Raw genomic sequence first — 288358 nt, forward strand, 5'->3', positions numbered from 1 at the left:
ATACACTACGGTCAAATTTAGCATACCCAATTCACCTATAGCGCATGTCTTTGGACCTGTGGGGGAAACCCACATGAACACGGGAAGAACATGCAAACTCCACACAGAAATGCCAACTGACCCAGTCGAGGCTCGAACCAGCGACCTTTTTGCTGTGAGGCAAACATGCTACCCCCTGCGCCACCACGTCACCTCTTATTTTTAATTATTTATACAGTAGACCAAGTTGTTTTACAATTGTTTGTTCAACTTCTGTACAGTACTTAAATAATGTTAGACTCCCCAGGAAACCATAAAGCACTGTTCATTACTTAATTTATTTTTGCTTGTAGTTTATTATAATTTATGCAGATGTACTGCATAGAAAGAGACTTGATCATCCCAGTCAATCTAAATTAACAAAAATTTTTCCAAATAGAGCTATTCAAATCATCTGGTGAAATTATATTCAGATCACAATATATATCATGGCAGGACAAAATATCGCAATGTTAGAGTTTTCCAATATCGTGCAGCCCTACTCTACTATTGTATTGACTATAGTATTTTATTAATGTGGGTGAGCATTAGAACATGCTAAAAGACACAAACATTTCTTTATAGTCATCGCAAAGAATCATACATACTGATGAAGGCTTATCTAATGCTAATAGTTCCACCATCTTGATTGCTATCTTTTCCTCTTCGACCTGGGGAGCATCATGACACATGCATTTGAAGTGCATTCCAGGTCTTTGGTGTCTCCGGGCACCATTTTGATTATGGAAGATGGATAGAGGATCGTTAAACAGCTATTATGGCCGTGTACAGTCTTAGGACAGCCCGGTAATGAGGTGCAGCGCATGGGATTGATGGGTGTTTGGCTCCACAGTGTTGCAAGAGACCAGTGCTGCCCTAGATTTGGCCACTGGGACAACGCGAAACAGACAAACAATGAATCGGCATCGAGAACAGATCATCAGTTAGCCTGTATTTTTGCTTGCGCTCATGCAGAACACAGGTCAGGGTATAAACAATATGACACATCCTCACCTCCACACATATTTCAACAATCATTTTGGTGTTTGATATGGGATGTCTTGTTTCGGTTGTGAAAAGATTGATTGCTTGGCGCAGTACAGTCTTGTTACCTCAGTCTCTCTCCTCATCTGTCATTCTCAACATCGCATCTTTTCGAATCAATTTTGGTACTTTTATTTTCAACTGCTGCCTGACACGCAGCCGACACTCTTGTGATGACACTGTGAGATATTGATCAATCAGACATATCTAGAGAAAGATGAGGCTGGAGATCTGCTTGTGCATTGAGCACCTGCTGGCATGCAAACGGATGGACACAGGAGCACTTGTGGTGGATGTTCCCTTCTCAAACCTCATAGATAGTTATGTGGGGTGATGATGATGAGGGGTGGCGCGGTGGCGCAGTGGGTAGTGCTGTCACCTCACAGCAAGAAGGAGGTTTCCTCCGGGTGCTCCGGTTTCCCCTACAAGTCCAAGGACATGCGCTGTGGGTGAATTGGGTAAGCTAAATTGTCCGTAGTGTATGTGTGTGAATGAGGGTGTTTCCCAGTGACAGGTTGCAGCTGGAAGGGCATCCGCTGTGTAAACCATATGCTGGATAAGTTGGCGGTTCATTCCGCTGTGGCGACCCCTGATTAATAAAGGGACTAAGCCGAAAAGAAAATGAATAAATGAATGAAAGTTGGTGGTTCATTCCGCTGTGGCGACCTCTGATTAGTTAGTTCTCACATTACATTAATCTCACATTTTAATTTTATAGTCCACAAATGGCAAATAATTTAACTTGCACTTTAAAACATCCTTAAAAGAAATAGCACTGATGTACACTAATGTTTTTATTTGAAGGGTTTGATAGTCACTACTACTCTTGAGTACTTTTAAGAAGAATTACCCTTTACTCACACTTTACTCTACTTGGACTACATTTTTAGCAAGTTGGTACTTTTCCTTGAGTATGATGTTTTTAGTATCCACCACTGAGGCTACATTTATATGTTTATTTATTTAATTTGACTGATGTTTTGAACTGACTTGCATACGCAAAAGATCGATATGCATGGAGCACGCTGTCATATACATATACATTTAATAATCAATGGTGAAGTCCCTTATTGAAGTACCCCTTCAATCTGAAAGCAACCGCATGGCACAGGTACCTTCAATTTTAGCTGAAGGAGATGCAGTTTCAACTGAAGGGGTCCAAACGAGTAGCCAAAGGCATTTACTGTCAGATTTCAGACAATTAAAAGTGACCCAAATCACTATAAAAAACAAAGATTCCACATGGTTTGCTTTGGGAATGTTCACAATAATTGTGAAAAAGGGAAAAAATAAATAAATCTGGTTTACCTGCAGTCTGATTGTAGCCCTAGGGTGTGTTCACACTGTTGTTAGGTTTGCTTCCAATATTTTCTCATAAGATGCCACCATAAAATGGACATTTATACTTACGTTGGTCATTATACAGTTCAATTTAAGAATTTCTGCTGCTGTTTTGACACGATTAAAGTTTCAGAAATTGCCTATTTCAAGAGTTCCCACTTAGATATGCTTGGCGTATAAAGCAGATTTGGCATGCTGTCCCGGGAGAGAACCCTGAGCTCGGAGATATTTGAGCCCAGGGCTCCCGACCGGTCGATAAGCATATCAGGAGATCCGAGATAAGGTAGGTCTCGAGAGCTCCCCCTTTTAGAAAAGGGTTGAAAAGGAGGAGAAGGGGTGGAAGGGGGGATTCTTCCAAACGAAGATAAAACAATAGGGAGAAAATGATCCATTTTTTAGTAAACTAGGATCACTCTGATTGGATTATTACTGATTACAGATGAGTGGCCAGACGTGCTCAATCATATCACGTGCTCCTCTCGAAATTAGTTTATGAAACTTCACTTTGTTCTTGACGTAAAATGGCAGTGTAAATACTAAGCAAAGCAGAAACAAATGTATTGTTTCTTTTTGGACCCGGACCAAACAAGCTGCAAGAGCAAACACATGCTTAGAAATTTTTTTAAAAATTAATATAAAATACAAGCATTTCATTATCTTTATTTGTAATAATATATATATATTTTTTAGATTGTTAGTAGAGGTGTTTGTGAATTATTTCACCATAGCTATTTGAAACATCATCTGCAGTATTTTTATACTATTGAGGCACTATGTAGGAATTAGCATTAACTGTTAAACTTAAAAGTTAATGACTCAACTTTCACAGTTTGCTTCATGCTAAATGTTTGTTGTTGAAATAATTTGCTTAAATTTCATTAATAAATTACATAGAAATATATTATTTATATTAAACACAACATGTAAAATAAATGAAATATAAAAGTAAAGTAAATGAATAAAACCTAAAAATGAATATAATAAAACTGTCATAGACAGACTGGTTGAACTAAATTTAAAAAAATAGAAATCGTACAAATTTGAATTTCATTTGATATGTCAGGATCAACATGATTAGCAGTTTACATTAGCCTTAACAGAAGCAGTGCGAATTGCACAAACCCATGCACACAAGTAAGTCAGCAGGGATAAGCAGCACACTGTACCCTACACCCACTCACAGCCTCTGCTGATGACTGCCGTCATAGCAACAGATAGACATAACTACCCACCCTTCCACACAGAGTCCTGTATAGAGCAGAGCCTCACGCACATACACATATCTCCAGTCCCATGTGGAACCAGACACAGACACTGCACAGGGGAGAAGAGGATAACAGAAAGCTGACACTCCACACATACAATTTATTTCAGACATTAATGTTTACACACATACTTACAGATCATTTCAACATATCCACTGATGAGATGTTTCCCATAATGACTGCTTAATACACTGTTAAAAGTAAAGAAGGCAGAAAAATATTCAAATTTTATATTATTATTCTGCAAAAGACAATTAAAAACAAAATGCAGATAAAATAGATATTTAAAAGACTTTAACTTGAACAATTAGCTTGACTTGAACCATTTTTATTCACAGTACGTATAATTTCATAATCTAAACAATCCTAATTTATAAAAAACTTTTTTGGAGTAAAAGGTTCCCTGAATGTTAAAGGTTCTTCATGAAACCATTGGTGCCAATAAAGGATCCTTCATTTTTAAGTGTGTCTAAACGATTCAAATTGTCCCGTATGACAGCAAACGTCTGAGTGGACTACTGGAACATGGTGCTGGTACTGGAACAGCGGTTGTGATTTCGACAGACAGAGTGACAAACATTTCAGGGAAGAGACTTAAGTGGGCTAACCACAGATGACTGACCACTTTTCTAGAAGCAGATGCTCGCTTCTCTCTTGGGCCACAGCTGAAAAAGGGAAAAAGAGGCAGGGAGGGAGTCAGCAGGGTTTTGAAACCCACTTTCACTTCCCAAAGCAAAAGGCTATTTCAATACAGCTCGTTCTAGTGCTTTGTTTCTCTGTGCCTATGCTGATAACTTTTGCTGAGAGCGAGCGTTCAGGATGAGGGCGTGTAGAAGAGACAAACCTACCACTTCCAATAAATAATGGAGAACACCCAAAATGAAAATTCCCTGTTCATTTTTTCCGCAGCCTCAGGCCATCCAAGATGTAGGTTACTTTTTTCTTCAGTAGATCGTTAAAGAAGATTTTTAGCTGAAAACATGGTGGTTGGTGGTTCATAAATGGAAGCTAATACACTTTAAGTGGCTTTAAAATCTAAGAGAGAGTTATATAAATACAGTATTAGCCATTTTTGTATTGGTTTGGTGCTGAAAAAAATGATGTCTGCATAATTGTTGCAAACAATTTATATGTGTTGAATTTAAACAAATAAAATTTAGTAATATTCAACTTAATTTATTTGTTTAAATTCAGCCCAAATAAATAGCTTACAACCGCTTAGCTTAAAAAATTAGTTAATCCAAGGAATCATCTTTGTATAATTTTTTTTTCAGTGTATACTGCAACCACGCTAAACTGCTGAACAACCATACTGTACTTTAAGGGATAGTTCATCTAGAAATGAAACTTTACTCACATTTTTTACTGACCCTCAAGTATTTTCAATCCTGTATGAGTTTCTTTCATCTGTTGAACACAAAAGCAGATATTTTGAAGAGAGCTGAAATCCTGTAACCATTGAGTAAATTACTTAAGCACTTTTCAAAATAATTTATTTTGTGTTCAACAGAAGAAAGAAACTCTTAAAGATTTTAAACAAGTAAAGGCCAAGAAAATTATGACAAAATTGATCGAACTATCCCTTTAACAGGTTATTTAAATGTTTATAGCAACCCCCCAAAAAACCTTTGAAGATAAAATTGTGTGTGTGTAGTGTAGTCTGCAGGGGCGGATTTAATATAGGAGAGGTTAGCGGCCGCTTGGGGCCCCAGGAAATCTGAGGACCCCCAAAAAAAGTTTTTATAAATTATGTGAAATGGGATTTTGTGATGTTTTGTTTGGTGAGTGTTTAACAAATACAATTTTACCCTAATTGTTACATCCGTGCAAATGTGTCACCCCATCAATTTAGTTTTTCAAACCAAAACCAAAAAGTTTATTCAGTATTTTTAGTTAAGAATTCACTTTAAGCAAAAAATAAATAAAATAAATAAAAACTGTATGTAATGATTGCATTAAAATGGAGAAAACAAGACTGGGTGCTAAACAAAAAAGGCAGCTAAATAAATAAATACAACGCATGCATGCATATTACTGTAGGAACTGCTTGGGGCCCCCAAATCACTAAATCCACCCCTGAATGTCTGTCCATACTAATGCATGATAATGTTCTGTTTATTATAATCATACAGTGCTGCTTTAAATGCTTTTGCTCTTTAAAAGCTGAATGAATTCTGATAGGTTGTCAGAATCATTCATCAGCTGGAAACAAAATGCTCTGAAAGAGATTTCAACAAGTTCTTTCATCTGTGTTTTCATCTGCATAAATGTGGAGTCTTTATATAATGCATAAATGTGCTGCTATTCCTTTGTACTTAGAATGAGTTTAAAAGCATTATCTTTATCTTTAATATTGTAACTATTATAGACCATTTTTGGGGGTGTAAACAAAAACAATGGTCCCAACGTATTTCCTGTTTTACATTTTTTATTTCTTTAGCTTCTGAGAATCCAAAAAGGTCTACATATTGATAAATAACGTTATGATAGCTGTTTCAACATTAAGCTATGATTGAATCGCCTCTTGTTACAGTTATGAAATAGATTGATAACAAGCAGGAAATGTTCATGGGCCAATTACATGACCACAATGAAATGGTCTATAGTTCCCAGTTTTGATGTGATCTTTTTTTACACTTCCTTTGCATTTCAGTAATCAGAGGAAAAGCGGCAGAAGCTGATTTTACGAAGTGGTCCTGTATCCTTGTTTAACAGTACAATTCTCATTCAGGTATTGACATTTCATTTTGAAACAGGAAGTATGAATAAGACATATTGAAGGCTCGTCTCTTTCTTTTCAATAGGGTTTAGTTCTAATTGCCTGCTGGTGGGGGAGGGGCATGCTTAGAGGGCATCTGATTGGACAAAAATCATTGTAGTGCAGGATGAGTCATCAAAAAGTTTTGTTTGTTTTCCTGGAATTTTTTTTGAAAACTATATTTTCAAGAGTGCACTAGACATATATATGGCTTCAATATAAGCAGACATGGGACAAAAAAATTAAATAATTAAAAGGGGTCAAGCTGTCCGGAAACAGCTGAGCAGTTTTCATAAAACATCAAAATATGCGGAATTAAAACTTTAGAAAAAGGTTTTGAAAGCTCTTTTTAACTATTACACACAACTGTTTGTAGATTCAGCACACTGCATGTGTATCAGTATGTTGTGTCTGAGCTGGACACACAGCACTTGGAGTTACACAAACGCACTCAGCTCAGCACAGAATGTCCAGGCTCACTGTTCACTCAAGGTCTCCTCCATCGCCCACAATACTTCTCTCTCTGATAACTTGGATGAGTTTTCTGCAGCCGTGGAACTCCCAAAGAAAGATTATTGATCCATTTCATTTATTTGAATTATTTAACCTTTATGCTGGTGAATGCTTAATTATCATCGATTAATTAAACCTGGTAACAGTTCAAAGCTGTTCTACTAGAGACTTGTGTTGTGTGTGCATGTGTGTATTCATGACAAATCAGAAAATAGATGCCACCTTAATAACTCTGCTGTTCTGAGTGCAAATAGAGTTTTTGTGTAGACTTTTGTTTTACTGTATGTCTAATCTCTCTTGGGAAATGGCCATGCATGATGTGGTATAAAAAGTTAATATAAGTAGAACTTTAATTTAATAGTACAAACACAGCGATCTCCACTAAAAATACATAATATATGATAAAAACAATAATCTCTGTAGTCTTACAGTATGCTAATGGATGTTTCATTTACTTATTGTATTCCTCCTTAAACATTTTAGTAGTAAATTCTAATAGTAGCCCTCCAGCTGTATGAAAATGAATCAATTAATCAAGTCACCAAGGCACAGTTTTTCTTCAATCAACTTAATTTGGGGATTTTCCATGATTTTTAAATACAGTTTAAGTGCAGTTTATATGTTTTTAAGGCTGAGAAAACATAATCAAAATGTAACCAAATTCACACAGAGACACACACACACACACGTATGTATGAAATAAACTTGCATGTAATGTATGTATAACTTGTATAGTTTAGAAGAACATGCATTTCCTGGGAATCAGCTGTTTAATCTACATGAATTTAATGAAATAAATAAAAACAACAAGTGCAATATCTATCTGCCATAATTTTTATACGTTGGAATCTAGTTAAAATAATTAAAAATATATGCAAAAATATATGATAATGTCTATGATCTATATGAAATGTTATTCAGCAAACAATGATTTATTTCTCAAAGTATCTTGTCAGGCATGTTTATAACAAGAATCATTTGATGAAATATTTCAAGACTATTTAAGGTTTACAGTAAGGTAAAGGCTGTTCTGAACTGGTTTTGTCCTGCCTTCAACTTCTGTGTAAATACAAGATACTTTTTCAAAAAAGCCAAAAAAAATGCACCTGCTCTGCTCCAGCTCAGCCCCTATGTAACAGACAACGCCCCACATTAATTTTTATTTGATGTATATTTTCATTATATAATATAATATGATCAGATAATATATATATATATATATATATATATATATATATATATATATATATATATATATATATATATATATATATATATATATATATATATATATATATATAAAGTAAATTCGGCTTAATGTACTTTGTATGACATACAAAGAAATAATATATAGATAAATAACACTTAACGCAGTAACCTCCTGCCCAAAATTGGTTTCTATGAGACACTCGCGCTTTGTGTTGTTTTGGGCATATGGATGCGTGCACTTCCTGGATCTGGACTGTCCCACCGCGTATATGGGACACCGCTGTAAACGCATCCGTCCAACCGCCTCGTGGATCAGCACAGCTCTCTGCGCCTCATCTCTCCCATTACCGCAGACTCCGGTGCTCCTCGTGGACAGGCGCGCGGATCCGCGAGCTCATTCAAACAGGTGGTGAGCGGTTTCAGGTGGAGCAGCAGCTCATTCACTGAGCGATCGGGGCAAGAGCTTCAACACGCCGATAGGACCACTTGCTTCCCGTTACAAAGACTCAATTGTGGCTGCTGCGCGTATTAACGCTGTCTAACCGTCGTGTTTAGGATATTTAGGCGAAGGACAGTTTGTTTTAATTAGCCCTCAGCTTACAGGTGGGCGAAAGCCGTTTGTAGGACGGCCCCTCTTTCAGTTCCTCAACAGGAGACGCGGGACTGTCATTTGTTTGTCATCCTGTGGGACAGAAGAAACGTCTCCGTTAACAGGTGCGAGGTCAGACAAAAAAATACTACACCGGCGTCAAGTCGTGTATTTGTGCAGTGAATATTTTTATTTGCGTTCGCGGTAAATCAGCAGCCATCTCTCTATTAAAGCATTTTTTTTCTTTCGAAGCCTCTTTCGTTCTGGAGGAGGACCGACAAAGCCATGTCAACCAAAAAACGGGTGGATTTGACGAGAAGGAGCCGAAGCCCCGCTGTGTCCGAGGCGGAGATGTTTGGTGATTTTCAGGAGTGGTGCCTTCACACTTACGGGGACTCCGGGAAAACAAAGACCGTGACCCGGCGAAAATACAACAAAATTCTGCAGACCCTCTTACAAAGCGACGACTCGGAGGGCGTCATTATCGAGAGCAACCACATCAACGCCAAATTTAAGTTCTGGGTGAAATCCAAAGGTTTCCAGGTGGGCAGGAGCGACGGCGACCCAAACGAGAACGGGGCAGCGGACAGACTGGTCCTGTACGTCCCCATCAAGGCAACGGTTAGTATGGGTGCCCTTTCCTCGTCTGCTTGTCAAACGCGTAATAATGCGCGATATTTGCCTATGCAAATCCTGCGCCACGCGCACAATGGCGCACATGTTTACGCATCGCTCGGCCGGTGAATCTCGTTTTCGGCTGTATGTGTGTAGTGGAGCTCATGTCACTTTCAGGTCTTTGATAACCACTTGTTCGTGTGCCACTCCGCCCGGTATCCACGGGAACGGAGGCAGCTGTGCCACCCAATTGTCCCTGAGCTTTTTTTGTTACCACAATGTGCCACAGCTAATCGTCAGCAAATTACTGTTGTCAAAATTAATAAAAATTACAGCTAATAAATCTTTTTAAAAAATGCATATTTCAACTAGTTAACACTTTATCAGGCAACGACACAGCCTGGTTGACCTTTTGTCCACAAGTTATGATTAATAAAACTTAAAACTATATTTTCTTAGAATGGTGTCAGGAACATAATGCAATCAATGCATGTTTTTCTTCTTCTTAGAGTGCTAGTTAAAGAGGTAAAACATAAATTCATTTCATTTCAATTCATTCAGTTCCTAACGTGTATACACATTTATGATGATGCTTGTAGTTTTCAAAAATAGTAGTTTGTGTTACCAGCATGCAGGAAGGCATTTTGTTATCATGTGAGATTTAAACCAGATAACAGGGAGGACAGATTTTGATCCTCATGGGTGTTTAAGAAGTCTTTTATGAAGTAACACAGTTTTTATTTATTTATTTATTTATTTATTTATTTATTATGAATGTCAAATTGAACATATTGATATGTTTTATGTTATTATATTTGTCTTTTTTCACATTATCATTTAAACTTGAGAAAATACAAATGTATTCAGAGTATATAAGACTATTTATTACAATTTACTAGGGTTATACCAATTGACATTTTTCTATTTTTTTTATTTTGTACATCCATATCTTTAATTAGCAGACAGTGCGTAGGTTTAGATCAATGAGAGTACAAATATGACTTTCCATCAGTTTGCCTAAAAAAGTTAGAAATTGCTATTTTTAATTATAAGTTGATTCAATCTCATTTTATTTTCTTTGCTTGTGCTACTGAATTATTTTTTTTTTTTGTGCAAATAATGGGAATTCCTTATGTTGATGTATGTTGTACTTATGGCATGCATTTATAATTTTTTTCTGTGAATTGGTTCAATCCCATTCATACATTTTTATAATTTTAACTCATAATTATTTTACATTGTGTTGATTAACTTGGGAATCCAAAGTTGAAAGTCTCTTGTCTTTTATGCTCTGTTCAGTGTCCCAAAGTCCCGTTTACACCTTACATTAAGATGCATTTTGGTGGATCATATCACAAGTACAGAATGCTGTTTGGGAAGGTTTATGTATGTGCTCTTTTTTGATCAAATATTGTGAAATAAACATACATACGATCACAAAAGGAGACATGGAAATCAGTAACAGTAGCTTCCGTTTCTGCTCACAAATCTATGCTTGCTAAATAGATGGTTGGTGTTAGGCATGGAAAGATAACCGTTTTCAAGGTATATCACGGTTTGGAAAAGTCAAGGTTTTAAAACCAGCAAGTTTTTCTGTTATATCTTTCCTACACCCTCAGAAATAAAGGTACACACGCTGTCACTGGGGTGGTACTTTTTCAAAAGGTACAAATTTGTACCTTAAAGGTCCATATTAATACCTCAAGGGTACATACTAGTACCTAAAAAGTACAAAAGTGTTCCTCTTAATTTTTAGGTACTAATATATACTTTTGAGGTACCAATATGGACCCTTTAAGTACAAATGTGCATCTTTTGAAAAGGTACCACCCCAGTGACAGCGTGTGTACCTTTATTTCTGAGAGTGTAGGGTATATGTAAGTTTTTTTTTACGTTTTAGTTTTTAGGACCTCTGTATCTCCAGCAGTAAATATATCCAAAGATGCAATTTTAAATTGTAAAGAAATCTGTCAGCAGAAGTCAATGATTCATTTAGAAGAATGATTAAATTATTTTAAAATTATTTTTATTTTATTATTGCATGAATTATTTAGCCTGACATGTTTACTATTCTAAAATATTTTAAATGTTTCTTGAAATAAAATATATTGTGTTCAAGAGGAAAAAGTCAATTCATATTTGAAAAGAATATGTTTTAGAGCAGTAATCACAATTTTGTGAAACTGGGATATTTTTTATTAAAGGTTGTCATATCATCAGAATCTTATACCGGCCCATGCCTAGTAGGTGTTCGAGTCAGACCCAGTTAAAGAACATTGTTCTTTTTACATTAAAACAAAAATTAAACTTTCAAGTTTAAATCTCATTTGGCTAGAGCACTAGAGCAGCACGTCCCGTAATGTTTAACAATTAGGTCAGTAGACAGAGAGTAGGTTATTTTTTATGGCTGTTCGAACACGTGTTTTCAGCTACCTCTGGAAGTGGTTGAAAATGGACAAGCTTACAATATTTTACATCTGTATTTAGCATTGTCGTCTTGTAATCAAGTATGCTTCACAGAAACACATTTTAATACCAGGTGTAGATTCTGACGGTATGATAACCTTGGATAAGAATATCATGGTTTCACGGTATCATAGTATTGTGATTACTTGACTAAAATATGTTCTTTTTAAATGTCTGGGGAAAACAGTTAAAACGATTTTATTTTAATACAATACATTTAATTTTTAAGAATTTAAAATATTTTGGAGCAGTAACCATGTCAGGTTAAATAATTAAAATAAATCATTCACTTCTGCTGTTCTCATTAGTTTCAAAAACACTGACTTCAACTTAAAAAGGCATTTTTTCTTTTTTTCTTTCCTTTCGTTGAACATAAAGTAAGGACGTTATGGTGGCGCAGTGGGTAGCACAATCACCTCACAGCAAGAAGATCACTGGTTCGAGCCTTGGCTGGGTGGTCGTGTTTTGTGGGTTTCCTATTGGTGCTCTGGTTTCTCCCACAGTCCAAAGACATGCACTATAGGTGAATAGAATAAGCTAAATTGTCCATAGTTTATGTGTGTGAATTCAAGAGTGTACCCAGTGTTGGGTTGCAGCTGGAAGGGCACCCGTTTCATAAAACATATGCTGGATAAGTTGGCGGTTCATTCCGCTGTGGCAACCCCTGATTAATAAAGGGATTAAGCCGAAAAGAAAATGATGATGATGAATATAAAGTAAGCCACTGCACTGTTCAGGTCTATGCTTGGATGTTGGTTTATAAGTGATTTGTTTTTTAAATGTTTCCTGATTTGTGTTTTAACCAGTAGCTTTTGATGTGGAGGTCCTTTTATAGATACTGTTGCTCTAAAAAAAATAAAATAAAATAATCTTTAAAACAACTTCACTATACCATAGGGACGTATAACAGAAAATTTTGGCGGTTTTAAAACCTTGACATTTCCAAACCGCGGTAAACCTTAAAACCAGTTATCGTCACATGCCTAGTGTAAACAGGGCCTGAGTGTTACATTTAGGGGTGGTCCTTTATGCTTATTGTGTGCTTAAACAATTTAATCATTTTTTCTTTCTTTTCTTTCTTTCTTTCTTTCTTTCTTTCTTTCTTTCCATTATGACCAGCATTTAGTGACATGAAATGAAATTCTTTCAGCATTTGCAGTTGAGAGTCATTTTGCAGACATGATGCATGCGTTTAATAAGAACGACTCTTGTGCTTGTGTTATCTTTCTCCAACGATTAATCTTCATAATGTCTTTTTTTCTGAGTTCGGGAGTTAAGGTTTCGAGCTGTTGACTTTATTATAATAATTGACTAAACCCAAACACACCTGCTGATTTGGCTCCGTGAGACAATATGGCAGTGTGTGTGGTGGTGTTATTGGTAAAAAGACAAGTTGGCGGTGCGTGTTTGTGTGAGAGCTATAGAGAGAGAAGCAGAGACGAGGTGAGCAGGTCAGCCCTCAACTGAACAAATGGAATAATGAGGAACCCAGATGGAGATTCATCTTCTGACCGTTTCACTGATAAAGGAAGGGAAACTGGTATGATGGAGAAGTTAAGATGGATGCACCCTCCGCTCACTCTGTGTACCCTCATAATGAAGAGGCTGCCCCAGATTTGTCCTATTCAAATACTATTTTCGCTCACTCTCTCTTGCTTTGGGTGTGCCAGTGTGTGTGTGTTCTGTTCTATATGAGACGTGCCTCCCATTCAGTTCACTCAGGGGGGCTAATTGACAGGAATAGGAAGAACCGAGAGTGATTCCCTCACCATTCGATTAACAGCACAGGGACTGCATTGCAATGTGCATGCAGGTAACACAAGATCCTGATTGCTTATCTAGACACACCGACCACTGACAAATAGCTCTGACCTGTTGGTGAGCTCAGTTTAAAGCTAACTCAAAGCTGTTGCAGGACTTGTGTCTTTGTGTGTTCATATGCATTTTTTATATAATAATTTAGTTCATAATGAAAATTCTGTGATTATTTATTAACTTTTAATGTTGTTCCAAACCCATGTCCTGCTATTTTTTTTAATGAAGCATAAAGTTAGATACTTTATCAAGAAATTTTGGGTGCATAGTTTCCATACAACAGCAAAAGCATGAGGTTTTACAGTTCTGTGGGAATTTATGTACATAAATGCAGATAATATCGGCTGAAACATTGGTCTGTTCTCCACATGAAATTATTGAATGGCAGAAAGAGATTTTTTAATATAAAATTAAATTGTTATAATGGGTGCTCCAGTTTCCCCAACAAATCCAAAGACATGCACTATAGGTGAATTGGGTAAGCTAAAATTGTCCGTAGTGTATGTGTGTGAATGAGAGTGTATGGGTGTTTCCCACTGATGGGTTGCAGCTAGAAGGGCATCTGCTGCGTAAAACATACGCTGGATAAGTTGGTGGTTACCCCACTGTGGTGATCTCAGATTAATAAAGGGACTAAGCAGAAAAGAAAATGAATGAATGAATGCTATAATGGGAGACACGGTGGCTAAGTGCTTAGTAATGTTGCCTCAAAGCAGGAAGGTCACTGGTTTGAGTCCCAGCTGCACCAGTTGGCATTTCTGTGTGGAGTTTGCATGTTCGCGTTCGTGTTTCCTCCAGGTGCTCCAGTTCCCCCACGGTCCAAAAACATGCGCTATAGGTGAATTGGAATAATTAAATTGGCTGTAGTGTATGAGTGTATGTGTGAATGCGAAAGTGTGTGGGTGTTTCCCAGTGCTGGGTTGTGGCATAAAATTTCTAAAAATGAAAGTGAAATCTGAAAGTTAAAAAAAATAAAAGCTAATTTATCTTTGAAATAATAGCTAAAAACACATAACAATCGTTTATAGGTATTTATATATATATATATATATATATATATATATATATATATATATATATATATATATATATATATATATATATATATATATATATATATATATATATAGGTTTATATAGGTTTATATAGGTTTATAGGTATGTAAATAATAAAAAAAATTGCTATTCACATTGCAAATTCCGATCTAATTTGGCTGTTAATTAATTTCTAATATGGGCAAAGTGTGAACTGAACACAGTGTCACAATCCTGAACTCACGTTTGTGAAAGAATGATAAAGATAATGCTGTTATATGCTAGTAAAAGCATATAGGCAATTATATGTATATTTATAGAATAATGTGACCATATCATATTAACACAGTATCAGCGTAGAATTATAACAAGTGTTGATCTCGAAGACCTGCAAGACCTACAGAGGGTCTGACTTGTGTCTAACTTGGTACCACATGCTGAAAGCAAAACATACAATATCAGATTCTGTGTGGTTTGCGCTAGGGTTGCACTTTATAGTTTTAGCATCAATATTGCAATGTGATCATTCGTAATAGTCAGATCTCGAGTATGAGCAATGTTAAGTCTGGATTACAATTGTCGTTTTGCAAGTGCTTTTTGAGGGCTGTGAATGTGTGAGGGTTTTAAAAGCATTCAGGCCTATTTCAATTCATATTTCACCGTTTCCAAATTCGAAAAACTCTCGGGTAAAAAATGTTTCTTACAAACGTTTTTTTGTCACGCGTTAGCAGACGACTGCAATTCACCCATGAGAGTCCACATGCTAGCTGTGCTCTCATCGTGGGGAAATGGAAACAAAACCTTCATTGCGGCACATTTATAAACGTGTCTCCAAACAATTCTTTTTTAATTGTTTGAATTACAGTTGGCGACTCTCTGCACACTGTAACATGTAAAAGGAGTTTTCAAAGCTATATCATGCATATTAATGAAGCATTTCATTCACTATAGAGCACGCTGATTGGTTTGAACCAAGTCTTTCTCATGAATTAATGAACCGATGTGCTCAACTACATCACTTTGTACCAGCCTGTACAGACAGCCAATTTCCACGTTGGAATTTACACAATGATCTCATCGTCCTGACGTAGCTTCAAAATGTCTTTTCAAACCGGAAAAAACGAATTTGCTCTAAACACAAAAACAACCTATTTTAATTTTTTTTGTGTGAAATATGTGTCCTAATAGTGTTTTTAGCAACATCGGACACATATATGTCTGTCAACATCTCAAAAAATGTATTTTCGTGTTTCGTTTTAGATCTAATTGAAAATCTGATTTGGGCCATGCTTCCCTGCTGTGTGAAGACACTGACTATTTATATGTTTTACAGTTTCACAGCCTCTAGAAACAATGAACTCTTATAGAAAAGCTGCTATAATTCAGCGAAAAGTTCTACTTTTCAATTCAATTCAATTCACCTTTATTTGTATAGCGCTTATACAATGTAGATTGTGTCAAAGCAGCTTCACATAAAAGGTCACAGTAAATAGGAACAGTGTAGTTCAGTTTGTAGTGTTTAAGTTCAGTTCAGTTGAGCTCAGTTCAGTGTGGTTTAATAATCACTACTGAGAGTCCAAATATTGAAGGGCAAATCCAACGAAGCGCAGCTCTATAGATCCTGAACCATGCAAGCCAGTGGCGACAGCGGAGAGGGAAAAAGAACTTCACTAATGGCGAAAGTGAAGAAAAAAAAAACCTTGAGAGAAACCAGGCTCAGTTTTCTGTTGTATTTAAAAAAAAACGAAGCGAATGGGTTTGGATAAAACATGAGTAGAAGTAAATAAGGCTGTATTGCATTTGTTTTATTAACAATACTCTGTCTAAAATGTCTTTTTACATTGATTTGAAGTGAAATCTACTGGCAGTTCTGCATTGTTTACATATATCTGGTGTGATTGCAGCACAGTAGTACTTTTATACGTGGATTGATCAGCAGCTCGCAATGAAGATAATGATCAGTTTGTCGTTACGACTGACAATCGTTCTCTCTCAGACACTTGCTGTATTACTCATCAAAACACAGAGCTCAAAATAATGGGAATAGCGCAGACATCATCCATACATCAAAGTGGGTCCTCGTCTGACCTGTTGCACCGCTTCATAACATACATAAGTGAGGGAGAGTTATGTGAAATTGATGAGGTAAAATTGCTTACAGGGATGAAGGCGTGAGAGGAGAAGAATGAAAGAAAGAGAGAATTTGTCCATATCAGCCCAAGACAGAAACATGACAGTGAGCTGAGCGAGAGAAAGCAGAGGGGATTTCAGGAGAGAGAGATATGAGAGAAAGAATAAATGATGAGGGAGAAAGAGGTGGCTGGAGGAAACAGTCACACAGCCATCACATGCAGTTGACACCAGCGTCTGTGGACACTATTAATAGCCCCTAACGTTCCTCTCTTTCCTCCCCTCTTTCTATCTCTCTCTCTTTCTCTAACACACTGAGCAACTGTTGCAGAAAAATGTTGTTCTCTATTTTGCTTTTTTTTGTCCTGGAGCTTCTTTAATTTGGTGGGGTGGGGTAGGAAAGGGAATTGAGAATCGCTGGAGACTATGACAACATTAAAAACAGTCACTTCAAGAAATATTCACTCTTGACTCTTACACAAATTACTACATTTGTTTTTTTGTTTTTTTTGAGAAAATACTGAGAATGCTTCTGAGAAAAGTTGAATGAAGGTATCTTTATTTGTGGACATTCCTATTTAATTCAAACTGGATTGGATTCACAAGAGAAATTCCAGTTATAATGTTCATTTTGGGTTGGCACTGTGGCTCAGTGGTTAACACTGTCACCTCACAGGAAGAAGGTGGCTGGTTTGAGTCCCAACTGGGCCAGTTGGCATTTCTGTGTAGAGTTTGCATGTTCTCCCCGTGTCCGTGTGGTTTCCCTTCGGGTGCTCCGGTTTCCCCCACAGTCCAAAGACATGCGCTATAGGTGAATTGGGTAAACAAACGGCTGGAAGGATATCCGCTGCATAAAACATGTGCAGGAATAGTTGGCAGTTCATTCAGCTGTGGCAACCCCTGATAATTAAGGGACTAAGCTGAAGGAAAATGAATAAATGAATGAATGTTCAAACCATTAAATTGGTAAACCAAAAACGTCCTCATTATTTACTCCCACTTAAGCAGTTCTAACCTTTTTCTTCTACTGAACACAAGACAAGATATGAAGAGGTCATATACCAAAACCTGTAAGTTCCGTCTGAAATTTCCATCAAAAATAAATATTTTTCTCAGCCTTCTTTGTTTCTGTTGAGATATTTCACTATAGGAAAAGGAAAAGACCAGGAAAAGTATTTATTCTTTGCCATAAAAGTGATATTACTGAACATACACACAGGAGCCTGATAAAAATGCTGATTTCAGACGGCATTTACAAGTTGTTCCATCTAAACTCTTTATATTCTGAAGAAAGTTGGTAATCAGCAGCCAATGACATTCATAGTAGAAACCAAAAATGCTATGGAAGTCATTGGCTGCTGATTTCCAACATTCTTTGGAATATCTTGTTTTGTGTTAAACAGAAGATAGAAACCAAACAGCTTTGAAACAACTGAAGGGTGATTAATAAATGGGAGAATTTCCATCCCCTTACATGTGACTGCCAAAACTGCCTTCAACCTGGTAAATTGTTTGTTGACTTGGGTCATATAGGGCAGTGGTCTGAAACTTAATTCCTGGAGGGCACCTCCAACCACCTCCACATCACACCTCCACATTGGTTTATAGTCTCTAGTAGTCTTGAACACCTTGATTAGTTGGATCAGCTGTGTTTGATTAGGGTTGGAACTAACTGTGCTGAGCTGCGGCCCTCCAGGAACTGGATTTGACACCTGTGTTCTAGGGAATCAGAATACATTAATTTGATTCACTTAAAAAACAGCTCTTAAAGTGGCATTCTATAAGCATAACTTTAATGATAAATTTTATAAATGTCACTCACTAACAGACAGTGTTGCTCTGTTTATTCATGCTTCAGCTCTGTCATCTGTCCCTTTAAAATATCAAGCTCTTTAAAATGGTGGTTTTTAATTGGCTAGTAATGGTTTTATCAAACTTCTGTTAGACACATTTTGATCATACAACATGAATCAGACTATAGTTGTGATTTATACCTACATTTACATGCAGTCTCTAAAGGCGTTAAGATCATTTTTATTGTTCTTATTTATTTCTTATTTATTTATTTATTTATTTTTATTTTTTTAATTAATTAATTTATTGTTTTTTGTTGAAGGACCATCTCATTATGATAATTTATTCATGATTCTACTATAGTTACACCTATCTCATCCTGTATGTTTTTTATTTCAAGAGTTCACACTTAGATATGCCTGATGCTAATAGCACGATTGGCATGCTATCCCGGTAGAGAACCCTGAGCTCGGAGATAAGTGAGCCCAGGGCTCCCGCCTGGTGAATAAGAAGTTAAGGGGGTCCGACATCAAGTACTGTAGGTCTCGAGAGCTCCCCCTTGGTACAGGGAGGAAAAGGAGGAGATGGGGTGGAAGGGGGGGATTCTTCCAAAACGAAGATAAGGTAGTAGGTAGGGCAAATTTGGTCTATATACTGTAAGCTTGAATCAGTCTGATTGGACTATTGCTGATTAGGAATGAGAAGCCAGCTGTGATAAATCATGTCACATGCTCCTCTCGAAATTAGTTTGTACAACTTAATTTAAAGGCCCCATGATGTTAAATAAAAAACATTTTAGATGTTAGTTTCAGTCTGTTAGTTTTAAGTATCTGTTAGCTTGTGTGCTCAAAAGCATTGACAAAATTCATGTTTAGAATATATAAAACCAATATAAACATTCAAAGGTTGCAGTTTGTCACTTGCGCCTAAATGTACAAACGTTTTTTTTTTTTTTTCACGTCAGCCCATACAGCAATTTTTCTTCAAATCTTGACAAATCAAATGCTCTCTAGTATTGGACAGGCCCCACCCCCTTCAAAACTCTTCTCATTTGCTTTTTTATTTGCATTTGAGCTCAACCACTCAAACAAACCACTATTGGCTGTTCTGTTAAAGGGGAGGAGCTAATTTATGTCCCACCCTCTCGTCATTTTTTCATCTGAGATTACGTCAAACATCGAATAGAAAATGCACATTTCAAAGCACTTCACTGGACCTTTAAGGAATTGGGCTGCATTTGTCAAGTTTACACCATGTATGCAGTCTCTGAGGAATGGGATAGTTTACATTATTGTTTTGCTTTAGACTTTTACTTTTAGCTAACTGAAATATGTGTAAAATGTGTTCCTCTCTGTCCTTAGTTTTCTCTTTCTCTCTCTCTCTGTGTACAGTATGTGTGTGCAGTCTAATGTCTGCTCCCCCTAAGGGAGCATCTCAACTGGGATGGCCTGTTTTATCAGTCCATTCATCTCAGTGCCCTAAAGGAGCTCCAGACAGTGTTTCTGAAAGACCCTCCCTCAGCACACATTGGGTGGGAGTGTTTGATGGTTGTTTGTGTTTGTGGTCGGCCATGTGCAGGTGAAAAGTAAAGAGGACGTGGTTGTGATGGTTGATATCATCGTGGGACGTACCCCTGCAGATGAAGCGGGTGGGGTTTTTGCAGTGTCTGTCTGGGCAGTTGGTGTGCTTTGACGTGTTTACCAATGTTTCTGTTTAGGGATGAGCATTCTGGGCCTGTTTGTGGCTGTCCATCCATCCATCCATCCATCCATCCATCTATCTATCCATTTATCTATCATCCATCCATTCATCTATCTATCCATCTATCCGTCTGTCTGTACAGCATCCATCCATCCGTCCATCCATCCATCTATGTATCACCTTCTTTTCCAGTGCACGTTTTTCATGCGAACGGCAAAGATGAGCTACCTCATGATAGCCCCTACCCCCAGTCACTGTTACCTGAGGCTCAAATATCTCTTACACACACATACACACACAAAAAGCAGGTGTAGGGGAGCAGCTGGTAAGATTAGTGTCCGTGGGTGTGTTTGTTAGCTGGTTCAGGACAACGATCTGAGTGGCTAATCTTTCAGAACAAGTAAAGAGCCAGAGTTTGCCACTTCCTCAGACTGCCATTCAATGGCTCTTGCTTTATTTGGCTTCACAACACAGAGAGAAGCAGAGAAAACATCTCACTCTCCTCTTTCCCTTAGATTAGCACTGCCACACACATACACTCGCAGTGGTCCTGACCCCCCTCTGCTAGTTGAGCAGCTGTAGATGTTGCTCCAGCGGTAATTGTGGTTGTGAGTGTTCAGGCTAACAGGAGCAGAGGAAGGAGGGGGATGCGAGGAGAGCTGATAAAAAGACCAATGTATTGGAAGAGAGAGAGAGCGGTTCTGCTGCAGAAGGTGCCCTACGGATGTTTGCAGAGCAGCTCGTGGTCAGCGTGTTCTCTAGTACACACACAATGTCCTCTACTCTATGGGACTTCATTAAGGGCTTATGCAGGTAACTGAATGATTCACAACAGAGCAAACTCTATTGCTTTTAAGAAACTGTCAGTGGTGTTTGCTCACATCGAACGAATCAAGAAAATGTTTGGATGTTGCTATGCTGTTTTTTAAGATGTTTTGGGAGGTTGCTTTTGCTTATTTGCTTTTTAGCACCATGGTAGAGCCCATCTTTGTGGTTATGTGTCCACTGAACAACTAAAAACAAGCTGCTGATCTTAAAATAATGTAGTAAGTTACCACACTGCAAAAAATATTTTTCTTACTAAGAGTTTTTCTCTTGTTTCTAGTCCAAGGATCTCAAAAAAATCTTAAATCAAGAAGCATTTTCTAGACATGTAAAAAAATTTGTTTTGTTTTCAAAAATATTAAGTCCTAATTAAGTGAGTTTTTCCATAAAACAAGTAAAATAATGTAATTTCAAACTGAAAAACAAGATTATTTCAGCGTTGGGAGATTTTTTTTAGCTTATTTAAGAAAAAACCATTTCATTTTGACATTTCTTAACAAAATATTTTTCTTGTCTAGAAAATGTTTCTTGATTTAAAGATTTTTAAATATTTGGTAAAAATATTAGATTAAAACACCATTAATGCTGCCAACTTGATTTCAACAAGTAGGACGTTCCTGGATTAACATCTTCTGTATGTTGATCCTGAAACTACATTCCAATTAGCCAATCTGAATTAAGGAATATGCTTACCAAGTTTAGGTTTACGATTAGGTTTATGCACTTTTACATGAGTGTTATCTAACTATTATTCCCCTCTGTGTTTGAGAATAATTTACAGTTATGGGGTAGGGAATAAGTATGGATAACATTTTCAAACAAAAATGATGTTCCAGGATCAAGATGTTCATCCAGGATCGCATTGTACTTGGCAAAATCATGACGTACATTTGATGCACCCATGTACAACACACTGATCTTTGTATAGCCAAGGGCCCTATCATACACCAGGCGCAATAAGGCGCAAGCTGTGTTTGGCGTAATTTGTTGCTATTTTCAGACCAATGCAACCCTAATTTTCCCCCTTTGCGCCACGTTGGTTAAATAGCAAATCTATTTGCACCACTTTGTAAACTCATGGGTGTTTTGGTCTAGAAAGGAGGTGTGTTAATGCCTATTGTTGGTGCGTTGGTATTTTGAGCAACTGAAATAGACTGTGCAATTGACCAGCTGAAAGCAGGTCTAAAGTCCAGCGCAGAGCGCAAGTTATGTGCCTTAAATGCTTACACGTTGCTTAATACACAAAGGATGTACACCAATATGCAAATATCTTTACAAATGGAAAAATTAAATGATTAAAATGTTACAAAATTATTATTTTCTGCATAAATATAAAAACCACTATCTCCATGCCTTCTTCTCGGGGGTGCTTTTAAAAAAAAGTTTATTCATGACAATTTTCATTTGTATAATGTTATCAATATCAAGTTTAGATTTGTCCAGCTGTCAGGATTTGGACACGTATGCGTCACTATATGAGACATGTGTTTGGATATAACTCAGTTTTTGACCACACTTCGTTATTATTGTTCATTTATTCGTTTGCTGGTAATTAGAACTGAATTCAGAAATAGTTTTGAAACAAATCTTTGCGCTTAACAAACAAAATTAAATATGTAGGCTAATGGATGTCTTCAGTGGAGTGTGCACAACACTGCTTCCTTATTCACAAAGGTAAAGGAGTAAAGTAAAGAGTAAAAGTAAAGTAAAGAGAAAATGAAGAGGCAGAACTGAGGAGGCTCGTTCTTTATTCTCCTGCAGATAGTCTGTTAACCTGTTTTCTCGCTAGTGAAGCATTCAGTTCAGATTTTCCACTTGCAAATTCCGCCATTTAAATAGTAAATGTGCCATGGCGTGATGAAACTGACTTTTAAAGGAAATGAGAGATGAGACTCTGATCGGTTTAATGCACATGCTCAAAACACACCCATAACTCATGAAGAGAATAAGCACAACCCTGTTAGACCATGCACCAGGGTGCAGAGCATTTTTCCATCCTTAAAATAGCAAAAGTGGATTCGGACATGCCCTTAATGCTTTTGCGCTATGCGTTTTTGACTTTGCACAGAGATTGTTAAAATTGAGCCCCATATGTGTAAACATTAGTTTCACGTACTGCCCCTTTGGATGGTAGAAATAGCATTTTTACTCCTATAGTTTAGTAGTTTGCTTTGAAGTACTGTATTCAGTAGTACTCGTGCATCACAATGAGCAGTCCTATGATAGAGATGTAGAGTGAAGCAAAATGAGAGGGAAAGATCTTGACTGAATCTGAATACAAGTGGTCACAAGAGACACATTTGAATTCATGTTAATGCAAAATGGAAACGGCAATGGGTCTCAGCTCTCCACTTGTGATCAGATCACTGTAAACACATGCTAATACCAAGGTATCCTATAGCATTGCTAGGATGTTCTGTCATATTGTTATATAGAGTAGATAGTTTCTTCCACCATTGTTATTTGTAAAGTGTGTGTACAGTGCGTTTATATGCTATTATATTTATGTTTATATGCTATTATATACTTTTTTTAAAGAAATACTTATACAGCTCCCTGAGGGTTAAACAGATTAGTTTTACCATTTGTGAATCCATTTAGCTGATCTCCTGGTCTGGCAAGAACACATTTAGCTTAGTTTAGCATAGATCATTGAATCAGATTAAACCATTAGCATCTCGTTCAAAAATGCTAAATTAGTTTAGATAATTTTCGACTTTATAAAGCGTGACTCTTCTGTGGTTACATTGTGTACTAAGACGGACAGAAAATGAAAAGTTGCTATTTTCTTGGCTGATATGACTAGGAACTATGAATCTAAAGGCTGATGTATACTCCTGCGTCGAGTGATCACGGTCGTGCGTTTATACTTCTTTATACCACTTCCGAAATGCTAGCTGTCAGTAGGTTTTTATGTTCCTCTGTGTTGAGTTTCTTCATGGGTGTTTTGTTTTTTCTTAACGCTACAAGTACCTAAAACTCGCCCATTCAGAGGCAGGAACCGTCGGACGTGCAACAACTCTAATCATGAGTTAAAGAAAAAACAAAAGTTTCCATCTGGAGCTCCTTCACGGGGCTTGACATTTGTAAACACTCGCTCCATCTGGCTCGCAGCTCTCAGCACTGCCCAAGCTCGTCACCTGTACCAAGCCGACCAATCACAGAGCTTGCGTTACGCATTCTTGCAACGTGTAGTTAAACGTTTTGAGAGGTGCGCATCAGCCATGTTCATGTATAGAGCTTGGTATTGGGGACAATTTTCAGGTGCTGTGTAATATTACTTTGCCTCAAAGTTTCTTGATTTTTATTCCAGAATGATTTTATACTGTAGTTTCTATAGTCATATCGGCCTAGACAATCGCAAAATTTGGACACTGATAATGCAGTAATCTGATTCAATGATCTTTGCTAAGCTAAAAGTGCTCCCGCCAAACACAAAGATCAGCTGAATCGATTCATAAAAGTGGAGTGTTCCTTTAAGCCCTTTGTGTCACTGACACAATCAAAAGAACATATACCCAAGCATATGTGGCTATGTTTAGACTATATGATGTAAAAGTGAAACTAAATGTTTGGTGTGGTTGATGGGTGCAGAAAGTTGGCAGGATAGTTGCTATGCTTTTTTCTAAGATGCTTTTGGTGGTTGATGTAAGTTTCTTAGTGGCAGTGGGATATACAAACACCTGTACTTGACTGTTGGTAGAATGTTGCTAAATAGTTTACTTAATGCATTGATTTGTGGTTTTCTATGTATTTTTGGAGGTCGGTTCAAATTGTTGGTGGCTACACATCCCACAAAATTGCTTCTGTTTATAAAGAGTCTATCCGCTTGTTAAAGATATATGTGTAAGTTTAATACTAAAGCTAAGAGCCTTATTCAAATCACCATCCTCAAGTATTAGCATTGGCTTCAGCAGGCACCACCAATAAACCGATCTGATGACATTGACACCGAGGTTGTGTGTGGAATGAGAGATTAAAAGGTAACACTGCATCACACTCTATCATAGTGGAACTAATTGATTTGAATGTAGTTGGTGTGAAGCTACTTTTGATATCTGCGAATAGAGAGACCAGTCTTGAATATTCATGGGGGGTTCAGAAGGTTCATGTCTAAGGCACAGATCAAATCAAGCCTTTCATTCAGAGGAGGGTCTCTAATTTGGCCTCCCCAGGAGACTATCTGTGGCCATAGATTCAGCTGTGTAGCCATGAGGACACGATAGTGAGACCGAGAGAGTGATTATTTATGAATTAGAGAAAAGAGGAAGTGTCGTTCCACTACCCTGGAAGTCCAACAGAAACACACACACACACAGCTGGAGGGAGCAAATGACAGGCCAAAATGATTAGTTTCATTTATCACCCATGAACAGAGAAATGAAATAAGTCTAATTTTCTTGTTAACTAGAAGAAGATTAATTTTATGCTAGGGAATACACTCTAGGTATTCACCCAGTTCAGAATTAACTGATGCAGTGATAGTGTAGAGTGCTTCTATAGACTCCCGGTGGCCATGCATTATGGAGTTTACAATGCTGATATTGCGGATATTTACCATATGAAAAAGATATTAAATAACCAGTTTCCACCTCAAGAAACAGATTTAACAGTGAAATAATAATAATAATTCAATCATTCATTTTCCTTCGGCTTAGTCCCTTATTTATCGGGGGTCGCCACAGCGGAATAAACCGCTAGCATGTGTTTTTGCAGCGGATGTCGTTCCAGCTATAACCCAGTACTGGGAAACACTCATCACTCAGTACTGGGAAACACTCTCACATTCATACACTGTGGCCAATTTAGTTTATTCAATTCACCTATTGCGGATATCTTTGGACTGTAGGGGAAACTGAAGCACCCAAAATCCACACAAACACGGGGAGAACATGCAAACACACAGAAATGTCTCCTGGCCCAGCCAGGACTCGAACCAGCAACTTTCTTGCGGTGAGGCAATAATAATAGTAATAATAAAAATAAATGCTATATTGTGGCATGTAGTCATACTATAGGATGTACAGTATATTTGCTATTTTAGATCTCCTTGTGACTGATATGAAAACACAATATGAAGTCAACATATTAATGATCTCATGTCAGTTCAAGACATAGAAAGAGTTTGTGCTACTGTATATGGAAAAAAATTAAGAGACCACTTAAAATTCTCATTTTCTCTAGATTTATTTTACTTATTTGTGTTTGCCAGCGATCTGCCAGTATTAAATCACTGGTGATTGTGACATAAACCAGGCAATATCCAAAATGTGCATGGCGCTTTATTACAAATGGATATATTTTTTTAAAAGCCTCTGACAAACATGATTATTGGCCATTTATGCTGATTTATGAAATACACTTTCCCTGCCATCATTTGTTTTTAACATTGCAAGTCATTGCTAACATTTTTGGTGATTTTCACCTAAGTTTAACGAGCATCACAGTAATTTCTACAGATTTCTATGAATATATAAGCATCTCTTACCATAATAAACCTGAAACATGGATTGCTGTAAAAACTCATCAATGGCGGTGAAACATTGTCTCTAAATTGAAACGTTATATTATGAATGGTGGGGAAATTATGGAGTTAATATGGTAATTTCTGCCTGACCATGTCAATATTCTGTTGTTTTTATTCTATTGTATATTGTATATTGTTATTCTATTATTTAAAATTAGAGTCTGACTGCCTCTGCCTGCATGAAATGTTGTAGCTTTCAATGGAAACGTATCAAGTGCAATTATACATTTTTCTTTACTACATTTACATTACTTTCACTGCTCTGATCAGGATTTTTGCAGCCGATATTAAGTACAGATTCTTCGTCATTGTGGTCAGCCGATACCAGGTACCGATTCTGATGCTTCAAGCTTCATATTATAATTTTGCCAATGCATAAGCACATTTTCCCTTTATGTATGAGATCTCGTCTCACCTAAGAGAATAAATTAAGGATGTTGCATACATGTAATGGTCAGAAGCAGCTTTACAGAAAAAAAAACAATAGATAAAAATTGTAAGAAAAATTACTGACAATGCAATTTGGAAACACAGCTCACATGTTGTGGCGCTGTGGATGTATAACCCAGCCTGTAAACTAGTAGACAAACACTTGGGGCTCTATTTTGACGATCCATGCGCAAAGTGCTAAGCACAGGGCGCAAACACATTAAGGGTGTGTCAGAATCCACTTTTGCTAATATAAGGATGGAAAAATCCACTTTGCGTCGTGGCGCATGGTCTAAAAGGGTTGAGCTTATTTTCTTAATGAGTTATAGGTGTGTTTTGAGAATAAACCAATCAGAGTCTCATCTCCCATTCCCTTTAAGAGTCAGTTGTGTCGTGCCATAGCGCATTTGCGCTATGTTTTGTAATATTTTAATCCTAATATTATGTATAATATTTTAATTAAATATATAATATATTTATATCTTATATATATATCCTTATTATATCGTATATACATCCTTAATGTTTTATTCTTTTTCATATGTAAAGATATTTGCGTATTGCTGTACATCCTGTTTGTATTAAAGGGCACCTAGGTTAGCCCTTTTTTCAGATTTAATATAAGTGTTTTGCGTCTCCAGAATGTGTCTGTAAAGTTTCAGCTCAAAACACCCATCAGATTTTTTTATTATACCTTTTATTAAATTCTTATTTATACATTTTTGCACTGGGTGGCGGTTTTGGTGTACTGCTCCTTTAAGGCTAGTCCTCCCCGCCCACCGTTTCCTTTCTGCATGCCTTAATCTCCTCCCTTGGCTGCGTCAGACAACAGACAGACTTAAAGGAAGCAGATCTCACGTAGCGTTTGTGAGAAATACTACAGTAAGAACTTTACCAATGAGTATTTGATGTGCAGTTGCATCGATGAGTCACACAAAGTTCACGCGCGCACATGCGCACACAGATACACGCGCACACACACCGCAGCAGACACACACACACACACACACACACAGACACAGACAGAGTACCCGTTTAGCTTTGCACTCTTTTTGCACGCAAATGTAACAGGCTACAGGTTAATCTCCACTGCTGTATGGATATCTGTTATGTTAATGTTCAAAATAAACCTGATTTAACGTTCACAAACCGCGATTGAAGCGTCTTCCTTTATAATTGTTCTGACACGCGGCTGTGCTGATGAAGTAAAACTGAAGTAAATCGCTGTAATTCATTACACATGTGCACCGTTTTAAACCATTTTAAACATGTGAAACTTACTCTTGATCACGTTTGATGATGATTGATGATCCTACAGTGAACTGAACAGACATTTTTCTCCCGGTTGCTTTGCGCACGTCTGGTCTTGTTGATATGATTATACACGTGACTACCAGGACATGTTAATACGCGCAGCTGTCAATCAATTCGGTGGGCGGGGGGACCGCACTCCTACATAAAGTTGCGGTCGATCTGAAAACCGCTCCAACTGGTCCACCGTTTTTATGTTGCTTAATTGAAAAAAAAGGACTTGGTGTGTTTATTTCACCCCAATATGACGGTCTATACACCATACATGCACATATGTCTGTCCAAACAGCTTAAAAAGTAGATTTTTCACCATAGGTGCCCTTTAAGCAATGTGTAAGCGGGCGCACAACTAACGCGCTCTGCGCTGGACAAAAGACCGGCTTTGTTCTGGTCTATAGAACAGTCTATTAAAGTTTCTCAAAATAGCAATGCGCCTCAACACGCCTCCTTTTTTTGGACCAGAACGCCTATGGGCACACATATGAGCGCAAATGCATTTGCTATTTAAACAGCGTGGCGCAAAACGTCAAAACGACTCTTGCGCCAAGCTGAAACTAGCAAACAACAATTGCGTCATGCCTTGCGCCACATTGCACCGGGTGTATGATTGGGCCCTTGAGATTGGTACATGAGATTGGCCAGATCAGCGAGTACCGATTGAGTCGTGAAATGTAATTATCGGCTGATACTGATATTCGGCCGACCGATCATAGCGTCCTTAGAAAATACTATTCATACTACAAAATGGTGTAAAATGTGAAACATCTAATGCAATGACATAGCTATTGGTCAGTTTTGGACAAAGACATGTAGTCACATAGTAAATGCTGCTAATAATGAAAAACAGCACAAATATAGGCTGGTCCTTTGTCCCGGTTTCTAATGGCTGCATCCCTTGCGTGAATGCAAGAGCTAACAATATAGCGGCAGTCACTCATCTTCATTTCCAGTGTCAGCATCTCAGCGTGTCTATAGTGACTGCAGGACAGCCTGTAAGAGGTGAGTGCCTGTATTCTGCTCTCCCTGCATTCCTGCCGTTGCCATGGCGAAGAGTGTCTGTGCTCTAGAGCAGGATAAATTAACAATGTTTTAATTGGCTCCGGGCTCTGAGTTACAGTCCCTCTTATCGCGACGCTGTCATTTGCTCTGCATTTCCATACACTCTGCATATGCATTCACTCAGGTGTGCATGTTTGAGGCCCTTATAAATCCTAATGAAGCAGTGTAACCCAGAGCGTGTGTCCAGTCTTATTCACATACACACAGCTCATGCCCTGTGAGCTAATACAGCCAAAACATACGACATCAATGCACTTCACCAATAGAGCACAGCACTCCATCGAGCAAACTAATCACGCACCTTACAGAAGCACAAGGAAAGAAAAAGGGATGGAGAGGGGAATGCGGGAAAGAAGAGAAGAGGACGAAGAAAGAGTTGAGAGTATATAGGTGAAAAGCCTTGTGGGACTGAGAGAGGGCAGATCAAGAGAGAGAAGGTCTGCACTGAAAGCTACAGCAGGTCATATTTAACATTATTCGGCTAGATTTTGTGGGGACAATTCAGGCATACCAATGAGAATCTTCATGAGTGCAAATTTTGTTTGGGAAAAAATTCCCCATGTTTGAAAGAGTTCTGTGTGAGCTGAGGTTTATACAAGGCTATGCCATTTACAGTAGACAATAAAGCTTATTTGCTAATGATAATACACCTGAGGCACTGTCCTACATTAAAGGGCACCTATGGTGAAAAATCTACTTTTCATCTGTTTGGACAGACATGTGTGTAGGTATAGTGTATAGACCGTCATATTGGGGTGATGTAAACACACCCAGTCCTTTTTTTTAATTTAACAACATAAAAATGGTAGTCCACTTGGAGCGGTTTTGAGACCAACCGCAACTTGACGTAGGAGTGCGGTCCCCCCACCCACCAATGTTGATTGACAGACGCGCAATACCATTTTTCAGCGTGTGAGTCAATGCGATGTCATCAAAGAAACACCCTTGCTCTATTTTTGGATGTAAGGCTCATTTTGCTTAACACAAGAGCCTTCATCGTCTTCCTGCGAATGAGCAACAGAGATTTTACATTTAGCATTTGCGCTGAACACGCAGTGAATGCAACGTATCAAGATTCGGACCATTAAAAACAGCTGATCCACCGAGTCTTTCAGCATTCTCTCTGAAAACACTCGACTGATCTCAGCTGGCAGATCAACATTCACCACGTGATCGCTCTCATCGGCGCCATTGTTTGTAACTTTAGGTGGGTTTGCAAGCATGTGTACTTTTTCATTGCATCTTCTTTAAACTTCAGCTGTTTGCATTTCCCGCCGTCACAGAAGCTCCCTGTCATCTCAACTAGGTGCGGCTGTTTGTTCCGTGGAGAAACAAGGTCTTGAGAAGCCTTTATAATTAATTAACCGTGACGAATTAAAGAGCGGTTAATAGTGAAACCGGTTAGTCATTGCATCCTATATGGATGAAGCTTGCATCGTTACATAGCGGCTGTAAAACTATACAAAGACACAAATGATTTTGTAACTACCACTCTGACACATTCTGGCACATTAGGAATATTGATTCCTCAACAGTACTCTCTGCTTGGTCTGTGTCTAAGTCGTACATGTACGGCTGAAAACTGGTCCTCTCACTTATGTTGCTTCTCTCTGTCTGCCTGTCTGTTGCCATACACAAAGTGGGGAAGCTCTTGGCTCCACTCCCTTGAGTGTGGCGAGAACCCTACCCCTCGCAGTAATGTCACTAGCTCCATTGAAAACATTGTGTTCGCCATTGCAAATATTCTGAGACATGTTGTGTTATCTCGCAAATCCAAGTCTGCATCCAGATAAATTTTGAGGTCACTGCTTAGTCCTGTTTTAAGTTATCCTATTATAAATTATATTGTAATAAAAAAACTCCTATAACAGTACTATCTTCTTTCCAAACAAATGATTTTGACATTAGCATGTGGCTATGCTAATGAAATGGCACTCTAATTAAGGAGCGTTCATGTAGTTATGTTATCTCTTAGTTACAGGATTACAGCTACAAACACTTTTTGCAGAACAGGGAATTTTCTTAGAGCTTCAACTTGTACCACTTGAGTGCTGCAGATTAATTTAAGCATTGATAGTGTTGCCATAGAAGCAAACAGTTCTGAATCTGGGGACATGAACCACTCTGAATAGAACGTTGTGTGTTGTCATTGCGACAAAGTGTGAATGCAACATTAGTTTTGCATTGCCGGGCCTTCAGACTGACAGTAGAAGGTCTGGATGGCTTTGCAGCTTTCATTGGACAAGCACTGGCTAAAAGGCCATTTGACTGACATGTAAAACATTAATTCATTCATTCATTTTCTTTTCGGCTTAGTCCCTTTATTAACCCGGGGTTGCCACAGCGGAATGAACCGCCAACTTATCCAGCACGTTTTTACGCAGCGGATGACATGTAAAACAATCAGTCAAAATTAATTTTGTTAAGTGTCATGTTTGTAGTGTGAGTGCAGATGTCTCAACAATAATAGAATCGTGGAGTCAGTAAATCATTATAACAAGAGCGACATCATAAGTTATCAAGTCTATGGCGTGAACTTAAGTGTTTAGCTGATGACAATAAGGGTGTGCCGACTACAGATGACAGTGTTGTAAAAATAGTTAAAGCAGATCCACGCTAACAATTAACATGACTGGATTAGACATGCCAAGTCTGTACTTGATGTTGTATCATCGCAAAACATTTTTTTTTTACTTCTTATTAGGGCTGGGTGATATGGCAAAAAATGCAATCTTGATTATTATATTCCATATTGAGCAATTAAAGATAAATATTTCGTTATAAGTTGTTAATGCTTCCAGATTCAAAAGAGTACTCCAAAAATGCCTAAAACCACAAAAATTAGAGGGTCCATTAAATGGCATAAGATTTTTGACCGATAAATTTTCGGCTATGTCTCTAATATCAGCACACTTTTAGATTCCCATTGTTGTACATTTCTGCTGTGTGATTGGCTCTTAGATCAATATAGAAAAGTCCAGAGCTTATCATTGTTATTGACATAAACTTTATCACGATTCAATAGCGCTTACCAGCCCTAATTTTAGCGACTAATACTGTATGTACACTTTAGATGTTAATATTCTTTTAAGATATAAATATGGACCTTTTAGATACAAAAATGCACTTTAAAAAAGAACCGCAACCAATTTAAGTACAATTTCTGAGAGTGTATGATAATTGATATGCCCATAATTCACATTGAGAGATTTTATTGTATGAAGGAATAATTATATAATTATGTGTGCTGTCTTGCTGCCAGCGAATTGCTGCATTGATGATGATGATGATGATGATAATAATAATAATAATAGTAATACCTTTAAGAGCCTTTTAAAGCACTCAAGGACACTTTACAGTATATAGCAAGCACATCATACAACATAAGCAGTGGAAAGCAATAGACAGCATATTAAACAAGCAAATCATTAAAAGCTATCCTGAACAAAAACGTTTTTATTTGAAATTGCAAATAGTGTCCACCTGGTGAATGTGCAAAGGCAGGGAGTTCCACAACTTTGGTGCTGTACAACTAAAAGCCCTGCCAACAAATGAATTCACCTTAAAGTTTGAAACGGATAACAGTTCAGCAGAAGATAATCTCAGCGAGCTCACAAATAAAGAAGATCAGAAAGATAGTGGGGTGCCAAGTTATGAAGAACTGTGTATGTTTGTATGAGTAGGATTTTGTATTGTACACGATAGTGAATAGGGAGCCTGTGCAGGTGAAAGAGAATTGTAGTTATGTGATCAATAGCACGTCAGCACTGAGCAAGTAACTATCTTAGCTGCTGAATTCAGAAAATTCTGAAAAATTCTGATGTTGCTTATCAGGGATGCCAAATAGGAGAGAGTAATAATAATAATAATAATAATTCCTTACATTTATATAGTGCTTTTCTGAACACTCAAAGCACTTTTTTCAAAGCACATTTTTGGGGGGAATCTCCTCATCCACCACTAATGTGCTGCATCCACCTGGATGACACAACTGCAGCCATATTGCCCCAGAAAGTAGACAGATTGATTAAGCTAATTATGATATGGGGATGGTTAGGAGGTCATGATGGACAGAGACCAGTGGGCGAATTTGGCCAGGAAGACCCTTTTTCGAAGAACATCCTGGGATTCTTAACGACCACCTCGGTTTAAAGTCTCATTCAAAAGATGGCACTCACTGAGCAGTATAGAGTCCCATTCACTATACTGGGGCGTTAGGACCCACACAGACCACAGGTTGGGCTCCTCCTGCTGGTCTCCCTGACACCATTTCCGACAGCAACCTAGTTTTCCCATGTGGTCTCCCATCGAAGTACTGACCGGGCATAGCTTCAGTGGGCAACCATGTGAGAGTTGCAGAGAGCTAGCCGCCGGCTGATTTACAGTAATCAATCCGTGATGCACCTAACGCATGGACAAGCACTTCAGTATTTGAGATAGTGAAGATGATTATGATTTTGAGGACCGATGGAATTGTTTTCACAACAAAAACAAGCACACAGTATTCTCAGATCAAGTCATCCAAATATTTTAATCTGATCCGCAAACTTGTTTGAAGTACCTACATGTGATTAGCCAGAGATAAGTTATCATTTATTAATGATCTTTCTAAAAATATTTCTTTGAGCTTTTGCATTTACAGTTGCTAGCTGTATATTACCACTCCCCTACCACAATCACGGCATTGAAAGAAAAAAAAGAAACAGTAAAAATAAAATATATATCATTCCAGACTTTCTGAGTTGACAGTGAGAAAACTGAGTGTACCATATTTGTTCAGTCCATATGTTATCATTTAACACGAGAGGCTTGGCAACATCTAAAGGAAGGAATATTCAAAATAGGTCCAAAAAACAGGTCATATCATCTTGAATCACAAAACCTTCATCCAGGAACATTTTAAATGCATTTGGAGTGTTTGCAAGTCCCAAAACTGCTTTTGTACGTAAAAGGCCAAAACATAGTAAAACACAATATTTTTTTCTGTTGTTGGTTTAAATTGTTATCATGTTAACCCCCTAAATCTGAGATAACACACTCTTGTGTTATACAAAATTCAGCATTTTTTTGTGCACATTTTTTTTGCTTTTTCATTTGTGATCTATTTTTGCAATCCAAGTTTCTAAGTATCTAACTATCTAAGTATCGTAGGACATTTCACAATTAAGTTACTACTTTTTGGAATGACCTGTGTATAGGGAGCTTGCCAACAATGCCTTAAAACGCTACCTTTGTAGGACACTGGAGGTTTTGAAAACATTCAAATATGTGCGTGCTTCTTCCGTCTAGCTCTCTTAGTCCTGCAAGCACGCACAGACTCCATGATTTAGCCATCAGCTTGTTTATCTACGCAGCCATTTGCCAAGATTAGCCCATAAACTGTGACCGCCTGTCACTATTAGCACTAACCCAGTCAAACTCATTCCTCTCCCACTCGATCCTGTCCGTCTACAGATAAAACCCTCTTCACACCTCTCCTACTGCCTCTTCTTTTCTGTACTGTTCCTGTTTTGTCTTTAAAAACTCTAGATTTAGTCAAGAAGCTAATCTGCCCCCTGGACGTGTTCCTAAACATACAACACTTGTCCTGGAAGGGGTATGAACATGCTGTTAAAAAATTAGGACAGACAGGTCCGGCCAGGCCCCCCAGTCACCAATATTTCACTCTCCTATAACCGTAAATTTTTGTGTCACTATCAGCAGGTTTTCCGCCCTGAATTTGCAGTGCCGAGCTGTGCATGTGGAGCAGGTGCGCATATGTACTTTGCGAATATCTGCAGTTTTTGTCATTTCCGTTTGTTTGTATGTCTGTATTTGGGTGGGGGGTCGTGTCTGTCTCTTCCTTTTGGCTGAGCACACATGTCTGAAGGGCTTCTCCCTCCACTGAACTCTTCTAGCATCCCTTCATCCCCTGTTTCCAGAGAGGCGGAGACGTGGGGGAGCTGCCGTCGCCAGCACTCCTGCTCCGACCCAGCCTGTCTCCTAGCAACAGGGCTGTTTGGTCCGGGACCTGGAAGCAGGAGAGAAACAGAGTAGCAGAAAGGAGAGAGTGTTGAGGGAGAGATTAAAAGGGAAAGAGGGAAAGCTGTAATTATCCGGTGCTGCTAGAAGGGACGAGGGGTCTGGAAGAGCGGAGAAGAGATGAAGTGAGGGAGAAAGATGGTGAGATTCTGGGTTAGAGGTGCTGGTGCTCTGAAAGGGGGGTATGGGAGAAATCAAGGGGATGGGGGAGGTTTCTGCTGCAGGGATGGAGGGAGAGAAAAGTATAAAATGGCACAAGCATCCGATTATAGAGGTTGGAGTGGAGAGAAGGAATAATTCCCCTTGCTCCTTTTGTCCTATGTCTAAAATGGTGTCCTTTTGCCCGGCCAGTCAGTGGAAATGTGACTTGACAAAATGTTTAAACTTTAGAAATGTCACATTTAGTTTCCCTGCAGGCACAGGGCGTCAACATGACGTCATATTGATGTTGTACCTCAACATAACTCAACGTCATGGGGACATTGGATTTTGATTGGAAATGAAAATCGGGTTGACGTCAAAACCCAATGTCAGGCCAACGTCAATGTCCAACGTCCAACCTAAAATAAACCTAAAATCAACCAAATATCAACATCTACTCATGTTACACCATGACGTTGTGTGGACGTTACTACTATGACATCTATGAGACGTTGGATTTTGGTCACTTTCCAACACAACCTAAAATCAACCAAATATCAACATAATTTGACAACGTTAATGGATGTCAAATTAACGTTGTCCTTAGACTCTGGCTAGACATTAAGTAAAAATAAAAAATCCACTGACCTGACGCCATGACCTAAATCTAATCTAATATTAATGTCTTATGATGTTGTGTGCCTGCTAGGTTACCTCTCAAACTGTAAATAAATGCAAATTTTCTACTGTTTAACATAATTTTTTTTTTTTTTGGTGCTCAAAAACATGGTAAATCTTTGCCTAATGTGAAAACAAAAATGTGGTGGTCTCAGCTAGAAAAATATAAACATAATTGTTAAATCCAGAGACACATATAATAGAGCAGTATGCAGTTTTCTGGCAGCATTTTGGTTTGTGGCTTTACCAAACATTAGTAAACCGTAGTAGACCACACATTTTGTTTGTAGGCCAGTGTTCTTGATTAAAACAAGCCCAAGCACATCACCTTAGGAAGATCACTCGAATACCTTTGTATGGTTTTGAACATTTAGGGCCAGATTGGCCAAAACAGGGCACATTTAAGAGAGTGCAATTGCAAAACAGTGCTGATGGACATAGAAATTTCTTCAGATGATTTGCAGACATTCCTCTGGGTGAATTCAATAAACTAAATTTGCATTCACACACATACACTACGGCCAGAGTGTATGGGTGTTTCCCAGTGATGGGTTGTGGCCCCGCTGGGCATCCGCTGCGTAAAACATATGCTGGATAAGTTGGCCGTTGATTTCGCTGTGGCGACCCCTGATTAATAAAGCGACTAAGCCGAAAAGAAAATGAATGAATAAATGATTTGCAGACAATGCACAAATTTACGTAACATTTCACTTACAAATCAAACAACGCAATAAGCGCAATGCAAATTGGCGTATTGTCAAATGAGCCAATTATAAGGTGTGGATGATCTACACTCTCAGAATGTACGTGAGCTGTCACTGGGGTGGTACCTTTTCAAAGGGACACATTTGTACTTAAAGGGTTTATATTGGTACCTCAAAAGTATATATAAAAATTTTAAGAAGATCACTTTTGTACTTTTTTGGTACTAATATGTACCCTTGAGGTATTAATATGGACCTTTTAGGTATGACGAGGCATGGCGCAAGAGTTTATTCTCATCTGGGGGTTAGCGGTTGTCTAGGGGTTACTGTTGTCCTAAAAAAAACAAACAAAAAAAATATATATATATTTATACATATATATATATACTGTAGGAATGGTTTAGCAGAATTCTTTTGCAGGTTTAAAACCTTGGCTTTTCCTAAGAGGTATACCTTGAAACCGTTTATCGTCCCATGCTTGCTTACGATGCGTTCCTCTGGCATTCCAAATAAATACATGTGGGAAAAATCTTAAACCTCACGCCACACACCCTCTGTTCTCTGTGGTGTCTCCTCCAGCAACAACAGCTACAGTCATTTATTTTTTTAAAGTGTTAAATAATGGCACAAATAAACCATAATTTGAGGAGAGCAAACATTAGTAAATTGCATTGCATGATTTATTAAAATACTTCCCTCCTAAAATTTGCATCTGACCTGAAAACTACTGTAAATGCATATTCAGAAGGGTCAGTCGCAAAAACATCTGCGTCTGCCTACTTTATTAAAACTACTTTATAAAAGTGCTATAGAAATAAAGATTAATTGAATAGTAAATACTGACAGTACTGTTAGTAATAAGCACAAGTGAATATTTCAAACACCAGACCTCATTTACTGGGTGACAAAACTATAACATAATTAATGTTATACTACACAAATGTATATAGCATAAATTAAAATAATAGAACATAAATTTATTAATTAATTTACTATGTTTAATCACTCCAGATATAAATATTTACCTTCAAGCAAACACTACATAGGATTTTAGGAAGTCACAAGTGGTGAGGAATACTTTTATGATGCCTTCATAAACCTTAATAGACACTGCATTAGGCATTAAACCTGAATTTTGACATGCCATGATGCATACCCTCTTCGATTTTTACATGCAGCCATGACGCTTTCATTTTCGATCCAACAAAAACTGCTCTTTATTTACATCCATGCATGTACATGTTGAGCACGAGATGCCATGTTGCATTGGCACAAAGAAAATGCTAATGTGGGACTGTGAGTGTGTGTTCAGGACAGCCTGGTTTTGCCCTCTCAGGGTTCGGTGACTTTGACCCCGAGCGGGCGTTGGGGGAAGGGGGGGTCTTTCTCTATCCTGTCCTCTCTGCCTTGAGGTGCACCCTGTGTGTTAGTACAGGCATGCGCGAGTGTCCTGTCTGCTGTGCCTGAAGGTGCTGAGCTGACCCCCTCCCTCCCGTGTCCCACATTGGCGCGTGTTGTCGGGCTGCTGCTGTCACACATACTATCGTCCCAGGCCGCTGATGTGCCCCGCAACGCTGGCAAAAGGGGGGGTGGGGGGTTGAAGGCTGGCCGGCATCATGCTACAGCAGCATGAATCTCTAACAAACACACACACGTTGGCAGAGCCTGGCACACGTGTCCTATCTCCTGAAGTTAATGTACTGGAGTGGAATCCAGCAGTAAACATGTGTGAGTGTGTGTGTCACATTACTGCAGCCTTTCGCCGCATATAGGAAGTTTCTTGCTTTGTGCAGAGCCATTTTTACATGTTCGTCTCTTTCCACGCATGCCTTCTACGTTTCAAATCATGGATTGCACGACTTCCATTGGGGACTTCCATTCAAAAGCAAATGACTTCAAATAATAAGGTTGTGCTGTACATAATACATTGGAAAACTGATTGAGAGGTTAGATTTTACCTGAGCTTTGATTTTTAATTGTAAAATAAATGTAAATAAAATTGTTATTGAAAATAACATCATGTTTTCTTTTGCATGGCATTACTAACACAAGCATAGCTGTGGCCAAAGCTCCTTTAGTTCACATGGTTTTGTTCCTCCAGATGACTTTCTCTTTGCATTTCTTACAGTACAGTTATATTTAATATACAGTATGTCTGTAATATTACCTTAGACTTTTTACAAGTTTTTTGGGATATTTTTATTTTGTCTGGAGTAATTTTAATATGTTTCCTTTTATATTCAATGGAGGGTCTGATTTCTTAGTTTATTGAAATGTATTGCCGTAATTCACACACAGTGGCATGGGGTGTTGGAAAAATAGATTGGTAACAGGATGATTCAGGTGGAATAAAGGGCTAACATACAGTATGTGTATGTTAACATTTTGTCAGTATTTCATAAAAAATTGCCAATTTATCTAAAATTAAGTTATTTGCAGAAATATCTGAACATATAAACATATCAGAAGAAAAAGAAGCAGATTCTCTGTATTTTACAAAAAATAAAATCCATTTTATTATACCCAGCAGGTCATAAGTCGTTATTATTAGGTTAGATTTAGGCTGTGATGTCAGGTGACCAAAATTCAATGTCTAGCCAGTGTCTAAGGACAATGTTATTTTGACGTCCAATAACTACGCCAAATGACGTTGATATTTGGTTGATTTTAGGTTGTGTTGGAAAGTGATGAAATATTGATGTCAAGTATTCATTTATTCATCAAATATGGCAACCAAAATCCAACGTGCCAACACACAAATATATCAACAGTAGATCAGTTTTGCTTTCTGTCTTTGTGCTTACAAAAATGTCCATCATGTAAATAGTGAATAGAGACCCAAACTCGTCCACTCTCACTAAGAGAGTATAGACAAACCTTTGAGACAATGTGTGGGGCGCCTTACCAACCATTTGATTTCTATTGTAGCAGTGGTATATTCAGACATGCCCTAGTGTATGTGCACCTGAGCTGTTAAAACAGGGCCCTCTGTTTTAACAGTACCACACTAACACAAATACAAACATTTTCAAATGAATCCACTGTAGAGAGTGTCTAAAAAATCTTATTTGGCAAAAGCATCTGACTGTAAATGATATACTAAAACATTGGGGATAAAGATACATTTTCATACATTAATTTATCATGAATAAATGCGATAAACCTTTGCGTTCATGATCAAAACCTCTGTTTGAGGTGTCTGGGGGGTCTGAGCAGAGACCATGTTGGAGGTGAAAAACAGAAGCTGCAGCAGTGGGTGATGAAAGGAAAGGAGGCTAGAGATGCTGGGTTGAGTTTCCTACTTGCTAGTCCAACTTCGCCTTGATGCTGTGTGTCACATGACCCTTCTGCCCCGCACATCTACCCAAGGGGCCAGCAGTGGTTACCACGGTAATGAGGTTGGCCCTCCGGTGGGATCTGGATCCCCAAACTACCATTTACTGCTCAGCAGACCCGATGCTGTACAGACAAAAAAGATCAGTATGTGTGAAATATGCCCCTCATTATTTTTTAAAGCATGGAGTTTCATAGTTTTACATGAAAGCACCATGCTGTGACCATAAATACTGTATATATGATGGACAATGTTTTTGTGAAGACTATTCTTGTTTTAAGTCTGGTCTCTCCATCGCTGCTCCTCACATGGGACAAGAGAGGGTCTCCCCAGAATTGCTCTTTCAGCATTTAAAAGTCCCGCTGAGAGCCAGAGCCTTTGTAGTTCTCGGTTCTTTCTCCATTGTTTTCATTTTAGACATCCTTCTAAATTCAAATAAGTTATTCTGAGCATTATGTATTCTGTATTATTTATATTTAATTCTTCCTCATTTTCTTTGTTTAAGAGGACAGTTTCCCTTTGCTTGGGCTTTCTGTGTACATAAAAATCTAAAGTTGCTATGAAATGAAGGTATGACAGATCTTTTCATCCATATTCTCAGTGACATAAACCGAGAGGCAGTTCGAAATTCAAGCTTGCAGTTTATTTTAAGAAAGCGAAGGGGTTTTGAAAGATGATACTAATTGGAATCAGTGTTGTGACAAATCAGGTTCTTCCTTGAAATCGTGTCTGCATCAATTACCAGTTAATAATGACACAAAGAAAGCACATGGCAATTATGTTAATTTAACATATGTAACTTACATGTGTCATAGTTCACTAATTAATCACCAAAAATAGAAAGTGAATGACTTTTGTAATCAAAATATTTGGTGTTTAATATAATAGATCTACATTAAGGATTACTGTGAATATATGTACTGTAAAAGTATCTGTTAATTAACAGTTGCCTATTGCTTCAAGGGTGTTTTCTGTTTATTTACACTTTCAAATTGCGTTATGGGTCATCGATCTCTTCTCTGACAAGATGTTCGACAGTTTAATAAAATCTTTAGCAGTGTTGGGGGTAATGCATTGCAAGTAACGCGAGTTATGTTATAAAATAAATTTTCAAACTAACAAGTAACATAACACATTACTTAAAAAAATATTTTTATAATATTAAAGTTGAAAATGCAATTCGAGTTAAGGCTGGGCTGATAAACGATATTATACCGAATCGCGATAAAATTTTTGTCAATAACAATGATAAGCTCTGGACGTTCTATATTGATCTAAGAGCCAATCACACAGCAGAAATGTGCAACAATGGGAATCTGGAGGTGTGTTGATATTGCCCTACTTTAAGGACAGTCTGGGAGGGGCTTTTTTAACCTCCTTTTTCCCCAATGTATCTTATTTCCTATTTTTATATGCTACGTCTCGACTGACCTGTCTTCCCCTTAAATGTGTGATTTTTGTGTATGGTCGGAGGGGTCCAATTTCGCTGCATGTAACAGTGTGGTGACAAATAAAAGCCCCTTTCACACAGTGATACTGGTAAAAATCCGGAAAATTTCCGGAACGACTTTACCGGTAAATTCATAATAAAGGTGTTCACACAGGCACGGACGTTCCATAATTTTTCCAGAAAAGACCGTTCACGCATCCATTCTTAAATACCGGTAAATTCTGACATCATTAACCAGAAAAAAACTATAAACGGCAGTGCTTATATTTGGAAACATAGAAGGAGTAAGGCTTTTCTTAATAGTTTCACTTATATTTAAAGCTTTAGCATTTACAAGACTACATTACAAATTATGTGGATGGAAAAGTATTGTGAACAACTTGTATGAAAACATATGGAGGAACACTTTCACATGTCAAGATGATCATAATATGTTTCGATTACTTGATCAATCACACACCTTAAGTAATTAAAAAAACAGAGCTTGAAGGTAAACAAACGGCTGTTTATCATAAGCATTTTATTGATAAATTTTTGCACAGTTGGCATTAAGAAGGAACATAGAAATGTTATCTGACTTACATCTAGCAGCTAAATGTGTCTGAAAAAATATTCAAAGGCTTTTATTTTCATAAACTGTGCAGACGTGAATGCGTCTGAGTGTTCTGATTGGCTAAAGTAGACGTCTCATGTCAGTGCGTTCTAGATGTGAACGCGCTCTTTCTGGCAATCTTCCTTCTGTGTTCACACAGAGCAGCATTCAGGAAAATTACCGGTAATGTTACAACTTCTCTTTATGCAAAATTGCTGGAACAAATTTACCGGTATTTTTAAAAAGGGCCTGTTCACACATACAGACCTTTCCGGAAAATTGCCGGTAAAAGATGTACAAAATTTTCGGCCACTGAAAATGTATTGACCGAAAATATGTTATGCCGTTTAATGGACCCTCTAATTTTTGTTGCTTCAGTCATTGTTGGGGTTCTCTTTTAAATCTGGAATCATTAACAACTTATATCAAAATATATATCGTTATCGTTCAATATCGAAAAAAATGATCGAGATTGCATTTTAGCCATATCACCCAGCCCTAGTGCGAGTTACTTTTTAGTTTAATTTATTAGCTTTTAAAAAAATAAATTAAGATTAAAGTAGCCACAATGAATCATGCAGTGAATGAGAGAATGTGTTCATTATTTTGAATGCATTGAAAAAAAGGAAAAGCACATTGTTTCAATGTACAGTGATTTTACTTCAGACAAATAGTACAAACACAATGCTTTAAACTTTCAATAATCTGTATATACGGCTTGTAGTGCTCTGGGATCAGGAAGTTCTCAAATAACAGTATCCTAAAATATAATTTTTGATGTGTTTCTTTAAGGTAAATATAGGTGTAAGTTATACAGTGCATTGTTAAATGCAGAGCTCCTCTATTAAAAAAAGAAAGAAAGAAAAAAAAACAAGTTCTTAAAGAGATCAAGCCTTAGACAGGTAATAAAGTATGCAAAACGCAAAAGTAACTCAAAAGTAACATAATACATTACTTACTATAAAAAAGTACTCAACTAGCTACATTTTCGGGGAGTAACAATGTTGTAATGCATTACTTTATAAAGTAGCTCAACACTGATCTTTAGTAATTTGGCAGCTCAGTACCCTGTACAGTATATCATTGAAAAATGACTTAAAATGTCCAGAAAAGTCACTTAGTTAAACTTTTCAACATAAAAAATGCTCTGCACAGAGGTCAAGGTCCAATTGGCCTTATTCTTTGCATATTAACAGATGCAGCCATTTGAATCTTTTTGACTCAAGACTTCCGGTCTCATTCACTTCCATTGATTTTTTTTTTTTTCAGTGGTTAAAAGAGCTTGTTGTGCTGCTTCATGTTGCAAACTGATCTTTTCCTATTATATTATTCTAATTTTGGTGACGCCAATGCAGTGGCGCAGTAGGTAGTGCTGTCGCCTCACAGCAAGAAGATTGCTGGTTTGAGCCTAGGCTGGGTCAGTTTCTGTGTGGAGTTTGCATGTTCTCCTTGCGTTCGCGTGGGTTTCCTCCGGGTGCTTCGGTTTCCCCCACAAGTCCAAAAGCATGAGGGACAGGTGAATTGTGTAGGCTAAATTGTCCGTAGTGTATGAGTGTGAATGAGGATGTATGGGTGTTTCCCAGAGATTGATTGCAGCTGGATGGGCATCCGCTGCATAAAACATATGCTGGATAAGTTGGCGGTTCATTCCGCGGTGGCGAGCCCAGATTGATAAAGGGACTAAGCAGAGAAGAAAATGAATGAGTGAATGAACGAATAATTTTGGTGACACAGTGGCTCAGTGGTTAGCAATGTCCAAAAGGGACTAAGCCGAAGGAAAATGAATGAATGATTAAAATTTTTGTGTAGTCATGAAAACACCTCTTTGTAGAGAAAGTAGTTTGACCATTTTCATTTATCATCCCTAGTCATTTCTCTCATAGGGAACTGTATCGGAAGCAAAAAACAACCACAAAAAACGAGAGTACTTCCGTATTACAGGTCAAGAGAATTCAAATGTGTAAATAAACAGTCATAAATCCCAAACTACGGGAAACTAAACCCAAATGTCATTCATTCATTCATTCATTTTCTTTTCACCTAAGTCCCTTTATTAATCTGGGGTCGCCACAGCAGAATGAACCGCCAACTTATCCAGCATATGTTTTGCGCAGCGGATGCCCTTCCAGCTGCAACCGATCACTGGAAAACATCTATACACTCTCATTCACATACATACACTACGGCCTATTTAGCATACCCAATTCATCTATACCACATGTTTTTGAACTTGAGGAGGAAACCTAAGCACCCAGAGGAAACCCATGCCAACACAGGGAAAACATGCAAACTCTACTCAAAAATGCCGACTGGCCCAGCCGAGGCTCAAACTAGCGACCTAATTGCTATGAGGTGATCGTGCTGCCCACTGTGCCCCCGTGACGCCCATTAAACCCAAATGTGTGTAACTAAATCAGACATAAATGGTCATTATGGTTTAAACAGTAATCATCACAGCATGGTTTTGTCAAAACTGTTATCAGGGGCTAATAATGTACCCATTCTAAGTAATTTGGGTTAAAACAACCCAGCGTTTTTTAGTGTACGTTTCAGAAATCCTGCCATGATAATCATTGTTTGTCTTAAAATCAACCGTTTGGAACAGAGAGTGTGTGTCGAAGTAAAATCTTAACAGTCAGTTCAAGTAAATATCCTGTGTCTGTGCTTCCAGTGTGTGGATGGGGTCCTGGGACCGGACGGCTCCTCTCTGAAGAGGGTGGCAGTGGTGGAGGACTTCTATGACATCATCTATGCCATGCACGTGGAGATCAGCAGTGACCCGGCCAAAGCCCCCAAACACGCCGGCCAGAAGAAAACCTACAAAGCGGTGGGTAAAGTGAGGGGCTTCTGTCTCTGATAAGACATGGAAGTGTGTTTTTTGGCCTCATGCAGTTTAGATTTAATACCCCGTGTGACTCTTTCTGCCCGCCTGTACATGTGTGTCAGTGAAAGTGTCCCGTACTCTGTCAGGCTGATTTATTTCCCCTGTGGTTGTTCTGAAGAGCAGCGAGGGGCTCGTGGTGTGAGCTGCTCTCCTGCTGTGTGTGTTGTCCTGGTGTGATTTGTAGCAGAGATTCGCTGGCCTCTGTGAGTTTTGGGTGAATCAGTCAGAATATGCAATATTAGACAATAAAGAGAAGCTGGAGGCTGTGCTGTGTGGGAACCTTGTTTGTTTGCTGCTTTGTTTTGTTTTTTTCTGAATTCTTATTCGGAATGTTTTTACATTTCTTTCTTTCTTTCTTTCTTTCTTTCTTTCTTTCTTTCTTTCTTTCTTTCTTTCTTTCTTTCTTTCTTTCTTTCTTTCTTTCTTTCTTTCTTTCTTTCTTTCTTTCTTTCTTTCTTTCTTTATGCATTTTTTGTATTTCACATTTCATTCATTTTCCTTCGGTTTAGTCTTTGATTTTATCAGTGGTCATCACAGTGGAATGAACCGCCAACTATTTGTATTCCACATTTCCTTTTTTATATATTTTTTGTCTTTTTAAATCGTGTGAATGTTTTTCTATTTAGTTTTTGCATATATTTTGTTCATTTCCTTCTTTCTTTTAATTATTGCATATTTTGTGCATTTATTTTTTGTTTTTTGCATTCTATCTTTCTGCTTTTAAAGACCATTTTGCTCTTTACTTTCTTTCTGGATTCTCAATTCAGTTTTCTTTTATTTTTTAGCTTTTCTATATTTTCTTTGTGGTCTATAAATTTCTTTATGAATTTCTTTATGCACAGCTGAAGTCAGAATTATTAGCCCCCCTTTGATTTTTTTTCTTTTTTAAATATTTCCCAAATGATGTTTAACAGAGCAAGGAAATTATCACAGTATGTCTGATAATATTTTTTCTTCTGGAGAAAATCTTATTTGTTTTATTTTGGCTAGAAGCAAAGCAGTTTTAAATTTTTTAATAAACATTTTAAGGTCAAAATTATTAGCCCCTTTAAGCTATAGATTTTTTTCGATAGTCTACAGAAAAAACCATCGTTATACAATAACTTGCCTAATTACCCTAACCTGCCTAGTTAACCTAATTAACCTAGTTAAGCCTTTAAATGTCACTTTAAGCTGAATATTAGTGTCTTGAAAAATATCTAGTAGAATATTATTTACTGTCAGCATGACAAAGATAAAATAAATCAGTTATTAGAAATGAGTTATTAAAACTATTATGTTTAGAAATGTGTTGAAAAAATCTCTCCGTTAAACAGAAATTGAGGAAAAAAATAAACGGGGCTAATAATTCAGGGGAATGACATTCTTTATGATTTTTTTGTATTTTGTGTAGCCATTTATTTATATTCTGCATTTGCTTTTATTGTTGTTATTATTATTATTATTATTATTATTATTATTATTATTATTATTTGTCTTTCTGAACTGTGTGAATGTTTTTCTATTTTTACATATATTTCATAAATCAGTCTATTGCATATTCTGTGCATTTAATTCTACATTTTATTTCTGAATTCTCATTTAAGATGTATTTTATTTCAGCATTTTACTTTACATTTTGCATTTTGCATTCTTTTTGCATTTCTGAATTTATTTTCTAAAGTATTTTATAAACCTTTTATTACTACTTTTATTAACTTCAATATTCCTACTGTATTTCAGTTTCTTTTTTTCATGATATTTTATTTTATATAGTTTTTATATTTTCAGTTGTTATGCTTTTACTTTTTCTTTTTGCATGATATCTTTTTTTTGTTTTGTTCTCCAGTTCTGCACTTCTTTCTTTTCTTATTTCATTAATTCATTCATTTTCCTTCTGCTTGGTCCCTTTATTTATCAGATGAATGGTGGTGTGGTGACAAGCGGAATGAACCGCTAACTTATCCAGCATGTTTTACACAGAGGATGCCCTTCCAGCTGCAACCCAGTACTGGGAGACATCCATACACACGCGTTTACACACATACACTCAGAACAATTTAGTTTATTAGATTCACCTATAGCGCATGTCTTTGGACTGTGGGGGAAACCGGAGCACCCGGAGGAAACCCACGTCAACACATTGAGAACATGCAAACTCCACACAGAAATGCCAACTAACACAGCCAGGACTTGAACCAGCGACCTTCTTCCTGTGAGGTGATTGTGCTACCCACTTAGCCACCGTTTCCCCCTTTTCTTTTCTTTTCTTTTCTTTTCTTTTCTATTCTTTACTTTCCCGTCAGCATTCAATTGCAGAAGAGACGAGCTATAGGTCAGATGTATGTAAAGTTGCTGAGCATCTTCAGTGCTGTCAGGAAAAGTGAGAGTGATATAAGCCACTCTTACCTGCTGTTTATGCACATCTCCAGTGCTGCTGCCCTCTTTTGGACACTAACAAAAGTGCATTCAGGGCTTTTTGTCACAAGGTTAGTACCAATAAATAGCAAGTTTGCTTTTTGATTGTTTCATAAATCGTTTATGTTATATGCGATGACATGCAGATATTGTGCTCTCCATGCTAGTGTTGTCAATAGAAGCAATTTTTTGATACAAATCTACAGTATACTGAAATATCTGAAACTATACAAGATCTCTCTTCCACAGTAATGACACCTGTTGCACTCTTCTATTTCTTAAAGTGACAGAAACCTGCTGCCATCATTAACAGGAATCTACAACCAAATGAAATCACTGTTAGGTCTACTGGAAGAACAGTGGTTTGATGTGTTTAATTATTCTGATGCATCTGGTAGTTTTATTTGGTTGTAATTTGCTCATTTGCATATACTGGCTGCTCAGTTGTCTTTAGTTGTTAGTTGGGACACTATGGAAAACGTAAATAAAAAAGATAGTGAATTCCAAATTAACTTTGACATGTATTTCATTGTAGACAATACAACAAACATTATTTAATGTGTTCCTCAAAAATTTTATTTTTGAAACGTGTTGGAAATTGAAATGCATGTTTATTTTGAAAAAACAAAAATACAATAAAATAATTTTAAAAAAAAATCATAAAAAATTAATAAAAAAAACAATAAAAATCATGAGGAACACATTAAATAATGTTTGTTGTATTGTCTGCAATGAAATACAAGTCAAAGTTAATTTAATCATTTTAATAATAAATTTGAGATATTTATTATAGTTCTACGTGGCATTATTATTCAAATTGTACATGGTTTAAAACAAAGCACTAAAACAAAACTACTGTTTTATTTTATTTTGGTTTATTTATTTTATTTTAATTACTTTTTTATTTTATTTTATTTTATTTTATTTTATTTTATTTTATTTTATTTTATTTTATTTTATTTTATTTTATTTTATTTTATTCAGTGGAATTTTTGACAGTGAACATAAAAATCAAACTAACTGGACCCGTAACAAATTAAAAAAAGTAAATAAAAATAAATTAACTCTGACAAATTAGGAGAAATGAAGATTTGCATAGATATTGTAAATTTAGGTAATGCTGTTGTAATATTTCTTTATATCTTTGAGTTAGAAGAAGCTATTGAGTATCATTTATTAATATTTAAGGGTTTTTTTCCTTCACTTTTTATTATTGTTTTCGTTGGCCAGTGAAAATTTTGGCAGAGAAAATCCGAACAACCATCCTAAACAAACCAGTAGTAATTTAAAGATTTTAACTTGAAGATGAAGACATGCATAAATATCAGAAACTAAATTAATGTTGTTCTAATATTTCGCTTTGGTTTTACAATAGCTATCGAGTAACAATATTTAAGGTATGATATCGAAGTTAAAAACCCCACATTCTCCATTGTTCCTCTTGTTTCTAACAGTTATTCTAGATTTGCAGGGAGGACAGAGCTTTTCCCTGGGCGTCCGGGTTTGTGTTCCTCCTCTTAGGATCTCCTGCAGGAATCTGAGAGCTGGAAAGGAGAATGTGGATGTTTTTTCTTTTTCTGCCTCTTGTTTCAGAGCTGTGGTGGGGTTTGTGTGTTTAGTTCTGCTTCTGCCTTTCGTAATACACACACACACACATACATGTTATACCCTCCAGCTGTGGTTGCTCGGCCGCTCATGCTTGTTTGTTAGAGCCTCATGGGAGATTGGAGAGGCACGAGGGACGCGCAGTGTGGGGGTGTGCTTTATTTCTTTGTCCACTTTAATGGCAGAAAGGTGGAAGACGACAGAGAAACCCAACACAGAGAGAGAGAGAGAACTGGGTAAAATGATACATATAGAGAGTTTGCATATAAGGGAAAATTATACACTGAGAATGTCATTTGTTTTCTACGCGTTGAGAGTCAATGTTGAATAAATGGCTTAAAAGCTGTGTTTGAGTGTGGAACAGGATTTGTTGTGATTTATAGTTGTTAATGATGTGCAAATTACAAATGATGCGCTGTGTAATAATAAATTACACTGTTAGGCTGATGGAGTGTTTGGATGAAAGAATGTAAGACCAAGCTGATAGTCTTTGAGTGTGTGTGTGTGTGTGTGTGTAAAGATTTTGTGCGACTATAACAAGGTCCATGGAGTTTTATGGAAACTTACAAGTGTTACAAATGGATAATTGTGTATTTGGTACTTTTACCTCCCTTTCAGAGATAATACTTAAGACTAGTCCTAGACTGAACTGCATGTTTGAGTTGTCTTAACTGAAAATAATTTCTGTGATGTATAGAAATAACATTAGTTAATATTAACACCACTGTTTTGTCAATGGATATACTGTACACTACACTGTAAAAAATAAATCCGTAAAATTTAGGGTAACAAAAACGACAGCTGTGGTTGCCAGTATTTCACCGTTAAAAATACAGTACAAACCGTACAAATAATTTCTCAATTTTACAGTAAACTACTGTATTTCATTAATTTATAGAGGTAATATGTCGGTATTTTGAATTACCAACATCTTCACATCTTTTGTTACACAGATAGACATTTTAACATGTGGAGGTGGTGATGAGAAAGTTACATAGTGAACCAACGCTCATCACAAACAACTTTTCCCTCAAGCAGAAAGGTGTATCAGTGTATAGAAGGATAGAAGGTGCTCAGTGTCATTCACACAGCTACTAAACACCAGCATGGTAACACAAATAAATCGAAAGTCATGAAATAAACATTGTTTATCAACAATAGATGTAACAAAACCTCTAACGTACATCACTGATGGGGAAACAACTAAAAAGATCCATAGTAATGTCAACAAAAAGCATAAAAAGTGATGTGCCATACAGGGAACTCTGGGAAAGTCAATTTACGGTTATTCGCCGTATATATTAAGAAAACATGCTGTTATCCAGGTTATAGATTTTTACTGTAGCTTTTTCATAGTTTTTTTTACCGTTGAAATCACAGCCATTTTTAAAGTGTATTAATGTGTATTCTAAGGTGTTTGTTTTATAAAATCTAATTTAATTTAAATAAAATTTAAGTTAATTACACTCAAAAAAATATGTTTGCTGTTTGTTAAAACTACTTATTTTGTTCAGTCCACTTAAATTTGTAAAAACGTAAAAGTTAACTTAATTGCTTAATTCCTTCATGTTGTCCTAAAACAAGTCAATGGGGTGTATGCACATGGACTTTTAATTTCAGTCAGCCAGCCTCAGCGCTTCCGATGATCTGTCTTCATAAAATTGCCACAATTAATATCTTCACTATTTGATAGATATATGATATGAAGTGGGTCTCAGACTGGACAAGGACCACTGCGTTATATTCCATTTCCCCCGGCATGTCTTTAAAATATGACAGTTTATTTTACCCCAGTATTTTCAATGGAGTTTCTGCGTTAGCCTGTTGATCCTGGCGGTGCTAGTGGTTAAACAGTCTTTCATCTTGTTTTACGCTTGAACAACTAAATGAATGCTTAAGTCTAACTGAATGTATTGTAATTACATTACAACGCCGATGCTGTAAATACAACCTTGTGAAATTGAAAATAGTCACATTAAGCTTTCACTGGAAGTTTATCATTGGCTTTAAAACTCTAGCTGTGCATAGAGCTGTGTGAGGGTTGTTCTGGTTTTAGCTAAGCCCTGTTTGTGAAATTAGGCCTTGAATGATCAAGTTTATCTCACAATTCATAATTTTCTTTTCAGAACTAGGAAGTATCTCATGTTTTATATAAAAAAACAACAACAAATTATTAAATTCCTGCAAATTAAGAGAAACAAACTCAAATTACTGAGAAGAAAACTGCAAAAGAAAAAAGAAAATGCAAGAGTTAAAGACAGATTTTCAAGATACAAACTCAGAATTACTTGAAATAAAGATGGTTAAGAGGAAAAATGTCAGTATTTAGATGTAACTGCTTGAGAGTATTGTGAGATCTTATAAAATATTAGTTTTTTTTTGTAAAATTGCTGCTTTAGTTTTTTTCCATCATTAAATCTGGTTGCATAACATAATGTAAGGAAAATGTTTACTTTCGTAATTAAGTCATTTTTTAAACAGCTCAGATAATAGCATCTAGGTGATTTACTTGTGCACATTTATTCGGCTTAGTCCCTGATTTATCAAGGGTCACCACAGCTGAATGAATCGCCATCTACTCTGGCATATGTTTTACACAGCGGATTCCCCTCTAAGTTGCAACCCAGTACTGGAAAACACCCATACAATCCTTCATTCACAAACACACACACACGCACACGCACACACACACACACACGCGCACACACACACACACACACACACACACGCACACACACACACACACACACGCACACACACACACACACACACACACACACGCACACGCACACGCACACACACACACACACACACACACACACACACACACACACACACACACACACACACACACACACTATGGCTAGTTTAGTTTATCCAATTCATCTTTACCGCATGTCTTTGGACTGGAAATCCACGCAAACACAGGAAAAAAGCCACCATGCCACTGCACATTTATTTTAAAAATGTAATTATTTAATAAATGAGATAAATAAATCAAGTCAAATTAGTATAGATGATTGTTTGTGAAGCATCATGTTAAACGAAATCTCCAAAAATTAGAAGATTTTCTTTCTTAAACAAATTCCAAACACACAAGATCTGAAAATCATGGTACATCATATTAAAAGATAATCTTTTAAGATATTATAAGACCCAATGAAATCAAAAGCTTTTGAATTTTATTATGAATGTGTTAGCTTTAGGGTTCTTTAAGAGCTAGTATTGTCCAAAATGACAAAACATATGAATCAATATAAACATAAATCAACAAATTTGTACTTTTACCTCAATTTACACCCGCTAGAAGACAGTGTATATTTTTGATTATATTACATGATTATTGTATGCAATAGTGCACATATATAATTACTTTTATTATACCGTATAATAGAAGAAGCATAGAAGCTAGTTAATCAATTGTGAAACTTTAAATTGATTCTTCAAAAATGAAAAGAATGATTGAATATACTGTACAAAAAACAATTAGTCAAAAAAATAAATGATTAAATAAATAAACATAAAATAATATAAAAATAATTAAATAAGAAAGAAAATAAATGAACGAACATATCTCCAAAGAAGAATAAGAATAAATAAATAAACATTTATAAGTTAAATCATCCAGATATTAACATCTCCAAATATGAATAAAATGAAAAAAATAAATGAATCTAAAATAATATTAAAATAATTAAATAAGAAAGAAAATAAATAAACAAACATTTCTCCAAAAATGAAAAAGAATAAATAAATAAACATTTATAAGTAAAATCATCTAGATATTAACATCCCCAAATATGAATAAAATGAAAAAATAAATGCATATAAAATAATATAAAAATAATTTAATAAGAAGGAAAATAAATGAACGAACATATCTCCAAAAAAATGAAAAATAATAAATAAATAAACATTTATAAGTAAAATCATCCAGATATTAACATCTCCAAATATGAATAAATAATCTCTCTTCTTTGGCTCTCGGCGAAGGCGGTCGCACTTTTTCCCTCTCCGTCCCATATCTCTCCTCGCTAGCTCCTCTTGTCTTTGTCTTATTCTATCTCTGAGACTCTCCGTGCCCTGCTATCCAAACAAATAAGGAATTATGGATTTGATCAACTGGTCTCTGAATGCGATTGACACCATCTTCTCGACGAGAAGTTTGGGCTCGGGAGAGCCCACATGTCCTGCGGGGACGTTTGCAGCTGGATACGTGATGGACGGGTGGGAGAAGTGGCGCGTCCTGTGCCTGGCTGCTCTGTCTCTGGAGGATATTGAAGACATTTACCTATTCGGAACTTTGATAACAGGGTTTCTGCTGATGGGCTTATGCGGGGCCCTGGCGTATCGACGAATGATGAAAGCGGTCAGTGCTGCTCAAAACCCCACCAGGCTGGCCGGCTTGATTGAAGCGCTGATGGGCAGGCTTGCTAATAATCAGACTGCAATATTAGATCGCAAACTGGAAAACATCGGGGTGAAGTTAGCAGCTTTGCAACAAAATTTGGCCAGATCTGGAGACATGTGATGGACATTAAATATCTGTGAAATTGGCAGGTATTGACCTAAAGTTGAAGTATCTTTCCACTCTTTCGGCTTCCCTGTGTTTTCTTTTCTCCTGCCAGACGGCCTCGGCTGGAGGAAAACAACTTCTCCCGGATAGCAAGATAAGGAGACGCTCTGAAATTCCTGCTCCCCGTCAAGGACACCTGTTGGACTATACAGGCTTACGCACACACACACACAGATACATAGCACGACACTTCCTGGCCCCAAATCCAACGCCTTCGTATGCTTTCACCCACTGGAGGGGGTGAGCAGGTCTGCGACCAGCGCCTCCATGGCTGCAGGACCTGATGGCTGCCCGCCCTTACCGGACTATTTCCACACCCCCTGTTCCCATCCCCTGTGGCAATGTTATGTCTTGTCGGTGTGTTTTTGTGCTAGATTGCTGGGGCTTTTTCTTATCCCTGATCTCACGGTGCTCTAACTTAAGAGCAAGGTGAGAGGGACTTTTTTTTTGCCTCTTTTTCCTGACTATTTTATTTCCTGTTCCACCTCCCGTGACCTGTCTTCCCTGGAGTTGTGATGTCTGTGCACGGTCGGGGGGTTCCATTTACCTGCATTTCGTTGCCTTGTACTTGTACATGTGTGATGACAATAAATTGAATCTAATCTAATCTAATCTAATCTAATCTAAATGAATATAAAATAATATAAAAATAATTTAACATGAATGAAATTAAATAAACAAACATTTCTCCAAAAATGAAAAAGGATAAATAAATAAACATTTCTGAGTTAATTAAAATCATCCAGATATTAACATCTCCAAATATGAATATAATAAATAAATTAACATTTATGCATTAATTTAAAATAAATCGGTCTATACGTTTCAAGTTATTTCAAAAATGAAAAGTATAAATAAATCACATAAATGACTATAACACTGCATGTAACGCTAGATGATTACTTGTTCACATCTCTTGAACCAAAAGAAATAAAGTGAATGAATAAATAAACAAACACTCTAACTGATTTATGGCTTTCATTTCTTTTCATGTTTGGGTAGCCGTTCTGCATTTTTTTATAATCACCCTTGTTCTATCTTTCTTATAAATTGCCGCTGTCGTCGCTGATCAGAGAACAGTTTACCTTACATATAGCACAAAAGCTTTGCCACTACATAATCAGATTTCTGAAGCCCTCAGAGTTTGAATGTGTAAAATCAATGAGTGTTGAAGTTTAACACTCTTTGTTTTTGTGTGTCAGATAGCGGAGACATATGCGTTTCTGCCCAGAGAAGCGGTGACCCGTTTTCTGATGAGCTGTGGAGAATGTCAGAAGAGGATGCACATCAGCCCCAGTGGAGCAGAGTTCAAAGGTAACCCTCCAAAACCACACACACATAGACACACACATATACTGTAGGGTTACATATTGAGGGAGTAATTCCATCAAGGGCCACCAGCTTGTAAAGTTTACTTATTTACATGACTACTGCTTTGATGTGGCTCCAAACTGCATGATGTCACAGTATTTAGTTACTGGAAATACGTATCTCTGCTTGCAGTACATTGTTGGGAAATGTAAAATACGTTGCTCCAGATACATTTCGTTGCACGTTTCAGATTAAAATTCCACTAGAGGGTGCTGTCTACATTTTTGCAAATCTGAAATGCGTTACTTAGGGTGTGTTTTGTTATACGTTTCAGATACACATCCTTCTTGTACAGTTCCACAAAAGGCGGGGCTTATCATACAGATCACCGTGATCTGATCTAAACCCTTCCCTAAACAAAGCTAATATTGTTTTCAAAAACAAATGAAAGAGAAATGTGCACTTCGACTACACAGTTTTACGTTGATTCTACATTGCTTTTATCTCTTTTTGTGGGACCAGACTCACTAGGCTCAAATCCGAATACATAAATACAACACCATACAAAGTAAGCTACTAATAAAACTGACCACGACAGAAAATTTGTCCTTGTGGAGAAAGATGGGTGAGGCAAATTTATTCGGTAACAAACCGTAGTAATCGTTGGATTGTTTTGTTGGTATTTATTTGGTTTTGTGCAAAGAACTACAGGAAAGTAATCCTTTATTCATCATTATTACATGGGTGTCTGGAAAACTTGAATCTGAACTGAGCTAAACTGAACTGAACTTAAACACTGAAAACTGGACTGACGCTGTTTCAATTTACTATGATCTTCTATGTGAAGCTGCTTTGAAACAATCTACATTGTAAAAGCGCTATACAAATAAAGGTAAATTGAATTGAATTGATTGGTCAGTCACAACATTCCAAGCTATGCTATTCCCAGATAACAACCACTGAACTAATAAAACAGGCTCATCCAGGTACTTCGAATCTTCGAATCTTGACTATCAATGAATACATTCACACCCATATATATGCTTGTATGTTTGCTCTGCTGTTTTTAACTGTTTTTGGTGTCATCTTGTGACTCAATAACATGTAGGTTAGTGTATGCTCTAATCAGTCATTTTTATTTTTGTCAGTTTTGTTTTAGGTAAAGAACTAATAAACTATTATGGCTCAGAATAATGTTTTGTTTAATTTTTTAAAAAGTTTTGTGCCAAGTTGCCATGTAACAATCAGGATAAAGTACATCGAGGCTGTTGTTTTTGAAGAATGAGGCCCTTCAGTCTTTAACAACAGCCCTCGGCTTTGCGTCAGGTGTTAACGAACCAGTGTTATTCTGCGATAACAGCTTTATCTCTTACACCGGTGTTTCTAAACCACATTCCAGGAGGACCTCCAACACTTCATGTTTTGGATGTCTCCTTTGTCTGTCACACCCATTACAGGGCTTTCAGTCTCTGCTAATGTGCTGATGATCTGAATCAGGGGTGTTTGGCTAAGGAGACATAGGCTGTTTCTCAATATGCATTCTTCAGTGATCTCGAGTTCTCGTGTAACGTCATTATCAAATGCCAAAATTCAGTTACAAAACTCCAGACCACAAAAATGGAGGACGCATGAAAGTTCACGTATGTGTTCTTGATGTCGAGGACGCAACGATGAAGACTTGAGCGGAAAACTCACTCAAGACTCCCAGAAGTCATTGCGGCCGAATAAAGGAGGTGGGAAGCGCAGCATTTAATATAGATTTATTATTAAGTTCAGAGATATAACTTATTTGTTTCAGGAGTTTTTTCTAAATAAGAGGAAAATATTTCTCTAATATTTGCTGAAATTCGCATTGAAATCTGTTTTATTTGTATTATGCAGCGTATATTTGTAAGGTCTTAATGCATAGTATATATTGTGAAAAGGGGAAAAACAATAAATTGTATGAATGCTGTAATGTTTAAAGAATTTTCCGTTTAAAATGCTTGAAGGTCATGTGACCATCAGGAAGAACGCAGGATCTCGTTTCTCACAGGACGCGTTCTCTGTTCACGTCGTCTCTGAAGTTCGTTCTTTCGAGGTAACTTGGCAAGACCGGTCTTCACAAGAACATGAATCTGTTCTCTGCATTCTTAGAATTGAGAAACAGCCATAGAAAATATGCAAAGCTGGTGGTCCTCCAGGAACGTGCTTGAGAAACGTCACCTTACGTAATACATCCCTGTAAAAATCATTATTGTAAAAAGAAACAAAAGTTGTTGGCGTCAGTGTCCTGTAGCTTTAATTTTACCTAGAAACTGCAGTCAGATGTTTTTGCAGTTTGACAACTATGTAGGCTGAAACGGGCATTTCCAATGAGCCTGTATTGATATTATGCCACTGTCTTCACAGAGTAATGTCTAGAGTGTTGAAATTATTATTTTTTGTCATCAACTATGGTGCTGAGACAACCAAAGATATCTCCAAACCATCAGACTCATCATCACTCACCTCATTTAATGCCTCTAATACCTGTTTGGCATCCATAAATCGGCTTCATTTATTCATTGTGACTGAACATGTTTTTCCGTATGCTCAGTTTGACAAAGGCGCTGCCTAGCAACATAGAATGTTAAAATATAAGCAGCACAAAAATGACAGCATGAATATAAAGGCATTATGCAGGTAGATTTGACCTGCTGACACAGGTATAAATGGCCTGTTTTAATCAGATTTAAACTAAACAACATATTGATCACAGGGGGTTGTAAATAACAAAGTTTTATTAAAATGACTATGAGATCTTTTTTCTTCTGCGTACATTTTAAAAATGGCCATGGGTGTATTTTAGGGAATAATTTACTGAATAATTAAAATTCTGTCTTCATTTACTCTCCCTCCATTTTTTTGTAGTCAAATTGAGTTTCTTCTTCTGTTGAACACAATAGAAGATATTTTGAAGAATGTTGTATAACCAGTAGCTATTCACTTCCATAGTAGGAAAAAACTATGCAAGTCAATGGCTGCCTGATTCCAACATTCTTCAAAATATCTTCTTTTGTGTTTAACAGAAAAAAGCTTATGAATCTTTGAGTATGGAATAATGGAGTAAATGGGGAGTACATTTTCATTTCTGAGTTAACTCTGCTCTTTTCCAGAGCATTGACAGGCTAGAATCAGTTTGTCGCCTTAATTTGATACATATTCATATGCATAATGCTTCATCGGACACCTCATTGTCTTTGTTAAGAAAACCCCCCTCTCGTCCCTTTTGTCCCCTGCCCACCCTGTAACGAGTTCCCCCCGTCACGCCAGCCTGAAGCTAATGAAACCCCTATGGCCACACACACGTGCACACACGCACACTCACCCAACACCCTCTGATTAGACCGCCATCACTGGAGTGTCCCGCTTGCCTCCCTACACACTGCAATTAGCCCAATTACAGGCCTTTTAACAAAGAAAATGCCTCTGAAACCAGACTGTTTCTAGAGAGAGAGAGAGAGAGAGAGAGAGAGAGAGAGAGAGAGAGTTAGTGGGTGGAATCCACTGGGGGAGGGATTTGATAGGGAGATTTTCAGTAGGACGAAGAATTAAATTGATGAAATTCATATTTTTTTCATAATTTCGGCTATAAGCTATGAACCCAGTTCTTTCTTTCTTTCTTTCTTTCTTTCTTTCTTTCTTTCTTTCTTTCTTTCTTTCTTTCTTTCTTTCTTTCTTTCTCCATTTCTCTTTCTTCCTGCATTTCTTTCTTTCTTTCTTTCTTTCTTTCTTTCTTTCTTTCTTTCTTTCTTTCTTTCTTTCTCCATTTCTCTTTCTTCCTGCATTTCTTTCTTTCTTTCTTTCTTTATTTTTTTCTTTCTTTCTCCATCTCTCTTTCTTCTTGCATTTCTTTCTTTCTTTCTTTCTTTCTTTCTTTCTTTCTTTCTTTCTTTCTTTCTTTCTTTCTTTCTTTCTTTCTTTCTTTCTTTCTTTCTTTCTTTCTTTCTTTCTTTCTTTCTCCATCTCTCTTTCTTCTTGCATTTCTTTCTTTCTTTCTCCATCTCTCTTTCTTCCTGCATTTCTTTCTTTCTTTCTTTCTTTCTTTCTTTCTTTCTTTATTTTTTTTTTCTTTCTTTCTCCATCTCTCTTTCTTCTTGCATTTCTTTCTTTCTTTCTTTCTTTCTTTCTTTCTTTCTTTCTTTCTTTCTTTCTTTCTTTCTTTCTTTCTTTGTTTCTTTCTTTCTTTCTTTCTTTCTTTCTTTCTTTCTTTCTTTCTCCATCTCTCTTTCTTCCTGCATTTCTTTCTTTGTGCATTTCTTTCTAAATTTCTTTCTTTCTGCATTTTTGCATTTCTGCATTTCTTTCTTTCTTTCTTTCTTTCTTTCTTTCTCTCTTTCCTTCTGCATTTCTTTCTGCATATCATTCTTTCTGCATTTTATTTTTTATTTCTTTCTGCATTTTTGTTTCTTTCTTTCTGGATTTCTTTCTGCATTTCTTTATGTATTTTAGCAATGTTCTGCATTTCTTTTTTCTGCATTTCTTTTTTCTGCATTTCTTTGGGAATTTTCTGCATTCTTTCTGATTTTCGCATTTCTACATTTGTTTTTGCAGTTCTTTCTGCATTCCTTTTACATTTCTTTCTCAATTTGTTTCTTTCAAAATGTGTTTGCATTTCTTATTTATCGATTATACATTTTTGCACTTCATTTCTTTGCATTTTCATTTCAATTCTGCATTTGTTTATTTTCTGCATTTCTTTCTTTTATTACTTAAATTTCCATCAGCATTTATTTCTTTATGCATGTCTTTGTATTTATTTCTATCAGCATTTCTTTCCACCTTTGTTTTTGTATTGTTATCTGCATTTCCAGTTGATTTTCATCGGCTTTGAGCAGAGTGAACATGCAAAATCAGCCCCTGACATTAGATGGCGCTTAATGAACTTGCAAGTCATGAAAGAAAAGGGAAATAAAACTCACCATCAAATCCTATTTGACACACTCAACTCCTACTGATATTATTGTAGTTGCGGTTATCATACAGCTTTTTGTGTTCAGACACCAATGAAAAAAGCAGCTCCACATGCCTCGGTGCATCATCTTCTTTATTGATTGAAAGTGAAACTGGAATCGCGCCTTCAAGTGGTGTTCAGCAGCTCCAGGCACGTGAATAAAGGTGCTAATCTGATTGGTGTAGAAGTTTTTGACATGACATGTCAAAACAAAAAAACGAGCATGACACGTTTTTTTTTTTGTTTTTTTTAATTACGCTTTTATGTCTGCTGTTTTGTGCGTTAGTGTGTACGATAAGGTGTAAACGGGCCTTCATCCGGGATGCTTTTGTTCTTCTTTCATTCCTTCTCTTTTTATAATATTTTTTGTGATAGCAAATTTTTTTTTGTGTTTTTTCTCCTAGTATTTCTGAATATCACCTTTCTTTCTACATTTCTCAGTCTCTGCATTGTTCGCACTCTGAAATAAAGGTAAAAAAAAAAAGCTGTCACTGATGCAGTACCCTTTAAAATGTATACTTTTGTACTTAAAGTGTACATACCAGTACCTAAATGATCCATTGGAACTTTAAAGTGACCAGTGACAGTATTTGTACCTTCATTCCTGACAGTGTTTCGCTAGAGATTCATTGGATGTTACTGGGCAGAAAACGGAATGGATCATTTGTCATTTAGGTGAAACTTCGATCCCAGTTAATCCAAACCCAGCAGTGCAGGTTACCAATCATAAGCTAGAGCTGCCCTCAAGTGTCCCGCTTGCTGAGATAAACAGAGAGGAAACACCTCGCAGGCCTGAACTGTCAAGCGTTGTGTCAGCTCTGGGTTTACTGTAGGTTGGGTGTTGCTCATAAAGAGAGCGACTAATTGGCTTCCTGCCTATGGGGTGCACAGACCTCCCCCATCAGCCGGCTGGACGAAAGTTCACTGCTGAATTATTCAAAGTAATTAATTACTGCACACTCACTCTCTCTTTAATTGACACTCAGGTTGAAATCAGCCGTGATTTTGGCTCTTTTATTCACATATAGCTGCTGTTGTTGCTGTTTGGTTTAATTTGTCTGATATCGTACACTAGATTTCAGCTCTTTCATCCACATATATGTTTGGCTTAATTTATCTGATATCGTATTCGATTTCAGCTCTTTTATCGACATACAGTGGAAGTCAAAATTATTAGCCCCGCTTGTTTTTCTTTTTAAATATTTCCCAAATAATGTTTAACAGAGCAATGAAATTTTCACAGTATGTCTGATAATATTTTTTCTTCTGGAGAAAGTCTTATTTGTTTTATTTTGGCTATACAAGCAGTTTTTAATTTTTTAAAAACCATTTTAAGGTCAAAATATTAGCCCCACATAACTTACCCTATTCTGCCTAGTTAACCTAATTAACCTAGTTAAGCCTTTAAATGTCACTTTAAGCTGTATGGAATTGTCTTGAAAAATATCTAGTTAAATATTATTTACTGTCGTCGTGGCAAAGATAAAATAAATCAGTTTTTATGTTTAGAAATGTGTTGAAAAACTCTTCTCTTCGTTAAACAGAAATTGGGGAAAAAATAAACAGGGGGACTAATAATTCAGGGGGGGCTAATAATTCTGACTTCAACCGTATATATATATAATTTTTGCTATTGTTGCTGTTAGGCTTAATTTGTCTGATATCGTACTAGATTTCAGTTCTTTTATTGACATTTATACTTGCTATTGTTGCTGTTTGGCTTAATTTGTCTGATATCGTACTAGATTTCAGCTCTTTTATTCACATATATATTGACTGTTGTTGCTGTTGGTTTAATTTGTCTGATATCGTACTAGATTTGAGCTCTTTTATCCACATATATATTTACTGTTGTTGCTGTTTGGCTTGATTTGTCTGATATCGTACTAGATTTCGTCTCTTTTATTCACATATATATTGACTGTTGTTGCTGTTTGGCTTGATTTTTCTGATATCGTATTAGATTTCAGCTCTTTTATCCACATATATATTTACTGTTGTTGCTGTTTGGCTTAATTTGTCATTTATATATAGATAGAGAAAAGCTGGTATTAGTAGCACATGCAGAGGACATGGAAAAATCATGTCAACATATTTTTTTTTCCTTTCGCTGACAGGTGGCTAAATATAAGCTATTATTAGATTTTATTTAACTCGACGTCCATCTCTTCCGTCTCTAGAAAGTAGAATATCATTTCAGAAATACTTTTAAGCCAATTCTAGCTTCAACAACATGTTGATGCCTACACCACGCTATTGGCAATATACTGTAGGAGGCTTATTCTCCTTAATTGGAAACACACATCTCCTCTTTCATTTGACAGATTGATAGCGTACTTCTTTTGCATTTTAAACTGGGGAAAAACTCATTAAAAGGTTCTTTAAAATAATTTTTAGCTTTTTAAACTTTCTGTTTGTATTCTTTGTGTGTAATTGTAATTTTATTTATGAAGGAAGGTTTGGGAATAATATTAGGTTCTGTTTTCCAGAAAACTATCTTGCTATTTTTGTAAAGGTTTAATAAACAGATTAAAAAATCAAGACTACTTCAACTGTATTTGTCTGAAAGAAGAATGTCATATACATCAAGTATTGCTTGAGGGTGAGTAAATTATGGGTTAATTTTCATTTTTGGGTGAACTTTTCCTTTAAGTGTTTTTAAAAAGTGGTGGTGCTAACCTGTGGTATTAGCTTCAGCCATTTGTGTCCACATTTTGCTTAGCCTTATCTTAATCTGTGCCATTTCTTTACTTGACGTTTTTGATACCTGGTTTTGTTCGACATTTTTGTTGTTTCAGGTAGGGCTGCACAATATATCATTTTAACATCGATATCATAATGTGCGAATCTGCAATAGTCACATCGCAGGATCTTCAAGTTGTTTTAAGTTAAACCATTTGGCCTCAAGACATTACAACATTTTCTGCTTTAACAATTAGATTAGATTCAACTGATTGGGTTTATATATTTATAAATAGAAGAAAAAGTATTCAAATATATATCATTGAATAAAAACATCTAAATTATATATTTAGAAGACACCAGAGTTATCTCGTGAAATTATATTCATGTCGCAATATATATGGCAGAAAAACTAAATATCGCAATCTCAGTTTTTTCCAATATCGTGCAGCCCTAGTTCCGCGTGAAAAATGTATTGGATAAGTTTCAGCGTGTGTTTTTTAACAGCCTGATATCTTAAAATGATTTAGTTTTAAACATTATGATGTTAGTTTTAGTGGTGATCTAATTCCTTAAAGAATATATTTTGTCTTGCGGTGAATCCATATGAAATGAGAAAATGAGGTTGATCAATATACTGCAAACAGCTCATCCATTACTCAGGGTATGCGTGTGTGTTTGTGTGTGTGAGTGTCATTATCAGCAGGTAATGGGTTGTTCATGGCTCTTTTAACTCAAAGCTGATAAAATCTATAAATGAGAAAGATGTTACATGGCTAAAATGTCTCCACATTCAAGAAGTCAAAAGGAAATTGTTGTCGCTTTGTGTTTATGAAACACCATAAGTGTATGTGACTGAATATGTGCGCATTAACGACACCCAACTACACACACAGACGAGTTAAAAACAAATCAGTCATCATTATTATCACCGTCAGAAGCATTAGCATCATGATCTTCACACAAACATTCACAATGGTGTTTCACACGACTCTCAGGACATCATTACAGTTGTGTGGGGGGAGAATGGGCTTAACTTTTTGTATGCATATTAGCATAATTTGCATATGTAAAATTTATAATTAGGCATTTGTTTGGCATTGTTAATTTGACAGAGGCAAAGTGCATGCAAAAAACAAACAAACAAAAAACTCTGGGGCAGATACTGACCTCTAGTGACTACTTGTAGAAATAACACACAAATCTCGAGCACAAATACCAGGCCTTACTATAAAAATGTGGGCTTATTTCACAAAGCAGCCACTGATTAATTGAGTCTTATATGTGTGTATATATGGGTCAAAGATAAGATGTCCCATTTTGGTGTTCCTCCATCTAATTAAATTAAATTAATGAAGATGATTTGTTAACAGAGAGTATATTATATGCAAGTGTCTACTTAATTATTTGTGTTAATAAGATTTAAAATAAATATGTAAAAAAGTCCAGTCATCATTTATGTTCTTATAATATAATATAATATAATATAATATAATATAATATAATATAATATAATGTAATGTAATGTAATGTAATGTAATGTAATATAATACAATACAATACAATGTAATATAATAAAATATTATATAATAAAATACAATACAATACAATGTAATGTAATGTAATGTAATGTAATGTAATGTTATGTAATATAATATAATATAATATAATATAATATAATATAATATAATATAATGTAATGTAAAGTAATATAATATAATATAATATAATATAATATAATATAATATAATATAATATAATATTATGTAGGGCAACGCGGTGGCGCAGTAGGTAGTGCTGTCACCTCACAGCAAGAAGGTCGCTGGTTCGAGCCTCGGCTGGGTCAGTTGGCATTTCTGTGTGAAGTTCTCCCTGCATTCGTGTGGGTTTCCTCCGGGTGCTCCGGTTTCCCCCACAGTCCAAAGACATGCGGTACAGGTGAATAGGGTAGGGTAAATTGTCTGTAGTGTATGAGTGTGAATAAGTGTGTATGGATGTTTCCCAGAGATGGGTTGCAGCTGGAAGGGCATCCGCTGCATAAAACATGTGTTATGTGGGTGGTTTTTTTTTTATTATTATTATGATTTTCATATTGTTTTCCTTTTTTTTTTTTAATTTATTTTCTTATTTGCTTTGCTTATGTTATATGTAGACAAAATATGTAAACAGAGAATTCTTTTCTTTCTGAATCTGTGTCTTTAATAAAACTTATTTGACAAAAAAATTAAATAAATTAAATAAATTAAAATAAACTAAAATAAACAAAAACAGCAGTGTTTACACAAATAGTCTTCTATCAGTTTGTTTGATCATGCCACCTTTGCTTTTGCCTTAATTTTATGTAAAAAAAATTTAACGTTGTGTTTATGTATTAAACACAATTTTAGTTTCATTTTATGTCAAGCCTCCCGTGGACAGGTGTTGAGGATTAGCAAGTCTGCAACACTTAAACAAATGCAGTTGGATGTCCAGTGTAATTGTTATGTCCATGTCAAAATATATGAATAAAAAAAAAAAAAAAAAAAAAAATAATAAAAAAATAAAATAAATAAACAAATAAATAAATAAATAAATAAATAATAAATAAATAAATAAACAAACAAATAAATAAATAAATAAATAAATAAATAAATGTATGTATGTATGTATGTATGTATGTATGTATGTATGTATGGATGTAAATCGTAATAGTATAGGTAAATGTTTCTATATAGTTAAAAACAACAATTCAAGCTATTAATAAACAGCAGATTTATACATAAGTATGTTTATGTGGCCTCACTTTCTCTCTCTCTCTTATGTTTTTTCTCAGAGAATAACCAGCCGAGCTCTTTGGCAGCTGATCTTATAGACTACAACATGCCTCTCACCACAACATACCTGAAGCAGAAGAAACTGCAGTGCATGAACAACAACGAGCAGGTAAAATCACACTTCTCTAACCTGTGGGTGCACTGGCTGACATATACTGTACAAGTCAGTGTGCTGGCATGAGCGTCTCTTTCAGTCCATCCAGATGGTGCAGAAATCACTGTGGGCGTTGTGCTTTACTGACAGCAGGCCTTTTTTTACTTGAGTTTGTGTTTATTTATTTTTATTGGACGGCACTGTGTAGTCGCCATTTTGTACTTGTTGCCCTGCTAAAATTTAGTTCATATACTTTTGACATTTTTTAATTGGACTTAATATTTTGAGGTTGATTTTATGTTTATTGCTTAAATATATACTGTACTTGCATTATAAAGAAGTATTATCATTTTGTTTTATTTCTTCATTTTAATAATTACTTTTGCATGTTTAATAAAATATTTAGTATATTTAATGAATTTATTATTTTAATATTAAAATTTTTTAAATTTATTTGAAATGTATACATTTATTATTTTAATATTTTAGTTTTAGATTTTATTTTAAAGATTAGTTAAAGTAAGTTCATAGCTAAAAATATTGACAGCAGGCATTTTATTTTAGTTTAGTGGAGTTTTTATTTTTTTTAATTGGCTGTTATAGAAAGTTGCTGTTTTATTTTATTTCAGCAGTGGTTGTAATGTGCAGGATGATGAACTGTGGTCAGCTGTGGGTGGATGTGAGTTTCGGTGCTGTTTTGAAGGAATGGCAGTCGGTTAGTTCCCTTCCAATTAACAAGTGTTCTGAGCAGCTGGCTAATTAGCTGAGGTGTGAGAGAACCGGTGGAGTGCCAATCTTAACCAAGAAAGGCAAACTCCACTTAAGCCAAATTGTACACACACACACACACACACACACACACACACACACACACACACACACACACACACACACACACACACACACACACACACACACACACACACACACACACAGACAAATGTCTTCAGCTCTTACTTTATTTGAAAGTTTGCTTTCAAATATTGCTGTTAGTTTTCCTCAGAATTGGATGTATTCAATCATTCTGCCAGTTTCTTTGATTGATTTTATTCATTTATTATTTCTAAAAACAATAAGGGCACCATTTATGTAATGTATACAGATTCATTCAGGCTAAATTCACTATTTATTACATTTATATTTCAATTTTTATTCATAATAAAACAATAATAAAACAACAACATCATAAGAAAGTTCAGAGATGGCAAAAGCACACAAATCCTTTACTCAAGTAGAAGTACAGATACTCATGTTTAAAACGACTCTGGTAAAAGTTGAAGTACTGATTACACTTTTGTACTCAAGTAAAAGTAAAGAAGTACGGCCTCAAAAATGTACTTAAGTAAAAAGTACCCATTACTACTACATGTTTTAGTTTCACTAGGAAGGTAAATACCTGATTTCCCCGCATGTATCACAATCCTGATGCAAACTCACATCGTTCATCATGCTGTTTTGCTGCTGTTGAATCAAAAACAACAGCTGCCCTTCATGTTCATACACTCCAAAAATAATTCTGTAGGCCTGTATATATTTATAAATAATGTCTTGTGTTTTACACTGAATTCTGTCCAAAATACATTACATTTTTCTAATTTTGTATTTGAATATTTTTTTATTGAATATATTGAAAATACATTTTCTGTTGCTAAAATAAATACTTATTGTATTTGACTGCAAACATTTTTTTTGCTTCAGCAGCTCTCATACATAACTTGTTATTTTAATGTTTTTTTTTTCTCAGGGTATTGTGGATATTTTATTTAATGGATAAACATTAATTTTAATGCTAAAAGCTACATACACCATTTGTTTACCTTAAGCATTTGTATAGCATATTCTTTACTGGAATGTGTCTCTTGTTTACCTGTGATCTAATCAAGCAAAATGTGTCTTATTACCATGGCAGAATCAGGGCAGAATCAGTCATGTTAAATTCGCCGTCTCCCTCTGTCTCATCTGCGTAGTTATCCTTGCCTTTTATAGTATTCTTCATAAACTAGCCTACATAGGGTGTGTGATAGTCTTGGTTGAAAAAAGCACACACTGCAGCATGCAGGTGCGCAATGACAAAAATAGACTGACTGCATCAAAAAGGTGCTACAATTGCGCAATGACAAGAAATAATACAGATCGTGCCACTGAACACATGAAAGCAAAAGTTCATTCAGTCATTCATTTTATTTTTCGACTTAGTCCCTTTATTAATCAGGGGTCGCCACAGCGGAATTAACTGCCAACTTATCCAGCATATGTTTTATGCAGCGGAAGCCCTTCCAGCTGCAACCCATCACTGGGAAACATCCATACACACTCATTCACACACATACACTACGGACAATTTAGCTCACCCAATTCACCTGTACCACATGTCTTTGGACTTGTGGGGGAAACCAGAGCACCCGGAGGAAACCCACGTGAACACGGGGAGAACATGCAAAGCCCACACAGAAACGGCAACTGACCAAACTGAGGCTTGAACCAACAACCTTCTTGCTGTGAGGCGAACGTGCTACCCACTGCGCACCGTGCAGTCCTGAACTGTATTAATTCTATTTTTAACAATAACACTTCATAAAAACAGTCCGCAGACAGACTTTTTTCTAACATTTTTCTAACATGTCATCGGAGGGGGAACAGCCCACCTATTAGTGACAATCTCTCCCTTATTAACATTTGTTAATAAGTGAGAAGCAGCGGTCCGCCTTTAGAGTTTTAGCACTGCACCTGCTGAAGATAATATCAGCGACAAATAAGGCATTATAAATGTGGAGTTTTAGGATGCACAAATGAGCACCGTAGTCTCCACAGACCTTCTTCTGAGATTCTTTTTTGACATTTTCAGTTTTTCACACAGATGTTGTTAGTCCTGTTTTTGAATCTCCCACTATGCTGGGGTTTAGGCATTTGAAAAGAGGGCTGGGAGCACAATCTCATTTGAATTTAAAGGGACAGTCACCAAAATGACACAATTTGGATCAAAGCCTAAAAGGGGCTGTTTCAAAGAGTTTTGAAAAATAATTTGTGTTGTATTTTGAGCTGAAACGTCACATATACACTCTAGGGACATCAGAGACTTATTTTATATCTTTTAACAAGAGAAATAATAGGCCCCTTTAAGATGACAAAAACAAACAAATCATGGTTTTAAACAACATCATGATAATGTTAAGACCAACTAGAGGCGATCACACATAAACACATAAAAAATGATTCACTCTTCAAGCAATATTTTAGAAAAGGAACTATATACATTTATTTACAAACAATAATACTAATGATGTTATAACAATAACAGGGATTAATTCAAAGCCAAAAAAACAAACATAATAATCTATTTATTACCTGATAAAAATTAAAATAACAAGGTGAAAAAATATATTCAGATCCTAATCCAAAATCTAATATCCAAACAACAGAATGAGTAAAACATCTCACTTATTACTTCTCTTAACATGCATACAATAAATCAGCCTTGGTGGGTATAGTTTGCAGACTAGGAACAGATAAAAAAAAAACAGAGTCAAAAACAAAACATCAAAACAGAATGGCATGCAATCGGCTACTACTAAAGTTGAGGAGGGCTTTTTCACATAAATCAGATACCAATCAATTTGAGGACGAGCAATAGGATTCTCACTGGCTGGATGCAGATCATGTCTTTCCATCCATAGAGATACTACAAAAATACAAACATATTTCCATACAAAAACACTAGATGTAACAATATTATTAGACCAAATATTAATAGCAGGGTTCTAAAATACCTTTTCATTGCTGTAAAAACCTGTCTGAACCAGCATTGACACTAGTCTACTAGTCTTTTCCACCTCGGTGCACATAAAAATGTTTTTATGCTCAATATTTTGCTTCCATTTTCCTGTTATTGTGTGCGAGATGCAGGACAAGACATGCTGAAGTTTGATTTCCTCTCATTACAGAGTCTACCTGCGCACTGCAGTCATTTGCTTCCAATTTGCGGTGAAAATTCCTCCAAGATTCTTTTGTATCAAGCGTCCTAATATAAAAGCTCACAATACTTAGAAATCTATGTTTGGAAACGCATACCTTGTTTTTATGTGAGAAGGTTTCGCTTGGAGAAAATTGTGTGGAGCAGACCGGAAATGTGTGTGTGTGTGTGTGTGTGTGTGTGTGTGTGTGTGTGTGTGTGTGTGTGCGCGTGCGTTTGTGGAGGAGACTCTTTCCAGAATTCCATTCAAATTCATTAGACCGGAATGACATACAAAAATGTGTAATTTAAAGTAAACTGAATCATAATAAAATAATAATGCAAAATGCTTAAATGTGATGGGGAACATTTGAGGGTTTTAAACCACTAATAGAATTGACGTTTTCCTACATTTTGTGCCTTAGCTCAAGATTCTAACCTCAAAGCCACATGGCTAAAACAGAATTTGATATGTTTTTGTCTCATATTATTATTTTTACTAGTGAATGAGATACTTACTGAAATATCACAATAACTGAGTTGACATATAATTATTCTTATACTGGTATATCCTAAACATTTTGCACAAATGAACAAGATAAGAATAAATTACATGGCTCAATGCCTTCCAGTTTCCCACCAGATGAAGTGACATCCCTTGGAACAAGTCACATTTTTTTCTATCAGTGCTTTACAGATTGTTATGCCTTTTTATAATCAAATAAAAAAGACCAGAATATAGAGTGACAGAAATTACAGAAAATACAAATAATACAAAAAATAGAAGTTGCGATGTAAAAGCGATGAGGGGGAAAAGGAAAAAAAACAATGATAAGTTGAAAGTCCACTAGAGTAGAGTAGAAGCATTGGAGCTACAAATGAAGGATTTACAAAGAGGTTTCAAAACTATTAATGTAGAAATGTTATTTGGATTTTTAGGTAACAACATTGTCAATAAAAATAGATTTAATGCATAACAAAGCCATGCACGTCTTAGCATACTTAAGATTTTGGTCTGCTTTAATTTAAAATTAACTCATATAAATTTGACATAATTATTTGATATTTAAAATGATATTTTTAATATTAATTAACATTCATACTTGTATACAATGCAACATTTGGTGCCAAACTAACTAGCCTCTACACTCTCCGAAATAAAGGTATGCGAGCTGTCACTGGGGTGGTACCCTTTCGAAAGGTACAAATTTGTACCTAAAAGGTCCATATTAATACCTCAAGGGTACATATTTAAAAAGTACAAAAGTGTTCCTATTAAAATTTTTAGGTACTAATATATACTTTTGAGGTACCAATATGGACCCTTTAAGTACAAATGTGTACCTTTTGAAAAGGTACCGCCCCAGTGACAGCTCGCATACCTTTATTTCTGAGAGTGTGCTATAAATAGTACTATGTATTGTTACATTGGGGGAAATAGGTATTGAACACGTCACCTTTTTTTTCAGAAAATGTATTTACTCTTGACTTTAATTTTTTTCTCCGGATGTTGGTAACAACCAAAGAAATCCATGTATACAAAAAAAACCAAACAAATCTAATTCGTTTACAAATTAAGTTATACACATGAAGAAAGAGAGGTGTAGAAAGGCAGTGAAAGCCCAGGCAGCAGCTGAAATCTCTCAGCAGTTATTCAGCAACCCTCTGCCCTTCATCATTGTAAATTAATATCAGCTACTTCAGTCCAACATCTACATTACCAGGATGATGAAGATGAAACCAGGGTGGACATTCTAGCAAGACAATTATCCAAAACACAGCCAATTAAACTCTCAAATGCTTTCAGAGAAAGAAAATCAAGCTGTAGAATGGCTCAGTCAATCCCCTGACTTGAATCTAATAGAAAATACAAATTAAAGATCTATTTTGATAGACGAGACCCACAGAAACATCAAGATTTTTACACTCTGTTGAAGTCTGTAAACAAAATCACACCTGAGCAATGCATGTGACTTCATTGTCCATATGAGAGACGTCTTTAAGTTGCCATCACCAAAAAAATCCTTTTAAATAAAGCATTAAATACATTTTAGTAGTTCAGTACTTTCTCCTTGTGTCATCCCAATGTTATTACACATAATTCATTTTTCGGATTTTTATTTTGTTTTATTTTTATGTTTTGATTCGATGTCAACAGCTCTTTTAGAAATTTTATTATTTCCTGGAAAAAAACATGACATGTTTAATACTCATTTCCCCCACTGTGTATCAGCTATACTATAAGCAAATTTAGTCTAAATTTGCTAGTAGATTTGTTAAAAAGACACTAAATTTTCTTGCTAAAAAATAAAAAAGTTTTTATAACACTACATTTTAATATTAACAAGGTTGCCATCATTTAAAAACAATAATGAAATATTCATGTGTACTACAGTTCAGTGGTAATTTGAATAAATAAATAAATATACAGTATACTGTATATTTTACTTTCTAAAGCTGGCGGATGATCATTTTGAAGGTTAAGTTCCTCCTTTCATCATTAAAGGCCCTATTTTATTTTCCCCAAGGTGCCAAGAGGCTGATGGAGAAAGCCAGAGTAAGACACACAGACTAAGTGCTGAGATATACAGTAGAAATGGCAAAAAAAGCAACCCAGAAGCTGTGCAAATGGCACAAATAAGCAGAGTAATTAACGGAGAGGCCCTGGGCTGAGCAGAGGAGCAGAGGATGTGTCTCGATCGGCCCTGCAGGACGCGAGTGTCCAGCTCAATTCAATAAAGAAGGAAATTAGCAGCATCCTTCCTGCAGGCTGCAGAGGGGGATGGAGGAGATTAAGCAGAGGGGGATCTTCATTATCCTTTATGGCCTTCTTTTCCCCATTTGCTGTTTCTCCTCTTCAGGAAACTCATTTCATGCTCTCTCCTCCTTTAGCTCTTTCTCTCTACTCTGGGGAAAGGTGTGAGATTATCAAATATTCTTGCAAATGATGTTGGTGCGCCACTGTCATAGATAACAGATGATGAGTTTTATTCCTTATTAGCTTTACTTTTTCATGCAATAAATGATCTATCTATCTATCTATCTATCTATCTATCTATCTATCTATCTATCTATCTATCTGTCTGTCTGTCTGTCCGTCCGTCCGTCCGTCCGTCCGTCCGTCCGTCCGTCCGTCCGTCCGTCCGTCCGTCCGTCCGTCCGTCCGTCCGTCCGTCCGTCCGTCCGTCCAGGTAAATGGCAGCTGTGGTTTCTGTAATTTTACTGTACAATATATGGTTGGAATGTAAACTGTTGAAGAAATTAACTATAAAATGTAAAAGAAATGTCTACAATTTACAGTAACTTGTCGTAGTTCATTCATTTATTGTCATACACCAATGCTTTAAAGTACTATCATCTGCACAGTGTAGCTTTGTTAGACAGACAAAAACACAACCATATACAGGTGTGGATAAGAAAGACATATAATGAACCACAGCTCATCACACACAACTTTTCCCACACTATAAAACCCGTTAAGTTAGCTCAAACTGTTTGAGGAAACTGATTGCGGCAAACCAAGTTTTGAAACAAAATGGTTTGAGTACTGTAAATTATATATACTGTATGTTGAGTCACATACACATGTATCATTTGTGTTGATATTCTCAAACATTTAGAGTATTAGTAACTTAAGTTAAGTTATCAAATCATATTATCTCACATAACGTAAATAAATTAAGTCCAAGCAACTATATAACTGCTCAATTGTTTTGGTATTGCCCAAAGTTAATGTACAAAAATACAATTAATTCATTCATAACTCATTTGATTTGAGTTCTGTTTAATATAATCAGTTAGCAAAACTCTTTTTCATTGAGTCAAGGTAAGATTTAAAAAAATTAAAAGTTAAACTAACTTATTTCATTTGGTGATTCTCACAGTTAGGTTTTACAATGCACAAGCAGAGAAGCATACTAATATATAGAAGGTGCCCGGTGTCATTTACACAAATATTAAACACCAGCATGGTAGCACACATAAATTTAAAGTAATGCAGAAAAAATTATATTTCAAAGTTACATGTAACATAAAACGCTAATGTTTATACTGTACGGTAACTATAAAAAAAACTAAATAGAACCATAGTTATGGCAACGAAAAAGCATAAAAGTGAAGTGTCATGCAGGGAATTATGTGAAAAAAATTTGGTTATTCATCATATACATACAATTAAGCAGGTTAAGGATTTTTACTCTACCATTTTTACAGTTTTTTTATCATTAATATCGCTGACATTTTTTACAGTACATAGTTTGTATGTTCTGTTGTATTTGGAAGCGTATAGTCTAATGTCTCTCTGGGTAAAGGTGTAAAAAAATTGTTGAAAGATTTCTCATGATCATTTTCAAAGCTTATCTTCATGTCTTTTTTCTTCTTTAGCTTTTTAAATCCGATGTTATGTATTTTTGGCATGAAGTAGATGTTTTGTTCTATTGACTAAGAATATTAAAGAATTAGACAATTGCCCTTTAGTCAGCAGTTGCTGCTTAAAATGTTTCTTGGCAATATCTGCCTTGCCATGATCAAATATTCTTGCCATCAAAACCAAATATTTATTGCAACCTTCATATTAATATTGTCATAGATGCCTGATTATAGATTTTATTCCATCTACGTTTCCATTTTCATGCAATACATGGATAGTCAATGTTTTCTTATGTGGCTGTCGGTCGGTTTTGCTGTTGTTTGCAAGTGTTAAATGTATGTTGTTCATTGTCACGCTGAAATATTAGTAGTGTCAAATATGGCAGAGGTGGCAAGTCTAACAGTGTGAGTGAATGTGAATGTGTCATTTGTTCCTATAAAAAATAGCTGTACTGTGCCATTTTGTCTGTAGGTGGCAGATTTACCAAGCAATTCATTCTGCTAACTAACAACTCTTACTAGCTGCACAAAGCTGCCTTACATTTGTTGGCTTATTTTATACACTAAGAGTTTTAAAGTGGTGACTTTTCTGTTACTATGATTATTTTTTGTTAATTGCTTATGCATTTTTGAGTATGCATTTATTTTGACAGGTGTCATATACAATCAATTATAAAATATCATATTTTTATGTTAGATTTTATATAATTATTTATGTATATGGGATATTAATCCTACTTTTTTTAAAAAAATTGTCTATATGGATTATACAGTGAAAATTAAACTTTTTCAATTGGTCTAAAATATTACTTTATTATTAATATTACTTAGTTATAACACCATTACATCACTTAGTTCCTTTTTTAAAACTTATTTTAGTGCTGTATTTCCTGTATTCAATTTTTTAACTTATTTATTTTAAATTATTTTTCATTATTCATTTTACTTTGTACATATTTTGATTTATCTTTTTATATATTTTAACATTTATAACATTTTTGAACAATTTTTTTTATTATTTATTAGTCAATTTTTCATTTATATTAATGCATTTGGCCGATGCTTTTATCCACATTGGCATGTATTAAAGGTTCAGATTTTATCTTTATTGCATCTCTAGTTCTTGATTTCACTGTGAACACACAACCTTGGCAATCCTAGCTCTGATTATTACTAATATCACTCATTATTATAACTACTACTAATATTATTATTATTATTTAGCTTTTTGCCAATTATTTCCACAAACCCTATCATAAAGACGCTGTATTAGTCAAGTATTCTTCAGAATGACTTAAAATACAATAAAACATTCAATCCTTTTCCGAACATCAATCTAAATATAACTTAAGAACAATATAATTGCTGTTATGTACCATTTGCATTATAAGCCACACAACTGTATTTTCCGCTTCCTTTGAATGTATGTGCTTCTCTTGAGGGCTCCATTAGTGACTCATGAATCAAAGTGTGTGTCTAGGCTATGTGTGTGTGCATGTGTGTGATGTTAACTGGGTAATAGGAACAGTATCACGATGGGGAGTTTGCGATCTTGATATAGGCTATGTAGGAAAACTGTGCCGATTCTTGTTTGAATTTAATATGAATTCAATGGAGTAGAGTAAGATGGAGGCGGAAAGGAGGAGATGTGAACTGCTGTAAAGTAATTTTGGTGATTCTGTCCCCTCACTGTACAGTAATTATATCAGGCGCGTGACGTCGGCGTGCGCGGTCCCGCCTCCGTCTTCGGGCTGGTTGCTTGCTGGGGAGGCTCTCGCGACCGCGCACAGATATTGTAGCGATATTAAACGGATAGAGAGAGTGGAGAGGAGAGGGGCTCTGCAACGAGGGGAGACCCTAGAAGATTATTAACAACACACCCGCGAAGGTAAGGATTCAATTAGACTGGCATGACTTCATTATCTTAAATAGCAGCATATTACGGATTTCCCTACAGCTGAAAACGGCGTTTTGTTGACTGGTGCTGCAAGGAGCGCGTGAGAAGGTCGTTATTTGTGTTTACTTGTTCAGTTAACGTTAGGCTTTTAATTCGGAGTTATGACATATGTAAAGTTGCACAGTTAAAACGAGTGTGGTTCATTACGATGGTTATAACCTGTACAAACACGCAGCGCATTTGCCGGTCAAGTTTAACTGTATAATTTGCTGACGGAATTTAGTATTATTTATGAAGTGAGTTTTTTATGTTTAACGAGTCGCAGTAGGGATACCTTGGCAACAGGATAGCGACTGTAGACGCTTAAGATTTGTTTACCATTAGTCAGCTTTTATTTAGTTGTGGCTGTCATATCTGCACGCTTGATGCATTATTGATCATCCACGCACGTATGCTGACAGATGCGTGAATTTCCCTTATTATTTATTATATATATATATGGGACATTCTAACAGAAACGTACATTATCTGTCCCTGAAATAAAAACATTAATACAGTGAATAAAGAGTATTTCATTCCAAACATTTCTAAAATGGACTGATGTGAGTTGTTTTGTAAAGGAATATGTCATTCATTTGGTTCTCAGATTTTTTTTATTAAAAAGACTTTAGAATTTGTACAAACCCGGTCATCGTCCTTGTCCACAGCCAAATTGAACCTACTAATAGTTTTGTTATGCTAAAAACTGTTATTTAGAAAAATACTAAGTTGTTATCATTCACAACAATTGATTAAAAGCATCAAATTATAAATAAATTCCTCAAATAATTACTTCAAATAGGTAATACAAATGAATTTACAATTGTCCCCATGTTTCTGCCAGTCCCGTCACATTTGCATTAAATTTAACAAAATGTGTGCAAGGCTATGACTCGGAAGTGACATCATTTGATGGAGAAGCTGTCAATGGTCAAGGATGTGTTCTATCATTGATTTGTATGATTTTACGCTTGTTTTTGTCTCATTTTTTTTGAGGACGACAAGCTTAGATCATGTCCTGTCACATTTTTTTATAAGTGAAAATGTACATTTCTGGTAGAATGTGCCATATATGTGGAAAACATATGAGGACATTGAGTAGACTTTATGCGAAGTCCTCTTCTTTTTATAACACTGCAGATATAGGAAAATGTGAGAATAACATATAAATATGAGAATCTTCTGTCTGTTTTGGAAATTGTTTATGGATCTTGACATTGTTCTAGCTTTTTGTACAAATTACAGCTATTTATAACTGATATTATAGTAATATAGTGTCATTTTATGTTATATGAATGGATTCACATCAGAATAAGTTTGAAGTTTTAATGGTAAGAATTTTCCTGGACAACTGTACAAGCAACATGATATATTGGATTAAATATGAAATTCCTCAATGTGCTTTTGCTGAACAATTATAAATGTGCACTTAACTATGAAAACTTGTTTTAAACAATATGCTTGCTGATTAGGATGTTGCAGAATATGATTAAGTCAAAAACTATTCTTATTTGATAACTCTGCTTTATAATGTGTCCGGCATGCACTTTGAAGCGTTTTGTTGTGGGTTTTGTGTAGATCTGGCAAAGCTGGTTCTGCAGGCTGTCGTCGTTATATGGCATGATGGCCTGAAACCAGAGAACTGCTTACTAACTTACAAATCTCACAAAGTGCTTTTTGCATCATTACATTTCAGAGGTTTATGCCTTTGATGATCCTTTTAGGGTCTGTATGATACCATTTCACACACTACTGCATTGAGTCAGTATAAAAATCTTTCAAATAAAAACACTTTTATTTCTTTGATAGACATTTGTACTCTCCTGTGAACAAGTATTGTGAAAAAAAAAAGTTACTCTGCATCGTTTTGCACAATTAATAGACAGCTCAGCAGATATTCCGGAGTTGTTTCTGTCTCTTCTGCTCTTCTGTGCCTCTGGCAGGTGGTTTGCAGACTGATGTGGGCGTCTAAGAACCGAAGAAATGTGACACTGAGTCAAATGCCAAAATTTAGTTTTTTCTTTACTTCTTTTTCCACATCACTCCATTTTGGCATGATACACAATCCATATTTTAGCACTGTTTCTCACATTTTACAGAGCCTTTTGAATGTTTTTTATGTTTAATGGCTTTATAAATGAAGAGCGAAGAGGGTTGACGAAGGGTTAAAGGCTTTAAAACCGCCTTTATCATCCTCTGCCTTCTGCCAGAGCTTCACAAGGATAAAGCCTACCAAAATAAAATCACTTTTCCTGACCCCCACGTCACACTGTCCAGCAGAAGGGAAGCTCTGTGAGCCATAATCCCTCCCTAAAGCCAAGCTGTTCGGCAGTGAGGATCTCCCTCGCTCCTTCTCTCCCTCCTCCTCGTGCTTTATAGGCATCTAAATAGTCAAACTCATCCTCTCCCATTTTTTTCCCGTTCACTTCTGCTTGTTCTCCTCATTCTCTCCCCCTCTGTCCTTTCTCAGCTTGAATCTATTGTTCTTTGTATTGTCCCTGCGGTATTCCAATGACTGTCTCTTTTGCTTCTTGGCTCTCCGAGAGGGTCTGTACCATCCTCTGCTCTTCTCCAGCTATTACAAGACGCATCAAAATTCCCATCTGGAGCCTCGCGATGCGCGTCTTTCTCAGCGCCACTGTTTTAGTGTCCCATGGGTCTGTATGACCACTTGTTCTCACATCATTGCAGATGGGACGTGTTGTATCTTAAAGTCAATGTGAAGTTTAAATTGATGCCATTTGCTCTAGTAATACACACATTTTTGTTGTGAATGTTGAAAAATGACTATCATTAAAGGGATAGTTCACAAAAATGCTTAAAATTACATCATTGTTGTTCTCCCTCATGCGGTTTTTAACATTTATGCGTTCTTCTGTTGAACACAAAAGAGGATATTTTGAAGGAGACTAGTTGCACATTGGCATCCATAGTAGGAATAAAATTGCCATGGAAGTGAATGGGTTTCAGCTGCCAGCATTTTTCAGAATATCTTCTTTCTGTTCAACAGAAGAAAGAAGCCCAAACAGGTTTTGAACAAGAGAAAGGTGAGTAAATGATGACAGAATTTTATTTTTGGGTGAACAAACCCTTTAAACAACACATTGAGAATGATACACGTTGATTTATACATATACTGTATCTTGAAAGAACTTTATGCTCACCAAAGCTACATTTAGAGGAATGCAGTGGTGCAGTAGGTAGTGCTGTTGCCTCACAGCAAGAAGGTCGCTGGTTCGAGCCTCAGCTGGGCCAGTTGGCATTTCTGTGTGGAGTTTGCATGTTCTCCCTGCATTCGCGTGGGTTTCCTCCGGGTGCTCCGGTTTCCCCCACAGTCCAAAGACATGCGGTACAGGTGAATTGGGAAGGCTAAATTGTCCGTAGTGTATGAGTGTGTATGGGTGTTTTCCAGAGATGGGTTGCGGCTGGAAGGGCATCCGCTGCGTAAAACATGTGCTCGATAAGTTGGCGGTTCATTCCGCTGTGGCGACCCCAGATTAATTAAGGGACTAAGCCGAAAAGAAAATGAATGAAGCTACATTTATTGATCAAAAATAGAACAAAAATATATCTATAGCTTTACTCTTTATTTATTGTTTTCTTTATCCATTTTAGTCCTGTCTTTTTTTGTCACTGATATTGAAAGCTGATTGCTGTCACTGTTAAGCCCAATCACAGTTCTTTTTTTTTTTTTTTTACCCCTACCTCTTCCCCTTGGCCCTTGAGTGTGAGTGGGCTTCAAATTTTACTCCTAAGAAATTGGACACCACTATAACACCCACACACATCATCACGTCATCGTGAGCTCGTACTTCATACGACATTGACGATGATGACTGCTGTAGTTACTGCAGGTGCGTTTTTTTTGTATTTATTCTCAGGAAATCACTGAAGGCAACGATATCGTGTTATCATAATGATATAATGCCACAATAAGATCGTAACTGTACTGTGTATTTACACCGTGGCCATACCAGACACTGTAAAAAGCTCGTTCCCAGCCCCTAGACTTTTCTGACAGGGTATTCAAGTGTCTACTATACAAGAGGACTACTATACAAGAGTTATTATTTTAGATTATAGATAGTGAAATTTAGGGTTTTCTGTATCGTTTTTTTTTTTTTAAAGCATTACGGTAAAACACAAACGCCATTATGAATGGATTAAAACATATGCTTGTTAATTATAAAAGATTGTAAAAATGACAAAAAATAATAATTTGTACATCTCTTTACTTCTGTGTGCAGCCATGCTGCTGTTGTAGATATTGTATTCTGGGAAATTTTTTAACCCAATGGGCTGTGTCCAAAACCACCTACTACTCAGTAGGTACTGCATTTGATTTTAAACGTACTACTCAGCAGTTAGAAAAGTATGTTATATATAGTATTAATGTGAGCAGTATAAATAGAATTCGAATGTACTACATCCGCCATTTTGTCATGATCACATGACCTACTCGTGTCAGTTGCTTCGCTTCACTCCCATTCATGAATTCTCTCATACGGGCATCATGGGATAGTGTGGCATCCATCCAATGCACACTTCAGAATCTTACCGGAGGTAGTAGGTCATCCGGGTACTTCTCGCATTGATTTTTGAATTCTATGAATTTTAACATACTACTTGGCTCACATACTGTTTTTAGCGTACTGTAGAGTATTGAAGTATGCCATTTCGACGCAGCCTTGGTTTCGAGTGTGGTCCTGAAAAATATCAGGTTTATCTATCTAGCCCTTCCCTTTAGCATTACGCCTTCATGCTGAAGAGTATTGGGACACCCTACCCCTTCATGTGAATGCGCAAAACAAGGGGTAGGGGAAGGGCTAAGGGGTAGAATTGGGATTGGGTCTTAGTATGTAATGGTGTCCACATTGTCCTGTCTTGAAATCTTTTCACTTTTTTGTTGAAAAATATCACTGTTTCTATGCAAATGTCACATTACAGTTTTATAAAGCAGTGCAATTCATATTACATACCAATTTTCCTTATAAATTTTTGATTTGTCATAGCATTCCGATTACCTAAGTAGACAAAGTGGGTTTGATCTTAATCATTCCTGCTTGTTTTTGTGCATCTGTGCTACAGAGCAATCTATTATCATTACATCTAAGTGCCCAAACCCAGTATGTTTGTTTGGATTGTTATTGTTGTTTTTTTCACAGTCCATGTGAGCATCCAGCTAACCAATGAGATGCTCTGCTGAGGATGGATCCCCCACCGTGTAATTTCCTGTCTTTTCACGGCTCGTTTCCTCTTGGGCAACATGTGCCTAGACCTGAGGGAGGAATCTAGGATATGACACACAGGCTCCCCAATGCCCTCTCTGCTACTCTGTGCTTTTCCAGCACTTCACTGTATGTAAGACTCATCCAGCAGAACGTCAGGCCTCCCTGCAGGCCAGCCTGTGCTTTTCTGTACTAATTCAAAGTCTGAAAGCGGTCCTTAGAGCGACTTCTCTGCTGAAAAGAAAGCTGGTGCTTATTTGGCTGAATGGCATCTGTATATTCTGCCCATCATGGATTGCATTCAAAATCCTGTCATCTGGTATTTCAATCAAGTGGGAATATTTTTATATGTTTACTTTAGATTTTATTTAAGTTGGCTTCGAGTTTTCTGTTTATGAGCATAAAGATGCTTGATTTCAAAGTGACTTTGTCATCTGAACTTAATGCAGCAATAGAAAGTTGAGAAAATGTGCTCATATTTTGCCAGGTTAACCTTGCTTTTATATTTACTGACTAAACAGCTCTAAAAATGATTTTATTTAGCTGAGTTTTAGGTTTGCAGTTAATAAGATGATATACACTCACTGGCCACTTTATTAGGTATACCTTAGTAGTACCGGGTTGGACCCCCATTTGCCTTCAGAGCTGCCTTAATCCTTCAAGGCATAGATTCAACAAGATACTGGAAATATTCCTCCAAGGTTTTGTTCCATATTGACATGATAGCATCATGCAGTTGCTGATTTGTCGGCTGCACATCTATGATGCGAATATACTATTCCACCACATTCCAAAGGTGCTCTATTAAATTGGGATCTGGGGACTGTGGAGGCCATTTAAGTACAGTGAACTCATTGTCTTGTTTTAAAGAAACCAGTCTGAGATGATTCCACTTTATAACATGTCGCATTATCCTGCTGGACGTAGCCATCAGAAAATGTGCATATGTGGTCATAAGGGGATGGACAGAACCATTGATACCAGGCAGGATGGATCTTTGCTTTTATGTTGTTGATGCCAAATTCTGACCCGACCATCCAAATGTCACAGCAGAAATCGAGACTCATCAGACCAGGCAACGTTTTTCCAATCTTCTGTTGTCCAATTTAGTGAGCCTGTGTGAATTGTAGCCTCAGTTTCCTGTTCTTAGCTGACAGGAGTGGCACCCGGTGTGGTCTTCTGCTGCTGTAGCCCATCCACCTCAAGGTTTGAAGTGTTATGCATTCAGAGATGCTCTTTTGCATACCTCTGTTGTAACAAGTGGTTATTTGAGTTACTGTTGCCTTTCTATCAGCTCGAACCAGTCTGGCCATTCTCCTGTGGCCTCTGACATCAGCAAAGCATTTGTGCCCACAGAACTGCCTCTCACTTGATATTTTCTCTCTTTTGGTCCATACTCTGTAAACTCTAGAGATGGTTGTGCTTGAAAATCCCAAACTCTGAAATACTCAGACCAGCCCGCATGGCACCAACAATCATGCCACGTTAAATCACCTTTCTTCCCCATTCTGATGCTCGGTTTGTACTGCAGCAGATCGTCTTGACCATGTCTACATGCCTAAATGCATTGAGTTGCTGCCCTGTGATTGGCTGATTAGAAATTTGCGTTAACGAGCAGTTGGACAGCTGTAACTAATAAAGTGGCCAGTGAGTGTACAGTATGTGCGAATGATTTCTCATCAAAATATATTTACTCTTGTGCGGACAGCAACAAAGAGTTAGTGTAGTCCGACGGATGATTGACTCTCATCTTTTCTTTTTTATAGAATCAGTCAAAGCAACTCACAGATGAGTCACATTCAAACACATCAGTCTATACTGGTTATTCATTTGGTGAATCAGTTGAAACGGTTCAGTTGAGTCACCTTCTGAACATGTTCAACTTGACATATGTTATATTGTAGGTATTTGAAAATTCAGAAACTTTTTGTCCAAATAATTCAGTGTAGGTTTACGTGATGTGGCAATATATATTTTATGGACAAAATAAAATGTCTGTTGTTTCACTGTCCTTTATTTCATGGTGTAGCAAAGTCCATTGTTTACGATCATACAATTTTAGTATTTAGATGTCTGGAATGGAACATTCCACTGCAGGGATGCAGACAAAATAACAGCATAACACGAAAGTTTGAAAGTATAATGTTTTTTATTATATTTGAATTTATTTTATTTAGCAATAGCTTATATTTATGAGGGGCTGCAATCATTCGTTTTTAAATGTTTTTATGTTTCATAAATATAAATTTTATATTTCAGCATTCTTAATTAACATTTCCCCTTAATTTAATCACATATGAATGAGTACATTTTTTGTATATATTTTAAACTGTGTTATACTTTGTATTATATTATATTATATTATATTATATTATATTATATTATATTATATTATATTATATTATATTATATTATATTATATTATATTATATTATATTATATTATATAAATTTACCACATGAAATGAACTAGGTGTTTTATATTTTATATAAACCTTTGAAAATGTATTAAAATGACAGAACGGTACTATATATAGTTATCAGGAAATGTGATAACGTATGATCCCACGTTTTTGTTATATTGCCCAGCCTTATTACAAATATGAATACAGCCATCCAGGCACCAAACAAAGTGACAGAGACTTTCAGTTTAAACTAACTATACCATCACTGAATTTGACCCATATTACAGTACGTACTAAGAGAAGTGTAATTAAAATAGCTAAATTCCTTGCCCTTCACTTCCCTAAACAGCAATGCTTGTATTTTCAGCAAGGTTTCAAGGAGTTTAATCTGTGTTTTATTTGTGGGATTGTTGGTGGAGGAGGGAAAGGGGTTAATCGTTGAGATAGATTTGTGACTGACTGGATTAGAGGAGAATAGCAGTAGTGGGACCTACAGTAATCCGTGTGTCTGTTGAATGCAGGGTCTGACCTCTCCAAGCTTTGTGTGTCATCTGCGCTTGAATACTGCTGAGTGCTTCTTGCTCCCACAAACCAGAAATCTTGATCGTCATTACTCTTTTCATTGCTTTCAGTTTTCCCTTAAATGTTTGATCTGAAAGAGTTGCTTCTGTAGTTTCCATCCCGTGCCGAGCCTCTTCTAGTGTTCCTGACAGACCAAATTGATCATGCCCCTTTTGTTCACGCTAACAGAAAGGCTAGGACACTGCAGGCAGAGATGACGGGATCAGTAGCAGAGGTCGTTTACAGACAATAGTGCTCGGCTGCAGAAGCCGCATTGGAAGACATCAATTGGTCACTGCATACAGAAAGAAAGGGCTGAGATCGGTTGCAGAGGTCATAAACTGCACGGTCTCTGCTGACCTGGATAAAGCCGTTGCTCCAAGGTATATCTTACAGGAAGTGAGGTCATCTCAGATATCAGTATTCTTCGAGTGACATTTTTTTGCAGCGTAATCTGGTTTATATATACGCTACCGTTCATATACTGCACTGATGGTCAGTTTAACAGTTTGTGAGGACATCAGGAAATCTGCAATCTTATTTCACTTCACACTAACAGCTGGTTGTTAAGAGATTCTCCAAGCATAAAAGGCGATAAAGCAAGCCTTTATTGTCAACATTTGTCAAGACATGGCTCACTTTAAAATTCAAGTAGCAATGCATGTGTCGTAGAAAAAAAACATCTATGCCAAAGAAGAAAGAAGAGAGTATGTTTTTGTCTTATCTCAGCAGGAGTACACATCAAAGACTTATGTGCTTCACGGGAACATGAGACACTTGATCGAATAGAAGAAAATGCCTGAATGTTTGTTTAATGACTCTACAGATGATCCGCTTTTAAAGGCACATTCTTGTATCAGACGTAGAATATATCAGACACAGCAGACATCACATCAAAATCTGGCAAGGAAGTTTTTCGGTTGAATTTCTATCTGCTGAATTTCAGTTTTTTTATTATCTTTGAGGTCTGTGTTTAATGTTGTAATGCACTTATAATGTTACAATTCATAATTGTTTGTACATCAAAAACCTTTATAATATATAATAATTTAGTCATGCCACATTTAATATATCTAAAAAACTGGATGAGAGTTTTTTCCTATTAAAATAGATGAAAGCAGGTTTGACGTGCTGTGAAAACAATACATTCATTTGGGTTAAAATAATGTACGTAATACTTAGCAAACCAGCGCTAGACTAGCTATAGGGCTGTTAAAGTGATGTATGGCTGTTGATCACACTTGTGTGTTGTGACATTACTGCCAGATCCAAGTATAGTTGGCAATGCATCATCTTTTATTTTTAGTCAAGCTCTGTCTTTTTTTTTAAGATGAATCCATTGTAACATGAAGTGAACATATACAACAGTGTTTTACTAACACAATCTGGAATGTTGAACCATGGCAAAAGACAACCTAGCCAATCATAATCAGTGATTGTGTGTACACTGGATGCAGAGCGGCACTATTCAACAAATTCAAGACTGAAACCTGATGCCCTGAATTTCTAGCTGTACAGAAGCACTTATGCTACTTCTAACAGAGAAACGAATTTGTGATGCAATCGTGGTCAGGTCTGGTGTAGACAAGTTGACCACAAAGAAAGCAATGTAAAGCAGTACTAAGTACTCATTTCAAATAGATTCTTATTGATATGTTTTCGATTTTGATTCAGTTCAGTATTTCACTTAAGTTGTTAATGTTGTCGCTGAATTCTCTCTGAAAGATTTAGTATAGTATGGCAATGTCGATGTGTTTGGTAACACAGGTCTGCTACGCTGCTGCTGCTTTGATTATTACAAGTACCGAGACTTGCTACTGCCAGTATATTCATAGACTGTATATTCACACACTGCTGCTGCAGACATAACACCTGAAACCCCTCAACAAAGCAGGAGAACATGAAGACAAAACAAACCAATAAAAATGTGATAAACAAACAGTTGCATTAGCAAACATGCACATATCCACAAGTGAGATGATTAAGAATGAAATAAACACCTCTCAAATAAAGATTTATTTTTGAAGCGCATCTTCTACTATGTGTGCCTGGGCTACCTTGCCAAATTGTTTAACACTAGTGGTCTAGTTATATGACTGTGTGGCTGGTATACCTTGCTGACTGGCTTAAATCTAAAACCACACACTGTTTGGCCTTGTTATAAATGATATCACGTTGCAGGCTGATTAAAAAAAAACAGCAACCACCTGAAGAGCAATAAATTAGAACCTTGATTATATCATTGCCATAGTTAAATCCAAAATTGTGTTATCATATATTTGTGCTCACAGGACCTCTTTTATGTCAAAAAATTAAGGGAGATTTGATTTCTCATTTCATCACCCCTTTAATCAAGTATCTGCACTAAAGTCAAGATGTTTTTCCAGAATATTTTTTGATAACACGAAGAAATGAGACACAAACCTGTCCTATTTGATTCATTTAGTAGTGCAGCAGGGAGAAATCATGCCTTCTGCAGAGAAGGGGGAGAGATCACATGTTTGGAGCGGCTCTGATTCAGGAAGCAGAGCAGGTACAGTAACCCTCCTCCAACCCCCATAAGCCATTGATTTAAAGCTGCGGTTTTATCATGGCTAGAAACGAACCACTCTGGGTATTCGGTTTTCGAGGTTATTTCCGCCTGTGCTGAAGTGAGCTAGTGAACTGCGGCTAATTTATTTTACTAATGAGCTGCATGGATGTCATGATGGTTGACTGGTTTACCTGGATTTTTTTTTTGATACAATATATTTTTAGAAATGTCTCTGTTGCTTTAATCAGCATGCTGTGTTATTGTGTTGTGCACTTTTTGCACCTACTCACATGAACATTGTCGAGGTATGTTGAGGTAAAAACAATAACATGCACGGGAGCCTCCTGCATTTTGTTACTCCATCTGTTTTGTGTCTATTGAAGGCTTTCGTGTGACATACATGTAATCGAGGTTCAGTAAGCTCAACACTAGTGTGATTATACAAGGCTTCCCTGTGGCCTATTAATTTACTAGTCATGAGAGGTTAAAGGGTCACAGTTGCTTGTTACAGCAGATGCTTGTGATCCATGGATTATGTAGAAATGTTTAACCGTCATCTATATCTTCACTAAGTTTGTAAGCGATTTTGAACCAAGTAGTGTTAAAGGTTCCTGTGAGGTGCTTTGAAATATGCATTTTGATTCGATGTTTGATGTAATCTCAACCGAAACACGATGAGAGGGTGCAACATAGAGTAGCTCCTCCCCCTTTTAAAAAAACAGCCAGTAGTGTTTTGTTTTATCACAACTCTGCCGGTGAGAGTGGTCGAGATCAAGCGCATCAAATGAAAAGCAAATGAGAAGTGGCTTAACGGGGCGGGGCATGTCAGATACTAGAGAGCATTTGATTGGTTAGGATGTGATGTGAAACTGTAGTGTGAGGTGTCGTGAATAAAACCGTTGATCCATTTGGGCAGAAGTGATCAATAGTTTACATGTTTTTACAAGCTTTACATGTTTATATCAGTTTTCTATCTTATAAATACAAATGTTGTCACTGTTTTGGAGCACACTAGCTTATAGATATCCTGAAAATGAAAAATACTGATCCCACTAACATCTAAAAAACTTTATTTTAATTTCATGGGAGCTTTAAGTTAGATTCCTTTTACATATTCTTTGACTTGGATGGACAAATAGAAAAAAATACTGTCAACTTCAATTTTTTTTTGGTTTCATTTTGTATTAATCACTTGAGTTTTTACGAATTCTAGAAGTAAAAAACTATTATCAGCTTTACAGAACTTAGCCTATCCCAAGCCCACCACACCTCACATATCTAGTAATAATCACTCTCTCTCACTCACTATCCTTTAGCTTAGTCTGATTCATAAGGGGTCACCGCAGCGGATTGAACTGCCCCCTAATAATCATATAAAGCATATCAGTAATACTATTAGGGTAAAGAATTATATAAATGTAAGTAAATAAACCAATAAGTAGATGTTTACAGAGAATATCAAATTAATGACAGTAATCTTTTCACAGTATGGGATCTTGAGCCTTAGCATGGGGTTCGTGTATAGACCATTTTGAGGAATGTAAACAAAAACAATGGTCCCAAATTATTTCCTGTTTTAGATTTTTAATTTCTATCGCTTCCAAAAATCCAAAAAAAGCCACATATTGATATTATGATAGCCGTTTTAACATTAAGTTATGATTGAACTGCCTCTTGTTATAGTTATGAAATAGATTGATAACAAGCAGGAAATGTTCATGGGCCAATGACAAGGCCACATTGAAATGGTCTATACATGAAGTCACTTGTAACATTATGATTGGTTCAGGGGTAATAGAGGACACATTTGTAGAATGTAAGTTTTTAAAATAAATTCTTTTATTTAACAGTTAATCATTATTTTGAAGTCACAGAAAAAAGAATGTTTATATTTTTTGAAAATTTTTTTTTTTCCCAAAATAGTAAGAAATGTTAACTGAGCATCAAATCAGCATATTACACAATGATACTAAAAACTGAAGGATGCTGAACATCCAGCCTGATCTCACGAGAAAACGTAGGTATTTTACGTTTTGACAGTTTAGTGGCTAATTCGTACGAATTCGTATGAGTTCAGTCGTACGAAATTGTACGATTTTAAAAAGGAGGCGTGGCACCTAACCCCACCCCTAAACCCAACCGTCATTGGGGATGAGCAAATCGTACTAAATTGTACGAATTAGATCGTACGAATTCGTACGAATTAGCCACTAAATCAAAAAGTTACGAATTGCCGTGAGATTGTGTTGGAACATCTAACTTTGCCATCACAGTAAAAAATGACTTTTTCATATTTTAAATAGTAATTGTTCAGATTGTATTCAAATAAAAAGTTATTTTAAATTGTAATAATATTAACGTTTATTATAAATACAATTTTACTGTGTTTTAAGAAAAAATATGCTGTCTTGATGAATTTTACATAAAATATACAGATTTCACTTTTTAACATTGGTGTACATGTCATGTAATTTTTTTTTTATTTAGTTCAGTGCGTCAACTTTCATGCATAAAGTGTTCATATCGTAGAGCTCACTATAAAGCTTTAGAAATGGCTAGAAATCTGCTTATTCTCACAAAGTCCATTTTCAGAGCTGCTAAAACCATAATCTGCGCAGTTAAAGGAAAATATAGATATTTTTTGTGCAGTTATGTGCAGTTTCATCACAGGACAAAGCATTTGATAAGCAGCTTCAAGTGTTGATTGGGAATGCAGCTGCTGGTTTACATGCTGATCTCCAGGAACAACAGTACAGTACAAAAGCTGGACTGGTGTGCTCTGAAAAACTGGCCTTGATCTGGAAAGTGGATTCACTCAGCTCCTAGTGATTTATATTCACCGTGAAAGCATTTTCTTTCACGATGCACAGTGTTTTTTTTTTTTGTTACCTGTTAATATTACATTGATTTTTTTTTAAAGAAACGTTAATGGGAGCTTTAGTCAGAAAATCTTTTTGTAGTGGTATACCATAAAAATATCATTCTTTTTCCACTGGAATGTGTAGTTGTCATTTTTTAGACATTTTATTGGCAAATTTGAAGAAAATTGAACTTGATGTTGGTTTTTATGTTTGTAAAAAGATAAGTCTGATCAGCTCGGAATAGCTGGAGGTAATCAGCTACTGTTAACAGATACATGCAGTAAGTTTCATTTCCAGAAGTGTTTCATCTTCCTAGTGACTGTACTGACGCCTGTGCGTACGTTCATGGTTATTAATCTAGAACGCCTACTGATAAATGCTCACATCATTCAGTGAAATATTGTGATTGTTGTGACATTCTGTGAGAGGGTAGTTGACAGGGTTGACAAAATGACTTTAATGATTAAAAAAGATGTTAACTTTTCTTAAATGTAGAAAAATGTAATATGCAATATTTGAGATTTAGGTTAAGAAAAAAAAAAATTTAATTTTGAAGTGGTTTGATTTTCACCATGTAGTCCGTTGCCAATCCATCTTCCCCTCTGTCCCAATCGTGAAACAAAAAAGGTATTTTGGTTCATGTAAATAAAGGTTAATATAAAGGGACGCTTGTAAATACTTGACACTTGCATTCACAGCATGAAACTGTTACTGGAACAAACAGATGTAATGTTTTATTTAACACTTTTTACATGATACTGTTTCTTTTCCGTTGGATAACATTAAATAAAAATCAGACAAAAAGTAGGTAAAATAATGTGTAGGTGCTCTTTGGGTAAGAGATTCATCAGAAAGTCAGTCCAAGGCACTGGAAAAATGAGGAAAAAATATTGACAATTAAGGCTTTTTAATATATTTTCCACAACTTTTTTTAGTGTCCTGTTTGGACACTTTTTTGTCCCAAAAAAGGGCATTTTCTGGTCATAAAGTCACCCTAGTTGTTTCATTAGTTGTTAAAAGATGTATACTTATACAGTCGAAGTCAGAATTATTAGTCCCCCTGTTTATTTTTTCAACAATTTTTGTTTGACGGATAGAATATATTTTTAACACATTTCTAAACAGTTTTAATAACTCATTTCTTGTAACTGATTTATTTTATCTCTACCATGATGAATGAAAAAAATTGACTATATATTTTTGAAGACACTTCTATACAGCTTAAGGTGACATATAAAGGCTTTACTAGGTTAAATAGGGTAACTAAGCAGGTTAGTGTAATTAGGCAAGTTATTGTATAACGATGGTTTGTTCTGTAGACTATCGAAAAAAATAGCTTAAAGGGGCTAATAATTTTGACCTTAAAATGAATTTTTAAAAATTAAAAACTGCTTTTATTCTAGCCGAAATAAAACAAATAAGACTTTCTCCAGAAGAAAAAATATTATCAGACATACTGTGAAAATGTTCTTGCTCAGTTAAACATCATTTGGGAAATATTTTAAAAAGAAAAAAATATTCAAAGGGGGGCTAATAATTCTGACTTCAACTGTATATAATATTAATGTCAGTTATTTTAAAATTCATTTAATTGAAAATAGTAAATATATCCATGGCAACTATAGCTGAAAATTAAAAGGTCACTTTATTTTGAAGGTCTGTTTGTTGAATTTAAGTTGCATTGCATCTACATGCCAACTAATTCTCATTAGATTATATGTAGACTCTTAGGTTAGGGTTAGTGTAAATTGACATGCACTTGCAAAGTTTCTTATAGTCAGTTAATGTCTGTTGAAGGAGCAGTATCAGCAGATGTTAAGCAGACAGTCTACTAATACTGAAATGGACCATCAAAATGAAGTGTTACCAATTAAAATAATGAAATAAAAAAGTAAAAGATTCCAGGTAATGTTTAATTTATTTCGAATAAAAAAGGATTTTAGTTGTACATATGTAGTTGTACTTTATTTGTGTTTTTTATCAACTTGACAAACCCAGCCTTGCATTGTATTGAAATTATTGTGTTCCACAAAACAAAGGAACTGATTTTGACAATCAGCATCATTTACACAATAAAGAAAGGGCACACTTTACCTTTAAAGCTCCTGCAGTTGGACTGCTGGATGTGTGATGAGGGACGCTCTTGTCTGTCTCCTCTTTTTTGGCTTTTGTTCTGGGCTCTGTGTGGAATAATGGGCAGGGGTGGAAACCAAACGTGCAGATTTGGTTTCTTTGCTCTTCGGAGAGGGAAAAGGGGGCATCGGCAGGCAGAAATAGCTCCCCTCCCCTCGCCTCTGGATCAATGAAGGTCCAGTCAGAATCATTGATCATAGCCCGTCTTCATGTAACAGAATGCTTTATGTTTTTTAGCCTGTGGCTGACAGTGGGGTGTAATATCACAAACAGAAAGTGATATCAAAAAGTCTGTTTGTCCTTCCAGTGATTCGATCACATCCGCACTCACATTTTTTTTTCACAGTCCTTTTATCTAGCATTTTTTATGTACGTGCTTTAGATGAGAGCTCACCAACCGTGTTTTGCCATAATTTTGTATGTATATCATGTGTGTCAGTCCTGGTGTTTTCCCGGTTTTCCTGCAGGATCAATATTCTGCAGTGGAAGCTCACCGTCTGCAAGATGTTAATCCTCATCGGGGCTTCACAAGGTGTGTTTTTGTGTGAGTGTTTGAGCGTGAATGGATCTGTGTATAAGCGTGCAGGCTTACATGCCTTAGTAGAGTAACGGCACCATTATCAATACACTCACCTTTCTGCGTTGAAATGATACAGTGTGCTTCCTTAGGAAACTATTGATCCGACTGAGCGAGAGAAGGCGGTCAGAGACAGAAAGCTCATGTAACATGCCCAGACATCTGTTGGATGTGAGAACTCAGGATTCGACGTGACAGACAGATGTCAATGTTCAACCCGTAGCTCAGAAAGATTTTGTGACCTTGCGTGTGTTGTGACGGATGGATGTGTGAACTGTGAATGCGCTGTCATGATTTCTTGTGCTGAAACACTTTCTGATGCAATCTTGGCACTTGAAAATCATTTGCTTTTGAGTAAAATAGGATATTTCTTAAACAAATAAATGGGTGTTGATATTGCCAGAGTTTTTCGATAAAGCAATGAAAAGGAAAAAATAGATCAAGGCGTTTGAATTGGATAAAGTTGCTAAATATGATAATTAATAATTATTATCTTAAGATGTTTTATTATAACAAAAGTTTGTGTCTAGACGGTTGTATTTTATTTTTAGAATTATATATATATATATATATATATATATATATATATATATATATATATATATATATATATATATATACACACACACGCGCACACACAATTGAAGTCAGAATTATAAGCCCACCCCCCCACCCTATTTTTTTTCTAAATATAATAGTTTTAAAATATCATTTTTCATAACTGATTTCTTTTATCTGTGCCATGATGACAGTAAATAGTATTTTACTAGATATTTTTCAAAATACTAATATTCAGCTTAAGTGATATTTAAAGGCTTAACTAGGTTAATTAGGTTAACTAGGCAGGTTAGGGTAATTAGGCAAGTTATTGTATAACGATGGTTTGTTCTGTTTATTGAAAAAAATATAGCTTAAAGGGGCTAATAATTTTGACCTTAAAATGTTTTTTAAAAAATTAAAAACTGCTTTTATTCTAGCCGAAATAAAACAAATAAGACTTTCTCCAGAAGAAAAAATATTATCAGACATGTAACTTAATTATTTGTATTTTTATTATTCAGTTACTGTACTTGACTACTGTTAGACTCGGGAAACAATAAAACACTTTGGGTGTCACTTTGCAGGGTTGAACAGTGTTTGCCAGTGGTTGCCCTTTTAATTATTTTAAGTAATGTGTCAAAAATAACTTCTGTGAATCTCGAATTTAAATACTTTAAAAATGTTAATAACTGTATAATGAGCAAAATTCTAAGTTTTATGCAAACAAAAAGAGCAGTTTGGAAAATGTGCTGGTGTTTTATTGCAAGTTTCATTGCTTCCTTGTTCCAAGTTTCATTGTGCTACCCACGTATAAGCATTTAAAGGCTTAAAAGCACAAGTTTTTCAATTCTAAGGCTGTATTTGCAGACCACATTGAAAAGTGTCGGGGGGCCCCAAAAAGGTTGTAGATTGTTTATTAGATTTTATGGAAATCCACTCCCACTGCAGAATCATCCCAATCCATCTAACATTATAAATTCTTTCCAATAGTAATATTAAGTCATACGGTGAAATTGTATTCTCAAAATCTTTATCGCAATAAATATTGCAATGTTAGATTTTTCCATTATCTGCCAGCCCTAAAAATAAATTATATTTAGTTAATTAAATTTGAAAAATAATAAATTTATTTATTTATTTATTTATTTATTTATTTATTTATTATTATTATTATTATTATTATTATTATTATTATTATTATTATTATTATTATTATTATTATTATTAGAATACATATAAATGCTAGTCCAGAAAAAATATATATATTTTTTCAAATATTAAAATGATTTCTTTCCATTTCTTTATCAATTTTCAGACCACACATACATTTCTGACCAGATGAAAAATGTATATCTGTTTTTTATTCTCTCTAAATCAGTTTCAGTATTGCAGATCTTGATCAGTTTCCATGGCAGCACTTCTATATGCTTAGAATTCCTCCCTTTATTTATTTATTTAAAAGTCTTTAAATTTATTTCTTCATGCATATGAGCCATGTCGCTGTCCTTGCCATGCTAAATATGGGCAGAGAGAGATGAAAGATGGAAAAAGGAGGGGAACTAATTGCAGGCCAAACAAGACGAGACACAGAGAACTATCTCCAGTTGCAGCCGCACATGCAAAACAATCACGCAGACACATAATCAATCATTTATACTCAGGAAATACCATGACCACCTCACTCTTTTTGTTGATGCTACATGCACGTTTTCCCCATTGCTGAATGAATCATTGGAGAAAAGGTGCTGTGAAAAGTCTAACCCAATTATATCAATACTAAGGGTATTTTGCGGGAGGTGTATTGATTTTTACTGTACGTGCGATGCAAACGCCATTTATCAGGTTAATTGTTTTGGACTTGCCAACTAAACCCAAGGGTTACATTTACAGCGCCGGCTTCTCACAAGGACACCGGCTTGCCGATATGAGGAAGGGAAGGTTGAAGAGTCAGACAGGAAGGGTTGGCTTGCTAACTGGATTAGCTTTAAATGGCCCTGGTACCAAAAAGCCTCCCCGTAACCCAGCCTAGAAGATCTCTCATCTCTCAGAGCAGCCGGAAGGAGCCAATCTCCTTACAAAAGCCCTTTTACAAGCTCAGGAAAGCAAGTTGCCCTCATGCTTTTTTTAAAGCGGTCTCAGGGAAAGACGTTCATTTGTATTCATATTTCAGTGCCTCTGTGCTTGACAAAACAGCACACCATGCTTCTGAAGGTAAGCATCAATCATTGAAGGTACATTAGGCATGTGCGTGCGCATGTGTATTTGCGCGATATACCAGCCGATATATTAATACACTATCTGTTTAGTTTTACTCCCATTTTTTTAACTTGGAGGAAGAAAAAAACACCCAGGTAGTCTGACTCCCTTCGGCAGGCCATTAAAAATAAACTCTCTCCTCCTGGAGTTAATGATTTTTTAAAGACTTTACCCCCTTCACGTCTTAATTTAGACAATTTACAACTCTGTATACAGCCGGGTGGCTAACAGGCTAACCTCGCTAATAAAGTCACTCAGCAAATGCCCGCACTTCTGGCTCGCAGGTTCACGCCACGTGAACATAAATCAGTTAAAGCGATAAAAGGCTCCTTTCATTCTCTCTCCCACCCAAAAGCGTATCATTATGAAAGCAAAGTTAATCAAGTAAATGAAAAAAAGCGAGACGGGACAAAGGTAACGCCCAGCCCTGGCTGAGAGAAGACCGTCTCCCAAGGACGTCTGCTCTTTGTGTTTTGTGTTCACACACGCCGCTGCCAGACAAAAGAATCCCTGAAACCCACACACACACATCCCACAGAGCCACTCAGACCCTCCGCAAATGAAAGAAACCAGGTGATTGGACTCGTTTCTTTCTGTTATTCTCATTAAAGACACAGAGGAGCCGGGATGGAGGAAAATGCCAGGCTGTCCCTGCTCTCTTTATCTGCATAGGCAGCAATTTGTCAGAGAAAGAGAGAGAGGGAGATAGCAGGGTGTCACCTGCATGCAGATGAGAGGAGGCCAAAAGCATGATCATTAATAAACAATACAAACTAATAAAAGAGCATCAGAATTGAGCCGTCGGGCTTTAGAGAGATGTAGTCGGACAGATTTGGCCGCTGATGACCTGCATTGTTCTAAATTGGATTAGCCGTGCGGCGCTGATCACGGGCTTGAAGCAGTTAAATGCGATTTTATAAGATTATAATTGAAAAGGAGTTAAATGTCAGATTAATAGCGGCTTGCGTTTGATGTCCTATTGGACGATGATTAAGGAGGCGCAGGGATCGTCCGTTTCTGACTTCAGCAAGGGAATGAAAATGCGGCAGAATACATTACGCTGGGTTTCGGGGGGGTGGGACGGGTGTGTGGTCGCTCCTCTTTGTTGTCTACCTGATGGTTTGAGCCACAGCACGTTGCCTTGTGACCTTTTAAGGGTGTTTTTAACCCCTCCCTCTGCTGTCTGTTCCTATCAGCTGACCCCGCTGACTTCTGCTGACCCCTGGGCATCCTTCTTGATCTCTGGAGGCTCGTTTATACACATACATGTATCCGGTTGCTGTATTTGTATGATGCATTATTCAAGTGTTGGATATTGCAGTCGGCGCAGGGCTCAACCATAAGGGTGGCCTGTTGGTCGTGGGTCAGCGTGAGAGAGTTTTAAGATCACTTGACGAAGAGCAATCACTTCCCTTTTCAGCCCAGAGCTATTAGATTTGTTGGTCTTGTGCATGCCTTAAAAGCTTTAACATTTGTTTTTTTTTCCCTGCTGATTTTTCACCAAGATAATGTTAATATGGCCGGCTAATGTAGATGACTAACTAAATTGAAAGATGACTTGTGATAGTCTTGAGTGCATCAGAAAAAAGCCAGTACAAAGCAATTGCTAATTTCTGCAGGTTATCGTATTCTAGCAAATGTGCTATTTATTTATGAATAGTTCTATGAGAGGTAAAGCTTGTTGCACATAGTCTTTTTGACAAAAAAAAAAAACATTTAGTTTGAAATATCTTATACATAGACGATTGTGAAAGATATGTTGTGAAGTTTTAAATTTGTAGTTTTGAAATGGTAAATAAACTCTTAATATACACTGATATTAGGGCTGCACAATATATTGTTTCAGTAATAGTTAGTTAGTTAGTTAGTTAGTTAGTTAGTTAGTTAGTTAGTTAGTTAGTTAGTTAGTTTATTTATATAGCACATTTTTTACAACACAGCGTTGCCCAAATAGCTGAACAAAATCAATATAAATTAAAATACGTAAATAAAGTCCTACAGCACATACATAACAATTAAAACATAAGACAAACCCCTCAACATTAAAAAGGCTCAACTGCTAAGAACAAAGATGCAGTTTCAGAAGGTTTTTAAAACAGATAAAGTTGGAGCGTGTAGAATATGGGGTGGAAGCTTGTTCCAGTGTGCCAGATCCCCGCTTTTAATTATTTCTTCTGAAGGTGAAACCAATATTTTTACTTGCTCTAAGAATTTCTTTTGATATTTGGACTAGAAATGAGACAAAGCAAAGTAAGAAAATCATTTTTTGCACTGTGATTATTAAATTTCTGGAGCTGAATACTGTTAGACTCCTCAGAAAACCATCAAATAGTGCTAATCAGACTATCTTGTGAAACTATTCATATCGCAATAGTTATTGCAGAAAAATAAAATATCTAATTATCAGATTTTTCCAATATCGTGTAGCCCTCACTGATATGATTAAATACACACACCACAAATGTTTGGGGTTTTTAAATAGTATGGTTTACAAAAATTGTGCTCTTATACTGTTTTCCTCAAGGCTACATTTGTTTTTGATAAAAATGCAGTATGAGATATTATTGTAATGTAAAATAAAAGATTTATTTTATTTCATTTCAGATAAATCTATGTATTTTATTTTATTCCTGTAATATTTTCTATGGCTGTTACTCCAGTCTCCAATTTGTAATTATTTGCCTAAATAAAACTGACTTTACATTAAAATTGTGTTGAAATTAAAAATGTAATGTAGTTTAATGTATCCTTTCTATATAAATGTACTTGTTTCTTTTTTTACGTTCTGAGACCAAAGTTTTGAACAATAGTGAATAAACATAAACTAAAAATGTTGAGATGGAATGTAAAAAAAAAAAAAACAATTATTACAATTATGTTTGAAAACAATTCCTAGAGCTGCAGTAAAACCAAAATCGAATACATTGGTTTTCCTAATATACAGTTGATGTCTAAGTAGTGTATGTTTTACTACCTGCATTAAACAAAATTAATTGAAACCGTTTTTATTTTACTACCTGCATAAAACAGAATTAGTTAATAAATTGTATTTTATTATAATATAATTATTGTATTATATCATAAATAAAAAAACGGTTTCTCAAATGCTGTAGTTCTACAATATGTAAATAATAATAAACTTTTCCGGTTGTCACCATGTAATTAGTTATGATGTCACAAAATATATTGCAGTTACATAACAATCACATATTATGGCTAGCTGGGTAATCATTTAACATGTTTTCACTCTAAACTTGACAGACTTTTTAAAATCAGACATCTTTTTTTACAGATAATACTGTATATATTATAGATATAATATGTAAATCTCTTGCTTTATAGTCAAGTATTTGTATTGTATAAAATATTTAAACTGCATAATCTCCTTTAAGGGAGCAGCCGGAACGAAGTGGCCAGAAGAGTATTCCCCATTAATAATACACTGTCAAATTTGCATGTAAAGTGCCATAACCAATCAGAGTCGGCACTGGGCTGGTGGTGGGTGGTATTGTGTGATTGGCAGCTCTGGGGGGAAAATGCGTCTGTTTAAACGGAGGTCTTGCCGTGTGGCAGGGTGGCGGGCTCCCCTTCAACAACAGCCATGAGCAGATGGGTCCTTGCGCTCTGTCCCTGGGGCAGCTTTTACTTTCGCCTGTCTAATAAATCATCCTCTTCCATCCAGCACATTATACACAGGTATTTCATTGCTTTACAAACCCCAGCACAGCGTGCGCAGGCCATTGAGCCGGTTTGAGATGCTCATGTTGATAATGAACACATGTTCCAGATTGTAACTACCGAACGGAACCGTCTGGGCTCTTGAGATTATTCCGAGACATTCATTTGAGGATATAGGTGGTCATGTGATTAAAAGGAGATGATGGCTGTCCTCCAAAAAGGGAATTAAGTTTAATAGCCATTATTAGATAGTCATTACATTTACATCTATACATTTGTCATATCAAGGGATGAGTTCATCCACAAATGAAACATTGCTGTTAATTTACTCATTCGCAAGCCATTTAAGCTGGAGGTTTTACTTCAGTGAAACAATTAAAGATGCTTTTTTGACTGAAACAATGTTGCTTGGTGATTCATAAATGCAATTCAAAGACTACTGGCAATTTTTAGAGTCAATAAAACATATACAGGCAAAACTAAATTAATACTTCTTGCTCTAGATGATACGTTTTTTTTTTTTTTTTTTGTGTGTGTGTCTTATTACTAAAAGAAAAAGAAGAATAAGTCACCTACATCTTAGATGACATTGAAAGCGAGCCAATTAACTGTAATTTTTAATTTATGAGTGAATAATCCCTTTAAGATCATTTCTATATCTTTGTTTTTGCAGTGTGGTAACCATTTATTAAATAGTGTATAGCCAAGCCTATACAGTTTGTATGAGTGTTTATTCTAAATCATACTTTTTACTGGTAGTTTTCCTTTCCTTTCCTCCAGCATTACAAATGTACTTGTGAAGGATCAAACAAACACTCATGTTAAGGAAGTGACGCTATCAAACGTGGCAAAAAACAGAACACTGATTTATTTGATTCACATATTTATATAGCCGTAGTCATCACAGTCGGTGGGTGCTGCATGCTGTGCCTTTAATATATTGAACAGGAAAATGGACTTATTTAGGGAACAATTGCTACAAATTGCTTGACAAAACAACTGATTAATTTCAGGAAGAGATGAATAGACTGGATGTATCATTTTGAGCTTGCTCCTTCTGTTCATTGAGTTTAGAAATCATAGTTAGGCCTATACAAAACTTTTACATTTGAAGTATCTTAAGGATTAACACTTTGTTTTCTCAACATAAAGATGCTTTAAATCATGTATATTTTTTTGGAGTATTTAAATGGATTATTATGAACTAAGGCTGGACGATATGGCAAAAATGCAATCTCCAAAATTATTTTTCCATATTGAACGATAATGCTATATATTTCCATGTAAGTTGTTTATGCTTCCAGATTTAAAAGAGTACCGTAAAAAGATTTAAGCCACAAAAATTAGAGGGTCCATTATAGACCATTTTGAAGGATGTAAACCATAACAATGGTCCTGATGTATTTCCTGTTTTACATTTTTAAGTTCCATAGCTTCTGAGGGTCCAAAACATTCTACATATTGACAAATAATGTTACAATAGCTGTTTTAACATTAAAATATGATTAAATCGCCTCTTGTTACAGATATGAAATAGTTTGACATCAAGCAGGAAATGTTCATGGGCCATGAACATTGAAATGGTCTATATGGCACAACTTATTTCCAGCCGATAAATATTCGGTGACAAAATTCTCTAATGATCTCTAATATCAACATACTTTTAGATTCCAATTGTCACACATTTCTGCTGTGTGATTGGCTCTTAGATTAACATAGAGTTAAAAAGTCCAGAGCTCATCATTGTTATTGACAAGTTTTAGCGCTATTCGATAATATCGTTTTTTGACCCAGCTCTATTATGTACCACTATTCAAATGTTTGTACTCTTTTTGTTTTCTTGTTCCTTTTGTTTCCAAGAGTTCTCTCTTTCTGGCCAAGATTGAATTTATTTAAACAGAAAATCTACTGAAATCATAATAATATGAAAGGTTACAATTTAGAATATCTGTGTAGTTTTTTTACAATGTTATGTGACCTTCAGTCATTATTCTGATGTTTTGATGTTCTGATGTTAAGAAATGTTTTTATTATTTTCATCAATGTAGTGCTGCTTAATATTTTAATGAAATGTTCTGCATTTTTTAGATTAATATAAATTTCATAGACCAGCATGCATGCTATGCTCTTTTTATATCAACGTAAAGTCTTTATTGTCACTTTTGGCCAATTGAATGCATTCTTGATGAATAAGAGCATTCATTTGTTTTAAAAAAAAGTCTCACTGACCTCAGACTTTTGAACGATATACCACATTCAGGACATCTGTTGCACTGAAAACAGTTTCCCTAATAATTTAAAAAGTTTTTGATCTGAACAACCTTGCCCACAGAATGAATATGTCTGCTAATAAAATATCAGTTTCACATTCACACCATAGAAAATATTTCACACGTATTATTTACTTTTAGATACTTCAATGCATGCTCTTCAGCAGATAAATGTTCTTACATAGCTATACATACATTAGCGCAGACCGTTATTGATGCGTGTGAAGTAAATATTATCTTGTACATGTTCCTTTAATTACAAAATGATTCATGCGCATTCAGTTGATTTTCAAAGCATTCACAGTGGGTGCCTTGCCTTGAGGTGAGTCAGAGTGTAAGCGTTTCAGAAATGAATCATATTTTTCATCATAGTAGAATAGATACTGGTTAAAAGTTTGGGATCTAGGAGAATTTTAAAACATTTAAAAAAAGACTATTGTGCTCACCAAGGCTGCATCTATTTGATTAAAAATATTGTAAAATGTAAAATATTATTATTACAACTTCAGAAAAATTTTAAGATTTTGTATTTTTTAGCAAATAAACACAGTCTTGGTGAGCAGACTAGGCATCTTTAAAAATATAAAAAATCGTACTGATTCCAAACTTATAAGGTGCGTCCCAAATTGCATACTTATGCACTATTGTATGCCATTTTGTAGTATAAATAGTGTAAATTCTGAAAATAATAAGTGCACTTCAGTTACCTGGATGATGCACTCATTCAGCCGGTAAAGTGTGGAATGTTGGACACTTTATACACTCAATAGTCGCAGTTTTGCTCACGTAGCAGAAGGGGCGGAGCTATCGGGCACACATGTTGGATTACGTTGTTTATTTTGGATTATACTACCTCCCGATGGTAATTGCGGTTAAACTCGTGGCAGGTTTTAATTGGTAGTTTGGTCATTTATTTCACTAATTTGGCAGCCGTCACACGTCATCAGTACATACATATACTATGCTGTTGAGTTTGTAAGTACATAAGTACATAGTGTATAGGTGCATAATGTACAGTGTGCCATTTGGGACGCAGCTATAGTGTATAATAAAAGTGCAGTATGTAAGTTTGACACCCAGTGGTTGAACTAGGTATTGGATTCCTGTGTCAAAGCAAACACAAGCACAGGTTGCCAAATTGAGGACCAACAGGAGTGAGTCTGACGATTGAACCTAACAGCAGATCTTCGTCAATCATGTCATATAAAAGTAACGACACGCGATAGAAGGAATATTTTCTAATTAAAAGGAGTTTTTGTTCTAACCAACACCTCGAATTGATATGTGAGAAACTTTCTATTTCTTGCAGCTGAACAACAGGATAAACTGACAATGATCACCTCATGTGCTTTATTCAGTGTTAAATGCTAACAAAGTGAGTTTGAATGCCATTTTACATGACATTTATTGCCATACTACTGAAAGCAGCAGCAGATAGTTCACCTCAGATCCTAACAATAAAATAAACCATTTGAAATTGAGTTTTAGACTCAAAACCAACACATATCAGTGATTCAGCATGTACATATAATAATGTTAAAGAGGTTTAATAGGTAATAATTAGATTGTAAATCTTACCATTTCGCTGGAGTGCAGTGAATGCATATTCTTTTCTTCTGAATGGCTGAATTTCAATTTCTGTCGTGTTTTGTCTGGTGGGACCAGCCAAATTGCTTAGCACTGCAAATCTCGTCATGAAGTATGTTGTTAAAACACGTGGTTACAATGTAACCTGCTCACCTAATGTTTACGCCCGTAATATTTGCATTATTTGATAATTAATAACCACCTCATGTGGAAGTCTGAATCTGCGTCTCATTTCGGAGTCTGCTACTGTCCACCAGAGGTCACATTTTGGTCATGGATGCATGCTTTTAAAGCCTTTCTGAGTGAATGAATAAAATATGTAGTTTTCCAACAAGGCAACCCGGGTTGCTGAAGTACCATTGACTAAATTGGCACTGGGTGGGTTAAATGACCAAAACAAAGACAGATGTTCTGGCACATAACAGACATTTTCAAAGCCGAATATCTAACTTCAGCATTGAAGAATGTTCACTTGGCATGTTTCTTAAATATCTGCAAACATATTATGGTATTTGTATGTTTTAGAAGAGTCAAAAACTTACATAAAGCACCTTAAAGCATCTCACAGTTTGCACTGTACTGTATGGGAACTGTACCTTTGGTGGTCTCAGTGGGCCTGTGTGTGCGAGACGGTGCGTGTGTGTGTGTGTGTATGAGTGATGCTGTCACTCAGCAGGGGGTGACTGCTCTCTCTGACAGGCCTCCTCATGGGCCTGTTTGCCTGCCAACATCACAGCCCAATCTGACTTACACATCTATTCTAGTTTTTGCACACACGCCGATATGAGCAATCCTGCTTCAGCTGTCGTACTGACATCTCTCTGGCTCTGTCTTTCTCTCTCTTTCTCTCTCTCCGCAGGATGAGTGTTCAGTGAGTAGCGAGGAGTTTGATATGAGTGACCCCACATGGATATCAGCTGAACGTCACGGCACTCTGTCTGACCTGAATCACCCCTCCAGCACAGATAGGATGCACAGCCCGCAAAACGCACACAAGGAAGAGGACGGTAAGAGTCGACCCACTGATTACTCTAGAGGCTCAAGTGAAGCGCGTGTGTAATAAGTCATTTCCTTAATCAGGATTTTTCTCTTGTTGTTTGGTAATCAAATATAAACAAACCCCTGAAAGGGTTACATCATGTTGCGTTAACACTAAATGTTAGATATTTTAAAGAATAGTTCAATTTAAAGGAACATTTATGAATAAAAGGAGGGACAGGAAGATTTTTCATTTTTTCGGTGACTTTTTCCTTGTAGTCAAGCCTGATTGTGGTGTTATGTGTGTTTTGTGTAGTTTACTGCATATGTTATTTGATGTGTTTAGAATAGTTGAATAGTTTAGAATTAGTGTGAACTATATATGCTACAAAAAGACAAACGTTTCTATTCTTTATTATAAAATTGTATTATTAATAGTACAATTTACAAAATGTAGTATTATTTCTGTAGGAAAAATGGCCATGGTAAAGCAAAATGTTAGCGTCACATGATCCTTCAAAATTTAATGTAACAACCTTTCTTCAGTGGTGGAAAGAGCACTGAAAAGTCATACTCAAGTAAAAGTACAATTACTTAGCCAAAAATATTGTGCATATAGATTATAGTTATAAAGTGTAAATATTACTCAAAGTATGAGTAAAAAGTAGCCTTTTAAAAAGGACACAAGAGTAGTGAGTATTACACTGTGAAAAGCTGATGCTTTTAAATGCAATGTGTGTGTGTGTGTGTGTGTGTGTGTGTGTGTGTGTGTGTGTGTGTGTGTGTGTGTGTGTGTGTGTGTGTGTGTGTGTGTGTGTGTGTATGTAAACGTAACATTCTGCAGTGCATTTAGATCTTAAGACTATTTGACGATTTCAGTCATTGTACAGTAAATATCCGCCTCATTCTCATGAAGAGATGATGGAGTAGACCATCTTCTCATTAGTGACATTCAGTCTAAACAGTCATTGCGTGCAAAGATTTTGGACATATTTGGACATGTGTTCAAATTGTTCATTATTTTGCTAAATTATTATTATTTGATTAGACGGGAAATACAGGACTGATTTTTAAGTAAAAAATATACTCAAGGGAAAGTAAAAGTACACATTTTAAAAACTACTTAGTAAATTACAATTCCTGAGAAAAGCTACTCAATTACAGTAATTTGAGTATTTGTAATTTATTACTTTACACCACTGTTGAAAACAGATGTAATGCTTAATATTTTGTGAAAACCTCGATACATTTCTCATTACTATTACTTTTAGCCAGTCCGATGCATTCTTGCTGAATAAAAGCTAGTGCTTCCCACACATAGACTTCACTTGGGCAGGCCACCCAGGTATATTATCGGCTGTCCAAGTATATTTTTTGTGACAATTTTTTACTGTTATTATCAAGCTTTTACACTTTTTTTCGTATCCACCCAATATAATCAACGATCCACAATCGATTAAGTAGTGAAAAATATTTATTTGTTTACCCATTTGGTTCTGTGCGCACGAGACTTGTCAACACTCCCACAGACAGTCTCATATGGTCTGCATACCCAAAGAGACATGTCTTTTTGGGACTTTTTGGGACTTAAAGTTTTTGGGACATGTCTTTTTGGGCTGGGGTTTCTAAATCTCCTAAAATGTCTGGGATCTTTTGCTTTTGCTTTCTAAAGATGTCGTTAATTGTATCCGTTTTTACATGAGAGCGAGAGAAACATTAAATAATTCATTCCTTAATCTAAACGGCTCAGAAAACTTTACTATATACTTGGAGAGCATGAAATGACTGATCTAAAATGGCTGCAAAATATAAGTACTCCATTAGTAATGGTTAATCAACGCAATTGCCCTATTTAAATAGTCTACACGTTTTATTATGATCATTTTTAGAGATGTTGTCTATTTTTATTCCTTTTTCTGTCATTTATTTCTCATTTGCTGTATATGTTATTAATTTGATGATGTCAATATATTACGTAGGCTATTTTATTTACAGAACTAAAATGCTTTGGCATTCAAGTTTACTTCGAACTTGAGAGAGAGAAAGAAGCAGATTTTACCTGTCAGTCCAGAATAGCATAAAAGTAAGAAACATAGTGGATTTCTTTTTTTTTATTCCAACAGATTTTTTTTTACTTTAGTCTATTAAAAAGTAACAGTGTATAATAGTGTCATAATAACTAAAATTACACTACCTGACAAAAGTCTTGTCGCCTATACAAGTTTTAGGAACAACAAATAATAACTTGACTTGTAGTTAATCATTTGGTAAAGAAAGCATTCTTGCAGGGCTCCTAGAGTTCACCAAGTTTCTTTGCATTCACCTTCAATATTTCCTGCTCCATCTTACCCCAGACATGCTCAATAAGGTTCATGTCTGGTGACTGGGCTGACCAATCCAGGAGCACCTTGACCTTCTTTGCTTTCAGGAACTTTGATGTGGAGGCTGAAGTATGAGAATGAGCGCTATCCTGCTGAAGAATTTGCCCTCTCCTGTGGTTTGTAATGTAATGGGCAGCACAAATGTCTTGATACCTCAGGCTGTTGATGTTGCCATCCACTCTGCAGATCTCTCGCACACCCCCATACTGAATGTAACCCCAAACCATGATTTTTCCTTCACCAAACTTGACTGCAGGTTTCAATAGGTCTTCTGCAGTATTTGTGATGATTGGGATGCAGTTCAACAGATGATTCATTGAAAAAATCTACCTTCTGCCACTTTTCCAAATGATCAACTGGAAGTCAAGTTATTATTTGTTGTTCTTACAACTGGGATCAATGACAAAACTTTTGTCAGGTAGTGTTTTGTAAATTATGTTTTGTTTGTCGCATATAGTTAACTATTTTGTGATGTGGGTAAATGGTGTGTTTCAATCCGGCTACCACCGCAAGTATGTTTCAGACCTGTGGGAAGCACGGAAGCCATTCAAAATAATTGATCAGTGGTGTAGATTAAGATATAAAATAATAATTCATAATGTATTTACTGGAAATCGTATTGTTAGAAGTGTATTATTTACCTCATTACTTTAAGTAAGGCTTAGGTAAAATTCTTATTGAGGTTTTGGGAAGTGTTATTGAGAAGTGAGAGAAAGAGAGAGAGAGAGAGAGAGAGAGAGAGAGAGTGTGTCAGCAGATGAAGCATGTTCTTTTATACACATGCTGTTTGAGAGCACTGGAATGGCCAGAATGAGGCGAGAAGAGATGTAGTTATCGATTGTGATCGAGTGGCCTCCTCCCTGCTGCTTTCAAGGGAGGAGAAGGATCTGGACAAAGAGAAAAATTCATAGACGAATGGAGATAAGGAGAAAAAGAGCGATGGAAAGAGAGAGCAGTGAGTATATAGAGTGGTGTGGGCATGTTTTTAAATTGCCAAAGGAAAAGTACAGCTGAAAAAATCATTTATTCACACTTGTATCGTCTCAAATCTGTATTCTCTTCCATGAACTTCCATGACCCTGAAGGCTCTGCATTTAGATAATGACGGGCAAAGCAGAGAGCGTTTTTCCTCTCCCTCCCCTTTTCCTCCACCTATGGTGCAAATATAACTGTAATCTTTCTGCATTGAAGGCAAGTGCAAAAAGCTGCTTTTGAAAGACACATACATACAGTTTTCTTTTCAGATGCTTAGGATAAACATATAGGCTGAATGCAGACGTGGACACACACCCACACACGCATACGAACACTGAGCTTCTGAATCACAAACCGAGCCCTCCCAGCAAACACCTTTTCTTGCTCCTTCAGCCATGACAAGTGAACTCTCTCTTCAGAGAGAATCAATGAATTCCTATCAGAAATACATTGATTTCAAATAAGATTCAGCAAACTCTCTATGCTCATTACAGTAATGCTGAAGTTCTTAAAGGGTAATTCACCTAAACATGATCATTTGCTCTTGTGTCACTTGATAATATCATTTAATCTTACTCCAACATTGACAAAAGAAGATATTTTGATGAACGGAGGTTAACTTTCATAATATGGATATTTGTCTCTATTTTTCGGTTTTGCAAAAGAAAATACTTTAAAGCCCCATTCATATCACCAGTGCTCCTATTCATTTCAATGGAGAGCTGGCCACTTCAAGCGACATGAGTGACAGTAACAGAATGTAAGCTTGAATAGCAATGGGGAATGTGTGACAACTTCAGAAATCTACTTTATGCAAATATGAAGTGACTTTCACAGGTGATCACCAATAGGAGGGAAGTTAGTGGAGAGCACGTGATTCATCTGCTGTAGTGGGGTGATGGCTACTTCATTCAGGTAGTACTCAATGTGCTCTCCAAGAGTTTAGGAACCCAGACAGACTGGCATTTGCACTTTATATTTAGATATATGGCCGCGGTGGCAAACTTCATGCATTGGTTTCTTGTTCATTGTTGACATTAAACACTTTATCTACCAACTGACCCTTCTGTAAGCCCCACCCTCCTTAGTTACTGTTGTTATGCCTGTCAAGCTTTCGTGCCTGGCACGTCTATTAAAATATGTATGCGCCGGTGTCAGACATTCCCAGGGATATACTTAGTCATTTTGGCGAACAGGTGAGATATCTGAGAAAGCCAGACAAAAAAGGACTGCAGTATACATTGCAGGGGTATATTCACGACTTAATACGCAACCGATTAGAAAACTATTTAATCAAAATTGAAGCTAGGTTAGCCTAGCCACCTCATACCCTGACTATTCAACAGCTTAGTTCATGCACAGCAGGATAGGTGACATTTAAAAATAATCTAATAATATCAAATTAAAGCATGATTTCTCTATTTTTAGCCAAAAAAAGCCTGATGGTCTAATTATAGTGCAATGAAATATAGCGTTACTAACCAACGAGGAAACACGCATGGACAGTGCTTCTTCATAATTCATTCATAGAAAGAACAGCCAGAAAGGGGAAATTGATGGATTTGTGCCAAATATTAGCACCATTGACCCATAACAATGTACAGTACCTATAACTGTCTGTATGTTTGTGTGCGTTTTATACAGTTTCTATTCAAATTTGCAGTTAAGTGGAAAAAAAAATATATTGAAATACAAATTAAAGTATAAATAGCAGAAGCAAACAAATACATTTTCCCTACCAGCAAATATTAATCCAACACCAAATATAAAAGCAGACACTAACCCGCGATATTGTCATCACCAATGACAAAATCTCCAAAAGATCGACATTGAGTTATTGCCGTCTATCACTGAATGTGTTATAAATATCGAAAACAAAACCAACCTAACTGCGCTCTTTTAGTGCCCCTCGTTGCTTGATCCACGCTGACATTTCTCCGCTTGGGTTTTAGGTTTTGGAAAGGGAAAAAAAATTCGACCACCCCGTCCAAACTTTTAGGATACCAGGTATCAGATTTGCACAATCCATATGCACAACGCTTTGGCTTGTTTCCCTCGCTCGAAAGCTTGACAGTCCTCCTGCGCATAGCTACGGTTGCTAAGCCACGATTGGTGTGTGGTGGCAGTTTTGCATCTAAAAAAAAACATTTTGAGAGGTGTTTTGACAATTCAGAGCCATTGTACAAGTGAAATCAAAATCCAGAATTTTCTGTGTTAATTTGTTTTTCAAGGGATAGGGAATTGTGTTTAAAAATGGTTACTGCCTGCATTGCCATGGCTGGTAAAACAGTGAACAAACTATACATTAAAAATGTTAAAAATGTTTAATGTGAGTTGGAATATACTTGTATATGGTGAATATACTTGCATATTCTGAATATGCTTGACATTTGTCAAAGAAAAATGAACTCTATTAGAACAAACCTTTAGTTACAGTACGTGACAAAGTTGGCGTCAGTCCCTATGTATTTTTTAATAATGTTATAATTATTTAATATCTATAAATTACATTATAAATGTATAAATTTGATTGTAAATTTACAGCAGAGAGAAATCGTCTACATGCTCTTCTGATTGGTTGTGATTTCTAATTGATTTTTTTTTTTTGCATCTCAACTCCTAGTCATATTTTCTTGTATGAACATACCAGTTTCATGTTGCAGAAGTCCCATCACATGGTGTCTAGATTATTTCAAAAAACATGCTGCAACTTTCTAAAGTGACTTATATAATTCTATAAGCATCAAGAAGATCCATAAAGTGGACACTTTTGGATTTGTGCCAAGTTTGTTTGAATAGTGCATTTCCAACATGCTGGTAAAATACTCCTGTCTAAATGTGCGGTTCCTGGTCAGAATGAGCTGCAAAGTGCATTAGATGGAATGGCAATTCTATATGCATTTATACATGCATTAGTAGATTTTCTATACTTGTTTGTAAATTAGATTTGGTGCAAGAGAATTAGAGAAGAATTTTAAGTAGACGTTAAGACTAGGGGTGCTCCTAAGATCAGTATCGGCCGATAATCACATTTCATTACTCGATCGGTACTTGCCAATCTGGCTTATCTCATGGAGCGATCACAGGTGTTATAGTTTATAGTTATAGTTTACAAGCAGAGGAAGACGCACAAGTGCTCCCTTATAGTCTAAGCTGAAGTAAAATGAATGAATGAATTTCTTTAAAGCTGCTTCTGGCCATCACATGTTCACACCTAAATGGTTATAAGAGATGTGTTTAAGGTATTAAATGCAGGATCCTTAATTTATTCTCTTAGGTAAAGCAAGATCTTCCCTTAAGGATCATTCATAGAGGGAAAATGTGCTTAATGCATTTTAAAGCTTAAAGCATCAGAATCAGTACTTGGTATCGGCCGATTACCATGACAAGGAATAGGTACTTGGTATGGGCTGCAAAAATCCTGATTGGAGCATCCCTAGTTAAGAGTGTAAAAAGTACATGCATACTGTATGGTGCTGCCTTGTTTCATGGTCTTCATGGCTTGAATTTCAAGGCAAAAGTATGACATAAATCATAGAACATGAATGCAATGTAAGCTGCTTTGGATAAAAGCATCCCTGAAATGCTTAAATGTAAAACTTTAAAATGGACTTATAAACAGTTGGAGAGTGCTACTGACCTTTGAATCTTCTCTCGTGGAGGTCCGGCGTGGGCACAGCTCTCACTGAGGCCCAACAGATGAGAAAGACCCACTGAACCCTTCTATCAGCAGGACTCTGACAAGAATGTATAGAGTTGATGATGATGGAGGAAGAAAGATGGAAAAAGAGATAAAAGAGAAAAAATAGGGAGGTCATGTAATCAAGACCACTCTCTTTGACTGATTAGAGTTGCTCTTGAAAGTGAAATGTTCTGCCACATGAAGAAACCTCTGTCACCTTAGGCTGATTTGAGATTGTCTGAATAGGCAAATGCGATCTTACAGATTTTCTTATACAAGTTTCTTCTCATAGGTGGTCACGTATTAGGTGTAGTTGTCTCTTTTTTTGTCTTGTACCAATTTAACCTCTTGTAAAAAGTTAATGATTGTCTAGAATGCACAATTGCTGTTAATCTCAACCCAGCTTTGTGGTTTAACCTGTGGACTAAAACAGATTGTGTCTTACTTTAGTAACTTGTTAGTTCATGTAGCTGTTGCAGTCTAGTCATTTAAACTGCACAATCTGTGAAGTGATAGTATTCATTTTATATTTAGAGGTTGATCTTTAGTAGTTTGTCTAACTAAAATGCTTTAAGGCCTTTTTATATAAAGTACTTTTGAACAAAACCATGCCAAAATATAGTTGCTGTTGTAGTTTGAAACAGCATGCTAAAGCACTTTACGGAAATCTGTAGGAGTGTCTTTTTACACTCACCTCTGTTTTCTGGCCTTTTGCACTGACTCTGCCTAGTTTGAACATTAAAAATGACAATGCATTCCCCTCCTCACAGCACAAATGGTGTAGAGAGTAAGATGTGTTGTAGTGTAGTAGTGGAAACTTTTGACATGATTGACCCAAGTTCAAATTCAGCTTTTGCCAAACTTCTTAACCCCCCACCCCCCACCCCCACACACACATTAATTACCATATTTCAAAGGCATTTATGGATAGTTGTACTTTATTGTCCTAACTGCCTGCTTTACCGAATGGTTGACCGTGTTATTGACTGTTTAAAATAAGACGGTTAAAGTTATTTAAAGAATGACTGTTTTACATAATGCTTTACACTGCACAGCAATGTTGGTTTACAAAAAAATTTAACAAACAAAACCCTGTTGTACTACTACTCTCGATTTTGGTTTTATTGTAAAAAAAACCCCAAGAAAACATGTTAAATGAGAATCTGAAATATTTTACGGCGTACTTGAATAAATAAAGTTTTTGAATAATTTCTTATTCAAAAATATATAGTTCTTGAATAATTAGTTATCAAAAAAGTTTTATTTTGATCATGTTTTTAAATAAACTGGTCTTACATTTCATATTTTCTGATTTTCATAGTAGATGTATTCATTCTGGTAATTTTACCATAATTCGACATATCAACCATTTGGTAGAGGTCGATATTTTAGAAATTATGGGTTGTTTTGAAAAAAATGCATTGAGCGTGTTAACTAGCGACATTAGGAGTTAAGAAATGCAGTCCAATTTTTTTTTCTTGGCGGGGCAGTTAAAGGGCTAAGGCAAGCTCCATGTGATAAATATTCTCATTTACACTTTGTGTAATGTAGTCTTAATACTGTGGTGCAGAGATCTTCCACTATCAAGTATAAATAGCATCTAAATATACTTACTACACATAAAAATACAGATTCTACCTGCAGTATGGTGTAACTTGAATATATTGTTATAAGCAGATGCTACTGAAAAGTTTTCTCTTGCTGATAATCTCCTTTGACCTACCATTGGTTCATGGAGATTATGTAATAAGTGGGTGTGATTCTGCAGCTCCGCCTGCTTTGATTTAAACGTCTCCTCTTGCTCATTTCTTCTGTTCAGTCGATTGAGAAAAAGAGAAAAGAAAAAACCTCATAGAAATTGACTGACAGTGTTTTTGTGGCCTATTCAAAATGTATAAAAGGGTTATTGAGCCAAAAAAAAGTTATTTTTTAAAGGGAGTTCACCCAAAAAAGAAATTGTGGTTAATTTACTCGCCCAACTTTTTTTCTTTTGCCGATAATAATGAAAGATTTTAGCTGAAACCCAGTGCTTTGTGATTCATGAAATGCATGTCAATGGCTAACGGGACATAATGGTTCAAAAAAGGTCCAACAAAACTAACGGGATGATTGGTCTGTGTAAGAAACTTAACCTTATAGTGCTCAGCCTAAATAAGTACAGCCCTCACAAATCTCTCTTTTAAATTGATATTTTTAATAGGAAGCTATACAGTATTATATTTGTGCATATACATTAGATTAGTCTGTACTGAATCCAAATCTAGAGCCCATGTAACAAAATAACTTATGATGACGGTCCAAAAACTAGTACAGCCAAATTTATGTTATAGAAAAATATTAAATATAAATTAAAAAAGAGGAAAAATCAAGAGAAGCAAAAATTTGAAAACATTTGTTACATTTTGCTTGCCTTATCTTTCAATTTCTAAATATGTTTGGTGACTAAAATATGATTTTAATAAATATATCTTTGTAATAAATCTGTTTAAATCTAATTTATATGCACCAAAATACATATTCTGGTGTCTATATTCACTGAGAAATGGATAAAAATATTCATTTTCAAAATGGGGTGTACTCAATTATGCTGAGCACTGTATTTACAACATTATTAGCTTTAATCCACAGCTTGTGCAATCCCCAGCCTTGGCTCAGCATCTTCAGGTGCACCCGTCTTGTATGTGTAGGTGTTTTACATGTGGTTTGTGTGTGATCAGAGTGTTGTTCTTGACACTGGGGCTCCCGCTGTTTGTAGTCTTGTTTTGGTGTCCTCTCTCTGTGCAAGAGCCCGGGGTCAGACTGTTAAAATGGAGAAAGAGAAGAGAGTGGGGGGAATGATTGAGATGGAGCTGCAGGATGAAGAAAATTTACTTAACACCTCAGTATGAGGTAGAAACACACATGTAGTGCAGTTCACTGATTTAGATAAAGGAGCTGAGAACAATGGAGCCATGTTCTCTGAACAGATGCCGTCAAGGTCACGGTCTGCCCCAAAGCACTGCACTTCCCCTGTACATCACTGCACTCCGTGATTGGTCTGGAAAGCTTCATCAGATCCCTCTGTTGTGATGTATAATAGAGCTGAGATACTGCATTAAACCAGCACTTTATTAGTGTTTGAGCCCTGCAGCAGTAAGGTAACTAGTATTTAATAAATGGAAACAAGTGATTCATATTCTTACCAGGCTAGTGTGCATTGAAAAGGGTTGTTAAGCTACATTTACACAACATCGATGCAGCCAAACAGATTTTATTTCCGGTGCATTTTAGAAAGTTTCACATTTACATGACCGTGTTTTCAAAATGGTCAATGTTTGCACTTTGCACAATGGGAAAAAACACTGTATTAGGTATACCTGTTCAGTATTTGGCTTTGTCACCCTTTTAGTAAACAAGGAGGTAAGTTTATGAAGGAAGTAATGATCACTCTGTGCTGATGTGTATGTAGAATTTACCATGTTCAGAAGATGCTTCTTTGCTTTTGGTTGTAATGTGAAGTAAATCCACACTTATGGATCATCAGCGAACATGAGCAACAGCAACAACACTATCACTTATACTTGTACTCCACCAATGTTGTGTGTTTGTTCATGCTTGCCTTTAATCTACACCTGTCATTGTTTTTTAAAGACTCTCTTTTTAGGTGTTTACATCGAAGTTACAATTTTTATCTTTTTATAGTACTACAAACATGGCGTTGTCATGTAAATGAACTGGCAAAATGCTTAAAAAGTAATTGCTGATTGATGGTGTGTAACGTGTGGTCTGGTGCAATATGGCTGCCGTTATGTCATCCAGGTGGATGCAGCACACTGGTGGTGAATGAGGAGATTCTCCCCAAAAATGTGTAAAGTGCTTTGAGTGTTCAGAAAAGTGCTATATAAATGTAAGGAATTATTATTAATAATTATGTCTTGATATCACAAAATATCCCCAGGTCACAACAAATGTATTATTAAAATCAATAAGAATAAAAAAATGACAAATAATTAAACATAATCGTATATAAGAGTTTGTTATAATAGGCTTCGTGTCATACTAAAGAGAATAGTAGTAGGCCTCCGTCGGTCAGTGTTGACCATGGATGACGTATCCTAACTCTTATCTTGGGGCATGACTGATTGTCTGAGATAGCGTCGTTGGTGGCTGAAGAGACCAATACAGGAGAGGCATTCTTTACCGCAGCAGTCGCATTAATAGGTGGCTCCCTGGCTGACGTTCTGCACCTTTCGGCGAACTCGTTTGTCCTCTGATGCACGCATCATGTTCTTCTCACCTGACTTGAGCTGTTTGGTCAAGGTGCACCTCCATTTCAGGCGGTCTGCTGCGAGGTCTTGCCAGGACTGTGTGTTTATGTCGAGGGCTTTCATGTCCCTCCTCACGACATCTTTAAATCGCAGAATTGGGCGTCCTGTGGTTCTCTTTCCAGATGAGAGTTCTCCGTAGAGGATGTGCTTTGGGATTCTCCCATCCTCCATGCAGCGCACATGGCCAAGCCAGCACAGGCGACGTTGTTGGAGCATCGTATACATGCTAGGAAAGCCGGCTAGAGTTGACGTTGGACGTTGGAGACTTTGTCCTGCCAGGTAATGCCCAGAATGCTGCGCAGACCTCGTAGGTGGAAGGTGTTCAGTCTCCTCTCTTGTATTGCATAGGTGATCCATGTCTCACTCCCATACAGTGCTGATGACACAAGTGTTGTACACTGCCATCTTTGTTGCGGTTGTCAGCCTATGGTTTGTCCACACTTGGGTTGTCAGGCGGGCTAGAGTAGAGGCTGCCTTCCCGATCCTCCTGTCAAGCTCAGCATCCAGTGAGAGGTTATCTGTGATGGTGGAGCCCAAGTACGTGAACTGGTGGACGACTTCAAGCTGGTAGTAATAAGATAATAAGATTTTTGGTCATAAAATATCACATGTTAATAACACTGATAAGTACCCTTTGAAAAGCCACCTTGATTTTGTACTTTCTTTGTGATCGGCTTGTTCTTAATAAATATTGTTGAATTTTTGTTCAAAATGCATAATAAGAGCTCGCTACACATTCATAATGTCCAGATGAATACTGGTCATGGTGCACCTTCGAGTCTAATGACAGGTTTCTTGTGTCTCATCAGAGGTGGTCATAAGCTGAAGCTCAGGGTCGCCCGAGCTTGAGTGATTCAGACCTGCTATTAGTGCTTGGATGGATTTGAATGACCTTTGTCATTACATGGGTGGTTTTGTTTCAACCCTGGTGGCAAAGTAACTCAAAGGACAAATGCAGCCGAAGCCCAGAGCCTGTACCGAGTGTCGAGTCTGTATGTGTGTGTATTTGGGAAAGTAGGCCATGTGAAAATGGCAGAGTGACTTTGACGGCTTTCCCTCTGGAGGCTGATAGAGGTCAAGTGTAAAAATAAATAATTAGATAAGCGTGTGAAGCTCCTACTTTTTATTTAATGCTCACCAAAAGGTGTGATTATCCTGGAGGCCATTAGACATGGATATCACAATACTGTCCTCATGGCCAACACTTCACCCGCTCAGAGTGGTCCATGGTGGTGGTATGAGCTTCAGTTTGAACTCAACTGATCATGTGACCAATTTGTCAATATGTGAATGTTGGGGTCACTCAATTTTTTTGTCAAAATACAGTAGGATGGTAATGCTGTGAAATATTATATAAAATAACTATATTCGCATTCGATACTTTAGTTAATGTAGAAGTAATAAATATAGTTAATCATTTTAAATATTTAAGTATAATTAATGACTCTAATTAAAATTTTAAAAACACACATTAAGAAGGTTTTCAAAAGTGCTAGAGCAAGCCCAAGGATTTATAGAAACATTAGGCATCAGTTACCTATGGCGGCTGCTAAACTTTTTATGAATACAATGATTTTCCCTCATTTATCTTATTGTGCTACAAGCTGGTCCCACACGAACATTACAACATTAAAACCATTGTATATTATCTATAAACAAACTGTAAAACTTTTAACTAAAAAGCCAAGTATCATTACTGTAACTGTATTGAACAACATAAATTTTTTATTTTATGCTGATTAGGATAACCATTTTCAAGGTATACCGTTGGACAACAGTATCTTCAGCAGAAAAGCTGAAGCTGATATCCAAAGATACCATTTTAAACTGTAAAGAAATCTGTTTTTGAAACTAATGAAGACAGCAGAAGTCCATGATTCATTTGAATTATTCAGCCTGACATGTTTACTGCTCCAAAATATTATAAATCTTTAAAAAAATAAATATACTGTTTTTAAAGGGTACATTTTTATTTGTTTTTTACCCAGACATTTTAAAAGAATATATTTTTGAGCAGTAATCACAATACCGTAATATCATGAAACGTGATATTTTTATCCAAGGTTATCATACCGTCAGAATCCTTTACCGGCCCATGCCTAATGCTGATGTGTGTTTAATATGTAAAATATTTAATGATCTTGCACCACCACCTCTCAAACAATGTGAAAGATAGAATAAAATACCAGTGAATATTAGAGAGAGCACCACTTTCAATCATTTTAAAACTGTTCTTAAAATTTGGCTTAAAGAAAATTAAATATGCAACCACTGATTTGATTTCATCGATGTATTGTATGTATTGTATTGTAAGTGTATATAGTATTGTTTTTTGCCGATAAACTTGTTACAACTTGTTAGTGCCCAGAGACTAAAGATGTAAATTAGCTATGTAGCTAACTCTGGCACAACATGAAATCTTTTACATTGTCCCTGAATAAATAACTAAAATAAATAAATAAATAAATTAATTAATTAATAAAATATTCTATTTAAATATAGTTTAAAATGTGATGTAGTGGTTAATTTTTAGTAGGATTTATTTCCTTTTTAATCAGAAATCGTTCTGATATGATGGTTTGCTGTTCTAGAAACATTTCTCAATGCTGTAAGTGTTGAAAACTAGGAATGTCCAGATCCGATCAAGTGTTCAGAAATTGGGCCCGATTACATGGTTTTAGACTCGATCGGAATCGGACGTTACCACTACCAGAGAAAGTAGTCCGGCAAAGTAGAACACGGAAGCAGCTTCAAGCGGAAAGCGCGAGTATGACTGTGGTCTGGCGGTATTATAAAGTTGATGATGACAACATTGCCATATATAGCAAACCATGAGATATGTAACCTTGGGATTGCTTGCAGGGTATTTTAAGTTGAGGTGCTGTTTGTTTTTATATTCGATTATTTTTATATTTACTGTTGCACTAAAGTCCAAAAGTGAAGAATTTATTTTATTTATTACTCGATTGTTCAAGCTACCTCATAGAAGTGCTCTGTTTGTTAGCAGAGTTGTTCAATGTTAAAATAAGGTTAGTTAAATAAATAATAAGGAACATCCTGGATCTGTTTCTTCGCTCTGCTTTATTCTTTTTTTATGTATTATAGAAGTATCGGATTGGGTTTCGGCATAAGTAGATACTCAAAATCAAATGACTTGAACTTGAGGGCAAAAAAACCTGATCGGGACATCCCTATTGAAAACATTATGGTTGCTTTTTGTGGAAGACAAGCATAAACAAAAACATTAACTTGCAAATTAATCATTCTAATTATATTGTAAAAAATATAAGTAATTATAAGAAAGTAATTGTATTATATTGTGAAAGTTTGTACTGCCACTTTTGAACATTTAATTACATGTTTGCAAAATATAAATATAATAAACAATAAACATCTTACCAACTCCAAACCTACAAACAGTTGTTCATATATAGTATAAATGTGTTAATATATTCAAAAAGGAGGTGTTATAACAGGTGAACGTGTATAGAATTAAGTATATAGATGCATTAAAAATGATAAAAGTTCAATCAATTGTGATTATGATTTTTTTCAAAGCGTAAATGAATATAAACGAGCCAATTCTGTTCAAATTCAATGTCATACAACAGTTAGAAAGCATGAAAGATGTGTGCGTGTCTGTGAGAGGATACCTCTGGCTGCACTAGAATGCTTGTCAACAGGACTTGCAGAACATCAGAGGCCCAAACATCAGTAGATCTGTCAGAGTTAAATGCTCTATCAGCCCTCTCTTTACCACTTCTCCCCTGTACTAACCTCCGTTCATCATCACAGCTCCTGTCACCTCCTCTCTCTCTCTCTCTCTTCTTTTCACACCAGAGCTCTCTGTGTTCATCCTTTAGACAGCAGATGTCTCTCATCTGCTCTGAACTGTCTCAGGGTTTACAGAGATGTCTAATGACAACATCCGCAGCAGGTACAGTCATTAAAAGCAGAACAAGCGAGTGTTGATCCACATTTTCCGCCAGGAAACCATTTTAGTCTTGATTGAATGGGCAAGCTGAAGCCCCCAATCACAGCTGCCACTCACTCAGGGCCTGTTTACACCTGGTGTTCACATGTGTTTTGGTCAGTCAAGTCACAAGTACACTGGGGAGACACATTCCCGTTTAAATATGACATTTAAATGCATTTCCACCACTTTCTGACACTTCTCTCATGCAGGAGGAGGGATTTACTGTAGACTGTACTCATTTTGTTTGTCATTTTGTCAACATTTGTAAAACTAAAAGTACAAAAGAAATAAAATACTTTTTTTTTTTTTACATTTGTTTGCCTCTAACACAAAATGAATGATTATCAGCAGCAAAGTTTAAATCCATTTGGCTAGCAAATCAACAATGCATAACATTATATTTAAAAGTAGGAGACTCAGAGGTGTTTTGCTGCTGTTTGCACACATTTGATAGATATAAATAGTTGACTTTAGTAGAAAATTGCGTGGAATCCTGTTGCGCACCTTTGGATGTGGTCCAAAGTGGTCAGGACTAGACATACACTGATATTCGATAATTCAGTGTATCATAATAGTGTCATGGGCACTTCAAAATACTGTGATTAATACATTATTATTTAAACTCGTAGAGTGCTTTATAAGAATATTCACATTGTATTTCTGTGGTGTTCATAACAGCACCAAATGTTTGGAGACGTGCTTGGTTAATTAATAGTTCAAAGATTAATATTTTTGTTCATAAATCTGGCCTACTATGTACATGCTGAAATATTGATTGAATATTTATAGGGCTATTTTACACTCACCGGCCACTTTATTAGGTACACCTGTCTAACTGCTTATTAACAAAAATTTCTAATCAGCCAATCACATGGCAGAAACTGCCTAGCATCAGAATGAGGAAGAAAGGTGATTTAAGTGATGGCATGGTTGTTGGACTCAGACGGGCTGGTCTGAGTATTTCAGAAACTGCTTATCTACTGGGATTTTCACGCACAACCATCTGTAGGGTTTACAGAGAATGGTCCGAAAAAGAGAAAATATGCAGTGAGCGGCAGTTCTGTGAGCGCAAATGCCTTGTTGATGCCAGAGGTCAGAGGAGAATGGTCAAATTGGTTCGAGTTGATAGAAAGGCAGAAGTCACTCACATAACCACTCATTATCAGGTCGATCCTTGAGGCGGATGGGCTGCAGCAGCAGAAGACCACACCAGGTGCCACTTCTGTCAGCTAAGAACAGGAAACTGAGGCTACAATTTGCACATGCTCACTAAAAATTGGAAAATAGAAGATTGGAAAAACATTGCCTGGTCTGATGATTATGCTGCGACATTCAGATGGTAGAGTAGAAATTTGGCATCAACAACATGAAAGCATGCAACAAAACAAAATCTGCAGCAACTTGGTGATGCTATCATGTCAATATGGACCAAAATCTCTGAGGAATATTTCCAGTACCTTGTTGAATCTATGCCACAATGGATTAAGGCAGTTCTGAAGGCAAAAGGGTTTCCGACCCGGTACTAGTAAGGTGTACCTAATAAAGTGGACGGTGAGTATATGTTAGCACTGTATATAACTAAACACAATGAAAACCTCAAAAGCTTTTATTAATCTTTGTCGATATTGATTTCTTAATTAATGCCTAATAATGTGTTAAAGTCATAGTCATAATCTGTTAAATTGTAATCCATACATGAAATGTAGTTAATAACTATTAATTATTCTATAAAATTCAGTATTTTCTTGCAAATAATAACAACATAGTAACTGTTATAAATCTTTTTCTCACTGTCAATTTTAACGCATCAACTAACATTTTCTAACGAGGCATTATTGTAAAGTAATACCCATTGTAATTTAATTTGGTTGAAACATTTGTTTACTTTGAACATGTACTGTATATACAGTAAAGGAGAACACAAAGTATTTTTTGTTTTTATACCTGTTTTTGTTTTCAGCTTAGGTAAAAAAAAAAAAAAAACGTATATCCTCATAGGCCTCAAAATGAAAATGCACAATAATACAAGTTGTAAACAGGCCTTCACTCACTGTTTGCTTTTGGTTGGTAACAGTTCAGACTCAAAAGTACTAAAAAACAACAACAAAAAAGACTATCTGGGTGAGGGGATGACACTGCACTCGGTTTGGACAAAGCAGTAGAACAGAGTGTGAAAAAGACTTTTTATGAGTGTGTATGTGTGTGACTCAGACTAGCAGCAGACTAAAACATGACAGTGGAAGCTTCACAAAAAATGAGTGTTATGGCCGTCTAGTTGCTTTGTGTGAGTAGACTGTGATTATGTGCGTGTGGGACTGAGTTTACAAAGAGTCCTTTTCTAAAGAGCACAGCAGTGACTGTCCACTTTTTCAGTGGCCTTGGTTCTGGAAGGATATTTTGCTATTCAGTTGCTCAATAGGACTTTTAAAAAGTAGCTTTATAAAAGTTATTCGATAAAGAAATCCAACATGAACTCGGCTAACCAGCTCTGACATCTGCAGCATTACAAACTTTTATGTCGTGTTGATGTATAGCTAGGGCTGAGCGATTTGGATTTGATTTGGATTTCAAAATTAAAATCTTGGTTAATTGAACATTTTAACTCGATTACGATTAATGAACGATTATTTTATTTAGTTATTTTATTTTTTTGCCCTCCTAGTTCACTGGCAGTAAATATGTACAGTATTTATACAGTAAATATGTTCACATATTACCAGTGAGAGATTGTTGAATGAAGGGTGCATTACTTGATTTTAAAATAATTGAAGGAAACACAAACTGTCTACTGTCTATGATTAATTATTGAACATCAACATTGAACAACTGAAACTAATCCGCACCGCCCACTCTCGTCACCACTAACAAACCGACCAATCACAAAGCCTGCGCTACACGTCATCGCAATGTGTGGTTATTTTTTTGAGAGGTGTGCGGCCCGGGTATGCGAAGACTGTGCCACCCCATACGCGTGTGCTCGACGCAGAAGTATAAATCAGTCTTAACAGAGCGGGGTCACGTGACTCTATACGCGTATGGAAAGTAATTGAAAAAAACAACCAGGAAAAATTAGAGCGATTTTCAAGTTATGAATGTTGATTTCGATAACTTTTACTTTTCGATTTATCACACAACCCTATGTAGAGCCATGTTATATGCCACCCATGTTTAAGTTTATGATATTATAATTTGTTCTAATTATATAATAGCTATAATCGAATTAATAAATAAAATAACAATGCAGCTTTATCCTGCAAAATGCTAGGCTTTACCCATTTGTCAGCAAGATATTTGAATAATTTAAATTGTAGTAAGATCACTTATTTTTTTTGTATTTTTTTAGAAGTACAACTCATAATAAGTTCACTATTTTCATCATTTTAACATGTCTGTTATGCTAAATGATGATGAAATGCTATTTCACCTGTTTTTTTTATTTTATTTTCTTAAAGGGCATTTGAAAAAATGAAAGCAAAGATATATGCTATTACTGCACTTTTTTAAATATACTTGGATACAGTATAAATCCCTTTTGTACATTAAAATTGAGGCATATACCTCCCACAATGGTCAAAGTATTTTGTAAGGTAATGCATAACTGCTGATTAACTATGTAAGGCAACGTTTGTTCAAATATGTACAATCCCAACCAGTGAGATCAAAATTTAAATTTAAATTTAAAGTTTTTTAGAAATTAACTACTACAACAGCTCATAACAAAGTTATGTTCCATTGCTTAAATAACAACACACGCTCATTGTAAAAACGTACCTTCGTATACATTTCTTTAGAGCACGAATTATGTAATAAGAGCAATGTGTGGCTGCATTTTGTCTTTAAAACGAACGATACGGGGCAGTATGATGCCGCCGCTGGCTTCTGTTTCTTTTTCGCGCTACGAGCTGACCGCTTATCTTTGTGTGGATAGCTTTACTGCTGTTACCAGTTTGTCAGTAGCTCGCCATGTATGTCGGCGGACTTGAGACACAAAGAAGAGTTGACCTTGATGACAGGGTTCGAGTCTGGAAAAGAAGTGTTCCATAAAGCAGGTAAAACAAAAGGCAAAAAAAAAACAAGTAACAAACCGAGTAAGAATGTGGTAAGATCTGAAAACATGTTAAAAGTCAGTCAAGTGCTTTTTTTCTGGATTGGTTTTGAAAACATTGTCGTTTGGGTTTAGGGAAGGGGGTGATCGAGTCAGTTAGTGCTTTTGAAAACACTATCGGTTGAGTTTAGGGAAGGGGGTGGGTGGAGCTATCAATCGGTCAGTCAGTCGACAGTGGCCTCTGGTGGATTTACATGAGAACAGCAGTCTCGAATGGCACTTGCGGGAAAAATTTGAGATCTGAAAAAGTGTACACAGCGGCCTCTAGTGGATTCGTGAAAACAAAAACTGCAAAAGAAAACGTACCTCCAGGGATGTATTTCGCAATCTCCAGAACTGCATATAGGGGTATGTATCAATATTGAGCCTGGGTTGTTAAATAACCTCAAAACTCAATCCTAGTATATTGTATAATGTAAATAAATTGTGCTATCATTAACAATCATTTTTTTATATAATCTTTGCTACTTTTTAGAAATATCTTGTCCAGGTATTCTCTGCACTTTCCATATGCACATGACTATCACATGCTAACATCATAGCATGACCTTCTGAAACTATAATAAAGCAAAGTTGTGTCCTTCAGTGGAGTTGATGGCAAATGTTTGAGTGACAGGCAGGAGAGGAGCAGGCAGGTTCATTAATGTTGTCAGGTCATTCTCTAAGGTTTCAGCAGGTCGCCGATTCTTATCTGAATCAACCGTCCGACCGGGCAGCTATAGACAGAAATCCCACCCATGCTGAGGAGTGCAGCTATTTCCATTAAGCTGTCCTGTCAGTCTTGCGCATAGATGGCCCGGCGAGCAGTCATTTGAAACAGACGCTCGTCTTCGTCTGCTTCCGAACATGATTGTGTGTCCTCCCAACATGAGCCTACGAGGGAATAAAGAGACTGTGTGGGAGAGACCAAGGGCGATAATCACATGATCACCTAATGGAAATGTTATTAAAAATGCAAGGCCATTAACATATGACATTTCCCAGTGTGTGTTCTATTTGATTATGAGAATGTTTGCCGAGTTAATCTGGAGGACCAGGAGCCAGATAGCGAGGCATGGTGGGGAGGAATAGGGAAGGAGATGGCTGATAAAATCTGAAGGCCTCTTCAAATGAGTCCTACAAAAGACTTGAGTGTGAAGAACGGGCCAGTGTTTTCTCCTCCCCCCCCCCCCCCCCCCCCTCTTTAGCACACATGATCAGGCTTCCCCCTCTCCCATAATGACTGCACATGGGGGCAGCGGCTCATGAAGATGCATTTGAAGATAAAAGGACGAAGAGAATGTGAAAATGTGCCGAAGATTCCTCCCTTGATAAATCTTTAGTCTTTTAAGAGTTTAAATGTCCCCTTGGGTCTGAGGCTGTTCAGATTTCGTACTTCCATACTAATCTGCTTGACTGAATTCAGTGTTTATACAATATCTGACCTTCTACTGTATTTTTGTAATGCATGTGTACTGTACGTAAATTTCTGGAATGCTGTATCACACAATGAGATGCATTCAACTTGACCTTCCAATTTCACAGTGAAAAATGAGTAAGTATGCAGTGAAATATTTTGTATGCTGCAAGTAAATGCGATAGATTCCTTTTGAACATGGGGTTAAACTGTTGACATGATGTATTGCTATTTCTTTAAAATCGGTATATATTCAGACACCCTATAGTTATGGAGCCACAGGCGGCGCGACTTGTTGCTTGTGCTCACGTTCATGCACACAAAACCAGACAAAATAGACTGAAGCTTTTTCAATGCCCATATACAATACTGTACATTCATGGGTGAAGTTCTATTTCGTTTTTCGATGAGAAATAAAAAGCGGTCGGAAAAAAATGTGCAACAGTATACTCCTATGAATATCTTGCCATTCACATTGCTGAGAGTTAAGATTATGACAAATTTGTAATAGGAAAGCTTCTGATTATAGTGACATGTTTGCTCAAACTTTCCAATTCACTGCCATCTTGTTGGCAGATGAAGTCGATAAAACAGTTTGATTATAAAGTATATTTAAAAGTATAGACTATGTAGATCTGGCAATGTGGGACTATAGTTTTAATATTTGTTTTCTTTGCATGACACATCAGCATTATGTATAGAATAACTCGTTCAGCATTGTCTTCAACGTTGCATAAGTATGTGTTTCATGTGCCACTGGATCTCAGGATTGCTGCGAATGTCAAATCCTTTACATTTTTTTCAGCAAAGAAAGTCCAGAGTCCTTCATGAACTCAGTCTACAAAAAAAAAGCCTAGATGCACTTATAGACTGGAAAGTAGGTAGTTGGAAAACATTTAAAAAGTTTTTAAAGACTGTTGAAACACTGAAAATAAAAAGTGATTCATATACAAAAAGTCTTACTTGTAGCCTATTTACTACTAAGTTAGTAAGTTATTACTTAAATATGAATTAAGTTGGAAACATCAAATAATGGTCAATAGACATCTTAAATGAGCCAATATTTGATTTAAATAGTAGATAACTAATTTAGTACATATACTGTGCAGTTTGACGTAAGGCTGGGCAATAAAATCGATATTGGTATTTATTGACTGTACACCATAGTCAGTAAGGATAAAAAAAAGTTCAATATAAAGGCCATAGTTTTATTAAAATGTGGCTGCTGAGCACGTGCCTTGGAAGCAATGCCAATGCCAGAGTGTATGTTTGTCATTTCTAATGGAGGTGTGGGACTTGCGTGTGCAAATAAGTAGCAAGGCTCACATGGTGTGCAAGCATTGTGCATGTCAAACATGCGCATTTTCCAGGTACACCTAGTTGAAAAACATCTGAACTTTTCAGAATGCCGCGAACGCACTGCGATTCATGTAAGTAGAACTAACTAATCTGCTTTACACTTTGTATGGAATATATACACATTTCAGTAATAACGGCACATTCAAGCACTGCATCGCTTTTTACTTTTCTCCATAAATTTATATCGAAGCTGAAGCAATGATTTGTCCGTTTGTCATCCTCTGATAAAACGCTTCGTTGGTCATCTAGTTATGAAAAGAAATGAAATGCCGTGGCTAGCAGCAGTGAGGATATTGTAAATAAAGGATGTAAGGATGTCACCTGAGTGGCTTTTTAGTTTCTTTTTATGTGCATACCTGCTTAAGTAGTATGTTTATTTATTTATTTATGATTTATTATTATTCATCTAAAGTTTGTTTTGTTTGTTATACCTTTACAAATGGATAAATTGATAATGGGAGAAATAATAACTGATAATTTATCTAAACCAAGTGTGATGTTATCGTGTGGCAAAAATGTCAAATTTTGTTTTACAATACTATGTACACTACCTTAATATAAACTTTGAATATTGAATATTACTTTAGTACTTCTAGTACATAAGCAAACTGGTATTTTATATCATATTGGTTCAATATATTATCACTCATTGGTTTGTGGAGAAAATAGTCTTACCGTCTACTGCACTGTATTTTTCCAGTGTCCCATTTATTTAGGCTTGTACATTTAAAGAAAAAGTTGAATGTGTGTATGTGTGTGTTGGGGTGCTGAAGGCCTCATTTACTGTGGGAGAGGACGCTTTCCACTGAGCCAAGGCCAGAGGTTGCTTAATTATTAACTGCCACCCCTCAACGCCACCCTCAAATAACAAGCCTTTGAATTAATTATTACACTTATAGGTTTGTGCCTGTGACCGATGCCTAACAATGTGTTTTGTCTGCAGGATTAACAGCCTGCTGTGATTTTCTTTTTTTCTTCTTCTTTTTTTTTTTTAGAAGATACGCAAGTTTTTATCTTGGGGCAATTAGATGGCAGATCTCTGATTACAGTGTTGCTTTGGGTATGTGTGGACTGCTAGACACAATTGTGGATTATGAGGTGAAGTACAAAAGACATGTATTTGGTCACCTGTTCCAGCATGCTCAGCATTTCAGGCCTCGGTGTGTGTGTTTGTGCACCTCTGCCTGATTGTTTTATGGGGAGTGGGGTAGGGAAGCTGTGTAAAGGTTGCTCCATAAATCTCCAAAATGCCCCTGAAATTTGGACCCGGTGCTATCAGCTCCTTTTGCTTTTACTGGAGGGTGAATAAAACACCGTATTGGAGCAGGGAGATAAGATAAACTATTATAAAAAGAGGCATTGCACCGTGCCTGTTTGCTCTTCTAAATTTAAAGCAGGTGTGTTCATGGCACTGGTGACCTTGGTTCGATTGGCACTATGCAGAGAAAGGGTGACAAACATGGGTGTTTCCTCAGGAGAGATTAGGTAATAGTCTTCTTTTAAAGGAACAGTTCACCCAAAAATGAACATTCTGTCATCTACTGTAGGACTGTCACAATATCTATTTTTTTGTTGTATGATATATTGCACCAAAATATATTGAGATAAACAATATTATAGTCATTTTAAGGCCATTTTATGCCAATCATTATATATTGCCAGAATGACATGAAATATAATATCATCACAGTGCAAGTACACTCTTCCAAAGAACGCATAATATTTTATTCGTAAGAATATTTAATTTAATTATAATCATTTGAACAATTTAATAATTAGGCATTGAAATCAGAATGTGAAAAAGTATATCCTAATTCCTAAATAAATAACAATAAATGTTAACAAAAATGTTACAAGGTAAAAAGTAACTGTCATGAAGGATTTGGACACGGACAACTTTGAGGGTCCAGCTGCAGTTTTATTAAACAGAGGATGGTCAGACAGGCAAGGGTCGATAACAGGAGCAAATGGGTACATACAGGTGAAGCAAAAGAGTAGTCAGGTCACAGGCAAAGAGATCGGTTCAGGTGGCAAACTACACTGTAAAAAAAATCGTCACATCACGGCTGAGTATTGTTTTACTGTTACTATGGACATTATGACATACCTTTGTTTTTGTACAATGTAAAAAAAATCCGTTATTTTATGTAAAATAACGGCCGTTAAATTACAGAAATGTCCTTAAATTTTAATTTCCAGTCAATTTCTGTAATTTACCGTCTGTTATTTTATGGTAAATTTCTGTAATTTACCGTCTGTTATTTTATGGTAAATTTCTGTAATTTACCGTCTGTTATTTTATTGTAAATTTCTGTAATTTACCGTCTGTTATTTTATGGTAAATTTATGTAATTTACCCTCTGTTATTTTATGGTAAATTTCTATAATTTACCGTCTGTTATTTTATGGTAAATTTCTATAATTTACCGTCTGTTATTTTATGGTAAATTTCTATAATTTACCGTCTGTTATTTTATGGTAAATTTATGTAATTTACCGTCTGTTATTTTATGGTAAATTTCTGTAATTTACCATCTGTTATTTTATGGTAAATTTCTGTAATTTACCATCTGTTATTTTATGGTAAATTTATGTAATTTACCGTCTGTTATTTTATGGTAAATTTCTGTAATTTACCGTCTGTTATTTTATGGTAAATTTCTATAATTTACCGTCTGTTATTTTATGGTAAATTTATGTAATTTACCGTCTGTTATTTTATGGTAAATTTATGTAATTTACCGTCTGTTATTTTAGGGTAAACTTCTATAATTTACTGTCTGTTATTTTCTGGTAAATTTATGTAATTTACCGTCTGTTATTTTATCGTAAATTTATGTAATTTACCGTCTGTTATTTTATGGTAAATTTCTGTAATTTACTGTCTGTTATTTTATGGTAAATTTTTGTAATTTACCGTCTGTTATTTTATGGTAAATTTCTGTAATTTAACGGTCGTTATTTTACTTTTTTTTTTTTCGGCCCCCCAGCTGCCGGAAAAAAAGTAAATTAACTGATTTTTTTACAGTGTAAGAAATCAAAAGGTAAAAAGCAAATGTCGAACTTGGCAAGGCAAGGAAAACGCGTCATAATGTCCATAGTAACAGTAAAACAAGACTTTTGGCAGAAAAATGAAAGATAATTTAATAGGAATATGTAAACCCTGCAGTATCAATTACATTTAAATTAACCATTAGAAAATATCATAATGCAAGTTAAAGTGGCCGTATTATACCTTATCAGATATTATCTTTCAAACAGTGTGTAATGTAGATATTTGTGAATCAAATATTAAGGAATAACTAATCGTTTCCTGAAAGAATTGATTCCAAACTGCTGAGCAATGAGTCAACAGTCATTCCAGTTTCACTTCACAACTGATCTATGTAGATACATAGCATGATTTTATATAACAAGACCTTGTGCTAATGCTTAACTCCAGAAAATAATGTCTAAAGCTACAGTAGGTGTTAAAGCCTCAGAAAGCCACAGTAATGGAATAGGCAAAAAAAGAACAGATGAAATAATGCACATGAAGGGAATGACTTCTGAATCAATTGACAAGTTCAATCAGCTGTAAATAAATAAGACAACAATTTAGGGAGAAATATTTTTTTTAAGTTAATATTGGTTTTTAGGATTTTCCAATGTGAGATCTTACATCAAGGGACTGACTTGTCCATACATTTTGTGAAAGACCCAGTCCTGTTATGGAAAATATCACCCTGTAAATTTTTCAATATCTCAACACTTTTGTGTTCCTCTGAAGAAATAAAGTTGATGAGGGTGGGTGAATGATGACAGCATGATCTTTTTTGGGTGAACTATTGCTTTAATATGTGATGTGCCACCAGCACGGAGGGCTTTTGGAAAAATAGCAGGCCGTATTAAGAGGCGAAACAGCTTTGGAAAACAGCATCAAGTGCTGACCTTTGGCACATTTTCTGTGTTAATATTGGTGCGATGTAGCTGCAGCGGCAGAGAGGGATCCATTAGAAAGAGTTGGAAAGGCACAGATGTGAGATTGAGGAGAGGCAGGATAACATGGGATCACCCAATGACCCAGCTGTTGGTCACAAACAGATGTGAGTTTAGCACAGATTTTAAAAGGGTTGTCGGACGTACAGTAAAGCCCCACCACACCCACCAACTTTCTCCATCCTAACCAGGCCAGAGGATCAGTACATTACACTATCTGTATCTCTCTTCCAGCGCTACTGAAAACCCTTATTAATGTTAATGAGGTCTGCGCCCAGGCTTTTACACTTTTAACCCTCATCCGGTTCAATCAGTAATCTTGTTGATGCTTAGCAAGGGACATAACAGGGTTTTTTTCCATACACAAACAAGACTCTGATCTCTTACGTTGTACAGTGTAAAACTAAATTTTTCATTGACTTGTCAGGAGGTAGTCAGAGAAGATAGATGATTTGGTCGTAAAAAGCTGTTTAGTTAGGATTGTTGTGCATTTGTTTAGACCAAGGTGTTGATTTTGTTCCACCCACATTACTTTAAAAAGATAAATGTATCAAGAATGCTCAATATATCAATGTCATATTGGTTATCAGAAAATATAAATGTGATTTTTAGGTTGTTACATGTGAATGCTACAAAATTTATTGGGAAAAAAGCTAATTTTTTTGTTAAAAATATGGTAGAAACCAATAAAAAATTACAGTAAACTAACGTATTTCATTATGTTATACAGTGTTCATACAGTGTTAAAGTACACCAATGTTTTGACAAATTAATGTACATTACCTGACAAAATTCTTGTCATTTATCCAAGTTTTAGGAACAACAAATAATAACTTGGCTTTTAGTCGATCATTTGGTATCAGAAGTGGCTTATATGAAAGGCAAAAGCCTCTAGATTACGCTTATTTTACCAAAATGAAATATGATCATGCCTTGATTTTTAATTATTTAATTAGGACAGTAATTTGCATCTCTACAATGACTCAATTAACTTATTAATAAAGCCATCTGGAATGAAGCAGAGTTCATCAAGATTATTTGGATTTATCTTCAATGCTTCCTTCTTTATCTTACCCACACAAATATGTTCATGTCTGGTGACTGGGCTGGCCAATCCTGGAGCACCTTCACCTTCTTTACTTTCATGAACTTTAATGTGGAGGCTGAAGTATGAGAAGGAGCGCTATCCTGCTGAAGAATTTGCCCTCTCCTGTGGTTTGTGATGTAATGGGCAGCACAAATGTCTTGATACCTCAGGCTGTTAATGTTTTATCCACACTGCAGATCTCCTGCATGCCCCCGTACTGAATGTAACCCCAAACCATTTTTCCGTCACCAAACTTGACTCATATTTATGAGAATCTTGGGTCAATGCGGGTTCCAATAGGACAGTATTTGTGATGATTGGGACGCAGTTCAACAGATGATTCATCGGAAAAATCTACCTTCTGCCACTTTTCCAAATGATCAACTAGAAGTCAATTATTTAGAAGTTATTATTTGTTGCTCTTATAACTGGGATCGACGACAAGACTTTTGAGAGGTAGTGTACACTAGGGCTGCACGATATTAGAAAAACTGAGATTCTAATATTCTGTTTTCCTGCCATATATATGAATATAATTTTACAAGATAACTATTGTTGAAAAAACTCACAATTTTACATTGATTGTGATGATTTTGTAGGGGTAGTGCATCTGCATAAAATATACATAATTATACAAAAATTCACCAAATAAAATCATTTAAAGCACACATGAAAATAATAGAACAAAGATAAAAATAAAATAAACAATACTTTGTTTTTTGGTGGAGTCTAACAGTATTGAGATATAGAAATTTAATAATCAGATGTAAAATAACAGTGTTTTTGTTTATAAATATAAAATGTATATACTTTATATTTATACTCTTTCTTTCTATTTATACACATATAAACCCAATCAATTGAATGTAATCTAATTGTTAAAGCAGAAAACATTGTAACGTCTTGTGTCCAAATGGTTTAAAAGAATTTAAAATAGCTGCGATGTGACTATTGCAGATTCGCACATAACGATATTGATGCTAAAATGATATTGTGCAGCCCTATGTTAAAACACAATCAAAAGCAGGTGGTGATGAGAAAGTGATGAGCACATGATGAGCCAGAGCTACTCATAAACCGCGTATACACAAACAGAAAAACTTACTATTAATTAGAAGACATTCAGTGCCATTCACACAACTGCTGAACTCTATCATGGTCACACACATGACAATAAAGTGCAATGAATATTACTTATCAACATTAGATGTAGCATAAAACTCTAATGTACATCACTGATGTGAAATAAAACTAAAATTAACAAAAAAAAAACCTAAAATTAACCATAAAATAAAAAGTGAACGTGTCATACAGGGCATTTTGGGAAATTAAATTTATGGTTATTCACTTTATGGAAGCTTTGTTTTACCCAGCAAACAATTTTGTGTTTAATAGACGTCTAATAGACATCTAAACAAAGACAGCTTGACTCAAATAAGGCTAAACTCGGGCTGTCAGTGAAAATCTAATAAACATCTAAGAATAGCCCAAAACTAGACTAGTCATCAAACAGACAGATTAGACAGACTTCATATGTGTAGTCATTAATTTCTGTTTATTTGATGACTAGTCTACTTTTGGCCTATTCCTAGATGTCTATTAGATTTTTACTGACCAAATTTAGCCTTGTTTTAGCCAAGACGACTATCTTTAGACGTCTATTAGACATCTATTAGACATCTTTTAAAAACTAAAAACGCTTGTTGGGTAACCAGGTTATATATATTTTACTGTAGAATTTTTACATTTTATTTACCATCAAAGTCACTTCCATTTTATGCAGTGTAAAGAAAAGTACTAGCATCCGAAAATATAGCATCTCAAAAATAAGAAAATAAATATATTTTCTTTTGTTCGCCTCATGTTTGAATTCGTTTACAAGTCAGCTGTGTGTGGAATTAGCAGTGTGTGTATGTTATTAATGCTAGAAGTCAACTACTGATAATTATGTTAAAGGACGTATAAAAAGGCTAATGCGGGGTTAAATCCTCTTCCAGATCACCATCCCATGTAATGCCTCGTCATGTGTCTGTTGTAACAGCAAACCTATTAGTCATACAGGATTAAACGGTAGTCTGTAGGTAAACTTACACCACATACAGTGTGTGATGATACGCTTCGGTCAATAGAAGCCATCAGGATCCCTTCCTCTTTTCCAGAGAACTTCCTGTTTTTTTTTTTTTTTCGGAAAGAAGTGCTGCATAAGTACTGATATCTTAGACCTTCTCCCTCGGCGCTGGCACATTAGTGCAAGTGGGTTTGTGTGTAATTCTGCCCCCTACCCGCTGAGATGATTGGACGTTGTTTTGTGCCGAAGGGAAATTAGATCAGATAATGCTTTCCCACAATTTTGCTTCAGACCCACAACTGGTGCTTACACAAGTATACGATGAATGAAGTCTGAAATGATTGCAATTTCATCCAGTCAATAATGTGAATTTTTAAACCGGATGTGCAATCACTGCCTACTTTATAATGTTCAACTGCTCATTAATACAAATATCTGAACTCATGTTCATGACGATTTTATTCTTTACATTTAAACTGAGCATCACAATGGGGTAAGAGAAATCCTACTAAATATTTTGTGTTTAAAAGATGTCTATTAAACTTCCAAAAATAGATGTCTTTAAAAATAGATGTGTGCTAAAACAAGGCTAAATTTGGGCTGTCAATGATTTGGAATATTGCATAAAAACTGTTTTTTTCCCCTATAAGAAAAGACATAAACTACAATTGAAACACTTTTGATGAATTAATTCCACCATGCACATAAAAAAAAGTCATGTGATTTTTGTTTTAGCAGATCATGTGATAACAAAAATAGGCGCAATGGGACAACATTAAAGAGCACCTATGATAAAAATCATCTTTTGGAAGATGTTTGAACAGAACTGTGTGTAGGTATAGTGTGTCCACAATCATATTGGAGTGATATAAAGACAATAAGTCTCTCTTTTTAAATTTCCTGATGTTAAAATAGGGTCCAAATCCCTCCCATTTTGAGACCCACCGCAATGTGATGTAGGAGTGCAGTTTCCCCGCCGACTTAATTGATTAAATAGCCACGTATTAACATGTCTCCGTAGTAATCCATATAATCATATTAACAAGACAGGATGTGCACAAAGCAACTGGGATTAAAAGATCTGTTCAACTCCCTGTGATCATCAGTCATCATCAGATGTGATCAAGAATGAGTGCGAATGAACAATTTTACCATCTTTATCACCAGAGCCGCATATCAGTACAATTATAAAAGAAGACGCTTCAATCCCGGATTGTGGACGTTAAATCAGGTTTATTTTGTACATTAACATAACGGATATCCATACAGCAGTGGATATTATCATGTATCCTGTCACATTTGCAGAGCAAAAACAATGCAAAGTTAAACACGCATTCTGTGTGTTTGTGTGTCCACTGTGAATGTGTGTGAGTGAACTTTGTAACGGCGTGTGTGACTCATTGCAAAAAAGCTTAAATTAACTCCACAACAAATACATCAAAGAATCATTGGGAAAGTTCTTACTGTAGTATTTCTCAAAAACATTACGTGAGATCTGCTTCCTTCATGTCTATAACTGTGCTGTTTATCTGATGCAGCTGAGGCGGAGACTGAGGCGCACTCTGACTGGCACGTGGGAACGGTGGGCAGGGAGAGCTAGCATTAAAGGCACAGGGAACAAAAACAGTTACAAGATGCTCAGAGCTGAAAATCCAATATTCTGAAAGGTATAATAAATAATCTGATGGGTCTTTTGAGCTGAAACTTTACAGACACATTCTGGAGACACAAGGTGCCCTTTGATGAACAAACCAGTAGACCAACCACATCGCACATCTGAAATATTGTTTCGGTCATTTTAAAATATCTCAACTAAAGTCCATCATCTTCAAAAATAAAATCAAAGTGGTTCAGAATTTTTACCTTCCAGAACTGTTTTGAGTGGCTGCGCTCCCAAAAAAGCCAGCACTTTTGCATTTTGTATTTGTCTTCTGAGGTGCAAGTAATTTATTATATAAAAATAAAGGCTAAAGATTCCATTTTTCCTTTTGATATTTGGCACCAGTTCATCAGGAAGTGAGCATTTTGTTCTCTTTGACTCTATGGATGAAAACTGTGCTTTGTTTGCAAATGTTTTATGGGATATTCAAGTTTTGCACATACATATTTGAATAGAAACATAGCTAGTGAATGTCTAATAGACAAATAACAATAGTCATCAAATAGATAGATACGTCAGACATCACATGAGTAATAATCATTCATTCATAGTTAGGTTTTCACTGAACCCCCAAATTTAGCTTTGTTTTAGCCAAGATTGCAATGTGGATGTCTATTAGACGTCTTTTAAACACTAAATAAAGCTTGCTGGGATGATTTTAGTGATAAGAGAAACTGCTGATGATGTACTGATTTTTACAAACAGCCATCTCACAAAGAGGAAAATATCTAGTGAACATACGTTCTGTGGGTGAAATGCCTTGTTGATGCCAGAGGTCAGAGCAGAATCACAACCCTGGTTTGAGCTGATAGAAAAACAACAGTAAATCAAATAATCACTACTAAGGTCTGCAGAAGAGCATCTCTGAACACACAGCAAACCTTGAAGAAGACGAGCTACTTCTGTAGATAAGCCATTGCAGTCATATGCTTTCTAAAACATTTCATTTCTAATGATTTGTGACGTCTGCTGCCCTGAGCATTGAAGGAAAACACACTTGACTGCCCAGAATGTCTTCACTGATCTTGGATGATCAAAGCTAATGTGGAGAGAGATGTACTTACCTGCATTAAAGCTGCCGTACTAGCATAATTATCTACATTAAAGCTATATCATGAAAATCTGCAATGATATAAGAAGATGGCAATTACAATAGCTAGTCTTTGGATGTCTCCTCTAGCGGTAGGCACACAGGGATTGCCCTCTTAACAGAGACAGTGGGGGCTTATCCTCAGAAACCAAATTGCCTAATGATATTAGCACTAATTATAAAAGTGCTACTAAATTTACCAGAGTGAAACAGGGCTGTTCTTCATATACTGCATGTGCTTTTGTGGAAAGGAATGAAACCTGGACTGAAGAAGTATTATTCGGAAGTGCCCGCTTTTTTGTTTATGTGATCATTTTGGCTGTTAATGCTGTCAAGTTTTTTTATTGAAACGTTAATATTTGACCCTAATTCCCTTTCCTTTCTAAATTTTAGCTATTTTTAAAGGAACTTTATTATATTTTGACATAATTTATTCTTTTTTTTTCTATTTTCTGCTTTCCTACTTCAATTTCTGCTCTCCTGTTTACAGGCTTTTATGGTATGAATGTCAGACTTTATTTTGTGTGCGTAGATATGCTGAAACATTCAGTGGTATATATTATATATAAAGATTTTTTTGTGCGTAGGTATATATAAAACATTTATTTTGATTAAATGAAGTTTTCAGCATTATTTTGCTTCTTTAGTGTCACATGACTCTTTATCATATATGAATTTTTTATTTGCTGCTCAAGAAATGTTTGTTGTTATCAATTTTAAAAACTGATATTTTTGTGGAAACTGATATTTTCAACATAGGCTCATTCTGAAAACGTAGGTACTATATACATTTCTGGAGATTGTGAATTATGTAGAAACGTATGGCTGCATTTCGTATTTAAAACAAACGATACGGGGCGATATGTAGCTGTTCCATTTCACACTTACTGCGCTGTCTACCTCCGTATGGACGACTTTTTCCCTGTTACCAGTTTGTCTAGTGGCTCGTCACGTACGTCGGAGGATTTGAGATGCAAAGTGTAGTTGACTATGACGACAGGGTTCAAGTCCGGCGAAGAAAAATTTTAGAAAGCAGGTAAGACAAAAACAAAAGCCAAATAAAATAAACAAGTAAATAACAGGGTGAGAGTGTGGTAAAATCTGGAAAACATGGTAAAAATCAGGCTGCCGCGAGGGCTTTTCTTTTTCTGAATTGCTTTTGAAAACACTGTCAATTGGGTTTAGGGAAGTGGGTGGCCGGGTCAATCGGTGCTTTTGAAAACAGTGGCTGTTTCTCAATATGCGTTCATCAGCGGTCTTGCGTCCTCGTGTTCTCGTGTAACGTCATCATCAACTGCCAAAAGTCAGTTCCAATACTCAAGGCCACAAGAATGGAGGATGCATGAAACTTCCCTGATGTGTTCTTGATATCGAGGATGCATGGATGCAGTCTTGAGCACCGAACTCGCTCTAGAAGTTCCTGAAGTAATTGCGACTGGAGGTGGGAAGCGCAGCATTTTATATAGCTTTATTATTAAAGTTCAGAGATATATGTATATATAAAGTTCAGAGATATATATATATTATTTATCTCAGGAGTTTCCCTAAATGAAACGGTGAATATAAACATTGCCATGAAAATCTTAATAAAGGTATAAACACATTAAGGGTGTTTATCTGCTGAAATGTGTATTAAAATCTGTTTTGTTTATATTGTGCAACGTATATTTGTAAGGTTTTTATGCAAAGTATATATTTTGAAAAGGGGAAAAACAATAAATCGGTGTATGAATGCTGTAATGTTTAAATGATTTTCCATTAAAAATGCATTAAGGTTACTTGACCATCAGCTACTCGTTTCTCACAGGACGTGTTCTCTGTTCTCGTGGTGTCCCAAGTTTGTTCTTCCGAGTGCACCTACAAAGACCGGTCTTCACAAGAACGCAAGTCTGTTCTCTGCGTTCTTGGAATTGAGAAACAGCCAATATAGGTTGGGTTTAGGGAAGGGGGTGTGTGGGGTAATCGGTCGGTCAGTCAGTCAGTCAGTCGACAGCGGCCTCTGGTGGATTTACATGAGAAGAGCAGGAGCAAAGGGCACTCACCAGAGAATTTTGACATATCAAAAGGGTACACAGCAGCTTCTTACTTATGCACAGTTAAGTCAACTCTGAGCGGAAAAAGCGAACACAGTCAATCAAATGAAAAGCAGACAGGGTTTAGGTTGAGGTGATAGCAGTGACTAGTGGTTGCTGTTTTGAGTTATCCGGTGCTGGATGACACACAAATCTTGAATTTCACAATATTATTAAATATTTAACTAATACTTTTATACTTAATGCTAAAATTATACTTATGTTTTATAGAATATAAAAAAATCTTTTTTTCTTGTCAACAAAAAAGGCAGTGTGTGGTGCGGCTCACATTTTTGGAACGTAAAAGCGTGTTCGGTGTGATCTGCCCCTTAGATTTGAAATTACAAATTTGTTGTCATAAATGTTAAGTCATGACGTATCTGTGACGTATGGAATACTGTTTCTGGGTTCACAAATACCAAAATTTAACAATTTAGAAAAAATTTATCACTTTCTGGCCATCGGATATTAAGCATATATGTGTGTGTGTGTGTGTGTATATAATATACGCTTATGTATGTATATGTGTGTGTGTGTGTATATATATATATATATATATATATATATATATATATATATATATATATATATATATATATATATGTGTGTGTGTGTGTATATATATATATATATATATATATATATATATATATATATATATATATATATATATATATATATATATATATATATATATATATATATATATATATATATATATATATATGTGTGTGTGTGTGTGTGTGTGTATATATATATATATATATATATATATGTGTGTGTGTGTGTGTGTGTGTGTGTGTGTGTGTATATATATATATATATATATATATATATATATATATATATATATATATATATATATATATATATATATATATATATATATGTGTGTGTGTGTATACATGTTGCGATCATGATTTTCGAAAGTATTACATTGCTTTGTAAATGTAATCTCTCTATACAGTTTGATATAGCGATTGCACTTGGAAGCCGCTTCGCATGACGTCGCACTTAGCAAGCGGATTGGAACATCTAAACATAAGACAACATCGCATAGGATTATTATCATACTCATTAATTGAGTTTTGAGAATGAATCTGTACAAGCACATTTAAAGACGTCACCACAGAACCGAAAGCCTGTTTCCAAACGCCATGTTTTTAGCTTTAACCGTAGATTGCACTCTGCTGAGCTGTGTGAAGGCAGTAAAAGCACAAGGTCTCTGTAAACAGCAGCTCTCTGTTTATTGCCCTGTAGACTTTTCTGTCCCTGACAATGTGAGGCCATTTTCATTTTCACCTTCACTGTTCCCCTCCCTTCCTCCCCTCTGTCCTGAATCCAGCACAGTTTATCTTCCGTTCAGCCTTGAGGAGGAGGCCGGCTGGAACCTGTGTCTGTATGTATGTGTGTGTCTGTGCGTTTCAGGGTTATGACGTGAGGGTTCAGTCCTCATTGGCATACATATGTTATTGTTAATACAAAAGTCTGCTTTATAACTTTATGCAAAGTAATGTTGGCCGAATCTAACTGTCTATAGAGGGCCATAATCAGGCATTGAGGGAGTGTGTCCTGGCAGTCAATCAATTTGGTGTTTTCATCAGTTGATTCTTACACACTTCTGCACGTTTTATTGGCCTATAAATAGAAAATAATGTTGTGTTTGTACAAATTCTCTTAAAAGCAAAGTGATTGTGTATTTAATTAAAAAGTATCATAAAAGACCGTAATTTATTGCTGTTTTAATGAGTTTAGATGAAATTTAGCACATGTAAATCATATAACAGACTTTTACATGTTAAGTAATGCATTATGTGTATATATATATATAAATGTATATATATATATATATATATATATATATATATATAAATGTATATATATATGTATATATATATATATATATATATATATATATATATATATATATATATATATATATATATATATATGTATTCTATTCTTTTTCTTATTCTTAACAGAAAAAGCATAACTAAGCTTTTTTATTTTTTAGAAATGAAATAAAAGTGACAGATTCAAGAAATTGCTGCAATTAAATAAATAAAATAAATTGAGCTAAAATTGAGCTTATTGAAATTTTTATTCTGGTAACAGGCTTGTTACTTTCTCTTCTGTTTCACTATGAAATGGAACCAGGGGTGGCTTTAACCAATAAGTGGGGTAATCCACCACTTAGGTACCCTATGAAATCTGAGGGGTCCCCAAATAAATGCCTAGAAGGATAAATTATACCCATAAATTATATGTATATCATCATTTTCTGTCATATTCTGTATGGTGAGGGTCTAACAAATAAAATTCTAACTTTAATTATTACATCTATGCAAATTTGTCCCCCACTCCCGGCCATGAAGTGGTCCAGGCAGTCAAATCAGATAAAGATTTAGTTTTAAAAATAAAAAAGTCTATTATTTTAAGTTGTAAATCCATTTTAAGAAAACAAATCATTTAAAAAGTATAGATTGCATTAAGATAAAAGAGAGAGAAAAAAACACCAGTAAAAATAAATAGAAAATAAATAAAAGGACAGAGGGTGCATTTTAGGACTGTTGGGCGTCTTGACTGGAAATGCTTAGGGCCCCCAAATCTATATATATCCGCCTCTGAATGGAACATATTATTGTCTAATTTACCAGAATTGAATCTGTATGTAAAATGTTTTGATGTGTAGCTTCTGCAACAATTCTTATAAGAACCAATTTTTCTTGCTTTAAGTAGCATTTTAACATATTAATACATGCTGAAAGTTTCTAATGGAAGAAACTTTATTTTCAAGAATAAAAGACTTTTAATGCATACAAAAAGGAAAGACATGCAAACTAAGTAGGGAACCTTCATTTGTCTTTCAGGATAATTGTTTAGATACATAGTTGTAGTAGGTAATAGAATAGTGCAAATATATGGCTTGAGTCCCAGTTGCAGTCAAATTCAGATAAAGAGCTGCTGCTTGCGTTCTCGTCTGTCCACCAGAAGACCACCCCTCCTCCTCATCCTCCTCCCCCCATCTCTGTGATGCAGCACTGCCCCATCATCAGCACACCCACCCGACGCCAGTGCCAACACCACTCTCACACATCCTGTCTCAAAACCAGCTCTCCGACTGGCCTCTTCATTTCTTTTGTTTCTCCATAAGAAATGCAGCTCACTTTTGTTCATATACATTTACATTTATATACAGTATATGTATTATATAATATGAAATAGGAAAATGTGTTGCTAAGAAATTTATTTGGACAGGTTTTTTTTGTAACACCTAAGATTTAAAATTTTCAAAGAGTTATATCTTTTGTATTTATTTTTTATATTGTCCTGGCCTAACAAACATTATTTATTCAGTTTTTGCCATTTCCAGGCATTGTATTTTAACAAACTCCTCCTAGGGATTTATCAGATGAACACCAAAGTGGGTATTGTTATCCAAAAGCCTTGGCGATGTTAAATTGGCAAAGATCTACACTGTAAAAAAAACCCCTAATTTTACAGAAAATATCTCTAAATTTTTTACAGTATTTTTTTGTCATTTCAAATTAAATTCAAAACTTAGTAAAATGACAAACAATCTTTCTAAATTAACAGTTTGACTGTCATTTTAGGTACTTTATCATTAAAAACAAATTACTGACGTTTTTGTTTTTTATACAAGGAAATTACAGTATTATTTATACAGTATTTTTTCTGTTATTTTAAATTATATTTAAAAGTCCGTAACAATTACAAACAATATTTGTAAATAACAGCTTGACTGTTATTTTATGTACTATAAAATTAATGACAAATTACAGGAATTTTCCTGTTTTATACAATATAATTGCCGTATTATTTAGTGTTTTTTCCAGTTTTTTTGAAGTACATTTAAAATTACGTAAAATTAAAGTAATAATTTGTAATTATTTGCTCTGTAAAAAAAAAATTTAAATCTTAAAAAAAAGGTCAAATGACTGGCAGCTACGGCTGCCAAACAAAAACCATAAAATTATGGTAAAATTTCTTTGTTGAAATAAAGTGCAAAAAATAATAAATCTACAGATATTTTCATTAAAATGTTTACAGAAAAACACTGTTATTTTACAGACTTTTCCTAGATTATTACGATCAAATCCGTTCAATAAATAAAATAGATAAATTCCGCTCACATGCACCTGTGCCGCATTCCGCTAATTGCACACACACAGTCGGAGGATCATTATGAACTGATTACATGGACTTTAAAAGCAGCACAGACGCACGCACCAATTGCTAAGTCTTGTTATGCTGTTACTGTGAACATTATGATGCGGTTCTTTCTTTTGCTGTGCTTTGTTTGTTAATTGTTTATGTGGTTTGCTGCTTGGACTGACCATTTGGCTGTTATTTGACCATGACTCTGGATTCCCTGCATACATCGGTTTGCCCCTGTGTTGACTGTTGCTTGTCTGACCATCTCTGTGTAATAAACCTGCATTTGGATCTGCACTACTTTGTCAGCATCCCCTTCACATTACAGTTCCATTTCATTTAAGATTTGTAACTGAATTATTCCATATAACTTAAACCTCTACATGTTTTACATAAACTATTCAATAAAATGCAACAACTGTAATAAAGTTGTGAGAATTTTAATCAGTTGTATCTCGTTTGTTGTTTTTCCATATGTTTTTGATCCAAAATAAAACTGTTAAATTACGACCATGATCATGTCTTGGGATTTTATTAAAGGTGTTTAATTGTTATGGTTGAGAGATAAAATTCTTTTAAATAACATTTTTTTCTCTTGAAATTTTAGTGCAGTCACTTTATTGATGGTGTTCGATCATAAAAATCTAGGAAAAGTTTGTGAAATAACAGTGTTTCTCTGTAAAACTCTTAGTGTGTAACTTTTTTGAACGGATTTGATCGTAATAATCTAGGAAAAGTCTGTAAAATAACAGTGTTTTTCTGTAAACATTTTAAAGAAAATATCTGTAGATTTATTATTTTTTGCACTTTATTTCAATAAAGAAATTTTACCGTAATATTATGGTTTTTGTTTGGCAGCCGTAGCTGCCAGTCATTTGACCTTTTTTTTACGATATTTTTTTTTACAGTGTAGAGTTTTCGTGAAAGGGCGTGTCCGTGGCGGCCTCTCAAAATTTAATGCCTCTCCACAAAACAGGAAGTGGTTATAACTCAGACATGCATTGTCTGATCTGCCTCAATATCCTGACCTGAACACGTTTACCTTATATTCAGTTACAGTTATAGCGCCACCTGCTGGCAACAGGATATGACATGTTTTACACTGTAACAAACTCCTAGAAAACTTATCCGATCAAATCCACATTTTGTCAGTATAGTCCTAAGGCTTTGTGATGTTCAATTGTGAAGATCTAGAGTTTTCGGCAAAGGGTGTTGTGTCCGTGGCAGGCTGACAAAGTTCAGTGCTTTGCAATGGGAAGAAAGTACTTATAACTCAGCCAAACAATGTCTGATCTGCCTGAAAATCCACAGGTTCGATGAGATTTCTCTCCTGAAGACATCTTTATGCCAATATTGAGTCACAGTCATAACGCCACCTGCTGACAGAAAGAAGTTTGGCAAACATCTATGATTTTCTCAGCTTAATATCCACTGTTCTCTATCGTCCTAAGGCTGCTGGGCGATGGTGAGCCTGGGTGTGAGGTCCCTTTTATTGCTGCTTGCAGCTTTAATAACTCTATATGAATTTTATTTATTCCCATCTATATTCAATATCTAAATCCACAGTGTGGTGATTTCCTAATGACTAAATTGACCATGTTATGATTTCACAATTACTATATTCTTTAGAAAATAAGCCATATCTACTTTAAAAAGTCATTGTTGAAAGAGACAGACACACACATACAAACACACAAAAAGGTTTCAATGTATAAGTGTATGTTTAACTTTTTAATTTACTATTGAATTTATTTTAAATGAACTATCTATGAACAGTCTGTAATTGTTATTTTAACAATGTTTGAGCTGACATTGAGGATATCTATATTTTCAGAAACAAAAACGCAAAAACATGTACTGACAGTCCAAAATCCTTGACTGTATGATATAGCCTATTACAATGCAGTTAAAAGTACCCCATAATTCAGGATATGAAAGCAAAATATATATACATCAGTGTATGCTTTTTTAGAAGAAAAAATAGAAATAGAACGCAAGATTCCTCTCACTCCCCAGCATATTGTACAGAAACACATGAATGAAGTCTTGCAAATGAATACGAATTGGCCACTAATATGCTAAAGCATAAAATGGTTATGAATTGTAATCATTGTGTTGCCATAAAATGTTTCAAATTATTTAAAAATAAATAAATAAATAAAACACAACAATTAATTACGCTTTCTTTTTAATTAATTGTGAAATTTAGTAGTAATTACTAAGTGAAAGTTTCTTTTACACAAGTGTAAATTAGCTTAATTCCCTTACAGTTCCACCTGTTCCTCCTGCAGTCGGTCTAATATGTAAATCCAGAGCATGGTAATTTCCTGACGACTGAATCAGCCGTGTCTGGACTCAAATTAAAGATGCATATGGAAAGTCCTTTAGAAAAGCGTGTGCATTATTGTGCCCACTCACCGCGGAGAGTCAGACTGGGCTGTTCTCTGGAGGGAGGGAGGAAGGGAGCGAGGGAGACACAGCATATGGAGGTGTGGAGGAGTGTTTGTTCACCAAACAAAGAGAATGAGAAACTGTTGTCCACAATGGCACACAGGCTCCAACCTGACCAAAAGAAAAGAACAAGACGGCGTGTGTGGTTTGTGTGTGTGTGTGTGTGTGTCTTGATGGTTTAAGACGATGTTTTCTAGCATTGCCTCAGGCTGGAGCAAGATAGCCTTACAGACAGAAAACAAAGGTCATAAACTCAGCCTGATTATTCTCCAGGAATAAAAAAGCCAAAGTTTTCTTGGCTCATCCTGTGTTTTTGCTAGTGTTGTGTTGGTTGTTGATAAGCCGCGGCACCTGTGTGAATGTAAATGAGACCGTTTTCTAATAGAATCCAGAGGCCCTGACTGACTGTCACAGGTCAGAAAGACTTCATAATGACTGCTGGATTGCGGCAGGCTGCTGTAAAGGTGCCATCAGTGTGCTGTTGCTAATGGGACGCGTGAACCCAAACTAACCACTCTGTGCTGTTCCCACATCACTTGTGTTCGGACTCTCAATCACAGGGTGAATAACAAAATGGCTCTTTATGCACCCCCCACACGCACTGGGTGGATTCACTCTACAGCGTGGCTGAACCAGACTGGCTTCCTGTCTGTACACATTTCTTTCAGCGTGTCTTTATTTTTGTCAGCATTTCTTTCTTTTTCCATTTTTTTAAACTTCTTTCTTACAGATTTTTGAATCTTGTATTTGAATTTTGTTTTTTTATTAAATCTTGCTGACTGAATTTTTCCTCAAATTTGTTCTGTATATTATAATATTTATTAATATAATAATAATTATAATATAATTCTATATTTTTTTTCTGTATATTATTTTCTAAACTATTCTGCTTATTTATTTCTCTATTTTTCTTTAGCCTTTTGTCATATCTGCAATTTTTTCTTTCTTTCTTTCTTTCTTTCTTTCTTTCTTTCTTTCTTTCTTTCTTTCTTTCTTTCTTTCTTTCTTTCTTTCTTGCCACTTTTTTATTTCTGCATTTTGTCTGTATTTTATCATTTCTGCAATTGATCGTTCTTATTTCCGATTGATATTTTTTTTCTCAAAATGTTTTTCTATTTTACTGCTTTTTTCTGGATTTATTTATTTCTCCATGGTTTTGGGCATTTCTGCAGTTGATCTTTCTTTCGTTCATTCTTTTTTCATTTTTGAATTTCTGCATTTTCTTTCTTACTTGCTTTTATTTGCCTTTGTTTGCATTTTTAGCTGTTTTTCTTTCTGTACACTTATTGCTTTCTGTATTTTATTTAAAAAAAATGTTGTGCCTTTCTTAGGCTGGATTTCTGTCTGTACACATTTCTTCCAGCATTTTTTATATTTCTTTATTACAGATAAAGGAAAATCGAATGTAATTTGAAAAATGACAGAAAAAAAGAAAGAAAGAAAGAAAGAAAGAAAGAACGAACGACCAAATATGACAGATATGTGACAGATAAATTTAAAGAAAAATTTAGTCACACAGAAACAAAATTTTAATTCAGAAAGGCAAAAAAAGCCTTTCTGAATTAAAAAAATTGTTTCTGTGTGACTAAATTTTTCTTTAAATTTATCTGACTAAATTTATGTATTTCTTTGTATATTTTTCTGTATTGTATTTTTCTTTAGCTTTTTGGCATATTTGTCATATTTGGTCTTTCTTTCTTTCTTTCTTTCTTTCTTTCTTTCTTTCTTTCTTTCTTTCTTTCAAATTTTTCTTCAATTGTTTCAGCATTTTTTTTGCCATTTTTTTAGATCTGCATTTTGTCCGTATTTTTGTCTGCAGTTTGACCATTCTTTCTCTCTGAGTGAATTTTTTTCAGATCTGATCAGATCTTTATTTCTGGATTTTTTAAATTTCAGCATTTTTTTACTTTTTACTTACTTACAATTAGTAGTTTTTTGCATTTTCAGCAGATTTTCTTTCTTTGCATTCATTGCTTTTTGTATTCTTTTCTGAATTTTTTCAAGCTTTTTTCCATTTTTTCCCCTCTAAATTGAACCTTTTCTACATTTTCTTCATTTCTGTATTACTTCTGCTTAGTTGCGTTGTCCTGAAAATCTCTTTCGATTTTTCTGCATTTCTGTATTTTTCATACACAATATCTTTTTAGTTTGTTGTCCTGCATAAATTCCTTTATACATCCTGCATTTCTTCAGCACAAATGACATAAATGAAAGCGTTGAGTTTAGATGTGCTATCATTGCCTAAACAACTACACTTTTAATGTTTGCTTAACCAACAATAACCCATGAAATGGCCAGCCATAGAAGATCATGGAGACTTGATCTTCAAACTCCCCAAATTCTCCACAGAAAATATAAAAGTCTCATTCCTTGTTTTTTTTCTATACCTATGCCTTAAGACAGTCCATGTTATCAAGAAAACTGCACAATAGTGCCTTTTATGTGTTTGGGATTTTAGGGCATAATCTTCTTCACCTCCATGTGTCTGCAGACAGTGTTTCTGCACACACACACACCCTACCCATCCTCCTCCATTGCAATCCATTAAAATGAAAGCGGCTGTTAGTCATTAAGAAAAAGGGAGTGCAGTAGAGGCTTTGTGTCATATGGGTCCAAATAAAAGGCTGCTACCTCTGTCTGCCTGTGCCTCCTCCTCCTCCTCCATCACCACCGCTACACTCTACATCCTCTCCTCCCCCCTTCACCATCTCTGGGATGCGGCAGTGACCCATCAGCATCTACCACGGGCTCCAAACAGCAGCTCAGGACATGCCTGCCTCTCTTCCTTCCATCTCTCCTTCAGTGGTACTGTATTGCAGCTCATTCTGCCACTCGTGAAGCCATTGTGCATGTCTGTGCATGTAACATTTTGTGAGCGGAGAATTTTGCAATGATTTGTCAAGTACATGATTGCGGTAATTAGGATTCCACAGGAAGCTTGTTGATGTCACGGTCGGGCACTATATTCGTGCCTGGCGCTGCGGGCTACAGTAAGAGTGAATGAGCATGCGGATTGAGTGGGTGACACGGGGTGAGAGAAAAGGTGGAACGTGCCACTCCCACTCCTACATATTCATCCGCTTAATCGCTTCTTAAACCAGAGGAGCCACAGGCTGCGTCTGCACTCTCTGCTGACCCCCAGAGTTATGTGGGCTGCTCAGACTCCGCTGCTCCACAGATACACACTTGTGTGAGTTTTCACAGGTTAGGCCGCTAAATGTGTGTGTGTGTGTGTACACGGATGTGGGGTTTGCGCTTGGAAAGTAGTCACTGAGGAATGTAAAGAGCTTCTCCCAAGTCTTTGTTTTTTCTATTTCTGTTATAATTGGTTTGGGATTATCAGGGCTGATGTGATTATGAAACTGCCAGTGATTAATTGTTATACAAATAACTTTTGCTTAACTTGGCTGATTTTAACATGTTCCTGAAAGGATTAATGTAATAAGTAGTAGTAGTTTATTCAGATTGATCTTGGAGGACTGTGGCCCAGGGGAGGAATGACATGGATTAGAGCATGTTGGTGTGTTACATTACATTACATTTATTTTTAAATGCTTAAAAACATTTTATTTAAGTCACTTTCATTGCAGAAGGCCTTTTTTTGGAAACATTTTTTTGAACTGTTTTAGTTGATTCTTTTTTGTTTGTTTTTTGTATACTTCAAAAAGATTGTCACACTTTTATTCAAGATAAAAGGAAAGCAATGACACTTATTCATTCATTCATTTTCTTTTTGGCTTAGTCGCTTTATTAATCAGCTGTCGCCACAGTGGAGTGAACTGCCAACTTATCCAGCAAAGTTTTACACCGCGGATGCCCTTCCAGCTGCAACCCGTAATGACATTTATAATAAAACAAAATCTTTTAGATTTCTGTCTAAAGTTTTAGATTAATGCTGTTTGTTTTTCTAAATGTGTTTTGACTATATATGATAAACAATGATTAATCGACTTAATTTAATTTAATTTGAAAAGTCTTGGGTTATCTAAAAAATAATAATAATATTTTAAACTAATATAATAGAAAACATTGTTTCAGATTATGAAAGTTTTTACTTTGTTCTTTAACAAATAATTAAATAAATATAATCCTAAGCATAAGGGAGTTTAAAATAACTTGACAAAACTCAAGCATTTTATATTATTTATCATTTTTTTGAATCAGTTAATAGCCATTTAATATTCATGGTTGGCTGGTTCCCAGAAACATTATGCTATTGCGAATGAAAAATTACGTGAATGGACTTTCATGCTTGTCATTTGGTTTGTTTGGTTCAGATCAAAAAAGAAAATGATTCAATCTTGCTTTGCATTTTTGGTACAACATAAAGGTACAAACAAAATAATAATAATAATAATAATAATAATAATAACATTATTATTATTATTATTATTGTTGTTATTATGGTATATATTAAACCACAGAAGTTACGAAACAATGCTGTGTGTTAGGCTGAACGCACTTGCTGTACATGTAGATGGTATTTTTAGCAGCTGAGAACTCACTGAGAGCTTATAAAATAGATGTGCAAAGGAGTCAAATCAGCTTCCAAGAATTCTTCTGTCAGTTGTCACACAATGATCTGCTGAAAGGAGACGTAATTTAGAGACATATTTTAAAATGTAATTGGAAATAATGTGACTATGATGAAAAAAAAACAGGTGCTTGAGCATTCATCTTTCAATTCATGTTCTGCTTTTGGTTGGATTAGATGTCTCAGGTCTGTGCTGCATATTTTTGAGTAGAATTACACGAAAATTTGTTTAGAAGTGGACTGATATCCATCATTTAAGCAGCCTCGGTCCACTTACTTTGCGTGCTGCAGGATTCAGATGGCAGCGTTAACGCTTATTCAAATAATCAGACCAATCACCTCAGCGCTTTTGCTATTTTAACCAATCCAAAGCTGCAAAAGTGTGATTACACTCTAAGGCTAATCAATAATAGCATAAAATAAAAGAACATATGAATAATACTGATAATTATTAATCAAAACACTAAGACCAGAGCACTTTGTTTGATAACTGAATGTGAAACACAGATCACGGAGTCCACTTGAAATTTTCACAATGCACACTACAATTTTAATGTGCATTTCACAGCATTTCTTTATTCACGTTAAATTCTTTCTGACAGATTTATGCGACTGATGTTAAAAGTGCGGAATACATGTGGTATTTCAGACGATCGCAATCAGATCAAATAATCTTCTCAGAGAACGTAAATGCATCTGGTGAGAGCTCAGGAAGAGCGAGCAGAAGTGGAGAGCGGGTTTCTTTATGGCTCAGTGTGTTGGGGAGGGGGTGTCAGCTCTCACCCGTTCAAGGCCACAGAGAGAGAGAAAGAGAGAGAGAGACGGTTAGAGTACTATAATACACTCCTGCAGCTCCACATGCCTGCACTACCAGAGGAGACGCTGTGGAAAGGACAGTCTGTGACGGGGCAGGAAAAAATGAGGGTTGTAGGTCATGAGACGTTATTTGGAAGGAGAGAAGAGGCGAATGGAGAAGAGCGATAATGAGAGATGACTCAGAAGATGGGCGATCAGAGTAACTAGGAAGGAGAGGACAGCGTTTAGCTCTGACAGATCTGGTGATTTGCATTTGTGTGTGTGTGTGTGTCTGGGTGTGTGTGTGTCTTTAATGTGCTGGATCTCTCAGAGGAAGTGTGTTTGAAAAGTGTCTTTAGTATGGAGTGTGACCACTTTCAGTTTCCCACTTGGTCCAATTCTTCACTACTTATTAAAACGTTTAGCATTACTATTATTAATTAGAATATATTAATTTAATTACATACTGTATATCATAAATAGGTAAAATGTAGTTGTTTCACAGATCGTGGAAAAATAGTAAGATCCTAAATGACAGTAAATTAGAATTTTGCAGTCTTTTAAAAATACCAATAAAGTCTTTTAGTTAGTCATCAAATGATTATATTCAGGGTCCAAATTATACATTGATGACCAGGGGTGTCTGTACCTATTTAAATGACATCTACTCTATTAAAAATGTTTTAACATTTTCTGTGCTTTGAGGGATATTTACTGTATTTGGACTAGAGCTGTGGGAAAATATCTAATTGGATTTTTTTTTGACAGATATTGCTATTTCGATTTGATTTGCGATGTCATTTTGTAGTCAAGCTTCAGCTCAATACTCTGTATCATGGCTTCTTGCTGCTAAAATGCGGTGAGTGTTAGTTAAAAAAAGAACTGAAAAGATATTAACTTAAACATTTAGTCAAATATTATTCATAACATGTTTTTAAATATTCAGAAATTAAACAATTAAAGTAAGTACAAACAAAATGACCTTACCTTTCTGTAAACATGTTGAACTCAAATTAGGGATTTAGTGAAGCTTATTTTAAATAATTAAAAAATAATAATTATAAAAAAACAGAATATTCAGCAAACTAATATGGCTGATACTAGCCTTTCTGTAGCTTATATTGTCTAAAACAAAATAATGATCACAGATGCCGCACAAAATATCATGACGTTAAACGTACAGCTGAAGCACTCCAAAATGGCTAAAATAGGTGCGAGACGGAAGTGTATATCTCCTATCCTGCATTTAGATGAGTTTTTTTAAATCCCTCTTTGGTTACTGCAGTAAAAGGCACCGTGTCTTTAGCGAGGTAGTGCGTTATGGTGTTAGTTAACTCCTGGCTAGGGGCTTTGTAACTACTAGCTAGTTTGTAACTAACTTTGTTAACATGTTCTTAAAGCAAAGCGTAGTTAGTAGGTCATAAGCTCTCTGTAAAGTCATGCGTATACTCATATTGAATGACGTAATATCTAATAAGAAGCATTCAAATCATTTAACTGCTTTACAATTCTGCAACTAATGCATCTATATATGTGTCCTATGAAAATGAAATGACAAATTGTATTTGTATAGTATATTACATTACAGTCAGTCACTCCAGACGATGCACATACCTGCATCACGAGCTGTGAATGCACACGAAATACACATGAAGTTATCAAAAGATTTTTGTGACTTTGAAACCAAAATACTCCCATATTACCGATGTCCTGTTTTTTTTTAATATTAATTCGTCTATTAATGCTTCTGAAGTGGCATCATCATCATCATCATCACACTCGTCCACGCTTTCCTGTGTGTTTGTTTTTTTCTTTTTTTTTTACGTTCCTCATACTTTGGATGCGCAAATCTGATTGAGCAGAACGAAAGTATGCGCACTCAATTGGCTAGTAAGACTGCCACACACAGACGCCATGCACGCATTTGCTCAGGGTGGGGGAAATTAATTACATATTTCATATTGCAGCCTTTTGCGAGAGCGCATTTATGTAATACGAGACTGATTTCCTCTGTTCATGCACAAAACTTATTGCGCGCTCTCAAATATACAGCGCTGATTTATTTTTTTTAATTCTTATTACTCTTGGTTATAGGCAACGTGTGTTTTCATTTCAGTTGTTTAACATTGATGTTCAGTAAATAATCATAGATAGTAGATAGTATGTGTTTCCTTCAATTAACTTAAAATCAAGTAATGCACCGTTCATTCAAATAACTCTCGTAATATGTGAGCATATTTACTAAACTTCGCTAAACTATGAGGCCAAAAAATAATAATAACAATAATAATCGTTCATTAATGGTAATTGAGTTAGAATGATCAATTAATCGAGATTATGATTTTAGGCCAAATCGCACAGCCCAAATTTTAATTATTGATATTATTTAAGATATAGATCAGAGCAAACTATTTAAAGGACAGACCCTCCTATACATCTGGTTTTGATTTCTTTCAGGGGGATCAAGCATTAATTAGGCGGGTCAGATCACCCCAAACCCCCCTGTAATTCGCACCCTGACTTTATTTCTAAATATGATTGTTGGTATATAAACTATTGTTACGCTGAATAACATTCTAGTGGATGCTCTGTGTAAACCATGGGAAAAAAAGGCTATTTTACACTTTTATTTGTTTTGATGCTTGAAAACCTTTCGTCTTTGACCAGTTTAGGTTTGTTTTTCATTCCTTTTTTATTCTAAGTATCAAATATTTATGGTCAAGTAATTAGTACACTGTAAAACCCAACAGTCAACTTTATCAAATGAAATGAGTGTAGTTAACTCTAAATTTACTGAAAGTTAATTCTACTCATTTGAAAAGAGTTTTGAACTCGGTGTTGAAGGTAATGAGTTAATTAAATACCTCATTACTCTAACTTAAATTGAGTAAGTTCACTGTTCTCATATAGATTAGTTTTTTTTAACTCAAATGGTTTACTTTGTATCAATCGGTTTCCTCAAACGGTTTGAGTTGCCTTAACTTATTGGGTTTTACAGTACTCAAATTACTTCGTTTACTCAAATGGCTTAAGTTCACAGTACTCATTACACTTAGTTTTTGAACTTAAATGGTTTGTTGCAATCGGTTTCCTCAAATGGTTTGAGTTACTTTATCTTTTTGGGTTTTATAGTGTAAAAAGTAAAAGTAATGCAGCAATTTAATCAAATGTGGCCATAAAGACATTTATAAGGTTACAATTTTATTCTATCTCAAAAAAATGCAGACTTGAGTAACATGAGAGACTTCGTAAAACATTTAGCAGAGCCCGAACTTTTGAATGATAGAGTATATGCATTCACAAAGAGACGTATGAGCACAAGAGCAACATCCAACAGTGTCTTACTGATAGTCATCTACCATCTGTGATCAGAACAGCACATTCATCAATATAGTACAGCTCATGTGTGTGTCATAAGAGGAGAGAGAGAGAGAGAGAGAGAGATCCTGCAGTGCGTAATGAGACGGAGAGTTTGAATATTAAACATGATGAAAATTCTAATGGGGAACAGGCGCAGAATGCCAGTGACCCAGATTAAGATCACCTTTCTGCTAAATCTTTTATGAGGAACAAAAATGGGAGCAAATGTAATTTACAATAGAGAGAGAGAGAGGAAGGCTGACCGGAGATGCCAGTGCTGCTTTTGGAGGACACAGTTGGATGAGAATCAGTGAAATGGATGTTTTGTAGGCTCGTGTTTGTTTGTGATGTATGAGCAGACTTTAATTGATAGCTTAATTTGTGAATTAGGAGCTCACAGAGCAGGCTTTAAGGGGTCATGGACTACAAGTGTTGAAGAATGTATGTGCTTGACATACATGACAAAACTCTCATTAAGCTTTGTGGAGTAACTGTGTATGCTAGCTAAGAGTGTGGGCAGAGTTGTTGATTAAGGATGAAGTGATTTAGTTTTGTTTACTCTACAGATTAGGAAGTTTGTAGATGAATTAGTTTCTTAACAACTTGAGTAAATACGTGAATATTAATATTTTTGATATATAGAAAATCGTCTCCTGAAATATTAACATGTTTGGTCAAAATATTATATGTCCCTTTATTAATCTGGGGTCGCCACAGCGGAATGAACCAAATGTTTTACGCAGCGGATGGCCTTCCAGCTGCAACCCATCTCTGGGAAACATCCATACACACTCATTCAGACTCATACACTACGGACAATTTTAGCATACCCAATTCACCTCACATGTCTTTGGACTTGTGAGGGAAACCGGAGCACCAAACTTCACACAGAAGTGCCAACTGACCCAGCTGAGGCTCAAACCAGTGACCATCTTGCTGTGTGGCGACAACACTACCTAACGGTGTCACCCTGTCCCCGAGGGCGCCAGTATGTTGTTTTATTATTATATAGTCATATTGATAAAAATTCTAACTATTATTTTTTGAGGGGCCAATTTTTGCAGTCAAACATGTCAGTCCTGGAGCTCTTTAAAAAAATCTATTTATTTATTTATTTATTTATTTATTTATTTATTTATTTATTTATTTATTTATTTATTTATTTATTTATTTATTTATTTATTTATTTATTTATTTATTTATTTATTTATTTATTTTATTTATTTATTTTATTTATTTATTTTATTAATTATTATTATTATTATTATTATTATTATTATTATTATTATTATTACTATTTTTATTAAAGTCATAATGATAACTAATCAAACTATTATTTTTTCGAGGGGCCAAATTTTGCAGTCAAACATGTCAATCCTGGAGCTCTTTAAAAAAATCTATTTATTTATTTATTTAATTATTTAGTTTATTTATTTATTTTATTTAATTATTATTATTATTATTATTATTATTAGTATTATTATTTTTATTAAAGTCATAATGATAACTAATCAAACTATTATTTTTTCGAGGGGCCAAATTTTGCAGTCAAACATGTCAATCCTGGAGCTCTTTAAAAAAATCTATTTATTTATTTATTTATTTATTTAATTATTTAGTTTATTTATTTATTTTATTTAATTATTATTATTATTATTATTATTATTATTATTATTATTATTAATATTTTTGTTAAAGTCATAATGATAACTAATCAAACTATTATTTTTTCGAGGGGCCAAATTTTGCAGTCAAACATGTCAATCCTGGAGCTCTTTAAAAAAATCTATTTATTTATTTATTTATTTATTTATTTAGTTAGTTATTTAGTTTATTTAATTATTATTATTATTATTATTATTATTATTATTATTATTATTAAAGTCATATTGATAAATAATCAAACTATAATTTTTTCGAGGGGCCAAATTTTGCAGTCAAATATGTCAATCCTGGAGCTCTTTAAAAAAAAACTTTTTATTCATTCATTTATTTATTTATTTATTTATATATATATTTTTAATCTTATTTAGATATATTTTTTAATCTTGCATATATATATGCGGTGATGAAATTGTAAGAGTATTTTTGAAATTACAATTAAATTCCAAACAGGATGCAAAATTGAGAAAATCAGCATAAATGAGAGCGATTAGCTTAAATGCAATAAGTGCAGTTCAATTTCGAAGTTCATTTTTGACCGAAAATATTAGTGGGCATATTTTGTGTAAGAATTAGCTTGCCGTATACCACACTGAGAATAATTTTAATAATATTTCTATTTTTTACTTATTTATATAATAATATACAGCAGTCACCTAATGTTTGTTTTCTATCAGCTGTTTAGATTCAGCCCTTTGGTACACGATTCGTCTAATCATTCAGACTGTCAATTCGATTATTCATTTTGACAGATATGAATATGAAGCTAATGAATCTGATAATATGAATCACTTATATTTTGCACATCCATAGCTGCGTATTTGTTATAAAGCAAAGTGCTGGAAAAGGTGGATTTACAGTTTATTGTAGAAAAGAATTTGTTGTTTGTCAGTGATAAAACTCACTCTTTTTCTGTTGTGTGTATCAAAAATTAATTTGGGCACTTTGATAGGAGACGTACAGTATGAAAGGATTGAAACTCCCCTTTTGCAAATTAGAGGTCATAGCGTATAATAAAATGTCTGGCAGATCAATTCCAGCTGTGGTTCTAAAGCTGTCTTAGGTGGGGAGGATTGATGGCGTGGTGTCTGGATTGAGTCACATTATCTTCATGTTGCTGGATTAACACGGGCTATAGTAATCCCGGGATTACATTGTAAAGTGAGATATCATGGTAAGACCACTCACGTCTTCAGCCTGCTGATGAAACGAAACAGAATCAGATCTTGCTGCAGGAACCACTTGTTTTCATTTCTGCACAGCTGGATCTGTCTTAAAAACGCAGTCATCTCGCTAACAACAGCCATGCAGATTTCCTCACATCTGCCGATGATTGCAAATGTTTTCTCGGAACATCTATATGCATGGCATGGGCTTGTGTTTCTGGTCTAGTAGGTTGTCTCTTACATTTGTACAGGAATCTGTGCGGTCCAAAAAGTGGGTCAGTTTTCAAATATGATGCTTAAAAAAAGTATGAGTCTTGAGGGATCTCATGATTTAGTCTGTTCAAAAACAGGTGTCTGATAGTGGCAGAGGAAAGCTATTAGTGGTTTCCCTTAAATAATCAGTTATTATTTAGTTACAGTTATTAGTTGTCATTTTCATTGCTAATGTGTAAAAGTTTTCTGGGTTGTCTATGAATTTTGGACATATCCATTGCTATGGTCAGTTACTTTCTTAACTGCAGTTGAAAAATTTTATTTTGATATTCAGAGGAAAGAGTGCAGAACAGATTTATATATTCATCTAAATGTACTGGACTGCATCTGGATGTTCAATGACTGTGTTTGTTTTTCCCCATTTCATTTTACATCAAATGGCCCGTTTCTACTGAGTGGTACGGTACAATACAGTTCGATTAGCTTTTATGACCATTTTCACTGTCAAAAGGTACCTAAAAGTGAACCGTACTGTACCACTTCTTGGGTACCATTTTGGAAGGGTACCTAGCACAACAAAAGGATACCAAAAGGCACAGCCAGACGTGCAGCTGAACACTATTGGTTTGCAGAGAAACATCACTAGCTTGTGGAAAAGCAGAAAAATGAAAACAAAGGAACCGCCATTTTTAAATGCACAGCCGAGACATTACACCATAATAATATATACATATAATAATGAGCCATGGTCGACCCCAACTTAAACAAACCTTGTTGTCGTCTTGATGAATAACCACAATGTCAAGAAGAAGAGCAGAACTACCCTGTGGCCCATAGTTGTTTACAAGGCTGTCTAAAGCGCGAGCGGTTTCACTTCCTGGCTTGCGCTCGCATGTGTCTATATTTGAAATAACAAACTTCTGGAGCTGATGATAATAACGTGCGCGTGATTATTTAAAGTGCTTCTGATACCCGATCTGTTTAGAAACAGACAAACCCGAGACTGACGCATAAAAAAACAAAGGAGAAGCCGGAAAAACAGAGGAGCAACTGATTGTTTCAGAAATCTAAAACATAAACAAACTGCTATCTTTAATTATTATCATCGCCTTTTGGACTATTACGAACTCGGAATGACGAATTACTTTCTAACAAGAGGTTGGAAGAGGAAGTCTAAAATTTCACTTATAATGGTCTTAAAAATGCCTTAAAAGGTCTTAAAGTTAACTTGGTAATGAACTTTGGATATAACATTTCCCTCAAGGCTTTTTTATGTAACTTATTTATGTAATGGTCATAAATAAGCAGTTAATAACTATTAATGGATACTCGTGCTGTTAGTATTACTTTTCTGAGGAACTTTGGGGCTGGTCAAGCCAGTAGCATAAAAGCACTTAGTGGGGAGGTGGGTATAAAGATAGTAAGGCAACATCTGATCAATTTTAGATAAACAATCGATGCAACACACAAACGCTTGACTAATAAAAAATACATTTAATTTATCGCACATCTAAGTGATCCGGATATTGCGTGATTTCGCTATACTGCTAATTTTCTTTCGATTTACTGCTCGACTCTACATTCATTCATTCATTCATTCATTCATTCATTCATTCATTTTCCTTCCTGCTTAGTCCCTTTATTAATCAGGGGTCGCCACATTGGAATGAACCGCCAACTTATTCAGCACATGTTTTGAGCAGCGGATGCCCTTCCAGCTACAACCCATTTCTGGGAAACATCCATACACACTTATCCACACACTTACTCTATGGACAGTTTAGCTTACCCAATTCACCTGTACCGCATGTCTTTGGATTTGTGGGGGAAACCAGAGCACCTGGAGGAAACCCATGCGAACACAGGGAGAACATGCAAACTCCACACAGAAATGCCAACTGACCCAGTTGAGGCTCGACAGCACTACCTACTGCGCCACCACGTCACCTTCGGCTCTACATAAGCATGACAATGTAAATGCTTAGTGACCTATGACTAAATGTATGAAGATGAATAAACTACAAGCATGGACACACCCTTGATTACTTGTTGATTTTAGGGTTGTGGTTATAATTTGTAGAAAGCATAATACAGCTGTTTGCAAAACACAAGTCATCACACGTATTGTGTGTTAAAAACTAATCTCAGAATTGATTCTGAATAGATATTAAGAATCACTAAAGAAAGATTTGCAATGATTCAGAGAAATTCTCTTCCTCTACCTCTTGGAAACTGCTCACCTTTGTGACAAACGTTTTAACAGGGAGCGTCAGTCGCCGACTATGTTATTTTACTTCAGAATGATTAAATTCCAGCCAGTCTTTCACCTACGCTCTGTGTCAAGGTCCACGTCTGCCACCTGTTTTGATTGAGTTGGACTTGTTCAAGACTCCCCAACTTCCTCAAACACGTGGGCCGGTGTCGGTGCATATGTGAACTTCAAATGGATTTAGTCAAGACTGAGACAGAGGAGTGTTTGGCCCATGAAGAACACATTAACAGAAAAAAAAGCAAGAATACTCTCCAGGTGCTGACAGATCAAGGCCATTATTACAGCTCAGGAAATGCCAGACAGCTGCTTACGCCAAGATGAAGCTGCTTAGTACTTTTAGTCCTGATGTAGTTTCAGCCTTACGTTTTGACTGCTCACAAACACTTCAAGTTTATTACACATGAAAAAAAGGGCTGAAGCTGGTAAAACTGACAATTGGAGTGAACCAGTTTTGTCTATTTTGTCTGTAATATTAGTTCTGTTTGAGCAACAAGACACTGTGCTTAGGTTTACCTCCTTGGTTACTTTAGACCAGTGTTTCTCAACCACGTTACTGAAGGACCATCAGCTCTGCACATATTCCATGTATCCTTAACCAAACACCTCGATTCAGGTTATCAGCTCATTAGCAGAGACTGAAAGCCCTGTAATGGGTGTGACAGACAAAGGAGACATCCAAAACATGTAGTGTTGATGGTCCTCCAGGAATGTGGTTGAGAAACACTGCTTTAGACAGTTGCACATAACTTTTTTATGTGATTTCGTTTTGATAAATTAAACAATCCAATATTTTGGAATTTTAGCGATTGGTTTGACATCTGTCTGAATAATTTGACTGTAATTATAACACTGTTGATAATGTTCTGTTTATTTTAAACACACACTGCAGGTTTTTTCTCCTGCCTCTTTGTTGCCAAGCTCTTTCAAGCAAGATAAATTCTGAAAAAATAATATCTTATATTGTTTCTTTTTGTAATTGTTGTTTTAGTTGTAGTGTGGACAGTGTTGCCAGATATAGCTGACTTTTTCCAACCCAAAAGCAGTTTCAAACGCACCAAAAACTGCCCAAAATATTAGATTAATATTTTATTTCATTTTAATTTATTTAAATCGAAATTAACTTAGTTCACTTTAACTGTCATAATTTTTTATTAACCATACAGTCACAGAACTACAACATAACCGGGTCACATCACAACACTGTCCCCCCTCTCACCCACACGCAGTACTTAATATTGTGTGAAGATTACACTACACGTTAGAGTATGTTTTACTTTCGAAATGGGGTATAAATTCATCCTATTTGACGTTTTAAATTCTTTTGAACTTAATTAGGCGCCGCTTGTCAATCAGACAATGCTTCTGTGTTTGTTCTTGCTGTCCGTTGTGGAAAAAAATGATCGCTAAAAGTGTCACGATAACCCACTGTGAGTTTAACTGCAGGCAAAGGGGAGTCAGATTTTGATACAACTTTTCTTCACCTCCTCGTACAGGTGGGGCTACGCAATTTGTGCTATGCACTGGTCACTACTAACTGAATGGAGTAGGCGCACAAATATGTTTTTTTTAAATAAGTTGCATGTAAAATTTACGTTTCAAAACCTCCCAAATTTTGCCAAACAATGTTATTTTTCCTTTTCAATCAAAAATTCAAAACCGCCCAATCTGGCAACACTGATTGTAGACTTTTTTTCTTCTTTATACAATACTGTAACTAATTTAAAACTAAATCTTTTTATTTGTTGTGCATATGTGGATTTGTCCTCGCTTTGTCAGCATCTGCTGTTCTGTTACATTCTTATTTTTTATTATTGGCATCACTGGTACCTTGAAGAACCGTTAACAACTGTGGTACCTTAAAATTACAAAAACCATTCTTTATAGTGGAAAGATGTTCTTTGGAATATTAATATTTTGGTCATGAAAGTAAAATTGCTCACTGAAAGGGTCTGTGGAAAATCAAAGGTAAATTAAATGTAGTTTTATATGGCGTCATGGTAAAATCACCCTTTTAGAGCATTTTGTTTTAGAGTCTACATGTAAACCAGATGAGGTGCTTGTAAATGATGATTGAATACACAACACAGTACTATGAATCTATTCCAGCCATCTTAAGATACTAATGGATCCTTCCAGTCTTTCAATGTAAAGAGGAAGAGGATGAGAAGAGAATATGAAAGAGGACAGATAGAGGCGGAGATCTCTGAATAGACTGCTGAGTCACACACTTAAGAAGCACAAACCACAGGAAACCTGACCCTCACACACTCCCAATCAACCTTCATCACTAATATTCCTCTGTGTGTCTTAGGATGCACGGCTCACAGTTGATTGGCATTGTTCGCTAAAGAGAGGATGAGAAATGTATGATCATCAGGGACTGAACTACAGTAGAAGCGTCTCTCAGTGGGCTTTCTGCCATCTCTCTCTCTCTGCTGAAACGTGAAGAGGGGAGGGGTTAATATGTTTTGACAGCGGCATGTGACTGCCCACCCTAAATGAGAACTCACCGCCAGTGGCCACACTCCCACTCCATCCCACTGTGTAATGAAATTAAAAAATTTTGTGAGCTACAAAACAGCGTACAGTAAGAACTGACCCATTACTGAACATTTAAATAGACATGCTCCTGCTGTGCCTTCTGTTTGGAGTCTGGTGTAGGATTCCAATAAAACTGCTGTTTAGCATTTTAAGCAGATACATTTCCACATGCATGACAGAACTGAGCAGAACCCAATTACCAATGATGAAACCAGGCATTTACACTTGAGCTGTCAATTAGAAGTTTGTTAGTGTAAATTACATATATATATATATATATATATATATATATATATATATATATATATATATATATATATATATATATATATATATATATATATATATACATGCAGAGCTATGAAAAAAATAAGAGACCACTTATTATTTTTTCTGGATTTATTTGATATGAGTTTGAATGTTGGTATGATTTGAGAATGTAAATATGTTTTATTATATAAAGGTGTGATAAGATTTGTTCCCAATTTTGAATGTAAAAATGACTAACATTGCTTTGGTCACTTAAAAAAGAATTCATTAAAAAAATATTATATATTTATACATAGATATTACCTTTTGAAAAGGACACTATATATACAGCATATATACAGTAGGACACTATAGACAACATCTTCACTTTCTGATCTTGACTGTAATGTAATAACATGCACTTTTTGTAAAGCAGTTATAGTGAAAATTATTATACAAGTGAGCTTGTATTTAATTGAATTTGTTTTATGTAAGGGACATTGTGCTTTCAGCTGGTTGTTGTTGCAAAATAAAGCCTGTCAGGTTTATCAGCAGCCTAACGTGAAGGGGAGGGTTTTTTGTATGAAACTGAAGAAGTTTATTGCTCGAAAACAACCAGCTATATTGTGCAAATTATTACATGCCTACTTGCCACAAACTAAAATTCAGACACATAATATTGATCTGAGCTGTAATTATTTACTAGCTCCTTAATTAAATGTAAAGCTTGCTGAAAGAACTTTCTTTACTAACCTGCTAATTATTATTATTATTATTATTATTATTATTATTATTATTATTATTATATTATTACTATTATCACATTATTCAGTTGCATTTTGGTGGCAAACAGGCAAGAACAATGGAGTGACAGATAAGGCCCCATTTACACTAATACGTTTTAGTTTTAAAACTGTTTTAGAACTAAACCAATCCGCGTCCACACTGGCGTTTCACCTAGTGCTTCTGAACAGCTCTCCATCCACACTATATCACTGAATCACGTGACCACACACACTCTGGCATGCACTGAAGCGTATGTGCGCGTCTGAGCTCCAGGCAGTCAGCGGGTGCTTTGAGCACATCTACCCAGATGAGAGCTGTGCACGTCGGACTGTTTATCAAGGATCTACCGCTGGATCTAATCTCACTATATTTGGTAACATATTCCCGACTTCTGTCTTTGAATCTATTACTTGTTCCCAGAAAACGTGTTTTGGCTGAGCGCAAGTATAAGTTAGGTTAATATATTAATTAATGTAACCATGTACACTGATTCTGCACATTTGACTGACTGCTTGCATTTATTTCCTATATTGTATAACCTTATTGTACTTTTATAATGGCCATTATTGATTATTAAAACTGATATCCAGCAAAGAGAGGGTGTTTCATATTTTCGAAGAAAATGAAAGGAGGCAGTAATGTTATAGGCTCTATTTTGTTATAAATAAGCATATAGTGAAGATGATGCTCCTATAAATATGTAGCTACATGATGCCTCAACATTTTTGATGTCTGTTAAGTTGTTAATATCCAAAATGAAAATAGGCAGTTCCTTATATCATGTTTTTGTTTTGTTGTTAAGATAGTGTTAAGAACGTAGCCAGGGTGAATGAGGTTAGAAAGTGCACTGTTCTCTTTGAAGATTCGCCCGACGTGTCCTTGGGAGTTTGTTTTCCAATATAAAACTTGTGAAGTCTGCACTTAAGAAAAGGATGCAAGACTGAACTTTGTGTAGGCTACTTAATATTGAGGTAAAAGCCACAAGCAGACGTTTTCAGATGTCTCCGTTTTTCCCACATCCACACTGACACGGAGCAGCAGCATTTTAAAATGAAAACGGCCTTTTAAAAAAAAAAATCCCAGTTTGCGGCGCTTAAACTCCAGCGTGGTGTGCACGGATATCGTAACCGGAGCAAAACTTTGCGTTTTAAAACTAAAACGTTTTAGTCCTGGAGGGCCGGTGTCTTTACATATTTTAGCTCCAACTTGCCTCAACGCACCTGCCTGGAAATTTCAAGTCTACCTATTAAGACCCAGATTAGTTTGTTCAGGTGTGTTTCATGAGAATTGAAGCTAAACTCAGGACACCAGCCCTCCAGGAACAAGTTTGGTGACCCCTGGTCAAGATAACCCTTAGTACCCCAATGAGCCTTTGTTGTACGTTTAATCAGTTCTTATTGTAGAATGATATACCTTGAAATGTTGTGATTGACCAATCAGAATCAATTATTCCAAGGAGCCATGTAATAACAAAAAAATTATATATATTCACTAAAAAATACATCTGTTATACAACAGAAAGCATCTAAATTACTATATATGGTTGTATATTTGATTTAATTTATTTGAATTTCTGTAACTACTGCTGATATTTCTTCAAAATTGTGACTAATTCAGAGCCTTTTACACAATGCCAATCTTTTAATGTCAGAAGAGTTGGTATGTATGTATAAAATGTATGTGCAATATATATGAGAGCACCATTATTGAGAGGTGTCACTGCGGTGTTCAGGCTACGCATGTTAACCACAAATGTGCTGTCTGCTGACAGTAAAGGTATTTGCTCTCTTTGGCACACACCGCCCTCTACCCTCCCAAACTGTGCTTCCTCTCTCTTTCTTCATCCCATCCTCTATTATTTTCTTGTTCAGCTTTGGCTTCTCTATCTTTCTTGCACATTCTCCCTCCACAGCCCTACAGTATATCGGTTTTACCTATTACTGCTAGTCCACACTTGTGCAAAGATGCAATAATTCAGTCTCCCATTCTCTCTCTCGCTCTCTCCTGCACTTTCAATATTCCTCCTCTCTCCCTCTAGACCACCGCAGGAGGAAGACGGTTTCTTTAAGACAGCAAATGTTCCCCATAACCCTCCCCCCACCCCACCGCCAGCACCCGCTCCTTCTCTCAGACTGGTGCATTGCTAAAAACCCCCATCTCTTACTTTCCTACCCCTCCGCTTCCTGCATATCCCTTCCCTCTCGTCTCTCATGACCTCATGTCCTCAACATCCAGTTTTTGCTCTTCATTCTGGTCGGGCACCAGGACATGCACCTGCATTCAAGACAATCGGACATGACGCAGGTCTCCTATTGCATCAGCTCAAATTGGAGAACATGCTTGTGTCAAGTCGTAGCTTACGCTTGCCGCTGTGTTAGTATGTATAGGGCCTCCTCACCAAAAGCAATTTAAGCACAGATTCGCCCCACGTTTAGTATTGGAAATCATTGCTTGTTTTGAGTAGCACTACAGACTTGCAAATGAGCATGCGTGTGACAAAAGAGAGAGAGATAGAGAGCGAGAAGAGGTTAGCTGCACCTTGTTCTCTCACTAAACTCCTGTCTCTGAGATACAATATTCATTTGCAGTAAAGTGTGACTGTGTGTGTGTGAAGCTCCTCAACCTGTTGTTCATCTGCTCTCCCTTGGGTATGTCTAAAATAGAGGAGCACTTGCACATTACAGAGACGCAAGGAGTTGTGAGCAATTATCCGGGCTGTAGGAATACGAACGATCTGAAAAGTCAGAGGCACATTATAACACCTTATCTCATGAATATTAACTAGGTGATATAATAACATCCAGCTGGTAAAAGCGACTGACTTGTTGAAAAGCAGATAAGTTGGCGCCAGCTGTTTAAGCGTGTTTGTTAGTTCATTCTTCTGATAGATAGAATTGTTTATGACACTCGGACCATTCTTTTTATTTGAGACAGCATAAACAGTGCAATTTTTGATGTTGTATGAGCTTTGACCCAATTTTTTTTCCATGGTCATCAATGACTACGTTTACATGGACATCAATAATCAAATTAATTGCCTTAATCTAAATAAGACAATTATATGATTAAGGTGTTTAAATGAGTTGCTTTTGAGTGTTCCTTTTATGATCTTGTTTTACATAATTCGATTAACGTCATTGCGTCACCACGCGATCCACATTTCCTCCAGAGTTTCATGTCATTTTGTGTGTTTCATTTTTAATTTATTGACTTTAACTGCAGTTTGGCACTTTCACTTTTATTCTGGAGCATTTCATTCATGGCCCCCGTGACAAACGAGATATTAGATGCCACAATGAACTGCTGGAAAAGTGTTGTTCTAATGGAATTTGATACCTCACCACCTTAAAAGTCTCAGTGTGTTTATGGAATATCCTGTCGCAAAATGCGGCGAAAATCCTACACGATGGTAATAGTTTGATTGCGGTGTTTACATGTTTTTACTGCATTTCAATAACCTTTTACTTTTATTGAAGTATGCTGATTTTAGTGGCACTTTTACTGCCACTAATATCATCATACTCCTCATGTCTTAATTCGATTTCTGCTTAGTTTGATTATGACTTTAGTCAGATTAAGATCAAAAATTATTGTTTACATGGTAGACACTTAATCAGAGTGATTATTGGCGTCAATGTAAATGTACTCAATGATTCTCTTATGGTCGTGGCTCGTATTAAAAAAGTTTTGCAGTTGTCTTCTATTTGAGGTTGAACAATCAAGAGGACAAATTCAGATGATAGTTTACATTGGAATAGGTTATAATTCACTTTATAATTGACACACTCAACATGGAGTGACCAGGTGTACTGGTTTCATGGTACTGAAAATTAACTTGTATGTTTAGTGTACATTTACTGCTCATATCAGTAGTTGTTATGAGAGAGAGCTACCATACGTTCAAACCGAAAGCGGCGAGAGCGTCAAAGTAGCTGGAGGTCATTCATTTTTTTAATGAGAGCCGGTGGCGATGAGCTGCAAGGAGCAGTGTGGCGCATCTTCGCCGGTGTGAGCGTCGAGGAGAGTTGAAATCGAGTCAACTTTATGGTAATGAGCTATGACGCGGTTTGGCGGCAAGCAATCAGAATGAAGAAGTCCACCGCTTAAGACGAGTTTAGAGAGCACAGACCTGTGAACTTTGGTTCCGACCACAGTTGTTCCCAAGGGTTTGATTATTACGGTTGTCTGATTTTTAATCATTTAAAATGTTTTCTTACAGGAACATGCATTAAATAAGTTTCTGATGTGCTTTAATGTTGTAACATTATATATTTATCTTTAAAAAAGCGGGAATCTCATGCGACCGTACAAAACAGTATTGCTGCTTCAGAATATTTCAGATATATGGACACATATTGGATAATTAATTGGAGCAAAGCCGCACCACATGCAGCTTGATCTTCCATTGTTAAATGAATTTAAGAAATGCGCAACATTTTCACGCTAGAAAGCATGTTTTATGCAGGAATGTAACTGATATGCACCAACGGCCCCTTTAAATACGAGATCAATGTGGCAAATTTTGACGCTCTCGCCGCCGGAGTTGAAGGCAGACAGCGTTGTCGCCAGGGCAGCCAGAGCGACCTTGGACGCTCTCACCGCTTTCGGTGTGTACGCACAGTTAGAGAGAGAGACACTGAATGCAATGAAAACAGTGTTTACCTCTGTCATTGTTTTATCCGCATAACTTCATGCGATTCGCAGGGTATTAATAAATCATGTTGTATATCACTGTATCTAAACGATTTTCATATAAACTGGTGACGTATGCGTGGATCTACAATCCTACAACCATCAGAATGTGTATCGTGTGCACCAGCCTTTAGAGATGAGTGCAATATGTTCATATGTACACAAATATTCCGATTTTGTAGGATACTTGTAGCTTTACACCCAGTTAGGTTACTGTTTTAGCATTTTTTAATGTTAAGCTCTTCATCAAACTTTCACATTTCAGTGTTGCAGCCATGACACTGTTGAATTTTTAGCATCAGCCACCAGCCTATGGTGTCACAAAGAACAGACTGAGATCCGCATGTAGCCTTGGACCACTGACAGCAGAACAGACAAACAGTGGGCTGATTCTGGCACAAGCTACTGTCTGTTGCCCTCTCTCTCGATGTGTGTGTATGCACACTTTATGACTGCTATTAGCAAGGCTACAGAGGTACAGTGTACTAAGCTGAACAAGGGAGGAATGGTTCTTCACGGCGTGTAATTTTGTCATTCCTTCAATCTCATGATAGACCCTCCACTCCCCCCTTCGCCGTCCTTCCCTCCATCTGCCTCTCTATCCATCTCCTCTGCTGTCGTCCATTCTACGCTAAATGCTCTATTTGTTTCCGCCCTCAGCACAGTCATAACTATTCAGAGCAGAAAAATGGTGCACACGAAACATACCCTGACACTTTTCCGTCAGATGTCTTTCTTATTCCTTGCGCTCCCTCATGCCGTTCCTATATGGCGCTCAGAAAAGATGGAAAGAGGGAAAACAAAATGTGACAGGGGGAAAGTCACTGCCTTGGGCACTCTCTGTCTTTACTTCTCTTATTCCGTCTCTCATTCTCTCTGTCCCATCCCCCTTCCCTCTCATGGAATTGGGTGAAAGGCCGATGGAAAGGCTTTCACGGGCCTGTCTGCTCACATCCTATTACCAGCTGAATTGCTGCCCAGATTCAGCATCTCAGCTGACCGCAGCTCTACTGTACCTCGAGCCTGACCTCCTCTCATTTATAATGCGGCTCAGGCCGGCCGCTCAGACCGCAGGATGATTTTTCTATAGCACCTGCCACTTGTACAAACATGAAGATGTGAAGCGGACATTGCAACATATCATTTATTTCATTTTGTGACAAGAAAGAAACAGTGGCCCTGGTTGCATTCCTTGTTGATTGGATTTTGAAATGTGGGTGATGCTCTCAAAATATGAAGGCAGGATGAAGGTGAGCTTGCAGGGTTTGAGTTTCAGATGAGATTAAAAAGGTTCAGTTATAGTCTAGCATACATTTTGATTAAACACAACAAGGTCAAAAATACCATCACCGGCCACTTTATTAGGGACACCTTACTAGTAACGGGTTGAGCCCCCTTTCGCCTTCAGAACTACCTTAATCTTTCGTGGCATAGATTCAGCAAGGTACTGGAAATATTCCTCTGAGATTTTGTTCCATAGTGACATGATAGCATCATGCAGTTGCTGCAGATTTGTCGACTGCACATCCATGATGCGAATCTCCTGTTCCACCACATCTCAAAGGTGCTCTATTGGATTGAGATCTGGTGACTGTGGAGACCAATGAGTACAGTGAACACATTGTCATGTTCAAGAAACCAGTCTGAGATGATTCATGCTTTATGACATGGGGGTTTATCCTACTGGAAGTAGCCATCAGAAGATAAGTACGCTGTGGTCATAAAGGGATGGACATGCAACAATACTCTGGTAGGCTGTGGTGTTGACACGATAGTCAATTGGTACTAATGGGCCCAAAGTGTGCCAAGAAAATATCCCCCACACCATTACACCACCACTGTTGATACAAGGCAGGATGGATCCATGCTTTCATGTTGTTGATGCCAAATTCTGACCCTACCATCTGAATGTTGCAGCAGAAATCGAGACTCATCAGACCAGGCAACCTTTTCACAATCTTCTATTGTCCAATTTTGATGAACTTGAATTGTAGCCTCAGTTTCCTGTGGTTAGCTGACAGGAGTGGCACTCGGTGTGGTTTTCTGCTGCTGTAGCCCATCCGTCTCAATGTTGGATGTGTTGTGTGTTCAGAGATGCTCTTCTGCATACCTCGATTGTAACGAGTGGTTATTTGAGTTACTGTTGCCTTTATATCAGCTCTATCCTGTCTGGCCATTTTTCTCTTACCTCTGACATTAATAAGCCATTTGCACCCACAGAACTGCCGCTCAGTGGATATTTTCTCTTTTTTGGACCATTTTCTGTAAACCCTAGTCATGGTTGTGCGTAAAAATCCCAGGAGATCAGCAGTTTCTGAAGTACTCAAACCAGCCCGTCTGGCACCAAAAATCATGGCACATTCAAAGTCACTTAAATCACCTTTCTTCCCCATTCTGATGTTCGGTTTAAACTGCAGCATTTAGTCTTGACCATGTCTACATGCCTAAATGATTGGCTGATTAGAAATTTGCATTAATAAGCAGTTGGACATGTGTACCTAATAAAGTGGCCGGTACATGCACAAAGGATTTGTTCATAATGTGTTACAGAAACAGTACATGTATAATAATAATACTTTGATCATTTATTGCAATGGATATTAAAGGAACACCGCTTTTGTTGAAAATAGGCACCCGCTTACAGTTAAACGGTTAAGTTTTACCATTTTTGAATCCAATCAGATGATCTCCGGGTCTGGCAAGAGAACTATTAGCTTAGCTTAGCATACATCATTGAATCCGATTAGATCATTAGCATACCATAAGCAACTTATAGATACTGGAGAAAGTAAAATGTTTAAGCGTGTATGTGTCAAGCACCTGTGTTCACACATGCATCAAATGAAGTATACTTTTGCTGTACTGAATGTTTATGCTAAAGTTGACATGCCAAGTTGATGCTGTAAAACTATTAGCAACAAAAGTGACTCAACATTAGCCGGCAACCAACCGGTGACTGGTCACGACTCTCGGTGTCTGCATTAAAACAGATGAAAAGCCTTAAGAATGCATTCAACCACAGTGTATTAGTACTTGTGTTTCTTGGGAATTCAACCCATGACCTTGGTGTTTTTAACACTATAGTGTGTCTGTTGAGCTACAGAAAGTTAAAAATAATCTTATCTTTTCGTAATAGTAACAAGAAACATTATAAATGCATTTCTTCATAAATTCCTCATGAAAATACTTAAATGGTTCAGAAATGTATTAATAAGAACACAAAGATATAACTAGTTGACAATTCTATGTACATTATTAATTGAATGGTGGGGTCTTGTGGTATTTTGTTAGAAACTGTGGTTAAGATGACACACACAGTACAAGCTTTATTTCTCAGTTCTCTGTAGTGTTTGAGGTATTACAGGCAAACAGAACAGCCCACTTAAAACAATCCAGAAAAAAAACTCTGCTCTAAAGAAACCCCAGCAGTCCTAAGAGAGAGAAACAAGGAGGAGAGGAAGGGGAGGGAAGCAGAGATTAATAAATGACTTTTGGTTATTAGATGTGAAAGGGGGTTCTGAGCCCCTCTCTAATTATCTCTGCTCAGTTTGGAGCCCAAACTGGGGAATTTCAGCCTGGCCCATTAAATCTACCTGATTACGGTCTCTCATCAGCCGTGCCATTAGGATTTACACATTAAGTGTATGTGTGAGGGGCATAGTTAAACTTCTTAAAATTAAACCCTACATTCCTCGTGTAGATGTGCATTCTCTTAAAGGGAGAGCTTAATAAAAATGAGCATTTCTGTATGATTTGAATCTTATTTGTTTAATTTCATGGCTAACCTTTTTTTTTTTTTTTTCCAAAAGTATTTTTATTGAACATATTAGATATGAAACATACAGTACAAATAGCTTTTTACACAACAAACAAAACCCATCGCACACGTACATTTAAGTTCTATAACAAAATATGAATAATATTAAGATAAAATACAGATAAATGATAATACTAAGTAAAACATGTTTTAATCACATTTATAAGGGAAGAAAAGAAAAAAGAAAAGGAAAAAAAATTGAATAAATAAATAAATAAATAACAAGGAAAGGTTCTACTCTTCTAAAATGACTGAGGGGTCCATCTTCTTTATGTGATCTAGAACAGGTAGATAAGAAAAAACATATCAGTATGGCCTCAGTATATCGTATTTTTTTTTCTAAGGTCAGGTGGTGTAGGAGTTCCTTAAGCCATTGCTTAAAGGTTGAAGGAAGTTTTTCCTTCCATTTCAGCAATATTAATCTTTAGCATAGCAAAGGCAATCACATTTATCTTGCTCTTATTATAACATATGGACTGTGGTGTGATCTCAAAAATTGAAATTATGGCCTCAGGTTCTATATAGGTATTTATTGCGTCAGAGAGAAATTTAAATATTAGCTGCCAGAAATCCTTTAATTTTGAACAAGCCCAAAACATATGAGATAGAGTAGCTGGCTCAATATTACATCGGTCACAATTAGGCCCTATATTTGGTTTGAATTTGGCTAGTTTCACTTTGGACCAATGTAATCTATGTACTACTTACTTTTTATAACTCTATGTTTTAAACTAATTGAAGATGAGTGGATATTGTCTAAAATGGATTGCCACGTGTCTTCTGATAATTCTCTCTCTAGCTCCACCTCCCATTTTCTTTTTAATTGTACTTGGAGTTCCAGATTGTAGGAATTAATTATACAATATATTTTGTCAATAAGTCCCTTTGAGGAAGCGCTTAGCTCCATAATAGAGTCAAGCAGGGAAGAGGGGGGCAGTGATGGATAGTGACTCATTGAGGAGGACACAAAACTTTGCAGCTGGAGGTATCTAAAGAAGTGAGAATTTGAAACTTGACTTTTACTTCTTGGAATGAAGCAAATTGTCCATCAATAAACATCTTTTAATGTCTTAAGACCTTTCATAGACCAGATATCAAAAGTTTATTGAAAGTAAATTTTCTATAATAGAGGGGGTGAACATATGATTTCTTGCTATGGGGGCATAGGCTGATAGTTCTTTAAGTGCAAAACTTCTTCTAAATTGTGCCCATATTTTGAGTGAGTGTTTGACAACTGGGTTTAAAGAATATTTAGATAAAGGTTAAGGTGTCTGAAAATTTGAGCAAAGCAGAGCATGGAGAGAGGTTGAACTACTTGATATGTTTTCTAAGGATAACCAATTGTCCGCTGTCATTTGATGAATTTGACCCGTATAACATTGCCTGAATATTATCTGCCCAGTAATAACGCTGAATGTTGGGTAATGGGAATCCTCCGTGGTCTCTGTGTCGCTGTAAAATATTTTTACGTGGTTAATCTTTTAAATGTAATGGAACTGAATAGAGATCTCAGAGCAGCTTACTGTAAGAGTACCATAAATGTGGTTTGTAACACTGGGCTATATTTTTGATTCTTCTTTGTCCAATATTAGGGCTATTCACACTGCTCTTAACCCTGGGTTATCATCAATCTAAACACCGCTTTTAACCCAAGATATAGGAATGTTTCACATTTGTCATTTAGAATTGAGATCATCACCCCTCTTTACCCAGGGTTATGATATCCTGTTCCAGAGCAGAGTTAACACCGCTTTTGCACCATTGATGTGAAATTGCAAGGCCAGCCCTTTACAGTGGGAAATGTTTTAGGCCCACATGGAAGAAAGAAATCTGCAGGTTTCCACAGATTTTTGGCCCATCTTTGAGTCCATGTATTCACTTGTGTAAATGAGTGTAAATTTATATTTATTCAGTTTTTAAATTAATGTCAGTAATATTATTGACATGAAAATATTCATTTGAATTATTTACAATACAGTTTGTAAAGTTATATTTCTACCTTTTAGTAGATATATAATATGAGAGACTTACTTGTTTACCAAATAAGTGGATCTAATTGGATTTGCATTGTAAACATTAAATAAAAGTTAAAAAGCTATTATTTTTTTATTTCATATATTAAATTTTTAGTTATGAGACAATATAATAAAATAATTCCACATAAATCCACAGATTTTTTTTTTTACAAAATTCTCTGCTGAAATAGCAAAAAATGTCTGCAGATTCTGTCTGGCCCTAGTTATGGCTAGAATGGGTAGCAGCCGACAGTCCATTACTTGCCTTGTATGCGCATGCTTTGGACAGTCACAGAACATGTGTGTTGCCTGTTGAGTCACAGCAAGAAGGTCCCTGGTTGGAGCCCCGGCTAAGACAGGAAGTTTGTCAGCAAGGGTTTCCTGAAGGACATGCAGGTTAGGCAAATTGGAGGGTGAGAATTGTCCATGCGTGTTAGAGGCATCTCTCCAGGGTGGCTTCCCCTGCCTCTGGCCGAAGAAACTGGGATAGATTCCAGCCCTATGACTCAAGAAGGTTGTAGAACAATAGAGAGAAAAATATTGTGTGCATGGTACCTGTTTCCTGTCCTGCTTACGTAATACTTACTGTAAATGGGTTACATGATGCCTTTGAAATATGTAACAAGTCTCTGGTGTCCCCAGATTGTGTCTGTGAAGTTTGATCTACAGTACCCTACAGATCATTTATTATATAATGTGCAATTTGCTACATTTGGTGTGTGATCAAAACGCTTCATTTTCATGCAAGTTAAAGTGCAAAAGAGCTACTTCTCCCTACCTTCTTTTCCAAAAGTACAAAAATAGAAGTGGTTATTATTTTAATATGATTTATATTCATGCTATAACTACAATTGCATTACTACTGCATGCTGTCATGCAATAAATATATATTTCACTTTTTATTACTTTGTACTTTTGAGAAACTCTGGATCTCTTTAAGTCCTTAAACAATCACACAAGCCCCTTTTACACACACAGACCTTTCCGGGTAATTACCAGCAATTTTTCAGAAACGGATCATATGTGAACAGGCCCTTTTTGAAAATACCGGTAAATTCGTTCCAGTAATTTTTCAGAAAGAGATGTTGTAACATTACCGGTTATTAGCCAGGATGCTGCGCTGTGTGAACACAGAAGGAAAATAGCCAGAAAGAGCATGTTTGTGCTTATGACGCGCTGACGTGAGACGTCTACTCCAGCCATTCAGAACATTCATTCACATCTGGGGTTGTTTATGAAAATAAAAGCCTTTGAATATTTGTCCAGACACATTTAGCTGCTAGATGGTAGTCAGAAAAGGTTTCCATGTTCCTTGTAAATGCCAAGTGTGTAAAAAATCATTAATAAAATGCTTATGATAAAATGTTTGTTTACCTTCAAGCTCTGCTTCAGTTGCTTGACGCGTGGGCACATAAGGGAGCTGGTGAGCGCCAGCACATACCCATATTATGTACATCTTGACATGCGAAAGTTTTCCCCATATGTTTTCATCGAATTGCTCACAATACTTATCCATCCACAGAATTTGTAATGTACTCAAATGTGTAGACATTTAGATGCGGTTCACGCTTCTGCCTATGTATGTCTCAGAGACAAAGCATGAATGCTGAAGCTTTAAATAAAAGTGAAACCATGAACAAAAGCCCGCCCGACCCCTTCTATGTTTACAAATATAAGCACAGCCATTTAGAGGTAATTTCTGGTTAACAATGCCAGAATTTACCAGTAATTGGAATGGATTTGTGGACGGTCTTTTCCAGAAAAAATTCCGGAACGTCATTGCCTGTGTGAACAGCACTTTTTAGAATTTACCATTAAAAAGTCATCCTGGAAATTTTCCAGATATTTACTGGGATCACTGTGTAAACGAGGCTACTATCTAATATAATAATATCACAGAGCTCAGCATGAAATGTCACTTTTTAAGACATTTAAGTGGCTTAATGCAGGTATTTCTTCATAGTGGCGTACAGTAGATACTGTATGTGAGGGTAAACGTAATCAAGGAGTTTTCAATAGGCCTTCTCATTAAGATAGAAATAAAAAGTCCATTTATAAGTGACTGAGTTGTATGACTTTACAGATCTTATGTATAAACAAACATCTACTGCACATAACACACTAAAGAAAAACGAAAACAGAAATGTTTCATGTGACCCCTTAAATTTATCACCAAAGGTGTATGAATAAAGGTAGATGAATCAAATGCATTGTAAAGCAAAAGGGGGCAGGGGAACTATTATGGACATATTATTTGCTGTCTACTAACGCTTCTTGGCTTGTATAATAGATAAGAGTAATATTATTTAATGTTGAATTTCACAGAAGAAAGAAAGTCCTGCAGGATTGACACGAGGGAAGGGGAATGAATTACGACTGAATTTTTAAAAAATGTCCTTTTAAGATTCAGTTTACTAAAGGCGATTGGATTTGAGAGGTCTGTCATGTGTTCATGCTGAGTCTTGCATAGGGGCGCTGCTCATCCTAGGTGCCCTCAGTGAAGATGATCTGCTGTGTCAGGAACACCAAGACAGTAAAGGACAAACCCGGGAAGATGAACCTCTCACTGTTTTCCTTTTTCCTTTCATTCCAATGCAGACTTGACTTTACCTCCATCTGTCCGTCTCTCTATGTCTTTGCACATTGCCATTTTTTTTCAAAACCATCACTCCACTGACCCGTCCCTCTCTGTGTTTTGGGTAGGGGACAGCTGGCACTGTTACAACACTGGCTTTTCCAAGTAGGGGGGGGGTTATGGGGAGGGTTTGTTGCTATGGCAATGCCAGGCCTTGTGCCGGCATGGGGAGCAGCTCGTGCCGCGTCTTAGCAGGATAATCCATTGTAATCCCACAGAGGGGAGTCCAACACACACACACACACACACACACACACACACACACACACACACATACATACACACACATACACACACACTTGTGCTGCGCACACACACACACTCCCTGCAGGGCTGCTGGGGAAGTAGAAGTGAAAGAATTAGCATCTGTTACCGCTTGTGCTCAGGTCAGCTCCACTGAGGCTTGGAGAAAAGGCTGACAGAAGCTTTTGGGCCTCATGTGAATAAAAAAGGAGACCCTCCTCATATAAAATTAGTCAAATAAGTGCTGTATGACCAGTTTTACTCCCAGGTTCTCATACTCTCCTGTCACTCTGTTCATAAAGACACAATTCTGTCATTATGAGGGGAAAACTTAGGGGAATGGAAACTCATTTTGATTATGTATTAGCTTACTTTATTTTATGCATTAAGCAATGGCAGACATGACATCATGCAACCTTCCAAGCCATTTAGAAGTAAGTAGAAAATAGTGCATTTTCCACAACTTTTATTTTTGTACAACCTAGATTTGTACGATCTAGGCGCAAAGTCTAAAGCGCAGGGCGCAAAACCAGTAAGGTTGGGTCCGAATCCACTTTTGCTATTTTAGGATGGAAAAATATGGTTTTCGCCATGGCGCCTGGTCTAACAGGATTGTGCTTATTCTCTTAATGAATTATGGGTGTGTTTTGAGCATAACCTGTATTAAACCTATCAGAGTCTCATCTTTCATTCCCTTTAAGAGTCAGTTGTGTCGCGCCATGGCGCTTTTGCTATTTATATGGCGGAATTTGTAAGTGGAAAAACTGATCTGAATAATTCACCAGCGAGAAAATAGTTTAACGAACCATCTGCAGCATGAGGATAAAGAACGAGCCTCCTCCATTTGGCATCTTTCTTATTACTTCACTTTTTACTCCTTTACTTTCGTGGATAAGGCAACAATGTTGTACGCACTCCACTGAAGACACTCCATTAGCCTACATATTTAATTTTGTTTGTTAAGCGCAAAGATTTGTTTCAAAACTATTTCTAAATTCAATTCGAATTTCCAGTAAGTAAATAAGTGAACAATAATAACAAGTTATATCCAAGTTATATCCGAGTTGCATCCAAACACACATCCTATTCTTATGCCCCATATGGTGATGCATACGACTCCAAAACCCGACAGGTGGACAAATCTAAACTTGTTTTTATTAAAACAAATCTAAATATGCATATAATAAATAATACTGCTAATAATAATAACAATATACAAACGCAAACTGTCATAATTAAACTGAAAAGAGCCCCTCGGACATGAAGAAGACAGAGAGGTAATGGTTTTTAAATCTATGTAGTAAATAATAATTTTTAAAAGTATTTTAATCCTTTTTTTTCATATGTAAAGATATTTGTGTATTGCTTTACATCCTGTGTGGATTAAGCATTTGAACCTGCTAATGGACTCTTCGCTGGACTTTAGACCAGCTTTTAAATGGTCAACAGCATGGTCTATTTCATTTTCTCAAAATAGCAATGCGCCCACAATGTGCTTTAACACACCTCCTTTATAAACCGTCACACCCATGAGTCCACAAAATAGTGCAAATGGATTTGCTATTTAAGCAACATGGCGCAAATCATGAAAATTAGGGTTGCGCTCGTCTGAAAATAGGAACATATCGCACAAAACACGTCTTGCACCTTATTGCGCACGGTATATGACAGGACCCATTACCTCTTAAAATTGCCTTTTAATGTGTAGTAGAAGTGTCACATGATTTGAAATCAGACAAAACATAGCAAAGATTTTTCTTTAAATTAGACTTTTGGTGACAGTAAATGAAGGGTTTTTAACTGCACATAATAGAAAAACAGTACATATTGCTTGTGTATATATGCTATACACACTGTATCAGAACAAAGCTGGTTAAAACTTTAATTGTTTCTAAAATTTAGGTTTTCAACTTTAGAAAATGTCAATTTTATCTAGTACAATGTATACCTGTATGGTTCAGTGCTATTTTGGACTCTATTTGACTTTGTATGCACAGATAAAACAGGTGAAAATGACTTGATATTGGCTGATCAAAAGTAACTTTTCATTGTTATGCGCATAATTGTGACTGTTGTTGGCTATACAAGGTTTGTGTGTACTGTCCATTAGGAATAATTATAAATCTTGACAGAAAATACCATGAATTTAGAGTTTTTATGAGGCTAAAGGCACATAAAACGTTTCTCTCTTTTTCTGTTATAGATCTGGAAAATGCATGGATAATAGATAATGCAATCAATTGCATACCTTTTGTGCACATTTTGTTAAAAACACCTTTTTTCTTTTTCACCTTTTAAGTGACAAAGAAAGAAAAAAATATGAAATGTCCACGTGTCCTTGCTGCTCTGACCAAAGCCCATTTAATGCACTTCATAATTAGACTTCCGAACATCTCAGTAGGAATTTCCAGAAAAACTCCTGCCGAGTTACTGCTTAGTTAAACCCAGTGAAACGTCAGAATAGAATAAGTGCCTGAATAATATGAAATCTACTGTGGTTTTGCTTGAGCAGAAAGTCTGAGCTTTAGCCTTCACACAGTGGTCATTTCAGCATAACGTCCATAAAATATACAATCTTAATTGCGTTTCTTTCTTACACACCTACAGTGAGATATTATGCTGGAATGCATATATTCATGAACATACTGTATATTATTTGGAAAAACAGACATTCTTATGCATGAATATATACATGGATAAGTGTGCGCGGGTGTAAAGAGCTCTGTTCTTTGTCCAAGTATGTGTGTGTGTGTGTGTGTGTGCGCGAATGAATCAGTGTATTATATGATTGTGACAAATGGAATCCGAGTCACGCCGTGTGTAGTCTCATGGTCTCATAAATTGACCATTGAGTGAGACATTTGTGTATTTTTTTCTGCGTGCATTCTGATTTGTTAACATACAGTGACCCTGAAAGTTCTTTGGACATGCTTAGACATCATTTCATTCGATCTGGAAAGATTTTTTTTCATACAGCAACGTTTAGAGCATATTTTATTGACATTTTAAAACCCTCAATTTTCAGCGTGAGCTTCTAAAGGCATGTGTGTTGAAGCGTGTTTGGTGTGACTTTTGGCATGCTCATGTGTGCACGTGAACGCGTGTGCATGTGTGAAGGCCCACATGGTTAAGTAGTATTTTTAGCTCTGTGATTCATGCTTTAGTTGTTCTGATGTGGTGGAATAAAGATGATTTGGTGAACTAGATGTTTGTGTGGCCCGCTGTCTCCTATACACACACTGCAGGAGCCACAGGCTACGCTCTGTACATGACATACTGTAATTTAATTCATTGCCCCATTCCTGCATTAAAGAAACAATTCCCTTAATTAATGCCATGCTTTCACTGTAGCGTTTATTCAAATCAATGTTCTCCGACTGGACTACAATGAAAACATTGATTTATGCCAGCTCCTGTAAAATATGAAATCGCTGTTGTAGATTAAATCATATTGATTAAAATGTTTGTGCTTAATCCTGAGAAGTGTCAGCGTTTAGTTCAAGTAAAGGTTGATTTATGGCTTGTTTTAATCAACAAGTTGTTATTGCAAACGGTGTAGAGAAGCGCTTATTTCTTTGATTGGATAAGAGTAAGATTTAAGCTGTTTTGAGAGGCCAATAAGCTTTTCTAATGGCCACAGAGGGCATAAAGACACAGATAATTTAATATATTCCTGATGCTCTATTTCAAAACATATAGGCAACTCACCAAGACTAAATCCTATCTTAATAGACCCGCTTAAAGGGATAGTTTACCCAAAAATGAAAACAACCTCATAATTTACTCACCCTCATGTGGTTTAAAAACCTTTGAGTTTCTTCTGTTGAACACAAAAAAGATATTATGAAATATATTACACGCATCGATTTCTATAGTCGGAACAAAAAATATCGGTCAATTTTTATTTGGCAGATTTGGAAAATTCTTGCTTGGGGTTGGGTCAATAGATTATGTCATCGTCCATCGCCGATGGCTGATAAACACCATGATGCTGAGCCGGCATCGCAATCCTCTGCCCCACCCCTGTTGCAGCAGAAACACGCTCGCGAAAAATAGAACAAAAACGATCCACGTCCACACTGGCGTTTCATCTAGTATTTCTGAAAAGTTCACCATCCACAGTATACCGCTGTAAACGCACATTATGTGACCACACACACGCTTTGGCGTGCACTGTAGCACATTCGCACATCTGAGCTCCAGCAGTCAGCAGGTGCTTTGAGCACAAAACCCCAGAGAGCAGTGCACATCAGACAGTTTATCAAGGATGTACCGCTGGACCATGTCTCACTATAGTTGTTAAATGTGATATTTAATTCATCTTGTCTATATATAACGACTCTTCTGTCTTTTGAATCAATCAGGTAACGTGTCGCAGAGTCAGTACACTACTTCAATCTTTTGCTTTCACGCTTGTACCTAGTAATTTTAGCGAAAACCTCAGATAATGTTGGTTGGTACCTGTTGGTTGTGCACCTTTTTTACCAACCAAGTTTGTCAACGCCATTATAATGACACAGATCACTGTGCCTATTTATGCCAGAGTCCCACGAAAATATTGATTGACAGGTGGTAATTTGTGTGTAACTTATCTTTATTTATTTATGATTTGGTTATGGGTAAAACAAAAACCATGCGGGTCAGGTAGTTGAAACGATAGGCTACAAATAATTAATTCCTTATGAATGAATGAATTATTTATAAATAATTAATTCACCGCCGCCTACGACGATGATGCCATCGTCCATCGCAATGTTTCACATTAGACATCATACGATGTCAACATTGCTTAACCTTATTTGACATGAAACCTACCTCGTGTTGAACATGATAGCAATGTGCTCTATCAAAAGATCTAATCATGCGAAAACATGTTAGCAATGTGTTAAAACATTCCAGCAGTGTGTTAAAGCATGCATGCAGACCTGCTTTATACTCACCTATTACTATATACTACATTTAATCATTTGATACAACGCACTTAAGGCCCTGGTATACTTCAAATTAGGTCTTTTTCCTTTTTCATTTGTGGGCAAAAATATGTTTGAAAAGACTGGGTGATGGTATAATGTTCTTAAACTTTCTGACACTCTCGTGCTGCTGTAAGTGGGGTTGTAAAGGTTTTATGCTGCTCGTGTGTACCCCCAAACACAGATGGCAGCTGTGAAAGAAGAGCAGTTTCATAAATATCTGTCGGCCTTAAGCATATCAGACGAGAAGCACCACATATTTACATTGTTTTCTATGTGTCGTGAACAGACACAGAATGAAACGATGTTTAGAACTGTATAAGACGTGGTGCTCTTCTCATCCAGAGTGAGTCTTTAAAATCTCTCTGCAAGTGATTGTACAGGTGCGGATAGATCTGTACCAGCTCTGCTACATGACACTCCAGTTTATTCATGCTGCTAACTTGGTGATGTTGTGCTGAATGTTGTTCTTCTGTCTAACCTCTGGAAATAAGACATGAGTCAATGGTACATCAAAGAAGGCGGAGTTTCAGAACACATCCACCAACTGCGTAATTGTGATGGACCAATTGTAGCTCAAAGATGTTTAGGAGCTAAAATTAAAGGTGCCCTGAAATTAAAATTAAGGTTTTTTTAAATGTTAGTATCAGTTTTTATATATCTTCGATAAACATGTAAGATGTCTTAGATATTTTAGATATCTTAGATGAACATATCTTAGTTTTTAGATATCCATATGCTAGCTTGCACCAAAACAGTGACAAAATCATATTAAGGGGATATAAAACTGAGATGAACATAAAAACTTTTATAGCAAATAAAATAGGTCACTTCCGCCTAACGGATCAACAGTTTTATTCACGTCACCTTATACTTCAGTTTCTAATCAAATCGTGACCAATCAAACGCTCTCTAGTAGCTGGCATGCCCCGCCCCCTTCAATATGCTTCACATTTGATGCGCATTCACTGGCAGAGTGGTGATAAAACAAAGCTCTATTGGCTGTTTTTTTTAAAAGGGGAGGAGATACACTATGTCCCACCCTCTCTTTGTGTTTGGGTTAAAATTACATCAAACATTGGATACAGATGCAAATTTCAAAGCACTTTATGGGACCTTTAACTCCCCCAAAAGAGTTGCTTTGGTGAGCTGTTTCGAATTGCTGAAACAAACTCAAAATGATCTTTGTTTTGGCTGGATTTTGTTTAAATTTATGTTATTTCATTACCCGTTTTTGTGTCTGTGTTTCTTAAGGAAGTATTTTATGATGAGTCTGTTGGCAGTTGGTGGCTGATTCAGCACTTTATTCCCCTAAACCCCAGGAGAATCATGGGTATAGCATTGATTGACTGTCTGTGCAGCGTCTTCAACTCAACAAGCCTGCTTTCAATCAGCATGTTTGTGTGTGTGTGCCCTTCTGCCTGTTAGACCCTTGCCCTCTTAAACACACACGCGTGGAGCTGTGGATCCTGTCCCCTGTGCACTAAATGCCCCAATGAATCACTGTGACATTCAGAGCAGCCGGACCACACTGTCAGCTCGCTCTCTTTCACTTCCTGTGTCTCCGCTCGGGATGAGGAAAGGAGGGGTGGAGAGCGCACAGGGCAGGGTGGGTCTCTATTGTGCAGATGTGAGAGACAGAGGTCAAGGTGGAAGTGGAGGGATGGGAAAGTCGAATAATGGGGATTTCTCTCCTTTACATCAGATTTCTTTTAGAGAAAATATCTGAAACAATGTTTACATGAACTATTAAAATTGTGGATCCCATCGGCCGCAATAGCCTGGTGGTTAAGTGCGCTGACATTTAGCACAGTGGTATTCTGTCTGAAGCTTCCACTGTCCTATCCCAAACTAGTTGTAAGTGCGTTTTCATTGTCAAGGTTTGTTAGGATAGGACAATATTTGTCTGAGATATGACTATAATTGAACATCTGGAATCTGAGGGTTGGATAAATAATCTCACTACTGAGAAAATCATCTTTAAAGTTGAACAAATTATGTTCTTAGCTATACACATTACTAATCAAAAAGTGAGTAGGCCCACACAGAATCTGTGTGCGCAGATTTCCACAGATTTTGGCCCATCATTGAGTCATTTATTCAGTTTTTAAATTAATTTCAGTAATATTATTGTGTATAATAATATTATGAAAGTGTTCATTTGATTTATTTATGATACAGATTATAAAGTAATATGTACTGTATTTTAGTAGATACAGTATATTATATGAGAGACTTGCTTTCTTTACCAAATAAGTGGATTTAGATGGATTTGCATTGTAAACATTAAATAAAAGTTAAAAAGCTATTGTTTTTATTTCATATATTAAGTTTTTAGTTATGATACTCCCAAAATAATTCTGTATAAATCAACAGATTTTTTTACAAACTTCTCAGCCGAAATAGCAAAAAATGTCAACAGATTCTGTCTGGCCCTATGATATATTTACAGTAGGACATTGACAACATATCTTCAAGGAACATGTTCTATTCTAATCTCATTCATCTAATCTTCTATTCTATTCTATTCTATTCTATTCTATTCTATTCTGTTCTGTATTGTATTGATTTTTCGGCCTAAAAGGGAAATCAGTCATCTTTTCCCATACAGTGTATTTTTGGATACTGCCAGAAATATATCCATGCAACATAAGACCCGGGATCATAATATCATATAATATCATTTAATTTTGTAAACTGTTGATGATATTTCTTCCAAGTCTACATAAAATGTAAATATTTAGTAACATTTTCTTACATGAAATAACAAAAGAATGGCCATTTTCAGACTGCAATATATTGACTTTTAGAAAACACAGCATTAGTTAATTAATAAAATGTAGCTTAAAAATAAACTTGCAATATAACATCTCATAACATATCATATCATAACATAAAATAATTATATACATAATATATTAGGGCTGCACGACATTGGAAAAATCTAACATTGCTATATTTTGTTAGTCTGCGATATACTGTATTTTGCGATATGAAAACAATTTCACCAAATGACTTGAATATCTTTATTTGGAAAGATATTATGGTTTTAGGTTGATTAAGAATGATTCAGTAGGCGTGTATTGTGATGATGATGATGAAGCTTTTATACACTTTTACATGTAGGGCAATTGGTAAACAAATAATAAACAAACATCACACATTTCAGGGCAAGACATTTCTTTGTTTATTGAATTTCATAAAATCGAATAAATAAAAGCATAGATAAATACAATAAAGAAAAAGAAGTATTCAAAGGTATACAGTGATTGAAAAATAAAAATAATAATAATAAAAAAATCATTACTAATGGTCCAATTACTCATGCCAAATGCTTTTAAAATCCTTATACAGTCACAGGCCTCAATCACAAACAAATGGCAAATTAAACTCCAGAATCAACATTGAATATCCTGCAATGTGACTATTGATAATGATCACATTGCGAGATCGATGCTAAAACAATACATTGTGCAGCCCTAATATTTATCTATTTTTAATGAATGAATTAAAATAATTAATTAACTAATAACATTCATTAAAATTGGTTTATTTGCATTTGCTAAACTTGTTTCCTTTTGAATATTTCTCATTTAATTCATTGCATTTATACCCATTTATAGTAATTATTTGGAAATTAAGCAGTGTCCGAGTAAAAAGTGGTTTGTCAGTGTAATCAGTTGACATAGCTTACTTAACTTCAGTGCTGTGGTTTAATATTAAATAAATCTGCCGGGTAGAAAGTCCTCAAGTGATACACCCAAACTGCAGATTGTGTATGTGGGGAATGAGATCGTGTTGGACTGCAGTGGGGGATCTGACTGACAGACTCTGACTTATCGGAGGAGCACACTAATTGGAGGTCATCCGCATGAATTAAAAAAGCAGTCAATTACACTGCAAGGAGAGAGCCGGGCATCTCTCATTCCCTCCCGCGTGCTGCCACCCTATTTAGACAGCATGTACATACGTGTGTGCTATTCAGAAAGTATGCAGACTCTGCTCTGTGTCGATCACTGCAGTTCCTGATGAAATGTTTGTGTTACGGCGACTCCTCTCAGGCCCTGCTGTGTGCACTGGATCATTACGCCTGATTGGTCGTTACTGAGAGTCTGAGACAGGAAGCACAGCGGTGCTATCGACTGTTGTGCCTGCACCCCTCTGTGTGTCTGTGTGTGTCACATGCAAACACACACAGACACACACCTGCTCGAGTAATTGCACAAATAAACATAGACACAATCAGCCGACCCATAGACATGTAGATATTTATACACTGTATTAAGGCAAGACGCTGCAGGCGAGCACATGTTTGGGGTTTTATTTCTATCTAATGTAAAGATAACTGAATGTACACTGCTAAAGGGTTAGTTCAAACACAATGTAGTCAATATTAATTAGGGGTGTGAACCTGCACTGGTCTTATGGTTCAGTTCGGTTGCGATTATCATGTCATCGATTCGGTTCAATATGATATCTCAGCGCATCACGGTGAATTGACGATGCTTTCACAATTTGATATTTTACTTAGCAACACAATAATTCTTGTATTAAAATGTGTAATTTATAAATATATATTTAATTGTAATACAATTTTGTCCTTTAATACAAGCAGTCAGATTTTTTTTTCTTTTTTAAATATTTCCCAAATGATGTTTAACAGAGCAAGGAAATGTTCACAGTATGTCTGATTATATTTTTTCTTCTAGAAAAAGTCTTATTGGTTTTATTTCGGCAAGAATAAAAGCAGTTTAAAAATTTTTATGAACCATTCTAAGGTCAAAATTATTAGCCCCTTAAGCTAATTTTTTGGGCTGTCCACAGAGCAAACCATCATTATACAGCTACTTGTCTAATTACCCTAACCTGCCTAGTTAACCTAATTAACCTAGTTAAGCCTTTAAATGTCACCTTAAACTGTATAGAAGTGTCTTGAAAAATATCTAGTCAAATATTATTTACTGTCATCATGACAAAGATAAAGTAATCAGTTATTAGAGATGAGTTATGTTTAGAAATGTGTTAAAAAATCTTCTCTCCGTTAAACAGAAATTGGGGGAAAAATAAACAGGGGGGCTAATAATTCAGATTTCAACTGTATGTACTGTACCTTTAATTTTATCTGCTGAAAAAAAAACACTCTATTTCAAACAAAACTCAAGTACATGCACAGAACAACATGAGCATTTGTAGCAAATAAACAAATGTAAATATTATCCCGTTTGCTTTTTGAGCATTGTTGAATGAATCCTTAAACGCCTATGATTAACCACACGCTTAACAGAAAAGGCTGTGATTGGCTCTAACGGTCAGTGCGGCTCTGGTGCTGTTCAACATACAGGAAAACCGACGCTGATGATGTTATACAGCCGTGGCGATCAGCTGATCCATTATAGAAGGTGACACGGTGGGAGAAAACTTTTCTCTGAAGACACGCACGTGTCTGGATTCACAAGTACCGATGTTGTTGTGATAGTCGAGAGAGGAGATAAAATGTTACCTCACGAACACCCCAGCAGGTCAAAGGGGCCACAGAGAGTGTGTTTACAGATCCATTTTTTTCCTAGCTGGGTTCTGTTGTCCTTCCCAGTCAGTGAAAGAACTGTCCGGCAAACTCACAAACAGTGAATTGTGTACAGTTATCTGCTTTTTAAGTAGTTGGAGTGTTTTAATTACTTGCTGTCATAGTCAACCACCGTATAACGCATATGTGATAAATGACGTCAGTACATAATATCCGGCTATGATTATTAATGAACCGATACAGAATTGTTCGTGTCTGCATCGTGGTGCATGGAAGAAACAATTCATTTCGACACCTTTAGTATTAATTGACCCTCAAGTGGTTCCAAACCTTTATGAGTTTTTTTTTCCTCTGTTCAACACAAAAGAAGATATTTTGAAGAATGCTGAAAACAAATACTATTGCAGTCAATGGTTACAGGTTTTCAGCTTCTTTCAAAATATCTTCTTCTGTGTTTAACAGAAGAAAAAGCCCAACAGGTTTGTTGTAACCTCTTGAGGGTGAGTAAATAGTGAGTAAATATTTACTTTGGGTGATCTGTCTCTTTAAGTCTTTCTTTTGTCACACATTAGCAATTTGTGTCTGTGGATTTCCATTATAAAACATATTTTTAAAAGCTGTTTTCTCAAAATAAGTACATTTTCTCTCCATCAGCACCTCAAATGTACACCATAGTTCACAGTTTTGTGACAAATCTATATTATAAATGTTTTTACAACAAGATATGTCCATATTCTATTGCATTTTATTCTACTAAATTATGAATTATGAAGTGATAAAAAGAGATTCCATTAATGTGTCAAATAATAAACAAAAAATCACTATACATGTATTTAATATCCAGAAATGTATTCAATAAAATTATTAAATAACATTTATAGATTTAAACATAACTTTAGACATTTAAACATAACATTTTGAGATTTATAAGGATAAATTGTTCTTTAATTATTAATTTATTCATTCAACTTGGGAAGTATGATGTGATTAAGTAGGATTAAAATGATCATATTTACCTGCAGTGTTCTGCCTTAATGTAATTGACATTGAATAAAGAAGGACGTGAAGATGCAGCAGAATCTAAATAGCCTTTGATTTTACATTGAAAAACTGTACTTTTATAACAGGTAGGATTTACACTAAAATCATGGTGGATGGATGGATGGATGGATGGATGGATGGATGGATGGATGGATGGATGGATGGATGGATGGATGGATAAAGTCCAGGATGTTCAGACACGCTTGTCTGTCTGTATGGCTTGTACTCTGGATGATTAAAAGGAAAGTGTCCGCAGGAGTGAACTGGACCGGGGCCAGTTGAGTGACATGAGCCGGGGCTAATCATATTTCACGCTTGTCTCACGGTTAAGAGGTTTATTGGCTGTTATTATTTGCATCAAATGAGAAAGTAGAGCCTGAGGAAGCTGCCACCTGCTTTCAGGGATTCAGATGATGTTAAGGAGGTTATCAAAGCCCTTTCTTCTGACAATGACAAAGCACAAGTGTCTGAATGTAGGCTTCTTTGAGCTTGTCTGAATACTACAGTATTATGATAATAACAGCTCCCTTCAGACCGGTTATCTTAAAGATTCATTTTGTGTGTGCACATAAAAGTGACAAATTAGTACTGACCGGCTGGCTCTGGAACTTTGAGCGTAATATTCCCTTTTATAATTGGTTATCAGATATATAGTATCTGATCTACCCATAAATGCTACTTCCTAATTTCATATGTTGTTTGCGTATATAATAGCTAAACTGATCTTGTTTTAGTGGAACCATTTAGACTGCAAAACTTATTTTTTTAATAAATGTAATGAGATTTTTACTAATAAATGTAATATTAATGTTATGTATCATATAAGCTACTAATTATGAGTTAGAGGTCAAATCCTTTTAATGAGCAAGCATGCACTGAATAGGCTGAATTAGTGTCTTCTCACCTACAGCTGGTGTGTGGTGGTGGTGTGCAGAGACCCACTCATATGATTGTAAAGTGCTATGTGTGTATGTCAATTGGCAAATCATTCATTTATTTATCCATTTATGCATTAAAATAATGTCACTAAGGGGACTGTAAATACATTGTATCATGGTTGAAAACAGTTTGACAGCCAATCAGCATATTAGAATACATTCTAAAAGGATTTCTAAAGCTATAAATGAGAGAATAAATTAATCAAAAAGAATTCAGGTATTTTAAATGATAAAAATATGTTGGTGGAGATAGTCTGGTGGTCAGAGTGTCGACATACAATACAGCGTAACTTAGGCCTGCACGATATTGGAAAAATCGGACATTGCGATATTTTGTTTGGCCTCAATTATATATTGCGATATGAATATAACTTCACCAGAGGATTTGAACTGCTCTGTTTGGAAAGATTTCATTAACTTGGATCAACTGGGAGTCTTATTCTGCATAAATTACAATGATTAAGTTACAATCAAAAGTAAACAAATGAACAGTGCTTTATGGTTTTCTTAGGAGTCTAATAGTATTCAAGGAGAGAAATTGAACAATCAAATGAAAAGCAACATGGTCATCGTTGTATAAATAATGAAAAAATTATGATATCTTTTTCTATTAATCTTTCGTAAATAATCTAATCCTGCGATGTGACATATTGCGATATTGATGCCCAAACAATATATTGTTCTGCCCTAGCGTAACTGCAATGTGGGAATCCCAAGATCAAATCCCTACTTGAGGATCTTCCCTGCTCCCATCCATCTTTCTCTCTCTCTCTCTCTCTCTCTCTCTCTCTCTCCAACTTCAATTCCTGTCTAAATATACCATAATTAAGGCAAAAATGCAATCCAAGGCAAAAATAAATATTTATATTCTTAAATGTTTGCCACAATATGTTTCCCCTGTATTTTTATCAGAAGTCTGTCAAAATGAGTTATTCGCTAAATAATTCATTCAGATGTTTCTTTCAAAATGACTTATGATTTAAAAATGAAGAACAAATTAATCATTGAATCATTTTCTTAAACGATTCTCTTAAAAACAAATTAATTCAGGAATCACACAGTATATTTGTTGGTGAAAGACAATACTTTAAAATGTAATTCAGTCAGATGGAGCTTGTTCATGTAAATGTTTTGAATATCACATTTGCAATCACACAAATATTCATGATAACAGCACTTTCGCTTGTATGAAAGGATTCTTTCTTTTTTTTAATGGAGAGGAGACTTATCATATGGGGATGGTTAGGAGGCCATGATGGACAGAGGCCAGTGGGCAAATTTGGTCAGGATGCGGAGGTTTAACTCAAAGGACATCCTGGGATTTTTTTACGGCCATAGAGAGTCAGGTTTAACGTCTCATCCAAAAGATGGCGCTCACTGAGCAGTAAAGAGTCTCCTTCACTATACTGGGGCGTTAGGACCCACACAGACTGCAGGTTTAGACCACTTTTTAGAACGGTGGATGAGGAGATTTCCCTAAAAATGTGTGAAGCGCTTTGAGTGTTTAGAAAAGCGCTTTATAAATGTAAGGAATTATTATTATTATTATTATTATTATTATTATTATTATTATTATTGTTGTTGTTGTTGTTGTTGTTGTTGTTGTTGTTGTTGTTGTTGTTGTTGTTGTTGTTATTATTATTATTGTTATTGTTATTGTTATTATTATTGTTGTTGTTGTTGTTGTTGTTGTTATTATTATTATTATTGTTGTTATATTATTATTATTATTATTATTATTATTATTATTATTATTATTATTATTATATTGTTATTATTATTATTATTATTATTATTATTATATTATTGTTATTATTATTGTTGTTGTTGTTTTTATTGTTATTATTATTATTATTATTATTATTATTATTATTATTATTATTATTATTATTATTATTGTTATTGTTATTGTTATTATTATTATTGTTGTTGTTGTTGTTATTATTATTGTTATTATTATTATTATTATTGTTGTTGTTGTTATATTATTATTATTATTATTATATTATTATTGTTATTATTATTATTGTTGTTGTTGTTACATTATTATTGTTGTTGTTGTTGTTGTTATTTTTATTGTTATTAATATTATTATTATTATTATTATTATTATTTTAGTACATTTATAGTAAGGATATTTTGTGCTTTCATAATTTCATTATCATTTTGTTTACAATATAATTTTTAATTCTAGTTTTAATCTAACTGTATCATAATGGCTTCATCAGTCACTGAATGCTTTTAGACTCTCAAGGTGTATTTTTGTTTGTTTTTTGTAAAGAAAAAGATCAAATGAGACATTCCCATATTGTTAGAACAAAAATGATGACATCACAGCTGTCAAATATCACACACCCCTAAACACTGAGCACCAGTGCATCCCCCATTTGTCAGCCGGCTGAAACATACCTGAAAGAAATGTTACAGCTACAGCCTCAGTCCAGTATCTGCATTTCAAAAGCCTGACTGCTGCAGCCGTTCACCGAGCAGACTCAAGCAAATAGTGTATTCAGCACATCAGCGCACAGGAGACACACGTCCACCGCAGAACACACTCACACATTCATGGACATTACACGAGCAGCTCTCACATCTGTCATTCAAACACCTCTCCTGAAAAAGCAACAACGGAGGAGATAGCAAGGAAAAGTGTGTGTGTGTGTATGCGGACGCTTTAGAGCTTTTTAGCAGAGCTGGCAGGCATTAGTCCGGCCTTCCTCTCCCTGCATGAATACTCTTTATACTCCAATAAATATGCGGCTGTCTCTGCCACACTCGCCCCCTCCACACACTCTCTCTCACTCTGGGGCTTATTCTTCCATCCGTCTTTCTTTCTGCCCTTCTCCCTTTCCGTACCACCCGGCTTTCCTTCATCGTCCTCCCTCTCCCATCCTCTGCTCCAGTGTCCTCCAGTGATGATTTCCCCCTCCCCCAATCCTCCTCTCCCTTCCTCCATCCATGTTCACTGCCCCTGACTCTGACCTGCCTCCCGAACTCACTCCACATCATCCCCCCCCACCCTTCCCCTCCCCTCCCGCCGCTCATCCAATCTCCATCCCGGCCCGTGCCCTCGCCTCTACATCCAATCCATCCTGTCCTCCCTCTTGCTCTCTCTATATTTCTTTCTTTCCTCTCTCTCGCTTTTTCCTGCTGGCACTGTACGCTGACCCCAATTCTGCCCTCACTGTTGTTTCCCCCTATAGCTGTGTGTAGACATTACAAGTGCATGTGCATGTCCTTTTTTTCACAGTTCTTTGCATTTAGATTTGTCAGCCAGTCGTGTTTTTGATGGCTTTAACAATTTAAATTAACATACTGAATGCTTTTTAATTATAATTAAATTAAAGATTAATAGTTTATATTTGTATTAGATGCAGTTAGTGCAACTTATAGGGAATAGCTCACCCTAAAACTGTGTACTTGAAACTGTGGTTATTAGTGATTCATAAAATTATGGCAAAATGAACAGTCTGTGCTAGGAACTGAACATTATTTAAAACAGGGGTGCCCAAACTATTTTGTATAAAAGGCCAAAACCAAAATATTCAAATACCGTGAGCCGAAGATAAATCTACCAAACTATTTTACATTAAAGTTGCCATGGGCAATTTTCTAATTTATTTCATAATATTAAAAAATGAAAATCATCCTTAAATCATACTTACTAATGCAGTATAACCTTTTTTATTTCTAACTGCAATTGCAATAAAAACATAAACAATCACATTTATAACACAGTGATGTTCAATGCTGAATACACTGATCAAGCAGAATCTGCCTTTGCCTTAATTTGCTCACCGCAGTCTCTGCATTGTCGTGACAGTATGCACATTTTACACTAAATTACAGCATTTCAATTTCACATTTAATTTCAGTTTAAGTAGCTTAAAATTAAAACACACAAATAAAAGATTACATTCAATTTGAAATAAAAATCTCTAATCCATCCCCATCATTCTTCCTCTATTCTCAGATGGGATGACGGGCCAAATCAAAGGTTACCATGGGCCAACTTTGGCCCACGGGCCCTAGTGTGGGCATCTCTGATTTATAACATATGTAAATAAATTCTTTAACACTTCTGTTAGCCAGTTTTTAAATCTTTATGTCTTTTAAAATATACCTTTTTAGATTTGTAGTGCACTACAAGTGCACATTCAGTAAAATCAAGTGCACTTCTTTTCACAAGGCTATGACACAATGTAATGGCATTACAGTGCATATATTCATTTATTAATTTTCCTTCAGCTTAGTCCCTTTATTCATCAGGGGTCGCCACAGCGGAATGAACCGCTAACTTATCCAGCATATGTTTTACACAGCGCATGCCCTTCCAGCTGCAACCCAGAACTGGGAAACATCCATACACTCTCATTCACACACATACACTACGGCCAATTTAGTTCATTCAATTCACCTATAGCGCATGGGCGTGGGTCTTTTGACTTGTGGGGGAAACCAGAGCACCCAGAGGAAACCCACACGAACACGGAGAGAACATGCACACTCCAGACAGAAATGGCAAATACTAACCACTGAGCCACTGTGTCGCGCTACATATATTTTGAAAAAGATTTAATGCAACACGTAAGGTGGACATGTCATTTATTTAAAGAGCACTTGTATTTTTTAATATGTGTATATCTGGAGAGTGTTCATTTATCAAAGTCTGTGAGTGGTCTGTCTGTTATGGTACAGATCTCATTCATACCCAGGGGCAGATTTAGTGATTTGGGGGCCCCAAGCAATTCCAGCCAAGGAGCCCAAAAGTTGCACCTTATGTACTTTTAATTGATTTTTTATTGATTTATACCACTCAATCACTCTTTTTCTACATTTTGACTTAATGCAAAATAATAATAACAACATGTAAAGCATCTTGTAAAACTTTTTAAATTATTTGTTTTCTTAAAATGAATTCACTACTAAAAATCATATATAAACTATTTCGTTTTTAAAACTAAATCTAAACCTAATTTGACTGCTGGACTTCTCCCTGATTGAGGGTGGGGGATACATTTTCGCAGATGTAAAAGCATTAAACTTGTATTTTTTTTACACACTCGTCATACAAAATATGATAGAAAATGGTGTTATATATAATTTATAGGTATAATTTATACTTCTAGGTATTTATTTGAGGGGCCCTCAGATTTCCCGGGGCCCTAAGCAGCTGCTTATCTTGCTTATTGGTGCAGATACAGGCTGACTTTCATCTGTGAATGTTACAAGAACTTCCTGTGTAGTACATTAGCATGCTAACAATGTTAGCATAACAAGAAGAAGTCCTGGCAAAGGGCATCATAAAATATGTACGTTAAAAGGTTCATCATCCAAGACAGCAACATATATGTTCTTGGACATTGCAAATATGGAAGTGTCTGTGGTAAGGATGCATGGCACTTCTTCATAAACTATTACTTCATGGATATGTGCAACAACTAAAATAAAAGATATGCTACTGAGATTTTTTCTTTTCATTTTATTTAACCTACAGTAAACCTACTGTATGTGTATAAGTCCAATGTATCTACCTTTGTTAAATGTGTTCTTGTAAGAAGTTAATTGCAGAGGTAAATGTATTTATTTATTTACTTTAGTTATTTTTTTTATATGTACTGTAACTTTTTTATTTATTTATTAATATTATTTTCTCTCTTTTCTTGTTTTTGACTCTGATTTGTTTCCTTTTTTGTTTAATTATTTATCATTTTCGTTAGGGATGAGTGAGGTGTGGTATTAATAGAAAATGCAGTTGGTAATAACAATGTTTGCTAGAATATTTCCAACTGTTCAATAAAAAATTGATCACACACACGCAAAAAAAAATCCAAAACAGCAACAAATAGTGTTCACACTTTGTCAAAAGTGTCCTCTGCAAACAAAGTTAGCATTTAGCTATTCGTTTGGAGCAGAATGCATTTAACACACATTAAAATATGACCAGCAGTTTATTTGTGTGTTAAAATACTTTGTTCTATCCTAATAATGATGCAAGCAAACAATTACTTTGTTCATCTGAGCAAAGATTGTAATGACAAATTAAATTTTGTATTATTTTGTTTGAGGACCTCTACATTTAGCAACCCACCTAACATTTTGGCCATAGCTAGCCTTTTTTCTGACCTGTAATTGAATGTTTGGGAAGATAATGATAATTTGTTGGAGAAATGATCCTGATTTTATGTTTTGGTGCTATTAATAATGTAGCAATTGCACCTTTAAGAAATCAGATCATATATAATAATGTATGTTATTGTTCAGTGTGTTGTGAAACTAATTTTCCCTCAAATTGTGTGTATTTTCAGATGACTCATCTTCTGAAAGTGGTAGTGGCAATGGCGTTCGTACACTGACTCCTCCTTCGGTCGGCGCGGCTGGTGTGAATGACAGTACAGGACCCGGATCAGGCTCATACGCAGAGGTTAACGGAAACAGCACCGCAGCACCACTCGACTTCAGCACCACTTCCTCATCCTCATCCTCAGAGGACCAGCAACCCGTCAACCTCGGTGACAGACTGAGTCAGGCTCTGCCCACTGCTGCCGCCATGCTGGCAACCTTTACCCCCGAACACACAGAGGAGCTGCGCAGAAAATACCCCAAATCCACAGAGCTGCGCCTTGACAGAGACATCAGGGACTACAACAACAAGGTACATACATTGGTTTATGCTAAAACGGTTATCAAAGTACTGCTCATGCTGTTAGTTATCACCTTTCATCATAATTTTTTTTATTTGGTAACAACTTTTACTTTTATTATTAGCAACTTTTAACTTCACTATTTATTGACTTCTCATAAATACAGTATCTGCACACTTGCCACTGTTACTTTTCCTTCACCCTTTGCACAAAACGTATTGTGAGTTGTTTTGAGCGTACAAAGCCAGTTGAACCAACAGTCTTGAAAGGAGCTCAATTAAGCCTCATTCATTGGTTTAGCTAGTTTGGCAGTGCAGCGTTTTCCATTCAGCCTGAAGAGCAGAAGAGGTTTGAACACTCAGTGCAAGGCTCTACTCTGAATAGAAACGTTCATTTCATTCCTCATTTCCACGGTCAACCTTTATTGCTTCCGTCTTCCTTTTTAATTGTATTGTTTTTGTAAAAAAGAAGAGCTCAAAACTTTCTTTCAAATGAGCGGATTGACAATCTGAAACGCAGAGCTGGGCACCAAGAAGGTCTAAATAAGACGGTTAGACCTTGAAGAATCGGTTTTCATCTTTTCATCATAACACACATCAACTTTCTGATACATCTTTCAGTCCGTGTCCTCCTTTGAAAGGCGTCTATAGGCTCTGGCACACAGATGGCTTACCTTGGTTCCTTTGTGTGTTTGTGCAGTCTCCTCAATACAGCTCAGGCAGCTATGATTCGATAAAGATGGAGATATGTGCTGAAGATCTGACTGTCGGTCGCTCTCAGGCGGCAGACGATGATGACGATGACCATGATGACCACGACGATAGCGATAAGATCAATGATGTCGAAGGAGTTGATCCAGAGCGGTTGAAGGCCTTCAACGTGAGTAGTCATTCAGCTCTGCATAAAGAAGCTTCTTGTAAACCATGTGCTCTGTCATGGCCTTTTGAATCATGAGTCAATTCTGCGATTTCTCAATAAATTTCACATTTAAAAGATTTCATTTGGTAAACTGAGCTGTTTTTCTCTCTCTGTTTAGATGTTTGTACGTCTGTTTGTGGATGAGAATCTGGACCGTATGGTGCCAATTTCTAAACAGCCTAAAGAGAAGATCCAGGCCATTATTGAGTCCTGCAGCCGCCAGTTCCCGGAGTTTCAGGAGCGCGCTCGCAAACGCATCCGCACCTACCTCAAATCCTGCCGCCGCATGAAGAAAAACGGCATGGAGGTACATGAACTGCTACACTGAGCTGTCCATTCTGTAATGGTTAGATGGCTTATATTGCTCCCTGGTGGCCAACACTGTACATTGCTGAGAAATGTACACTCCTAAATCAAACTGTTTTAAGCTGCTGGGTTTGTCCATATTTTATCAAAACCTGGTATTTTTAGTTTGCAGTTTTGTTTAACTATAAAGCAACCATACTGAATTAATATGCATCTGTTTTTATACATTTTGAATAACTTGGTGTACATAAATAAGAATATTCAGATGTACCAGAGCAAATTCATTTGTCCACCATCATGTTTGCCACAAATTTCAGAGTTAATTTAGAGTAGTGATGCAAATGTATTCAACGAAACGTTTATTTTTAGGCTCACTTATTAATAATGCTGTATTTACTATACAACAATAATGTCCATCATTTTGTCCAGTCGTTTTCAGAAAAAATACATATTGTCATAAAAATGTCACACTATTGTATTTACATATGCACACACTATTGTAAATACATATGCACACACTATTGTATTTACATATGCACACACTATTGTAAATACATATGCACACACTATTGTATTTGTATACAGTACCATTAAAATATTTAGGGTTAGTAAGTCATTTTGTTCTTGTTTATTGTTAGTGCTTTTATTCTTTCAAGGATGCATTAATGGATCAAATATTCAAAACAGGTCTTCATTTCAAATATTGTATTTGGAACTTTCTATTAAAATCAAAGAAATCAGAAAATGTTTTACATTTCCAAAAAGGTATTAGGGCATGATTGTTTTATATATTTATGAATATTTATTGAGCAATAGATTATTTTGGAATGATTTTGTGACACTGAGGACTGGGGTAATGGCTTAATATCTTTCACACTATTAGAAAACAGATATTTTATATACAAATTATTATTATTATAATTTTTATTGTTTTTATTGAAAGAAGAGCAAGGTGAAATAACACATACAAAGATTTGACAAGGCTTTTTCTTTTCTTTTTCCCCTTATGAACAACCCCTCCCATTCAATCAATCATTCAATCAATAAATAAATAAATCAATAAATCAATAAATAAATAACATAGATAAATTAAATATTTACATAGTCACAGAGTTTTGATAGTACAGTGAGGAAGTATGTATGTTTGCCCATTGAGTTTGCTTACATTATCTTTTTAAGCATAGACATTTTAATTACCCTATTAGTTTTAGTTTAGGAGAAGTGTTACGCCTTTTTCAAAGTATGAAATCATTAGATTCCATTCTGTATAAAAACGTTTATTGGATCCTCTAATAGAGTATTTCATTTTCTCCAATCTTAAAAACAGCATCATATCACTAAACCAGAGTGAAACTAATGGTGGTTTACTTGATTTCCAATCAAGCAATATTCTTCTCCAAGCCACAAGACACACGAAGGCATAATCATCTTGATAGTTTTTGGACATGACTGTACCTTTTTCAAGTACTCAAAACAGCCATTTCAAAACTAGGCCTAATGTATTTATTATATGCCTCTGACAGAATTTAAATATAGTTGTCCAATAATCAAACAGTCTGGGGCATGCCCAAAACATGTGAGCCAAATCTGCTTTAGCAGAATGACATCGCTGACATGTGTCACTTAGATTGGTGTATATCTTGGAAAGTCTAGCCTTAATGTAGTAAAGTCAGTGGAGGACCTTGAATTGAATTAAGCTTAAGCGAGTACAGGAGGTTGTTCCGTTTACTCTCAATAGTGCATCGATCCAGGTTTCCTCTGAAATATTCACTCCCAAGTCCTTTGACCTTTCTGCATGGATTTTAACTAGATTAACATTTTTCACTGACATTAAAGTGTTATATACATTAGAAATTAGCCCCTACAAATGTAAGGGAATATTTAAAACTGCATCCAATCCTGTATTTAGAGAAATAGAGGGATATGTGGGAATATACAAAATATTTGAACAGTTTTCATCCAATTATTGCAGCCTTGGTGAGAATAACAAAAACCAAACTTTTGAACAGTTGTGCATTACATACTTAACATATCAGATTGAAATGACCTGTTCTCATTATGAGCCATACGATTAGTGCGCAAAAGTTAACTGTGCTGTGTGTTTTGTGCTTGTGTGTGTGTGTGTACCAGCAGACTCGACCCACCCCACCCCACCTGACCTCAGCTATGGCTGAAAACATCCTGGCAGCCGCTTGCGAGAGCGAATCACGCAAAGCTGCCAAAAGAATGCGCATGGATGTCTACCAGGCACATGTAAGGAGCCTTGCATAACTTTGCTATATACGTTCATGTGTCTTTATTTAAAAAGCGAGTCTGAAATATTGGTGTGTATGTCCCCCAGGAGGAGCCGGTATCTCTGGATAAGGCAGTCTCTCGTGAGCCGGTCTCGCTGACCCACTCCGCTTACTCTCTCGCTGCCTCAGCCTACAGCCAGGACCAGCTCTATATTAACGGAGGTCTGAACTACAGCTACCGCGGTTATGGAGGACTGTGTGCCAGCATGCAGCACCCGGTGACTCTGAACACAGCTACTGCACAGACCAACGGTAACTGATCTGAAAATATCATTAATGCTTAATCACACTGTTGCCTTAGCTGTGAAGCATACAAAATGTGCCTTTGTAAGTCTGACCCAAACAAATAAAAAATGTATGATGCTTAAAGCAGTGGTGCTCATTAGGGGACCATAAACATTTATTTGTTTAACTTTTTGTAATATAATCAGTGTTTCCTCTAGGATTTTTTCCAGCTGTGGCGACAGGCCTTTTTTTACACAGATCTACCCACTACTTGTGGCGTTATTTCAATGACAAATGTCGTGAGCGCAGTATTAGAAGTCGAGATCGCATTTATGTAATAGGCTACGAGCATGCGGATCTCGTTGCTTGCGCGCCGATTTTTTCTGCTCGTGCACAAAACTTCTTGCACGCCCCCTCAAGTATAAGCCGCTTTAAGAGCGCGCAGATCTTCTTGTGCGCTCTCAAATAAACGTTGCTGATGTGCGATTTAGTGCGTTTATGTAACGAGTATGTCTCCAGCATTTATTAGATTTGCTAGGAATATTTATGAATGCCTTCGGTATTAATGCATCCTGAAATAAAGTAAAACGGCTATACGTCGTGTTTGCTGGCCTCACGCATCATGCACCTGTCACAGTCCGCCAGTCAGTCAGCCAGCACGTAACCTTAAAGGGTTAAACAAATGACGCACAGCACTACTACGGTTACAGAAAAGTTTGCGCAGATATAATTCACTTAACTTTTAATACGTTTTGGTGCGATTATCACCCGCTATTAAAACAATAGAATGTTTTGAATGAGAAGCTGTAATGTAGTCGTGGCCGGATGAATCTTGGCGTGGCGTCCCGTAATGGAAGAATGAATGTAGCGGAAACCATGTAATTAGTAATAATAATATAGTTTTTGACGTATTAAAGCATGGGAAAAACATACTGTCAATATGTAAACAAATTATCGATTTTTTTCTCTCTAAGTTTTCATTTAAACTGTTTTTAAGCATTTGGATAACATGAAATTATTTATAGTTAATTAATTTACACATGTAGGCTTTTTAAAAAATATAGTATTATTTTTTTAACCTTAAAACCAATTTCCCCCAATTTATTTTACTGCACTTCAAGCCATTCTAAGAAAAGAAAAGCAGTCACATTTTTCAAATTGATCTTTCATAATGTGTGCAGTAGCGGGTTAAGAATATTTCAGTAGTATTTGACATATTAAAGTTTAGTAAAACGTACTGTCAAGATGTACACTATTTGTATATTTTTTTCTCTCAGTAAGTTGTGTTTTCATTGAAGCAGTTTTGAAGTGTTTGGATAGCATCAAATTATTTATGGTTTATTAATTTACCTATATAGACTTTCCTAGCTTTAATGGGGTATATGCACACAGACTATTATTTTCAGCCAGGCAGCCCAAGGGCTTCCGGTGAACAGTCTTTCCATTACAAAATTGTCACATTTAAGATCTGATTTCTTTAAGAATCTGCGATCTTCACTGCCTGTTTAATATATGATATGAAGTGGATCTCAGATCGGACAAGAAGCACTGCATTAAATTCCATGTGCCACTGCCATGTCTTTAAAATATGACAGTTTATTTTACCACAGTATTTTCAATGGAATTTCTGTGCTAGCCTGTTGCTACTGATGGTGCTAGTGGTTACAACGGTCTTTCATCTGTTTTTACGCTTGAACAACTGAATGAATGCTTAAGTCTATTTAACTGAATGTGTTGTAATTACATTACAACATCGAACGATGCTGTAAAAACAACCTCATGAAGTTAAATATAGTCACATTAAGCTTACACCGGAAGTTTATCGTTGGCTTAAAGCTCTTGCTGTGCATAGAGCACATTACTAATATTAGTATATTTTATTTGAAGCTCTGTTAAGCTCAAAACTAAAGCTTTGATTTAAATTATTACATAATCAATACAGTTGTTGTAATAAGTAGTAGTAGTAGTATTTATCGTGACCAGTGTTGCCAGATATAGCTGACTTTTTCCAGCCCAAAAGCTGTCAAAAACCTGCCAAAACACACAAAAAAACACCCAAAATATAAAATAAATATTTTATTTAATTTTTATTAATTTAAAAATGTATTTTTAACTATACAGCAACCAACACCAGCAGTCACAGAACCACAACATAACCAGGTCTCATCAAAACACTGCCCCCACTCACTTACACACTGCACTTAATTTAAACTTATGTTTAACTTTTGAAATGGCGTATAAATGCATCCTATTTGGCATTTTAAATTCTTTTGAACATTATTAGGTGCTGCTTATCAATCAGACAATTCTTCTGTTTGTTCTTGCTGTTAATTGCAGAAAAAAATGATCATGATTGTCAGAAGTGTCATGATAAACCGCTGTGAGTTTAACTGTTTGATGCACGTGCACGTGAAGGGGAGTCAGATTTGTCTGTGGAGATTTTGATACAACTTTCCTTCATCTCCTTGTGTGGGTGGGCCCATGCTGTTTATGCTATGCACTGGTCACCACTAACTGAATGGAGTAGGAGCACACAGTTATGTTTTCTTAAACAAGTTGCATATAAAAGTTACGTTTTAAAACCGCCCGAATTTTGTCAACCCACCCATGCCATTTTTTACCCACACAAACAAAATTCAAAACCGCAAAGAAAACCACCCAATCTGGCAACACTGATTGTGCTATTATTGTGAAACACTGTACAGCTCAATTTTATAGTATTTTTTATTTAATAATAATATTTGCATAGATGTGTTTTCGCAATTAGTTTTTTCTGTTTTTAATAAAATAATGCACAGTCATGGCTAGTAAAAAATACTTATGGATGGTAAAAAAAAAATATTTTAGCAGTTAAACTGGAAATGTTTCACCTTGCAAATTACAAATAAAATAATTATAATAACATGATCAAAACTATTGCTTACACTGCAGTTGCTACATTTAATCTTTAATGATTGCACCCAAAAACATCTGCAAGTCAGTGGAAACTAGCTAAAGTAACTTTAAAATGAAGTTTCTCATTTAAAACTGTGTAAAGTGTTATGGAACTAAATTAAAAAGCCACACTTTTCTCCTCGTGTTTGTGTGGGTTTCCTCCAGGTGCTCCGGTTTCCCCCACAATGCAAAGACATGTGCTATAGGTGAATTGAAACTAAATTTGCTGTAGTGTACGTGTGTGAATGAGAGTGTATGGATGTTTCCCAGTGATGGGTTGCAGCTGGAAAGGCATCCGATGTGTAAAACAAATGCTGGATAAGTTGGCGGTTCATTCTGCTGTGGCGACCCCAGATTAATAAAGGGACTAAGCTGAAGGAAAATGAATGAATTGGTTTAAAAGAGTCATTAAAAAGTATCAGATGCTGGTTGTTTCCAGTAAACATTACGTTTCGACTGACATCATTTCCTGTGGGACTTGAGATTAGAGCTTGAAAAGAGTGCAGTCTTGGGTTTTTAAGAATTGATACAGAGATCATTCAAATGCAGTTAGCAGTTTATCATAAAATCAATATTTTTTTATCCTCCCCTTAGATCTACCATGTCTGTGTTTTTATCCCTTTTCATGTGTGTAATTACGTTTTACTCTCTCCTTTCAGGGCCTACTGATCTCAGCATGAAATCTCTGGCCTCAAACTCGTCCTCGTCCAGCTCCAGCAGTCTGGGCAGGAATGGGGGCGGAGCCTCAACTCAGCTCAGCCATACAGAAGTGGCGGCGGTGCGTCAGCTGATCGCAGGATACCGCGAGTCTGCGGCCTTCCTGCTGCGATCGGCAGATGAGCTAGAAAACCTCATACTGCAACAGAACTGACCCGTCTGCAGCGCTCACGCTCTCTCTCTCTCTTGACTGCACACAACTGACCCATCATCATCATCCTCACTGAGGAAAAGCATCTGGCTCTTGAAGAGAAAACACGCAGCTTCTGCTTTCATGGCTTCAGCGTGGAGAGGAACCTCTGAAGGACACTGCAGTGCTAGAGCTCCTGCCTTTCATGCCTTCTCCACATCCCTCCGAGAGCCATCGATTCCTCATGTTCTTTGTTTTTAGCTACTTCAAAGGAGGCCAATCCTCCTGACGGCACTAACTCGATGAAGACACTTTTGATTTGGAGACGTAATGGAAAGAAAGAAAGAGGATAAAACTTAAGAGACCTTTGTATTTGCTGTAAATAAGCACTCGCTGTGTCCTGAAGCACTTTTCCATTCGTTCTGACCTCTGAATCATTAATTTATGCATATAGATACGCAGGTGGAAGCTCACCTGGAAATACCTCAGCCCGTCTCTCTCTCTCTCTCTCACAGCGTCCCCTTCTCTGTATGTGGGAGAAGAAAATTATCGCCTGTCCGTCCTCGACTTTGCGGTCCACTGATTTGGACATGGAAAGCAGAGAGTGGGAGTTATTTGGTTTCTGTAATCGAAGTGCAGATTTTCTTTTCCACCTTCTCCTAATGTCTTGTGTATATATGAATATATATAAATATATTCCGATCCAATTCAAGGTATTGATTGCAGAAATACACTGGACTTGTTTTGGGACCGGTTTCACAGATGCCAACACTCTCTTCGTTTTTTTTTCCCACTGTACGGGTCGCCTCCTGTTTTCCCCTGTCCTTCCATTTCTCCTCGACGTTCCTCTCCGGGTAGAGGCGGGATCCGGAATGGAAGATGTTAGTCTTTTTATCTGTTGACTTTTCTTAATGGCCATTAATCCACTCTGCTGCTATGGACTCCAACGTAACGCCACAGACCTGAAACCTCAAGCCTCCCAAACACAACCAGAGCACCTCAAGGCGACAAAAACAAGGCAAAAAAAGACAAAATGGAAGCCAAATCCAAACGAAAGATTTAAAAAAAACCTGGCGAGCGTTTGATTTAACACTGAGGGCTGCTTGTGTTTGTTTTCGTTTGATTTGTTGTGTGCTTAAATCTCGATCAACTGGGATCAAATCGTCTTTGGCACAAGAGCTTGGCGCAACACACACGCACATGAACACGCATACGACACACTTACAAGGTCTTTAGTGAAGTGAATATTTAGCAGGAGAGGTTTGAAGTCGTGTAGTTAGCGAGTGTAGATTTGTTTAGGGACTGAATGACAGTAATGTCACTGTAATTTGCTCCATTTGCACACATAGACAGTGCTGATCTGTGATTGTGTTGCACTGCTCGTGGGGGATGGAGAACCGATATCGCAATGCAGAAGATAATCAAACGCATTTATTTCCGGCCCTAAAGGAGACCGACGAACACAGAGAGTCTTTCATGACCCCTGCTGAGGAGCCTTCAGAATCAGTACATCCGTGATCAGATGACCGGGACCGCATGATTGAAAGCCACGATGATGAGGCGTGAGTGTGACCAGAGACTTCACTGCCCTCTTTAGACGCATTTGTGTGCAAATTTTTTTTTGACAGCCTCGCTCAAAACACAACACAGTGCAACACGTTTGGAAATGATTCCTTAATGTGTTATATTTATAGTAGACCTTCACAGTCCAGCCGTTTTTGATTCGTGGAGTGGAATGTTGTGCTATAGATGTGAGGACATATGCAAAATTGACAGCGTGAGGCCTCACTATATCTGTTTATTGTCGCTGTGAGACCCTGACCTCTCTCATCATTTCAGACTACCTTCTTTGACTTAATGTTTGAAGTGAACTAAAGTAATTGGGATATATTTTAAAGGGGAGAATCCATTTTGAGCATTGTAACATCTAAATTTAAAAAAGGAATAAAATAGGAGATGCGTAAATAAAATTATATTTCTTTATACAGAACTAAGATTTTTGCATGGCATAATTCTAATGTCAATCAGCACATTTTCAACTCAGATTTTCATTAGCTTAATACGTCCTATTTTTTTTTCATTCATAAGACAAACATCATAAGAGACTCTTTAAATGACACTTTTTGTATTGAAATTACAACTTTGTAATTGAAAAATCTGAATATTGGTGAAATAAGTTATAGACAATTAATCATAAGACATTTTGATTACACACCAGTATTTTTAAATAAATGTATTGCAGTAGTTTAAAAAAAACTGTAATACTTTGTATTGAACTATTAAGATGTTTAGTTTGTATATAATTTAAAAATGCTTGTTACATATTAAAAATATGATTTAGTTTTGTTTTACATAAATGAGAACTGCTGTAAAATATGCCCAGCCATGTATAAATACTATTTACCTACACGCACACACACACACACACACACATACATTTTCTTAGTGTTTTGGACAGGTTTTTTCGTCCAAATATCTTCACAAGTTTAAAGCAAGATACATTTCAAGATTTTGTACGGTGGCTGAGAGAGCTTAATGTGCTACCATTTAAGAAAACAAGTGCACTTACAAAAAACACCAGCAAATTAAGAAACACATGCTGCAAATCCTAACCATGCATACACATTAGAAATGTGCTGCTTTTTCCTGAAGCTTAAACAAATTAATAAAACATGCTGCATTTTCTCACAACGCAAAATGTTTTTAAAAAGGAGCTACGTTTTCCCCCAACGCAAACAAAATCTTAAAACGCACTGCATTTTTACACAGCGCTTTCAAAACATTGGAACACAATGGAAATGTTTCAAGTGGACTCAAAAACATGACGGACGCTGCTGTGCTGTAACTATTGCTTAGTGAAGTTGTAGGTGATCTTTGGAAAGTGAATTTTTTGTTTGTTTATTTTAATATCCCAGTTCCAGTGTCTTTAGTGTTTATTAGCCTAAATATCCATAACCTAAATAGCTGGGTCTGTCATGTTTTAGCCTCCCCTTGAAACATTTCTGTTGTGTACTGTGCTATTTAAAAGTGTTGTGAGTAAATGCAGCGTGTTTTATTTTATTTGTTTGTGTTGTGAGAAAATGCAGCCGTTTTAATTGTTTATTTTTTTGTTGTGAGAAAATGCAGCGTGTTTTATTAATTTGTTTGCGTTGTGAGAAAATGCAGCGTGTTTTATTAATTTGTTTGCGTTGTGAGAAAATGCAGTGCATTTTAATTTATTTGTTTCATTGTGAGAAAATGCAGCACGTTTTAATTATTTATTTTTTTGTTAAGAGAAAATGCAGCGCGTTTTATTTTATTTGTTTCATTGTGAGAAAATGCAGCGTGTTTTCGTAATTTGTTTGAGTTGTGAGAAAATGCAGCAGGTTTTATTTATTTTTTTGTTGTGAGAAAATGCAGCGCGCTTTATTTATTATTTTCGTTGTTAGAAAATGCAGCATGTTTTATTTTATTTTTTCTTTGTGACAAAATGCAGCATGTTTTATTTTTTTTTCTCGTTGTGACAAAATGCAGCGCATTTTATTTTATTTTAGTTTTTCTTTGTGACAAAATGCAACGTGTTTTATTAATTTTTTTCATTGTGAGAAAATGCAGCGCACTTTTTAGAAATGAGTTTGCTTGAGGATTTGCAGCATGTGTGCTGTCAAACGGATGAAGATCTTTTTTAATTTGCTGGTGTTTTTTGTAAGTGCACATGTTTTCCTAAATTGCAGCATGTTAAGCTCTCTCAGCCACCTTAATTTTGTTTTATTTTCTGAAATTAAAAAAATCCAAATTACACGGTAAAAAATTGATTACTTCACTTGGGCAAACCCATTTCCTTAAAAGCGACAAGTTGACTTCACTTTTAAAAAACAGAGAGTAAACCCATTGTAACTTGAAACACTTAAGTTGACTTAATTTTGTATAATTATGCACATAGTTAATTTACCTAATAATTTTAACAGGTTTACACACTTTTTAAAGTCAAGTCAACTCATTTTATTAAAATCAATGGGTTTAAATCACCCTTTAAAGTCAACTAATATATTTTACAGTGTGAGTTACAAATCTTATTGTAAGCATTAACTCCTTATTTATGAAGAAAACAAAGCTATATCTTAAGTCTTACGCCATTTTAAATCTTAAGTCCTTTATCTTGACCTAAGATTGTTTAGATATTTAGACATGGAAAAAAATACTGAGCACATCCAAATACAGACATCCTCTCCTCATTTTTAATGTTGTGTTTATCTCTCCTACACCTGCTCGTGATCTTTTCCACGTAGTTCTCATAGTGTTCAATGGTAGACACTGATGTTGAGAGGTCAGGCTGTAGATGATTCTCTGTCTTTCGGCCATCTGTCTTTCTCTCATGGAGGTCTAACACAAGTCCCACTGCCATCACACGCTACTGATCACACATCAACCTCACACACTCTTCTGTGGATTTCAAACACATCTGATGAAGATGAGACTGCAAAGCGCATCAGTGTGGTGGAGACGCTAAAACACACATCAGAAACTCTCCAGTTCACTACTGAGGAAAAAAACAAACAAACAAACTGTAAAACGAGGCAAACGACAATCTTGAACAAGGTGTAAACTAGTCGACGGTTTTGTTTCCATGCTCTGTGTTCTGTGTGTGCTTGTTCAGCGCAGCGCGTCCCGGGGCGGGAGAGTGAGGGGGGATTTCAGCCATAATCAGAGCATCTCTATCTCACTCTCAGATCCCAGGACTCCTTGTGGCCCACTGTCGAAAAAACAAAAAAAAAACCTTTTTATCTGACTCCTATTTTTATTATGATTATCTCGATTACTATTATTTTGTAATTCTTTTTGTATCGCAAGTGGTCTTTTCAGAACCGTTTTGTACCGACATCACATGTGACGTGTGTCCTGTATGCCTATACATTCCAGACGAGGATGTCAACATGCCACGCAGCCCGCCAAAACCACGCTCACATCCGAAAGCATAGACGACACAGTATTAGTCCCGCTGAGAGCCTGAATCTCCTTGCGCCACACAAACCCCAAAGAACGACTATCTCAGTACTGTATTTCGGGAAAAAAAATCAATAAAAATAAATCTGTTTTCTGATTAGCGCCGTGCCTTTAAAGGGGCTGAACACAACTGATTGTCATTAATGTCCCTTTATTGTATTGGAAACCCCTTCAGCTTGTACCTCAGAGCCTTTTTAGTTTCGTTTTGTTTGTTCAAGCAGTACCGTGATCTACTGTGATATTATAAACGGTCAGATATCGCTCATTATACCGGTTCAGGCTTTGCGTTCAGGTGTGGCGCTGGTTGTGGTTGCTGCTAAACTACACGAAATGCTCTGGTTTGATCAGATGTATAGCTCTGAACAAAAAAAAAAAAGACGAGTTGACTTTTATTTTTCTACCACAGTGGTGTACAGCTGCTTTCAAATTCACGTGGTTCCCTGTCTGTTCTCTTTTCTGATTTGTTGGTGCTTTGGATGTTTTCCATCCCGTCTCGGTTTCCTTCTGATTTTATATGTATACCGAAAACCAATGTGAAACTGTCTCTTTCCTTCTCATTTTGGACTCAGTGGAAGTGTGATGTTTACATGTACAGATTTCGGAGATTTTTCTCTCTCGCTTATTTTTGTTGTCGATGTTCCCGTTTTCTTTTCTTTCCCCTTCTTCTTTTGATTGCTTAATTCGATCTGATTGCTTTTTTTAGTGAAGGGAAATGGGACTTGCAGAAATTTCCATGCATTTACAGTCTGGGAGACCCTCGTCATTGACCCCAATCACTGCTGTCAACAGATACACAAAATGAAGAAGGCTGGTTGTAATGAATCTTTTTTCTTTTTCTCTCTCTCTGAGCGTTAGGGACAACATGGCCGCCTGTTCCTTTATGATTAAAAGCCATTATCACACCCTTCGTCGGGTGCAGACGTCAAGTATTAGAGGACAAGAACAGCAGAGTGAAAACCTCAGGTAAATGATTGCTGTTTTTTAGGTGAAAATATTGGCAACCCATTTCCCCCCTTTAATACCATAATATATATGAAATAAATCTTTTTTTATATTTATTGTGTTATATATATATATAAATATATGACAGTGAATACTTTTTTTCAGTACATGTGGCTAAATATTTTAATTCTTTAGAAAAGTGTTGATACATACATATGTGAAGAAACTGATGGATTGAATGAAAATGAAGACAAAAAAAATGGATTTCTGTTGTTTGATGCAAAACAGCATGGGCGGCTCCTAACATATCACTTTCATTAATGAAAACCAATGATTTGAGATGAAGCTTTCTCCAGTGGGATGTCACTGCTGAAATGACATTGTGACTTTTTTTTTTCTCCCAAGCTGTACGTCACAAAGCTAAATATACTAATAAAACCGTGTGCTATATATCAAACCTAGTAGCATTTTTTTTCCACCTTTGAAAATTTTTTTTTAATCAGCATCAATGTATTTGTCTGAAGTCAAACGTGAAACCTCTGACATAAATGGTAAAAACAAAACATAGTCAGTACAACTCATCCCATATTATATTTAAATGCTAATCTCTGGTGCTAAGATATCAGTTGATACCAAAACCGAGATGTTTCTTACTATTTATTCACACTTAAACAGTTCCACGTCTGTAATAGTTTCTCTCTTCTGGTGAACTTATTTTATAGAATGTTGGATATCTGTAGCTCTCATATAGTAGTTTAAATAGCTTCCTGTTTTGAACATTCTTCAAACTATCTTCTTTTCTTTTGTTCAACAAAAGAAAGACACTCGAATAGGATCGGAACGAGTGATGGTGAGGTAATGGTGGCAGGCTTTTTATTTTTAGGTGAACTATCCCTTTGTAAGTGCTTGATGTAAAACTCTTGCTTTTAGCGCCACCTGTGACCGTTAAGTGAACTGCAGCCAGTAACATTGCTGGTGTACTGAAGAAAATGGGTTTCCTCACTATTATATTATATTATATTATATTATATTATATTATATTATATTATATTATATTATATTATATTATATTATATTATATGTATTTAATTTGCGATATACTATACTTAAAGGGATAGTTCACCAAAATTTTTACAATTACTCAGCATTTACTGATTCTCAGGTGAGCTTTGTTTTTCTATTGAACACAAAAGAAGGAATTTTAAAGATTGTTGGAAACTGGTAGCCACTGACATCCATTTAGGGAAAATGATGGATGTCAATGGCCTTTCCAACATTCTTTAAAATATTAATATTTTCTTTTGTTTTCAACAGAAGAAAGAAATGTAAGGTTTGAAACGTGGATTTATAACTAAATTATGACAGAATTTTTCTGTTTTTGGTCAAAATACCTGCTCATCAGAGTTAAAATGTCAGTTCAGCTGCTTTATGTTATTAAAGATTTAGAAACTGAGCCAAATAATATGACTTATTCTAGGATGTTCTTTCTCTCATGTTTTTAATGACTGATTAATACGTAAAGTATCAGTAGGCCTGTACATGCGAATCAACAACATATATGATGGAGTTTTTAATTACAGGAACCTTGCAGTATGAAAAAAGGATGCAAAACGTATGCAAAATATTGAGGGATAAAAAAAATAAGAAAAATGTGCTCACCTTTTTCTATTGAACACAAAATATGATTTTATTGAAAAATGTAGGTAAGGTATATAGTTAACCATAACTATTGATGGTATGTGTGTGTGTGTGTGTGTATATATATATATATATATATATATATATATATATATATATATATATATATATATATAATGTATGTGTATATATATGTATGTGTGTATATATATATATATATCAAATGTATGTTTATGTATATATATATGTATGTATGTATGTATACAGATGAAGTCATTATTATTAGCCCCCCTTATTTATTTAATTTTTTTATATTTCCCAAATGATGTTTAACAGAGCAAGGAAATTTTCACAGTATGTGTGATAATATTTCTTCTTCTAGAGAAAGCCTTATTTGTTTTATTTCGGCTATAATAAATTTTAAGGTCAATATTAAGGTCAAAATTATTAGCCCCTTTAAGCTATATATTTTTTTTCGATAATCTACAGAACAAACCATCGTTATACATTAACTTGCCTAATTACCCTAACCTGCCTACTTAACCTAGTTAAGCCTTTAAATGTCACTTTAAGCTGGATATTAGTGTCTTGAAAAATATCTAGTAGAATATTATTTACTGTCATGGTAAAGATAAAATAAATCAGTTATTAGAAATGAGTTATTAAAACTATTATGTTTAGAAATGTGTTGAAAAAATCTCTCCGTTAAACAGAAATTGGGTCAAATGTCAAATGTAATAAAAGATTTTTTAATTACAGGGGATATATAAAGTACAAGAAATTCACATAAGAAAGTAATTCCAAAATCGTATACATCCTTACAGCTTTCTTGCTTTTAATGTTTTTAGGGACAAACAGCTCCAGAGGTGTTTAACACAAGCGCCTGTGCATGACGTCACCATGTGTTAATGCCCCCCATTATTTGCAGGTAGTGGATTTAAAAACAAAAGTGTACATGTACAGTAATAATAACGTGAACATACACATTACAGTGTTATTTTCTCGACTCGCACAATTCCGCTGATGCATCTGATGTGCACGCAAATATTCCTCTTACAAAAGGGAGGTGTATTTTCATAATTGCAGAGCCTACGTTTAATGAGTGGATCTAAAAATAAACACACGCTGCTTTTGCCAGCTCAAGTGTGCGGCGCTTGCTTTCCTAGTGAACAGATGATCGCACTACAGGAGCAAAGCGTCGCTCTCCGCCAAGTTTACGTACTGCGAAGCGTTTTGCTCCGGAGCGAAGAGAAGAGCGGCACCAAACACTGCGGCGCACTGCACCGCTCATTATAGGGCAGAAGAGGGACGCCATGGACAGATGCAAATGAATAGAGGATGTTCTCCAACCACCACATCCATCCTCTCATCGTCTTCAAGTCTCGTTGAACAATCCAGCATGTCTTTTCCGCATACCTTTGCGATCCATCCTGAAGCAGAACCGGTTTCACCTGATCCTCCGCTATGATCGCAGCAGCCAGTGCTTTAGCTCAACAAAGGCGATCCTGGTACAGAGTCAGTCGGTCATCCTCGGGCAGAGACCCACACGCCTCTTTAATTTTGCTCTCAACCCGTTTCGCTCGGTGGACGGCGGCCAAATATTCTGGCTACGCTGGAGTCCGTGGAGAGAGCGCGCTGGGATGGAGACGTGTTGTCGCTGCTGTATGCCATGCCTGAAGCGGTTATGGGACAGCATATGGCCCGAAAACTATCCGAACCTCCATCGTCCGGACGACATTCGCACCGTTTCAGGTGGTATCCGGGTCCCGGCGCCCAAGAAGAAGCCCGCGCAGCTGTACGCGGCTCTGTTCGACTTCGTAGCCCGCAGTGAGGAAGAGCTGTCGGTGAAGGAAGGGGACAAACTGTCTGTCATAGAAAAGAGGGGAGATTATGTGCTCGCCAAGAAGCTGACGGGGTCCCTGGAGTCCGGACTGATCCCTGCCAATTATGTGGCCCTCTTGAAAGACGAATTCGCTAACTACAAGTAAGTGCTGTGCGTGACTAGCGAGATATAAAGCTAAAGTGGTTATACTGTTCATTTAGTGGACTTTCAGTGCACATTTTCCAACAGTTGAACGAATAGCTTGACTCTGTCACACACATAGGCTACATTTGTTTTCTCAATGGTTGAACTTTCAATTGACGTCTGTTGTTTTTATATTAAATTCACAGAAACATTGCACTTTAGAATTCCACCAATGTACAATTAAAATGTAAATATGCCTCTTAAGGTTTATGGTCTTTGAAATTGGGTTGTGAAAATGGTTTTGGGTAGTTAGAACACTAATTTAGGGTTAAAAACAAAACCCTCACCAAATTATAACCACGGTTTTACTACAAAAATGTAACAAAATGATGTTAAAAATTAATTGAACATGGTTTTGCTATATTAATCATGATATTTATAGTAAAACTTTTACTATAGTAATTAATACACCAAACAAACATGCTTACTACACCTTCCAATAATAAAATCATGGCTATTTTAGTACAGCTGTTGTGTCAAACAGGTTTTGACAAGGTTTCGTAGAATGATTGAATGAACGAAACGGAATATTTTCAGGCCTGGATACCTACAGTAGAAGGGCAACATATTATTAGAACCACACACACCAGTCAGAACTTTCGATTCAAGCCACAAATATTTACATTGATTCATCTCAAAGGAAGAAAATGTATGAACAATTTATAATAGTATTTCAATCTATAAAACATGGCCTAATGTATTAAGAGAGTGATTAGATATTCAGCAGGCCTAGTATTAATGATGCACATAGATATACAGATCACTATAAGCCACATTAAGCATTTACTTTACAATAGTTTTTCATCATAATCATTTACTCACAAGCAAGTGGTTATAAACATTCATAAACTTCTTTTTTTCTGCAGACAACAACACATGATATTCTATATAATGTTTGGGAAATAGCAGCCATTGACATTTGTAGTAGGAAAGAAAATTACTATGGAAGTTACTGTACTGTATATCTCATGTGCTCAGAAGAAGAAAGAAAGCCAAACATGTTTGGAATAAGTGGAGGAAGAGTACATTTTTGGGTGAACAATTCATTTAACATGCTATTTATTTAGTGTGCTCATTATTATTTTCTAGTTAAATCTGTCAGGGTAAAGTTAGTGTTAGAGTTTGAGGGAAATCTGTTCACCCATATGCAGCTGCATCATCAGTGTTTAAAGAAATGATGTGTTAATATCACACTTTAAATGCATGAGTATTTAGTACAAAAAATGTTCAAAGAAAAAAAGGGCTTGTTTTGTCCTCCAGGCGCGTGTTTCTATAAGTATGTGGAGTCAGTCATGAAATGTCCCACTTCTGACATTTTCCAGTCAATGATTTTGAAGTGATGTTTCCATGACACAGAAAACAGTTCATATTCTTATGTCAACAGAAAATGCCTGCATTGATTTTGAAAACAGCTGACAAGATGCAAAAAATAAGGTAACATTAGAACTAGCATTAAGTAGTGACGTCAAATAGTGTCTCACTGACGTCAACGCCGATCTTCTCAAATTTAAAGGTTGAACGTCCAAATTCAAATAACATTCCAGACATTATTTCCAAGTTGGATATGTGATTGTGTATTGCGTTATTATAGGTTTAATATATAACCAATATATAACCAAAACCTTTTAGTATTTAAGATGAAAAGACATTTCACCCAAAAATAAAGAATTTACTTGCTATTTTTTCACCATCAAGTGGTTCCAAACCTTTGTGTTTCTTTTTTCTGTCAAGCACAAAAGAAGATATTATGATGAATTTAAGAATTTCATCCATAGTAGGAAAAAAATACTATGGGAGCCTGTGGTTACCTCTTTCCAACATTTTTCAAAATAAATTCTTTTGTATTCAACAGATGAAACAAACTAAAATAAGAGCAAACTGAAGGTGAGTAAACAATAACAGAATTAAAAAAAATCTCCTTTAAAATGGTCTAGGCCTACACATCAAAAAATGACATCTGCTTGTTCAAAGTATTTAAAATGAGTTGAAACAACACAACTAATTTTTGGGGACAAATGAAGTGTTTTATATTCAATCCAAGGCCTGTCACAATAATCAATATATCAACTTATCGTGCGATACTTAGAGATGACCTAATCATTTTTTGCCGTCGCAGTATATACATTTACAAATTCACAAATAATGTTAAAGCCATTTTACAATGACATTTACATTCTACTGGGGATGCACCGATATGGATGTTATACTCCTCACAATCACTGCACTATTTAACATTTGCACATTTAAAGTTTGCACATATTCATTGCACTGATTCATTTACTTGAACTGGACATACCCACTGCACATGGACATTTGTAATTATGTTTATCTATCTGCACACTTCTGCTATTAATAGCATCCTGTACATATATTCATTTATTGTAAATCTCTGTTCATAACTAATACAACCTGTATATAATGTTCATGGCACATCCATCTGTAAATATCACCATAGTTTTTCTATAACTGCGCTTTATAACTTATACCTGTATCCTGCACTTGCTGCTATTGCACTGCTGGTTAGACCGAAACTGCATTTCATTGCCTTGTACTTGTACATGTGTAATGACAATAAAGTTGAATCTAATCTTTTTGCCGATATAGCTAACCAATAACACTTAAGATTTGGAGGCCGATAACCGATAAATATAAATATTTCAAAATGTTATATTTTTATACAGTAAACAACTTGCACTCTATCAAACATATCTACAATGATAAGAAATATGTTTACTTACTGATTTATTAACGCAAAGCAATACCACACAAAGAAAGGACAGACTTTTGAAGGAATAAATAATGTGAGGAAAGCTCCGTTATAGTGTACTGGACAATTCTGAACAAGTTCTGCCCATGTACGCCCAAGGCAGGCAGTTCTGTACAATTACATAATTTATGGGCTTAAAGATATGAGCCTAATTTTGATATCGGACCAATAATAATAACATTAAAAATAGCATTTATTGGCCGATAACGATATGACTGCTGATATATCGTGCATCCCTACATTCTACCTTACCAGTGTCAAAGTTTATAATAGGACATTTACCTAATAGGACATTTAATAGTATATATAATAGGACGTTTACCTAATAGGACATTTAATAGTATATATAATAGGACGTTTACCTTTTTAACATCAAATAATAGAATCTAAGTAACCTTATATAATCAGTGGCATAAAATGATCTACAAATGACAATAATATCGCTTACCACAATGATTTCTGTGACAATATATCGCACAACAGAAATTCCTTATCGTGACAGGCTTATTCAATACACTTAAATTTGTTAGTTAACTTAATCGATTTGTGTTGGGACAACATGAAGGAATTGTGTAGAACCCAGAGTGTTTTAGAGTGTAGCTAATACTGCTAAACTAGTCGCAGAATAAAAATTCTTTACAATTTCTAAAACAGACACTAAAAACCACTGTATATTTCATATTGTAACGATACACTGTAAAACTCCAAAACGTTAAGGTAACTCAAATCATTTGAGGAAACTGATTGCAACAAACCATTTAAGTTCAAAAACAAATCCTAATGAGTACTGTGAACTTGATCTATTTGAGTAAATGAAGCAATTTGAGCACAGTAAAACCCACTAAATGAAAAGAACTCAAACCAACTGGGTACTGTAAAACCCAATAAGTTAAGGCAACTCAAATCGTTTCAGGAAACCGATTGATACAAACCGTTTGAGTTGAAAAACTAATCTATATACGAGTACTGTGAACTTACTCCATTTAAGTTGAAGTAATGAGGTACTTAATTATTACCGTCAACACTGAGTTCAAAACTCTTTTCAAATGAGTAGAATTCACTTTCAGTCGATTTTGAGTTAACTACACTCATTTCATTTGATAAAGCTGACTGTTGGGTTTTACAGTGTAGGTCAAATCCTGACCTTTATTGTTCCTAACTTAGCTCAGTTTATACCTGCAGAGTATCAGCCAGGCTTTTATCATTGTCTATATAAACAATGGTCTGTGTGCTGTTATTTGCACTACCCTTTTCTTCTCTTGGGTTACTGTAACAGGGTCAGTCGATTGTGTTCGCTATACAGACCTGGTGATAGTGTGGACAGGTAGCGGGGTTGTTATGTCAGTGCTGTGCGCACCTGTCACCAGCCAGAGTTTCACTGAAACTGAAGCACCATGGGATTGTGCTAAACAAGCATGTGCACCTGCCGCGCCCATATTTAACATGGCAACACTTTGCATGACTCCGCACTGTTTACTGTGCCAAGCCGAATGTGGTTCATGTGGACAAAATAGGAGCTGTTTCTTTTACTCATTTGATTAAATATGAACAAACGAAGGACATCAGAGGCTTGAGTTTGTAACAATGTTTGTTTGATAGTGAAATAAGAACCTCCCAGTATATTTGATATTTTCAGTGTAGTTGTGTATGAAACCAGTTCATGTTCATTCTGAGTGCTTCTATATGCTCATCATAATGTGTTTTGATTAATCATTTTGTTTTATTCATATTTAGTATATTTAGTACATTATAATTTTCTATAATATGCTGTTAGTCTATTATTTTAGTGGGAAGCTTTTTACGTTACTGTACTCATACTGCACAATGCACACGTTGACATAATTATGTAAGAATGTGTCAGCTAGAATTACAATGAAATACATGTTGTTGCGATGCCTGTAATATACAAATAAGGTATTAAACACGCATCGTTATTATTGTGATTACTGTATGTTATTAATATTGTAGCTGGTAGTTACTAAAACGTGTGCTGCGTTTATCTTTCAACATCAAAATTCATTTTTATTTCAGAAAAGTAACTTTTTATGGCATTGAAACGTATTTCTGCTGGTTATATTTAGCCTTTAATTAATAAATATCCATACAGTGTGACTGTTTTACACATTACTAGGACTGCACAATAGATCGTTTTAGCAATGTGTGAATTTGCAATAGTCACATCACAGGGATTATAGTTGACCAGACATAGTGGTGAACAACATAGTGAAGTCATTTTGTATTTAAACCTTAGAGTGAAAGCTTTATTATTATTATTATTATTATTATTATTATTATTATTATTATTATTATTATTATTATTATTATTATTTTATTATTATATTATTATTTTTAAAGCCTGTGACTGTGTAAGCATGTCAAGAAAATTTAAGCCATTTGGGCAAAATGAATTAGAAGTTTGCTAAACTATAAAATAATTGTACATTATATAATTATTTATTTAATGAAAATTATATTATTATTATTATTATTATTATTATTATTATTATTATTATTATTATACAGACATTATTTAATAAATTTTTCTGAATATTGTTTGACTCCCCAGAAAATCATAAATAATTTATCTCTAAATCTAAAATTATGAAGTCATTAAAAAAAAAGAGCCATTCAAGTCATCTGGTGAAATTACAGTTATATCATAATATTTATTGCAGTAAAGAAAATATTGCAATGTCAGTTTTTTCCAGTATCGTGCTGACTGTGAAAATTTAATTTCCAAAGAGATGTTTAACAGACGGAGGACATTTTCCTCAGTATTCCCTATTCTATTGGGATATATTGTTATATTATATTCCCTTTTATATTGTTCTTCTGGAGAAAGGATTATTTCTTTTAGTTTGACTGGAATCAAAAAACGAAAACTAAGATCAATATTATTAGCCCCCTTATAAATCAGTATTTTTTTGATCGGTTACAGATGGGCATTAGCCGGTATAACTCTATTCTGATGGTATAACTTTGGATGAAAATATCATGGTTTCACAGTATTGTGATTATTATTGCTCTAAAATAAGTTATGTTCACTTTTTTTTTTATATATATATAATTTTTTTTCGGGGTTTTCACCTTTTTAATGGATAGGAAAGTGTAGACTATTGACAGGCAAGCAAGGAGCAGAGAGAAGAGAAGGAATCGAACCATGAGGCGGGAATCAAACTCGGGTTGCCGTGTGCTCCAGAGTGCATGTGTCAAAGCACTAACCACTACACCACTGGTGCCGACTAACTTATTTTAACACAAAATATTTCATTTTAGGGACACATTTTAAATATTTTGGAACAGTACAAATTCATTCATTTTCTTTTCTGCTTAGTCCCTTTATTAATCAGGGGTCGCCACAGCGGAATGAACCGCCAACTTATCCAGCATATGTTTTACGCAACTGATGCCCTTCCAGCTGCAACCCATCTCTGGGAAACATCCATAAACACTCATTCACATTCATACTCTACAGACAATTTAGCCTACCCAATTCACCTGTACTGCATGTCTTTGGACTGTGGGGGAAACCAGAGCACCCGGAGGAAACCCACACGAACGCAGGGAGAACATGCAAACTCCACACAGAAACGCCAACTGACCCAGCCGAGGCTCGAACCAGCGACCTACTTGCTGTGAGGCAACAGCACTACATACTGCCAACAGTACACGTCAGGCTAAATAATTAAAAATAAATCATTGACTATTTTGCTATCTTATTGCTATTATTTGTATTTTGTTATCTTATTTGCTATCGATATTGCTATCTTACTAGTTTCAAAAACACAGATTTCTTTACAACACAAACAGTAAAAAAAACACATTAAAAACCTTACAAATACCTTAGGAATGATATAACAGAATTTTTAAAACCTTGACTTTTTCACACCGCGGTAAACTTTGAAACTGGTTATCATCCCATGCCTAGCTACAGAAGAAAACACTGATGTGCGATGGCTTGCCTAATTAACCTAAGTTGCCTAGTTAGTTAAGCTGTTATTTTTTAAATACTAGTGTATAAATACTAATGTTTTGCAAAATGAATAGTAAAATATTATGTACTATCATCATAGCAGACAAAACCTTGTCTTTTCATTGTTGAACTATATAATTAAAATTTTATTTTTACATTCTATAATAAATTTGGCGGTTCATTCTGTTGTGGCGACCCCTGATAAATAAAGGGACTAAGCTGAAAATAAAATGAATGAATAATTATATTATTTACTTTGTTTATTTAGATATGTTTTTGTTTGGTGTTTTTTCTACTAAAGTATGCCCTGCACTGTATTTGTATCTGAATCTCAACAGCTTATGAAGTAATCATTGATTGGTTAAGATATTCAGCTCTGCTCTGTGCCTCTCCTTTACAGATGGTACTATGGAAATATCAACAGACAAAAGGCTGAGAAGCTGCTTTTGTCTTCGGAGAATAAAACTGGCTCCTTCCTGGTGAGGATCAGCGAGAGCCACAGCGATGAATACACTATCTCTGGTGCGTCCCCTTATTTCTGTCTATTGAATGTGTCCAGACCTACAGCTTCTACGCTTTTCCTTGTCTTTCTCTTATAGATCATTTTTATCTTTTTTCCTTTCTCATCTCCAGTTTTCTATCTGATCTGTAGCCTCCACTTCATTAATCTTATTAGTTTCTGAATAAGACATCCACTTTCAGCTTATCCTCCATCCGTTCAGACAAGCATATCTTTCTCTTCTTGTCTCTGTGTTTCTGTCTTTCTTCCTTTCTAACCCACAGCTTGAAACCCCATATTGGTCTTCCATGTGCAACTGACTAAGCACTTTTTTTCAACAGGAGTGTAGCGGGTGTTTGTTACCCACATTACATCCTGTTTAGGATCTTAAAAACACCAAGGTCATTTTAGTAGACCCAAAAAACAGGTTTAAAATAATTAATCTCTGCTGACCTTGTTAAAATTGATAACATGCTTTTAAATACCTATATTTCTAGTAATAGAAATGTATTCTTGTACAATGTATTGATACTTTATGTTGAAACGGATCCCTTATATCTATATTAAAGGTACCTATGTGGCTTGGGTAAGTGTAAAAAAATCTCTAGAAATGTTTTTTACAAGTCTATTTATATCCTTAAAAATTGGCCCTATAGTGAAAGCTCAGTTTTGACCTTATTTGGAAGGGTCATGAATATTAATGAGCTCTTTTCTCAAGCTGCATTAGGCTCATGTCTCTGATGTGCATATATACACATGTGTACAACAATCATACTTCAGTTGTCAAAACACATTTGAACAAACTGACCAGATGTCTTGTTAATAACAGTCATTTTAACTGAGTGGAGAAGAGGTTCATGTTAGGAGTGGGCTATCTGAAGTCAGTCTGTTCCATTACTGCTCCTTAAGTGTTATGAATAAAACATAGGCTAAATTATAATTCGACATAACAAAAGGGACAGACAGAAATGTATTTTGTATTGTATTTAGTGGGTTTAAAATGTATGAAAACATGGCTAGCAATTTATATTAATGTCTGCATAAACAGATGGGTATTATAAAGTGTATCGGTGTCCTTTCACTCAAGAAAAATCACAGTAAGAGCTGAGTGATATGACATGATGTATAAACGTGCATTACACTAATATTTAACAGTTAGATATATTTGTTGCCTCGTCAAAAGCATACAGAAAATTTCACAACATAAATGTTAAACTAACAAACATATAAACAAACTATTTGGAGTGACACTGAATAAACATATAATTGCAGAATTTTGCGATCTGACAAGCTGTGAACTGATGAGATAACATAGTATTGTTTCCATGCATGGCTGCCTGTTCCTTAAAATCTGTCCAGTTTTCAAAATAAGAGTCCACCATACATAAAAAATGCAATTAGCTGTGTTATACTTAGAAAATACGGAACATCAAATACTCTGGAAGTCAGCTTCTGTTTTTTATGATGGTATAATATGACATGATGCACAAACATGCACTAAACACTAATAGTCAGCAGTTTACATTTCAACTTAGAAAATAAGGGTCAAAAATGTATCATTTTGTAATCTTAGTAAGAAATGTTGTGGCCAATCAAACACACCCTGGGGTGTTATATACATATACAGTTAAAGTCAGAATTGTTAGCCCCCCTGTTTATTTTTTCCCCAATTTCTGTTTAACGGAGAGAAGATTGTTTTTCAATACATTTCTAAACATAACAGTTTTAATAACTCATCTCTAATAACTGATTTATTTTATCTTTTCCATGATGACAGTAAATAATATTTGACTAGATATTTTTCAACACACTTCTATACAGCCTAAAGTGACATTTAAAGGCTTAACTAGGTTAATTAGGTTAACTAGGCAGGTTAGGGTAATTAGGCAAGTTATTGTATAACGATGGTTCGTTCGAAAAAAAATATAGCTTAAAGGGCCTAATAATTTTGACCTTAAAATGGTTTTTAAAAAATTAAAAACTGCTTCTATTCTAGCTGAAATAAAACAAATAAGAGTTTCTCCAGAAGAAAAAATATTATCAGACATACTGTGAAAATTTCCTTGCTCTGTTAAACATAATTTGGGAAATATCTAAAAAAAATAAAAATTTAAAGGGGGGGCTAATAATTCTCACTTCAACTGTATATTATATTAATGATATATTAATGAAAGATATTAATGATAAGCAACGTTCTCAGCATATTTCTGCCAAATTTATTGATTGAGTAATTTTGCTTTACTTCTAATCAAAAAACGAAAATGTGCATTTATAAGTGCACTTAGCTTAAAGGGATAGTTAAAAATCCTCACCACTTGATTCACACTCCAGTGGATTCCTTTCTTCTTTTAAACACAAAACAAGATATTTTGAAGAATGTTGGGGGAAAAAAGCAGCCATTGACTTCCATAGTAGGAACTAAAAATACTGTGGAAGTCAATGTTTTCTTCCAACATTCTTCAGTATATCTTCCTTTGTGTTCGACAGAAGAAAGAAACTCAAACAGGTTTTTTAACTAGTGGAGGGTGAGTAAATGGTGATATCATTTTCCTTTTAGGGTGGTTGTAACTTAAGTTCACTTATCATCCACCAGTGTCACTAATAGCAAGGGTTTCTTAATTCCATCAACTCATTTTGTCAGTTCAACATGTATAAATATCTGCTAAATATCAGTGCTTAATGCACATTTATGCATCGTGTCATATCATTTAGCTCCAGTTGTGATTTTTCTTGGGGGAAAGGACACCATTAGTTTAGTTTAGGTTAAATTTTATTGTCCGTTCTGCTTGGAACAGAAAGGAAAATTGTCTTTAACACTGGATTTAAGTCAACAACTGCAAACATACAACCGAAAAACAATCACACACTCTTCAAGACAATAACACAAGTTAAAAATGTAAAAACTAAATTAAAACAGACTTCAAACAGTGATCCAATTAAAACAACAACTGCAATTGGGATAAATGACCTTTTATAAGCATTTCTTTGGGCATTAGGAATTTTAAACCTGCGTCCTGATGGTAACTGTAACAGTGAAGTGACACATGCAGACTACAGGAGTGCGGATCCAAATGCAGGTTTATTAGAGAGGTCAGGTAAGCAATGGTCAACACAGGGGCAAACAGATGTATGCAGCAATCCAGAATCGTAATCAGATACACAGGCAGATGGTAAGAAGGCAGGCACCAGACAGGGATAAACAAGGCGAGGATCAAAACAAGGCAAAGCAAGACAAAGGAAACGCGTTTGTAAAGTCACTAAACAGTAAACAAGACTCAGCAACAACTGTGTGTTAGTGGTGCTGTGTTTATAGTGTAGTAATCAGTCCAAAAGCAGCTTCAGCTGTGAGTGTCTAATCAATGGTGATTTGGAGCAGGTGAGTATGTGTGTGTTGCATGACTGATCTTTAGTCCATAAACTGGCAGATTTGTAGTTCGCGCTAGATCGCTGATAGTCATAACAGTAACATTTCAAAAGCTGAGTTAAGGCAGCAGTTGCTGTTCTTTCCATAAAGGAGTTAAATAGAATCTGCAGGGAATGTTGTATGTGACCAGTTATCTTCTTTGCCTGATTGATAATTAATTCATAATTGATTATACGTTATAAAATCTGTTTATGCTGAGGTTATTAATTTCTGCCTGCCTTCTTCTCATGTGTTTAACCCACAAAATACAACTTTAAATGCATCTCTATTGGTTCTTCTTATTTGAATATAATTTAATTTAGCATATATGTCATCCACTGCACATAATTCAGCATCAGTAATGGAGGAGCAGATTTAATTGCCTACAGATGGCTCACTCTCTCCTAACGTGTACCTCTTCTCCACTTAAGTTGAAATGATTGTTTGACAAGGCATCTGCTTGCTTTGTAAAAATATTTTTGGACAAAACAAAGTATAATTATTTTGCATGTGTGTATTTCAGGGCACATCACACTGTGCATGTGTATGTGTGAGAGCAGGTGAGCTGTAGAGTGTCAGAGTAGAGCTCATTAATATTCATAACGGTCCCATTTATTTTGATGGTCCTTTTGTTGCATTTAAGTTACATTGCATCTACATGCCAACTAATTCTCATTAGATTATAAGTAGACTGTAAGGTTAGGGTTAAGGTTTGTGTAAGTTGACATGTACTTGCTTAGTTTCTTAAACGTCTGTTGAAAGAGCCGTATCAGCAGATATTAAGCAGACAGTCTACTAATACTAAAATGGACCATCAAAATAAAGTGTTACCTTCATAACCATTCTTAATATGGTCAAACCTGAGCTTTACATTCTAGGGGTAATTCTTCTGTTTATACATGAGCATATGAAACCGTTTCTTGAGAATATTTAAACTTAACTGAGCCATTTATCCACTATGAAAATATCAGAGAACAAATGAACATACTGAATCAATTCACTCTGTAGCACCATTAAATACATTTGAATGGGAAAGCGCAGGTATTTTTTCATTCAAACGTAAATTGGAGTTTGTAGGATCATATTCAGATTTTTTTAATGTAACAGTTTGTACAGCAATTTGTACATTACCTTGAATATCCAAGGCTTCCAGGAGGATTAGCTTCCAGTTATTTTTAACTATACAAAACCACTTATTATCTTGCTTAAAATTGTGAGGTTATATTTTAATGTATTATTTTAAAGTGTTGTCATAATTATAAAGACACTGGTCTGTAGAACTGATGTTTTTACCATGCACTTTCTTATTCTTCTAGTTATTTACCTATTCACATGTTTTAATCAACCGTTTTAACTGTGTTTTAGATAATGGGAGTTACTTCAAATCATTTTAGTTCATTAGGTTGCACTAAAAATGATCCATATCTTCCATTTTTCTTCCTGTTTTATTTTTAGGTGTGTATGGATGTAACAATAATGTAATGCTTGGAGTTTTAATGGGAAATGATATGACAAGGATATGTATTGCCAGAGCTCTTTTCATCCTGTTGCTTTCTTTTCCTCCACTGTTCCTTTTTGTCAGCTGTATCCATGTGAAAACAGACCATGTATACTGAATGCACTCGTTTTTTCCTGAATCACAGAAATCATTTTGGAATATTATTACTAAATGATAATAAACATTTTTAAGACAACATGTTACATAAAAACTTGTGATATTTTATGTCAGTAATATTGATTAAGAAATTATTGAACATTTTCAATCATTCATTGTCTTTTGAAAGCTTTTAAACTTTTCCCTTATTTACACTTTAAAATTTTTCATGGATGGAGCATTAATAATGTACATGGTATTTAAAAAAAATGCATATTATTGCATTAATAAATCAAAGTTTTCTGAAATTATTTAGCAGATTTTCACATATTCAAATAAATAGCTTAATTCCATGTTGGATAATATTCAGTCAATTAGATAAAAAGAGCTCAAAATATTCACGTTTGAAATCCCTTATTTTATTTTTTGCTTCACAGCCAGAAGTGAAAATAGCGTCTTCCATTTCCGTATTCATCGCTCGCCGATTGGTGCTTACTTCGTGTCTGAGAAGATCTCTTTTGGCACTCTGGACGAGCTCATCAGATACTACCAGCAAAACTCCAGAAGCCTGGGATGCCACCTAGACCAGCCGTGTGTACAGCGAGTATGACACTCCTAATATTCATGCACACATATACACACAAACAACATTCAGCTCTTATAAGGACAGTTCACCTAAAACATACCTGCCAACATTTGTCTCTGAAAATCTGGTGACCAGGAGGGTGATATATCTAGGTTTCGGTGGTGAGGTGTCTAAATAACACAGCTAAGTAACTATATTATGCACCGGGTTTCGGGCAGCCCCTGTGATCGGATAATATACTAAAAGTTGGCGATCCGGGGATGTCATAGCCTGTACCAAAAAGCTGAGAAAGGGGGTGGGGTGGGGGGTTGGGGGGTTGAAATTACGGGAGTTTTGCGGGAGAAAAAAACAAAATGGCAGGGTGGCAGGAGATGGGTCTGAATTACAGTAGACTACCAGGACAAACGGGAGTGTTGGCAGGCATGCCTAAATAGCAACCTTTATTCACAATTTAATTAACCTGTGAGTGGTTCCAAACCTTTATAACTTTCTGTTGATCACAAAAAAGAAGATATTTTGAAGAATATTTCATACATTGCTCAAAATATCTTCTTTTTTGCTCAACAGAAGAAACAAACAAGTGGAGGTGTCAGAAAAAAAATCACAGGACTTTATTTTTGCGTTAACTATTCCCTTAGTTTTAGATATCACTTTTTGTTCTCCTGAAACTAACTCTCATAATTGCACATTTCATTTCACAGTATCAGTTCTGCATTAGTGATCCAATTAAAGATATATTGAGAAGCGGCCTGTTTCTGCAGAAGAAGCCCACGGCGAAGGCTCCAGTCAGTTTCAGCGGTCACTAATCTCTCCTTATCAGCGGCAATATATATATATATTGAGCTTTATCCGTCTGAGTTTGGGCTCGTGATGATCAGCCACTCTTCTCTCCTGGCTGAATAATAGAGCCGTGGACACATACAGTTGAAGTCAGAATTGTTGGCCCTCCTGTTAAATATGAATTTTTTATAGTTTTTCCCCAAATTTGTAAAACACATTATTAACATAATAGTTTTAATAACTCATTTCTAATAACTGATTTATTTTTATTTTGCCATGATGACAGTAAATAATATTTTACTAGATATTTTTCAAAATTCAGCTTAAAGTGCAGTTAAAAGGGTTTACTAGGTTAATTAGACAAGTTAGATTAATTAGGCATTAAGTCATTGTATAAAAATTGCTTAAAGGGCACCTGTTTTACCCCTTTTACAAGATGTAAGATAAGCCTTTGGTGTCTCCTGAATGTGTCTAAAGTTTCAGCTAAAATTATCCATCAGATCATTTATTATAGCCTCCAGAATCTGCCCATTTTGGTGTCTGTGGCTTTAAATGCGAATGAGCTGCTTCTCCCCGTCCACCGCTCCCACGTGCATGTCTCCTTCACATCATACGCTACGTCAGATAAACAGCACAGAGACATACTCGTATAAAGCTGAAATATAGCTCATTAATCAAAAATACCAAGTAAGTTTATTTGATGTATTTGTGGTGGAGTTTATTCAAGCCTTTCTGAAACAATGGGCCCTATCATACACCTGGCGCAATAAGGCGCAAAACCTGTTAGCGCCGACGTGTTGCTATTTTCAGTAGGATAATAATGGATGTCTGTGCCTAGAACACGTTTCCTTATCTACGAAAGAGAGAAAGTAAAGGGCAATTGGATGAGGCTCATTCTTAATCCTTACGCTGCAGATGCTCTGTTTAACTGTTTTCTCACTACTGAAGTGTCCAGTTTTTCCACTTACAAAGTCCACCATGTAAATAGCAAATACACCATGGCACAACGCAACTGACTCTGAAAGGGAATGTGAGATGAGACTCTGATTGGTTTATTCTCAAAACACACCCATAACTCATTAGGAGAGTAAACACGACCCAGTTAGACCAGGCGCCGTGGCGCAGAGCATTTTTCCGTTCCTAAAATAGCAAAAGTGGATTCTGACATGCCCTTAATGCTTTTGCGCCCTGCACTTTAGACTTTGTGTCTAGACTGTTAAAATAGAGCCTGATGAGTCTCCCACAAAGGCTGTTTGCAGTACACACACACATTAGTGTTTGCTGACACCATGTGGCCGTGGTGATTATAGCGGTTAAGAATTCGCAACTTTACTATCTTTAATACAAACATGCTCTGTTTTAAAAACGTTTTAAGCTTATAAAAATCACAGAGAGTTGTGACAAATATTTTAATCTTAGTTTATTTGCAAAAAAAAGAAAAGTTCTGTGGACCTATGTATACACGTTATTAAAGAAACATGGCGCCTGTCAATGAATTCATTGGGCGGGGAAAACCGCACTCCCACGTCACGTTGTGGTGGGCCTCAAAATCTTTCAAATTTGGATCCTATTTTAACGTCAGGAAATTTTCATCGTATGTGCACATTATATGAGTGCTTATAATATTGACCTTAAAATACTTTCATTCTAGCCAAATTAAAACAAATAACACTCTCCAGAAGAAAAAATATTATTGGAAATACTGTCAACATTTCCCTGCTCCATTAATTATCACTTGAGAAATATTTGAAAAAGAATCAATATTTCAGAGGAGGGCTAATCATTTATAAACTGTAGATCCACCGAGAGACACATTTACACACTCATGTCCTAAAAGGTTCATACAGGTTCATACTTTATGCATTTCATGTTTTTATTTAGGCAACGACATCTTTCAAAACTTTATTTAGTGACTAGGAACACTTGATTAGAGTTGGTGTGGAACCCTACATTTATAGAACCACTTAAACTGACATGGAGGGAACAACACTAATGCAATGCTGAAACCACATGTCTATCTTTGTGTAAACATTTGACGGCATTATGCAAAGACTTTCACTCTGTGATGTAGATATGCGAAGGACAATTTGACTGAAGTGTTTTCGACAGGTCTCTTTTAAACAAAATAATTATTTTGTGTGACTTTGAGCTGTGTAACTACAGATCTTACACATATGCAAACAGCTACATTCACTTAAGAAAATAGGACAATGCATCACATGACCCCTTTAAAGTCTAATGTCGGGTTCAAACTGCATTAGTATTACGTCTGCTTGACTTAAGATGTCTGGCTGGTTTGTAAATGACAATGAGTGTCGGGAGGCAAGAATTGGTCTTTTTATCTCATATATAGCGGTGTCATTGCAGACAACAACCAGCATAGCATCTGGGACAGAAAGCTTTTTCTTTTGGTCCTCCATGATTGATTCTGTCACCCTTTGACACTGACCAATAAAGCACAGGAGCTTTTTTTAAACACAGCTTTCAAACATGGAGAAATAAAAGAGAGACGGTGCTAGATTGAATTATGCAATATATAAACACATTTTTATGGAGCTAAAACAATAGTAGTCCATTACAAACACGCTCCTTCAGTGGCCATTGTTCATTTATGATCTTGTTTCCTGTAATCAGTCGTAGTTTGGCTTTCTTAATGGCATCATGTGTATTTAAACATTTTTACAGCTTAGTCGTTTTACACATTTCAAGGTTTCACATTTTAATTGTCTCAGTGGTTAGCGCTGTCGCCTCACAGCAAGAAGGTCGCTGGTTTGAGTACCGGCTGGGTCAGTTGGCATTTCTGTGTGGAGTTTGCATGTTCTCCCAGTGCGTGGGTTTCCTCTGGGTGCTCCAGTTTCCCCCACAGTCCAAAGATATGCAGTATAGGTGGATTGTTGCGGCTGGAAGGGCTCCGCTGTGTAAAACATATGCCGGATAAGTTGGCGGTTCATTCTGCTGTGGATAAATAAGAGACTAAGCCTAAGGAAAATGAATGAATGAAGCTTTGTGCTACAGAGGAATGAACTGCCAACTATATGTTTTACGCAGCGTGTTCCCTTCCAGCCACAACCCAGTACTGGGAAACACCCATACTCACTCATTCACACACTACGGCCAATTTAGTTAATCCAATTCACCTATAGCGCATGTCTTTAGACTATTGGGGAAACTGGAGAAAATCCACACTAACACTGGGAGAACATCCAAACTCCACACATAAATGCCAACTGACCCAGCCGGGGCTCGAACCAGCGACCTTCTTGCTGTGAGGTGACAGTGCTAACCACTGAGCCACCATGCTGCCCGACAAGAATCATTTGATGACATTTTAAAGATCACAACGCAGCCCTAAAATACACATTAATTATCATTTTACATTTTTCTTTTTTTGTCACTATCCTTCAGCTCACTAGGTTTTGTCAATATAATTGGATGTCTTGTATTTGATGCAAATATATATTTTTAAAACCATTTCAAAATGATTATTACTGTTTTTAAATGCCTAATAAAAGGATCATTTGGAATGTTTTTGATTCATAATACTTTTAATATATACATTTTATTTTGTGCTCTAAGAACTAAATTAAGAAATGCTTCCATTAATTAAAATGTGTTTTTAAAGGGGCTAGTTTTTCAACTTGTTTTACCATAGATAAGAACTTTCATTAAACTTTCATTTCATTTTATAGTTTAATTATGTTAAACAAATGACAAAATACATATCATTTTCTCGTGTGTAATTTTCTTACATATATCTATATAATGCAGTGCTCATTAAAATCACATCACAACCATTTAAATATTAAAGCTTTTTCTCATCCAAACACTCAAACATACCTCAGCACATTTATGTTCAGTCTACTCTGTGGAAATATTTGACCTAAAAATCAAGCATTCCTTATTTTGTATTTCTCCTCAGTGAACAAATCGTCTCTCTTTCTCTCTTTTCTTTTTTTCTGCCTCATGTTTACACAGTTAACAAAGTGGAACCGTTCTATAGTTTTCTACTCACTGTGTTTAGAGTAATGTGATGTAAGGGCTTGGTTCCTGGAATAGGTGTCTGGTAACCTTTGTTACGTGTTTGTCCACGTGCAGAGGGAGCTGTTTGACATGGAGCCATGGGAAAGACCCAGAGAGGAGTTCATGCTGGTCAAGAAGCTTGGAGAAGGCCATTTTGGAGAAGTCTGGGAAGCCGTCTGGAAAACACAAAAGCAGAAAGTGGCCATCAAGATGCTCAAACAAGGTGACAGATTACACAACATACAGCACACTGGTTTCAAGCGACAAACCGAAATTACACACACAAAAACCTCACAGAATTTATGCAATCACTAATGCTGATATTTGTGCCATTTTATATTCACCAAAATTGACTTTAATGTTCGCAATATACTGTTAAAATAATTCCCAAGATACAAAATTTGACTAATCGTAATGAAAATGGGGGGAAAAAACTATAATTGATATAATTTGGTCAATAACTTAAGCCTGTTTAAAAAAAGAGATTTACTGACATACTTTCACTCTAAATTCACTTTATAACATTGCTTGAGTGTTTAAAAAAATCTATTTAATGGTTTAATATCACAGAATGAAAAATCAAGCTATTTTATGGTATTCAAAATAGCTGACCTAAGGCTAGGTCATTTAGCATTGCATTATAAATATACGTTATGCTTATAGAATACTCAGGATGGCTTGAAGAACAGTAATAATCCAGATATTACCACAAGTGTTTGTTTATTGTCTTCATCCTTGATCCATTTCTATCATCTCTATCCTCTTTGCTCAGCTCCTGTGATAGCTGATGCCTTTTCTTTAAAAGTCTATATGTAGAGTCTATGCACGAGTTCGCCCTCTAGTGTCCAGTATGAATGAAACAGAAATAAAATCTCAGCGTATGTAAAACTCACGTTCACACTGCAGGCAATGTGGCCCCAATCTGATCTTTTCAATTCTGATTTGTGCCACTTTCATATGTGATATTTAATCCGATACAAACCTGATGTTTTGCAATCTGACTAGAACGTGAACAGTTATGTTGGAATTCATGTGACACTTAAATTATTTTCAATCGACACACGTCATTATTCTGTACCGGTTCATGCTGCAAACATTGTCTACTCCTCAGCGGCAAAATTAAGGTTGTTCATTTTGAATATTTTTTGAATGACAACTGACGCTTATTAAACAAAAATTAGCCTGTAACCCCCAAAAAAGAATGGTTCAGTTAGATTTAAAATACCACCATAATTCAGGGTCTATACGGTTATGGAAAATCTGGAAAAGTCATGTAATTTTGACATGGCATTTTCCAGGCCTGGAAAAGTTTTGGAAAAACAAAAAAAACCCACAAGGTTTTGAAAAAAGTCATGGAAATTACATTTACATGTAGTTATTTAGTAGACATTTTTGTCCAAAATGACTTAAGCTGTGGTCACACTAGAGCTTGTGCTTGCAAAATTCTGTCGTATGGCCAGGGAAAAGGGGCGGGGTTAAACAAAATGATTAGACATTAATAAAAGTGAGTGATTGCTCCATATTTTAAATTTCTTATTTTAAATTATCTTCTATTGGTCTCACGCCATATTGAATACCTGATGTGATTTCGCAGTTAAGGATGCAGTAAAATGCGAAGTACCTGCTTGCGTGTCTGGTCTGCCGCATTCGCATGCCTACGAATGGAAGTCTATGGAGCGAAAAGTGCAACGTGATCACGGCTTTATAATAGAAGTAGTTTTACCTACTATTACCAGTTTAACAAACTATTAAGATTATCTAAAGTTATCTAAAATATATGTATATTGTAATGAAGGTTCGTTTTTTTTTTACTTCTTTTCTTTTCTTGGCCAAAAACATGCTTTCACATTATTAGTGCTGTTTAAGCTGCATCTATTTTACATAGAAATAAAAATCAATTGAAACTATTGCGTGTTTTATGATATGCTGTAATAAATTGAAACGTTTCTTATGATTTACCATGAATATGCAGACATTACATGAAACATTAGGTCATGAAAATTGACTAGAAAGTCCTGGAAATGTTTGTAATTTTAGTAGTAAAAATGTGAATGAACCCTGATAATTGCATGTATTTAAAAATATATATATATGTAAGCCTACATGAAATGGCTAAATTTCACTTAAATAATCAATACATTAACAAAACCAAATAAGAAAGAAAGACTGTGTGACAAGTCTTGCTACAGGATAATGCTTTTTAAACGATTTTCGTTGTTGGGGACAAAATCATTTCACTTTGAGTTTTGACTGAATACAGCCTATGCTGTTTATAACAAATTAAAATGAATTAACAGTAGGCTACGTTATCAGACTCAAAAACTGCAAACAATATAATTTTCAACACAGATGAACCAGGTGTGAGCTCTGCCTTCACAGTTCAATCTTAATCGTTAACCCTCGATGAGTTCACCACACCGGTGGTCAGAGAGAAGCGCACCGTGCTTGTCATAAATGACAAATCATCAGTTTTTCCGATCACAAAACACTGAAATTTCAATTTCAAACACGGAAATACACATTAGTACGAACAAAACAACCATTTACAGGTCATAAAATACACAGCTGTTGTCTGTGAAAACAACAATAATCATGTTAAGCATAATCTGACAATGTGCTTTATTCACTTTATACATTACACACATTATAGACAGATGTATAGACATTTTGTGCTATGCGTAGATGTACTTTTGCGTATGCGGGTCAGTGTAGGACCATGATCTGTTCACACTGGAAATCAGATATTGTCCACATTTATAACAACAGTGTGAACAGCTACAGTTAAAGTCAGAATTATTAAACCCCCTGAATTATTAGCCCCCCTGTTTATTTTTTTCCTCAATTTCTGTTTAATGGAGAGACGGTTTTTTCAACACATTTCTAAACATAAAATTTTTAATAACTCATTTCTAATAACTGATTTATTTTATCTTTGCCATGATGACAGTAAATAATATTTTACTAGATATGTTTCAAGACACTTCTATACAGCTTAAAGTGACATTTAAAGGCTTAACTAGATTAATTTGGTTAACTAGGCAAGTTAGGGTAATTAGGTATTAAGTATTAGGTATTAATAAACTTAAGGTGGCTAATAATTTTGACCTTAAAACAGTTTATAAAAAAATTTAAACTGCTTTTATTCTAGCCGAAATAAAACAAATAAGACTTTCTCCAGAAGAAAAAATATTATCAGACATACTGTGAAAATGTCCTTGCTCTGTTAAACATAATTTGGGAAATATTTTTAAAAAAGAAGAAAAAAATCTAAGGGGGGCTAATAATTCTGACTTTAACTGTATGCAATCTAAGAAAAAATCAGATTTGAGAACTAAGCCTCGCAGTGTGAACATAGCCTCTATCCCCAAATCTGCCCACTGTCCTGCAAAGTTTATTTCCAACCTTCTTCAGCACATTTGGTTGTGTATTTTATAAGATCCTGAAAAGATTCCTTCAGTGTGTTTGATTATGGATGAGCTCTGCAGGATAGTGGGCATCCTGGAGCAGGGTTGAAAACCTTTTTTCATTTTTTGGTAAAATATAAAATTGTAAAAAATGTCAAATATATGAAAATTTATCATTTTCTCTAAAGATACAGGGCAGTTTTGTTTGTCAGTGGATACATATGAATTATTGTCATTGATAATGTTATTGCAATAAACACCAGAAAATGCATGATATAATTTTTCCATTAAAGGAACACTCCTCTTTTCTTGTTTTATATTGAATGCATATTGAATTCGAGTAAAGAGTCGATAAAACTTAATAAAATGGCAAGATATAGGTCAAATCTTTTTTTCATCTCTGTTCTGCGTGTGCATTTCTGTAAAAATTAAACAACATACTTTGTAAATGTAGTCTTTGTGTTCAAAAACATAATTTTACAAATCATCTTGAGTTAAACCATAGAGTTTTACCATCTTTGAATCCATTCATCTGATTTCCAGGTCATTACATGCATCTGTTTGAGAAAAACGTTCCATTCATTCAGCTTGTTTGTTTCATTTTATAAAAATAGAATATTATTTGCTATTTTGACCAATTGTCATTTGATGCTCTAATTGACAATTGACATTTTTATTTGAAATTTTGAAAAAATGCAACTAGATTACAGAACAAAACATAAATTATCTTATACTCCAACATGGATCTAAAAAGTGCTAATCCAGTTAAACTTAGAATTTAAGTGCTCTCTTATTTTTCCCCATAGCTGTTTATCCATCTGGTTGTTGGATAAATATAACAGACAAATTCAGAACAAAACAGACATATTCAGCACAAATAAAAGTCCTGAACTGCCTGGGATTATTCTGTGATAGCAACCGGATGCGTGTACATTATCCCTTTCTTCGTAAATGGGACCTAATTGAAAAGTGTTACCAAAAAAATAAATATACTTTTTTTTTAACTTTCCAACCATGTGTCTGTATCTGTGCTCTATAGAGGACACAAAGCTGGATGAGTTTGTGAAGGAGGTTCATGCACTGAAGAACCTGCACCACCCCAAACTGATCGAGCTGTTGGCTCTGTGCTCACGAGGAGAGCCCGTCTACATCGTCACAGAGCTCATGGCGAAAGGAAGTCTCAAATCATACCTTTCTTGTAAGTGACATTCATATCTGTACATACAACTCAGTATACAGGTTTCTTCACTAACCGCATCTGTTTAATGTTCATCATTTTTTATTATTATTATTTTATTTTTTCAGATTTATTTTGTGTTGTCACTTGTCTCTTTATGTACACTGGAAGCTTCTGTAGCCAAAACAAATTCCTTGTGTGTGTGAAGCACACTTGGCAATAAAACTGATTCTGATTCTGATTCTGATCTTGTGCTTGCATGTGTCTCAAGATTACCGTATAGTATCAGAGAGAGTATTTACGAGAATTATTTTTTTCTCTTATCAGACAATCACGTCCACACTGGCAAACATTAATAGATTTATATCACTACAGGGTTTTATGGTTATAAGAAGTCTTTGAGCACAAATTTGTTTATATCTTTGACACAAAGCTCACTTCCTTTAAAATAAATATAGCTCTCATAATGCTGTTTGACCACTTAAATGCATCAAAGTGTTTCATTTTCAGTTCTGTGAACTGATGCATCAGTTCTTAAAATGAGTTTTATTTTGAGTAGAATGGTTCAACTGAAAAGTTTAAATATATTAAATGGAATTTCTGAGTGTCTTTGTTTTATAACTTAAAGGCCTATAGTAGATAATGGTTTAAAAGGGTTAATTAACCACCAAAAGCTCACTGTTATTTCCTTATATCAAAAATGTGTTAAAACTTTCTGTCCCTCCATTGATTGAATATTTGGCCAGAACTAGGAATGCACTGATTTATCAGCTACCGATATTTATTGGTCAATACTGGATTGAATCAAAGCAATCAGCATATCAGCAATAATATGATAAAGGCTGAGACCATTAGTTAATAATTGCACATAGGCAATGAGTTGCTAATCCAACATTTTTCCCTGAGCAAAATCATTTAATGCTTGCGAAAAGAAAAACAACTAAAAATAATCTGTACAAAATACAATATTAAGAGTCAGAGGGTGCACTCTCACTATCCTATCCGAACCATACCCAGGCACATTTCCTGGATTGTTGATCTAGTGTGAGTGCTCCGAATCAGCCCCAGGCACAAATCAAATGGCCGGCCCTGGCCTGGTTGGAAGAGGTGTGCCAGAGCGGCACCCTTGTAGTGTGAGTGCAAAGCACACTTGAGCTCCAAACTGAAGATGTGACATCACTTTTAAGGAACCGTTTCATATGGATTTATTAATCATTCTTACTTTTCAATGAACGCAGACTGTCATAGTTTAATAAAGATGCAAACCACTTGCTGCACGTCAGCTACACTTTCAGCAAACCTCCTAATACGTGCAGCACGAGAGCTTATATGATCATTTATGAGCGTCAAAAGTTGTGGATCTGTTCGGCAAAATAATTTACTGATTGTCACTGCATATCAAACAACATAATATAATAAAAAAATTATATAGCTAAAGCAATCTCCACTGTGCTGAGCGAGAGCGCTTCTCTTCTGTTAAACTGAGCAGCGTATCATTGATGACGTAAGCGTGCTCTAGTTCGGAAGGCAATATGCAGTGTGAGTGCAGGCCGTCGGGGGAGAAGAGAGGGGGGGCAAGTGTTCTTCGGCACGGTTCAAGGCCCCTATACCTAGTGTGAGCACGCCAGTTTAAGCTAAAACATCTTGGCCATACTCACACTCACCAGTGCTAAAACATCTTGGCCATACTCACACTCACCAGGGCTAAAACATCTTGGCCATACTCACACTCACCCGTGCTAAAACATCTTGGCCATACTCACACTCACCAGGGCTAAAACATCTTGGCCATACTCACACTCACCAGGGCTAAAACATCTTGGCCATACTCACACTCACCACTGCTAAAACATCTTGGCCATACTCTCACTCACCAGGGCTAAAACATCTTGGCAATACTTGCACTCACCAGGGCTAAAACATCTTGGCCATACTCACACTCACCAGGGCTAAAACATCTTGGCCATACTCACACTCACCCGTGCTAAAACATCTTGGCCATACTCACACTCACCAGGGCTAAAACATCTTGGCCATACTCACACTCACCAGGGCTAAAACATCTTGGCCATACTCACACTCACCACTGCTAAAACATCTTGGCCATACTCTCACTCACCAGTGCTAAAACATCTTGGCCATACTCTCACTCACCAGGGCTAAAACATCTTGGCAATACTTGCACTCACCAGGGCTAAAACATCTTGGCCATACTCACACTCACCAGGGCTAAAACATCTTGGCCATACTCACACTCACCACTGCTAAAACATCTTGGCCATACTCTCACTCACCAGGGCTAAAACATCTTGGCCATACTCACACTCACCAGTGCTAAAACATCTTGGCCATACTCTCACTCACCAGTGCTAAAACATCTTGGCCATACTCACACTCACCAGTGCTAAAACATCTTGGCCATACTCACACTCACCAGGGCTAAAACATCTTGGCCATACTCTCACTCACCAGTGCTAAAACATCTTGGCCATACTCACACTCACCAGGGCTAAAACATCTTGGCCATACTCACACTCACCAGGGCTAAAACATCTTGGCCATACTCACACTCACCAGTGCTAAAACATCTTGGCCATACTCTCACTCACCAGTGCTAAAACATCTTGGCCATACTCACACTCACCAGGGCTAAAACATCTTGGCCATACTCACACTCACCACTGCTAAAACATCTTGGCCATACTCACACTCACCAGGGCTAAAACATCTTGGCCATACTCACACTCACCAGTGCTAAAACATCTTGGCCATACTCTCACTCACCAGGGCTAAAACATCTTGGCCATACTTGCACTCACCAGGGCTAAAACATCTTGGCCATACTCACACTCACCACTGCTAAAACATCTTGGCCATACTCTCACTCACCAGGGCTAAAACATCTTGGCCATACTTGCACTCACCAGGGCTAAAACATCTTGGCCATACTCACACTCACCAGGGCTAAAACATCTTGGCCATACTCACACTCACCACTGCTAAAACATCTTGGCCATACTCTCACTCACCAGGGCTAAAACATCTTGGCCATACTCGCACTCACCAGGGCTAAAACATCTTGGCCATACTCGCACTCACCAGGGCTAAAACATCTTGGCCATACTCGCACTCACCAGGGCTAAAACATCTTGGCCATACTCACACTCACCACTGCTAAAACATCTTGGCCATACTCTCACTCACCAGGGCTAAAACATCTTGGCTTTACTCACACTCACCAAGTAGAAACTGACTGCACTGTAGTGAATCAATATTTTTTTTGGAGCAGTAAAACGTACAATTTACCTATAGCAACAGCACTGGCTTTATTTTGTTTATTAAATAAATTTGTATTACATGTCAAATACAAGTTAATGATGTTACAAGAAATATTGAATAGCAAAAATCTACTTTAAAGGCTGTCATTGGTTTTTTCTCAACTTTTGCCTTTCTTAAAATGTTGGACATTTTAAAATTAAATAAATTCAAGCCATGTTCGGTATAATTAAATTAATGTAGGAAAAAACAAGCTAGTACTGCTTAGTACTGTATGCAACTGACCAACATTAGCAGATTTTTTTGTTGAAATTGGCATCAGGATCAGCTAAAAAAATCCTTATCTGTGCATCCCTAGCCAGAACTCTGATGCGAACATTCATAATAAATGCATATGAATTGAGTGATTTAATCCAGGTCTTCTGAAAACACTCTTTATATGGTAAAGAAATTTATTTTAGGCTTTTATTGACATAAAAATGTTGTTCAGGAAACACATACACCTGTTTTTGCCTCATCTTTTTTTTATATATCTATCTTTTTTGGAACCACTACACCACTAAGTTTTGTTGTTCTTTGGAGTGACACCCCTATTTATTAATAATGTGCAACAAGTCATGGAGAAAAAGTATTATTCATAATTTATTATAGGATAAATATCACTATATGAATATAAATATCAAACAATAAAGATAAATCAATCCCGCGCTATTTGTATATTATCACGAGTTGTTTCACTTAATTTTTGCAGTCACACAAAAGAACATATTTAAGCTGCAATTGGTGTGCTGTTATATTTTCTCAAACTTTAAACTACAGAAATATTACTTTTTTTGTGTGTTTTACAAAAAAAACCTGCTTATTACTCCTTATTTACTGTCTATTTGTCAACTACGCAAATTTAGTTTTATCCAACTTCTCAAACAAACCTGAATGTATTTGTCAAGATTGACATTAATAGATTATTTTCAATCTCATATTTTCAGTGTGATCTCAGACATTCAGACACTTATATTTCACTGATCAGTGTTTGTCCATCTCTCGGAGCAGCAGCGGAGGGTCAGCTGTTAACCTCGGCTCACCTGATCTACATGGCTGCTCAGATAGCAGAAGGAATGGCGTATCTGGAAGATCGGCACATTGTCCACAGAGATCTAGCAGCTCGAAACATCCTGGTTGGAGATGACCTGGTGTGTAAAGTGGCTGACTTTGGTCTGGCGCGCATCATCAAGGTAACTGTTGGATGTTAAGAAGGAGAAATGCATTTAAAGTCGATTCCTAGTTGGTAATGATGTGTCTGTGTTTAGGATAGCGTGTTTACAGCAAGTAAAACTACCAAGATTCCTGTGCGCTGGACGGCTCCAGAAGCTGCTCTTTATCAGCGATTCTCCGTCAAATCTGATGTCTGGTCTTTTGGAGTGCTGCTGTATGAGATGATGTCACGAGGAAAGATGCCCTACGATGGTATGGGCCTCTGTTCATTTTAATTTAAATACACATGCATACTTGAATATGTGGTTTATGAGGCGTTATATCTCCATTGGCGTTATATAGACCATGTCAATGTGGTGATGTCGTTGGCCCATAAACATTTCCTGCTTGTTGTCAAACTATTTAAATAACTGTAGCAAGAGGCAGTTCAATCATATGTTAAAACAGTTGTTATAACATTGTTACGACCTTCTTTTAAGTCTAGGAGTTTCGTTTAAAGGTGTAACAAAATAAACTAAAATGTGGTAAATAATATTAAACAACAATATTGAATTGAAAAAAAAAACGTTAAACGTGGAGAACACATTTCAATCCTCAGCCCCAGAGTGAAGAGTCAGCACAAGGTTTAGAAAAAATAAACAATAGAATTTATTTAATAGAAATATAGGACCTTTAACAGAAACTAGATATCAAATGGAGTGAGCTTTCGCTCTCAACCATAAACAGGTGAAAAGATATACAAAATAAAATAAGGCACTCACCATCTAGTCACACTTGGAAGCAAATCTCTAATTAAATACACAAAATAATAAATGGTAAAGGAAATGAAGGCACAATAATGTTAATTTGGCATTAAGGATTAATCCAACTACCACAAACACAAGTGAACAATATCACAACACAAACACAAGTGAACAATATCACAACACAAGTGAACTATTTCACAACACTAACACAAGTGAACAATATCACACCACAAGTGAACAATATCACAACACAAACACAAGTGAACAATATCACAACACAAACACAAGTGAACAATATCACAACACAAGTGAACTATTTCACAACACTAACACAAGTGAACAATATCGCAACACAAACACTAGTGAACAATATCACAACACAAGTGAACTATATCACAACACAAACACTAGTGAACAATATCACAACACAAACACAAGTGAACAATATCACAACACAAGTGAACAATATCACAACACAAATGAACAATATCACAACACAAGTGAAAAATATTACAACACAAACACTAGTGAACAATATCACAACACAAACACAAGTGAACAATATCACAACACAAACACAAGTGAACAATATCACACCACAAACACAAGTGAACAATATCACACCACAAACACAAGTGAACAATATCACACCACAAGTGAACAATATCACAACACAAACACAAGTGAACAATATCGCAACACAAACACTAGTGAACAATATCACAACACAAGTGAACTATATCACAACACAAACACTAGTGAACAATATCACAACACAAACACAAGTGAACAATATCACAACACAAGTGAACAATATCACAACACAAATGAACAATATCACAACACAAGTGAAAAATATTACAACACAAACACTAGTGAACAATATCACAACACAAACACAAGTGAACAATATCACAAAACAAACACTAGTGAACAATATCACAACACAAACACAAGTGAACAATATCACAAAACAAACACTAGTGAACAATATCACAACACAAACACAAGTGAACAATATCACAACACAAACACAAGTGAACAATATCACAACACAAACACAAGTGAACAATATCACAAAACAAACACTAGTGAACAATATCACAACACAAACACAAGTGAACAATATCACAACACAAACACAAGTTAACAATTTCACAACACAAACACAAGTAAACAATATCACAACACAAACACAAGTGAACAATATCACAACACAAACACAAGTGAACAATATCGCAACACAAACACAAGTGAACAATATCACAACACAAGTGAACAATATCACAACACAAACACAAGTGAACAATATCACAACACAAACACAAGTGAACAATATCACAACACAAACACAAGTGAACAATATCACAACACTAACACAAGTGAACAATATCACAACACAAGTGAACAATATCACAACACAAACACAAGTGAACAATATCACAACACAAACACAAGTGAACAATATCACAACACAAACACAAGTGAAAAATATCACCAAAACCACCTTTTGCACTTAAGAGCTGGGGAGAAATACTCCTCAGCTCAGTAACTTCAGAAGGCAGCATTTATAACCATACCCCTCAGACTCAGGCTCATAACGATTAGCAGCTGGGACCTAATTAAGCTGAGAGCCAGAGAGAGAGAGCGAGAGAGAAAAGCAGGGTGGAGCACAACACAATATACAAGGCCTACACATAAAATTGGCTGTAACATTATTGATCAATGAGTGGACCTTTCAGGATTCTCAGAAGCTATGGAAATTACACATGTAAAACAGGAAATAGGTTAGGACCTTTGTTATTGTTTGCGTCCCTCAAACTAGTCTGTACTGTAAAAACCACTTATTATATCATTGTAGCCTAACCCTACCCCTAAACCCAACTCTTACAGGAAACCTGTGGCAAATTTTGAAAGTCAAAAGACAGTGCTAAATATGATTTTAAAGTGTTTAGAATTATGAGGACACAGGGCTTGTCCTCATAAACCACCTCAAAATTGTAATGCTTAGATCACACCCATGTCATTATACAGATTTGTCAACGCTATCTCATGGCAATTCGTAACTTTTTTGTGTGATCATATGATCTCATTCATGCAGTTTAGTACAGTTTGCTTATCCCCCATTGACGGTTAGGTTTAGGAGTGGGGTCTAGTGCTACGCCTCCTTTTAAAAATCAAACATTTCGTACGCCTGAACATGCACACAGAAACATTTCAATCAAATATATGCAACCATTGAAAAGTTTAACGTATAAAATATATAACGTCAAAAGTTTTTAAAGAAATCTGATATGGTCACCAAGACTGCATTATTCAATCAAAAACAGAAAAACAATATAGTGTCTTGAAATAAGTGAGTATAGACTGTTGGACCCAAATAATGATTTAGCCACAACATGAAGTGTGACTGCGTTCAAGTTGTCCTTAGATGTTCCTACTTATGAGTCGACAAGTCGTAATAACAACGTCATGTCACTTTTGTCAGCACAAGGTGCCATTGTATCTAGTTTAGATCATTTACAAGAAAATACAGCAGGGTTTGTTAACTCTGCTCATAGAAAATGAATAGATTCAAGTGAACTGTCATGCCATTATAAAATAGCCCCGTTTAAAATCTGGTTCTTTAAAAATCAATGATTTTCACTGCCTGATGGATATACGATAAAGGATGGATAGAGTGGTCTCAGACTGGACAAGAAGCACTGCATTAAATTCCATAGTTCTGTGCCATGTCTTTAAATTATGGAAATTTAGTTTTACCACAGTGTTACCATATGATTTTGTTGGCTCACATTGTTAGTTTTGTGGTAAACAATTCATCTGTGTATGTCATTAAGAAAACAAAATTGTTTGCTCTTCTAATCTTTAATTGAGATCTGAAAATGCACTTGCTGATTTTTTTTTTTTTCAGTTAATTTGTCAGATTAGGTTTATTTTATATTTAACATATTTAACCACGCCCCTTCAGCAGTCAGTTTTGACATCATACAGAAATGGTGAGCAGGAGGAGTTTGGTTGTGAAAACTCTCCCCAAACTCTTTTCCCGATCTTTCTGAATGAAATGCCTACTTTACTACATCCAATCAGCTCGCAGTAGAAAAAACAAGCCACACCCACTGTTTTCTCATTGCTCAATTTTGTTTCTTTAAGAACTGCACCACAATACCAAAAATAATACGAACAATCGCAGCTTCCGGTTCATGGGGACTTTGAATGACTTTCATCTCATTTTACGCTTAAACAACTAAATGAATGCTTAAGTGTGTTTAACTGATTTCGTTTTCATTATATTTTCATTATCGATGCTGGAAAAAAAACCTTTTGAAATTGAAAATCACATTAACCCTTTACCAGAAGTTTATCCATAGATAATAAACCCTTGCTGTGCATGTAGCCCGTTGTGTTTTATCACTGACAACCCACTAGAGTTGACCTTTAATCCGTGAATTCCACCCACTGATCTATATATAATAAGATATATAGTTGACTATATAATCCTCTGGTATAGATCAGTAATTCCGCCATGTTTCTCACTGACACGACACCAACTCAAAAACTCTGTGCTTAAAGAAAATTTCCAGTTTCCCACTCGTAACAACCACTTTGTGGTGGCGATCATGTGCATTTAACTCATAAATATGATTCATCTGACATGACTAGAAGGCACTGTGTGGTTTGCTGGATTGCAGGGGCCGGGTGTGGTAATTTTATTTAAAACTAGCAATTACAACCCCAACACACCTGCATCTGTTGTTTTAGTTGTAGTTGCCTGGCATAACAAGGGTTTGACGTTGAAATATTAAACTAAAAAATAGCAAGTGCCAAAAACACAACAGCTACCACTGTGTCAGCCATCCAATTTGGTGAGCGAGTTTGTGTTGTGTACACACACTGAATAATAATTTAGGGAATTTTCTCATTGTAATTAAATTCCTGCTACTTTTATAGTATGTATGTTGCATAAACATCAGATTGCGTATGGTGGAACTTTGTTTATTAATCCTTTGTTTGGTGAAAAACCATATAAGATCCCTTCATTGACATTGATTTCTTTCTATAGTTTATTTTTAAGTCATAAATGTTCAAAAGTCTTGTAATAACTCCCTGTAACACTCCACATTCCTAGGTTTTTCCAATGAGTGCCCGGATTTACAGTGATTAAGACTACAAATGAAGCAATCATGACTATGCAAATGTTGGGAAAATCATTCACCCTCTAATTGCATGTTATTAACCTGCTTTATTGACTAAAAATGGTATGATTGTTATGATATATATTAAAATGTGTCAATATTATTTTTATTAACTTTTTATTAACTAGAAAATGAGGTAAAATAACCCCAAATTTAAGACAAGATAAATGTTAAAGTATGGCCATCTATGAAACTAAAACGCTTCAGTGTAGTGATATGAAACTGTAATGTGCTCAAGGTCTACTTGGAACTACTTCCGCTGTGTGTTTACTAAAACTTAAAGAGGTTGCGCATATATCTCATACACATATCCCACAATCTGTTTCCCACAGGGAAGACTAATAAGGAAGTGATGGAGGCCCTGTCGTCGGGTTACAGGTTAGCGTGCCCAAACCGCTGTCCACCAAACATCTACCGCATTATGTTGGAATGCTGGAACAACGAAGCTTCCAAACGGCCCTCGTTTCATGCCCTTCACAGTCAGCTGGACAACATCTACTCAAGACTTTACTTCAAAACCATTGAGGTGTGAAGATGTGGACAGAAATATGAACAAAGAAACGATTTGCATGGACAAAAGTGCACATATGATAGACTTTCTTTTGGATTGCTTGTTTTAATGAAGTTATGTGCAATGGTAAATGCTTGCTTAAGAGGATAAAAGAGCATGAGAGTGGAGGAGAATGTGGATTAGAAATTGTGAAAAGGTGAAATGTGCATCTCCTTAATCTGACAGGGCCAGATTATCTGTAGTTTGTCATAGCAACCCTTGATCATAAGTGGATTTAAGTAGATGTTGAGCACTGATATGCACCATTTTAATACACAGCATTTGAGCTGCACTTAGTTTTTTTTTAGCTAGAGTTGATCTGGCCCATTCAGTTTCTGTAGCAGTACTCTGAGGAAAAAAGTTATAAAAGCTGTCACTGAAGTGGGACCTTTGCAAAATATATACCTTTACAGTCCATGTAAAATCAAAATTTACAGTTTATTTTGCTTGCGCACATTATTATTCTTTAGGTGAACACTTAATCCAGTGAAAAAAGTTGGTCACACTTTATTTTGATGGTCCATTTTTTGAATGTCAATTACATTTCATCTACATGCCAAATAATTCTCATTAGATTATAAGTAGACTGTTTGGTTGGGGTTAGGGTAAATTGACATGTACTTGCTAAGTTTCTATAGTCAGTTAATGTCTGTTGAAGGAGCAGTATCAGCAGATATTAAGCAGACAGTCTACTAATACTCAAATGGACCATCAAAATAAAGTGTTATGTAAGTGTTTTGTAATCTTCAACCAAAGTCTGACCATTTGCTTCTGCATTTGGAGTGGCGGTCCTTTTCTGTTGGTTAGTTTGAAGGCTTCAGTTACAATATTTTAACCACACCCCTCCTAACATTAGTTTGTTATGAGGGAACGATTCGTCCCACCCACTACTCAATATTCTATTTTATTTGGAAGTGCATCAGCATAACATACAATACAATGCAATGACATACTGAAGTCACTGCAACTTAAGTTTCACGCTGACTTTATGATACTAGTATAGACAGTTGGTTAATTTTCATACTTTTGACCCTGCACTTAACCCTGAGTTGTTGTGTTTTTAAACACTGCTTTTTAGCCTGGTTTATGAAACCCTGGAGCAACTCTCATTCTATCAAACACTCTGGACATTCACACAAAAATGTTGTTATATAGTTGTTACTTTATCTGAATTAAAGAAAGTCAAATAGGAGTAGAAAATGCACCTATTTGTGAACAGAATAGTTTCAATCTTACCTTTATAGTCTGGATAGTGCAATGGGTCACATACTGCATATTTCCAATCACTGACACTACAAATAAGCATATGAATACCCAGGAATAATTGTGAGTGGTGTGAATTGTGATAACACGGGATTCTCTTTACCCAGAGTTAACCATTTCAAGAGTGTCAAGCCCAAATATGTACCTTTAAGGTAACATTATGCACTCTTGTACAATAAATAAGAAACAAAGGTGACGTCTTTACAAGCTGACAGCTTTTACAACTTCCTTCAAAGAGTGTAGGTACAAGAGGTCTTATTTGATCTGAAGCTTTCAGGTCTGAGTTTATGTTTACAAAAGTTTCACCTGTCAGAGTACGGACAGGTGTCAAGATGGTGAAAACTACGGCCATTTTAAGTTATAACTGTTGAGTGTCTTGAGCCTATGTGAAGGCAGGCTGCACAAATAACTGTTTTCTACCAGGTAAACTGATCTTGAAACACTGTGGTGAACACAGGAGCCATATGACTAAACTACCTGGGTAGCTTTCTTTGTGATCGGTTTCGTAGAAATCATCCATGTCAAAAGTCAATTGTCTTCCAGTGCATTATTATATAAGATGAATTCTTCAGATGACACTTGTGAATAAAGTATTTTTTCAGTATACGTGTTTCTGCCGTTTCTTTGTTTGCTGAACCATGTACTCGCATTGACGAGAAGTCTGCAAGCATGCTGATAGCCTGTAAAGCAATTAACCTCAAATAATAAAGTATGCCTGTTTAGCCTCTGAACTTGTGTCATATTGTCGTCCACAGGCGTGGTTCAAATGCGGAAGGTTTCACTTTAGTACCAGTTCCTCAAAGCATCGCGCTCATATGGGAATAATCCGCGAGAACAGGTGCTTTTTACCTCATGGGGGAATGTTGTAGGAAGACTTGCCCATGTCTCAAGACAATATGGGACAAAATATACGGACCGACAGAAGCGGAGGGGGAAAACAGCGTGAAAGTTGACGGTGACTTTACGAACGATGGGTTCGTGAAGAATGAGACTGAAAGCCGTTATGCGAAGCCGAAGATCATGCCGCCTGTACCACCGGGTGCAAACAACAATGCTGCTATTTACATGGCTCTGTGGGACTTCAAGGCGCGCAACGACCAGGAGTTGTCCTTTAAAGCCGGCGATAAGTTCGAGATTTCCGACCGTTCCGGTGACTGGTGGACTGCCAACAAAAAGGACATATTCGGCCGTGTGACCACCGGTTATGTTCCTTGCAATTATCTGGCTCGAGATTCCGTAGAGTCTCAACCGTGAGTGTGAAAAAGCTAGTCCTAAAAGCAGTCTGTGTTGACTTTACAGCATAAATATTCAGTTAACAGGGATAGTTGAAAAGCCAAAAAATGATGATTCTGTGATCATTTACTCACCTTTATGTGTTTCAAACCTTTAAAAGTTTCTTTCTTCTGATGAACACAAAATATATTTTGAAGAAAGCTGGAAGCCTAACTATTGACTGTTGTATTTGTTTTCTTACTATTGAAGTCAATGGTTAGGTTTTCAGCATTCTTCAAAATATCCATTTTAAGTTTTCAAGAGGAGAAAGAAGGTTTGGACCACTTGAGGGTGAGTAAATATCGAGTAAATTTGCATTTTTTGGATTAACTATCACTTCAATTATCTAAATTACATTCTCTTGCCGTTATTTTATTTGGGTTTTGGAGTCATTGTGTTCTATATTAAATGTAATAGGCGTTTCAGTGGTTATTGTAAATGCTGCCAACCATAAAACTGAAATCAGTTTTACTCTAGATCATAAATAATTTTTCTCAAAGACTGTAAACCAGTTGTTGGTTAACCACATCATCTTAGCTACAATTAAAATTCTGACTTTTGTACTGGGCGTGACATAAATAGATAAGAAATCGAATAAAAATGAAAACAAATAAAGAAAATAATACAATACAAAAATGTTTTTGAATTTGCAACAGTAGGTCTACCAATATCATACAACTGATTTGTTTGAAATATTGCAATTAAACTACAAATACAATGATACATGCATTGTACTGTAATGATAAAAAAAAAAAAAAAAAATATATATATATATATATATATATATATATATATATATATATATATATATATATATATATATATATATATATATATATATATAAACATACAAATAGACAATAACTTGCGGTTTAAAAGCATGTATTGTTGTTATGTTGTTTTAAATGCTCCGGCTCTTTAAACTAGGGTGGTTTTAGGTGGTTTTGTCTAAATCTGAAACTGATTTCATTGTAGTTCCCCTATGCCACTATGATCATAGCTGTGGTGGGATTTTCACTCATATAATTATCAAAATTTCAGTTATTATTTTAAAGAGTTTTTCCTTTTTGTAAAGATTTATGAAAAAAAATGTTTTGCCTTGTCACTTTTCACTTTACATCACATGCTCCCCTGTAGTTAACCATTTTAGTTTTAGTTGTGAAAAAATCATACATGGCTGTAATAAACTGAGCATGTAACAATCTACTCATGCACTTGACATCACCATTTTCCAATTTTTAAAAACATTTTTACATAAGGAGCAAGCTGTTTTCAGGCCTCCAAACACTTTTGCCATTAAATAAATAGTAAATGTGAATAAAAAAATTGTTGTAAAAAAGCTGTGGTGTAAAAACATACCCTAAATCATCATCCTTTCTCTAAGCATAAAACCAAAAACCAGGATGAAACAGGTCAGTCTGATTCTTAAACAAATCATTTAGGTGGTTTTGTGAATCAGTTGGATAAATGATTAATTGAACAAATCTGATTCAAATGATGACACCATTGTGCTTGCACTTCGAGAGTGGTGTTTTTAATGCTTTTATAGTGTTTTGGGAGTATTACCAAAGCTTGATTTGTTTCTCAATCTTGCACTGTATCAATGTAAACTTGATATTTCAGGATCATCAGTTAAAAGTACATTATTAAACATCTAAATTGATGCAGAGATTTTTTTTCTCTGATCTTTCAGGTGGTTTTTTGGAAAGATGAATCGTGTTGGAGCGGTGAGCCACCTCATGTCTGACGAAAATAGTTATGGATCTTTTCTTGTGCGTATCAGTGAGACTGACGACATGGGCTACGTACTGTCAGGTGTGTGTGTTTAATGAGAGCCATTAGTGAGCTTGATACACTGGGTTCCCACAGGTCATGCAATTTCTGGAATATCATGGAATTGTAAAAGGTCCTCTCGGACATTGAATTTTTTGTCACTTTAAAATTTAGTTACCATTTATCAATATTTATACTTTTGTAAAATTTTTCTAGTCGTTTCATGCCTATTGCTATGGTTAGCCCATTTTTCAGCTCCATTTTATTTCTTGTACACTTCTCACTCATCAGCAAAGCCACATGCAGTCAACAGACTATACCTGTTAACTAAGCCAAACATGCCAGATTAATATAGATTATAAAAGCTTTGGCTCCAAAATGACCACTTTAAAAACTGGGCCTTAAACAGCGGATGACAATAAAGCTAAATAAAAGATTTGTAAAATGTTCCACAATTTGCAGCCACAAAAAATTATGTAAGTTGACAATAAATTGTGGTTCTCACGGTGCCAAAAAAATACATCCTGGTTAGTGAGATCACAAACGCTTCAGGTTACGCGCATTGAAGAGAAAGCTAAAATGCCATACAAATGTTGCTATTTCCACAGAGCTTCATCTGTTTCTGTATTTGGGCTTCCAAAGGACACGGCACAAAGACAATTGCTTACAATTTAATTTTAATTAAAGTTCCAGAGAATTATAAAAAAAAGATATAGCTCTAGCATTTGACAACGGAGAACTTCCAGAATCTCTCCCAGTTCAGTGCTGGATTCAGCTAAAACTCCTCAAAGAAGGAGCAGCTCTAACCATAATAGACGAAGCTGTGGATTGTCAGCCACAACCTGTATGTATTTCTATTTGTTAAAATTTATTTATTACTTGCATAGTGTCTAGCATTAATGGTATGTTGTAGCAAGCGTGTAAACAATGGGAAATGCTGTTTGGCACCATTAACAATTTAGTTACAAATTCATATTTATCCCTGCAAACACCCACAGTCTTTAGCAGTGCTGCAGTGTCTCTCTATGTGGCTGCTATCCCTGCATTCTACAACTCAAATAACAAACTCGCAAAAGATATGTGGACGTTTCATATTACTTACACATGCTTGTTCTGAATATATATGAAAGACACTTGTCAGATTTTATTTTGGAGAGCAGTCATGAGGTTCAGCTGTGTCCTCTTCGTTTTCTGTCTGATTCAGGCTCAAACTGATATGGCTATCACAGTTACTCTGACTGACAGTATTTACACAACAGCAAAGTGCATGCTAGTAGAAGTGTGAAACTTCCTGGTGACATGGAGCCAATCTGCCAATCACAGCTCATGTTAGCTGACCAATCAGAGCCTCTTGAGGGTGGGCTTTTGGAGAAACTAGGAAATATGACAATATGAAATATGGTCATTTTCATGTTAGCTGAGTATAATTAAAGTAAGTAAGTAAGTAAGTAAATAAGTAAATAACCAAAGTAAGATATATGAAAAAATAATGTGATTTTCTACAAATGAAGCATGAGCACACATTGCTTTACATCTTATAAAAACAACCAAGCCTTAAAAATACACTCTGGACCACCCGTTTAAAGTCATGCAAAATTATATTCAAGATAAAACCATGTTTTTATTTTAACATATTATTTTAGTAATATATTAAGGATGTAGGGTGACGCAGTGGCGCAGTAGGTAGTGCTGTCGCCTCATAGCAAGAAAGTCGCCGGTTTGAGCTTCGGCTGGGTCAGTTGGCGTTTCTGTGTAGAGTTTGCATGGTCTCCCTGCTTTCGCGTGGGTTTCCTCCGGGTGCTCCATTTTCCCCAACAGTCCACAGACATTCGATACAGGTGAATTGAGTAAGCTAAATTGTCCAAAGTGTATGAGTGTGTGTGGATGTTTCCCAGAGATGGGTTGCGGCTGGCAGGGCATCCGCTGCATAAAAACGTACTGGATAAGTTGGCGGTTCATTCCGCTGTGGCGACCCCAAATTAATAAAGGGACTAACCCGAAAAGAAAATGAATGAATTAAGGATGTATATGGACAACAATAGCCTGTTTATCGTTAGTTAGATGTCATGAAACTCAAACTTTTAATAAGTGAATATCAGGCAAAAGGTCAGTGAATTTGATATTTGGCTTAAGTATGAACCCTGGATACGACACATATTGAAATCGTTAAGGCCAAAACTGCACTCTGAAATTCTAAATATTCTTCTCTTAGTGAGGACCAAGGAAAATGCAAAGCACTTCAAGATCTTTCAGACTGGTGACCAGTTCTACGTGGATGCGTTGTCTAAGTTCAGCAGTATAGTACAGGTGATTGAACATTATCAAAGTCACCCACTCTCCATTGGGGACCTACTGAGGGAGCCTTGCATTCGGGTGAGACTTTCTTTCTTTTTCCAGTTTTGCTCATTCTCTCTCATTCTACTGGTTATTCATTGTGCTATGTTCTCAGAATTTGCTTCGTTTTGTCAGTTGAGGAAATGTGTGCAAGAGTTTCTTAATTTCTGCAACTTCAGCTTCATTTTGAAATTGCATCACCATTGCATGTGCATCAGAGCGTAAATATCTGCCAAACATCAAGAAACAACTATCACAAAGTAGTACTGTAGCAAATATACTGCCTGATTGTAAAGCATCTGATTTAATATTGTAAATATGTGATGTATATATAGTTTCTCTAAGAACCAATTTGCATGTAAGCTTCCTTCCTCTTGACACCATTGCATCATCTTACTGTAGATAAAGCCGGAGAATGTGCCACCTCCTTCAACGGATGAATGGGAGCTGCCTAAAGAGGAATTTCAGCTGGAGAATCAGCTCGGCAGTGGTCACTTTGCTGATGTGTACAGCGGCAAATGGAAAAATCACTCTAAAGTGGCCATAAAAATCCTCAAGAACAATGGTGAGCTCATATTAGAATACAATCATTACACAACAATATAATAGTTGACCTTTTTTTATTCTAAACAATTTCTGTTTTTTATTATGAGCATATTTTTGTTACATTCTGTTATACTCTGTGCTGCAATGGCAGAAAAAGTCTGAATACTTAAAAGGATGAATAGAATTTATACAGTCTGTTGTTCTTTCAGCGTATGAACCTTCTCTCTTTTTAGTCAACAAAAATAGAAATAAAACAATGTCCTTTTCACATCCATATAATGCATGGGTGTCCATTTACTCCTGGAAATTTTAGCAGCAATACCTAGCATAGATGTTACCACTGTGATAGCAAATGGAGAAATGGAGATCTAAATGCAGTCCAGTGGGTTTGTTGTGAAGTGCAGAAAATCAGGGATGATAAAATAGTGAAAAAACAAAACAAACAAAACCAAACCTGGGCACACACAAACATGACAGGGGTAACTAAGAAAACTACTGGCAATGAAGGGCTAACAGAACCGGGTATAAATACACAAAGAAACAATTAACTAAACAAGCTGATAAGGGGGTGGACACAACTAATAACCAAGACAACCAATAAAGATCACAGAAGAACTAACGCGAAGGGGTGTGATATGAATAAACCAAACTAAAACAAAACATTAGACAGGGTCACAATAGAAGTCTGGAGACCTAGACTACCTGGTTAAATGTGTGTTTTATACAGTATGAATAAGCTCCTTAAAAATAATGGTTCATTATTTGCATCAGTGGTTCCATGAAATACCTTTACAATAATAATAAAAAAAATAATTTTACTAAGAGCTCTGTGTATTGAAAAAAGTTTTTTAGATCATTAAAATGTTCTCAACACTAAGAAAAGGGGGTCCTTTTAAGAAATCTGGTCTTATTTTATGTTAAGTTTGTATAACTACTATGTACTTACACTGAAATTAATCAATCATTACAGTGTACGTATTGTGTAAATACACCTTTTTACATTTTACTTATGCTTGATTAAATACCTTGTAAGTACATTGTATTTATATTTTGATGTAAGGACATTGCAGTTAAGGACACAATATAAAGTGGGACCAGAAATCTTCACTAAAAGGCTCTATGAGGAACCAATCATCTTTTTTATGTCATGATATGCAAAACCTTCTTTTTGGAACCTTAATTTTAATGTAAACTTTTCAGGACAGTGGCCCTTCAGTAACTGATTGCATCAGGAATATTGTCACATCAACTGATTCCATCATTGATCTTAGAGCAGGACTATTCCTTTATGAGATTCCATTAGCAATGATGTGCACTTCAACTCTCCTGAAAATACACAAGTGCTGCATTTTGATTTGATTAATGAAAAAGCAGCATTTCTAAAAAGTACCAATGTAATTTCTTCACTTAGCGAAATAGCTCCAGACCTGAACTCATATGACAGCCAAAATGGCAGCTGAACGGGATTGTTTTGTTTTTGATCAATGTTGTCTGTATGTGCAATTACAGTTGAAGTCAAAATTATTAGCCCTTCTGTGCATTTTTTTTTTCTTTTTCAATTATTTCCCAAATTCTGCTATCAAAGCAAGGGATTTTTGACAGTATTTCCTATAATATGTTTTTTCTTTGACGAAAGTCTTATTTGATTTAGAATGAAAACAGAATGATAGCAGTTTTTTTTAATCAGTCAATATTATTAGCCCCCTTAAGCAATATATGTGTATATATATATATGTGTATATATATATATATATATATATATATATATATATATATATATATATATATATATATATATATACATATATATATATATATATATATATATATATATATATATATATATATATATATATATATATATATATTGGCTACAGAACAAACGATTGTTATACAATGGCTTGCCTAATTACCCTAACTTTACTAATTAACCCAATTAACCTAGTTTAGCCTGTAAATTGCACTTTAAGCTGAATACTAGTATCTTGAAAAATATGATGTACTGTCATCATGGCAAAGATAATATATCAGAAATTTGTTTATTAAATTCAGTTATTAGAAATTAGTTTTTAAAAAACTATTTTTGGACATAAAAGAATGTTTGGAAATATGTAAAAAAAAAATAAAACTTCTCTCCGTTAAAAAGAAAATTGGAGAAAAAAATTTAAAAGAATTCAAATTTAACAGGAGGGCTAATAATTCTGACTTCAACTGTAAATTTAGTTAGTATTTGGGACATTGCTGTAGTATAAACTTACTCTTGAGTGTCTCATAAAAGGATATATGGTTTGAAAGAGTTTTTTTTTAACACAAAAGACATTCACACCAGTGTTTGAACCACCTTTCCTCAAGAGTAAACCACTTCAAAAGCAAGAGACACAATACTCCAGGCAGAAACTCAGGAATTCTTGCTTTTGTCAGTCGCAGTGTTCAGGAATTTCCTTCAGGGAAATGAACTGTACAAGCATGACAATGTAAAGCAGTTTTAGATGTAAATGAGTAATGTGACATTGAGGGAAAACCAAATGTTTAATACAGGCAAAATAAATGTTTTCTTATGAAGGCAATTACTTGCCTTGCAGCCTTAGGATATGAACACATTTTTGGTGAATAATTTTTTTTTTATCTGGTAGATGAACACAATGTAAGTCATGCACAATAATAGTGTCTTAAACATTACCCTAGTAAATGTGCAACTAAATACTCAGCAGAAAAAGTCTTTAAAATGCCTATTTAAAACTCAGAGCCTGGCTGAAATATTGTGGTTTGGTTCACCCAAGTGGAATAAATGCATTACTACAGATACACTGCCATACACACTTATTGTCATGTTCTTTTCATTTATTCATTCATTAATTTTCTTTTCGGCTTAGTTCCTTTATTAGAAAAAGGGGTTACCACAGCGGAATGAACTGCCAACTTATCCAGCATATGTTTTACGCAGCAGATACCCTTCCAGCTTCAACCCATCACTGGGAAACATCCACACACACATACAATGCAGCCATATTAGCTTACCCAATTCACATATAGCACGTCTTTGGACTTGTGGGGGAAACCGGAGCACCCGTAGGAAGTTATTCAATAACAAATTGCAATGTACCAAAAGGGGTCCTATTTTCACAACTTTCTTTAGTGTGTGATGCTGCTGAGCATGAAAAAGATCACTTATAAATTTACTCCAGAGAGAGATTCAGTAAATGTTTCTGAAAACACCTTGATTTGAGTTATCCTCAGGGAATTTGCATATGTCCAAGGCACAAGCTGTAAAAGCACTAAAAACATTTTACTTCTACCTGAAAAGGGAATGTACAGCATGGTTTTTTAAACGGTCTGTTAGTTATTTGTGCTGAAATTTCACAGATACATTCTGGGGACAACTGAGATGTATATTGTATTTTGTGAAAAGGGCTTAACAATACAGCATGTTTTCCCTTTGTTTTAAGCTTATATTGTGTCTAGCCAAACAATATGTTTAACACAGTACAAATGAACCAATAAAAGTCAAATATTGCTTTTGAATAAATCTCTTGATTTCCAATATTATTTCTAATATATTTCTAATAAATATGAAATATATTTTTGTCGATATTTAATAAAAATACATGAATTTTTATACTTGAAATAAATATAACAACAAATAGTATTTCTGCTTTTATCTTTTGAACACAGATGCTCTTGTGCAGAAGGAGTTTCAGTTGGAGGTGCAGATCATGAAGCGTTTACGTCACAAGCACCTGATTTCTCTCTTTGCTGTCTGCACTTCCTCCCCGCCGTTTTACATCATCACCGAACTAATAGAAAAGGGCGACTTGCTTCATTTCCTCAGAAGTCAGTCACTGTCTGATATAATTGACAGAAGCCTTACATTTTTGTGCATGTGTTGTTCTTATTTTATTGATTTAAATATATACACTTTTTATACACATTTTATATATATATATATTTTGTGGCTGTTTTGTGTAATTGTATGTTTTAACCCGTCTTCCTGATCATGCAGATCCAGAGGGAAAATCATTGGAGATGGAGTCTCTGATTGACATGGCAGCTCAAGTGGCAGATGGGATGGCATATTTAGAGGCAAATAACAGTATTCATAGAGACCTCGCTGCCAGAAATGTGCTAGTAGGAGATGGATATGTCTGCAAAATTGCTGATTTTGGCCTAGCTCGAATCATTAAGGTAAGATTGATTTTATTTATTTTTTGCTTCACAAACTGTATCTGAATTGGTGTTAATAAGTGCTTAAGAATTGACCAAGTAGTGTTACTATTACTGTAGCTGGGGGTGATTATTGATAGTGACAGATAACAAATCTGCAGCAAATGCATGATGCTGTTATGTTAAAAATATAGGCCAGATATTGCTGAATCCATGCCACAAAGAATTAAAGGCTCAAGACACAAGATTTTTAATTTAAATATCCAAAAAACACTATAAAAGTGTTATATATTTTGCGGACTTATGTGCTTTCATTATCCCATATGTTTCAAAGAATGTTTAAATCCAGAGAACTAAGCAATTTTATCTAATGACAAGACTGTTTCCTGTGTCGCCTTGTTAATGATGTCTGTTAATGATTTCTGGTTTGGATTGAAAGAAAACAGGGAGAAACCAAAGACGTTTTAACATGTTGTGTGTTCTACCTTGTCAGATTGTCTGACCTGCCATTAAAAAAGTATGTAGCATATTTTGATGATGAAATATGCTACCCATCAGATTTTTCTACCACTTAAATTTTAATGTGCATTGGTGTGATATGAAGCTGTAATATCACCCTAATTTATCCCAATCCCTAACCCCAACCTCAGAACCATTCAAAAACAGTGTTGGTTGCATATTCTGAAGGGTAGGATAAAATGCCAGGACAGTGGCACACCAGGGTGACGGCAAACAATTAGTGCCGACAAAAACGGCCGACTGTTGGCTTGGTGTGTCCTGGCCTTTAGACTGAAAATGACATGCTGTACCTTTAAGGCAGTTCTGAAGGCAGGGAGTTGAATCTAGAACTAGCAATGTGTACTATCTTAAATTGCCCATTGAGTTTATAACTAGAAATGAAGTTTATCGCTAATGTAACATCTAATACATTTTGTTCATGTCTAGGAGCCAGTTTATTTATGCGATGACAAGAAAATACCATATAAATGGACAGCACCTGAGGCCATTGGTCATGGCACTTACTCTAGTAAATCTGATGTCTGGTCGTTTGGAATTCTCCTTTATGAGATTGTTACACACGGAGGAATACCTTATCCAGGTCAGATTCAAGACAATAATTTATTCTCTTTTTTTGGGTTTGACACAATATATTATTTTTATTTTAAATATTTATATTTTTATGGTATACATTATTTATAGTTCAAAATCTATTGTAAAAATCTTTCAAGGGAAGAAATTAAATGCAAAACCCTTTAATTTTGCACTGTTCAATTTTGAGCTATTTGGTGTTTATAGTGTTTTTTTGGTAAGACAATAAGGTTGTGGGTGACGCGGTGGCGCAGTAGGTAGTGCTGTCGCCTCACAGCAAGAAGGTCGCTGGTTTGAGCCTCGGCTGGGTCAGTTGGCACTACTGTGTGGGGTTTGCATGTTCTCCCTGTGCTCGTGTGGGTTTCCTCCGGGTGCTCCGGTTTCCCCCACAAGTCCAAAGACATGTGGTATAGGTGAACTGAGTAAGCTAAAATTGTCCATAGTGTATTTGTGTGAATGAGAATGTATGGGTGTTTCCCAGTGATGGGTTGCAGCTGGAAGAGCATCTGCTGCGTAAAACATATGCTGGATAAGTTGGTGGTTCATTCTGCTGTGGCGACCCCAGATTAATAAAGGGACTAAGCCGAAAAGAAAATGAATGAATAAATGGACAATAAGGTCGTATCATCGCTCTTCAGACACGTCGCGCGCACCTTGTCAAACACCACCACCACCACCACTGACTGGTGCCAATGGTGCTTCATAAATGAACAAAGGCTGTGAATATGATTTTCTATTTTAAAATACATTTGCTAAGATGTCAAACAAACTTATCTAATGTTGTCACAATGAGATATTTCCTGTAGAATTCTAAGAAAAAATAATACATATAATCCATTTTGGAATGAGAATGTGAATTTTTTCCCCCAAATGAACTGTATATAATTTCCAATGCATCATTTGCATTTTTAATTTGCATATACATTTTAGAACTAGTAATATTTGCTATTCTTTTATAGGTGTCCAAACTGGTGAGGTTTATAATCTCATAACGAAGGAACAATACAGAATGCCTTCACCACCCAAGTGTCCACAAGTCATTTACAACATCATGCGATCTTGCTGGAGAACAGAGCCAGTGGACAGACCCAACTTTAAGGTTTTGAAGGATGAGCTGGACAACTATCAAGGCCAATATAGCAGTGTGGGGGATTAACACAGATAGATAACAACATCCTGTTGGCTGAAACTTTTAAGACATTCTAAAAGACAGATCCATCATAGAATCATCTTCAATGAATTAAATGGACTGATGATTAGTCCACCGTATTAGTTTTCAGAAAATGAGGACGCGCACTTGAAGCACTTTTTGGGAGCTCTAAGGGAATAATTTATTGGGGTTTTAAGCAATAATTACTCTCTGAATTAAATGAGATATATGCTGTTTTATTTTAGAACAAACTATGTTAGAGAGTAGATTGTATTTGATTTGAAGACCATGAAATAAGTGTTTAAATCTGTAATTAACAGTTTGGTCAATCAGATCAGTTCCAGGGCATCAAAATGTTTGTAAAAATGTCTGATCTGAACTGTACATATACACAACCTTTAATACAAACAAACACGATATGAATGATAATATAATTTGTTGTATATAAGTGGCATTATCATAGTGAACATAAAGCTAATTTAATATTTCAAAGAATATATAAAATCATACATATGTTTATGGTGATTTTTGTAGTTTAAATATTGAGCGGTGTGTGAACTGTATGTAATAGTGCACTGCATTGTTGATTTTTGCAATTTACCCAAGCTAATTCTTCGGTGCAGTCATAATTTATTAATTAAAAGACTTTTAAGAAAGAAAGTGCATGCAAGATTAGACAAAGAACTATGTTATTCATACTTTTATTTTAACATTTTATATCCAAATAAACAGACACAATCCTAGTTTACATGTCATCTAAGGTTTATGATCTTTTATAATGAAAAAAATTTATCATATTGTATCATTTGATGTTTTATTAGTATTATACCTGCACATTCCAGATATTTTCTTGGATCTATTGGGGGGAAATGGACAATAATATTTATATGTTTTGCCAAATGTAGTGACTGTTCAGCAGAATCAATGTGAAATGTGACCAGCAGATGGCGACAAGCTATAATTTCAACGATTAGCTGTAACTTGCTGTGGTCTACTTATGATTGATCATTGAACCGGTTTAGATTTACTGACATATGTGGGCCAATAATATATTCAAATATATAAAAGCACTACGACCTTGGTGCGTTTACTATAACAACAAACCTGCCTCTGTTTTGTGAAGCTGTAAACATCAACACATATTTGTTTAAACTAATCACAAGAGCTGCTGGTGTGGGCTATGGGATCATCTGTCACATATCATTGAGTAGGGTCATTCGTGTTAGGCAATTTCACGAAGAAATTTACAACATATATTTGTATTATAATTATATTTGTATCATTTTCGTCCTGTTCAGTTCTGGTTTGTTCATTTCCCACGGGCTAAACAAAAGTAAAATACATCTAAGAAGAAGTGAAACGCCTCACGCGAGAACATAACACTTCATGCACTCCGTGCGTGACCAGCAGCACGCCACAGAACAGCCCCTGACCAAACGTCCATCTGCTTCCTGTAAGTCACTCATTCGTCATTTAGGCTAATACAGCTGTTTCTCAGTTGTAAAGTCGGCTATACACTGACCTTACTTTAACGAAACGCATTTGCTTGAGAAATTTAACATTATCGTTATTTTTTATTTGGACAGTATCAGCATTTTTCACTTAGCAAAACTGTATGTGATATATTTGCAAAGCAGGCTCGAGTACTCATGGTTTTACTCCATCCAAATTAGATATCATAAACTATTTAGCCAATTAGGAAATCTGTAAGAGAAAATGCTGGGTCAGTATCTATAAACTGCACGTTTGTCAAATATTTACATACAGCCTGGTTGAGGTTATGCTATAGGCAGCACTTGGGGTGTGTTCACACTTCTATTTTGGTTCTGTTGGTTTAGACAATTTTAGTCCTGGTTTGCTCTTTTTAAAGTCTTAACCTTAAGATACATAAGAAACACTTATTTACAAAAAAGGGGCTTTTACATATTTTGAGATGGAACTTACATTCAAAACAAGGTTGTGTGCTGCCTGGGATGAAAACACTTGTTGTATTTACATACATGTTATTGTATTTTCTTATTAGCTGAGATCTCATGAAGACCTTATGAGGTATAAAGGAGTCAGAGCAGCACCAAATATCCCTCCATCACACAAACAAATGAAGATCTGAGGGAGATGAGCATCATTTCCAACACCTATTCTCAACTGTAATGATCAACATAGCTCAGAGAACAAAACAACAACGACAACAGGTATATGAGCTTTCTGTCCTTTTTGGTTGCATTTGATGACATCATGTCCTGTTTTGGGTTTGTTAAGAAGACTTTGGTCTGTGCTGTGTTCATATTTCAAAAGCACCTTCATTTGGAAGCAAACTGACTTGTGGTTCAGATGTGACTAACATAGCACTACCAGAGCAATCACAGTAGATTTTGTTTAAATAAAAACAAATCTGCCAAATTTGAACAACTTAAATCATATAATAAACAAGCTTCATCTGGAAAAAATAATACATGTACTGTAAAAAAATATATATATTTTTCCTGTTTATTAATGCTTTCAACAACTTTTAACCTTGAAAAGTTGAAAAAAGTGACTTTTATAAACATTTAAGTTTATAAACATTTGAGTTTAAAGTGATATATTGTCTGGGATGGTGTTGTAATAAACTGCCAGTACTTTTTTTTTGTTATTTTACAGACTTATTTCTCTGTGTATTGTTTATTATACATTATATTATTTCAAACTACTAAAATGTCAATAAAAGTCACTTTGTTAAACTCTGGAGTTGAATATTCAACATCAAAAGTTGACAGAGCAGAGATCAAGGTCCTATAATGTAATTCACAACCGTAAATAAACAGTAAACACTTGTGAATCACAGTATACTGAAACTGTTATTAACAGATATTTTGTATGTGGCCTGAATAGGTCATATGTTTACAGTTTAGCACTTTTATAAAATTATTAATTTAAATTGTTAATGATTTTAAAGTAAACAGATTAAGGAGCAGATATTTGAGTTATTTATTAATTAATGGGATAGTAATAGTTCACAGTGTAGCAGTAAGTTTAACAAAACCAGCAAATACAGCTAAACATTAAGTCAGTAGCTTTGATATGTTTGTATTTGAGATCGTTCTGTGCATGAAGCAATTTCTTATTATGAATAACAACATGAGTTTGAGCTAATGATTAATGTTGAATTACTCATTGGAAATAGTTTGTGCTGTTATTGTTTGCATGTTTCACTTCTATCAGTTTAGCACTTCAATACTTTTCTGTGGTTGTAGATGGGGAAAAAAAAAGCCACCCGGGCTGTCTTGCTGTACACCATCATGCCCATTCTGTTAGCCACACGACTCCTGATATGATGACAATGATGATCAGCACTTCTGTAGTCAATATATACCTCAAAACTAACCAGACGATTTATAAATGACTTTACCATGTTGGCAGCATCCCTTTTTTGGTATAATTATACAGTCAATTGAGGTCAACCGGAAATAGACATGCACCCACTAACCTCTGGCACCAAGCCAAAACTTTTACAGTGCTGTGAGTTCAGTCAGTGTGACTGTTTCATTGATGTCATCTTCAGGTTTAAACCTGTCTAAATCAAGCCCTTCATTTTTAACCCGCATTCTTAGTCTGTTAAACGTGAGTGTGAACGAAGATAATATAAATATGGGATTTAATATGCAATGCATGAAACCTTCTGTATCTGTAGGGTGATTATATGCTTTGGCAAATTAGTGACTAAAATCTGAATTTTTATGATCGTATTTAAGTTTGCATTTGCTCACAGTAAGTTTTGAAACTGGCAAAAGCTTTGGATGTTACACATTCATACAAATGCTTCATTAAATATTACTACAGTAAGAAAATTAGGCATAATTACATGTAACTAACCCTAAACCTAACCCTCTCCGAAACCCTAACCATATAAGTACATGTAGTTAATTATTGTTACTCAGTACTTAAAACTACTTCAATCTTTTCTACCTCATATTGTTTTCATTAATAATTTAGGAAGGGAGATTTCTTGCATGAATCCAAAAGTTTGCATTCAGTGGAATCTCATCCATTATTTTTTCTTCAGCTTAGTCCCTCATTTTCATGATGTGGTTCAGTGGTGTGAGGAGTCAAATCTAAAAGTTAGTGCAACAAAAGGACATGATTATTGATTTTAGAAGGAATCATACAGCAGCTGAGGTGACTAATATCAGGGGTCAAAAGTAGAACGTGTGGAAAATTACAAATAGTTGGATACCATTATTGTTAACAGTATTAACTTTGAGGCAAACTGTGATGCTGTGTGCAAGAAGGGGCATCAGCGCCTTTATTGTCTCAGGAAACTATCACATTTTTACATTGGCCCCAATATGCTTACTTTTTATATCATGCTTTTATTGAGTCTATTCTCTCATTCGCTTTGGTGGCATGGTTTATAAGTCTGTCCCTTAAAAACAGGAATAGACTGAGCCAGGTTATTAGGTGGTCCAGCAGGTTGATTGGTGAATCACAGCTGGGTATTGAATCTCTGTATAGTAGGCAGCTTATGTGGATTGCCCAGAATACTAGTAGCTGTAGCTCTCATCCTCTGTCTGAGGAGTTTATCCTGCTCCCTTCGGGTCGAAGGTTTCAGATGCTTTTTAGTAGGACAAATCTGTACAGGAAAAGCTTTGTCCTATCATCTGTTGTCGCTCTGAATAAATTGTAATATTTTATATTGTACTTTTGTGTGTGTATATGTAGGTGTGAATATGTGTGATTTTATTGTTTGTATCAAATGCCAAACTTTGCTGCAAAAAGAATCTACCTATGAGTACCAGTACCAATAAAGTCAACTCAACTCAGCTCTCTTATTTATCAGGGAATGAACTGCCAACTACTCCAGCATATTTTTTACGCAGCGGATGCCCTTCCGGCTGCAATCCATTACTGGGAAACACCCATACACTCTTGCACTACTGCCAATTTGTTTTAACCAATTCACCTATAGCACGTCTTTGGACTGTGGGGGAAACAGGAGCACCCGGAGGAAACCCACATGAACATGGGGAGAACATGCAAACTCCACACAGAAATGCTAACTGACCCAGCTGGGATACGAAAAAGCGACCTTCTTGCTTTGAGGCAACTGTGCTAACCACTGAGCCACTGTGTCGCCATTCAGTGGAAACTGAAAGAATAATTTCTTGCCATTGTTTTCCATCACCATACTGCCATCCAAGGAGTGGTTTTGGGTCCTTTGTTATTTCTCCGAGTCCTGTTTTAGAAAAACTAATTAGTCCCTCCGAGATTTTGCAAGTCCAATGGTTCTTGAGTTAACAAAATAATAGTAAATTACCAGATTTTTTACAGCAAAACATGCAAATAATGCCATAAATTAAGGGGCTAACTAATCCTTTCATATTTAGCACCCTGGTGTAAACCTTCGTCGTTTTAGTGTAGTAGTTAGTGTGTATTTACTTCACTTTGCCTTTATAGGGCAGCACAGATTACTCACTATCTTCATAATATCTTATTTTCTTTTGTATCACATGAGTTTGAAATGGCATGAGGTACTATCCCTGAAATATTAGCCAATATTAGCACATTTACACGAATACTCTGTGTGTTAACCTGCCAAAATAATGCACATTTTTCCAATGGACATTTTTTGGTTTAATTACAAGTAAGTGGACACATTCTCTGTATATTTCAGCCTTATGCTTAACGTTATTCATTTGTTGGAATCTTTATGGGTGAAATAACTTCAGATTTGATTCATAAGTTTGAAAAGTGACATTAATCCAATAACAGCACACTTTAAATATAGTAAAGTGATATAGCAAAGCAGTAGTGGGGTTTCCTTTAACCACATGCTTATTGTGAAAACATTTCAAACCCGAAATTGACCTAATTTAGCATATCTCATAGGGCAAATGTACAAAAAGACTTTATTTACTCAGTACTCTGTGCCTATATCTCATTTACCCCATTTTACTCGCTCAACCTTCACATTTAGACAGAATGACCTTTAAAATGCTAGACAGAAGATGTGCATGCTTCACCCCAATAGCTCCTCCTGTTCATCACATCACTCTTTCACAGGCCTGACACAAGACGCATGCCTGAAGCGTTTTGTTTTTCTTCCCAGCAGAGAATATAGGTCAAAGTTGATTGATGGCTTGCAGGGTTTGCTGTAGATGTGAGGTGGACTCTGCAGCATGCACAATATTGTAGAAATGCAAGAATATATAGATAGAAAAGACAATAATCTCTAGTGAGTCTACTTAATAAAAGTTAACCCTTTTAATCAGATTTTTACAATTGATTTATATATTGCTGCACTTTGGGTTCATGCATTTTACTCTTTAGACCTTGACGTCTCCTTTGTAATGAAGCTGGTTAAGATAAGTTTTACTATTGTTCACAGAAGGCACTGGTGGGAAAAAGAATAGTCATCACTGAATTGCAGTTCAATTGTTTTCAATTTCAGAAAACGTATTATACTACTAGGCAGGGGCTGGTATAAGATCCTGATTGTATGATAAACTTGGATACAAATATCACGATTTCACGGCAGCACAGTATTGTATTTATTGCTCTAAAATAAGTCTTTTTTAAATGTCTGGGCAAAAAAACAACAACTTTTCCCCCATTGAACACAATATATTTTTTATATATCACAATATATACACTTTTTATTTTAAACTAGTTATTAAATAAATTATTGAAATAATAAATAATTAAAATAAATCATTGACTTCAGATCTTCATTAGTATCAAAAACACAGATTTCTTTACAATTTGAGAAGGCATCTTTGGATATCTTTCTTTTCTTGTATATAAATTAATCCACTGCTCCATTCAGGTCTAGAGCATGCTGGATGTTGGTGTATAAGCAACTTGTTTTTCCACGGTTGCTGAATCGTGGGCTGACCAGGAGCTTTTGACTTGGTTTGATTTCTGATTTAAAATGAACTCAATTTAATTGAGGGCAGGATTTCCATCCAATAAATTTGTTTAGCACTAACTCAAAAGAAAACTATTTACATAATTAAATGCCACTGAGTTGGTTCAACATGATTTTATCAAATAAAAGTTTAAATACATTTGTATTTTTATTTAACTTAAACTCTGGTCTGATGAAATCATGTACTTTATGTCTATTATGTGTCATACATTTTGAAGTCTCGAAGTTTTATTTGAAGTTATAATAAATGAACTGAAAGAGCTATTTTTAAATTTATTTCATGAGTTACATATATGGTTGGGACTGATCTCAGAACTAATATTAGGACATTTATTGCTCACTGAGCAAAGCAACAACTGCATTTTTGCTAATTAAGCTGCCAAAACCCAAAGCATACAGTAGGTGCTTCTGCAAGATGGTAATCTCAAAACTCAAAGCACTACATGAAAGTCTTCTAAATCTTCAAACTAAAGTGAAGATTAATCTCTGACAAATCTTTATTTACTTTAAACCCCCAAGATTGCTTTTATTGTCAACATTTCCCTCTCTTAGTTCAATCCTACAAAATCCCCTAACTAGTTGGACCAACTCAATTCCTTCATGTTGTCGCAACACAAAATGCTTAAGTTAACTTAATGGTTTACAAATGTAAGTGGACTGATCATAAAACAAATAAATCAGCCAACGAAATTACAAGAATTGTGTTGTTTCAGCTCATTTTAAACAGGTAGTTTGAACAAGCAGCAGTAATAATTTTTAAGTGTACACATTTATATTAAAATATGCTTCCAAAATATGTTTTTGCATAATTTTGCATGTTTTTGCCCAATCATTGATTTCCTCAATATTGTACGCCACTTTGGTTTATAACAACCCAACATTTTAGCATGTTTATTTCTATTGATTAAATTTGCAAAAGCTGGAAAATATTGTTGCATTGGAATGTAATCCCGTCCATTCCTTCATTTCCCATGTCGTATTCAAATGGTCACAAAAACAAAGGGGTGTTTCTCAGGGTGGGACCTTTACTTCCTTAGCGAATTGCTTGTCAGTCCTTCAGCCTGGAGCAAAGGAGGGGTTCGATATAAAGCTACGGTCCGTCTCATCCGCGTTTGGATATGCTCAGCCATTTCACTGGCTTTCCCTTCTTCATGAGACTCAAAAAAGCTTTTTCTGGAACATTTATACTGCCGCTGGATTTTAAGGATTTTTACACATGACAAACAGCAAAGGCAAGGTCCACTCAAAGATAACATCAAGACATAATGCATGGACTTTAGAGCAGCCTTTCACATGGCAGATATATGAACGGCAATGTTACTGTTTTTAGACTTGAAGGAATTCTAAACGCTTAACATAAAGCAGACGTCTCACACGTGTGTGAATGCATGTATATATACACTGACCTTGATATGTCTAATACGTTAACATAACTAACCAAGCAGCTCTGTGAGAAAACGCATTTGTCATGAGCTTGTATTCAGTTTTCAGATACTAACTAGTAGTTTTCGTTTTTTAGACAGGTTTTCATCTTTGTTTCTCCTTCTCTCATTTATTCTTTCTCGGCCAAACAACATTCAATCTTCCTTTAATCCCTCACCATTTGACTCTTTAACACTATCAGACTCTTCTGATGAAACGCAACACACTGGCATTATGTCACGACGGATTACACTTCCTTTAAACAAAGGCTTTCGTGCTCGAAATCAATTCGATGCCGAAGGATTAGTGCTCAGAACTCTTAATAGAGCCCTAACCAAAAAGGTTATGTGTCTAAAGTAAAAAAAAAAGACCGAGCAGAAGACTGCAATTCTGCTGAGTCTTCTGGATCAAAACAAGGACACCATTATGGATTAGATCGAACGCAACTCTTGTGGCTGGTTATATAGAGCAAAGTTCATTCCCATAATTAGCAGCCTTCAGCTATGACTGCATGCTGTTCACTTACTGTCAGAGCGGAGGTAGTGATTTTAATTTTAAAGACGGAAAGACATTCTTTGTATTCAAACTACAGTATAGTAGTTACAAACTAGTATCATGACAAATGACAGAAATTAGCCTCTGTAAACTCTTAGCAAGGTAACAACAAACAATCACATCAGAACCATTTTTCACTTTCAATTGCATCAATACACCAGTAGAAATAGCGTAAAAGACTTAAAAATGACTCAATATTGCTGAATCATTCATTCAAAATGTTGATCGTCCTTCTAAACCCTGCCTTTAAAGGAAAACTTCACTTTTTTTGCAAATAGGCTCGTTTTACAAGTTACCTAGAGTTAAACAGTTGAGTTCAATCATTTTCGAATCCATTCAGCTGATATCTGTAACGCCTGTGTTCACTTCAGGAACAGGATCGCAGGATTTATCAAAACACAGATTTATTGATAAACACTTACATGGAACACATGAGACTCAGGACTGACATGGGGTGAAAACACGCATCAACGTAGAATACCAGACCATGAATGACTAAACATAGGGACTATAAATACACTGGGGATGAGACTGATTACATACAGGGGTGAGACACAGGTGGAAATAATGAGACTGACTGGTGGTGGGAAAACATAACAAAGGAACACATGGTGACAGTCACATGATGAACACAGAACCTGACATTCCCCCCTGTTAAAAAGGCGCATCCTAACCAAAATGAAGGGTGAGAGGATATCCTCGGGAAGGGGTCTGTGAGGAAGTAACCCTCAGGAGATGAATTGGAGTGCGTGGAAAGGAGGAGGTGGCCCGAGAGGAGGAGTCACAGGAGGGAGGAGCCAGGAAGGGAGGTGAAGCAAGAGGAGAAGGACCCAGTACACAGCCAGGAAGATGGCCCAGGGTAGAGTCGACAACGGAGGGCCGACCGCGGGAGACGGCGCAGCTGGAGCCCAAGGAGGAGATGGAGAGCCGTAGGGCAAAGGTGACGTCAAGGTCCCGGAGGGCCGAGGTGGAGCGGACTGAATCGTCAACACAGGTACAGATGCCCACGGCGGAGCCAGAGCAACAGAGGACAGAGGCATAGCTGGAGGGAAGGAGAAGCTCAAGTCCAGAGGTGGAGGCAGGACTACGACCGACCAAGGCAGAGCCAGTGGGACGAGGGAGCCTGGTGGAGCCGGTGGGCTGACAGTCCACGGAGGAGAGAGCCAATGTCAAATTATTGGGTTGGAGGGCTAAGGCGAAGTCCGTAGCTCGGAGGGTGGAGACGACGTCAGCGAAACAAGTAGGCAGGACCTTGGTGAGACCTCCGAAGCTGGAGGGTTAGCTGGGGGACTGGCTAACTCTAGCAGCACTGGAGAAGGCAGAATGGTTGTGGTTGAAGGTATCAGTGGAGGTGAAGAGGGTGGGTTGAGTGGGATGCTGCTCATGACTCTGGATCGTCTTTGTGGTCAACTGGGCTGAAAGGCTGTCTGGGAACAGCTTCTTGGAACTCGGAATCAAGGACTCCCAAATTTGGCATTGTTGCCGTCTTACACACCTGGTCAGACTGCTGGTTGAGCTCCTCCTGCTCGGTGGTGTTCTGCTCTGTCGCTCTCGATGGCGATGGCTTACACACAGCGGGTTGCTCTCCGTCTGTGATGGGCTCTGGCGTACGCTCCCTGCAGATGGTATTTGGGCTGGTCGCTGGGTCTGGAGTGGCACTGATGAGTTCTTCCGTACAGGTGGTGAAAGATGGTTTGTTCCTCGCCAGTGTCCACTCCACAACAGTGGCAAGATTGCCCCAAGGACCATCTTCGGACGACTGTGCTCTGCAAGCGGAGTTCAAATTAGAGTTATAGAACTAGTCATCCACCTCATCCGGCCTGCTGAATTGTTGTGCCAGGAGCAGGAATCTGTCCGTATGGTCCTCGAGGCTGCTTTCCCCCTGCTTCATCATCAGGATGACGACCTCAGGGGTGTAGATCGTGTCCATGGGGTAAACATGGAGAAGGGAAAGAAAACACTGGGGGCAAAAAGACTATAAATATAAATGAGGGGAAAACATGCCGCAAGCTTTTTCTTAGGTCCGGTTGTATGTAACGCCTGGATTCACTTCAGGAAGGCACAGGATCGCAGAATTTATCAAAACACGTAGATTTATTGATAAACACTTACATGGAAGAACACAGGAGACTCAGGAATGACATCAAAAACAAGCATCAACAAAGAATACCGGACCATGAATGACTAAACACAGGGACTATAAATACACTGGGGATGATGAGACTGATTACATACAGGGGTGAGACACAGGTGGAAAAAATGAGACGTGGCGGGAAATGAGGTGGCGGGAAAACAGAACAAAGGAACACATGGTGAAAGTCACATGATGAACACAGAACCTGACAATATCCTGGTCTGAAAGGAGCACTTATATCTTAGCTTAGCATAAATCATTGAATCAGATTAGACCATTAGCATCTCTCTTTTTCTCAAAATGAAGGTTTTGATAATTTTCGTATTTTCTGTGGTTACACGTTCTGTGTCAAGACCCTCAGAAAAGGAAAAGCTGCTATTTTCTAGGCCAATATGCCTTGCAGCTATAGTCTCATTCTGGCGTAATAATCAAGGAATTTTGTTGCTGTATCATGTCTGCAGGGGGCGCAATGTTATTACGAAGCACCTGAAAATAGTCCCCAACTAGGCCACTAGGAATCTTTATTCTTTAATCTTAAAGCATAATGTCAGTGCAAATTAATATTTAAAAATATCAATAGCTCTTTTATATAATACGTTTTTGTTTTGTGGTGTTGTCATTTCAGGGATTATAATAATGCAAGACACTGCTTACTTCTCTTAGGATGTGGGGCAAAGTCAGCCTGATCTCACAAGGAAACACAACTATTTTATGTTTTGTCAGATTACTGACTTATCAGTGACAAGTTCAGTCTGATGATTTAAAAAATGAGGCGTGGCAACAATACCCACACCTACACCCAACCATCATTGGGGGATAAGCAAATCGTACTAAATTGTATGATTGAAGTTGTACAAATTCATACGAATTAGCCACTAAATCAAAAAGTTACGAATTGCCTTGAGATTGTGTTGGCAAAGATCACATTTTTTTAAGTGTGCAATTCTGAGTGTGCTTCACACGGCTATAGCATTGCTTTCTATAGCATTATAAATCAGTGCTCTCTGATGATTTGAAGTGCTTTTATTCTCATTTGTACGTTGCTCTGGATAAAGGAGTCAGCTAAAAGAATAAATGTAAATGACTGTCCCGTGATACTACAACTTGATTCACAGAAAAAAAGTTAAATATAGTGACAGAAAACACATTTTCCATTAAGTAGTTACTGTCTGTGAAAAACACTTGCTAGTAAGGTGTGATATACTATGCAGAAGTAGAAGTAGTGTTAAACCAGATCATTTACAGGAATGATCACACAGAGTAAAATGTTCAATTTCATCCAGAAATTGAACTAGTGAGTCACTGAATCAATCACTTAACCATTTGTTCAAATACAGTATTTTTCAGAAATGGCTGCCTGTGGTTAATCACCTGCAAATTGATATAGAGAACATTAGTTTAATGCAAAACCCAATGCATGGTTACATTTTTTTTATGGAAATTGTAAATTGAAGAGTTCACACTTAGCTGATGATTTATTATAAAGCGAGTTTGGCATGCTGACCTACGAGAGAGCACTGAGCTCATAAGATCCTCAAGCCTGGGGCTCCCTCCCGTTAACAGGGTGAGAGGGGAGTTTGAGCTCAGGTATGTCTCGAGAACTCCCCACTTATTTAAGTGCTGTATAGAGATATACTGCTGGTTAGGAGCTTGACTATAGGGCCGATTTAGATTCATCAATTCACTTATGACGCATGTCTTTGGGCTGTGGGAGGAAACCCATGCGAGCACTGGGAGAACATGTAAACTTTGCACAGAAACATCAACTGGCTTGTTAAGGACTTGAACCAGTGACATTCTTGCTGTGATTCAACAGTGCTAACCACTGGGCTGCCGTGCCGCCCTGTAAAGGGAGAGGAGGAGGAGTAGGGGTGGAAGGGGGGATTCTTCAAGATGAAGATAACTGATGTAAGAAACTCTGGTTATTTATAGTGCATTAGGAATCATCTGATTAGTCAATCATGTGTTAGTTAATGCGGGACCATCCGTGATCGATCATAGGCACGTGATCCTCTCGAAATTAGTTTATAAATAAACTTTACTTATGCATATATAGTAGCATGTAGACTTTTAAAGTATACTTCTTTGTGTACATATATTTGATAGTGTTTCATATCTTTTTCTACTATGAAAAATTTCTGGACCAGTTTATTGTTTTTGGGAACAATCTTTGCTTTTACATTATTATAATAATGTATATAATGATTATAACAGATGAGAGCAAGAGAGAAATGCAAAACATGTACTGTTTGCAAACTTTGTGCATTGCATACTCTGGTGTATGTATAAAAGCCATGCTTTGGCTTCCACAACTCTACATAGAACAATTCTGTTTACAATTTGAGCAAAACTGGGACAAAGGGATTTTCTTTGACTTTTGACACACCTATTATTCATCTGTCTACAACAACATGTTTATTTTATGTGGAGTCAATAAGTCTTGTCTTTATTTGAAGCCCGATAACAGTTTTTGGTTTTCCAAAAAGGCTTGGACTTTGACCAGTATTTTCCCAGAATTGTTTTATTCCATGTTTATGTCACTATTTGTTAATATTTGTTCCCTAACCATAAAACAAATAAATCTCGTTTAGCAGTGACCTCAACAGCTCATTCTTTGCTATGTGTTTCTTCCAGGTTCCAAAGAACACCCCACTTTCCAAGCATTTGGTTCTGTCATATTTACACGTAAAAGCTGACCATGACCACTGTGAATGCCCCCGTGTGTCTGCTCGCTCGGAATGAGTTTTATCGGAGTAAGTGCAGCTCTATTTTTAGCTCTCTGCTGTTTAACCAGCCACAGAACACGTGTTATTCTGACTGCTGTTTGCTGAGCATTCTCATGAATGAACTTGTACCTGAATATACGGCACTCACTGTTCCAATTTTAGCTTTATCAGACGTAGACATTGACTAATCGGTTGAACAAATAAAAACATTGCTCGTTTTGAGAATTGACAGAAATAGACCTAATTTCATTACTTAAATGGAAATGTTAAAGGCACAATCTGTAAGAATTTTTGTATCACTTTATTTTGATGGTCCCTTTAATGCATTTGTTGAATTTAAGCCAATACATGCCAACTAATGCTCAATACATTATAAGTAGACTGTTAGGTTAGGGTCAGTGTAAGTTGACATGTACTTGCAAAGTTTCTTATAGTCAGTTAATGTCTGTTGAAGGAGCAGTATCAACAGATATTAAGCAGACAGTCTACTAATACTCAAGTGAGAAGTAATTGGTATGTAGTTGCAATGCAACTTTTAATCAACAAAATTTGCAATAGGGACCATCAAAATAAAGTCTTACCGAATTTTTCTGACTTTAGTACTTATATTATCCCAAATGTTTTGATAAAAGTAAAAATCCAGCAAAACAAGCAATTTTATCTAGTGATTGGCCCATGTTCTGTGTCACCATGCTAATGAGGTCAAACACTCTCGATTTCCGATTTGGTTATAGAAAACAGAAATACCAAAGATGCTTTAATGTGTTGTGCATTTTATTAGACTGCACAGAGCAGCATTATAACAGTTCCTTAAATTGTATTTGATATGCTAAAACACAGCTACTTCTTTCCCATGTTATCATGATTTGAAGGACCAGAAGTAGTGATTTGTGGCATAATAAAAGCTCTGCCCTGTCTCTCAACAACAATTGCTTCAGCGGTCTCATTTCACTTCAACCACTTTCAGTTGTAATCTGCTTCATACTACTATGACAATAAGTCTACAATACTTCAGCTCATCCATGAAAATGATTTCTGCAGATGTCTCATACTGAAGAACAAATACCTCATAACCTCACACTACATCTATGCCTTTGTTAGTTGTGAATATGCGCCCTCTACTGGTGAAAACTGCATACTGTGCCTTTAATAGACCACTTGGAAATTCTCAATTTCTCTAGATTTAACAATAATAGATTTGTGTTTGAGTAAAACAGAAATTTTTAGTTTTATTCTGCAAACTACGGATGACATTGTTTTCTAATTTAAAATAAAATATAATTTTTTTATCAATTATAATTGTTATGTATGCATAAATTAACAATAAGGTGTCATATTTTCAAATGTTTATATTCATCTTTATACAACACCATATCCCTGATTATCAATTACAACAGATAAAAACATCTGTTAATTATATTCTGGCCAACAGTCTGGTCTATTAGTGTTTTCTGAAAGAAAAAAAATGCTCAAATTGATAATAATTTTCTTTTAATTACAAAAACAAATCATACATATGTTGACAAATATTAGCATTTTACTCAATCCCATATCTAAGTAAATCCAGAGGAACTAAAAAGTGTCCTCATTTTTTCCACAGCTGTATATTTCATTAAAGAAATCTCTTAATCCTGAATAAATTGCCATTTCAGAAGGGATTACACTAGTTTTCATGTTCTTTTTTTATTTCTGCAATTCACTCTTTTTTTTTTTTTTTTAATAAAATGAATGCCTAAGAGGATTTACTCAGAGGTCAGACTCAGTTTAACTAGTTTTCTTCAGATTCTGTGTGTTTCTCTCTGTATATGATTCTGTTTCTGTTTGCAGGCATCTGTCCGACAGACAAAATGAAGGCTGTCAAAAATCTTTCTGATAACATAATGGAACCAAAGCAAAGACAATTGACTGTCTGGGTGACCAAAACCAAACACCAAGGTATGGTACAAGCTTTACATTTAGCTATTTTGACAAATGAGTCTGCACTTTATTAATGTCTGTCTGTCATAATACAGATTTCTCCAAACCTTTGAGCAATGGCTGGACAATCAATGTGGTTTTAAGGAACCCAACTTCCAGCGGAAACTCTTCCAAACGTCCTGCTGATCGTGTGGTCAAGTAGACACCTGCAAAAAAGCTGCAGAGAGCTGGAAAAACGTGCTTTGCTGTAAACGCACATTTGAATATGCTGCTGTAGTGATACGTACTATTTGTTTTAGACTTGTTTTACTTACGGCGCTGTCTAGAGATCTACACTACCTGACTAAAGTCTGTCACCTATCCAAGTTATAGGAAAAAAAAAATAATAACTTGACTTCTAGTTGATCATTTGGTATCAGAAGTGGCTTATATGAAAGGCGAAGGCCTCGAGTTTACGCTTATTTTACCAAAATAAAATATGATCATGCCTTGATTTTTAATGATTTAATTAGGAGAGTAAGTCTGACTTTGCTTAGACAAAAGTCTTGTCAATTTACAGAAATAATGTACAGTATAGAATATAAAGTCATGGTGCAGTGGAAAAAGAATTAATATTGTGTTTGACTCCTATGAGCTTGGTGGACTGCATCCATACATCTCTACAATGACTCAAATAACCTATTAATAAAGTCAACTGGAATGGCAAAGAGAGCATTCTTGCAGGACTCCCAGAGTTCATTAAGATTCTTTGGATTCATCTTCAATGCCTCCTCCATCATCTTACCCCAGACATGCACAGTAATGTTCATGTCTGGTGACTGGGCTGGCCAATCCTGGAGCACCTTCACCTTCTTTGCTTTCAGGAACTTTGATATGGAGGCTGAAGTATGAGAAGGAGCGCTATCCTGCTGAAGAATCTGCCCTCTCCTGTTAGTAATGTAATGGGCAGCACAAATGTCTTGATACCTCAGGCTGTTGATATTGCCATCCACTCTACAGATCACTCGCACACCCCCATACTGAATGTAACCCCAAACCATGATTTTTCCTTCACCAAACTTGACTGATTTCTGTGAGAATCTTGGGTCCATGCAGGTTCCAATAGGTCTTCTACAGTATTTGTGATGATTGGGACGCAGTTCAACAGATGATTCATCAGAAAAAATCTACCTTCTGCCACTTTTCCAAGTGATCAACTAGAAGTCAAGTTATTATTTGTTGCTCTTACAACTGGGATCGACGACAAAACGTTCGTCTGGTAGTGTAAGACCTTATTTGCTATAATGTTATAGTTTATGCTACTGTTGAGAAACTTTGGCTCATTAAATGTTTTATACTGATCAATGCTGCATTTATTTGATATACAGTGAGAACCATATGGAATTGTATTGCAGTTTAAAACTAGTTTCTATGAAAGAAGCAATAGAAAAATGCAGGAAATTTGTGCTGGGTAATAATTTACATAATTATTTTAAATTGTGGTACAATACCTGTTTGCATTTACCTTTGTTTGAGCTATTTTAAGGATATTGCATAAAAAATAAGCAATTTTGCATAAATGCTTAATATTTCCTTTAAAAATTATGCAGTTGAGTCAGAATGTTTTGTTTTTCAGATAAAAATATGTGTGTACCATGAAAACATTCATTCATTCTATTTTCGGCTTAGTCCCTTTATTAATCTGGGGTCGCCACAGCGGAATGAACCACCAACTTACCCAGCATTTGTTTTATGCAGCGAATGCCCTTCCATCCGCAACCCATCACTGGGAATCACATACACACATACACTATGGACAATTTAGCCTACCCAATTCACCTGTACAGCATGTCTTTGGACTGTGGGGGAAACCGGAGCACCTGGAGGAAACCCACACGAATGCAGGGAGACAGAACACAAAAGCGCCAACTGACCCAGCCGAGGCTCGAAGCAGCGACCTTCTTGCTGTGAGGTGACAGAGCTACCTACTGCGCCACTGCATCACCACAATTGAAACAATTACTGAATAAATTCCTTGATTCACATGAAAAACATGACATTTTGTCTCAGCATGCAGATGTTGTGATTGTTGTTTTCATAATAATCTAAATATCTGAGCAAAAGTGCATTATCAGAATGAATTTGTGTAATTACCTCCCAGAACTGACTCACACGTGTGTGTGTGTGTGTGTGTGTGTGTGTGTGTGTGTGTGTGTGTGTGTGTGCGTGTGTGCGTGTGTGCGTGTGTGCGTGTGTGCGTGTGTGCGTGTGTGTGTGTGTTCCAAAACATCATGGCACCCGCCTCTAAACTTAAGATAACATGCAGCGATTGTTGTTGTGTCATCTGCCGCTCTGCTTTGAGGTGATGCTCACTTATTATGGGTAAAAAAGGAACTACAGTGCTTTCAGCACTTCCAAGTTTTATGTAATAATAAAATTTTGCATAATAAGTAAAATCTTCCATGAAGATATTTTGTAAAAGTCGAACTGTAATATATCAAATCTTAATTTTTGATCAATAACATGCATTAACAACTTTAAAGTTAATTATTTGTGAACCTCAGATTCCAGATATTCAAATAGTTGTATTTCAACCAAATATTGTCCTTCCATAGCAGCCCATACATCAAATATTCTTGATTCAGCTAGAATTCAGTGTTGCTAAAAAAAAAAATTAACACAAAAAAGATAAATATATTTAATCTTTAGAATTTGATTGAGTTAAAGGTATAGTTCATGCAAAAAAAAGAACATTTGCTGTGAATTTACTCAGGCCATCCAAAACAGGTCTTATAAAGTGAAGCAATCGTTCTATGCAAACAACTGAACATTATTTAAATGTTTATTACCTGCCATGTCTAGGCCACAGGTGTCAAATTCTTGGAGGGCCACAGCTCTGTACAGATTAGCTTTAACCCTAATTAATCACACTTGATTCAACTAATTGAGTCCTTCAGGCTTGTTTGAAGCCTACAGGTAAGTGTTTTGAAGCAGGGTGGGAACTAAACTGCAGAGCTGTGGCCCTCCAGGAATGGAGTTTGACACCCTTGACCTGCAAAAGACTCTGAGCATGTACACTAAAGTATGCACTACAAGCATCAAATCGCATAACACTGTGCCCTAGCAACATGTAACACAACAAGATTCCAGCGATTTTTCTGTCTGCAGCAAATGCAAAATGACAGGGAACTTAAATACTGGCCATTTAAACAAAAATGCTAAGGTTTATAACACAATTAATACACATTAAACCTCTTTAACTGTATTAAAAGTACTTGCTGAGTGACTTGCGTTGTTGGTTTTGTCACATCTTTGACTTCAATTTTCAAAAAGATCTGAGGTAAATTATCTGCTGAAAATCTTCCCAGTGAACTGGCGATCACGGCACCTGTCACAGCCTTTTAGTTGAAACCAGTTGCTGCGAACAAAAGGGAAATCATGTCTGAAAAAGAGCAGAGTCAGCACACTGCAAAGAGGCTTTTCCATGTATCTAGCCAACCATCGCTGCTTAGTGACCTGAAAAATCCATGTACACACTGGAACAAAGCTGTACAGCGTCATCTCCACCGAACAATTTTCCATATAGACTGTTTTCCATATCCACTGTGTGTTTTGTCTGCCACCCACACTGCTTATATTCTTGTTCATTGGCTCACTATTCTATCCATTTTGGTTTGCATAAACTAGGGTGACATTTAAAAAAAATGACATTGCAATATTCAGATTTACTGCTCTCCGACGCTCACCAAATGATTTCTGTGTGGAGAGAATTCATCATTTCAGATTGACTAGAGTGATTCTGTAGTGAAGTGTATCTTAAAATATAATAAACACTCATAAATATTGTGTTTTACATCTGATTGCCTCAAGGCATTATGATATCCTCAACACTATGCACTTGAACATGTAAAAGTGATGATCACCTCTTGCATCCATGTTTCATCTGTGGTGTTCCCGGTCAAAAGTGACCGCCATAGGAAATGAATGGGTATCTAGACTATTTTCAACCATCAAACAGAAAACATCCCCATACACTACCCCAACTCACTCACACACACATTTCAGACTGAGTAATGTCATTTGTGGGAACACATCTCTTTCCCGTGCTCATGTGCCAATCCACATGATTACCTTCATGACTAGACATGTTCATTTTGTAATACATTTTCAGTGCCTATTTGTTCTTTCACTGCAGCTATTTTATGTCTAATTCTATAAATTCATGTTAAACACAGTTTAAGACATATGACATATAATGCCCTTGACTAGTTTAAGAGCAGTTAAAAGATATAGGTCAATTTTGGAACACTAAAGTAAGGGGCAGGAGGTGAACATGACAGGTGGGTTAAAATGCTTTACTCCATTAGAGCTCAACCAAAGGGATACCGAGAGCAATTCCTTTGAACCAAACTGTCCTATTTTAAGTCAGAGTAAACCAACAAACTGCTGACTTTAATTTCAGTATGTTGACGTACTTTCAACTGTAACTAAATATTGAGTAGGGGGCAAGGCTTTCTTTAGCAAACTACCGGTAAGTGTGGTTAAGAATATTGTGGCTGAAGCCATCAAACTGACGTCAAGAGAGAAGGACCACCACTCCAAACATGGGAACAAACTGACATTGATATGACTGAAGAATATCAAAACAAATATTTTTCCTGTGGATTGGCTTGCACAGATTGTTTACCTATAAAATAATGATGCCTGCTAGCGATATAAACATTGTACGTTTTGACTTCCAATTCTTGCATCATTCCTATATGACAGGAACTGATATTTCAAGATCAGTTTTTCATAGCTACAACATTCTGCCCTCGCCAGTTACCATCAAATAGTCCTGTTTGTCTCTTTGCCAAAGTCCAAACTGAAAGCCAATGTTCTGAATTTAGCTTCAGCGTGCTTGTTACATAATCCAATCATTCTTTTATAAGAAATGAACATGCAGAGGGGGAGCCTTTCCTTCACAGTGCTCACCTGAAATAAAGACAAATTAGCAGGATACATGATGATTTGCACGTATACATTTTACTATGACAGGTCAAACAGCAAACCCAAGGATTTCTGCAATACAAACTTGTGAAACCCAGTCATAAAAACTGTATGGTGTAGGATGTGATGTGGACTACTTTCTGTAAATATACCTATTAAACTATTTACGAATGAAGTCCACCTTTCTCTGTTAAGAAATGACATGGTTTTGTTTACTACATACATAAACTTTAAGGTCTCATCATCATCATCATCTATAAGTGCTAAAATTAATTTCCAGAACTGTTCTGAGTCACTACACCAGAATCTTTTTTTTCTTTTAGAAAACATACTATATAACAAAGATAACACACATATATTAGTATTAGCATAGTGTATTTAAACAAGAGATTATATATTTTTGCCTGGATATTTAATCTCTTGCATAAATACACTTTGAACCGCAGCATATGTTAAATACTAATATAGGCTTTCAGCTTGGACAGCAAAGAGACAAACAGTTAATCAACAGTTTGTGTATTTTGTGCTTCACAATTATTGGAGTTTTTGTTCTGTTCATTTTTTAATGTTGAAAGTTCAACTCTAGTTTAACAGTGACTTTTATTGACATTTTAGTAGTTTGAGACAAGAAATTGTTTAGGAAAGAATATATAGAGAACTAAGTTTGTAGAATAACAGAAAATGTACTGGCAGCTTATTAACAGGTTTTTGTACTGTAATTTGTAACCCTTTACTTCAATCTATTAAAAATGTCAATAAAAGCCCATTTTTCGACATCAAAAGCTTTTTGGGGAAAGTAATGCGATTTAAAAAAACAAATAAGTGGTAAAAACATAAATCATAAAGTACAGAAATCTATTTACAGATATTTGAAGTGTAACTGAAATACATATATACACACACACACTAGTCAACATTTGAAGTGGATCAAAAAAAAATTCAAAACAGTACAAAGACAAAAATAGATAATTTAATGACAAACTTGATTAAAAGATTTACCATCTCCACCTCGAATGTTGACTAATGTGTGTTTGTGCGCATATATATATATATATATATATATATATATATATATATATATATATATATATATATATGCCCGTAGCCAGCCTATTAAAAGGGGTGGTTCTTTTTTTCTCAAAAAAGTGGACCTGTTTGGACCTGCAAATGTGCTGGATTAGCTTACCACACTTTTTGATGCAACAAAAATACTTCCTACAGTTTTGTGCATATCATACTTTTTTTTTTTGTCAAAAATGTTTACAGATGTGCACTTTAATTTATTTTCATCAGTCATAAAAAACAAATAAACAAACAAAAAAATCTGGGAATCTGTAAAACCTTGTTTCAAATTGAAAGCTGTAGCCTACAGGCAAATAACAAACTGGCCAGCTCATTTCCTCAGTCAGAATTTGTCCATTAAAATAATAAAAGCCTTCTTCTATTGGTTATTTTTTCACAATTTATGAAGACATACTGTAAAAAATGGGACAAATAATGGGCTCATATAGGGGCCAAATTCTAGACTTTGTCAGAAGGGGGTGGTCTATATATATTAGGGGTCCCCCAATCAAGTTTTTGTAGCCTAACTGTGTGTGTGTGTGTGTGTGTGTGTGTGTGTGTGTGTGTGTGTAAATGAAATAACCCAATTGACAATTTTGAAAATAAAACCTGATAAACACCACGACTTTTTTCTCAAGGTTTTCCTAAACATTTGTGGCTGTACCACACTGAAATGCATTCATAATACATTTATAGAAACCTGTTATTACAAAACAGGTCTTTCCATTTAACTTTACAAGAGACGTATGGATTAAAAAAATAATAATAATAACAACAACATGGTGATGGTTGGCCTTTTAAAACATTTATTGTGCTGAAAAACATAGGATAAGACGACAACAACAAGTAACAAACAGTTACAGATGTGTAAAAATGTACAAAATTCTTTTCAAGTTCACTTACACTTATGTCAATAAAAAAAGACAAAAATAAGTACTAAAATAGCCCATTAAATGGATTGGGGAAAAGATAAAAGAAAAAGAAAAGGGAGCCATGTCCGTCCCCTAGCGTTGATGTCCCAATCTGATGTTGGATTCAAGAATTCCCCGCCTCCGACTTGCCTCCATCACTGCTTTCACTCGCCTGCCTCATAACCATCTCCCGGGCAACACATGTCACCTGCCCATTGGTCACACTCACCACCCCTGACCTGCAAAGAACCAATCAGATCAAGGGACTCAGAATACTAGCAAATTGGCATGACTACCATAGTGAAACCTAAAATCTGCAACTGCATCTACATTTAAAACCAGCTCTTGGCACGGCCTTCATGTTACATGCAACCAAAACTGGCTGAAACTCAATCCAGTGACTCACTTCTGCTGAGCCTCCTCCGCAAGAGTTCCCATACCAGGCAGGTTCTGCTTCCCAAAGAAGAAACTGGACCACCAATGGCCTGAATCCTGTTTGGGCAATCCTAAATTAGGAGCAATTAAAACAAGTCAGAACAAAGCACACCAGTTTAATCTTGTAATGGATTAAGTATACGGTGACAAGCACAAATGTAATCACTTCTAAAGGATCTCTAAACAAAGACATGCATACAGTCCAACCCAAGCCCTGTTTGATGACTAAGCAAGTTCATTCTGTGAATTCAATGAGGGGACTTACTCAACTGTTCAAATGATTAAGAGCATTTCAACAGATAAAAGTCGGAGCAGACTGCGCAATTGGTTTAAATGAATGTGTATGAAATGTCTTTGTGATTGCCAAAACTGTTGAAGAGAAGTATTGATTTAAAGAGGATGAAATGTGACGCAACTCACCTGGATGATGTGGAATAACCTCCCCACTATACTCTGAACTGCCACATGAGCTGCTGCTGGATGTAGAGCCGATGCGCCCTGAGAAGAAACGGCAACCATTCAGAGAATGTATGAATTTAAGAGAATAAAAAGCACTCGCTAAAGCAACTTACTTCTGTAGTAATCGTGAGTGGCAACAAGAGAACCACTAGCTGGGATGGCTGCCATTTTACAGACTTGTGTAAATCGTGACTTAGATGGAAACCCTGTGAAGAGAGGAATAAGACATTTGGTCATACATGGCTGAATCTTTAGCAAATCAAAACTGCATAAAAACTATTTAATTGAACCCTGGTGCGGATAAAAAGCCTTATAATGGATTTAAAAGAAGGCATTTAAAATACTCTATCACTCAATCGTGAACCACATCCTTTTGGTTGGGTATTGTTTGTGTAAGGCCTGATCATTACAGTAAGTGTCAACTAAAAGTTTAACCAAACTGACATCGGTGTCACACGAGACAATCATTAAAAAGTGTTTCCCACAGCATGTTTTTTTTTCTGGAGGCTACACGGGAAAGTTAAAGCTCATGGGAATAACAACAGCTGCAGATTAGCCATGCATTTCACAAAACAGCATTTTTTTACCATGAAACATGAACGTAAATCGCATGGTTGCAATTTTACATCAGGATGCTTGACGTTAATGGAGATTAATGCAATTTTCTCGAGTTGTAACGTTACTCTGCTCACACTATCTAACCCAAACAAACAATGACCACACTTCAAAAAATATGAAGTCCAGACCACCGCCTCACCTTCTTTGCCGCTCGTGCCGATGTTATTAAAGCACCCTGCTCGATTCAGTCGGAGGCTCTGGGGAGAAAACGCTAGGCGATGGGGCCCATTTGAAAAGGTTTGGATGGATAAGACCTTCCACGTCCGGAAATATCTACCGCAATGCTGTCTAACGAAAATATCTAGATGGCTGGAATTTATATAGAGAGGTGACGTCGCCCACAAACTGAAGCAAAAAGGGGCGTGGCTTAGCTCATCTATATAAACCCCCTCAGCTCAGAACCGGATAAAACCAGAGAAAACCAGGACGGGAGGGTTGCGCTCTATTTTGAAACAATGACAGGCTGACCAAGATTACACACACTCTGTACATAATACCTCGTGAGATTCTTAATTAATGCACTTAATAAATAAGTACAATAATTCAATAAATTGGTATCGTGGTAGTTTGTCTTGAAAGCTTAACTTGATCTTGCATCACACAGCTCCCTGGTGGTCTAGTGGTTAGGATTCGGCGCTCTCACCGCCGCGGCCCGGGTTCGATTCCCGGTCAGGGAACGTCTGTTTTTTTGTTTCCGTTTCAAATTAATAATTACAATTTGTTACAAAAACTGACTATTATATAGCGATATAAGTGACACTTCATAAGTATTAAATAATAATAATAATTGATGGTAATCATATATATACTGTGTATGTGTATATATATATATATTTTATATATATATATATAATAATTAAAATAAAATATTAAACACATTTCAAAGTCATTATTATATAAAAGTAAACAAAAATAAAACTAAAAGGGACAGTTCACCTCAAAAACTAAATTTACTCTCAAGTGGTTCCAAACCTTTGTGGGTCACTTTTTCTGTTGAACACATAAACCTGTCTGGTCAGAAAAACAAATACTTTTTACAATGGTTAACAGTTTGCAACTTTTTTTATGTTCAGAAAAAGAAACCAAACCGGTTTGGAGCAAGTGAATGGTGAGTAAATGATGACAGAACCTTAAGTTTAGAGTGTACTCCCTTTAAGATAGTAAAACAATGTGGTTTCTTGCCCTGACCTGAATATACAAGTAGCATAACCTCTTTGTCATACCGTATTGAATTTAGGTCAAAGAAAAATTTAACCTAGATTTAAGCTAGAAATATATAATGAAGGTTATAACGAACAATTAAGTATTAAATAATAATCTATAGCAGTCAGGGCACAATAAGTAATATGAATGAATAAATTATACCCAACTAAATTTAAAATTTGCCAAAATATGAAGAAAATCATGCATTTAAAACATCTTTTTTTGCATTTAACCCTTCAACCTTTACGAAAAATCGAGACAAACCAATAGCTATCACGAGTCAACTTTGCCCCAGTGACTCCTAGCTTTAGCATCTCTTCTGTAGGGAGGGAATAAAAGCAATCCTATGCTTGTCAGTTGAAGCGTACTGCCGCCTGCTGGAGGAAATCCGTCATGACAAAAACAACCCAAACAAAGGCAATTTGAACGAATGCTTTATTGATATACAAACGACTGACAAAGTAAATGAAGCGTTACACCACTGTTGTGTTAAACGAAAACGATCTCTATTTTAAAGCTATATGGTGCCTGTTCCCTATAACCTTCCGAAATCACATGAACTAAAAATAACAACAAAAAAGTCCTTTCCCTCTGAATGTCCACCATCTTTTCAACATTCACAGATCAACAGTTGCATCCACCCACTAATTCTATGGCATAACACACGGACTCCGGTAGAAAGCCGTGTGAAATTGGCATCAGTCAATCAAATATTTGTAATCCCTTGTATCCACATGTGGTAAACAGCTATGTATTAAACTGAAACAAGGCCACTCACCGACACCCATAGTAAATGAAATATCAGGATAGAACGAAGGAAAATATTCATGTAAAATAATAGATTACAAATGCTAATAATAGTGAAATAAATCCCAATAACATTCAGGTTAAAAAGTGACTGTGCTACCATACAGACTACACTAGTGTTTATGTCTGTTGGGGGAAAAAATGCCGCTAACAAAAGGAATTCGACTGACTGTGTTACAATTTGGGTTAGTGCACATGAGAACAATTGCATTTTTATTTGTTTACAACTGAACAGTGATCTTTGTGAAGTGATAATTATGTTTGTGAAACATTCTGACAGGAAAAAAAGAGCCTATGGCATTTAATAACAGCATGGCACAAAGCAAAGGCAAGCGATTTCCGTAAAGTAAACAGCATAAATAAAACATTCCCAACAATCTGAAGAAAATAACTGAACGAGGAGCAAGAATGAACAAAGCTAAAGAAAGAAATAATAATAATTCACGTTACATGATTTGTTTTCCAGCAGGAGACCAATAAAGCAATACAGAGTGAAAGTGTAAGGCCGACTGAGAAGGTCAGACATTCACCAGGTGTACAGCAAAGCAGTGCTTCACATTGTACTGAGAGTAAAAAAACAACTCAACTGAATGCTCAGCAGCATAGAAACCTGCAGTTTGTTGTCTTTATTGGTCTATAATCCTCCCCCCTCGGGATTTAAATGTTTCTCCTTGGTGTATTTTTGTACCCCTCTGCCATCTGATGAACGCTGCTTGGCAGTGGTTTAAATATAGTTATCTGTTTTCCTTTATATTCATATATATATTTATATATAGATAAAAGTTATGTAAAAACGTTATGCAAAGCAGTGTAAAATAGTTTCTAATACAAAATGATTCAACATCTTTTGTACAACCTGTGAGGATTTCATGTCACAGATGTCCCCTGTACTGTGTGTGTTTAGTGAGATGAGCAAGCACATGCTTAGCAGGAGGTGGAGGGGTTTCAGAGGAAGGAGGGATGGAGGAACGCAAGGATTTGGAGAACTGAAGTGTGGGTGTAGTCAGGATTCACAAAGAAATGAGATGAGTGTTTGGGTGGAGAGAGGCAGGCTCTCAGAATGGAGCGTTTTCCTGCGCGGGGTCCGCCTCATTCGGAGAGTGGGCACTTTCACCATTGGCTTTACCTCCAACCACCTTATACTGAAAGACAAACAACCAGAACATGGTCAAAAAAACATGGAGGACGCTGCTGAAGGGAATAATAGTCGTAATATTAGTACACATAATCCTAGAGGGACTTTAAGGGAGACATTTACACTAGTGTATTTTTTATTTTAAAATGTTAATGTTGTATTATGGTTATGTTATATATTGTGCTATGTTACCCAAGCATTTTCGACTTGTCTGAACATAGCGTTTTGAAAATGCTAAGGTATTAAAATGCTTAGTTTGGAAATGCAGGGTCATTATTGATGAGGATGAGGTGTGGATCGAAAATGGAGGTGTGGCTATCCACAATTACTCTGATTGGTTTTCTGGATGATTGTGTATTCATTCCTGATTCATCAAGCCACTCTCATATCAACATTTACAGTACACAACTGGTAGATGGCAAGTACAAATGCAGGCAAAATATGCACACGCTCAGTGAGCATGAATGATCAAGTATCATGAGTTATAGGCTGTACTGTGTGGACAGAGACCGTTTTCCTGAAATGTAATAAAAATGGCAATATGGACAATGACAAACGCTATTTTATATAGAAAACAGACTAGTGTAAACATGCCCTATGGGTCCTCTACAATTCATAAGATTTTATAAAGATTTGAAGAAAAATGGAAACCTGTACAATAGGACAAACAAATCCCACGCAAGTCATTGATTACTGGTTTACAAGGTTTTTCAGAATATCTTCTTTTGTGTTCAACAGAGAAAATAATCCCAAAAGGTTTGTGACGTGTAAAAGGTGAGTAAATAATGAAAAAGAAAAAAAAATGAGCAAGGACATTAGACTGACCAAACTGACACTTAAAGCCTCGCTTAGATCTCTCGATCAGTCGGTTTTGAAATTCACTGTGTCAGATTTAGCAGTTTTGTCTTGATAAAATCTTGACAGGATCAAATGTGTTTCCTTTTTAATATTAAGATATTTTTGTGAAATCTAAATGTATATTGCCAGGGGCTGCTTATTAAACACTCTCTTGCCTGAACTTTCCGTGAGTGAGATGAAGAAAATGAAAGCATATCAGCACTGAGGAGAAATCAGATGCTCAAGGCATAATCTTTAAAATAATGACATATTTAAATTAGCAAATATATGACAGAGGTTTGTGATGCAACGTATAGTTGAGTAATGGAGGGGCACAAACAAAAATATAATCTGTAATTTTTCTTGGAAAAATTGTCTTTTAGAAACAAAATTCGTTTGGTATCATTTGTATCTTAATTTTAATGTATTTTGTGTTGGTCAGTTTTCTACTAGATAAACAAAAATAAAGAATAACATCTGAGGTGAGATGCTTCAAAACAAGTCTGCTATATGCTTCAGCGCCAAAGCACTGAAAACGGGTTTGTTAAATAAAATAATAATCTAGCCTAAATAAAATTAAAGTCAAATATTCACAGTTTCAGAGGAGCCTATATTAAACTGTTTTCACTGTTAATGACAAAATCATCCATTGTGCCAATCAGACAAATTAATTAGTGTAATCAAGTATTTGAATATGCAGGACATGCTTTTATAATGTATTCGCAGCACTGAACGTGTTCCCAGATTACCTCGAAAGTACAAACTCGATTTGCCGTTTACAAACCCCCATAACACTCTACGTCAAAGAAACTGTGGCAAGAAATCGTGACAAATTTGTGTGAACTGACCGGGGCCTAAGACATTTATATATATATATATATATAAATGTCTTAGGCCCCGGTCAGTTCACACAAATTTGTCACGATATATATATATGAATTAATTAATTAATGCATGTATGGATGTATGCATGTATGTATGTATGGACGGATGTATGCATGTATAGATGTATGCATGTATGTATCATGTTTCCCACAACTGTTTTCAACACAGATAACAATAATAAACATTTATTTATAATCTAATCATCGTATTAGAGCATCACAATGAATATTGGAAAAATTAAGCTGAAAAATGTGATTTGCAACCAAAGTAATACAAAGAATCTTTTAAAATATGTTTATAATATATTAATATTCATTATTACAGCTTTATACATTGTAATAATGTTTTACAATATCAATACTTTCACTGTGTTGTGTTAAAATAAGTGTAGACTTGAGCACAATAAATAAATAAATAAATAAATAAATAAATAAAAAAAATAAATAAATAAATAGATAAATAACCTTGCCAACTACATGATTTTGGTTTGATTCAATTATTGTGTCAATATTTAAACATATTTAAAGTGTTAAAGACAAATCTCTTTTGAAACACTGAAAAGCATTTATAAAAATAATGAGACATCTGCCAAAAATGAAGCTTACCTTGATGTTTCCAACTTTGTCCTCAAATGACTTGAAGGTTGGAGAGTTCCTGTTTAACAAAACACGTGTTAATCCCAAACGTTCATAAAGACATTACAGTAAATTAGACAAACTGCTAGATAAAAGGATAAAAACACAAGCATGCAAAAAACATTCAATCCAGCAGTTTACAGAGTAAAATAGCAACACAAATTGCTTTAACATTTTAAAGTCCAATGAATCAGAAACATTTAGGTCTGTGGTTCACCGTAGCACTTTACCTCATAGTTGGCATACTTATTGAATGACGAATGGAGTAGTTGCTACTTCGAAGGCATTAAAGGAAGAAAAAGTTGTGTGTGTTAGAAAAGCGAGCAGGACAGTATTTAAGGCAGCTGTGAGTATGCCGAGCTCAGATTTCTGACCTTTACAAACCCCATTTTACACACATAATAAAGTACAGTGTTCATGCATGAGCAGGGATTTGGATGTAAAGTAACATTAAAATCAATATTGTATTCAAATGATAATCAAAGCATTTATTCAAATTAAATAGGCTCGGTATTAAAGCAGAGCTCCATGGTGTACATTAATGACTGGATGACATTAATCAGTCTTACCCAAAGGAGTTAGAGAAAGGAAGAGCTCTGTAGACCAAGCAAAGGCAGCGTTTAAAAAGAAACGGGAATAAAACAAAAATCATGTTGGGATAAAGCATAGCCAATGCAAGCAGGAAAAACATTATCATACAAACAGGTACAGAGGACAGCTGGGAAACTGAAAATCAAAAGTGAAACTAAATTTATACCAAAACAAATTTCTGGAGGTGAACAACATGCTAATGACACAAAGTTGATGAATGAAGGATGAGGTTTACACCCCCTGACAAAAGTCTTGTCGTTTATCCAAGTTTTGAGAACAACAAATAATAACTTGACTTCTAGTTGATCATTTGGTATCAGAAGTGGCTTATATGAAAGGCGAACGCTACTAGATTACGCTTATTTTACCACAATAAAATATGATCATGCCTTGATTTTTAATTAGGACAGTAAGGTCTGACATTGTTTAGATAAAAGTCTTGTCACTTAACAGAAGTAACGCACAGTATAGAATATGGAATATAAAGTCATGGTGCAGTGGAAAAATAATTAATATTGTGTATGACTCCATGAGCTTGGAGGACTGCATTCATACATCTCTGCAATGACTCAAACAACTTATTAATAAAGTCATGTGAAATGGCAAAGAAAGCGTTCTTGCAGACCTCTCAGAGTTCATCAAGATTCTTTGGATTAATCTTCAATACTTCCTCCATCTTATCCCAGATATGCTCAATAATGTTCATGTCTGATGACTGGGCTGGCCAATCCTGGAGCACCTTGACCTTTGCTTTCAGAAACTTTGATGTGGAGGCTGAAGTATGAAGAGTGCTATCCTGCTGAAGAATTTGCCCTCTCCTGTGGTTTGTAATGTAATGGGGAGCACAAAT

At 36.0% G+C, this 288358-nt stretch overlaps 5 protein-coding genes and 1 non-coding gene across 15 annotated transcripts in view; 4 read left to right on the forward strand and 2 right to left on the reverse strand.

The window, feature by feature from the left end:
* The first annotated feature begins 75814 nt into the window (after positions 1 to 75814).
* nol4lb (nucleolar protein 4-like b) lies at positions 75815 to 204053 on the forward strand. 2 transcript variants are annotated; one of them, XM_056449508.1, is made up of 8 exons: positions 75815 to 75906; positions 103442 to 103589; positions 194085 to 194431; positions 195120 to 195299; positions 195457 to 195645; positions 197775 to 197897; positions 197986 to 198190; positions 201757 to 204053. In XM_056449508.1, the coding sequence occupies exons 2-8, from the start codon at positions 103475 to 103477 to the stop codon at positions 201966 to 201968; spliced, it is 1371 nt and encodes a 456-aa protein (XP_056305483.1). In that variant the 5' UTR covers positions 75815 to 75906; positions 103442 to 103474; the 3' UTR covers positions 201969 to 204053. The 2 variants fall into 2 exon arrangements, with proteins under 2 accessions (XP_056305483.1, XP_056305484.1); XM_056449509.1 differs by having other exon boundaries at positions 197778 to 197897.
* Positions 204054 to 210684: 6631 nt separating this feature from the next.
* On the forward strand, positions 210685 to 245583 carry srms (src-related kinase lacking C-terminal regulatory tyrosine and N-terminal myristylation sites). Its single transcript, XM_056448640.1, has 8 exons — positions 210685 to 211491; positions 218674 to 218795; positions 224207 to 224373; positions 229231 to 229378; positions 233599 to 233757; positions 238063 to 238244; positions 238320 to 238476; positions 243499 to 245583. Exons 1-8 carry the CDS (start codon positions 211148 to 211150, stop codon positions 243696 to 243698), a joined length of 1479 nt encoding a protein of 492 aa, XP_056304615.1. The 5' UTR covers positions 210685 to 211147; the 3' UTR covers positions 243699 to 245583.
* Positions 245584 to 245741: 158 nt separating this feature from the next.
* Positions 245742 to 258047, forward strand: ptk6b (PTK6 protein tyrosine kinase 6b). The gene is made up of 8 exons (XM_056448639.1): positions 245742 to 246229; positions 247945 to 248066; positions 250237 to 250397; positions 250761 to 250923; positions 254577 to 254735; positions 254905 to 255086; positions 256011 to 256164; positions 257114 to 258047. Exons 1-8 carry the CDS (start codon positions 245832 to 245834, stop codon positions 257308 to 257310), a joined length of 1536 nt encoding a protein of 511 aa, XP_056304614.1. The 5' UTR covers positions 245742 to 245831; the 3' UTR covers positions 257311 to 258047.
* A 21728-nt stretch (positions 258048 to 279775) lies between these two features.
* ppdpfb (pancreatic progenitor cell differentiation and proliferation factor b) lies at positions 279776 to 281715 on the reverse strand. Its single transcript, XM_056449147.1, has 5 exons — positions 281555 to 281715; positions 280911 to 281003; positions 280759 to 280836; positions 280310 to 280409; positions 279776 to 280142 (listed from the first exon to the last, which is right to left on the reverse strand). Exons 2-5 carry the CDS (start codon positions 280963 to 280965, stop codon positions 280028 to 280030), a joined length of 348 nt encoding a protein of 115 aa, XP_056305122.1. The 5' UTR covers positions 280966 to 281003; positions 281555 to 281715; the 3' UTR covers positions 279776 to 280027.
* Positions 281716 to 282020: 305 nt separating this feature from the next.
* Positions 282021 to 282092, forward strand: trnae-cuc (transfer RNA glutamic acid (anticodon CUC)). The gene has a single exon. It is a non-coding gene; the product is annotated as a tRNA-Glu (tRNA).
* Positions 282093 to 283039: 947 nt separating this feature from the next.
* tpd52l2b (tpd52 like 2b) overlaps positions 283040 to 288358 on the reverse strand; it is a 22233-nt gene continuing 16914 nt past the window's right edge. For 3 of the 9 annotated variants that reach the window (XM_056448661.1, XM_056448658.1, XM_056448656.1), the window contains 4 exons: positions 287487 to 287513; positions 287148 to 287189; positions 286888 to 286936; positions 283040 to 284567 (listed from right to left, as the gene is read on the reverse strand). In XM_056448661.1, coding sequence (XP_056304636.1) covers positions 284481 to 284567; positions 286888 to 286936; positions 287148 to 287189; positions 287487 to 287513 — 205 coding nt within the window. In that variant the 3' untranslated portion in view covers positions 283040 to 284480. Of the gene's footprint in view, positions 284568 to 286887; positions 286937 to 287147; positions 287193 to 287486; positions 287514 to 288358 lie in introns of all 9 variants that reach the window. The other 6 variants (XM_056448660.1, XM_056448657.1, XM_056448655.1 and 3 more) reach the window with 2 other exon arrangements.

Source organism: Danio aesculapii, chromosome 23 (genome assembly GCF_903798145.1).
Source record: "Danio aesculapii chromosome 23, fDanAes4.1, whole genome shotgun sequence".
Taxonomy (NCBI): domain Eukaryota; kingdom Metazoa; phylum Chordata; class Actinopteri; order Cypriniformes; family Danionidae; genus Danio; species Danio aesculapii.

What these genes read in the sequence shown, in the direction of transcription:
- srms (XM_056448640.1), top strand. Translation starts at nt 211,148, where the DNA reads ATGGAGACGTGTTGTCGCTGCTGTATGCCATGCCTGAAGCGGTTATGG. An exon ending in ACCAGCCGTGTGTACAGCGA is followed by an intron (nt 224,374 to 229,230) that starts GTATGACACTCC and finishes GTCCACGTGCAG; the next exon opens with AGGGAGCTGTTTGACATGGA. An exon ending in TCTCAAATCATACCTTTCTT is followed by an intron (nt 233,758 to 238,062) that starts GTAAGTGACATT and finishes CTCTCGGAGCAG; the next exon opens with CAGCGGAGGGTCAGCTGTTA.
- nol4lb (XM_056449508.1), top strand. Translation starts at nt 103,475, where the DNA reads ATGAGTGACCCCACATGGATATCAGCTGAACGTCACGGCACTCTGTCT. An exon ending in AGCGGTTGAAGGCCTTCAAC is followed by an intron (nt 195,300 to 195,456) that starts GTGAGTAGTCAT and finishes CTCTCTGTTTAG; the next exon opens with ATGTTTGTACGTCTGTTTGT. An exon ending in TGAAGAAAAACGGCATGGAG is followed by an intron (nt 195,646 to 197,774) that starts GTACATGAACTG and finishes TGTGTGTACCAG; the next exon opens with CAGACTCGACCCACCCCACC.
- ptk6b (XM_056448639.1), top strand. Translation starts at nt 245,832, where the DNA reads ATGGGGGAATGTTGTAGGAAGACTTGCCCATGTCTCAAGACAATATGG. An exon ending in GATTCCGTAGAGTCTCAACC is followed by an intron (nt 246,230 to 247,944) that starts GTGAGTGTGAAA and finishes CTGATCTTTCAG; the next exon opens with GTGGTTTTTTGGAAAGATGA. An exon ending in AAAAATCCTCAAGAACAATG is followed by an intron (nt 250,924 to 254,576) that starts GTGAGCTCATAT and finishes TTTTGAACACAG; the next exon opens with ATGCTCTTGTGCAGAAGGAG.
- ppdpfb (XM_056449147.1), bottom strand. Translation starts at nt 280,965, where the DNA reads ATGGCAGCCATCCCAGCTAGTGGTTCTCTTGTTGCCACTCACGATTAC. An exon ending in CACTCACGATTACTACAGAA is followed by an intron (nt 280,837 to 280,910) that starts GTAAGTTGCTTT and finishes GTTTCTTCTCAG; the next exon opens with GGCGCATCGGCTCTACATCC. An exon ending in GCGGAGGAGGCTCAGCAGAA is followed by an intron (nt 280,143 to 280,309) that starts GTGAGTCACTGG and finishes GGTTCTTTGCAG; the next exon opens with GTCAGGGGTGGTGAGTGTGA.